The sequence below is a fragment of the Pinus tabuliformis genome, chromosome 3_2 (genome assembly GCF_031772625.1).
Source record: "Pinus tabuliformis cultivar Carrire ecotype Pingquan chromosome 3_2, CPIR1, whole genome shotgun sequence".
NCBI classification, from domain to species: domain Eukaryota; kingdom Viridiplantae; phylum Streptophyta; class Pinopsida; order Pinales; family Pinaceae; genus Pinus; species Pinus tabuliformis.
Window position 1 is genome coordinate 285,235,149 of NC_142302.1, and position 288,358 is coordinate 285,523,506.

Sequence of the window (288,358 nt, forward strand, 5' to 3'; positions counted from 1 at the left end):
TAGGTCAGTAACCACTGGTTGTAACTCCTCCTGGATCTTTCTTGTTTATCAATAAAAGCTATTTGAGTTTTCCTCCATGCTTTTGTATCATTGATGCTTGTTACATTTGTATGGTCAATTTACATCTGATCCTAGATTGTTTATGAATATAGATCCATGTCTTTGTATAGTGCTATGCTTCTGTGATCTTACAGGTACTCTGTGAAGCTGGGTGTGGAAGGGAGCAGGTAGCTGAGGACTGTCAAAGAAGAGAGGAATCGACTTGAAGGATTAGCGCAAGAAAAAGGTTGGTCTTTCTATTCCTCTCTATCTATAATTCAGAAAGGAAAAACATAAGTAGCTTTTCTTTGTTTGTTTCTAAGGTAGCTGTCACACCTTAGTGGGATAGAGTAGTTCTATATAGACACTTTTCCTTGTAACAAAATGGCAACTCCGCTGGGGAGATAATTAGTTTGTTTGTCTATCTTCTTTGTTGTCCTTTTCATAAACTTACAGACGGAGTCTAAAGCTGTGCCAGGTAGCTTTCGAACTGCATTTGCTATGCAAATGCAAAGTAGATAAATGCCGCTTCAGTCGACCTCTGGGATTTGTTTATGATTTAAACAACTGATTTACAAACTCTCTGATTTCCCTTGTGATAGCTCGTAGATCCTCCTTAGATCTACCCCTGATTGTTGTATTACTGATTTCTTTTTACTCGGCCAAAAACCAAGAACTGAACTGCAAACCATGACCCAGAACCCGAATAGAGTCTCGTCTCTGGCCTAGCATAGGTACTGTTAAGAGATTCTGAATTTCAGTGAACTTCCCGAGTGGACAACCTGTGCTGCATTTCAGATTCTCTGTGTTACGGCTGCGCTGATCAGACTAGCTCTGTGCAGTTGTGGCTTCTGTGCTTCATTCTTTCCAGTTCTATTCCTGAATTTTGTTGTCTGTGATCAGTATATGTCTGTTTGAAACCCCTTTTCCTTGCTATTATTCCGCCTCCTTTGTACAAAAGAGTTGTAGATGTTTTTATGTGTTTGTTGAGTCATTTACAATTCTCCTTTGTAAAAGTAGCATAATTGTACTGTCGTCCTTTGATTTAAATCTCTCGCAAGTGTCGATTTCAATCGTAGGAAAGAGTTTGATTGTTGTTGATAGTTGATTATCCTGTTACTATTGCTTTTGGTCTGAATTTGTGATTTTCTAGTGTCAAGAACGAGTATTCATTTCAAAATCATAAGGTGTCGTAATCATCTCTATTTTTGATTTCGAAAAGAAGCTTGTTTATATTTGTCGCTTGAAAAGAAATTCAGATTTGTACATCAACTTTCTTTTTAGCATCCATATACTAAGAAAGTCGAAAACCGAAAAAAAATACATGCATGTGCATTTGCATATAGACAGTCTATTTGGCTTGATTTAGGAAAGTGCATTTACAGTGTGCTCTTTGCTCTTTGTGAAAAGATTCTATCTTTCTTTTCCGTAGTAACTAGGATTTTCATTGCATAAAAGAGATAAAAAGTTTGTTTATCATCTTTAGATTGCATTTTAGGAATTACATATACATCTCGTGGTGAACCCAAAAGGAAAACTTCATAAGCAAGATCAACTTAAAATAAATTCAATGAATCTAACAACGCTTTGGAACTTAACACACAACATTTAGAGGTCTAGGCTAGAGACGTATTCCGGCGTCGTAAAGCCTGGTAACTGTTGTTCTCACTGATGGTTGGGTGATTCCTCCACTTTGAAACGATAAGTGCCAGTACGGACTTGTGCTCCCACGTACCGTCGAGTATATTTTGGGAGACCCCTATAGGCTTAAATCCTTTATCCATAGGAAGCCGTGTCTGCCACCCTATCGATCGCAATGCACTGAACACAGCATTCGGGAAGATTGACTGCCGTACCGTAAAAAGTATTCTACAGTTTTGCGATTGGTTTGGTACTCCCTCTACCTAGACTTCCAGAGCAGTCCCTTTCGTTCCTTTTCAGACTCTTTAACAGAAAAGGTCCATCTGAGCACTTGTCACTTCAGGCTCATTAAAAATCGAAGGAGACTAGAGTCATCTTTTGTTTTTTCTCGACTCTTTAAAATTGAAAAAACAAGTTGTGTCAAAGCATCTAAAATTTATTTTAAACGGAATATTCATTACCCTTTCCTGCGTTGATCTTGAGTTGAGAAAATGGAGTCCACCAACCAAGGAATTCCCCTTGGAGGAAATCCTAGTCCCTTCTCCTCTTGGGGAGATGTTGGTGCACCCCATATGGCCACATTATCACTTCCAGGACTGACAATTGGTTTGCCTGTATGGCTCTTCTCAACCTCTGTCGTTCAGAACACCACTATTCCTGAACAATCGAATCAACAACTAGACAACTCCAGAGTTACCCACCAACCTTCTACTTCCTCTAATTCTTCCTCTCCTCCTTCCTCTTCACTTGATGGGGTCGGTAAAGCCAAAAGTCAAGTACCTAAGGAGAAGAAGGAAAAGAAGAAGAAAGAGAAGAAGAAGAAGGAGCCAAAAGCAAATGGGGGCAAACGAGTGTCGTCTAACGAAAATCCACACACTGCACCAACCAGGCCTAAATCGCCATGTGTCATTTGCAAGGGAGACCACTATCACAGAGATTTTCCTTGCATCCCTCGGATCTTAAGGGACTGGTCTCCCCGTTTGCACAACCCGGTGTCGTCAACCTCTGATGATCATGTTGAAAACACACCGTCAACTAGTGAAAGTGAAGCCCCAGGACAAAAAGGAAAATATAGATTTCCTTGTAAACTGTGCGAAGGCGATCATGCCATCCACCGGTGTCCCTTCTTAGACGAAGCTAAAAGAGTTTTGGATGATCATCCAGTTTCACCGGTACGACTTCCTCCTGGATATAAAAAACTCTTGCCGAGTCCGTCACCAGTTGAAAATCCGGCAGGCCCGCTCAGGTGGTCAGCTGAAGCATATATCATTGAAGATAAACCATCTGAATCCATACCAGACGAAAGTCAAAAGGTCCAGGCGGCAATTGACCCGGTCTTGCCTTCAAAGGTTCCATCTTCAGATGATACAGTCACTGAAGAGAACAAGGATGACACCGTCCAAATTCTTTTCATAAGCACAGACTCCAACGAACATGGGGGAAATTTACCCGTTCCTTTACCGCAGGAAGGAAGTTCGTCAGAGTCATACCCGGCCGTCTATTCGGTCCCACCTCCAAGCAACCTAGTTGTCTCCTTCGACTGGAACCAACTAGGCAGACCCCGTTTGCCAGCTAGTGTACCATTCCGAATTATTGTTCAAATATATAGAATGGTTATGGCTGGTACCATCATAGATGAAGGGGCTTCTGTGAGTATCCTTTCCTCAACTGCTTGGAAAGCGCTTGGTTCGCCGTCGCTTTTGCCTGAAATGAGAAATCTAACAGGCTTTGATAAAGGAACCAGTCGACCGTTAGGGATCCTTTCCGATGTGCCCATAACATTGAGAAGGAAAACTGTTCACATGAACGTAATGGTAGTTCAAGGACCCCTGGATTACAATCTACTCCTTGGACGAGACTATGTTTATTGCATGGGAGCAATTGTCTCCTCACTCTTTAGAGTAATGTGTTTTCCGCACGAAGGAAGAGTGGTCCAACTCGTAGATCAGCTTTCATTTCCCGGATCACACATAGCAAATAGTCATATACCAACCCTGAATGGTCTTTTCATGCAAGAGATGTCTCAATCCCCAGTCCGTCCACCTGATGAGCGCAAGTGATTCGAGTGGCCATGACTGAAACCCAGGGGGCATGCACCCTGGCCTGCTCCGGCAGGAAAACTTCGGGTATAGGGTAGGTTTCCACGAGAGAATATGACTAGTCTGTACTCCCGTCCGTGATTGGAAGAGGGAGTTATTCTAGAATAAGATTCTCTTGTCAAAGTTATGTGAGTTGGCGGGCATCGCCTCTCACCTTTGTCTATTTCGGTAGACATCGCCGAGGAAGTGTTTTGTTTGCACTGTGAATAGAGCAATCTTTGGTAACCTGAAAGAGGTAAGCCTTTCCTGATAAAACAAATGTTTTATCTGCAAATTGATGGGTAACCTTGAAACTCTGTTTTATACCTAGGGGCATGCAAACCTTTTGGCATGCAAGCGAAGAGCGACTATTTATTTTTTTAAATTTATAGGACCTCTAACCCTCTAAACTCGTAGGATTGGTCGTATCCTAACTTGCATAAAGAAAGGATGTGGGGCAAAACTCCAAAAGTTGCCATTTTATATGAGACTTTCTTATCATATGACTGGATTAATCGAGCAGTTTTAGCGCATAGTTCAAGCTCGTTAAAAAATAAACATAAGCCATGAGCAAGTGTTTCCACCCGTGTTTAAGCTCGTTAAAAAATGAACTATTCCCCGGTAAATAACCATCGTGAATGTAGTACTTCAGCCATTAAAGCCTTGGTCGTGTTTGCACCGTCACCTCCACTTTTCATTGGCCGATCATTCACCTCCATTTGATTGTTTACCCATTTAGTGGAACATCTGCGAAGAGTGATTTCACTAGCCATCCTTGTGACACTGCCGTGATTGGAAAATTCCAAACCTTACCTGGAATCAGCTGCTACCTGTTTTATCACTCGTTCCTCAAAAGACGAGTCTCCTTTAAGCTCTTTTCAACTGACTCGTAAAATATGAAAAGATTGCCGAGCCATTGGCCTCTCCATCTCGTTAAAGGGACAGGAAGTGGTATCCCTCCTCTAGATTTTAATCTTTTTAGACTTGAGGGATTATTACACAAAAAGATCGAGCGCTTGTTTTTTGGCTCGTTAAAAGTATCGAAAATTCATCCCTTCTAAATTGTTTTATACTTTTTCGGGCTTAAGGGATTAGATGACGAAAAAGGAATTTTGGAGTTTCCTTTACGTTCCTTTTCAGACTCTCTAAAATTGAAAAGGACCGAGTTATCTTTGTCGTTAAACTCGTTAAAAAGATTAATAGCAACAAACTTGTCTATAGACAAGAACGAGTTTCACTATCGCTAGGCTCGCTAAAACATAGTGATGGGTTTGACCGAAGGGAAAATTATAGAACAAGCATATGTTATCCTCCTCAAGCTTGACAAAAATAAAGAGGTACTGGTCAGCAATGACTGAGGAAAAATGGGAAGAAAACTCAAAGAAATTTTCTTGGTAGCAAGTTGCTCTTGAACATGACACTTCCGCTCCGTGTCCGAGTCGGGTTGGGTTGTTTCATTCACCGGTCACATCACCATGGTCACGCCATACCATCCGCATTTAGGGTTAATGCTACCAATCCATCACATCAGTGTCACCGATATGTTCAAGAGAAGTCATTCAGAGGATTCACCTGTGTCTCACCCACTACCATACATTATACTCCATCCATTCATGATCGCCACCCTGAACCTTATATCATCAGATCGTTTTCACCTCCATTAAAATCATTTGCTCCGTTCCATGTCATTGATGTGGGATTCATTAAGGCCCTCCTATGACAGATCACTTCTTGTCAACATCAGATCATTATACAAGAAGCTGATCTAGGAACACCCCATTCAGTACTTTGAAGCTTGCATGCCTCAATGGCAAGTTTCTCACTTCCGGCGATAGGTTTACATCAATGACCTTCGACCGAAATATTTTGCGTGGTGTTCGACGCCAAGTCCTTTATTCACACCACGTGAATTGTACTACAGTACGTTGAGGGTCATTATCATTATCGGTGATTCCTCTCGCTCTTGTTAACAGTTTACATCATCGACTGGTAATCAAGCGATGTCTTTCCATGTTCGACTTCAGAACATTTCTCACATGGATCGACTTGTACTTCGAGTGAAGATCAGACGAGATTGAAGACCCTGGATCTAGTTTCATCCATCCAGGCTGCGATATATATTCAGGGAAATAAAGACATTAATTGTACATCATTGTTGCATAGATAATCATCCACTCAAAGGGATGATGGCTCTACCAGAATCATCAGTCTACACTCAGATGATTGTCTGTCCTATGTACATGAAAATGAATTTATAAAACTGAGCATGGGAATGCCCGCCTCAGACAGATCATGAAAATAGAATGAAAATAATGTATTGTATTGTATCTTATTACAGGTCTCCTCCTAGCATTGAAAGTACTTCGGATCCTCATAATAAAGCATTTCACCCGACACCAAAAGGTTAACGGCCTCATACTTTAGGGGGCAACTGTTATAGACATTTTTGGGCCCTACAACCCCAAGCATCAAATGTCCATAAACCAAGGGCTCCTAAGTCCCTAAAAGTGTTGTTCTAACCCCTAAAGGAACAAGGTCAACAGATTACAGCTTCTCCCATAAGTTCTCCACCAAAAACTACTCAGAATTGGTCAAATCAGGATCATTTCAGCTGCTCCACTGGTTGGGTGCGTTGCATTGCACCTAGATACACTGTGAGGGTGCATTGCATTTCAAAACTCCCTTCTGTGGGGTGTGATGGGTGAGAAATGACAAATGGCAGTGTCATTCCGTGAGGTGGAGAGGCAATGGAAGCTTCCAGAATCTTCCCCTGTGACACTTGCCTCACTGAATTCGACCAAGGATGAGTAAGAGGCCTTCAGTCTCCAAGTGGAAGCAAGAACTATCAGAGAGAAGACACTAATCAAATCACAAGCTGACTCATCCCCCTTACAGATATCTATATATGGATCCCTCATCCCAGAGATCCAGAGGCTGGAATTTTGCATATTGTAAGGAATTGCTGTTGGTTTATTGAGACAAACAATCAGATTGTTGGGTGATCTATGCTTTGTTTGAGGTGAAGAGGGGCTTCTTTGCTGGGAGGTTGATGCTGGGTCAGTAACCATTGGTTGTAACTCCTCCTGGATCTTTCTTGTTTATCAATAAAAGCTATTTGAGTTTTCCTCCATGCTTTTGTATCATTGATGCTTGTTACATTTGTATGGTGAATTTACATCTGATCCTAGATTGTTTATGAATATAGATCCATGTCTTTGTATAGTGCTATGCTTCTGTGATCTTACAGGTACTCTGTGAAGCTGGGCATGCAAGGGAGCAGGTAGCTGAGGACTATCAAAGAAGAGAGGAATCGACTTGAAGGATTAGCGCAAGACAGAGGTTGGTCTTTCTATTCCTCTCTATCTATAATTCATAAAGGAAAAACATAAGTAGCTTTTCTCTGTTTGTTTCTAAGGAAGCTGTCACACCTTAGTGGGATAGAGCAGTTCTATATAGACACTTTTCCCTGTAACAATTACCCTCCATTTTGATACAAAACCTTGTAGAACAACTAAAAAGAGCAAAGAATAGAAATGTAAGCTTTAATTTGAAGTTTGGGTCATTTTTGGCAAGTTTCAGGCTACTTTGTCCCAAGCGCAGTGCCCTTGGCAGAAGTGCAGCACCAAAGTGTAGTGCAGTTCATGGAAGCACAACACCACCTCTAGAAGCACAACGTAGTTCGCATAAGCACAACACCTCTCCCAGAAACGCAGCGCCAACTTGCAACCCACTTTTAGATGTCTTAAACTACTCCAAATTGAAAAAATGATAGCTCTTTGAAAATATCTTGATGTCTTCTACAAGATGAACACCTCAATAATGTAATTTGGACACCCCAGCAGGGAGAAAAATTGATTTTCCCAAGGTCACTCCAGAAAAGCATGGTGTCTCTAACAAAAGTGCAGCACCAACTTGTATATCACTTTTAGATACCTTCCACTAATCCAAATCACAATATTTGGGTACTATTGGAAATATTAGGATGTCTAGTTGTCCATAGAGTATTTAAGCATGTAAAATTGCCTCTACAAGGCTGAGGAAAATGAGTTTTACCAAGGTCACTCCAAAAACAAAGCGTGATTCTGACAAAAGCGCAGCGCCAACTTGCAGAGCGTGTCTGACTGCCTTCCTAGAGGGTTTTTGAGTTGAAAGTGCTATGGTTGGAATTATTATTATTTCTTCTACACAATATAGTCTTTAAGCACTACCAACACCTACTCCAAATCCATGAAAAACTGTCTTGAAGTCAAGTTATCCATAAGTGTAACAACTTTGTCATAGCAAGTGTAGTTTGGGAATTTCTCTCAAATCATAATAACTATGGATAAACTAAAGGAGGTTTTTGTTCCTTGGCCTATCATTGATAAAAATACTCTTTCAATTTTTTAAAATGCTTCTCCATTTGGTCATAAACATATTTTGAATAAAAAGTGTCCCTATGAGAAATGATGAGACGAGGTAGTGTACTGCAACATTGTCTTATTTGAAATAAAACATTACCTTTATCTTTATTTTGCTTTCCTTAAGCTTATAAATCACTTTACCCACTCAATCATATGATGGACATGTTTTGTTTTGACATATGATATCATGATGACACATGGAGTGAAACCCTATACCATGACCTAAAATGATGAATTTAACCATTTAATGACCTAAGATACTTAAATGAAGATATGATACCTCGAAGAAGACAATGACCATGATGAGTGATGAAGACCATGTGTAAGTGAAGGGAGTAGCAGTGACCTAGACATAATAGCTAGTGACCAAATTTTTATTTGAAGACACTGAAATGACAAAAAATTGACTTGACACCCTAACGACACCTCGTAAGAGGATATTTGATCTCTAGTGATAGGTTGAACTCACTGACACTAACAGGGCTGATGACCAACCTTGGGGATCATTCGAGCTCATCGTTGATGGTTTAGGAAACCAAATATGTGATTATTGTCCACTGGAAAATGATTTCTTAGAATGCCCCTTGCAAGATTTTTCTCACTACGAGGGTTCGGTTGTATGTGGTTCAGTGCAGATGGGTAGTAGGTGGGATGGTAACAAGGAGAGGGGATGAAATGGAAGCAGTAATGCATGGAATTTTGTGCGAAGGGAAGATGTAATGACCCATCCCATAACTAGGAGCAGACTTGATTCAAGTAATAAAGATAACGTGGACATCTCGGCAGTCTTTGTCTCAGTAATTGCAGTAATTTCCTGGATAATAGAGTCGACCTCCATGCCTGTTTTTGTACCTGGCATGGTTTTGGATGGCAGGGTGACTGAGATGGTGGCAGATGTGGATGTTCTGTGAGGTGATGGATTGCACGATCGGGGTGATGCAACAATAGTGGCAAGTGTATTTTCTTTGATAATGGGTGAAGTGGTATGTCAATGGGGTTCTTCATCTATGAGATCAACAACTAGGGTGGAGGTGATCATGTTTTTCTTCTTGGACCGTATTGCTGGTTTGGTGGTGACAATTTGTGGATTTTGGATTGCGGGTTCTGACTAAGAGTCTTACCCATAGTCACCACAAATGAGGGTGATACAAATCAAATAATCAAACAGTTATGAACTTTGGAATTGAGAGAAGGTGGGAAATGGAATTATTGAGGCACTAAGATTCCCCATAGTCTCCTGAACAGACTACATTTGTGTTTCTCTCCTCTTGATGGCTGGTTCCAATGCATCATCGACCATCTGCTTCCTTGATTCTGCAAGTATTTCTCCTAGTAGTGGTTGGGGCACCATCCCTCCAAAAAAATATTTGACTCTCCTCTCGAATTTCTCCAGAAATCCTCGGCTAGAAAGAAACTTCAATGTGAAATGCTTCTTCAGTCAATATAAATTTTTGTGGTAGCATTTGAAATGTGTCATGGTGGACACACTTTGGCCATATCCAGGTGTTTCCATGACTAGTGTTGAACCCAATTTCCTACAAGTAGTCATCAAGTAGTGACTTTGGAATTCTTCGTGTGGACTTGATGACTTCCAATCTCTTCTTATACCACTTGGTGAAAGAGGGCTCATTGATTTCTTTGTTGTTGGGGTGCCCGAAGGTCTGTGACATCATGTACAAGAGAGAAGGTTGTTAGTCTTCAGTAACCAGGTTGATCTCTTGACCCTATAGTAAGCACCTATTCTACATGGCTAGTGTAACAACAATATATCCATAAACCAAATGGTTATCTCTTGTATATACATCCTTGCAAGCCTCAAACAATTCTTGGAGCGGAAAGCTACATCAATTCAACTGTGTGCCCTGCATACAAGCATCCACAACTAAAATGGTGTCCAATGTGCATTCACCTTTGGTAAAATGTCACATGAGCCTCCTAGGAATTATGTAGTAGGTGAATTTGAGGTTGGGCCTATTAATTGGCTCTATTTGAGAAATATTACCTCCTCGCTGGGTGCCATACTTGTTACAGTAATTGTCATGCCCTTTTTTCTTCCCCTGCTTGGAAGTTGCTTGAAAGGAAGTGGGGATGATGGCTTCAGCAAAGGATAGACCTGTGAGCCTCTAAAGATCAACAACATTGTTAAAGTCTGAAATTGTTTCCCTTTTAACCATGTCTTTACCTCTGCTTTATCTTTTTGTGACCATTTCATAGTAGTTTTAGCCTAATCAAGGTAATCTTAGACTTACTCAAACTTATAAAAAGTATTAATCATCTATGTTTTAGAATCTATTGTTTATTTATGAATTATAATTAAAGAATCTCTTCAACTACAAAATATTGATAATTCTGCAGCTAATATTGAATTATGTAGCCATCACCATGATTAGACAGGCTGCAATGCACCAATGAAGGAATGCGAGATACCTGTAGATGAAAGATGTTCCCCACATGGATGTCCACCTATCGACATGATCTGGAAAGTTATAAAGATCTAAAGATCTAAGAGTCAAGCCAAAAGTCAAACTCTAGCTATGATTATGCAGTAGTTAAGAGAACTTCACTCGATATCATGATGAAATCAAGTGAGCGTGGAGAAGACATGCTTGATCAAGAGGATATGATTCAAGAATAATCCCTCATGATTTTCTTTTCCAGTAGCTAATCATGACTAGATAGAATTTTAATTCATTTTTAATTCAAGTTTACTTATTATATGGTAGATCAGTCTAATTTCCTATTGGCACGAGACTCTTAAATTATTTTGATGAAGAATTGTATTGAAGCCATGAGGTGAAACCAAAAACATGGTTAAGTTAAGTAAAGTTGCGGTTCATTTCCTATATTTTTAAAACTCTATTGTGAATTAATATAATACTATGTTCCTTTCCAATGTTTGTTTGAGCTATTGTTTGAGAAGTGACAAACTTACACTCATGGGAGGGTCCCCTGTAGAGTAGTAAGGGTAGCTAATTTTGTTTTCATTCCAATATTTTCATACAACAGTTTGCATTCACATAGATGTTTCCTAAAGTTTTCTCTTTTAGTGGTCACATTTTATTTTATTTTTAATAAAATACCAAAAATATTTATTTTTAGCATGCATTTCCTTCCAACAATTTAGTTTTATTACTCAATAAATTTCATGGATGATGAATAGATGTATCTTTAGAGTTATTTGATTACATTGTAAGCACTTGAAATTGCAAGTTCTTAATTGATTTATTTTCCTTCTGCAAGTTGTGAGCATTAACATTCATTTTTGCAATTATAGTTAAATTCCCTTTCTTGCAAATAGAAGTTAAGTTTCCTTGTATGCAATTAGTGTTAATATTTCTTTTTTCAAAGTAGTGCTAAAACATAAATTTTACAACTCCTTTTAATATCTCTTTTCACAATTTAGCATTAATATTTCCTTCATGGAATTAGAGACAGACTTTCAATTCTACAATTAGAAATAGATTGTAAATTTTGTAATTAGAATAGTTGAAGAAATAGCTTTCAATTCAATTTATAATTTGATTTTGGTGTAGCTTTAATGGAATCAATGTGTGCGTAACAACTCTCTAATGTCATTTAACACTTATCCATATTTAGAATAATTTCATCCAAAGATAGAATTTCTAGCATATATGGTACACATACACTTCATAAGTACATGAAGCTTGGTTGCAAATTAATGAAGTAATTTAATGTTAATTAAATTACCCAACAAACATGTATCAATTATTCTTTTTCAAGCCATAACAACCCTCCATTCATCCTACTCATGAGTAATTTCGTTTACTTCATCGTGGCTCCTCTCATCTTGAATACCGCTAAACTCCTCATATTCAACAATGTGGACCTATGAATTCCTCTGATGTCTTCTATAACTTTGATTGATTGACTTCCATTGGCCCTGAATACTATTTTTATGTAGATCTCTTATTTAAGTGCTAGAAAATGGAATGAGTCTCAGAGTTCGTTGTTGAAATGCTTTATCATATTGTCCATAGAGGTGCTTTATCTTCATGATTATTGAATCTGGTTTTAGTTCTAGAACAAAGACCACAATATTCTTCATTTCTATATAGCAACATTGATTTACAAAGAACACAACGGGTTTGAACTTGGGCTCAGAATAGGAGAGAATGGATATAGACTCCAGACTTGGAAATTTTACCACCTCGACTCTTGGTTCTAAGAAACCTATCATTGCCATGGAAATTAAATATAAAATCTACACATGACATTTTTTATTCGACTACTTAACTAATTAATACAATAAATTTCCCCACTCAGTCTCAACCATGGTAGCACTGACGATGGCTGAGGCCGACCTGACTTGGATAATGCAAAACTAAAAAGGGGAGGGTGGAATTGATGGGTAATTATGGTGTTATGATGGGAGGCACCTAAAAGTTGATGACGGGTATTATGGGAAATATTTATCCCAAATTCAAACTGAGATAGATAATTATTGCTTGATTATTATGGATATGAATCCTCACATGTGTGACTCTCTGACCATAAAAAAATTGTGGTGGGGTGGAAACATCTCTGCAACTGAAAGGACCTGGAGAAAGTTTTATTTTGGATCAAATTTGATTGGAAAATTTAACCACATAAATTAATTGATGCAACTATATGACAAAGAATTGATTGACTCTACCTAGTCCTACCTACAATCCCCTTTCAAAGATTCAATCAACTTGGTGAATAATTATTTGAGCCGTGGAAATATTTCAGGTATGCACCATTCACCCATCCTAGAAGTATGATACCATCTAGTTAGGAAAGCTTAAAAAGTCATAATTCTTTCAATTTTGTAATAATGACGGGTCCCAACCAATGCATTTGTAGCTTTCGAGGAAACTTTAAGAATTTACTGTTGTATAGAAAAACATGTCCCCCAACTGTAAACGTTTTCTAATTGATTTTCCTATTGTGCCATGCCTTTTCCTCTGCTTTTCAATAGTTTGGTGAAAATATTCCAGAATCCTAGCCTCATCCAATTCCTGGAGCTCTTCCACCTGCTTCAGAATTGACTATTCCTCTGTCATGTGAGTGGCGTGTGTAACGAAAAGGATGAGGATAATGAACTTGGCTAGTACTACGTCCTCTCATCCACATAATAACTAGAAGGGAATATACATGTGTAAGCATTTAACAATTATATGATATGACCATAGAGTAGTTGGCACCTTCTCATCCCAATCATCGTTGTTGGCCAAAAATATCTTGGTGAGTCCTATCTCTAGGATTTTGTTAAAATCTTCCACAGTACCATTTTCTTGAGGGTGATATAGGTTTCTCTTATCGTGTTGTACCCTAAAGTTCTATAATAGCGAGGTGATGAATTAGGTCCCCTAATCACCTCTAAGACTTTTGGGGTACCTAAATAAAGTGATGATATTCTAGAAAATGAATTTGGAATAAGTGTTTGCAGTTCAATTTTTGACCAGTGCAGCCTCATCCCATATGGTAAGGTAGTTTGTGACAGTGATAACAAATCTAGCGTGGGAGTGATGTGCTAGTGGGTTGATAGGTCCTACAAAGTTGATTTCCCATTTCTGAAAATCCTATAGTGCTCATATTGGTTGCAAAGGAAGTTCGTTATGGTGCGATGGATTTCCAGCCCTTTGGAAAACATCACAATTTTTATCATATTCCTTTACATCTCAAAAATTTGTGGGCCACCAAATTCACACTTGTAATCCTTCCTTATGGTGGTCTTCCCCCAAAGATGCCCTCTCACATTTCCTAAATGACACTCCCACAATACACCCTCTATCTTGTGATCGATAACACATTTGCACAATATTTTATCAAGGACCAACTTGTATAGTTGACTTGCAATAAACTGGTAATATGAAGTGTGGAAAACCATGTGCCTTTGTTGTGTTTTTGTGTACCTGTTCAAACATTTACTTGTGGCTATAAATGTAGCTATATTCTCCCAGTAGTCTGGTATGGCTTCAACTCAAAACAAGTCGTCATCTAGTAGTTGATCATCAATTGACCCTCCATTTTCACTTGAATCTAACCGAGAAAGGTGATCTAGCCAAACATTCAAATGACCTAATTTGACAATTACTTCCAATTTTAATTCGTATAACAACATAAGCCATATGAAAACTCTACCTTCGAGTACATGATTGTTAACTAAATACTAGACAGTAGAGTGATCAATTAAAAACTTGAATGGACCCCCTAAAAGATAATGCCAAAACATTTGAAGTCAATACACCATTGCAAGTTCTTCATGCTCATTTGTGGTATAATTCTTCTCTCTCGTGGACAATCTTTTTCTAACAAAATAAATGGGGTGATCAAGATTACCATTTCTGGGCTGAGCCGGGATGACTCCCAAGGTGATACATGAGGCATCAATATGAACATGAAATTGGATATTCCAATCTAGATAAAGAAATATTGGTGCACTTGCCAATTTTTGCTTCAACACATTAAAAGCAATGACAAATTCCTTCGATCATGCGAACCATTCAAATTTATTTAACAACTTCTCCAATGGTGTAATGATCGAGGCATAATTGTGAATGAACGTCATATAATATCCTATGTCGCAAAGGGTGGAGCTCAATTTTTTAACACCTGGTGGCAGGTCCACATTCAAGATTACTGTGAATTTAGCTAGATCTACGAATACTCCCTCCTTATAGACTATATGGTCCAAAAGCATTCCAAAAGGAACAATAAATATGCACTTTCTCAGGTTTAGTAATATCTACAGTTGTCTACTGTAGTCAAACATCACTTAGGGAAAAATAGAATGTCTCTTTAGTAGATTGTAGATGGTCCATTCATCCATGTAGAATTCTAAGAATGTGTGAATATAATCTCTACACGAAGCAAGCACAATTCGTTAGAAAACCTCTAGCACATTTTTTAGTCCAAACGACATGACATGGTATGCATAAGGTTCTTATTTTGTGTTGAATGTGGTTTTCTTCTTATCTTCTTTTGCAATCTAAACTTGATGATAATGAAAGGATCCATCTATAAAGGAGTAAGGTTCATCACCCGCCACATTGTCTAAAACTTTATCGCTGAAAGCAGTGGGGAAAGGATAATGAAAACATGCATTGTTTAAACTCTGGTAGTCCACATAGACTAAAATTTCATTGGCATCCTTTTTATTATATATAAAAATTGGGCTAACCCATTCTACCTCATTAACTCGGAAGATATGCCCTGCCCCCAATATCTTATCTATTTATTTCTTCACCTTCTCTTTACCTCTCGGGTTCAGTCGATACAGTTGATGCTTTACTAGCGTTGCATACAGTTTAAGCACAACATTCATCTCTCCTAATTCTCCCTTAATCTCCTTAAGTTTTACAACAAACGAGAGGAACAAGTCCTCATATTTCCTTAGGAGGTCGAAGATTTATTTTATAGTCTACTCGTCATAGTAATATGCAATCAAGGAAAACTTCAGATTTTCTTGAGTCTCAATGTTGTGTTTCCACAACTTCAAAGGTAGTAGTTGGAGAACATCAATCACAAGCCAGTATTCAACACTCCATTCCCCCTCAGTTTCCTTGAATGTTAGATTTCATAACTCCTACAGATCATCTTCATCTAGTTCCATGACTATATTCCCACATCCTACAACCATGTGGAATCCTGATTTATATATATTCTCCAACGTGTTTGATCTATGCATAGCTTCGTCAAATGTCTTGTCATGAGTAGAAATCTCTTGACAAATTGTAAAGCATTGACCATCCTCTCATCGCTATCCATCAAAGAGAAATTACGAATCAGATGGTATGCTAGGAAATACCACTCACTACTTTGTCTCCTTATTTCTTCTTTCAGATACCATGCCTTCAAAAATGACCCCATGGTGTGTACAAAACTATGCACCCACAAGTCCTTTGGGATTCCTTCCTTATTCCATCTAGCCTTCCACTCTTGCAAGTGTTGTTGAGGTTCGGATCCCACCTCATACTTTATGAAGCTCTATGGGTAATCCTATGAATTCCCAAATCTAACATTGATTGTTGTCTTAATCTCTTTCTATTCTCTAAGATGGTTGTAGTTAGACCCCCACCACCCTGCACGTGTCGCTTGTCAGGAAACATCGAACAAGGGAACTTTTCTTTTTCTAACACAGCTGCATCAATTTGACTAAGAAAAGAATTAACTAGATCCATGCCATTAAAGATAGGGAATTCTCATACCTTAGTACCAATCAATTTGATACGATGGATTGTGGTGAAACACCTAGTGTTTATTTCATACCCGCTTTGCTTCCAGTCATCCCAAATGTCCTTAGATCTAAAGTTTGAACTCAGAATACTGTGGCAACTAATTGATCCTTTTGTTGTTGAATTGATATAATTTTATCTTCTCCTCGTTGTGAATTGGTACAACTGATCCAATAGTTTTGGTTCTTCCCTATCATCTATCGGCTTTATGAACCTTCGTTATTGATATAGTTATAGGGGTTGGATCACTTGAACCCCATTCACTTCAAATATCATCAATTCCTTCCTTAGATCAATTATCATGTAATTATCTAAAGCCCAGACTATCCCAAGCAATGTTGGATAGGGGTCTTTGTCTCCCATAATGTCTATGACTTCAAAGTCGACATAATTTTTCACCACCGTTATTTAACTTATAGATCCTTTAACCATCTGAAATAAAGGATACAATATTGATTTTCCATAGGTAGCTAAATCAGAGAAAACACCAAGTTTGGCCTTGCTAGGGATTCTCAGGTATTCCTCAATAGAATATTCACATCTCAGCCCAAGTCCAACATTGTATCCTTAATTTGAAACCCCAAAATCTGAGCATCAATTCAAAACTCTCTTCCTTTTCTCCTCTTATTCCTTTTCACACTTGTGGAGTACCTCTCATCCAGGTTGGCATAAATGATTCCTCCATCGGCTGCTCCATCCTTGAAAAGAGATTTAAGACTCTCCCACAACTATCCAAGAATATGATCTTCATTCACAATTTGTAGAAATAGCCTAGACGATTCACCCATTTTTCAAGCATTAGATTGAAGTAGTTCTAGACTGCTAGCCTTTAGAGATCCTCACTACTCTTCTTGAGGTCCACCACCAAAACTCAATTTTCTAAAAGCATTTATATCTTATTTGTAGTACTGCTTCTACTATCCAGGGTCATACAAGTGTTTTTGTTAGGCTCGTCTTATAATTCTAGGCTATTTAGTGGTTGCCACATCATCTCTAGTATTCTTCCCTCCATGAGTGACTATGTTAATGTTTGAGAGGGGAAATGTCTCTGGTATCCTTGAATCAACATTGAAAAAGTTTTCTCCCCTTTAGCGGTTATGTTCTTCCCATCTAGTAAAAAACTTTGGACAATGTTATGTTTCATGTGTTTTAACCCTGAGCTGGGAGCACTAGGGTCTTCTCGGTAGTGGGTATTATTTTATACCATGTCCTCCCTGATCACATTTGTAGCAATGAAATGGGACTCTACCTCCTATTCTCCCCCCACCCACCCTTTTTCCTCCAATTCCTCATTCTTGAGGAGTCTCATTGATTAGATATGCTGATCGATCTAGTCGATTAGCTATAGCATCCAATGATCTACATCGATTAGTATGGTGAGATGGTGAAGTGAATAATTCATAAAAATTATTTTTTAGAACATTGGAATACTTCTAAAGAATTGTACAAAGGCGATGGAGATTCCTATACATTCTTCATATCTCACAATATTCACTCGTTCTACTTTGTTGGCCTAGAAATGTATGAAATTGTAAACCTTGCATTCTAATCTATGAAACTCCTACAACTAGTATAGATTCGAATGGCCCCACTGGGGCATATGTATTATTTGGGCCCCGCAACCTTGGGTACTCTGCAACATGATATCCCTTCATAAGACAGTTGGTACACCATACATTCGGTCGCACAGGTCGTGCTAGTTGCAAGTCCCTCAACTTCTCTATCAGGTTCAAAATTTGATGTTGCAGACCTATTATGTATGGGTCATATGAGTTTTATCGCCCCTCAGTATTTATGTGATATCTTTCCATAGCCTAAATTAGAGTCACATGCTCCAACGCATCTTATAGCGTATCAATTTTCTATTGTGTTAATGGTGTGTGAGTAAGGGGGAATAACACTTTAATGAACTGGTCTCATTTATGATTTGGTTTTATTAGGTAGATTAGCTTTCAAATTATATCCTTAAACCTCTGCATTAACTCCTAGGCAACATCTCCTTCCTACTACTTGATTTCCGAGAACTCAGACAACCATTCGTGGTTCGTCTAGGGAAGCTTAAAATCATATACAAATTATCATTTGACATCATATACTATTGGATTGTGGTGTAGTTCAAACCACTTATTAAACCATATTAATGGTCTTTCCTGGAGATTGGTTAGTAGGTGCTCCATAGGGCATTGCAAAAATACCAATGTTCCTCTACGTCGTCGTTCCCCCTACGAGAGAATTTGGGATATCTAGTGAGGGATACCATCTTGTTTGACTGAACTTGCGGAAAGATTATCAATCCTGATGAATTAGGATACAATGATTCTTGTAGTTTTGTACTATTGCTACTAATTCTATTGTTAATGACACTCGCTTCATAGGTATCATGCACACTGTGAACCCTTACAAATTTGAATAAATTAGAAAAAAAATTATCAAGATTATGATAGAGTACTAGTGAAAGGTTAGGGGAGATACTACTTGAGTTGTGGGGAGGTGAATAATTTCTTATGGGGAACACATCATTCTCGGAAAATAGTCTCCTCATGGAAAATTACATGTCATCATTTGGGCCTTCCTCGTAGCCTATGAAGCTCATTCCACTAAACTTTCGCAATTTTCCTAGTGGGGAGGGGTCTCTCTCACTTTTCTGACCCATAGTCACTACAACCATCTCTTTGTTGGAATTATGATATAGGTGTTGTCCTTGATGGCAACTCACTCAGAGGTATGATATAGGTGGCAACTCAATCAGATGATAGATCATAACACAACAGGTCAAGAGAGGTATAGACATGTTAACCTTGATGAAAGTGCGTATACACACGGATGAGCAGAACATAAGACACATATACGTACACACACAGGTTCACAGAAGGAAAGGCGCATACATGTCGGAAAACTATGTTTTGGTATGTGGTATTTGGTCCATGGTATTTTGGTATTTTTCCATGGTATTTGGTCCAAAGTGTTGACCTCAGGTATTGGGTCCAAGGTATTGGTTCTACATGGTTTTGGACCATGGTATTGAGAGAAGCTTAAACCTATATAAGGAGAAGATCATTAGGCCAAGGGGTAGGTGTGCAAGTGATGAATATCTGATGAAGTGTGAGATCTAGTATGCTGGTTATGAGTTTGAGGATGTACTCATGTGGATGATGATGAACGATGGATCGAGATCTTAAGGCTTGGAATGTTTATCATTATATGGTATAATTATGGATAGACTAGATCTAAATTATTGATGCATGTTTTATGAATGTTATGATCTGGGTATGACTGATGTCTGGAACAACTGCAAAGTTATGAGTAAATATTTGCAGATCTGTACGAGGGTTGGCTTTGGTGAAAGTGTGTATGTACGCTGGTTTGGTACTTCATAGTAGTGTATACATTATGAGATATGATATTTGAAGTTGCAGTTGGATCTGGTTATTGTTGCAGAGTTCTGTTGTCTGTTCTGTGTTCTAGTGTCTATGTTGTTGACAGGGTTTCAGTGTTTCAGTGATTCAGAGATTGATGATATGGGTGTAGTTGATTGGTGCATTGTTGTGATGATTAATTTTGAGCTTCAATGTTGTTGATGGGTCCGGTATGGAAATTGGATGAAACGTGGCCTTCAGATTATGGTGTTGTGCTTCAGGAGTATCCAGTATGAAAATTTATGAAACGTGGTCCTTGGAGGAAGAGAGAAGATCATAGAGTTCTGTAGGTAGGCGCCTACGTACTAGTAAATGGATCGGCTAGTACAAGAGCTACGAAGGTTATAGCCCTCTGCAGGTAGAAGCCTGCGTACTGGTATAAGACTGCACCAGTACATAGATATTGTAAAAAGAATTTTCTTATTAAAGTAAGATAGAGACGAATTGCAGCATGTGGTTTTCACCCACATTGGGTTTCCACCTTATATCATGGTGTTAATGTGTTCTCCTTATGTGTGATGATCTATTCTATTTTACTACCCCTGTATACTATTAATATGGTTAATAATGTTTTGATGCACCCATTGAAGATCAACTAACTGAATCATAAGTTTACTGTATATATGCTAGTTGCAATTAACACAGTTGTGTATATACGCGGGTATCATTAATTGAAGTAGCGTATATGAATCTGAGTATGGAGATGAAATAGTGTTTGATTTGATAATACTGGTTCACCCCCCCCCCCTCAGTATTATTTCCAACAATTGGTATTAGAGCAGGTCCTTTGGTAGAAGCTTGGTCGCTTGAAGGAGATCCGTAGAACAATGGGAAAGAAAGTGTGTCAAAAGAAGAAGACAACTCAAAGGAACAATGACGGCCTATTGTTGAGTGGAGGCATGAATTCAGATCCTGAATCACCTCAGATTGAAGATGGAAAAGCAAATGAACTATCAGATAAATTCATAGATCAACAAGATCTACCTAGCAAAAGGGAGAGTGCCCTTAAAGAAGAAATTATCAGCTTAAAAGCTCATCTGGAATGTGCCTTCAGAGTTCATCAAATGCTGCAGGAGCTGAATGAAGAACAAGAAAAGGAGACTCTCAAACTAAGGCAACAAATGGAAGAAGAAAGAAAGTTTGAGGAAATTTTGAAGAAGAAATGTCTGGAATAGGAAGAACAACATCAGGTTGAGGTAAATATCTTGAAAGGTAAATTAGAAGAAAAAGGATAAACTATTATGATTTCAAGACAGTACTAAGATTTTGGATGATAGTCTTAGTAGTCAAAGGTCACCTACTATTAAAACTGGTCTTGGTTTTTATGAATCTATTGAAGGTGAGGCAAGGAACTCTAATGGGAAATCTGAAATGCTCGACAAGGAGATAAGAAGAAAACCCCATCAACAGCCAAGGAAAGAAATTCCTCAAAGAATATCTTTTGCTCCTAACTGTGGAAGTGATAGATGATTATTTCCTTCGATGAATAATGTTGAATGTTATGTATGTCATAATCTTGGACATGTTGCAGCCAGATGCAGAAGTAGAATGGTTCAAGACCATCACTCAAAAAGATCATCATGTTCCAGATATTTTAAGGGATATTGTTTTGCTTGCAATATGTTTGGTCACAAAGCCATTGACTGTTTTAGGAGGAATATGAAACATGTAAGATGTTATGCATGCAACAAGCCTGGAAATATAGCAAAAGAATGTAGGAGAACATTGTGGACACCATACCAAAAGGAGAAAACATCATCACAGTTGAAGATATGGAAGAAAAAGGAAGTACAGCCAGAAAGATGTGGCATAGCATATTACACAAACATGATAGATTCAGAGGAAGCTAAAAGTGTGGAACATTAGTGTTCTAAAACTCATACGCAGATTTCATGAAGACAAGTCGCGTATATATGCGAGTTAGACATTGCACAGTCGCGTATATTAAGATTTGAAGAAAAACAATAGAACAAACTCAGGAAATGGTTTTGTCGTGGTATATGATGGTTGGCACAGGCTCAAGGGGAGTATATGCTTCAAATAATGCATTGTTCGAATTATGGTTAGAAAGTCCTTGGTGATGATTCTTATTGACATATCTTGCTATTGACTGTTGATTGACCAAGAGAATGGATTGCAAGCTAAGATGCTTATAGTGCAGATCATATAGTGTATGATAGCTGCTGACAACTATCATGGTCTTGTCTAGGTACTTGGGCTTTGTGACTCATATGATGTATCTTGTTACCCCACTATGCATGGGATGGATGATGTAATGGTTCCTATGTTTGAGTCAAAAATGGTGTATCCCCACTTGGTTGGGAGATTGATGTATGTATGAGTCTTTAGGAAGGTCATTGGCGATGTATGTATAGAGTCATGTGATGCTTTTGTAGACCTTGCATGTGCTTAGTGGGAGCATGGACGGATTGGTACAAAATTGGCATGTACAAAGGGGGAGCTCAATAAGAAACTTCAGCATGTACTCAGGGAGAGCATGGACAGCCGAATGTATATCGAAGAAGAGAATATCTTGGTCTACCCTTTGCCCTTAATGTCAAAGGGGGAGAGTGACTTGGTGTGGTGGTTGCCACCAAGTCTAAAGGGGGAGATTGTTGGCATTATGATACAAGTGTTGTCCTTGATGCAACTCACTCAGAGGTATGATACAGGTGGCAACTCAATCAGATGACAGATCATAGCATAGCAGGTCAAGAGAGAGGTATACGCATGTTAACCTTGATGAAAGTTCATTTACATGCGGATGAGCATAACAAAAGACGCGTATATGTACACACGCGGGTTCACGAAAGGAAAGGCCCGTACATGTTGGAAAACTAAGCTTTGGTCTGTGGTATTTGGTCCATGGTATTTTGGTATTTGTCGATGGTATTTGGTCTGAAGTGTTGACCTCAGGTATTGGGTCCAAGGTATTGGTTCTACATGGTTTTGGACCATGGTATTGAGAGAAGCATAAACCTATATAAGGAGAATATCATTAGGCCAAGGGGTAGGTGTGCAAGTGATGAATATCTGATGAAGTGTGAGATCTAGTATGCTGGTTATGGGTTTGAGGATGCACTCATGTGGATTATGATGAACGATGGATCAAGATCTTAAGGCTTGGAATGTTTATCATTATATGGTTTGATTATGGATAGACTAGATCTAAATTATTGACGCATGTTTTATGAATGTTATGATCTGGGTATGACTGATGTCTGGAATAGCTGCAAATTTATGAGTAAATATTTGCAGATCTGTACGTGGGTTGGCTTTGGTGAAAGCGCGTATGTACGGTGGTTTGGTTCTTCATAGTAGCGTATACATTATGATATATGATATTTGAAGTTGCAGTTGGATCTGGTTATTGTTGCAGAGTTCTGGTGTCTGTTATGTGTTCTCGTGACTGTGTTGTTGACAGGGTTTCAGTGTTTCAGTTATTCAGAGATTGATGATGTGGGTGTAGTTGATGGGTGTATTGCTGTGATGATTAATTTTGTGCTTCAATGTTGTTGATGGGTCCAGTATGGAAATTGGATGAAAAGTGGCCTTCAGCTTATGGTGTTGTGCTTCAGGAGTATCCAGTATGAAAATTTATGAAACGTGGTCCCTTGAGGAAGATAGAAGATCGTAGAGTTCTGTAGGCCAGTGCCTATGTACTGGTAAAAATATCAGCCAGTACAAGAGCCAGGGGGTTGTAGATCCCTTCCAGGAGCAGCTGGAAAACGAGTGAAGGTTGGAGCCTTCAGTAGGCCGGCACCTATGTACTAGTAAATGGATCGACTAGTACACGAGCTAAGAAGGTTGTAGCCTTCTGCAGGTAGAAGCCTGCGTACTGGTATAAGACTGCACCAGTACATAAATATTGTAAAAAGAAGTTTCTTATTAAAGGAAGATAGAGACGAATTGCAGCAAGTGGTTTTCACCCACATTGGGTTTCCACCTTATATCATGGTGTTAATGTGTGCTCCTTATGTGTGATGATCTATTCTATTTTACTACCACTACATACTGTTAATATGGTTAATAATGTTCTGATGCACTCATTGAAGATCAACTAACTGAATCATAAGTTTACTGTATATACACAGGTACCATTAATTGAAGTAGTGTATATGAATCTGAGTATGGAAATGAAAAAGTGTTTGATTTGATAATACTGATTCACCCCCCCCCCCTAGTATTATTTGCAACACTCTTGTCTTCCTAACAAGACAACCTCCACTTCCTCTCTCTCTTCTAGATCTCCTACGACCACTCCTCAATTTTGTAGTCCCTTCTTCCTTCTATTAATTTAACATAGATCCATCTCCCACAATTTCTTAACAATTCATGCTCTCCGTTTCTCCCTCAAGTCTTTGGCATTCCATAAGTCATCCACATTTATTTCTGTGATATTTTCATAGCTCCCCACTAGGTAACATCCATCCCTTTATGTCCTTCCACTAGTACTAGGATTTTAAGCTATCATGGGTGGGTTTTGGAACACCAACAAGTTCTCCTCCACCATTAGAGGTTTAACCCATAGTGGGATTTCCCTTAGCAGTGTTCTTGGCAATCGTAACTTGAACACAGCCTCTGTCTTAGAGAAGGACTAGTAACCTTCTACCACAAAATCATTAATGCATCCCCCTAGAGTGGTATGCACCAAAAAATCTATAGTTGATGCTAGATATGTGTCAGGTCGATGTATTTGGGCAAGATCTTCTTGAGTCCAAGTATGACAAGATTGGTTTTGTCCATTTGTATTTCCTTTTACTTTCACTCTCTACAACTAATGCCAAATATCCTATGGGAACTTGCACTAGAATATCTAGTATTGATCACTAGCAAGTCCTGCGTACAAGGTCTCTTCCTTCAACTACTTGGCGCTTCATCGATAGAGTTAAGCTTGCTAAGAGGTGAATTGATCTACTTGTTCATGCCACGAATCTTGTAGTTCCTTATTAAAGATCCTCGATACCATATTCCAAACCCCTCTGGAAATTCTCAGGTCTCAGAAACGAAAGAATTTGTTGGCGCAAATGTAATGACTAGTTTGAGACACTGGGTTTGGACACAGAGGTGAACAAAATCTCCACTGTGGTCTAGCACAACGTTAACATTTTCACCTCATTCAGGATGAATAAGGCATCTCACCCAAGGCGTGTCACAACATTAGTTAGTTAAGGGTTGGAATCTGGTATCAGAAGGAATCACATAACATACACATTAATACTAGTGAACCCAGAGATATGATAGTTAGGAATCTGATCAGAATAGATCAAATACATATAAAGAGTGAACATCATAAAGGTGAAACCATATTAAAATTTTAAAAATCCATATGAACACACACAATAATTTATGAATACATGTAATCTCTTTTTCTATTAATCCTTGCAATATTACAACATTACATTTGTCTCAAAAGCCTAATAATCAGAACAAGAACTAACATGAAATATCAAGATGCAATCAAGATATCAAGGACCAGTGTAGTCTCAAACATCTCCGCAATAACATTTCAGTATCTCTTCCTAACTCTCCCTTTTATTTTCCCTTTGAACTTATTTATATCTCTATGCCTACTTAGACTCCCACACCTCCCTCGGGGGCTCTTCTTTCTTCCTCTTTCGACTGGTTCTATTCCTTGGTTTTCAGAATTCCTTTCTCCTTGGATGTAGCTCCCTAAGTCTCGACTTCTCCTATCATTCTTCTGCATCTTCTAGTCTTCGGAAGATTCCTTTCTCTTTTCTTGATGTCCCCTTCGTAGCTTCCCAATGGTTATCTTTGGAGAAATGTAGTTAGCCTTCTAACGTGTCACCTTGGTTCCCAAAATGAAGAACCCAACAATTTTCGTTGCCCCGTCATCCTTATCTTTAATGGTTTATAGTAGATTGGTTGAAATAAAGTAAATGGGATAATTGAACAAGATAAGACGTACTAAAAAAGTACAATGGTGGAATTTTTTTAAACAGCTAGCAGTGGTGAGATCAATAACAATGGCCCTAGCCAAATACTTAGGAAAATCAATAAATTTCTTGTTGGGATTAGTAGTTATAAATGGAATAGCTAGAACCATGGTTTCATCCATATTTGAGTCATCTACGAATCTAAATATTAAGGCAAGAAGTGAGGTTAGAGTCTGGAAGAAGTGTTTGAGTAAATTAGTAGATAAGGGGAATTCTAGTTTTTTATTTAGGCTGGGATTTTTACGTAAGATTTTGAAAAACTAGGTTTTATATTATTTTTCCCAAGTGATGAATTATTTGTGCAATCCCTTATCCACAATATCAATTCTCAAGGTCGGTAGGTTAGACATTTTAGAAATGATAGCCTCATTAATCTCCAACAAAATTTGATTATCTACGGGCAAAAGAATAGTTTTAGATTCTAACCTAAAGTACTTATCTAAGAGGAGAATAGAGTCTAGGTTGAAATGAACAGGAGGTAGGGTGGTAGCTAAAACCCCATAATGAATAATACAATCATTATCTTTGATGTTCCACGAGGAGAGATTTAGGGTTTGTTTTAAGATGAAGATCTCATTAAGATGGGTTTGACTGTCTTTAATCTCCAATAACGTATTGATACAAACTTGTTTCGAAAGTCCTTCCAACATTCTAATGTCTTTAGGGAGATTAATAAAATTAAAATATGAGGCAGAAAAAATGACAGATGATGAGTACTTACCTGGTAATATGGAGGCGATGAGGCAAGCTTAATTTCAAACTTAGTGCAGAGAAGGGTGTTGTTATGGCATAAACGTTACAGAGTGACATGTAGATAAAAACAACTCGCACCCAAAAAATAAGATTAAAAGCTGGAATTAATGTGCTAAAAAATAATGTGAAATTCTATCCATCGAGCCTAAGGAGTGGATTAAGCTCTTTACATCTTTGGACTCGATATTGTTGTGGATCGTTGATTAAGGACAAGATGGATGGTTTGATTCCATCAATCAGAGGAGGGTGCGTTAACAAATGCGATCTTTCCCACCTGACACGAGTGAGGGATGTCATATGTAAAGGGACATAACATGTATGATCCATTAGGAAAAAGTGAATTTTTTAAATAGCGAGCAAATTGGCACATGATGGTGCATCTTTGTCAATGATTTAAAATGAGTAGGCAATTTTTCACAGATTGAGGTCGTGAGATAATTGATTAGGGAAACACCACTCGATTATATAGATTATAATTCAAATCCTGATATAAGTAGATGAATCGTTGATTTCAAAAAAATTGCTCAATCACACTTAGGATCATGCCTTCCTGATTCAGGTTGATAATTTTATTAATTAGGGAATTGAATGATGGTTTTCAAAAGTCTAGGAACTAAAGGATACCCATTCCTGAATATAGATTAAAGACTATATAATAAAAAGGAGTGCATTGGGCTATAAAACCCTGCATCCAATACTCTAGTATAAGACCAAGTGTCTCATGCATTTCACATCCTCATATAACTTGTAGTTTACATACAGTAAACATGCACAACACTGTGATTAAAAAAATCATATCACTATGTTAGGTCCCTATACTACTAGTGTAACCCGTTATTGTTATTAGTACAACCCCCTTATTATATTGTTGTGCCCATGTAGTCCCCATATTGTTATTATTGTGCCCCATATAAGCCCACTATTGTTATTATTATGCCCTTACATTATTATTGTTATGTTAGCTCTAATTATATTATGACCCCTTAAACTCCTATATATAGAAAGGAGGTCTTGTCATTTGTATCATCCAAGAATTGTTCATTTGTGTAATGTAAAGAAGGTTTCCCCCTCAAAGAGGCTTATTTCTAAGGCATTGATCTATCTTTTCTATCTTTTTGTGCACTAGTTTCATAACATTTGGTATCAAAGCTTTGGATTGTAGGGTTTTGCTGCTCCAAATAGGTCATCATGGAATTTTCGCTATAACCTTTTTTCAATGATGTTTTAGAAGTGAAAAATAGAACCCATTTGATAAGAACTCGCACTGAACCTTGGTTCCGAATTTCATAGCTTGCATCACTACATTTTCAGATATATGATCTGATGATCGTAGGGTTTTTGCAAGCTCCAGAATTTCAACTAAAATAGGTCATCGTGGGATTTTCACTATAACGCTTTCACTACGAAGTTTGAGAAGCTAGAAAATAAGCCCATTTGAGAAGAAATAGTTTTGAACCTCAACTCCGAATTTTAGATCCTGTCTCTCTATAGTTTCGGAGATATAGTCTAAGGAAGTTAGGGTTTTTGTAGACTGCCGAATTACATTCCAAATAGGTCACCTTGGGAAAATCATTATAACTATCTCTCTGAGCATTAGATTCAAATTTGGTAAGAAATTATAGAAAGAGAACAGACTGTAGGTTTCCTTTGTATATTTTTTAGATCCAAAGGTCAAAACAGTGACTCTTTGGATCTAAAAAATATACAAAGGAAACTACAGTCTATTCTCTTTCTATAACTTCTTACGAAATTTGAATCTGATGCTCAGAGAGATAGTTATAATGATTTTCCCAAGGTGACCTATTTGGAATGTAATTCGGCAGTCTACAAAAATCCTAACTTCCTTAGACTATATCTCCGAAACTATAGAGAGACAGGATCTGATGCTCAGAGAGATAGTTATAATCAGGTCATCTTGGGTGATTGTGCATAATGCTTTCTTGGAGAATCCAATTCTGATCAGCCTGGTTGCATTGGAAAGAGGACACAGAGGGATACTATAGATCAAAATTGTAGAACTGGAAGAGCCAAAATTATAAAGTTATAGTTGTTTCAAGATCGAGCTCCTAAAGTCAAGAAAAGGCAATATGAGGAAGTTTGATGGCAAGGATCTGGTAAATTGGATACAACAGATGGAGCAATATTTTGATTTACATGAGGTGCAACTATTACAAAAGGTATGTATTGCATCTTCATATTTACAACCAAATCAATTTTTATTGTATAAAGGGTTTTGTTCTCGTAAACCACTTGTTACGTAGTCAATTTTCACAGAGGAAATGATAGCACATTATGAAGATACAAAGAGAAACACCTTCTTTAGCCAATTGATAAATCTCAAACAAAAGTGTTCAATGGCAGAGCACATTGAGGACTTTCAAAAATTGAATATAAGGGTAAATGATATTCTAGAGAAGCAAAGGATTGATTTCTTCATAGGTACTTTAAAAGATAACATTCAACATGAGGTTCGTCTTTGGGAACCTAATTCATTGGAGAAGACATTCAGGTGGGAAAGAAAAATTGAAAGCAAAATTATGGAAACAAGGAATCCCACCACTCACAACTATAATTATGGAAGTTTTTCTTCTCCTAGTCTTCCACAACCTACAAGGTTTACACCACAACAATTGGAAGAAAAAGGAGAAAAAGGCATTTGTTACAATTGTGATAGCAAATGCACTAAAGGTCACAAGTGTGTTGAGAAGAAATTATTTTACATAGAGTATGAAGAGGAGGAAGAAACTGATCAAAAAACATCAAAAGAAGAGGATATACGCCAAAACCCAACCCCGGAAAAAGAAGAAATGAATCTGACCATATCTTGTAAAGCATTGGCAAGAATTACCACTCAAACTCTCAAGATAGAAGGACATATCAAGAAGAAAAATGTTCAAGAAGTGAAAGATCACATCAAGCATCAAGAAATGAATCTGACCATATCTTGTAAAGCATTGGAAGAAATTACCACTCCTCAAACTCCTAATATAGAAGGACATATCAAGAAGAAAAAGGTTTAGGCAGTAAAAGACCACATCGAGCATCAACAACAAGTTCTTCAACTTTTAAAGGATAACGCCACTTTGTTACAGAATCAAATGAAATAGCAAGTAGATCAACATCGTAGTGAAATTTTTTTTGATGTAGGTGATTGGGTATTTTTATGGCTACATCTCAAACAACATATTAATGAGAAGGAAATGTTGGCAATACTACACGCATTTAAGAAATGGCGACCTTACCCAATGGGAAGACACTTTAAGGTAAAAATGGATCATGATAGTCTTAAATACCTTTTAGAAAAAAATATTATCTTTAGCAGAATAGAAAAAATGGGTCACAAATATGTTGGGTTATGACTTTGACATCATCTACAGAAAAGGGAATAAAATTTTTGTTGCAGATGCACTCTCAAGAAAGGATGAGGATGTGGAAGCATTGTTTTGAGCTATTTCTATTATCGAACTAGATTCGATAAATGAAGCAAGGGATGAATGGAAGAAGGACGAAGAAATGCAGCCACTCATTCAAAAGTTGTAGAAGATCCCAGTTCAAACAATACTTCCAGAACTTGATGAGCAAGGAAAAATCATATTGGAACCTAGAGCAGTCACAGAAACAAGAACTCGACAACTACGAAATCGATCAATTTCAAAGTATCTCATTAAGTGGAAAAACTTACTCGTTGAATATTCCACATGGGATGACAAGAATCTTATACAGAAACATCAAGAACTACTCAAGCATTGAGGACAACACTTTTTGAAGGAGAGGGGCATGTTAGGTCCCTATACTACTAATGTAACCCCTTATTGTTATTAGTACAGTGCCCTTATTATATTGTTGTACCCATGTAGTCCCCATGTTGTTATTATTGTGCCCCATATAAGCCCACCATTGTTATTATTGTGCCCTTACATTATTATTGTTATGTCGGATCTGATTATATTATGACCCCTTAGACTCCTATATATAGAAAGGAGGTATTGTCATTTGTATCATCCAAGAATTGTTCGATTGTGTAATGTAAAGGAGGTTACCCCCTTGAAGAGGCTTATTTCTAAGGAGTTGATCTGTCTTTTCTATATTTTTGTGAGCTAGTTTCATAACACACTACAATAAGAAAGAATGCATGACGGTTATTGCATGAACATAACCATTATATTATCCAAGTTGTTCTGGAAATGCATGCACAGTGATAGCCACACATTGGTCAATCATAAAGACAAAGAAATCATGAACCATGCCATCAATAACCATTATTTCTAGACCAACAATGAAAATACGTTATATATATATATATATATAGATATACATGGGAGTTACTTATCTAAAATTAATGGGAATTTGAGTTTGAGACTATGACTCTCCACCCAACCATATATAACTAAAGCCAAGTCTCACTTGTAGTTGTCACCCCTAAGACAAATTCTAGAGGCTAAGAGATATTCTTCTTTAGGGATTAAACACAACCATCAGTTGAACCAATAACTCCAAATATTTAGCCACCTCCACCCACCAACTAAGTTTAAATCAACAAAATGCAGAGGGATTCTAGAGACCAACTGTCTGGTTCCACCCAATGCAAGGATTCCAGAACTCACAATAAAATTAAAATACAACACTGAAACATACATAAATCCTTCAGGATTTTTCCAGGATCGATTCCACCACCATATCCCTTAGGGATTTCCTGAGAAACACCATCTCCACCCTCCATGCCAATATGGATTCAAGTGGAAAAAATTCCTTGACTGGTTATTTCTTCCTGCTCCCTTTCCAAATAAAGACTCATTCCTTCTATTGTTTAATCCTCTCTCGATATTTGATTTTATATATTTATTTTTCTACATGTTCTCTTTGCTCTTTCCATCTCTTTTTTTCTTTTCTTGTTGTTCCAATTCCTCTTGTTTCTTCCCAATCTCCCCCAACAATTCGAATTTCCTCATCTTTTGTTGCATTGTCCCTTGACCTTTCACATCCCCTACTAAGGTGCCACATTTCTAGCAGTTTGATTTCCTCATTCTCTTGCCTCTCTTGTTTCCTTCGAATAAGTTCTTGTAAACTAATGTGAAATGTTCCACTTCTCTAGTTGTTCCGAAGGCACTTTTAAATGGTTTTTTTTTTTAAATTAATGCAGTAGGTGGCCAACATTTCTTTTCAATTGGAAGGCTACCATTCTTCATTTCAAATATTTGTACATTCATTTATTTCGGCAAGTAATCTTCGCAGCAATTAATCACCCCATCCCTCTCAACTTTGTGTCCCATTACACGACCCATTTTCTTATCAAGATGTTTTCATTGCATACATAAATGTATATTAATTGGGGTTGTCACACATCATCTTGAGTTCATTAAATTCCTTGATTTTTCCATCATAATACCTTTTCAACATGTACTTCTCTCAGGAATACTTTTCAAAATCACTTAATAATAGCTCATTTTCTCTAATTTCTTTTACATTTCTTAAGTCCTCCCAATGTATATCATCCTTACCTTTCACGTTGAAAATTATTTCCCTCGCTCTCATGTTTTTAGAATAGTTATGTATTCTAAAGTATTTCATCATCCCAAAAAACCAAGACTCTACCTCTTTAGTTTTCTTATTTTCTCCATCAAAGGTTTGGGTTTTTTCATTCTTAAAATCCTCTAGTATTAAACCTTTTCTATAATGTTTTTAGGTGTATTCCTTGGTGACTAATCAAGCTTGTACACCCTTAGCTCTGGAGTGCTCAGTTGATTTTCTCCTCTTACAACATCTTTGCTATATTTCTTGTCCCTTTTTATTAATTTACTTCCTTCTGCTCTATTAGCTTCAATTCTGTGCCTCTCTACTTCAGTTGTACTTTGTCTATATTTTTCTTTGTCCAAATACCTAGTACTAGGCTAATTTTGTTTCTTCTTATGTAATTCTGATAGATTCTGCAAGATCATTGCATTCACTTCTACTTTTTTCTCCTATGACCTAATTTTGTTTTTTTCTAATTTGCAACTTCTTAACTCAACCTTCATACTTCTAAGGGTCTACATCCAATGAGGAGAATTCACCTCCACCCTCTTCCTAACTGATTGTTCCTCTTAGTCATACTGGGATTTTATTATGTTTTATTGCACCATCCTTTCACTCATCCTCATTCAATGGTTGGGACATATATTGTCATGTGCACTCTTACACACACATAGCCATCAATTAAATCTGAAATGCGTACACCAAATCATGAATCAAATCATGAAGCTTTCTAGATTTTAGCTTAACCATTCTTTTATAAACATGTTAACATGATAGAAACAATATTAATTCATATCAACTATAATTCCAGTTGCTAAGATATATTTAAATTATATCCATGAATTCCTTTAGATATTCCATTGAACCTCAACTCTGATTTCTTCTGTATCGAGGCTTTAAATTTCATTTGTTAAGCCCCATTATGTCAAAGTGTTGAACCTAGGATATGATACTACTTTGGAAAACTACCTACTACCCCCTTTACTAATGAGTCTATATAACGTTTTACTAAGCTTTTAGATCTAATCCTCAATGTCTATCATGTAAATGGGGTCATCAAAATTCATTTTTTTTAAAACTTGTGGAATTAAACATTGATGTTGTCATCACATCCATATCAGTTAGACTTTTGTGACAATGTAAGATTTTCATCAATATGAGTCTCATATCAAAATTTATTCTCAAAATAAAAATTGTCATGTTATATTTAGTCAGTACATGTTGTATTGGCTACAACCACCCTCCAAAATTTTTGGCTTGCATGCAAATTTTGAAGCTTACTTTGGATGCCGCGATCGATCATCCTTGGTCACTTGTTGGTAAGTTAATGATTTCAAGCTCCCCTCCTTGATCTTAAGAGTTGTTCGTGTTCTCATCTTCATGTAACATGTGTCATATTTGGGCATAGGGGTTCTTATTTATCATGCAAAGGGAATGCTGTCTTGCTTGAATCGAATTGTGTGTGTATCAGTGGTTTTCATCACATAGACATGTTTCACCCTCACCTCATGCACTCATGTCACAAAGGTTGTTGCATCATACAAAGTTTGTCCTATCCATTCTGGATGGTCTATGTTGTGTCACTAAGTGTCCATGTCCGATCACAGTCGAGTCCTATTAATGTTTACATATGTTTCACTGATATCACACTTAGCCATTTTCCCAAGAAACATAGACTCATCCAGCTTCTTGAAACTATGACCTTTGCTTTTGCAACCATCAAGCTTCCTCCCTTGCCTGCTGAAACCCCATAGTATGCAGAGACACTAACATCACTTACCTTCTTAAACCCTGCAACCCATAAAGGCCCCAACTAGCATTTCTCTCCATAAATGCGTAGAGAAGTCCAACTGCACTACACTTAGAAATTGTGCAGAGGTGTCCTCTTGGGACCCCTGTCATCCAGCAGTGACCCGAGCCTCAAAACTGTGAAGTGTTGTCCAAGTTGTCTTCTCTATCTTGCATGCACAAACTATGAAGACGAGCCTCCCAGGGCCTCATTTTAGTAGAAATCACTATCCACTGAAATTGTGTAGATCTACCTCTCAGTGACTACAGGAAAAGGTTACATGCCGAAATCGCTCCCAAGGAGTTGAGGATAAGGATGAAGGAACCGAGTAATGGAAAATATCAGGACTGCATGCAAACTTCGTCGGATGCATGATCATCTTGAGGGTAAGTATGGTAAGTAAGGAACATATTTCGAAGTACACCTCTTATTTGAGTTTGCAGGACTGCTTGTCATTGTCATATCACCATGTCCTCAGTAACATGCATGTGCGTAAATGTAAAAAGTCATCTTATGTGTTTCTTCTCTATGTCTTTCTTCTTTTTCACTTGTTCGGCCAACTGTCATCTTCTGTATGTTGATTGTTATGTCATGCTTGTGACCACATTCTGGTGATGTTGAAGGTTGTGTTCGAGTTTTGTTTGCCATGTACACATCTATCGCACTCACGCACAATGTTGTATGCACTATTGCGCAAGCGTCATTGTGGTCATTCAATGATCTATCACAAGTATCGCGCTTGCCGCTCGCACCGTCAGTTAGTCACACTGAGTATATGTTGTCTTGATGGTTTGAGGCTTCTTATCATCGAGTCATGTTGAGTCTATGTTCACAAGGTCATGTATGCACAAGTTCACTGGGCCACACACTTAGTAATTTTGCTGAAATTATGATAACTGCATCACCCTCCAACAATCGGATCTTTGTTGAGCTACATTGTGCAATTTCAGCCCTCAGTGATCATGTAATGCTGCCCAGAATTGTGTAGAGCTTGAGGCTATCTCCCAAGCAGTTTGCACTCTGCAATCTCGCAATCAACTGAATTGACTATCACCAAAACAGTGTAGAAGTTTCTTAGCAATACATTTCAATCTGCGTTTCCCATAAGCACATGAAGGAAGCCTCCATCTAATCAGCCGGAGAGTTTGATCGGGGGTAGTGACCTTAGGACTTATTCGCCCAAAAAATTAAGCAAAATCTGCAGATAATTCTTGCTCTGTTGACTGAAGAAACTGTGCAAACATGCCAGATAGACACCTTATGTCCATCATTGTCTCCCTAAAAAAATTGCACAGTTTTTCCAGCGAGTCACCCAACCCACTGCTCACCAGGAAAAATGTGCAGTTTTCATGAGTAGTCTCCCAACTGCCTAGCATCCCACTCAGCTTAGAAACTGCAATAGGATGTTCAACAGGCCAACCTCCCAGCAATTACAAAGTTTTTTCTAGTAGCACTCCCGTAGCCTGCTGCCAGCTCCCTAAAAAAATTGCACATTTTTTTCAAGCAAGCCTCCTACAACCCGCCACCAGCTCCCAAAAGGAATTGTGCAGTTTCTTCTGCCAAGCCCCTCTACTGCCTGCACTGCTTCCGTTAAAAAATTGTGTATATCAGCCCTCCAGTTGAGCCAGATCCTGTGGACAGTCGCTGTTGATATGGATTGTCCATCTCAATCTCCTAGTGACTTTTGCACAATTTTCACTGGCAGTGCCCAAAGCTCGCATCCGAGCTTGAAATTTTCCTTGCGTAGTTTCATGGCCCTCTCCTCTCTCTCAGAAACCTGCATCAAAAAGTGAATGACAATGCATCATGGTAGACTAGGTGATTTCTGGATTTGATGTTGTCTCGTCATGAGTGATTGCAGATATAGGTACATGGATGAGACATGCTGCAACAACGAACATGATAAACAAGGAGAGAACATGAAAGGAGATTTGTTTGTGAACAGAGGAACGAAAAATGCATGTGAGATTTTTTCACGAACGGAAAATGTATGTGAGAAGAATTTTTCGCGAGTGGACAATGCAAGTGACGATATTTTTTCACGAATAGACGATGCATGCGAGGACATTTTTTTGCGAATGGATGAACAAGTCAAGCATGGCAAAATACAAGTGAGGGAGGGACATGAACATGCGACATCAAGTGAAAAACAATAATATCGAATAATCCACACACCTTGCCATGCGGAGGTGAACCTATGACACACCAAGAGGACATTCATCACTCAACAACATTGCAGTTCAACATGCACACCAACAACACCATGAACATACCAGCACTATCGTGTCGAGTCCTATCATGAGTCATGTTGGCTACGTCACTACTGTGGGCCATACTATTGTAAATAAATGTAATGTAACATGGAATTCCAAGAGACCGACGTGTCATATGAAGAGTCATATAAAGCTGAAGAGTCAAATAAGTCAAACAGTCATGAGGGAAGTCGAACAGTCACAAGGGCTAGTTTCACCCTTGGCTATAAATACCCTCGTCATTTGTACATAGAAAGGAATTTTTTACCTTGGCTCCTCCCACGTAGCCTTGAGAGTCTGTAATCGTTTCTTTGAGGAGGGAGCAATGGCTCCTATGCGCCACCTATGATGTTAGTGATGTATGGTGTATCAATGTGTCTTGGAACTTTTTCTTAATTCAAAAGCCTAATAATAGCCCAACACGTTTTCACACATGTATTGTAATTGTTTGTAAGACTAATCTTCGAGCACTTGTAATGCATGTTGGTGTTGAGTGATGGAAAAGGTATGAATTTTCCATTTATTTCCTTATCTTTTCCTTCGAATCATAACTCCTTTACATTCTAAAATGGTAATATGTTAAAGAATTATGGTAGAATTAAGGAGATTTGTGATTGATACAAAATAACTGATTATTGTCTTTTTCTATACGGAAAATGAAGGAAATGGAAAACCACTATTCGGAAGGAAAAGACAAAGCAGAAGCAACTGTTGTCCCTTCCCCAAGAAGCCATATCCAGACAAGGAGATCAATATCAGAGTGCATAATCCAGGAGAAGAAAGGGAAAGCATGGCATTAGCACAAGAAGATGAAACGATAAACTAGAAATCAAAGATAGAGCGAATCCCTTAGGATCTTTTGATCCTAAGGGATCGCTGCTTCAGAGCTTATCTGTACTCTTGATATATCTGCTTAGCTATTATAAAAAGGGACAGTGCTTGTAGCCCACGGGGGGTGGGGTAATGTATTATCATTTTGCAAAAATTACTGTCGTAATCTGAGCTTTGATCATTGACTCTCTTTGAAGAGCGATAGCTATAAACTTTGCCATACATGATTAATATATAATTCAGTTGTTGTTCCATTATCTGATCTTGGAGTAAACTCAGCAGTGCTTCACTGGTGGCTAAGGGCCTGGCCCTGGTGGATTCACTTGCTTCTTTTATCACTATTTGACAATTACCATCTTGTGTGGTTTGATTTCCTTTGCATTTCCTTAATTCGCTTTATTCAGTAATCTTTTGTTTATGAACATTTCTTGAAATTGCTCTGTTATATCGAAATCATAATTGGATTGCGTTGGTGACAAAATTATTAACTATAACTTGAAATGTCCTACTATTCATTTTGATCTAATACTGCGCAGTCTAATTCAGATTGTTGTTCATTTAATTGTTGCTCACTTATAATTGTGATTGTTGTTCAATTAAGTTATTGTTCAATTATAACTGTGATTGTCGTTCCTTTGATACCTGCGATTAATGTTCATGTTGCTAGAATAAGGTTGCTGATTCAGTTTAACTTATAGTCATAGTGTGTTTCTAGTTGATTTGCTTTGTTGTTCCATTCGATTAAGATTGCTATTCAATTCATTTCTGTTAGGATAAACTCTGCTGTTTAATTCATTTATGATAAATCAAGCTTTGTTGTTCAGTTTTTCAATAAGACTTAGTTGTTGTTCCTTTTCTGTCAATTGAATTTCTATTTCCAGTTATTTGATTTAGTACGGATTGATGGATCTACAATTGTAAAGGACACTGACTACTGCTATCTAAGTTCTCATATTGGAGACCTTGCCTATGATTGATTTTCATTTGCATCAGTTTACAGGTGATAGAGTTATCATTACTGAGTCCTCGACTGATGATTGTTTGAGTGACTGATTTAGTTACAAAACATTTTAGTTTCTTGCTGTTCTAATTAGATTTTGTTTCCAGCATCCATTTATCTTTGCATTTTAAAGCACTATACTGCAAAAAATTACTCCTGAGCAAGTGACCACCTCAGACTGAGTACACTCTTGAGATAAAAAATTGTCCCTGGGTTGATAATTAATTTAGGATAAATAGGAGTTAAAAAGACACCTTTTATACCTAACCATTTTGGCGCCATTGCCGGGGAGAGTGTAGCCATTTATTTTACGAAGAGTAGTGTGCATTTGATAAGTACCCGCTAGGAGAGAATTGGGTATTAAAAATGAAAGGTAAGAACCTGCGTACAAAGCATGTAACAACCGTGCTCCCCTGCCCACTTTCCTGCAAATTTGTTGATTACTGTCGGTAGAAATAAGTATTTGAGTTGTGTTCATGACTAAGCAGAAAAAGCCTGAAAAGAATCCAAAACCACTACCCAAACCTGATAAAGCTAAGGGGCCAGTGAACCTTGGTTGATCGACCTTTATAGACAATATCATCAAGAAAGAAAAATCTCAACCATCATTAGGTCCTAGAAAAGTTGCTTCTAGACAGCCTACTAGCTCCCTTCGGGCCATAGAATCACCATTTATAGCCTTTACTGAGGTGCATAGCCAAATATAAGAAGAATTCTCACCCAATTTCTTTACATGAAGGGAACTCTAGTAATATCTGTGAAGGAGGACGAGAAACAGGGGAAACAAAAGAACCAAGATCCCTTCTTGGAGTAGTTCAAACACTAACTAGCCCAGATAAGGGAAATGTTGTCAAGATCATCCAAAACAAAGCTGAAGAATCGGAAAAGCCAAAATCCCCCCAGATAATAGTTCAGCAAGGAACATTCATCATCCTAGACCAAGGAAGTGTTGTTAAGGCCATTCCTACTCCTTCTAGTCAACCTAGGAATAACTCCCTAGAAATCCCAGAAGGATATTGGCACATGTTTGATCAAATGGCCCAGAACTAGCAAACACCTCAAACCTCCACACTGCAATATCCCATTGTAGATACTGCAGTTTATGCACCTATGAAGGGCATACCTCTCCAACATATTCTTACATTCCATGGCCTAACATCAGAAAATCCAGATGCATTTCTATTTGAATTTGATGTATTATGGTGGGGGTATGACTATAACACCGATCCCCAAAAGCTAAAACTATTTCCCTCCACATTAAAAGGAGCAGCTTTACGATGGTTTATGGGGTTAGGTGGAGGTGTTATAAATGACTGGGATCAGATGAAAGGGGCTTTTCTAAAGAAATATTAGGCTTATTGTAGGTCTAGAGAATTAAAGGATGAAATATTTCAAATGACAGTCCAACCTAATGAAACATTACAGGAATATGTAGAACACTTTCAATACAATCTCCAGAGATCTCCTTATGCATCTTTACCCTTACCTGACAATGTGTTAAAAACTACATTAATTAAAGGGATGAAGGAACAATGGGTTGAAACATTAAACATTATGGGAAAAAGTGACATATATTAGGAAAGTTTTGCTGACATTATTGATTTATGTATCAGGAGTTCGAGAGGCAGTACAAGACTAAAACCGACAGAACGTGACATAATCACAAGGGACAACAAGATCTCTGGTGAAGGTGTAACCCGTGCAAAAATTGGGAATCTACTGGAAGACTTCAAAACCGATATTCTAGGGACTCTAACAACATAGCTCAACATTGTGCAAGCTAAAGAAAACCAAGCAGAAGCAGAGCAAAATTTGGCAATATTCTGCCCAAGATGTAGAAAGAAGAAAATCCATAAAGAGTGCCTGCTAGATACAGTCAAAGTCTGTGCCATCTGCATGAAAGACCACTCCACAGAAAATTGTCCCTCACTCCTGGGCCTGAAAACAGTCTACAAGGAAGTGGAAGAAGAAATAGAACTAGTGTACCTACTCAATCAGCACCGTCAATGGCAGCCATGACAAATAGGTATGCCTATTGATCCATCCTCTTCTTTTCAGTCTCCTTAGTATAATGTTCAAGAATATAATGGAATGTGGAAAAATTAGCCACCTTTCCCCAGCTGGTCACAACAGACATTTCCTACATCACCATGGCCAAATCAAACAAATCAAACCAATTGGCCAAACTTCCCTTATTGTCCACCATTTTGGAAAAATAATGCATATCTGACACAATAGTCACCCTCCACCTCGCAGAGTCAAACCTGGTAGTCGAACTGGAAAAATCCTATAAATCAGCCAGCCGGAACGATTCCTCTCCCTCAACCTACACTGCCAACACCATATATATTGCAACAAAATCCTCAGACCAACTTAAGACCGCAACTCCCAGCCCAACCCAACCTAAACCCTAGTAATAGACCGGTTCAATCTATTTAAATAATCAAAGCACTAGAACTAGAAACCAAGTTAAGGGAGTGCAACGACCTTCAATTAGGGTCTGGGTGCATAATATAAACTGAGGGAGATAAAAATGCTCAATTTGAAAATCCATTACCTTTAGAACAACCACTACAAGAAGAGGATGTGGTTAGACAACAAACTTACGACCAAGCAACCACTTCTTCTCCCCCATTCCCAGAAGGAATAGAACCCAATAGAACATCCTGACTTTGATCTCCTGGGAGAACTAAGAAATTTGTGTATAAAGATCCCACTCCTCCAGGCTATCCAAGATATCCTAATCTACACAAAAACCATCAAAGAGTTATGTATAAAAAAGCCAAAGAGGAGAATAACAACTAACCCAACTGTCCAAGTAGTCAGCACCCTATCTGACTTACTATCAGTAAGAGAGGCACCCGTAAAATATGAGGACCCAGGGAATCCTATAGTTAGGGTGAAAATAAATGGACACTCCTTTCCAAATGCCTTAGTTGATTTAGGAGCTGCAATTAATATTTTAACAACCACCACTTGTCAAAAGCTTTGTATTACATCATTAGATCCAACCACAACCTTATTGGAGTTGGCTGACTGATCGATAGTCAGACCAGAAGGCACACTACATGATGTAATGGTATTTGTGGACTCCTAGGAATAGCCTGCAGACTTTTTGATAATTGATCCCAAAAACCAGCTAGATGGACACCCTTTAATCTTAGGTAGACCTTGGCTAACAACTTTTGATGCTTACATTGGCTGCCGACAAGGCAGTATGACTATAACTAGAGGGAGTAATGTCAAGAATTTAGCTTCATACCCTCCAACCCAGCCAAGCCTAACAATAATGAAAACTAACAAACAACCTGTATCATATCTCATAGAAAACATTAGATCTCCTTTAACCATAGAAGATGCCCTCAAATTTAAAGACCAAACATGGGACGACATCATTAACAAATTCATTAACCAAGCAGAAACCAAATCCCATGTACAATGTCACATGATAGAGGCAGAATTTGATAATGAACTAGAAGAAGATCCCCTCAAAGACACTCATGATCAACCTATACCGACTACCTCTGTTTACAATAGCAAAACTATAGAAATTGAATGGGGAAAAACTATGAACATTAACAAAAATCTGACAGCTAAACAAGAGGAAAAACTGGTCCAACTTCTGAGAAAATATAAGGAAGCCTTTGCATGGGACTACCCAAACATGAAGCGAATTGACCCCTAGCTATGCACACACCACATATATATGGAAAAAGATGCTAGGCCCATTTGCCAACCTCAAAGGAGATTGAAACCTCACCTAAAAGACATTGTGAAAGCTGAGTTACAAAAACTTTTAGATGTAAACTTTATTTATCCAATCTCCAATAGCAAGTGGGTCTCTCCACTAGTAGTGGTGCCAAAGAAGAATGGAAAATGGAGGATATGTGTAGACTACAGAGAATTGAACAAAGCAACACAAAAATATCACTTTCCCCTTCCATTCATTGATCAGGTATTAGATTCATTAGCAGGAAAGAAATTCTTTTCTTTCCTAGATGGCTTCAGTGGATACAATCAAATTCAGATTGCCCCTGAAGACCAAGATAAAACTACTTTTACCTGTCCATGGGGAACATTCACTTACAGAGTCTTACCCTTTGGCCTATGCAATGCCCCTACCACATTTCAAAGGGCTATCTTAAGAATTTTTTCAGACTTAATAAATGAAGGGCTCGAAGTATATATGGATGATTTCACACTGTATGGAGATGATTTTGAGCCAGCACTAGACACATTGGAAAAGGTGCTACAAAGATGTATTGCCACCAGGCTTTGCTTGAGCCATGAAAAGTGTCATATGATGATGACCAAGGGACTCATATTAGGTCATTATATCTTAGAAGCTAGAATACAGGTAGATCTAGCTAAAATTCAGATAAGTTTGTTAATACCTACTCCTAGCACACAAACAGAGGTACGCAGTTTTCTGGGATTCTCTCGTTATTATAAAAGATTCATATAACATTTTTCTCAGATTGCTACACCTTTATATGCACTAATAAGAAATGTTGATTTTATCTAGACAGATACATGTGACCTTGCTTTTGAGGATCTGAAAAAGCTTGTATCTACAGCCCCAGTTCTAAGGGGCCCAAATTGGGATTTTCCATTCCAAATTTCATCTCATGCTTCAGACACAGCTATTGGAGCAGTCCTTGGGTCGGAAGAAGATAAAAAGCCATATGCAATTTATTGTATTAGCAAAAATCTATCTCCTACTGACCTAAACTATATTGTAACTGAAAAAGAGTTTTTAGTTGTAATACATGCTATAAAATGAAAAAGAGTTTTTAGCTGTAATACATGCTGTAAATAAAATTAGGTTTTATATCACTGGATATCATGTTGTTTTATATACAGATCACTCTTCCATAAAATATTTAGCAAATAAACTTGTTAAAAATGGTAGAGTAGCCAGATGGTTGATTTTATTGCAAGAATTTGACATCACAATAAAATATCGACTTGGAAGGAAAATCCTATAGCTAATTTTCTCTCATGAATGCCGAAGCAAGCGGACGCAGCAGTAGTCGAAGATCAATTCCCAGATGAACATTTGTTTGTTGTTACTATTAGAACACCATGGTATGTTGATGTTGCAAATTATTTAGCAGTAGGTAAATTACCCAAGCATCTAACTCCCAATGAAAAAAGCAGATTGTACAGCACAACACCCGATTCTCATGGATTGGGGGCTACCTATTTCATACAGGGGTAGATATACACATCAGAAGATGTATCCGTGAAGACAAAATATTTGACATTCTGAAAGCTTGTCATGACGGACCATGTGGAGGACATTTCACAAACCACAGAACTGGTCACAAGGTTTTACAAATAGGCTATTACTGGCCTACAATCTTTAAAGATGCTAAGAAGTTTGTACAGGCCTGTGATAGTTTCCAAAGGGCAGGACACCCTCGGCAATCAGAAGAAATGTCTCTGCAGCCGTAGTTAGTAATTGAGCCATTCGAGCGCTGGGCACTCAACTTTATTGGTCCAATTAACCCATCATCAAATAAGAAAACATACATATTGGTAGCAACAGAATACGTTACCAAATGGGTTGAAGCAAATGCACTACCAAGAGCTACAGAGGACTCTTTGATTCATTTCTTGTTCCAAATATTTGTGCGATATGGCCTCCCGAGGGACACAATTACAGATGGAGGGTTGTAATTTGTAGGTAATAAAATTGCTTCAACATTAAAAAGCTACCACATTTGGCACAAAATTACAACCCCTTACCACCCGTGGGCAAATGGCCAAGTACAGAGCACGAATAAGGTGATATAGGCAATACTTAAAAAAATAGTTGCATCGCACAGATGTGACTGGGCTTCAAGATTGCCAGAAGCCTTATGGGCATACCAAACAACATGGAGAAATACCACCGGCCATTCGCCATATCAGTTAGTATTTGGGAAAGAACCCATCTTTTTGATAGAATTCGAGATACAAACATTAAGAACAACATAGGAGGTGGGTTTGAGTTTAAATGAGGCCGAGACTAATAGATTATAGCAAATTAACGAGCTAGATGAAATCAGGATCTCGGCTCTTTAACACACTTCATTAATTCAACAACAGAGAGAAAAATGGCATGATGCCCTGATCAAAAAGAAAATCTTCCACGAAGGAGATTGCGCACTCCTATATGATTCTAAGTTTCAGGATTTTCCAGGAAAACTCCAGACTCAATGGCTTGGACCGTATGAAATACAGAAAGTGCATGACAATGGCACCATTACATTGACTACTATTGACGGATCTGGACATTCGTTTAAAGAAACTGGTCATTGAGTGTGAGTGTACCATAAACCGCTTACTCGGAAATCCTTTTACCAATAGCTATGGGAAGATTCTGATATGCAGACTCTTGCTGAGGAAAATAGTCCTTCCTCGGCATTAGTTCACTGAATAACTCTTTTGCTTCCAAATTTTGTATATAATTTTTTCTTTCTTGCTTGTATAAACTACTTTCTGTACAGACTTTTTTTTTTCTTCCTCCTGTTGTTCCTTTTCAAAGGAATGGCACTTTTGCATTTTTGATGTTCCTTCTCAAAGGAACAGCAACAACATTTTCGCATTTTCGTTGTTCCTTCTCAAAGGAACACACTTTTGCATTTTTGTTGTTCCTTTTCAAAGGAATAGCACTTTTTCATTTTTGCCGTTGCTTCTCAAAGGAACAACATTTTCACATTTTTTCTGTTCCTTCTAAAAGGAACAACATTTTCACATTTTTTTTGTTCCTTCTCAAAGGAACAACACTTTCGCATTTTTGTTGTTCCTTCTCAAAGGAACAACACTTTCACATTTTTGTTGTTCCTTTTCAAAGGAATGACACTTTCACATTTTTGTTGTTCCTTTTCAAAGGAACGACACTTTCGCATTTTTGTTGTTCCTTCTCAAAGGAACAACACTTCCGCATTTTTGCTGTTCCTTTTCAAAGGAATGGCACTTTCGCATTTTTTTTGTTCCTTTTCAAAGGAACATCAATTTCGCATTTTTGTTGTTCCTTTTCAAAGGAATGGCACTTCCGCATTTTTGTTGTTCCATTTCAAAGGAACGACAGTTTCACATTTTTTGTTGTTCCTTTTCAAAGGAACAACACTTTCACATTTTTTGTTGTTCCTTTTCAAAGGAACAACATTTCCGCTAGATTGCATTTTTTTTGTTCCTCTTAAAGGAACAACACCTCCGCCAGATTGCACTTCTGTTGTTCCTCTTAAGAAACAACAGTTGTTCCATCAAAAGGAACAACAATTTCTGAGAGCATTTTTTGTATGTGTTCTTCTTAAAGAACATCATTTAGAGAATTTTTGTGAATGATGGTTCACTGTTCATGATCCCTTCAAGGCTCAAATATAAATTTATGCAAGGATACAAAAGCTAGAGGATACTGAAATCAGCAAACCAAAGAGAAATCGTTATCTTTAGAGAAAATGCTTTGTATCGATAAGAAAAAAGAGGAAAGGACCCAACTATTTATATCACTTTGCTGTCTTTATTTTCACTAAAACTAATTTGATTGTTTACTTTCATCATGTTCGTTCTTCCCTAATCCTCATAATTCTCTTTGATCATTATTATTGAATAAGAATAAGGGCATATTTTCATCTATTGAGATGTTCAGACTTCTTCCACCATCCCTACTCTTAAGGAGTGTTGAGCCATCCTGTATATATAAATAAGAAAGTGTTATATAAGAGAAAAAAAAAAAAAGGAAAGAAAAGATATATATGATTATTAACAATTTTATGATTTGTCAGATGAAGGATAGGGGGTCTCATCAAGAGCCAACCTACCATGATCATAAGGAAGCAGTGAAGTGGCATTCCCACTATGGCCACCACACCAGGGTTATGATCCAAGAGGCACATTAGAAAAATAAGAAAGTCCTTGGAACAGGAGGTCTCATCACGAGCTGGCCTGTACACATTTCACTCCTTCTTGGTGAATGGCATTGTGATTCATCTGGTTACCAAGCCAGCACAATGACCTCCATTCTAACATCACAAAGCACTTTCCTAGGCACACATAAAGGATTATGGTTCCAAGGGTGAAAAAGAAACTTTATCAAGGTTATGAACACCTATGGGCAACAGAGCTCTGTTGATGGTATTGAAGTCATATTTTTCACACATCAATAGTCATTATAACCCCTTTTCTTATATCTTCATCTTGATTTCAAATGAGATTATGCTTTAAAATCCTTTTGAACCTCTTACACATGAAATGTTGTTTGAAAATCAATCATAATGGTTAAAGTGGATAATGACTGCATAAGCATTTTTACTTACGACAGTTGTCCTCTTCCCTATTTTTCGAATCATTTTATAGCATTTCCATATCTATTCGTGATTTTCATCATAAGCCTCAATTTCAGTAATTCACTACTTTTTGCAATCATGTCATGGATATATACGCCATTCCTTTTTTCTGATGGTTTCTATCCAGTACGTCGCTCCTCCATTTTCCGGTCGAGGACGACCTATAATATTTCAAGGGGGCGCGGGTGATCTCTAAAATACACTGGAAAACATGTCAATTCCTTATTTGAAGGTACTACAATTCCATCAGATCTTGGAAATAGCAAGTTTAACGGTATTGAAATTTTCCACTATGCACAGCTCTGTTGTTCCATTGTCATTTCTGTCTTTTGAAAAAAAAATAGTGTGCTAAGCTTAGACGAAATGGGTGGCAGAGCAATACGCAGTGAACCATAAGTGTTGATAATTTTCGACGCTATAGAAGCAATTCTAGAAAGAGTGGGAAGGATCAATTACCTGACATGGCTACAGGAGTCCCATGAAACTGTGGCCATTGAGTTTTTGCTAAATTTGCAGGAAGATTATTCCATGGTGAGTGGAAGGCAAATAACGGTAACAGAGGCGGTAATTGCCGAAAGATCTGGACTACCTGCAGTCGGACCAATATGGACCTAGAAGAAAGTAAAACTTCGAGATGCCATAGCCATCTTCCGGGATGAAGGACAGAACCTTATCGTCAAAGGAAAAGGAGTCCTGCCTACAACTCTGGGAAAACCATGGGCAGAATTAGCCAGAATAGTACAAAGTTATATCACATGCGATAGGAGAAAAGATCTGGTAAGACCATGCCATCTCAAATTATTAGCAGTATTAAGATAGAAATGTGCTGTAAATTTGCCTGCATATTTAATTTCTTTATTGCATGACGCCACTCGGAGCATAAGGAAATCATGTCATACAGAAGTGGTAGTAAGTCATCATGGTTTAATTCGATTAATAGTCAGTTATAGTCTTGCTCAATAGTAGTCTAGTTGGGAAGAATTGGTATTTTCAATAGAGGAGGGATTGGCCTTACCAGCCCCGAAAAGAAAAAGAACCACTAGCACATCAACGATACTGCAAAAATGCAGACAGTCCCTCAGATCGAGGAGAAGCATGGGAATGTTGGGAAATCTCCAAGATAATAGTAGCCAACCCTTAGAAATACTAGACTCTGAGGATGAGAAACCCCCACAACTTGAAGGAGAGGAAAATGTGGAAAAATAATGGGAAGAAGAATTGGAGGAAGAAACTGAGCGCTCTGGTGCAAGTCCATTACAAATTCCATTGCAGGAAGGTGAATTGGCCCAAATTTTGACCAATATGGGTGAGTATATTCAACTACAAAGCCCGCTCAACCTCAACATTGAGGCAGCATAATCACAGGAACACTCTGCTGATAGTAAGAGTGCATCTGAGGAGATGAATGACAAGGAAGAAGAAGAACCACAGTCAAAGGAACACTCTTCTCACAGTAAGAGTGCATCCGAGGAAATGAATGAAGAGGAAGAAGAAGAAGAAGAAGCCACTCAGGAAGTGACATATCAAACTAGGCTTACCTCCCCTAAGGAACCAAATCGGGATGACGAGAACACTGAAGAAGCGTTCCAAACAGAAAATATGGAAACAAGCCAGGGTGAGGGCATAGTCCCTGAAGAACAAAACCCAACTAAGCAACCAAGTGTAGTTAAGGAAACAACTGTTACTCCCAAGAAAAAGAAGAATAAGATGAATGAAATAAATAGGTTGCGAAAGGAACAAAAAAGGATACTAAATGTAATAAAACAACTCAGATAGCAGATAAGGGCCCTAAAAATGGGGAAAATCTCAAAAAGAACCCCAAAAACAAGAAATGCAGCCCCCCGAATGAAACCCCATAAAATGAAGGCCACGAGGACTCAAACCGAGCCCATCTCCATTCATGACAGCAAGGAACAATATGCGGCTGTTACAAATGCAGCAGCCCAAATAGAAGATACACTAGTATGTAATAAGGATGTCCAAATAGAGGCATTGTCCTCTAGCATCACGACTGACCAGACAATTTATGATAAAGGGACACAAACTGTAGGAACCAGATGTCGCAATAAGAAGATCCAGGTAGATCTTCAACCCAAAAGTGTTTCGACGGACAATGACCCTAGGCTAGTAAAAGTCCAAGAGGATCTGGCACAGGATCAACAGACTATAGAAAAGCTCACAGAAGAGATTGTTCCTCGAGAAAAATATCAAAAGTTACAGCAGCAAGTAAAGCACATCAATGCATCAGAGAGCGAGGCCTTCGATAAATGTTGGAGGGTAGAGGAAAGAGTTGAAAAGGTAAAAAATAGACTAAAAATAGTAAGGAGTCAAATGGATATTCTTTGTTCTCTATATACAGATTTGCTAGGATGTAGGGCCCTTGCCAAAAATTATGCTTTACTTTTATTAGAAAGATATTTTCAATTAAAAATTAAAGTTGTTAAGGTAGGGAAACCTATAGAATTGAAAATTGTTGATGATTTTATAAATTGTTGTAAACACTATGGAGTCAAAGTTCAATGTTTACTCTGTGAATTTTATTTTCATAATTTTATCTTGGAAGAGGAAATGGAGAAGAATCCCAGTCCTTTTGTGGGAGATATCCAGTTTCAAGCATTCATTTCATTTGCTTCCAACCAGTTAAAGTGGCTCAAGGCCCATAACACCTTTCAGAGACAAGAAAATGGGTTAGACCTTTGGGTTAGGGGTGAATTGAAAAACCCATTACAACTACGGATGAAGCATAAAAGCCTTATGAAAATGGAGGGTGTGATCCAGACATTGGGGCCCATCCATAAAGACATTGTCCAGCAAGGGGTAGAGTATTTCCTGACTATCAAAGACCATGCCATAGCAGCAGTTAAACTCCGATGGAAGACTTCCAATCGGAATATTCAGGATAGATAGCCATTCAATTACAAAAATTTTAAGTTAGTTGCTGATCACCTGGTTACCTATAGTAACCTCATCTTGAGGGAAGGACTGTATTGGCTAGGTTGTAGATTTTGAAGCCCTATTATCTGGTATCCTACAGCAGAATATAAGGCCATCTATGAATTACCTGAAGGGCAGATAGGGCACATTTTTGAAGTTTTAGCTACACATCATGGTTTTATACCACTTCACGAAAATCCCTCCCCATCCTATTCCCTAATTTCCTTGCATGTAAATTACATGGTTTTCATGAGGGCATGAAAAAGGGTAAGCAGGGGGGTGTGTTGAGAGATGGAAAAGGTATGCATTTGCCAATTATTTCCTTATCTTTTCCTTCGAATCATAAATCATTTACATTCTAAAATAACTGTTTGTGATTGATACAAAATAACTGACTATTGTCTTTTTCTATACGGAAGATGAAGTAAATGGAAAACCACTCTTTAGAAGGAAAAGAAAAAGCAGAAGCAACTGCTGTCCCTTCCCCAGGAAGCCATATCCAGGCAAGGAGTTCAAGATCGGAGTGCATAATCTAGGAGAAGAAAGGGAAAGCACGGGATCAACGCAAGAAGAGAAAACGATAAACTAGAAATCAAAGATAAAGCGAATCCCTCAGGATCTTTTGATCCTTAGGGGTCACTGCTTCAGAGCTTATCTGTACTTTTGATATATCTGCCTGGCTATTATAAAAAGGGACAGTGCTTGTAGCCCATGAGGGGGGGCATGTATTATCATTTTGCAGAAATTAGTGTTGTAATCTCAACTTTGATCATCGATTCTCTTTGAAGAGCGATAGCTGTAAACTTTGCCATACATGATTAATATATAAATCAGTTGTTGTTCCATTATCTGATCCCGGAGTAAACTTAGCGGTGCTTCACTGGTGGCTAAGGGCCTGGCCCTAGTGGATTCACCTACTCTTGTATCACTATTTTACAATGACAGTGTTGTGTGGTTTGATTGCCTTTGCATTTCCTTAATTCACTTTATATAGTAATCTTTTGTTTATGAACATTTCGTGGAATTTCTCTGTTATATTGAAATCATAATTAGATTGCGTTGGTGAAAAAATTATTAACTATAACTTGAAATGTCCTACTGTTCATTTTAATCTAATACTACGCTGTCTAATTCAGATTGTTGTTCATTTAAATACTGCTCACTTATAATTGTGATTGTTGTTCAATTATAATTGTGATTTCTGTTCCTTTAATACCTGCAATTAATGTTCATGCCACTAGAATAAGGTTACTGATTCAGTTTAACTTATAGTCGCCATTTGTTTCCAGTTGATTTTCTTTGCTATTCCATTGGATTAAAATTGTTGTTCAATTCATTTCTGTTACAATAAACTCTGTTGTTTAATTCATTTATGATAAATCAAGCTTTGTTGTTCAGTTTTTCAATAATACTTAGTTGTTGTTCCTTTTCTGTCAATTGAATTGCTATTTCCAGTTATCTGCTTTAGTATGGATTGAAGGATCTACAACTATAAAGGACACTGACTACCGCTGTCTATGTTCTTAGATTGGAGATCTTTCCTATGATTGATTTTCATTTGCATCAGTTTACAGGGGAGAGAGTTATCATTACTAAGTCCTCGACTGATGATTGTTTGAGTGAATGATTTAGTTACAGAACATTTCAATTTCTTGCTATTCCAATTAGATTTTGTTTCCAGCATCCATTTATCTTTGCATTCTAAAGCACTATACTACAAAACATTACTCCTGAGCAAGTGACTACCTCAGACTGAGTACACTCTTGACATAAAAAATCATCCCTAGGTTGATAATTAATGTAGGATAAATACAAGTGAAAAAGACACCTTTTATACCTCAATAGTTGGTTTAACTTGTGTTAAACCAGTTGAACTACTTTAGTTTCTCTAATACAGATGTTTATGAAAATGTGTTTATAAGTTGTTAACACTCTCTTGCCTACGTGATCTGCCTCTTCGGGCATCGGACCTAACCTTTCCCATAAAATTGTTATAACGACCATCGCACTCATGCAAACTAGTCCATTGAGTGTTGTACATGCTATCCCTTCTTGGGTGTTGTGACTGCCACATCTGTGTGGACTTCTCTACCAGAAGCTGCGGACATCTTGTTGTGTTATGTGTCTCTGACAGAGTTTGGATTCTTCCCTTTTGATTGGAGACTCACTTACACCCTCTCCCTCCATGATGAAAGAAACTTGACACAAGTGACACTAGCAGTTAGTAGGCATGTGAACCTCGTTGTTTGAAGACAAAGAAGACCACTCTCATGTGCTGACAAGCAAGAGGTAAGGCAAACCTTTAAGATAATGGAAACCAAGCCATCATACCTGATGAGACTCTTACACGAAACAGTGTGAGCTCTATTTGGGACTTCATACCAGGGAGATACCCTGAATGTTGGTGGCTCCAGCACCATCAACACGACATCAATATTATATTGAGACTTATTAATCATACACAAATACAAACACACATTGGATATGTTATAATCCTTGTTGTTCTTAGGTTTGATGATATATACATGGATTATAAGATATCGAATGTGTGTGTGTGTGTGCATTACAAGTTCTCTAATACATGTCACTCACACCAATCCATAGATCATACACATTGGGTAGGAGGGTCACCACGATACACTATGCCACCTCATTGAAATCCCCCAAAGCCCGTAGATGATACTATGGCAAATCCTCCCCTAAACCACACCCCATAATTGACCATGCTAGTGATGATACAACATAATGTTTGTGGTATAAGACATAAGGTCCCATGGCTTAAAAAAGAGGTGGGGCCTACCTAGGTATACCCCCAATTAGGGCTATGTGTACTGTTCTAGTTGAGGTATCAGGTATAAGCCTTAAGGATCAATGGCATGAAAAAGAGGTTGGGCCTACCTAAGTGTTGATGCCTTCAAATGACAAAGATATTGTTAGGGAGATGACTCTTTCAAACTCCAAATTAGACCTTTGTCCATTTGGGATGGTGATTCTGACTTTTAAGTGGCCCCAGTTGCCACCTCAATGTTTTATCTTTATAAGGGGACTTTCTAATATGATCTCCGACATTTTAATTGTTCCTACACTAATCTAAAAATAATAGAAAGAGTTATCATATCACAAATCTCAATTAACTCTTATATCCTATCTCAATGAAGAGATGGAACAATCCAAAACTTAACCAAGAGGAAGGTGAAAGGAAGAGATTTGAATGAAAGATTAAGATGAATTAATAAACCAAAAGAATAGTTAAGATCAATTACAACAACTAAACACACATACATATTTGGTTATTTGAATAAATAATTACAATATCCTCATACAAACATACTTAAATTTAAATAAAAAATATTGAATTCAAGATATGATTTTACTATTGCAACAATAAAATAGTTCATGTAAAACAATAGGAATTGAAACAAAAATGAGCATGTAATTAAACTAGTAAATAGTTATCATCCAACACACATAGTTTCTCTTGAATCCAACATTCAATTCGAATATAAATATGACCAACCATGAATAGTCAATTTTTCATTAGTTTTAAATAAGCATGATTATACAAATTACATAGTAGTGCCAAAATGATAAAATAAAAACACATCTAAATTATATAAAAAAATATCAGCCTAATAGGCCAGCAGCGAGAGTTCAAATTCAGACAATAGTGCACAAAATTTAAGATTAGGCTACAAGATTTGGAGTACAATGAATTTCAAAGAAAATTCATGATGGAACAAGTTTGTACAATCCCCACACCTCCTCTCTTTCCTAGTCCTAAAGTTCCTAATTTCATTTGAGAATTAACATTATAGAACTGCAAAGGCTAATTCTCTTTCCAAAAATCAGACTCGTTCTCAACAACCGAAGTTTCCTTTAAATAATATACCAATTAATTAAGTAGAGAACTCTCATTTAATGACCATTTAAAAAATAATTGAAAAATGGAAATGAATATGTGTTCCCTTATTTTCAACAAACTGGAGAATCAAATTAGGTTCTCACATTAGCAATCTCCATTGCGAGCCTATTGTGAGTGACCAACTTCACAGCTGTGGGTAGCAAAAAGATTTAATTATTTAAAAAAAAAAAATTGCAAGAAAATCAAAACAAAATATTGGATCAATCTTTTAATGGATATACTATTTTTCTCCCATAAATTGGATAAAATAAACCATCAAGAAATATTCTCCCTAATTATACTAACTTGGTGAACTGATTTATGTCCAATTTGAATCTTTGCAATTCGAGTTTCATGTTGAGTTTTTGGCTCTTTCTCCTTGTTATTTTCAAGCATTAAATTAACATACTTTATAAATTAACATTCCCATATTATTTTCGTCAATTTTATCTTTCCAATAATCCATCTTGCACCTAATTGGGGTGATATAATAGCACATGCATCGGGGGGAATAACTTGGTGTTCATATTATTTTAATCATTCACCATAATTTGTGCGAAAACATGAGTGTGACAAACTTGGTCATTTTTCCTACTTGTGAATTCATTGTAAAAGTTTCATGCAATATTTTGACAAAAAAAATGGGCTAAGTGAAGGGACATGGATTGTAGAGGCTAGAGAGGTTACTTTCTTGGGATGGTTTAAGTTTTCCTTACTGCAGGAAAATATTAATTGTTTTCAACAACCATTGAAGGTTGGTTGGTGAATTTTAAATAGACTATTGCTAAATTAATGGATCTGAAGAAAAAGGATGAGAATACATCCTTGCGTTGAAATAAATTGAAAATGTAGAAGGGAGAAATTTATGAGGCAAGGGATTCATGGACAATTGGAAAAATAATTAATTCATGGTGGGAGGAAGTTGAAAGAGAGAAAAAAATTTGGACATGACCACTAAGGAAAACCACGTCGACAAGAGAAAGAAGGAAAGAGAGAGAAAAAAAATGCATTCGAAAAATCCTGGAGCGTGGGAGATAGGGAGCATGGTGATGAAGTCAGGTGCTAGCTGAAAGAATTGGGATGCACATCCAATGAAGAATAAGAAAGAGGAAATCGATGTATATCCTTGGTATTCAAATAATGGAAGATATCTACAAGAGAAGATGAGTTCTTCATGTCAATTGTTTTTAGAGAAGATATTGTTATCACTCCTCTGGATCTCTAAGGATTAGGAAGAGTCTAGCTGAGGTAACCACATACCAATATTTTGGCTTGGTAGCTAGCCTTACCAATCCAGAGAGGGCTCTCTTCAAAGGATCACAGCCAAGAGGGTTGGATAGATTAGGGTTTTAGGCGAGATGTAAAGTACAAAGGCTTGTTTGATTTGATTTGGTTGGGTAGTTATAAGGATGAGTGAATTAGTTCAGAGAATGAACTAGTTAAGATAATGTGAATATGAATTGGAGACATCTGATGGGGCAAGGTAGGCAAGGTAATTTAAACTTCATAGTAGAGTGATGAGATGGTTTACACTAGTGAGATGCTAAAAAGAGCATGAGGGTCATGAATTCTTTTTAAAGTGAAGAAATAAAACAATCTATGATGATTTTCCCAAAACAGAGCATACAAAGATGAATTATGCTTATAACACCTTGAAAATCAAACATAATTAGAGTGAAATGGATCATGAAAGGAACGAAACATTCACACATAAGAAACAAAGAAGAAACAAGATCAAAATTCCATGCCATAGGAATCCCACCAAAATAGTTGCAACTTATATTCCATGCCAAAGTTTGAAAGCTATTACAACATCCAAGAGAGTCCAACTTGTAAAATGACTAACAAAATACATAATATAGGCCTCAAACCAACTCATCCTATCCTCAGGGGTTGAATCCATGAGAGGAGGAGAAATTGCAAGAAAGGCTTAACTAAGAGCTAGAGTATAGGGTGGTCAAAGTGACTCATCCCTAACTTAAGCAAACTAATTCATTACAAGTCATGTAGGTCAATTAACTAATGTATTTACCGTAGATAACAATAAAAAGCATAATAATTACATCATCCTTATCAATTAAATCAGTAAAACATCAATTTCCAATAGGTGAAAATCAATTTGGTGAGAAATAGTGAAAATTGGAGAAGACTGTCAAACACGTCCTCTCTTTGTCAAACACGCCCTTTTAGTGTGTAATGCGCCCTCCAAGTTCGGGGTTTCTTTTGTGTGCCTTCCTGGTGTCCAAATTTTCTCAAAGATAGCTCGTTGGAAAGCCCTTCAAGTCTAATTTCCATATATGTCTTCATTTTTCCATTTGGAGCTCATTTCCCATGTCAAAAGGCCAATCTCCCAAGACTAGTAAACGCACAGTGCCCAAGCCAGAAATGAGGCAAAAAGGTGGTTTTTGACCTTTTCGGCTGAGTTGTTTGTCTCCAAAGGCTTAGAAAATGCAGAAGGTGCATTTCCTCATCACTCTAAATCTAGATATTCTGGCCTTTTTCTCATCAAATTCCCCAAAAAGGAGCGTAACACCCTACGTGGTGCACGTTTGGCCATTTGACTGTGTTAAAAATGCTTTAAGAAACATAGAAAATCATAACTAGCAAAATTTGCTAAAAAATTGTCAAAATTGGTGGGTTGGTGGTTGATCATATGTTTGAGGCATGGAGTGATGCCTCAGCAAGAATGTCTAGCCTTCTTTTCTCCTCTTGCTTGGTCAAGGCTTCAATTTTTGCATGGGCTCTTTTGAGTTTGTTTCTTGCAATTTTGTTTCTCATGGCATAGTACTTTTCCATGCTTCTCTAAATTTCGTTATTCCTTTTGGCCTTGTCTAAGAGGCTCCCAATATGGGTTTTCACCATCTCAAACCAATGTTCCCAGTTCTCATTTACCATTTTGGAAAATTTCTCATTTAGGGTGAGCTCACTGGCTAGTCTTTCCTCCCTTTGCTTTTCTAGCTCCAAAACTCTCTTTAGGCCACTAGTCCTTGGCCTTCTTCTTGGCACCTATTCATCAAGGTGTTCACCGCATTGTCCATATGCCTCATCAAGTAAGGCCTTAGCATTTTCAGCCTATCTCTTTGCCTTAATGAGTTGAACCTCCATGAGCTCATGTTTGACCTCAAACTTCTTGTTCTCGTGCTCATAGTATGAAATAATGTATTTGGCCCTTTGCAATTTGACCTGGAGCTCCCCTATGAGTGCATTCTTCTCCTTGATGACAATGGTTGTGTTCTCACTATCATCATGCTCATTTGGGTCAACTAACTGAAAATCACGCTCTGTCTTATGGAGGTCCTCCTGCTACTGCTGAATCTCTGCCTCTTTAGCCTTTTCCTTATCCTTATGTACTTGCTTTGCCAATGAAGAAGGAAAGCCCCCTCCCACAATCAATGGGGAAAACACTTTCCTATTCCCTCTCTGATAGGTATGTGACAAAGTACCTAAACCAACCCTTCTAGGCTTGCTTCTCTCACCATGCTTAATGTGTTCTTGCTCACTGCCTTCATCTCTTCCAGGTGAACGAATAGTCTCATGAGATGGTGATGATGCAGGTGATGGTGTGGCTACTCATCAGATGAAGATGGATGATGTATGGGTTGAGGTGGAGGAATGCAGGTGGATGGATGAGATGATGAAGGTGCTTCTTGGCCATGACGAATAGGTGGGACTGTGAAAATCTCACTAGATATGAAAGTGTCCCATGCAATGCTAAACTCATAAAGGTAATGGAGTACTATCATCCTAATGAGGGAGTGGTGAAAGATGATTTTCATTTGATGATCATAATATTTCCTTTGGGCAATGAATGACATTTATCAATGTCTTAGTAAGATTATTAGGAAATATTGAGCATTTTAAGTCTTGTAAAATGCATGAGTAGATGAATATGATAGTAATAGAGCCCAGAAAACCTACCCTCACATGTGAAGTACTTCATGATGATTTTCATCATGGGAACATATCTTTCTAGGAGGTATGAGAAAGGAAAAGTCGTCTTTCTTTCATTCATGTACCTTGGTTTAAGATATGGCTCATAATAAAAATGATCCATTTCTCCTTATTTGAACCATTTCTCCCCAACATTTGGGATACCAGAGGTTTCTGATATTATAGCAGGAGATATGGTTAAGGTGACACCAGCAAGGGTTACCTAGTTGTCATGGAGGTTAGTGATGAATAATCTGGTCAACACAGGATGATGCTCGATGCTTTCCACTTTCTCACAAAACTCAAAACAACCCATATTCTTAAAGATTATCATAGTGATGTGATATGCCATGAGTTCTATGGTATTGGTTGACTCATGTATAATGATTCTCCCTCCTTTCTTGGACAACATCCTCTCCTGTCTTTCTTCCTCACTCTAACTTTTGTTCTCTTCTTCTACCATGTGTTCTTGGAGTCAAACCCTAGGGAGATGATGAAATGGAATATAGTTGTAGAGAGTACGGAATGATGTGAGGAAATTGAGGATATGGAAATGGTGATGTGTGATATGAGGGAGGTGACAGGGGGTAGTTTTGAAGTGTAGGAATGGTAGTGGGATGCTAGGAAACGAGATTTAGGTGTGGAATTATGCTACTAGGGTTTTCAACTTAGTAGGACTCCAAAACAAAATGAAACACTATATAAATAAGCTGTGGAGGAGAGGAATAATATAATTTTAACCTACTTTCTTACTGGAGCACATCGATGGAAAATTTTGAAGCTTGGAGCAATATAGTGTGTTTTGGGCAATTTCTGGATGCTCTCGGGCAAAGGCGCAGCAAAATGGTCAAACACACCCTCTCTATATAGGTGCGCAACGCCATTAGGAAATTCATTGAGTTTTATGGAAAATGTGTAGCACTAGTTCTGAACATGCCCTCCAATTTTTAAATGCACCCTCTAGTTTCAAAATGTGCCCTTTGCCCCTGTTTTGCCCAATTTCACCTAAAACTCGAAAATTCCCTTTTTCTGAGGATGATTTGAGAGTGTAGGAGTGCAAATGAACGTTAAATTGATGTATTTGAGGGATTTTATATTTGCGTGGGTTTAATTTATGCCTTGAAAACCCATTTTCTAATGTTTCATGTCACTTTTCAAATTTTCTGACTAATTATCTTTGACTTTCTGACTTTTTCTTTTGACAGGTGGATGATGCTTTGGAAATCTTGATTTTGACCTTTGTTTGGATTCTATTGGTAATATAATTGAGTAGCTAGCTAAATGGTGACTTATTACATATAATAAACATAAAATTACATAAATAAAATAAAAATTATTACATCTCTTTTGAAATAAAATTTATAAGCTGGAATAAATTCCTTACTTGAAATCAAATTTGGAAGTTCAGTAATGATGGTTACATACCTACAAACCATTATTTAAATGAAAAAGGGATATTATTTTCTTCACTCTCATACTTTGTTGACCTTATACAATGAGATGGTGATTTATTGGACCTTGGGAAACTAAAACCTATGAGGCCTAATGAAACCTTGAACAACTGAACCTCAGGTGGACTTGACTGATATAAAACATGATGAAATGAGCCTTTATAGTCAATGTATTCTCAACAATATAGATGAAGGTGGGCCAAAAAATACAAAATTTTGAGAGGGGGGTGTGATTTTTGATTTTGGGCTACCATCAATGAGTAAATTTTTGCATGATGACCTAGGTGGAATGATACAAATTTCAAATGGGACACTAATATGATGTAAAAGAGGAATGTTGATCAGTGATTGTAGTATGCAAATATTGACTCTAAAATTGGCCTTATTTAGGGATGGTAGCTTTTTGGAGGTGCCAAGAACACCGTACACCAAGTAGCCTAAGCATGTGGGCCAATACAGTCAGAAAAACTCAAACTAGAATGCATGAGTAAATGATGACAACTCAAATAACTCAAAAACTGACACAAACACTGACTCAAAACTGTCTTACATGACTAAGGACTGAATAATTAAAATGTTAGAAAATCAATGAAGCTCTATGGCATTCACTTCGGGCTCCGAACTCCAATGATCTTCAGCTTCACACTTGACGAAAATTTAAAATGTATGTACAATGAAACCAGGACAATTCAGAAAAGATAATGCTTCAGGAGCTTACCACTGACTAGTCCTCCTAAGCACGGTTCTCCATTCTTCTCCTCCAACAAGAAATAATTTTTTCCCTAGAAAGTTGAAATATGGTAAGGGCCTTTCCATAAGTTCTCGAATTTTCCTTGCTTACCCTTGTCTTCATTTCTAGCATTCCAATGAAGTACCACATCTCTGATTTTGAAATCATCTTCCTTTGTTTTCCAATCACAGATCCTCTTTATTCTCTCTTGAATCCTGGAGGTGTTCTGAAATACCTCTTACCGTGTCTGCTCTAAGTGAATCATTTGATTGATCTAGAATTGAATATCATTCTCTTCACTTCCCGCTTCTTGTAACAATTTGAGACTGGGATTGCTAATGGTGTAGCAAAAATAATATCTGCTCCATATACAATCTAAAAAGGAGAAAGCCCAAGATATTTCTTACCACACACCAGATCTGCCCACAATGCATTGATTAGCTTTTTGTGCCAATTCTTTTTGTAGGCCTCCAACAATTTCTTGATAATGTTGACTAAGGACTTATTGGAGGACTCTACCAAATCATTTCCTTGTGGATAGTATGTTGTAGAATGCCCCAACTTTATGTTGTACTTGTCACAAAACTCATTCATATTTTTGGACTTGAATGCTTTTGTGTTGTCTGTGATAATATTATTAGGACAACCAAAACAGGACAAGGTATTAGTTTCTAAAAATTGAATGATAACTAAATCAGTTTCTTGCATGGTTGGGATCGCTTCGATCCACTTTGTAATGTAGTTTGTATCTATCAATAACCACTTGTTTTTTGTAGATGATGATGGATTGATATCACCTATGAAATATAGGCCCCACTGCTAAAAAGGTGCATTAACTAGGATTGGTTGTATAGGGAAAGGAAGAAGCTTTCTTTTACCTTGGAAAACCCAACACTCGTGACAACTCATCACTGCCTTGTAGATATTTGCAAAAAATGTAGGACAATAGTAACCCGCTCTCAGTACTTTGTTGGCCGTGGTCTTCCAATATAGGTGGCCCCCACAATCTCCTTTGCGGAAGTCATTTATTACTTCTTTGGACTCATCTTCGGTCAAACAGTTCAACAACACACCTCTAGGATCTTTCCCATAAAGTGCACTGTCCATGATGCAATATTTGGAAGCCTTCAAACTTAGTGACCTTCTCTTAGCATTAGACATGACTGGAGGAGGATTTAGATGCTAAAGTACATAAATAATATCAGAATATCGTGGAGATGATAGAAAGATTTCAGATTCCTAAATGAGATCCACTTCCTCTTGATTATCGGATAATGCTGCAACAAGGTTGATGTCTAGAGCATGAAGGTTTTACTCGGCCATGAGTTAGGGTAAGCCTTGACCTTTGATCAAATTTGTAGGCTTGATCTCAAGATTGTATTCTAATAGTGCTTCTATCCATCTACCTCTTCTACCTTCTACACGAGGACTTCTTCTACCGCTGCATTACACACATAAGCAAGAGTATGCGAATTCAAAATGTAAACTTTGAAATCTTTGATGGCCTTTACGAAATCCAAGGTCTATTTCTCAATGATGTTGTAATTAAGGGATGCATCCTTGTTGTTGCGACTAAAAAATGCTATTGGAAGCTCGGTCTTATCCCCTTTTTACATTAGTACTGCTGCCATGGTATGCTTGGAAGCAAATGAGGGTATAATAAAATAATCAATGTAATCAGGAGTAATTAGAATAGGGGCAATGGTTAAGGCAAGCTTCACCACATGAAAATATTTGCGGGCTTCTTATGACCATTTCACCTCATTATCCTTTTTTGACATATTGGTCATTTCTCTAAGATGTTCATCTAAATTAGGAATAAATTTGTGTAAGAAATTCATCTTACCATTGAATTATTGGATTTCCTTTCTTCTACGAGGGAAATCAATTTGATGAATGGCTTCTACTCGTGAAGGATCAATCTGAATGCCATCTTTCAAAATGATTTGGCTAAGAAGTTTGCCTCCCTCCATAGCAAACAAACTTTTCTTTGGATTGAGATAGATCCCGAACTTTCTACACTTTTGAAAGATGACTCTTAATTCATGCAAATGTTCATCATCTGAATGTGAAAACACGGTTACATAATCTAAGTATATAGCGAAGAAAACATATTTTTCATCTGAAAGGCTATGTCCATGGCACGCTGAAAAGTGGCCCCTACATTTTGAGACCAAATGGCATCTTTTCAAATTTGAATTGCCCCAAGGTGTGGTGAATGTTGTCTTTTCCTCATCACCTTCATGCACTAAAACTTGATTGTAACTGGAGTGCCCACCTTGCAAAGTCCGTTAACTTCTTTCTTTATGGATGGCAGTGACTTTGGGTTAATCATCTTTAGCTTTTGTCTGAAGTGTTTTTGATTGGGCTTGATTGGGATGATATGCTAAATTATTTTCTTCTCATATTCCTTCGAATATGCATAATCACAAGCGAAAACATCAGAAAATTTAGACAATAAATGAATGTATTTCGCTTTTACATCAGGAGACAATGTTTTGGATAACTTGATCATTTTTGGTTTGTCTGTTGTTTTGATGTTTACATCTTTGACACCTTTCTCTGTAGGAACCAATGTAGGCTTCCTTGCTACATCATCTTGCTCAAACAAGTATTCCAAAGGTACAAGACCTTTCAGAATATCGTTGTCCTTCAGCTGTAATATTTCAACTTGGGTTGCTTCGATGACTTGACCATCTTCATCATAGACTTTGTCCACAGAACAATTTTCAAACTCTCCTTTGTTTGCATTATGATACAAGTTTTGTCCTTGATGGCAACTCACTCAGAGGTATGATACAGGTGATGGCAAGATAATCAGATGAAAGATCTAGTGCAGTAGGTCAAAAGAAAGGTATGCGCAAGTTAGACTTGATGAAAGTGCGTATACATGCGGGTGAGAAGAGCAAAAGGTGCGTATATGTACAAATGCAAGTTCACAGAAGAAAATGCGCGTACATGTTGGAAAACTAAGTTTTGGTCCATGGTATTGGTCCATGGTATTTGGTATGAAGTGTTGACCCCACGTATTGGGTCCAAGGTATTGGTTCAACATGGTTTTGGGCCATGGTATTGAGAGAAGCCTAAACCTATATAAGGAGAAGATCATTAGGCCAAGGAGATGGGAGAAGGTGATGAGTATCTGAGGAAGTGTAAGATCTAGTATGCTGGTTATGGGTTTGTGATGCTTAGCTTGATCTGAATCAAGGATGCACCTATGCGGGTGATGATGGATGATGGATCAGGATATTAAGGCTTGGAATGTTTATGATTATATGGTTTGATTATGGATAGACTAGATCTAAATTATTGGCACATGTTTATTGTGTAAATGTTATATTCTGATGTCTGAAATAGCTGCAAAGTTATAAGTTAGAATTTGCAGATCTGTACACGGGTTTTAGTTGGCAAAAGCGCGTGTACATGCAGGTTGGGTTCTTCCGAGTAGCATATACAGTATGAAGTATGATATTTGAATTTGCAGTGGGATCTAGTTGTTGTTGCAGAGTTATGTTGTCTGTTCTGTGTTCTGGTGACTATGTTGTTGACAGGGTTTCAGTATTGGGTGATTCAGAGATTGATGATGCAGGTGTAGTTGATGATTGTATTGCAATGGTGATTGTTTTATGGATCTAGTATGAAAATGTATGAAACATGGTCCCTGGATGATCGTAGGCTAGCGCCTACGTACTGGTAAACATATTGGCCAGTACAAGAGCCAAGGGGTTGTAGCCCCCTTCCAGGAGCACCTAGAAAACGAGTGAAGGTTGGAGCCTTCAGTAGGCCGGCACCTACGTACTAGTAAATGGATCGGCTAGTACAAGAGCTAAGAAGGTTGTAGCCTTCTACAGGTAGAACCCTGCGTACTAGTATAAGACTACACCAGTACTATTGTAAAAAGAAGTTTCTTATTAAAAGGAGATAGAGACGAATTACAGTAGGTGGTTTTCACCCACATTGGGTTTCCACCTTATATCATGGTGTTCATGTGTGCTTATTGTGTGTGATGATCTATTCTATTTTATTGCACCTTCTTACTATTCATATGGTTAATTAAGTTCTGATGCACTAACTAAAGATCAACATTTAATGGAGTAACTGAATCATAACTATTCTGGATATACGCTAGTTGCATTAGACACAGCCACGTATACACGCGGGTTCTATTAACTGAAGTAGTGTATATGTATCTTAGTATGGAAATGAAAAAGTTTTATTGATTTGATAATACTGATTCACCCCCCCCCCCCCCCCCCTCTCAGTATTATTTCTAACAATTGGTATCAGAGCAGGTCCTTTGGAAGAAGCTTGATTGCTTGAAGGAGATCCGTAGAACACTGGGATAGAAAGCACGTCAAAAGAAGAAGATAGCTCAAAGGAACAATGAAAACCTGTTGTTGAGTGGAAGCAAGTATTCAGATCCTCAATCACCTCAGATTGAAGATGGACAAGCAAATGAAGAATCAGATAAATTCATAGATCAACAGGATCTACCTAGAAAAACGGAGAGTGCCCTTAAAGAAGAAATTATCAACTTAAAAGCTCAGCTGGAGTGTGCCTTCAGAGTTCGTCAAATGCTGCAGGAGCTGAATGAAGAACAAGAAAAGGAGATTCTCAAACTAAGGCAACAAATGGAAGAAGGAAGAAAGTTTGAGGAAATTTTGAAGAAGCAATGTCTGGAAAAGGAAGAACAACATCAGGTTGAGGTAAATATCTTGAAAGGTAAATTAGAAGAAAAGGATAAACTATTATGATTTCAAGACAGTACTAAAATTTTGGATGATATTCTTAGTAGTCAAAGGTCACCTGCTATCAAAACTGGTCTTCGTTTTTATGAATTTGTTGAAGGTGGGGCAAGGAACTCTAATGAGAAATCTGAGATGCTCAACAAGGAGATGAGAAGACAACCCCATCAATAGCCAAGGAAGGAAATTCCTCAAAGAATATCTTTTGCTCCTAACTGTGGAAGTGATAGACGATTATTTCCTCCGATGAATAATGTTGAATGTTATGTATGTGATAACCTTGGACATGTTGCAGCCAAATGCAGAAGAAGAATGGTTCAAGACCATCACACAGAAAGATCGTCACGTTCCAGGTACTTTAAGGGATATTGTTTTTCTTGCAATATGTTTGGTCACAAAGCCATTGACTGTTTTAGGAGGAATATGAGACATGTAAGATGTTATGCATGTAACAAGCTTGGACACATAGCAAAGGAATGAAGGAGAAGATTTTGGACACCATACCAAAAGGAGAAAACGTCATCATAGTTGAAGATATGGAAGAAAAGGGAAGTACAGCCAGAAAGATGTGGCATAGCAGAATATATAGACATCACAGACTTAGAGGAAGTAGAAAGTGTGGAACATCCATGTTCTAAATCTCATATGTAGGTTTCATGAAGATAAGTCGCGTATATAGGCGAGTTAGATGCTGCACAGTCGTGTATATGATGTTTTGAAGAAAAGCAGTAGTACAGAAGTCTGATATGGTTCAGTCACTATTTGATGATGGCATGGCACAGGTTCAAGGGGAGCATATACTTTAATAATGCATTTTTGGCATTTTGAAGAGAAGTATTTGGTGATGATGCTTATATAGCCAAATGATACATCTTGCTACTTATTGGTCAGTCAAAAGAATGGTATTGCAGGTTATAGGTTTGGATGCTAATGACAGTTGCTTATGGTGCAAATCATACATGATACCTTGCATGTGCTCAGGGGGAGCATGGACGGATTGGTACATCTTGGCATGTACAAAGGGGGACCTCAATCAAAGATTTTAGCAGGTACTTAGGGGGAGTATGGACAACAGAAGGTATACCAAGGAAGAGAATATCGCGGTCCGCCCTTTGCCCTTGATGTCAAAGGGGGAGAGTGACTTGGTGTGGTTGTTGCCATCAAGTCCAAAGGGGAAGATTGTTGGAATTATGATACAAATGTTGTCCTTGATGGCAACTCACTCAGAGGTATGATACAAGTGATGGCAAGATAATCAGATGACATATCTAGTGCAGTAGGTCAAAAGAAAGGTATACGCAGGTTAGACTTGATGAAAGTGCATATACACGTGGGTGAGAAGAGCAAAAGGTGCGTATACGTACAAATGCAAGTTCATAGAAGCAAAGGCGCGTACATGTTGGAAAAATAAGTTTTGGTCCATGGTATTGGTCTATGGTATTTGGTCCGAAGTGTTGACCCCAGGTATTGGGTCTAAGGTATTGGTTCAACATGGTTTTGGACCATGGTATTGAGAGAAGCCTAAACCTATATAAGGAGAAGATCATTAGGCTAGGGAGATGGGAGAAGGTCATGAATATCTGATGAAGTGTGAGATCTAGTATGCTGGTTATGGGTTTGTGATGCTTAGCTTGATCTGAATCAAGGATGCACCTATGTGGATGATGATGGATGATGGATCAGGATACTAAGGCTTGGAATGTTTATGATTATATGGTTTGATTATGGATAGACTAGATATGAATTATTGGCACATGTTTATTCTGTAAATGTTATATTCTGATGTCTGAAATAGCTACAAAGTTATAAGTTAGAATTTTCAGATTTGTATGCGGGTTGTATTTGGTAAAAGCACGTATACATGCAGGTTAGGTTCGTCCGAGTAGTGTATACAGTATGAAGTATGATATTTGAAGTTGTAGTTGGATCTGGTTGTTGATGTAGAGTTATGTTTTTTGTTCTGTGTTCTGGTGACTGTGTTGTTGACAAGGTTTCAGTATTGGGCGATTAAGAGATTGATGATGCAGGTGTAGTTGATGATTGTATTGCAATGGTGATTATTTTATGGATCCAGTATGAAAATGTATGAAACGTGGTCCCTGGATGATCGTAGGCTAGCGCCTACGTACTGGTAAACATATTGGCCAGTATAAGAGCCATGGGGTTGTAGCTCCCTTCCAGGAGCACCTGGAAAACGGGTGAAGGTTAGAGCCTTCAGTAGGCCGGCGCCTACATACTAGTAAATGGATCGACTAGTACAAGAGCTAAGAAGGTTGTAGCCTTCTGCATGTAGAAGCCGGCGTACTGGTATAAGACTGCACCAGTACTATTGTAAAAAGAAGTTTCTTATTAAAAGAAGATAGAGACGAATTGCAGCAGGTGGTTTTCACCCACATTGGGTTTCCACCTTATATCATGGTGTTCATGTGTGCTTCTTGTGTGTGATGATGTATTCTATTTTACTACACATGCTTACTATTCATATGGTTAATTAAGTTCTGATGCACTAACTAAAGATCAACATTTAATGGAGTAACTGAATCATAAGTATTATGGATATACGCTAGTTGCATTAGACACAGTTGTATATACACGCGGGTTCTATTAACTGAAGTAGCATATATGTATCTTAGTATGGAAATGAAAAAGTTTTATTGATTTGATAATACTGATTCACCCCCCCCCCCTTCTCAGTATTATTTCCAACATCCTTCACTTTGAAGAAAGTTATTCGCCTATTTTTCATCCCATAATACTTGTTAATATCGCAAGCTTTCAGGAATAGAGGGCAATGCTTCACATGAATCTCAAACTTCTTGTTTGAAAAGATGGGGATTTTGAAATTACTTGCGGCTGTAGCTAATGAATCCGCCATAATATTTTGAGTTCTTGGTACAACTGAAAGAGTATACTCAGGAAACATTTTAAGAATATCTAAAACTGCATTTCTATATTTTTTCATTCGCATATGGTGAGCCTGATATTCACCTTTAACTTGCTTGATTACAAGTTCTAAATCACCATACACAAAAATTCTGCAGGTACCTAACCTCTTCAAGGTCTTGAAACCTATGATCTGTGCTTCGTACTCTACCTCATTGTTAGTGTAATCAAAAGCTAACTTGTATGAGCAAAATATAACATGATGAGGGAGATTACCTTGTTGATGATGATGTGGGCTTCGAATCCAAACACCAATACCTGCTCCGTCTTTCCCAAGGGCACCATCAAAGTCCATGGTCCAAAGGCCATTTTCCTCTTCCAAGAGTTTTTCATATTTTTGCTATTCTGGGTCAACTTTCTGAACTTTCACTTCAGAGTCTTCCGAAGTTTCCATTACCTTCTCCGATGGATGATTTGAACCTTTTTGTGCCTAGTCTGATAGCTGTTCGGATTAACTTGGTAGCTCTTCTTTTTCTTGATATGAAACTGTATTTATACAATTGAAAATCTCTAGTACATATTTAATTTCTACTAGCTGACTATCCACATCGTTCAGTCCACTATCATTGTACAAAATAAAAGACTCTAAATCTATATGTACAACATTTATAGGATGATTATTAGGCTTATCCTTGCTAGTTACCATGAACTTCATTTTGTTTTCTCGGTACAACTTTATCAATTGCCCGAAAACTGGGATGGTAGCATAGGAGAATTCTAACTACAGTGTGCCTCTTAACTTAGCTCCCTAGGATCTTGACAATAACATGCCAAACCGTGGTGGTATATCAACTACCACCAGATCCATTAAAAATTCTTAGCAGGGATTTGGTCCAAGGATACTACCAAATCTTTGATTAGGCCAACACAATGAACCTTATTGAAGTCAAAAGAATACAAGTCATCGTACTCACGAGTTATATCTAGATCCAATCGTTCCATGATGACTTTTGGCATTAAATTATGAGAGGCTCCAGAGTCAAGCATGGAGTTGTGAAGAATGAATTGGTGAATTCTCAAACTGAGATAAAGTGGAGGAACATCACTATCTCCTGACTGACCATCTAAAGTGGAGGTCAATTTATGTTGGTCATCTTCAATGTTAACCATATCAGACATTGGATCAACTTTGAGCATTTTAACGATATCAGACTTGTAATGGCTATTTTTGACTAGTTTAGTAAGAGGGATTGACACTTTCAACATTGAAAATTTAGTTTCTAGATTGAAAGAACTAGATTTATCTACCTCTCTTTGTAAATTGTCTCTCTTCTTAGGAAAATATCTTGGTATCTGATCCTTCTTTTAACTTTCATGATCTTTGTTTGGACTGAGTGTAGATGGTTGTTTTGTTCTACTTTGATCAACTGTTGCTAGCTCTTTACCTTTGCTTTGACTACCTTGAGGATTCGATTTCTATTGGGTATCTTTCTGTTGTGATGTCCTTTTTTGAATAGGAGTGATTGGGACATCTCTATTCCTCAAAGAATATTGCTTCTACTAAGAACTGAGTGCATTTAAATATCCTCTTTAATAATAATTGGTTTGGGTTTCTAATGCCTTGTCACTTTCCAGTATGTAATCCTCATCTTTAGGATCCTCTGCTTTCCTGCCATACTTCTCATCTTCATTCAAGAAAATGCGATGGTGATCCTCCCTAAAGAAGTGATTTTCCTCAACAATCACGTCTGTTTCATCATAATATTCTCCTTTAGCATAATTCTGTTGCAAGGGTGTCTGAATTGGCTTCTAAGATGTCGATGCTTTGGAACCTTTCTGCTCTCTTTCTTTTATCCTGTACTGAGGTTGCTGTTGATTTATAAAGTAAGTATTTCTAACTTGAGGCTCTTGATATCTATCCGAATTTATCATCCGGTCAGCCATTCTCTCCATGGTTATTTTTAGTCCATCTAACTTAATATTGGTGGAATAAGATGATTCTTCTTTTATGGTCACTCTCTTTTCGGGTTTCTCATGTTTCAATTGAGACTTCTTAATCATCAGGTTTGCTTCCACACTTACCACATTTTTCTGCATGTCTTCCAGATTTGTGGGATCTCCTTCCCTCAATTGATAAGCCATCTTTGCACGAAAAGCATCCGGGTAGTGCTAAAGCACCAAATTAGGTGAAGGTTTCATGTTATTCGGAATAGAATTGTAGATCGGATTGAACCTTATAGTCAAATCTTGAACCATCTCATTATGATTCCTCTTCAATGTGTTGTATTCCGCCAAGATCTGTAATGGATTCTTATTTTCACGCCATCTGGATAAAAACAACTTATTGAGCGTGGTTGAAGAATTAATAGAGCTTGCTGCCAAACCACGAAATCATTTTTTCACCTCTCCCGGAAAAATTTGAGCTATCAGTCTCATTCTAGCATCATCCTCATCAACTTCCTCTAAGTCAATGAAATCAACAATATTATCTATATGATGTTGTGTTGTGACTCCTGGGCTGCCATGAAATAGAGGAAGTCTCTAGCCATAGGTCTAAGGTAAAGCTGCCAACTGACCAGGTAATACTAATGGTGAAAATCTCACCATAACTCCTAGAGAATGGTGGATGAGAAGTACAATGAGTTGTGTCAGTTGGGATGTAGATGGGAGAGGCAATATGGATCTTTCAGAGGTGTAGTAGAGGGTATGGCAGAAGATAAGAGCTCAATTTGCTACTGAATATAGGCATTTTCAGCAGTGATTTGTAACTGATCAACTAGGCTTTGAAGTTTATCGAAATTAGACCAAACCTCATGCTCAAGTTTTAAAGACTGAGAAGTGGCAAAAGGTCGGTTAAACAAAGAATTCGAGGTAGGAAGTTATGAGTCAAACTTTATAGGATCAAAAACTTCTTCAGTAAGACAAGACTTAGAATTTAAATGGAATATGGATAGCTAAAATTTAACATCGAAAGGTATATCATAAATACTATGTAGTTGATCTGGAAAGGAAATGGTCCTTTCCAATTTTGTGGTTTTGGTCTCGGGGAAAGGGACTTTAGGCTTTCTCAACAACCTCTCGGGGTCATAAATTGGGGAAGGAGGATTTGGGTCAGGGGTTGACCTAGTGTATCTTTTCAAAGCCAGTATCTTAATAGGGCTAGACTTAAGAGGGTCATCGATCTTAGACTTTGAGCTGAACAGATATTATTTTCAAAAGAAAGTCCTTAGTAGTGAAATCTAAAATTGGTAATGATTGAGAGCTTACCAATGGAATGAATTCTGATCGAACTTGTGATTCGTAACCATCTTCTCTTTCTAAACAAGATCTAATTATCTTCAACTGAATCAACTGGACCGAGATACAGAATTTGTCTTGTTGTCTACTTGAGGTCATCTGTTATGAAACCAGCTCAAGAAAAGATAGAAAAGATAGATCAACGCCTTAGAATTCAGCCTCTTCGAGGGGGCAACCTCCTTTACATTACATAAATGAACAATTCTTGGATGATGCAAATGACAAAACCTCCTTTCTATATATAGGAGTCTAAGGAGTCACAATATAATCCAGCCGACCTAACAATAATAATATAAAGCCACAAAAATAACAATAGAGGGATTCTATGGGGCACAGAAATAACAATATGGGGGTAATAGGGGCACAACAATATAAATAAGGGGTATAACTACAATAGTAATGGGGTAATCACTAGTATTATAGGGACCCAACATGCCCCTCTCCTTCAAAAAAGTGTTTTCCTCAACGCTTGAGTAGTTCTGGATACTTCTGCATAAAATTCTCATCCTCCCATGTGGAATCTTCAGCGGATAAGTTCTTCCACTTGATAAGATACTCTGAAATTGATCGATTTCGTAGCTGTCGAGTTCTTGTTTCTGTGACTGCTTCCAGTTCCAATATAATTTTTCCTTCCTCGTCAAGTTCTGGCAATATTGTTTGAATTGGGAGCTTGTCGCCTATAACCTTCTTTAAACATGAAACATGGAAAACTGGGTGCAATCGAGAAGCTGCAGGAAGCTCCAATTTGTATGCCATAGTACCAATCTTTTGCAACACCTTGTACGGACCATAATACTTTGGTGATAATTTATTATCCTTCTTAGCTTGCTTTAGGGACATTTGCTTATATGGTTGTAGCCGTAGGAATACCCAATCACCTACATCAAAACTTCTTTCACTGCGATGTTGATCTGCCTGTTGTTTCATTCTATTTTGTGCCAACACGAGGTTATCCTTTAAGAGTTGGAGGACTTGTTGTTGATGTTCGATGTGATGTTCCACTGCCTGAACCTTAGAATTTTCTCTTAAATATGATGTGATGGATGGTGGTTGATACCCATAAAGTGCCATAAATGGGGTCATTTTTGTTGCTGTATGGAAGGAAGTGTTATACCACCATTCAGCCAGAGGCAACCATTTGACCCATTGTGTCTGTTTATCAGATACAAAGCAACGAAGATATCCTTCCAAACATTTGTTTACTATCTCAGTTTGCCCATCAGATTGAGGATGATAAGATGAGCTATGAGCTAACTGAGTACCAAGACAAGAAAATAATTCTGTCCAAAAATTTCCAGTGAAAATGGGATCTCTGTCACTTACAATAATCTTTGGGTTTCCATGTAGCTTTTGAATTGTTTCCATAAATGCAGTAGAAACTGTACTGGCTTTAAATGGATGTGATAATGCACAAAAGTGTGCATACTTGGTAAGTCTGTCAACTACCACCATGATGACACTCTTTCCCTCAGACTTGGGTAAACCTGTGATAAAATCCATTGAAACCTCCTCCCAACGTTGGCTTGGAATGGATAAAGGTTGTAATAGACCCGGTGTCTTAATTGTTTCAACTTTATTTTGTTGGCAAACCAAACATTTCGCCACAAACTTTTGAATATCTGATTTAAGGCCATCCCAAAAAAATTCCTTCTTAACCCTGTGGTAAGTTTTTAAAAATCCTGAGTGCCCTCCTAAGGGAGAAGTGTGCAATTCCATAAGAATCTTTTGTTTTAGCTGGGAATTCTTACAGAGGTATAAGCGATCTTTGTACCATAACGAATCATTTTTCCAGCTAAATGTATCAGAAGTACTGGAATCTTGTTGTAGCTTTCGAATAAGTGCCCACACTTCTTCGTCATTCTTCCATTCCTCCCTTGCTTCGTTTATCCAATCTGGTTGGATAATAGAAATGGCACACAACAATGCTTCCACATCCTCATCCTTTCTTGAGAGTGCATCTGCCACCACATTTTGCTTCCCTTTTTTGTAGATGATTTCAAAGTCATAACCCAACATCTTTGTGACCCACTTTTGTTGCTCTTCAGAGGATAATCTTTGTTCTAAAAAGTATTTAAGGCTATCATGATCCGTTTTTACCTTGAAGTGTCTTCCCATTAGGTAGGGTCGCCATTTCTTAAGTGCATGGAGTATTGCCAACATTTCCTTCTCATAAATAGCTTTGCTTAAAAACTTTCCCTTGATTGGACGACTTTCAAAAGCAATGGGTCTTTCATCTTGCATTAGAACAGCACCAATTCCATTTCCTGAAGCATCACATTCCACAATAAAGGTTTTTGTGAAGTCCGGTGTAGCTAAGACCGGTGCTTGGCACATTGCCTCTTTAAGATGTTCAAAGGCCTTTGTTGCTTCCGGAGTCCATGAAAATGAATCTTTCTTCAATAATGTTGTTAGAGGTGCTGCTATTCTCCCATAATTCTTAACAAACTTGCGATAATACCCTGTCAACCCAAGAAATCCTCGCAGATGCTTTATGGATGTGGGGATTTTCCATTCCTTAATGGCTTTAATTTTGCTAGGGTCTACCTTAACTCCTTCATGAGATACAATATGACCCAAATATTCCACCTCCTGGACTCCAAAGAAACATTTGGATCTTTTTGCATATAATTGTTTCTCCTCCAATAGTTGTAGCACCCTGTCAACATGTTCAACATGATCCTTCCAAGACTTGCTGTAGATTAGTATATCATCAAAAAATACTAACACAAATTTTCTAAGGAATGGTTTGAAAATTGAATTCATCAAACCTTGAAATGTTGAAGGTGCATTGGTAAGGCCAAAAGGCATGACCAAAAATTCATAATGACCCTCATGAGTTCTAAATGCCGTTTTCGGAATGTCTTCAATCTTCATTCTGATTTGATGATATCCCGAACGAAGATCCAACTTGGTGAAGTAAATTGATCCATGCAATTCATCCAGTAATTCATCAATGACAGGAATGGGGAACTTATCTTTAATAGTGAGCTTGTTGAGCTCCCTATAATCCGGACACATGCGCCATGATCCATCCTTCTTGTGCACCAATACTACTGGAGCTGAGAAAGAACTTTGACTTGGTTGAATTATACCAGCCTCTAGCATTTCTGCAACCATACGTTCAATTTCACTTTTTTGGACATAGGGATATCTGTACGGCCTGATGTTTGGAGGAACACTTCCTGGAATCAGATGAATAGCATGATCATGATCACGCATAGGTGGGAGACCTTTGGGAGTCTCAAATACCTTGGAATGATTGTCCAGGACTTTTTGGAGATCTGGAGAAATAGATGATTCCAATGTGGAAACATCTAGCGAACATAATTGTGCAATTACACCTCTTTGCTCCTTTTTTAGAAGCTTTGTCATGCCATTAGAGCTGATTATCTTTCCTGGTTTCCCTGCAATACCCCTTAATTCAACTTCCTTTCCTTCCACAAAAAATTTCATGAAAAGTTCTTGAAAATTAAAAGCTATTGTACCCAAGGATTGTAGCCATTGGACTCCTAGTACAACATCAGCACCTCCCATTGGAATGGAAAGCATTGGGCTAGTCAATACATATTCTCCCATGGATAGCTTGATATTATGGCACTTTCCAGAGCAATTTATTGTTCCTCCATTTGCAATCATCACTTGACACTCTGGTGCTGGATATAGGAAGCAATTCAATTCTTTTGCTACCCTACAATGAATAAAATTGTGGGTGCTTCCTGAATCAATCAACACTATTACCTTTTTCTTCTTGATTTGTCCTTCTATCTTGATGGTTTGAGGAGTGGTAATTCCCGCCAATGCATTACAAGATATGGTCGGATTTATTTGTTCTTCATCTAGGCTTTGTTCCTGGAATATATCCTCTTCTTTTGACCTTTCTTGCTCCTTTTCTTCTTCCTCTTCACAATCTATGTAGAATAATTTCTTCTCAGCACACTTATGACCTTTTGTGTATTTGCTATCACAATTGTAACAAAGCCCTTTTGCTCTTTTTTCTTCCAATTGTTGTGGTGTCAACCTTGTAGGTTGTGGAAGACTAGGGGCAACAACACTTCCGTCTTTATAGTTGTGAGTGGTATGCTTCCTAGTTGCCATAATTTTGCTTTCCATTTTTCTTGCTAACCTGAATGCCTTCTCTAATGAATCAGGTTCCCAAAGGCGAACATCATGTTGGATATTATCCTTTAAAGACCCTATGAACACATCAATCCTATGCTCCTCTGGAATATCTTTTACCCTTATGTTCAATTTTTGGAACTCCTCAATGTGCTCCATTATTGAACCCTTTTGTTTGAGACTTATCAATTGGCTAAAAAAAGTGTTGCTTTTTGTATCCTCATAATGTGCTATCAATTCTTCCGTAAAAATTGCCCAAGTGATAAATTGTTTACGAGAACAAAGCCATTGATACCATACAAACTGATTTGGTTCCAAATATACAGTTGCCATACGTACCTTTTGTGCGTTTTGCACATTATTGAGATCGAAGAATTGCTCCATCTGTAATATCCATGTGGCGGGATCCTTGCCATCAAACTTCCTCATATCGATTTTTGGAATATGGTGATTCTTCGATCCAACATTAGCGTCTATGGAATCATGATTAACATTTCTTTTGTTCTCATCATGAGTTTCCTTTACTACCTTTTCACCATTAGTAAGTATTTCTTGTAGAAAATTTGTCAAATCTGTCTTCAAATTTGTGTTCAAATCTATCTTCAAATTATCCATCTTAGCTTCCACGCCATTTATCTTAGCTTCCATGCCATTTATCTTAGCATCTGTTAACTTTTGTGAGCGTGACATTTGTTGCACTTGTTCTTGTAATTTTGATATATCATGTAGCATTTCTTCCTCTTCTTCATGAGTCATGCTAGAGCTTTCAGGTTCCTTACTAGGTGTTTTCATTTTCTTTCCTCGGGGCATCAGTTACCGATAATAATTCTCTACTATGCCCTTTGAATTCCTTCAAAATAAATTTTCAAACCAAGCTTAAGCAAAAATTTAAAAAATCTACACACCTTTTTTCACTTTGTAGGAGCTCGATATTGCCTCTGATGTATCTCTGTACTTTTCAATCATCTAGTTCTAAATTTGTGACCTGTAGTAGCTCTCTGTGTCCTATTTCCAATGCCACTAGTTTGATCCAAATTGGATTCTCCAAGAAAGAGTTATGCGCGATCTCCCAAGATGACCTGATTATAGACCTTTCCAGAAGAGCGAAGTTGTATGAAGTGTCACGTGTACAATTTTCGATATTTGGTTCTGGAAATGATATACAAGAAACTACAGTCCGTCCTCTTTCTGTACCTTCTTACGAAATTTCAATCTGATTCCCAGAGAGAAAGTTATGACAATTTTCCCCAGGTCACCTGTTTTGAATGTAATTCAGGAGTTTGCAAAAGACCAACTTCCTCAGATCATATCTCCGAAAATATCGCGCGAAAAGCTCTGAAATTTGGACCCAAGGTTCAGCGCGATTTTTCTCAAATGGGTTTTTTTTGCGACTTCTGAAACGTCACAGAAACAAAGTTATAGCGAAAATGCCACAATGACCTGTTTGGAGCAGCGAAACCCTAGAATCCAAAGCTCTGATACCAAATGTTATGAAACCAGCTCAAGAAAAGATAGAAAAGATAGATCAACGCCTTAGAATTCAGCCTCTTCGAGGGGACAACCTCCTTTACATTACATAAATGAACAATTCTTCGATGATACAAATGACAAAACCTCCTTTCTATATATAGGAGTCTAAGGAGTCACAATATAATCCAGCCGACCTAACAATAATAATATAAAGCCACAAAAATAACAATAGAGGGATTCTATGGGGCACAGAAATAACAATAAGGGGGTAATAGGGGCACAACAATATAAATAAGGGGTATAAATATAATAGTAATGGGGTAATCACTAGTATTATAGGGACCCAACATCATCTTCTACAATCTTGACACTGCAATTATTGAATCAACCTTTGTGAAGCTTAGTCCTATCATCTAGAGGACCAAACTCCAATGAGAACTAGTTGCACACCTAGGGAAAATGAACCTTTTGTTCCCCAGCAACGACGCCAAGATGTTAGCACTCCTTCGGATCTCCAAGGTTGAGGAAGAGTCCAGCTTAGGTAACCACAAACCAATATTTTGACTTGGTAGCTAGCCCTACCAAGCTGAAGAGGGCTCTCTCCAAAGGATCACAGCCAAGAGGGATAGATAGTTTAGGGTTTTAGGCCAGATGTAAATTGCATAGGGTTGTTTGATTTCATTTAGTTGGGTAGTCACAAGGATGTCTGAATTAGGTCAGAGAATGAACTAGGTCAAGGCAAAGTGAATATGAATTCCAGACATTTGATAGGGAAAGGTAGGAAAGGTACTTTAAACTTCATAGTATAGTGATGAGATGGTTTAGAATAGTGATATTATAAAAAGAGCATGAGGGTCATGAATTCTTTTTAAACAGAAGAAATGAAACAATCTATGATGATTTTCCCAAAATAGAGCATGCAAAGATGAATTTTGCTTATCACACCTTGAAAATCAAACAAAATTAGAGTGAAATGGATCATGAAAGGAACAAAATATTGACACATGTGAAACTAAAGAAGAAACAAGATCAAAATACCATGCCACAGGAATCCCACCAAAATAGCTGCAACATCATCCAATATATTCCATGCCAAAGTCTGAAAGCTATTACAACATCCAAGAGAGTCCAACCTATAAAATGACTAAGAAAGTACATAATATAGGCCTCAATGCAACTCATCCAAGCCTTAGGAGTTGAATCCATCAGAGGAGGGGAAATTGAAAGAAAGGATGAACTAATAGCTAGAGTATAGGGTGGTTAAAGTGATTCATCCCTAACTTGAGCAAACTGATTCATTACAAGTCATGTAGGCAATTTAACTAATGTATTTACCCTAGATAATAGTAAAAAACATAATAATTACGTAATACTTATCAATTAGATTAGTAAAAAATCAATTTCCCATAGGTGAAAATCAATTTGGGGAGAAACGGTGAAAATTGGAGAAGATTGTCAAACGCACCCTCTCTTTGTCAAATGTGCCCTTTCAATGTCAAACATGCCCCCGAAGTTTAGGGTTGCTTTTGGGTGCCTTCTCGATGTCCAAATTTGCTCCAAGATAGCTCATTGGAAATCCCTTCAAGTATATGTTCCAGATATGTCTCCATTTTTCGATTTGGAGCTCATTTCCCCTGTCAAAAACCAAATCTCGCAAGATTGGTAAATGCCCAATGCCCAAGCGAGAAATGAAGCGGAGAGGTGGTTTTTTGGTGGCTTTTGACCTTTTTCACTGACCTGTTTGTCTCCAAATTCTTAGAAACTACAGAGGGTGCATGTCCTCATCACTATGAATCCAAATATCATGGCCTTTTGCTCATAAAATGCCCCAAAAAAGAGCGCAACACCCTAGGTGCTATACGTTTGACCCTTTGACTTTGTTAAAAATGGTTTAAAAAACACAGAAAATCATAACCAACAAAATTTGCTCAAAATTTGTCAAAACTTGTGGGCTGGTGGCTAACCATATGTTTGAGACATGGAATGATGCCTCGGCAATAATGTCTAGCCTTCTTTTCTCCTCTTTTGAGTTTGGCTCTTGCAATTTTGTTTCTCATAACATAGTACTTTTCCATCCTTCTCTGAATATCAATATCCATTATGGAATTGTCTAAGAGGCTCTCAAGATGGGTTTTCACCCTCTCGAGCCAATGTTCCTAGTTATCATTTACCATTTTTGTAAATTGCTCTTTTAGGGTGAGCTCATTTGCTAGTTCTACCTCCCTTTGCTTTTCTAGCTCCAAAGCTCTCTTTAGGCCTCTAGTCCTTAGCCTTCTTCTTGGCACCTGTTCACCAAGTCTCTCACCATATTGTCCATATTCCTCATCAAGTAAGGCCTTGGCCTTTTCAACCTCTCTCTTTGCCTTGATGAGTTGAATCTCCATGAGCTCATGTTTGACCTCAAGCTGCCTGTTCTCCTTCTCATAGTATGAAATAATTTATTTCACCCTTTGCAAGTTGACATGGAGCTCCCCTATGAGTTCATTCTTCTCCTTGATGACAATGGTTGTGTTTTCACTATCATCATGCTCATTTGGGTCAACTAACTAAAAATCATGCTCTTTCTCATGGAGGTCCTCCTCCTACTGTTGGATCTCTGCCTCTATCACCTTTTCCTTACCCTTCTGCACCTGCTTTGCCAATGAAGAAGGCAATGCCCCTCCCACAGTCAGTGGGACAAACACTTGCCTATGCCCTCTCTAATAGGTATGTGACAAGGTACCTAAACCAACCCTTCTAAGCTTGCTGCTCTCACCATGCTCAATGTGTTCTTTCTCACTGCCTTCATCTTTGCCAGGTGAATGAATAGTCTTATGAGATGGTGATGATGAAGGTGATGGTGTGGGTGACTCATCAGATGAAGATGGATGATGTATGGGATGAGGTGGAGGAATGGAGGTGGATGGATTAGATGATGAAGGTGTTTCTTGGCCATGTTGAATAGGTGGGACTATGAAAATCTCATTGGATATGAAAGTGTCCCATGCAATGTTATGCTGATCAAGGTAATGGAGGACTATCATCTTTATGAGGGAGTGGTGAAATATACTTTGCATTTTGTTAGCTACCTATACCAATAGGTTTCATATTTCATGATTGGCTATGAGAGGTCCAAATATGCTCTGCTTTGATGATTCAAAGATCACATATTTCCAAGAGAGTCCGATCTGTGCTTATAGCTTGGTATGGACTTAAAATTTTGATGGATGTTCCAACAGTCTAATCTGGATCATTCCATGGTTTAAATTTGCAGTTGTAGATTAGAGAAGGAAGTCTGTCCAAACTGTTTAATCTTGGCAGACAAGTAGTTCAGGTAGAGAAGAAAAGGCTCCCAACAGCTTAATCTGGGACCTTGGAAGAAATAAGGGTAGAAGTAGATAGAAAAAAACAAAAGAAAAAGCCAAATAAAAGAAAAGGCAAGTAAGGGTCTGCAAGTCCAAGTGCACCCTCCAAGAAGAAATAAAAAATGCTAGGCACAGTAGCTGGGTAAGTAGATGGGGTTGCAGAGGTGGTGTTCATTGCAGATTGAATCTTGCTAGTTAAATAAGAAAAGCAAGGCAAAGGAGCATGTCTAATTCCCCAATTTCCCCTTCCACTCTTATTACTAACATCCCTTCATCCATGGAGATTGATGAGAAATTTCCAAAGTTTTATGCTAGTTCTTGTTCATTCAAAAGCCACATTTCTTGTCTAAACTCTTTTCATTTTGATCTACTCCCTAAACTAAGTAAGTTTCAAATAAACTTAGTGATTTTCCCCCTTTCATTCACATCTTTCCCCCCATATTAACCACTAACTCTACTATCTAAATCCCCTATCTCCCGCTTTTCCCTACTATAAATAACACTAAGGTGTATAAATCCCAGCACTATGTACATATCTTCCTCTTGGCACTATAGCCAAATAAATGGTCAAGGGAGACTTTAGTCCATCTGGGACTGTGGTCAACCCTATCTTGGAGCTGCTCTAACCCCTGGTTATGAGCAGTAACCTTTTCCCTCAGCCCTCACCGTCCCTTTGCTCAAAAACACAAAAAACCCCTGTTTCCCTTGCCAAAATCACCCCTATAAACCCCTCTCTCTCATAAAAACCCTTGACAAACCCTTGAAAACCCGAAAAAATCCCCAAAACCATGCAAAACCCACTTTCCTATAGTTCTCCACCCGAAATATTAAATTGAATATAATATTGGGCCGGCGGGACCCCCCCCAACCTACACGATCCGTCGGAGGGCTCGCCAGCCGTCCGATCTCCGCCGCCCAGATCTAACGGTGGGCGGTCATTTTCGTCCCCCGACCTGCCGAACTTTAGCGTCCAGGGAAAGTGGTTTCCCGCTCCGTACCCTGGACGCGTGTCAACCACCGGGGTTGTTCGGAGCCCCCCTCCCCAATACCACTCGCCAGCAAAAGCGGTCCGGGGAACCCGCTTACCACTATTCCAAACCGCCGTCCTCTATGCCATCATTGCGTCATCCTGACGTAGTACCTGTTCGCCCACCCCGCGCCATGTGATCCTCCATGTACCCCTGCCACCTTATTCACCCGCCACCGTGTCCTGCCACCCTGGCCCACACCTCAGCAGCCACGTCACCTCCGTACCCGGGCCCCGCCATGACATCATGCTGACGTCATCGGCGGAAAAGCGCCAAATGCATACTTTTTCCAAATTTAACGTTATAAACGACCAAATGAGCCGTTTTCGGTCATTTTCACGCGCAAAAGAAGGAGCTGTTGACAAACAGCTGCCGCGAAATTTGAACCCAACCATCAAATTTGACATTTCAACCGCTGCAAGTCCAGATTTCGACGGCATTTAACCTCCACAGCCCGGCCCGCAGGCTTCCAAGCTAGTGTTCCAGGTATTTCACCAGTTTTTCCCCACTTTTGCCCATGCATTCCAATTCTCTGTAAATTCACCATTAAAAACTGGTAAAAATCCTAAATTCAACTCTGCTTAGTAAGCTCAAGCAACCTGCACCACCCCTGAACTATAATTCAATAATAGAGCGGTCATTCCACGGGTTGAAACCGTAAAATTGCCCTCGAGCTGCTCGGCATTGTTCCCTTTTGCCGAGTACAGGCCACCTGCATTCTTACCAAAAGGAACCTCATTACCTCTGCAACTTACCCCTGGCAGTTCACATCCCTGAGAGTTTGTAGCAAACTGCATAGACCAACCTACATTTTCACTGAGAAAAAACGCTTAAGACTTGGTCTAACAATTGCCATCACCTTATTTCAAATCAAGCTTTACAATGTCTGCTTCTGCATCCTCATCCCTCAGTGTAGCTCCATTGAATCCAACAAATAGAGAGCTGGAGGCCTTGCCATTGGTTGACAAGGACTGTCTTATTGAAGACTTTGAGGGAAACAGGGATTTCTTACAAACTTTCAGTCAATTGAGAGAAGACTATAAGGATGGTCATGGCACACATGGGATATGGGAGTCAAACCTACCATATTATTGTCTCCCAGCTGTAAATGTCTTCCCTGAGATCATTCACCTGTGTGCTGAAAACTATAATGGGCAACACCGAACTGTTAGCACTCCATCTGGAAGAATCCTTTTCTACATCAATGCTGAGTCTATCAACAAAATGTTACACTTTGATCAGACAGAATTGCTAATCCCGTTTTCCTTGAGCTATTTGATAGAGACTGGTGAAAAGATGACCAGTGAGGAGATTCAAAAGGTCACCAGAGATTTCATGAGACCTGAGTGCCAGCCTACAGAGCCACCTCCCTACCTGGGTACCCATTTCAATGACATAGGCAGGCTTTTACTGGACATGATTGCCTATGTGCTGGGATACAAAAACAGTGAGCATGTGGACAGAACGATGCTGGTATTGCTGTCTGCATATAGCCCACGACAACCCCCTGCCAGGAAATATAACTTTGCTAAATTCATTGCCAATAAGATTCATGATCAACTGAGCAAGGTGGACAGGCAAGGGGTCTTCAGGTACTCAGCCTATATTTACCACTTATTCATGTACTACCACTCTGAAGCCTTCCCATGCTACATCAGAAGGCTAGATCAGAGAGGGGAGAGAAGATCTGTTATCTTCTGGACCTCTGTCTTTCATAAGGTCACAAACTCACCCTACACTTACTGTGAATTTGTTGACCAATTTGTATACCCAGTCTCTTGCCTGTTAATGAAGTCCCCTCCTCCCAGGGTATCAAATGAGATAAAGAAAGCTCTGCAGCTTTCTAGAAAATATAAAATAGGTGACTGGTACCTATATGAGAACCATACTGTCATTAGGATTTATGGCTGTGAGCTCTGTCCATACAGGCTCCCAAAATATGTACCAATGAGGTTATTTGCCTTAGAATATTACAGGCAGTTGATTCAGTCAAACCTCACCCATTTCCACAGCGCCAAAAAGAAGGCCCACCTCAAGTTCAAACACGAGTTAGGCCCCTTCATCATGAACAAAAAAGAAGGGTGGGAAGAGGCAGACCTAATCCTCAAGGATAAATACCAGTTATCCTATAGCTTTCGGTGGGTCCATTATGACCCTCAAGGTTTCATCACTTCCAAAAGAAACAAGTATAGGCTGTTAGGCATCAAACATTGCCATTACCCTCACATTGAAAAATATGCCAACCTACAAGAATGGCAGATGGACACTCTAGTGGAAAATCTAATTGAGGAAGAAAGAATGCTAAAGAATAGGAGGGAGCTTGAAAAGACTATTGACCTAGACTATGTGCAGCAAGTACCTTTCAGACTGCCTTATTCAATAGGAGAAGGTACCTCGGCTACAAAGACTGCACCACAGGCACCTTCTACATCAGCACCAGTGTTAGATAAAGGCAAGGGTATAATGGGCACAGAAGAGGAGGTAACAAAAGAAAAGCCTGCCCCTGAAATAGAGCAGCAAACAGAGCAGCAAACAGGGCAGCAACAAGAACATCAGCAAGGGAAAAATGTCCCTCCAGAGACTCAGCTACCAGTAGCTCCACCACTGCAAATTCCACCTCCACAAAAAGAGCCAGTAACTGCCCCAATCTTACAAACCCCAGCACATGAGGAAAGGGGAACTAAAAGACAAAGAGCAGAGTCCACTCCTCTCAGTGGATCCTCCCACTAGCCAGAAGCCAAAAGGCAAAGGGCAGACTCCCCAGAGGTGGAAGACATTACTGATGATGTCTTGGAGAGTGAGAGAAAAGACAAGGAGGGAAGTCAACACACAGGTACAAGCTCCTTTCAGCAGGAGCAAACTTTACAACATGGCTTATAGGTGTCCTCCTCTTCCCAGCTGACCAAGAAGCCCAAAAGCACCAAGGCTTCTTTCAAATAGATAAAAGCTCAGAATGAGCTGCTAAGGGCCAAAGTCTACAAGAAATTCGTTGATGCAACACCAGCCCAGCAAGAGAGGCTATTGTCGGTATACGACATTCAGGAGGAGAGACTGCTCCTGAGCCACTTCAAGCCAATGGGGCCGGAGCCTAAGACACCGACAGATTTCATAAAAACAAGGGTGGAGGTCCTAGCCAGGGATATACATCCCATGGACCAGATTGAACTCCACAGGCAAACTGGAGAGATGGTCTATACGACCCTAATAGAGAAGGCCACCATGGCCCATGAGCTGAAGGAGTCCCTCAAAAACACCAACACCCAGTTGGATTTTGAGAGATTATCATCCCAAGCCAAGGACAACAGGATAAAGTCCCTGGAGGAGATCATCATCGATCTAGGACATGATCCTAGTGATCCAACAGGTGTAAAGGCCCTCCTGAAGAAAAAAGATGATGACCTGAACGCAATGAAGAAGAGGTTAAAGCTGCAGCCCACAGAGCACCCTCAAACAGCAGAACTCCAAAAGCAAAAACGGGCTGAGGACCAGTTAGACCTCCTAATGCAGCAAGACCAAAGGATTAGGGAACTGGAGAAAGAGCTGGAAGGAATATTACAGGAAAAACAAGCAGATTCCACTTCCCAAGCTCCTCCAACCACATCAACAACAGCAGTAACTTCAGGGGCAGCAGTGCCCCCTACAGCAGAAGCAGCAGGAACAGCAGCAGCCCCAGACACCAGTCCAAGTGTAGAAGAATTGACCAAGGCCGTCAAAGCAATGGAGCTCCAAGCAGACGAAATAAAGAAGGCCAAGGAAAAATTGGCAGAACTGGATGCCAAATATGACAAGTCTAAAGTGACTGTAGCAGAACAGGGCAGAGAAATAAAGGCCCAAAAGGAAAAGATAAAGGCCCTAGAGAAAGAGCTGAATCTAGAGACTGCCATGGCTGACATCAAAAGAATTCTATGGGCCAAAATTGGCCAATCCATCAAGCAGCAGTGGAGGTCAATAAAAATAATGCATGAGCAGATGGATTTGATGGCCCAAGCTCAAGCAGACATTCAGAGGGCCAAGACAGTGCTGGGAAACATAGCAGAGCAAGCAAACGGGATGATAGACTTCTTGAACAGGCAAGAAAGGGAGGAATTGGCAGCCATAGACATTCCCAACAGAACAGAGGCTGTCCTCTCTGCTAAGAAAGTGCTTACCCTCAGAAATTATATACAAACAGTAGAGAGGAAATTCTATGAGATGCAAGCAGATGTGGAGGAGTACAAAGCCAAAATGGGAGTGCTGCAAGGAAAAGGCCTGCCCAGCCTACTAAGTGGTGCAGGAAAACTGATCTCTCTAGAGCAGATGGCCAACAGAATGGCAACCACTATTGAAAATCAGATTATTTCATCTGGCAGCTCATCTGAACAAGCAGGGCCTCCCACAGGACAGAGCATATATGAAAAACTTGAAGGCCTGTTCTTCATTGAGAATGAGGTGAACCACCTGTTTGAGACCCCTCCCAATCTTTATAAGCATACAGAGGCCGAGGAAACGTTGATAAAGATGTGCAGGCATCAAATGCCTAAGGAGGATTGGTGGCAATCCATGCTTCAGATTCTGCCACGATAACTTCAGTCATTCGGTCACTGCCAGCTCCAGGTCACTACAAGACAAATTGACAGGACAAATGTCAACAGTTAAAGCAGCTTAAAAAGGTGACTCATCTCACATACATGACAACTATGCCAAGCTCAAACAGTGCATTTTCGACCGACTTCAACAGCCATAAAGACCAAATATCTTCTGACTTTTTGACAGCTGAAAGCATTAAGGAATTACTGCTGCATTCACTCCTTCAGCTACTGAATTTTGAGATTAGCATATCATAAATGAGATATTAACTCATTCGCTGATATTTTTGTAATTTTTGGATATATACCCCCTTGAGTAACTCACAAGGGGTTGGTAATTTTCTCTATGAGAACACTTGTATTGTACACTTTCAATTATCTAATACAAAGGGCTGGATGAGCTCAGTGATTTCCGGAAACTATTTGATGTCTGGAGGATGCTCCATGTGTTGATGCAGAATTCCTATGCTGTCTGACGAGATAACAAGTTTTCTTCAAAACTCTGTTCTTGTTTTCTTATGTTTATCAAATCATACTTATCTCACACTAAGCTAGCAGTAAGAGAGAAAGAATAGTACAAGATTTGTTGTATTACACCTTGTGCTCAATTTTTTGCTGCTGAAAATGTTTGTCCTCTAGATTAAATATGTACATGAATTCTTAATTTCTCATGTGTCTGTTAATTCTATGTGTATGAATATCACCTAGAAATTATTAAATGCTCCTAGGTCAATATTCTCATTGTCTTACTCAAACAGTTAAGCTGTAAGATTCTTAATTGCCTTGCACTAACTCGAAACACTCCATTCCATCACTATTACAAACGTTATTTCTCATACACTAATTTGGCTCTGCAGCATCACTACAGTATCACAGCAGCACATCAAGCATCTCAAGGACCACTGACTCCTTAGCCCAATGGACTAGAACTCTTTGAAAACACACAAGCACCTTGATTGAAATTACCATCCAAGCAAAAAACGTAAAACAGACCTGAACTTATATCTAGCCTAAAATCATCACAAATAGAGACAAATCATAAAGAGAGAGCCCTCTCTGATTACAGTGTGGCTAGGCACTGTAATCCAAAGATTGGTTAGTGGTTACCCCGGCCGTATTCCCTTGGGAGTCATAGGGAACAACCTGGGTGTTAACATAATTGGCGACTCCACTGGGGAGTGCTTGAGGTTTTTTTAGTTACTATATATCTTCCATAAGCTACTATCAAGCCTGAGATAAGTCAAGAGGCCTTCAATCTGTTTCTGTATCACATTAACAGTTTTAGGGAGGAGCTTGTTTAGGGAATCTTCATCTTAGCTCTGAGAATATATAGCCATTCCAAAATCTTCATCCAGTCCTTGCAGATATAAAATTTTCTACAAAATCCTAAAAAACAGTTAGAAGCTGGCTCCTAAGAAAAATCCACGGCATACTAGGGCAAATCCTGACCCTAATCCACCTATCATTGTTGATAATCCAAATACCATCCCAAGAGACATTAGGAGGAAGCAAAAGCAGGAGCAGCCTGCTGGTTTGACTTCAGAGCCAGATCATCCTAGCCTTATACCTACTCCATGCAAGGTCCTTTTTCGGTCTACCCCTAGTTCCCCTAGTTCACCATCCACATCTCAAAGTCCCCCTCTCATATCTTCATCCACTGCACATATTCCCTTAAACAACACTTCAGGTTCACCCCTACTTATTACCCCTGTGATACCCACCGTTCCTATTATCCCAGCTGCCCCTGTTAATCCTCTAAATCCTGTAAATATGGCTAACAGATACGCACCATTGCAGATACCAGCTAATGCTGCAGCTCTACCCAAGATTACCAAACCAAAATTTCGTATTTTGACTCCAATGGCCCTCTGACAGCTGCCCAGCACGCCAAGAGGATGCAAGACCATTTTGAGACCTATGAAATAGATGATGACAGTGTCAGAATGAGGATGTTTGTTCAAAGCCTAACTGGGGATGTAAGAACTTGGTTTAGATCCCTGAATGCAAACTCCATTACAACTCCTGCTGAACTGTATCAGGCCTTTACTAGTAGGTGGGAGAAGAAGAAAGACCCTCTGCACATACTTGGGGAATATGACACCATCAAAAGAGGTCCCCAGGAGACTGTTTTGGAGTATTGTGCAAGATTTAACAATGTATATAACTCAATTCCACAAAATTTAAGGCCTCCTCCTGATTTAGCCTTGTACAAATTCCCTGATGGTTTTGACCCTGACATGGCCTATCAGTTGAAGGGAAGAGACTGCCAATCCCTTGAAGAGGCCCAAAGGGTTGCTGTCACAGTGGAAGCCAACCTAATTGCCAAAAGAAACAGGGCAAGGTTGGAAAAGAGGACTGTTTTCAAAGAGGAACCCTCTGCCTTTGATCAAAAGCTTGATGCCATACTAAATGGAATGAAAAGATTAGGTGATAGAGTGGAATCGGTTGAAAGAAAGTCATCATGGGAAGCAACACAAAACAACCCTCCTAGAAATCCAAATTTTAGGAGAACTCAAAACCCAGCTATTGGCAAAACCAGTGCTGATCAAGACATAAGACCCCCCTTCCAAGAAAATTATGCAGAAGGTTCCACATCAGCAGAACCCAATGAGGATCTGGAGATCAATTTAATAGGCCTAGATGGTGAAAGTCAAGTTTTCTTAACACAAGAAGATCATGAGGATGATGAAATCAAAATGTTCCAAACTAAATCAGGTGAATCATTTGACTTCAAACAAGGCTATGACACTGCTGTCTATGAAGTCCATAAACAATACAAGCTAAGGAGCAGAACTATGAATGTTAACCAGCTCGAAAAGAAAAAGGATAATCAGCAGCCTGAAAGAGTTACAGTCACAGAACCCAATGATAAAATGAATTCACATACAGAAGAAGTAATTGTTGAGGAGATCCCTGAACCTCTGTCCTCAAAACAATAGCCTATGGTCACTCCCCCTTCTCATCCTTATTCAACTATTCCTCCTCAAGAAATGAGTAAAAAGGATAAATTCCAAAGTCAAGATAAAAATCAAGAAGAAGATTTAATGAACAAAGAAAGGACAATTATCTATAACCCCAAGACCCAATCTGAAAAACCTTTTGACTTAGCAACCGAAATTGGCAAAATAAAGATAGCTATTCCTCTCTTGGAACTAGCCAAGCATGACATCTATAAACTACAGATCAAAAGGTCTCTTCAAATCACTAACAGCAAAGATGATGTCAATGTGTTGGATGACACCCCAGAACTCCTGTTTGGCCCAGAAGTGGATGGAAAAATAGTAGTCACAGGGGTACTGCCTTTCTATGTTAGTTTACATATTCATGACAAAATATTACATAATGCAATGTTTGACTCAGGTGCCTCTCACAATCTCATGCCAAAAGCAGTCATGGAGAGATTGAATTTAGACATAACAAGACCATATAAGGATCTGTTTTCCTTTGACTCCAGCCAAGTCAAGTGTTTAGGTCTCATAAAAGACTTATGTGTGTCTCTGGTTCAATACCCAAACAAGACCATCCTAATGGATGTGGTAGTTGCTGATATCCCACCTAAGTATGGGATGCTGTTATCAAGATCATGGGGAGCTAAACTCCAAGGTTCCCTACAATTAGACATGTCATATGCCACCATCTCTATTTTTGGGCAACCAAAAAGACTGTACAGAGAAACACTTATGAAATACATGGTCAGCAGTGAAGAAAAGCCTCAAAACTTTCCTATATATGCTGTCCATTCAGACATAGACTCATACATTCTCTTCAATGACACCACAATGCCCTCAAAAGATGAGGATGAAACCAAGATATTCATACAAGAGAAAGACTCAAGGGAAAGTTTCACCACCCATGAAACAACAGTCAAACAAACACTAAATACTACTGTTGTCCTAAATCTCAACCATGTCCAAACAAATGATGAAACTGTCCTAGAAGACAAGCTAGATGGAAAACCACAACTTCTACTCACATTGCCAGCCCATGAACAGGTCATCAAATCTCCTTCCCAACAGAATATTCTATGGTTCCTTGAATTTGATGGCTCAGTCAACAAATTAGGGGCTGGAGCTAGAGTTTGGGTACACAATAAAGAAAATAGCTATGCAAAAGGCAGAGCCTATAGATTGAATTTCAGATGTACTAATAACATGGCAGAATATGAAGCTCTTTTACTAGGACTCAAGTTGGTAAAGTTCTTGCAAGCTGCCAGGGTTTCAATCATGGGTGATTCAGATTTAGTTATCCAACAAGTGAAGGGAAACTTTGTCACCAATGACAAAAGACTAAGGACTTATAGGTCTACTGTTGCTGAAGTACTAAACTTTTTCTCTGAATTTCAAATAACCAAAATTCCTAGAACCCACAATCTACATGCTCATAGTTTAGCCACCTTTGCAAGTACCTGCAAGTTGCCCTTTGAGTCCCACCATTGTTTTACAGCTGAGGTAAAACACAGACCTTCCATTCCAAACAATATCAATGATTGGCAAGTATTTGAGGATGACAAGCAAATAAATCATTTTTTAACTATGCAGCAAGAATTTGCAGGACTAAATATTGATACTGAGACAGCAAGTCAATCACAAATACTTGAGACAGCAAGTCAATCACAAATACCTGATGGAGCAAGTCCATCACAAATACAGTTTCAACAGATTGCTCACCCAATATCACCCAGAACTGCAAAACTAATGCTGAGTCCAACCATTTTCAACAAGGAAAACATTCAGCAAATTCAACAAATCAACTATGAAGAGGTGGCCAATGCTGAAACTGAAATCATAGACCTGAAAGACAATTTTCTTCCAACGGGCCTAACTCCACTAGAAGACATCTTTGACTCAAATGACATCCCTAGAAAACCAAAAAAGCAGCCCTTAAATGCAGCCATTGAAGAGTGCAACATAGGTACAAGTGAGAAGCCCAAGATAATTAAATTATCTGCTTCCTTACCTCCTGATCAAAAGCCCAAATACATTGACCTCTTCAAAGAGTTCCAGGATGTTTTTGCATGGAGCTATGAGGACCTAAAGTCCTATGACACCTCTGTAATCCAGCACGCTATCCCTCTCAAACCTGATCAAAAGCCCTTTAAACAAAAACTGAGGAGAATCAACCCTATGCTTCTCCCAGCAATGGAACAAGAGGTACAAAAAATGTTCAAGGCAGGCATCATAGAACCAATCAAATTCTCTGAATGGATCTCCAACTTAGTCCCTACAAGAAAGAAGACTGGTGAAATTAGGCTGTGTGTGGATTTGAGGAATCTGAACCAAGTATCCCTCAAAGACAATTACCCCTTACCCAAGATGGATCACATTTTGCAGAGAGTGGTGGGGGCTCCCAGAATTTCTCTACTTGATGGATTCTCAGGTTTCAACCAGATCTTAGTTCACCCCGATGATCAGGACAAAACAGCATTTACAACCCCATGGGGAACTTTCAAATATGTAAAGATGCCTTTTGGATTAAAAAATGCAGGGGCAACTTTTCAAAGAGCAATGGACATTGCTTTTTCCAAAGAGATTCATGACTTCTTAGTCATTTACTTAGATGATCTCACACCTTTTTCAAAATCTGACCAAGAACATCTCAAACATTTAAGACAGATCTTCCTAAAATGCAGAAAATATGGAATCTCCTTAAATCCCAAGAAATCCCTGTTTGGTTTAGAGGAAGGTAAGCTATTGGGCCACATCATTTCTAAAGATGGCATTAGAATTGACCCAGATAGGATACAGGCTATCCTACAAATGCCCCACCCAAGAAATGTCAAAGAGTTGCAAGGATTCTTGGGAAAAATCAATTTCTTGAGAAGGTTTATCCCAAACCTAACAGAACTAATCAGATTATTAAATAACATGTTAAAAAAGGATTCAAAAGTCAAATGGACTGTTGAAGCCAATCAAGCATTTGAAGGTATAAAATTGGCCCTTACACAAACCCCAGTCTTGACCAATCCTCAGTTTGACAGAGAATTTATTATTTTCTCCTTTGCCTCCCAGCATACTATTGCTGCTGTTTTATTGCAAAAAGATGACCAAGGAAATGAGAAGCCAATTGCTTTCTTTAGCAAAGCTCTTAGAGATGCACCTTTAAAGTATCAAATCATGGAAAAACAAGCTTATGCTCTGGTCAAAGCAATCAAGGACTTTAGGATTTATATCCTTCATTCCCATGTCATAGCATATGTGCCAAGTCCTATTGTAAAAGACATACTCACTCAAGAAAACCTAGAGGGCAGAAGAGGAAAATGGATTGCTAACATACTAGAATTTGACATTGAAATAAAACCCACAAAGCTAATAAAAGGGCAAGGTCTGTCCAAGTTAATGACAGAAGCCAATTTCCAAGCCCTAGATATCAATCAGCTGGACAGTGAAATAGAGCTGGCGACTCCAAAGATCAATGTAGCCTTTGAACAATCTCCTTGGTACTCTGATATCTGTTATGTCTTACAAAACCTGTGTGCTCCCCCAGGACTATCCAAAACTAAGTGTAGGTTCTTAAAAATGAAAACATCAAGATTTTGTGTAATGGATGGCAATTTGCTTTGGAAAAACCATGAAGGTATATTGCTGCACTGTTTAATTGAAAATGAAGCTGACAATATCATAAAAGAATTTCATGCAGGTGACTGTGGTGGACACTTGTACTGGAAGTCCACTGTGGACAAGATACTAAGGGCTGGATATTACTGGCCCACCATGTTCTCTGATGTCAAGAAATTCATCGCCTCATGTCATAAATGTCAAGTGTTTGAGGGAAAGAGACAGTTGCTGCCACTTCCTTTAAGGCCTATTGCAACAGAGAGACCTTTTCAACAATGGGGTTTGGATTTCATTGGGGAAATTCATCCCTCATCCTCAGGACAACACAGATGGATTCTAACAGCAACAGACTATTTCACCAAGTGGATTGAAGCTGCCCCATGCAGACAAGCAAATGATTCAATAATTATTCAGTTCCTGGAGAACAACATATTGGCTATATTTGGCTGTCTTGACAAAATAATAACAGACAATGCTGCTGCTTTCAGATCTAAGAAAATGGTGAACTTCTGCCATAAATTTCATATTACTTTGGGCCATTCTACTGCATACTATCCCCAAGGAAATGGCCTTGCTGAATCATCAAACAAAAGCCTGGTAAACATCATAAAGAAGGTGTTGGAAGAAAATAAAAAGAATTGGCATAAGAAACTAGTCAATGCCTTATGGGCAGATAGACTAACAACCAAAAGATCAATTGGGACCAGCCCTTATGAGTTGGTTTATGGACTAGAAGCCAAATTTCCCTCATCACTAGGAGTGCCTGTTATGAAACTTCTTCAAGAAAGCCAAGCTGAACCAAATGATATGCAAAGAAGGATAAATCAAATCATATGTCTGCAGCAAACCAGAGATCAAGTTTTCAGCAGAGTTCAGGTATTACAAGAAAAACTAAAGAAGGCCTTTGATAGAAGAACTAAGGCAGAAGATTTCAGTGTGGGAGACAAAGTCCTCAAGTGGGATGCAAGAAGAGAAGACAAAGGAAAACATGGAAAATTTGACTCCCTTTGGAGAGGACCATTTGCTGTCCAAGCAGTGCAAGGTAACAATACCTATTTCCTTAAAAGTCTAACTGAAACTGACTTGGATGAAGGTCCTGTGAATGGCAGGATGCTGAAGCATTATTTTGACTATTACCCATGAGTGCAGTCTGGGTTCCCTTGTATATATGCAGATGTATATATTGTTTTCTGTTTTAGATTGTAAAAATGCAGTTTTACAAGTTTATTGACTGCCAGCAAAAGGTAAATAGAATCAGAAGTCTACCAAGAAGATAAGCACACAATTTTGGCACTGCAAAGCAGCAAACTACAAAATGGGCAAGAGCAACCAAGGAGCAAGGCAATCTGACCTGCTGTTCTTGGTCTTTCAAATGAAACACCATCCCCATGTGGAGCCACTGTTAGCTACCTATACCAATAGGTTTCATATTTCATGATTGGCTATGAGAGGTCCAAATATGCTCTGCTTTGATGATTCAAAGATCACATATTTCCAAGAGAGTCCGATCTGTGCTTATAGCTTGGTATGGACTTAAAATTTTGATGGATGTTCCAATAGTCTAATCTGGATCGTTCCATGGTTTAAATTTGCAGTTGTAGATTAGAGAAGGAAGTCTGTCCAAACTGTTTAATCTTGGCAGACAAGTAGTTCAGGTAGACAAGAAAAGGCTCCCAACAGCTTAATCTGGGACCTTGGAAGAAATAAGGGTAGAAGTAGATAGAAAAAAACAAAAGAAAAAGCCAAATAAAAGAAAAGGAAAGTAAGGGTCTGCAAGTCCAAGTGCACCCTCCAAGAAGAAATAAAAAATGCTAGGCACAGTAGCTGGGTAAGTAGATGGGGTTGCAGAGGTGGTGTTCATTGCAGATTGAATCTTGCTGGTTAAATAAGAAAAGCAAGGCAAAGGAGCATGTTTAACTCCCCAATTTCCCCTTCCACTCTTATTACTAACATCCCTTCATCCATGGAGATTGATGAGAAATTTCCAAAGTTTTATGCTGGTTCTTGTTCATTCAAAAGCCACATTTCTTGTCTAAACTCTTTTCATTTTGATCTACTCCCTAAACTAAGTAAGTTTCAAATAAACTTAGTGATTTTCCCCCTTTCATTCACATCTTTCCCCCCATATTAACCACTAACTCTACTATCTAAATCCCCTATCTCCCCCTTTTCCCTACTATAAATAACACTAAGGTGTATAAATCCCAGCACTATGTACATATCTTCCTCTTGGCACTATAGCCAAATAAATGGTCAAGGGAGACTTTAGTCCATCTGGGACTGTGGTCAACCCTATCTTGGAGCTGCTCTAACCCCTGGTTATGAGCAGTAACCTTTTCCCTCAGCCCTCACCGTCCCTTTGCTCAAAAACACAAAAAACCCCTGTTTCCCTTGCCAAAATCACCCCTATAAACCCCTCTCTCTCATAAAAACCCTTGAAAAACCCTTGAAAACCCGAAAAAAATCCCCAAAACCATGCAAAACCCACTTTCCTATAGTTCTCCGCCCGAAATATTAAACTGAATATAATATTGGGCCGGCGGGACCCCCCCCAACCTGCACGATCCGTCGGAGGGCCCGCCAGCCGTCCGATCTCCGCCGCCCAGATCTAACGGTGGGCGGTCATTTTTCGTCCCCCGACCTGCCGAACTTTAGCATCCGGGGAAAGTGGTTTCCCGCTCCGTACCCTGGACGCGTGTCAACCGCCGGGGTTGTTCGGAGCCCCCCTCCCTAATACCACTCGCCAGCAAAAGCGGTGCGGGGAACCCGCTTACCACTATTCCAAACCGCCGTCCTCTATGTCATCATTGCGTCATCCTGACGTAGTACCTGTTTGCCCACCCCGCGCCATGTGATCCTCCACGTACCCCTGCCACCTTATTCACCCGCCACCATGTCCTGCCACCCTGGCCCACACCTCAGCAGCCACGTCACCTCCGTACCCGGGCCCCGCCATGACGTCATGCTGACGTCATCGGCGGAAAAGCGTCAAATGCATACTTTTTCCAAATTTAACGTTATAAACGACCAAATGAGCCGTTTTCAGTCATTTTCACGTGCAAAAGAAGGAGCCGTTGATAAGCAGCTGCCGCGAAATTTGTCCCCAGCCATCAAATTTGACATTTCAACCGCTGCAAGTCCAGATTTCGACGGCATTTAACCTCCACAGCCCGGCCCGCAGGCTTCCAAGCTAGTGTTCCAGGTATTTCACCAGTTTTTCCCCACTTTTGCCCATGCATTCCAATTCTCTGTAAATTCACCATTAAAAACTGGTAAAAATCTTAAATTCAACTCTGCTTAGTAAGCTCAAGCAACCTGCACCACCCCTGCACTATAATTCAATACTAGAGCGGTCATTCCACAGGTTGAAACCGTAAAATTGCCCTCGAGCTTCTCAGCATTGTTCCCTTTTGCCGAGTACAGGCCACCTGCATTCTTACCAAAAGGAACCTCATTACCTCTGCAACTTACCCCTGGCAGTTCACATCACTGAGAGTTTGCAGCAAACTGCATAGACCAACCTGCATTTTCACTGAGAAAAAACGCTTAAGACTTGGTCTAACAATTGCCATCACCTTATTTCAAATCAAGCTTTACAATGTCTGCTTCTGCATCCTCATCCCTCAGTGTAGCTCCATTGAATCCAACAAATAGAGAGCTGGAGGCCTTGCCATTGGTTGACAAGGACTGTCTTATTGAAGACTTTGAGGGCAACAAGGATTTCTTACAAACTTTCAGTCAGTTGAGAGAAGACTATAAGGATGGTCATGGCACACATGGGATATGGGAGTCAAACCTACCATATTATTGTCTCCCAGCTGTAAATGTCTTCCCTGAGATCATTCACCTGTGTGCTGAAAACTATAATGGGCAGCACCGAACTGTTAGCACTCCATCTGGAAGAATCCTTTTCTACATCAATGCTGAGTCTATCAACAAAATCTTACACTTTGATCAGACAGAATTGCTAATCCTGTTTTCCTTGAGCTATTTGATAGAGACTGGTGAAAAGATGACCAGTGAGGAGATTCAAAAGGTCACCAGAGATTTCATGAGACCTGAGTGCCAGCCTATAGAGCCACCTCCCTACCTGGGTACCCATTTCAATGACATAGGCAAGCTTTTACTGGACATGATTGCCTATGTGCTGGGATACAAAAACAGTGAGCATGTGGATAGAACGATGTTGGTATTGCTGTCTGCATATAGCCCACGGCAACCCCCTGCCAGGAAATATAACTTTGCTAAATTCATTGCCAATAAGATTCATGATCAACTGAGCAAGGTGGACAGGCAAGGGGTCTTCAGGTACTCAGCCTATATTTACCACTTATTCATGTACTACCACTCTGAAGCCTTCCCATGCTACATCAGAAGGCTAGATCAGAGAGGGGAGAGAATATCTGTTATCTTCTGGACCTCTGTCTTTCATAAGGTCACAAACTCACCCTACACTTACTGTGAATTTGTTGACCAATTTGTATACCCAGTCTCTTGCCTGTTAATGAAGTCCCCTCCTCCCAGGGTATCAAATGAGATAAAGAAAGCTCTGCAGCTTTCTAGAAAATATAAAATAGGTGACTGGTACCTATATGAGAACCATACTGTCATTAGGATTTATGGCTGTCAGCTCTATCCATACAGGCTCCCAAAATATGTACCAATGAGGTTATTTGCCTTAGAATATTACAGGCAGTTGATTCAGTCAGACCTCACCCATTTCCACAGCGCCAAAAAGAAGGCCCACCTCAAGTTCAAACACGAGTTAGGCCCCTTCATCATGAACAGAAAAGAAGGGTGGGAAGAGGCAGACCTAATCCTCAAGGATAAATACCAGTTATCCTATAGCTTTCGGTGGGTCCATTATGACCCTCAAGGTTTCATCACTTCCAGAAGAAACAAGTATAGGCTGTTAGGCATCAAACATTGCCATTACCCTCACATTGAAAAATATGCCAACCTACAAGAATGGCAGATGGACACTCTAGTGGAAAATCTAACTGAGGAAGAAAGAATGCTAAAGAATAGGAGGGAGCTTGAAAAGACTATTGACCTAGACTATGTGCAGCAGGTACGTTTCAGACTGCCTTATTCAATAGGAGAAGGCACCTCGGCTACAAAGACTGCACCACAGGCACCTTCTACATCAGCACCAGTGTTAGATAAAGGCAAGGGTATAATGGGCACAGAAGAGGAGGTAACAAAAGAAAAGCCTGCCCCTGAAATAGAGCAGCAAACAGGGCAGCAACAAGAACAACAGCAAGGGCAAAATGTCCCTCCAGAGACTCAGCTACTAGCAGCTCCACCACTGCAAATTCCACCTCCACAAAAAGAGCCAGTAACTGCCCCAATCTTACAGACCCCAGCACATGAGGAAAGGGGAACTAAAAGACAAAGAGTAGAGTCCACTCCTCTCAGTGGATCCTCCCACCAGCCAGAAGCCAAAAGGCAAAGGGCAGACTCCCCAGAGGTGGAAGACATTACTGATGATGTCTTGGAGAGTGAGAGAAAAGAGAAGGAGGGCAGTCAACACACAGGTACAAGCTCCTTTCAGCAGGAGCAAACTTTACAACATGGCTTAGAGGTGTCCTCCTCTTCCCAGCTGACCAAGAAGCCCAAAAGCACCAAGGCTTCTTTCAAATAGATAAAAGCTTAGAATGAGCTGCTAAGGGCCGAAGTCTACAAGCAATTCGTTGATGCAACACCAGCCCAGAAAGAGAGGCTATTGTCGGTATACGACATTCAGGAGGAGAGACTGCTCCTGAGCCACTTCAAGCCAATGGGGCCGGAGCCTAAGACACCGGCAGATTTCATAAAAACAAGGGTGGAGGTCCTAGCCAGGGATATACATCCCATGGACCATATTGAACTCCACAGGCAAACTGGAGAGATGGTCTATACGACCCTAATAGAGAAGGCCACCATGGCCCATGAGCTGAAGGAGTCCCTCAAAAACACCAACACCCAGTTGGATTTTGAGAGATTATCATCCCAAGCCAAGGACAACAGGATAAAGTCCCTGGAGGAGATCATCATCGATCTAGGACATGATCCTAGTGATCCAACAGGTGTAAAGGCCCTCCTGAAGAAAAAAGATGATGACCTGAATGCAATGAAGAAGAGGTTAAAGCTGCAGCCCACAGAGCACCCTCAAACAGCAGAACTCCAAAAGCAAAAACGGGCTGAGGACCAGCTAGACCTCCTAATGCAGCAAGACCAAAGGATTAGGGAACTGGAGAAAGAGCTGGAAGGAATATTACAGGAAAAACAAGCAGATTCCACTTCCCAAGCTCCTCCAACCACATCAACAACAGCAGCAACTTCAGGGGCAGCAGTGTCCCCTACAGCAGAAGCAGCAGGAACAGCAGCAGCCCCAGACACCAGTCCAAGTGTAGAAGAATTGACCAAGGCCGTCAAAGCAATGGAGCTCCAAGCAAACGAAATAAAGAAGGCCAAGGAAAAATTGGCAGAACTGGATGCCAAATATGACAAGTCTAAAGTGACTGTAGCAGAACAGGGCAGAGAAATAAAGGCCCAAAAGGAAAAGATAAAGGCCCTAGAGAAAGAGCTGAATCTAGAGACTGCCATGGCTGACATCAAAAGAATTCTATGGGCCAAAATTGGCCAATCCATCAAGCAGCAGTGGAGGTCAATAAAAATAATGCATGAGCAGATGGATTTGATGGCCCAAGCTCAAGCAGACATTCAGAGGGCCAAGACAGTGCTGGGAAACAGAGCAGAGCAAGCAAACGGGATGATAGACTTCTTGAACAGGCAAGAAAGGGAGGAATTGGCAGCCATAGGCATTCCCAACAGAACAGAGGCTGTCCTCTCTGCTAAGAAAGTGCTTACCCTCAGAAATTATATACAAACAGTAGAGAGGAAATTCTATGAGATGCAAGCAGATGTGGAGGAGTACAAAGCCAAAATGGAAGTGCTGCAAGGAAAAGGCCTACCCAACCTACTAAGTGGTGCAGGAAAACTGATCTCTCTAGAGCAGATGGCCAACAGAATGGCAACCACTATTGAAAATCAGATTATTTCATCTGGTAGCTCATCTGAACAAGCAGGGCCTCCCACAGGACAGAGCATATATGAAAAACTTGAAGGCCTGTTCTTCATTGAGAATGAGGTGAACCACCTGTTTGAGACCCCTCCCAATCTTTATAAGCATACAGAGGCCGAGGAAACGTTGATAAAGATGCGCAGGCATCAAATGCCTAAGGAGGATTGGTGGCAATCCATGCTTCAGATTCTGCCACGATAACTTCAGTCATTCGGTCACTGCCAGCTCCAGGTCACTACAAGACAAATTGACAAGACAAATGTCAACAGTTAAAGCAGCTTAAAAAGGTGACTCATCTCACATACATGACAGCTATGCCAAGCTCAAACAGCGCATTTTCGACCGACTTCAACAGCCATAAAGACCAAATATCTTCTGACTTTTTGACAGCTGAAAGCATTAAGGAATTACTGCTGCATTCACTCCTTCAGCTACTGAATTTTGAGATTAGCATATCATAAATGAGATATTAACTCATTCGCTGATATTTTTGTAATTTTTGGATATATACCCCCTTGAGTAACTCACAAGGGGTTGGTAATTTTCTCTATGAGAACACTTGTATTGCACACTTTCAATTATCTAATACAAAGGGCTGGATGAGCTCAGTGATTTCCGGAAACTATTTGATGTCTGGAGGATGCTCCATGTGTTGATGCAGAATTCCTATGTTGTCTGACGAGATAACAAGTTTTCTTCAAAACTCTGTTCTTGTTTTCTTATGTTTATCAAATCATACTTATCTCACACTAAGCTAGCAGTAAGAGAGAAATAATAGTACAAGATTTGTTGTATTACACCTTGTGCTCAATTTTTTGCTGCTGAAAATGTTTGTCCTCTGGATTAAATATGTACATGAATTCTTAATTGCTCATGTGTCTGTTAATTCTATGTGTATGAATATCACCTAGAAATTCTTAAATGCTCCTAGGTCAATATTCTCATTGTCTTACTCAAACAGTTAAGCTGTAAGATTCTTAATTGCCTTGCACTAACTCGAAACACTCCATTCCATGACTATTACAAACGTTATTTCTCAGACACTAATTTGGCTCTGCAGCATCACTACAGTATCACAGCAGCACATCAAGCATCTCAAGGACCACTGACTCCTTAGCCCAATGGACTAGAACTCTTTGAAAACACACAAGCACCTTGATTGAAATTACCATCCAAGCAAAAAACTTAAAACAGACCTGAACTTATATCTAGCTTAAAATCATCACAAACAGAGACAAATCATAAAGAGAGAGCCCTCTCTGATTACAGTGTGGCTAGGCACTGTAATCCAAAGATTGGTTAGTGGTTACCCCGGCCGTATTCCCTTGGGAGTCATAGGGAACAACCTGGGTGTTAACACATTTTATGATCATAATATTTCCTTTGGGTAATGAATCACATCTTATCAATGTCCCAGTAAAGATAGTAGGGCATATTAAGCATTTTAACTCTTGTAAAATGCATGAGTAGCCGAATATGATAGGAATAGAGCCTAGAAAACCTACCCTCACATGTGAAGTACTTCATGATGATTTTCATCATGGGAACATATCTATCTAGGAGGTAAGAGAAAGGAAAAATCCTCTTTCTTTCATTCTTGTACCTTAGTTTAAGATATGCCTCATAATAAAAATGATCCAATTCTCCTTGTTTAAACCATTTTTCCCCAACATTTGGGATCCCAGAGGTTTCTGATATTATAGCAGGAGATATATTTAAGGTGACACTAGCAAGGGTTACCTAGTTTTCATGGAGGTTTGTGATGAATAATCTGGTCAACACAGGATGATGCTTGATCCTTTCCACTTTCTCACAAAACTCAAAACATCCCATATGCTTAAAGCTTGTCACAGCTATGGGAGATGTCGTGAGTTCTCCAGTATTGGTTGACTCATGTCTAATGATTCTCTCTCCTTTCTTGGATAGCATCCTCTCCTGTCTATCTTCCTCACTCTGACTTCTATTCTCTTCTTGTGCCATGAGTTATTGGAGTCAAACCCCAAAGAGATAATGAAATGGAATATAGGTGTAGAGAGTATGGAATGATGTGAGGAAATTGAGGAGATGGAAATGGGGATGTGTGATATGAGGGGGTTGACAAGGGGTAGTTTTGAAGTGTAGGAATGGTATTGGGAAGCTAGGAAATGAGATTTAGGAGTCGAATTATGTTACTAGGGTTTTAAACTTATTAAGACTCCAAAACAAAATGAAACACTATATAAATCAGCTTTGGAGGAGAGGAATAATATAATTTTAACCTACTTTGTTACTTGAGCATGTTTGTGGCAAATTTTGAAGCTTGGAGCAATATAGTGCGTTTTGGGCAATTTCTTAATGCTCTCAGGCAAAGGCGCAACAAAATGGACAAATGAACGCTCTCCTTACAGGCGCACAGCACCCTTACGAAATGCATTGAGTTTTATGGCAAACATGCAACTCTAATTCTGAATGTGCCCTCCACTTTCTAAACGCGCCCTCTTGTTTCAAAACGCGCCCTCTGCCCTTGTTTTCCCCAATTTTTCCTAAAACTCGAAAATTCCCTTTTGTTGAGGATGATTTGAGAGTGTAGGAGTGCAAATGAATATTTAATTGATGTCTTTGAGGGTTTTTATATTTGAATGGGTTTAATGTATGCCTTGAAAACCCATTTTCTAATGTTTCATGTCACTTTTCAAATTTCCTCACTAATGCTCTTTAACCTTCTGACTTTTTCTTTTGAGAGGTGGATGATGCTTTAGCAATCTTTATTTTGACCTTTGTTTGGATGCTATTGGTAATGGAATTGAGTACTCATCGAAAATGGTGACTTATTACATATAATAAACATAAAATTACATAAGTAAAATAAACATTATTACATCTCTTTTGAAATGAAATTTACAAACTGGAATAAATTCCTTACTTGAAATCAAATTTGGAAGTTCAGTAATGATGGTTACATACTTGTAAACCCTTATTTAACTGAAAAATGGATATTATTTTCTTCACTCTCACACTTTGTTGACCTTATGCAATAAGATAGTGATTTATTGGACCTTGAAACTGAAACAGAGGTGACCTAATGGAACCTTGAATAACTACTTCAGATGGACTTCACTGATATAAAACATGATGAAATGAGCTTTTATAGTCAATGGATGCTCAGCAGGACACATGAAGGTGGGCCAAAAAATACAAATTTTTGAGAGGGGAGTGTTATTTTTTATTTTGGGCTACCATTAGTGAGTAAATTTTTGCATGATGACCTAGGTGGAATGATAAAAATTTCAAATGGGAAACTAATATGATGTAAAAGAGGAATTTTGATCACTGATGGCAGTATACAAATACATACTCTAACATATACATATATTTCATTTGGGCAATAGAAGCACAAAAATGAATTTCCTCCGGGTGAGGGTAAGTCTCAGGATGTCTTGGGGTTGGAGGGTGGACATTTTCTTTCGTAGATCCCCTTGACAATCAAGGTGGATATTTGATCCTTGGATTCTTGGTAAGGGAAAATTTTTATGTTATCCTTTGCTTTTTCATTTAGATTTAGCTGTGAGTTATAGATTCCATTCAATAGGTGTAATGACTATGTTACATGTTTCAGGGTGGAGGTGAAGCCTCTATCTTCCTTGACATATATTAGTTATTGAATAGATGAATGGTGGAGGCAGCAGGCCTCTGGAGTCCCTATTATTTTTTTGATTTCTAAATAGTTGATAGGTGGAGGTGGGATAACCACTGGAGTCCCTGTTTCAACTAGAACTTAGAGTTAGATCGCTTGAGAAAATACCACCTCAGTCTCTAGAGTCTGGCTCAAGGGTAATTTTCGCGATCATTGATGAGCCTCATCATTCGGTAACTATATGGACCTTAATAAACCTCCTAGATTATTTAAATCAACTCTTCTCATAATTCCTTACATATTTGATTATATTTTTCTTAATGAGATGAGTAAAAGTGACATGTTACTGATTGCAGGTTTTTGAGAGAAAATTATGGAAATTTTGGCTAATTAAGGGAAAAACCTCAAATGAGACAAGGAGGAGAGATTGTAGGAGATAGATCCTCCTCATTTACTCCTAACTAATTCGAATATTCCTCAATCAAATCACACTACCTCAAAGTTGCAAGCTGTCGAGCCATGAAGATCAAAACGCAACCGAGTCAATGACAGTTAACGAGAGAGTTCATCTTGAGTTTGGGAGCTGAGCCTCCATATATTTAAGGAAGTATTGGAGACTTCATTTGTATAAATAAGGAGGCCTAGATCATCATTAGGATTAGAATTTTCGATATAAAAGCACTAAGAATTTTTTGAGTTCAAGACTTGTGGAATGTATTGTTATGTAATTTTTTGATTTGATAATGAGAATGAGAATTTCCTTGATCTAGCACTAAGTTGAGATAGAGGGCTGAATCTCTTAGGTTAGGGCCCAACCCTAGCAGAAGAGGCTCATCTTATTTTATTTGTATGTTTAGTTGATTTCATAGATTAATGGTTGAATTGTCTTTAGCATTATTTCATTGCAAGTAGTTGTGAATTTGATTAGTTTTCTTCCATTTGGGCATTGCTTTAGTAGTAGCTTAGGATGATAAAGGGATATCAAAAAGATGTTAGTAGGTGGATTGGGCCTCACTCCTCCCTTCAAGGACCATGAAATGAGGAAAGAACTCCTATGCAGCCCAAAAAGACAGAATTTTGATTTCTCATGGAATTTAGGGTTTTATGTTACTTAGGCCAACATTTTACTTGTTTTCATGAATAACATTTAATTTCCATTTCTGCTATCTTCAGTTTTACATTAGATCTCATCAAGGGTTCACATTATTCTGCAAGTTTTCCCATGCATAGGCAATTATATAATAAAATTATGTTTTTCGTTAATTAATTGAAAGGCTTTCTTGTTTAACATGATTCATGGATAAAATGTCAGTGATTGATGCAATGCAAGAGTTTCAGTAGTGCAGAGAGATTTCATGACAAGAAACCCCATCGTAACCTCATCCATCCATGGTTATCACTTTCTTTCACTAAATCCCTCATCAAATTCATCATTCCATAAGAATACTTCTTCAAGCTTCTTGGGCAAATCCAACCATCTTACAACTTTGTTCGAGCTTTGAAGGAGTCCTAGGGACTCCCTTGCCTCATTTCACCCACCATTCACCTTCCTTAATCCTAACATCACCTTCGAAATCCCTCCTCTTGAACTTTGTTGTATCCTCTAGGAATATAGCAGATCATGTAGGAGCATTAGGACATCCTGTACAATTCATAAGGACATCTTGTAGGTTGACTTGTAGTGGCATGTTTTGAGGCTGAATTGTGGAAAACACCCTTAGGAAGATAAGACAAGACCCCTACTTTCCTCCCAATCCATCTGACCATCCACCATCATCCCCAATCCACCTACCACACCACCAAGAGAAGTTAGCATTCAAATTTTCACACAAAAAAGACAAAAAGGAAAAAGAGTTATTTTGTTCATTTACATGGACAACAGTAGAATGTTTGGATGTTTCAAATTGCGTGCCTAGGATAGTAGGATTGCATATATGTTAAATTATCATTCTTTTGAAGCAAAACCTCATATTGGTTAGTCAGATGAATGGTGTGTTTAAGCATTTGATTTCAGTCTTTTCCTTAATAGAGTAGACAAGATTTCCTTTGGTGCAAATTTCCCTTTTTCTCACTGATAATCAAGCTTCTTCTAAACTAGTAGAAGTCTAGTTTGAAAAACCATAGTGGTCTATCGACATCTTAGCAGTGACAAAGAGTGGACCCATCACATCCACTAGTGTATACAACACTCTTACCTCAAAGTTTGTATGAACCTTGGGTTGATAAAGTAAAGTTTGTAGCCCCAAGAGTTGCAACATTCTTGCTACAATATTGGTGCTCATCTCTTTTTGGCACCATTGCCGGGAAGGTTTCTGAGTAAGACGTGATTTCTGCTTTCTTTCTTCGATTTCTTATCTATGACATTCTGTTATTAGCTTCATTTATTCAAAACTAATTGTAATTTAGTTTGCTTTCTTTTCCATTTTGGAATTGAGATTCCATTCAACAGTTAATTTCCATTTAGTTTGTGATTTGAATTCTGCAATTATTCTCAAAGCTTGAAAAAAAAACACAAAATAAAACAAAACCACTTCTTTCATGCCTCGTAGGAATAGGGATAACTTAGGAAAATTTCTACCAAATACCCCCACCACTTCAAACAACCAACCTTCCCTCTTCTTCATTGGATGTGAATTGGAGGACCCCTTAGGTGAACAACTAGAGATATTTGAATAACCTACAAGTGGATAAGAAGAAGGAGAACCCATTCAAACTGACCTAATGGCTGAAAATAGAAATGATAGAGGAGATAGAGAAAGAACTGAAGGGGCCTTTACCATCAGAGAAACTAATGGGGATACCAAGATGAAAAACATAAGCCCCTCTGCTCTTCCTCATTTCCATGGCCTGACCTCAGAAGATCCATATACTTTCATGTTTGAGTTTGATGTCATATGCAGAACTTGTGATTACACCACTCATGAGCAGAAGTTGAAACTATTCCCATCCACTCTGAAGGATGTAGCTTTGTGCTGGTTCATGGGTTTACCTAGGGATAGCATCACAACCTAGGCTTATATGTAGCAAGCCTTCAACAATAAGTACTGGGACTACTACAGGTCCAAAGACACTAAGGACGAAATCTTTAGGATGACCTTAGGGCATGATGAATCCCTAGAGGATTATGAACAAAGAATCCCACTTATCTACAAAAGAGTCAGGTGTACACTTGATCCCAAGTCATTGAAGCTAGTCCTGCTTAGAGGGGTAAGGGAAGATCTTTTGGATACCCTAAACTTGCTAGCAGGAGGGGACATCTACCACCTACCCTATGAAAATATCAAGACTATCTTTAGGAACCATTCTAGGGAAACTAGGAAAAATGGTAGCAATAGGCAATGAATGGCCAGTCCATCCTCTTCCAATACATCCATCAAAGGTGAAATTGGAAATATGCAGGAAGACTTCAAGAGTGAAATGCTACAAACCCTTTCCCTACAAATGGACACTATGCACATCAAGAGAAAGCAGGAGGAAGCAGAGATAGCCTTAGCCATTTTATACCCTAGATTCACAAGGGAGCACGCTAAGAATGAATGTCCATTGAATCTTATTGAAATATGCTCAGTTTGTGAAGAAAGGCACTCCACAGACAAGTGCCCTTCTCTACCTGGGCTAAAATTGGTGTATCAAGGAATTGAAGGAGTGACCAAACAACTCTCCTACATAAATCAAAGGAGACCTCATGGGCCATGGTCATACCACCAGGGCATGCAAGGGTCATTCCATGCATATTGAAACCCTAACCGGAACACACCCATTCCATCTTAGGACTCCCCTACTCATCCCTCCTAGTCTACACCTCCTCCTTTGTCTTTTGCACCTCAATACCATTCCCAGCTGACTAGCCAGTCATTTCAGCCATACGCTTCACCACATCCTTAGTGGAATACACTATGCCAAGGTGGAGGCCCCCATACAACAATGCTCCAACTTTATTGCCTTCACCACCTACTCAACCACAACTTTTATACCCTGCTCCACCAAAATAACCTCACATGCCTATGTAGCCAAATCTGAACCTGAACAATAAGTAGGCACAACAAGTGTACAATGGAGAGACATCCTATCTTACTTATGCTTTGGAGATGCAAGAAATCAACCTGAGATCTCGGAGAGTACTCCCGTACAACCAACCTCCACCTCCACCTTGGGAAAGTGAGGAGGAAAGAGAGGAAAGCATGGCTAGAGTAAATCCACCACCCTTTCCTGAGAGATTAACTCATCCAGTCCAACCTACCCCAGAAGAGAATGAACTTTTGGGTGAATTGCAAAATCTATGTGTCAAAATTCCACTTCTCCAAGCCATCAAGGATGTACCTATTTAAAACAAGTTGATTAAAGAGAAGTGCTTCAAACATCCAGGAGGTGAAAAAGAGACACTCCTACCATTAATGTCATTGGATAGATGTCCAACTTAATGTTGGGGAAGGTAATTTTCCCAAAGTATTTGGACCCTAGAATCCCTGTAGTAGATGTGCACATCAGTGGAGCCATTGTCCCACACACATTTATTTATCTTGGGGCTTCCATTAATGTAATTACTAAGGACACATGCTCAAGATGAACCTGCAGGGTTCATTAATAAAGACCTCAACAGTCTTGCAACTTGTAGATCGTTCCATAGTGACCCTTGAGGGTATTGTTAAGGATGTGATGGTCTCCATTGACTCTTGGGAGTACCCTACAGACTTTCTAGTTCTCCATCCTAAGGCCAAGCTTACTAGTTATCCTCTCATCCTTGGGAGACCCTGGTTAGCCACTGCCAATTCTAACATCAACTGCAGGGCTGGAAATACGACTATAAAAAATGGGCATATGTCTAAGCAGTTAGTCTTGTACCTTCTTACTCAGCCATCTCTAGAACATGACTTACCTTTATGGCTAGAAGAGCAAGAAGAAGATGAAGTCTACTCAGCCCAACTCTATACCTTAGAAACAACAATTGGAGGAGGACAACTGGATGAGGATGATTTGATTGAACACATACTCCAAAGTCCAACTCCTAGCACCTCGTCCTTAGACCGGATGAAGATGATTTGATTGAACACATACTCCAAAGTCCAACTCCCATCACCTTGTCCTTAGAGGAATTAGTAAAGGAAACATAAAAAAACCATCAGATTGATCTATGCTTACCAGATTCAAACCCTATCCATGTCAAAACCATAGAATTCGGCCCTAAAAGAACTTTGAAAATCAACCCATCTCTTTCTGTACACCAAGAAGAAAACTTGTGCAACATGCTAAAGGAACATCTAGATGCCTTTTCTTGGAGTTACAAGGAAATGAAGGGAGTGCACCCCTTGGTGTGTACTCACCATATTTATATCAAAGAAGGTACCAAAGTAGTCCGAGAACTCCAAAGGAGAATGAATCCAGCTCTCAAGGATATAGGCAAAGAAGAAATGCAAAAGCTACTAGATGCATGATTCATCTACCCTATCTCAGATAGTGGATGGGTTTCTCCTTTAGTGTTGATTGTAAATAAAAATGGGAAGTGGAGGATTTTTGTCAATTACAGAGAGTTGAAAAAACCAACAAGGAAGGACCATTTCCCTCTAGCCTTCATTGACCAAGTGCTAGATGGTCTAGCAAGGAAAATGTTTTTCTCTTTCCTAGATGGGTCTAGTGAGTACAATCAAATCCAAATCAGCCCAAAAGACCGTGATAAAACCACCTTCTCTTGTCCTTGGGGTACTTTCACCTATAGGGTCCCTCCTTTTGGCCTATGAAATGCCCCTGCCACTTTCCATAGAGCAATCCTGAGTATCTTTGCCGAGCTAGTCCATGATGCAGTAGAAATTTACATGGATGATTTTACACCCTATGGGTATGACTTCCAGGATGATGTATCAAACTTAGGTAAGGTGTTGAAAAAATTCATTGAAATGAACCTGTCCCTTAGTCCCAAAAAATGTGAGTTCTTGATGACTACAGGGAATGTTCTAGGTCATTCAATATCCTATAAAGGACTGCAGGTGGACCCAAATAAGATAACCATCATCCAAAGGGTCCCATCTTCGCAAAAATAGAGAGATGTCAGAAGTTTTCTAGGTTTAGCTAGATACTATCAGAGATTCAGAAATGACTTCAGCAATTTAGCTTCTCCTTTATTTGTCTTGTTGACCAAAGACTCTAAATTTTTATGGTCAAAAAGCTTTCAAGAGGCCTTGGACACCCTGAAGGACAAGTTAACCACTACACCTATTCCCTAAGGCCCAATTTGGGTTGTTCCTTTCCATATAAATGTTGATGCCTCTCACAAATCCATAGGAGTAGATCTATGCCATATAGATGACAAGTTACCTTATGTCATTTACTTCATCAGTAAGAATTTGTCATAGGCCGAATAGAACTATACAGTGACTGAAAAGGAGCTCCTAGATGTTGTGCATTCATTGAACAAATTTAGGCATTGCATTAATGTTACCAAATATTTGTAAATGCTGACCATGCTGCAATAAAATACTTGATGAATAAACCTGATGTGAATGCCCGGATTATTACATGGTTACTTTTATTACAATAGTTTTATCTAACTATTATTGATAAGCCTTGCAAGGAGAATGTTGTTGCAGATTTTTTATCCAGATTAACTTTACCTACAGGGGAGGAAGGAATGATTGATGATCAGTTACCAAATGAACACTTATTCTTCATTTCAATTCTCTCTCCATGGCTTGCTGACATAGAAAACTACTTAGTGTCTACATAGTTTCCTCGAAACTTGTCCTCCAAAGAGAAAAGAAAAATTGTGAGGAAGAGCGCCCCATTCACTTGGATTGGGGAAAAACTCTTCAAACTAGGCCCGAATCAAATTCTGACAAGATGTGTCAGGGAGGAGGAAGTGTTTGACATCTTTATGACCTATCATGAAGGGCCTTGTGGAGGTCACTTTGTAGCCAAGAGGACAACATTGAAGGTGCTACAAGCTGGTTATTATTGGCCCGCCCTTCACTAGGATGTCAAGAGGTATACTAGTCAATGTGATCAATGCCAAATGATTGGAAGACCTACTCCAAGGTACGAAATTCCTCTGCAACCTCAAGTGACTTTTGAGCCATTTGATAAGTGCGGCATGGATTTCATTAGGCCCATTGACCCTCCATCCAACAAAATAAGTACATCATTGTGTGCACTGACTATTTAACCAAGTGGGTTGAAACTAAGGCTATCAAGGCAACAACAGAGGAGAAATTGGTTGAGTTCTTAAGGGAAAATGTATTTTATAAGTTTGGGTAGCCTAGAGAACTAGTCACTAATCAAAGCAGCCAGTTTACATCTCACATGATTGAAAATTTATGAATCCAACACAAGATCAAGCATAGAACATCCACTCCATACCACCCACAAGCTAATGGGCAAGTGGAGGTGACCAACAGAGCACTAGAGGGCATTCTGACCGAAGTGATTAGAAGCAGTAGAAAGGACTGGGAAGATAGATTAGTTGAGGCCACTTGGACCTACAATACCACTTGGAAGACCACCATTGGATTCTCTCCTTATGAGCTAGTCTATGGGAAGAAGACCCTATTGTCCATTGAATTTGAGTATAGCACATTAAGAATGGTAGCACAACTAGATCTAGATCTTAGCAAGGTGCAACAAGAGATATTGCTCCAGCTGAATGGGTTAGATGAGTTTAGAATGCAGACCCTCTTGCACACAGAGGTGACTCATGTTCAAAGGAAGATCTAGCATGATAAGAACATAAAGGACAAACAATTTCAAGAAGGTGATTGAGCTTTGTTGTATGATTCCAGATACAAGGATTTTAAAGGCAAGTTAAGGACTAGATGGTTAGGGCCTTATGTCATAATGTCATGACAATGGTTCAGTCAAGATAAGAACCATTGATGCAGAGGCTATTCCTTTACTTGTCAATGGGCACAGATTGAAGGTCTACAAAAATCCCTTGTCAAAGCAAGAATTCATTAATGGCATCAGCAAGATAGTGATGGTAGTGGAACAAGTCTTAGCTTCTGCCTGATGAATTCACTAAAAAAAGAAAAAAGAGAAAAAAAAATAAAAGAGAAAAAAGAGAAAAAAACTAAAAAAGAAAAAAAGAGAAAAAAATAAAGAGACTCAGGTGAAAACTGCACTTGAGTCCCACTGTTGGGTTGAAAACCACTTGAGGCAGCCCAATGGTGTAAAATAAAAAAAGAGAGAGATAAAATGATCGTTGGGTGAAAACTTCTTTTGAGGCACCTAGGGAAAGAAGCTAGGATGAAAACCTCTTGAGGCAAACTAGTTGTTTTCAAAAAAAAAAAAAAAAAAGAAGAAAATAAAAGGATAAAGAAAGAGAGAAAATAAAACTTTAAAAATGTTGTTTGCATGTCAGCAGGAGGAGGATCAGAGCAATACGAGAGGATCAAAAGGACCTATAAATTTCATGTTTTCATTCCTCTCTTCCATATCCTTCATCATCCCATCATTCCCCCCATTTATGGACTCATCTAGCTCAGTGTGCAAGGGTTTTGTGTTTTCTATAGGGTTCTCTATAAACCTACAGGATTTCCCTAAAAACCTACAAGATGATACTGTAGGAATTACAGTGTCTTGGGAATCCCAAGGGAAGTTACCCTAGAGTAAGGGGATGACCTGCTAGTGTCAAAAATAAATGTTTACCTCACCACCTCATGACCATGCCTCTCTCCACCATGATTATCCCTCCATTGATCCGATAAGTTAGTTTAAAAAAAATAAAATATTATTATAGTTTTTAGAAAAAAAAAAACAAATAAAATAGGATAAAATACAAAGAACAAGGGGACAACACCTAAAGGCTACACCTCTCATTCACCAATCCATAGAACCCTTCTCTACCCATGACAACCATCATCATGCTCCAGAACTGAAGAAATGAATAAAAAATTTATGGAAAGGCAGCTACAAGACATCCTGTAGGAAATCCTGTAGCAACTATCCCACGAAACAAAAAAATCACAGGTTGCAATCAACTTCAGCATGAAGATCCAAATGTCAAAGAATCTCCTCTAGAGCTTAGCAACAACATCAAGATCATCAAAGGAGGACAATAAAATAGAGAAAAACACGTGTAGCAAATACACAACAAGGACTTCACTCTCCAACAAGGAGCATCAAGGCATCTTACCACTGGTATGTTATCTTGCTTAAGCTCTCTCGTTAGCATAATATGATCAAACATGTATATTTGTGAAAGATTTGGTTTTAGAAGCAAATGTGGCCAGTTAAATTGGCCACCTTCATTCATTCAATGAGAAGAATACAATTAGTTCATTACACACATGGCAATAGTCAAATAAGGAGAAAGAAGAGATGAGGTTGAAATTGGTTAAGTTACGGATGCTCGAAGTGGGAGTTGACTACGAGGTAAGGAGAATGATGATGTGGTAGTGGGACCAACGGTTAAAAAATGGGTACTTGTACTTTGGTTTCTAGCACACCATCCCACTCAAATCACAAATATGAGGAAATAAAACATTGGTTCCCATCCATAGGAGGCATTCAAAATCTCAAGACTACATCGAAGCAAGGTTTCTCTCAACCCCTAAAGCAGTCTACAGGAAAGATAGTGAGCAATTTTTTCAGTGTAGGAGCACCTATAGGATCCTACAGGAAAACCTACAGGATCCTATAGGAGATCCTACATGATATAGAATAGTCATCTACAGGATTAGAAGAGAGCATTTTAGAAGGGAAAAACCAAAGGTTGGCTTCATGAGGCAGTGACAAGGAGGTAGGAGTTATACCTTCCCACATTTTCCAAGTAAAAAAATATAGAAAATCCTTCTATTTTGTTTAAGAGATTGAAGTCTAGGGGATTTTTATATATAATTTTCACATAAAATCTCTCACCCATTAGAATTTGGTATTAGACATATACAACCCTCCACATCCATCAGAGAAAAATGACAAGGGGATTTAACAAGAGGGAAACCACCAACACAATGAGAATTCATCAGCACCCTCCTATAGTGGAGATCTTCATAAGGCACAATTGGATGGATTTCTTTGAAAAAATAATGGGATATGATGATGAGGTGGCCAAAGACTTTGCTCTCTCACTCATACCACTAATTAGGACCCATGCCACTACTGTGGTGAAAGGCCTCATAGTAGAACTCACCCCTGAAGTCATAGGCAGAATCACCACACTTCCTTTAGGTTTGCCTTGGGGAAAGGAAGATAAGGATAATGGCCAAATTCGAAAGAAGAAATTCCTTTTGGAAGAAGAGGAGGCAATGGAAGACAAAAATGGGGTCGGAAGAGAAAGCCTACCATATCCTTGGAATGAAATTAGCTACCACCTCATTAAGTGTATATCATGTGAAGGTAGGTATAGTGTGAAATATGGATACCATTTTAGGCTTCTCCAAGAGCTGAGGTTTGGCGCAGACACACCTCCTCAAAATAGAGTAAGCATACCCTACTTTATTCTTCAATCAGTGATAGATATGATCATCAAGGTGCAAGGAGGAAACCATCAACAACTAGCCCATCATGGGTTAATTAAACTTATCCTAGAAGATTCCCTCCAAAACCTAAGACTCCCTATTACATGGACAAATTTCAGAGGCATGCACATAGAGGGAGACATAAAATCCCTTGAATATGACAAAATCCCCACTTCTAGTAAAAGGGATGAAGAAGAAATAGAGAAGGATGAAGAAGAAACAGAGAGGGATGAAGAGGAAACAAAGGAGGAAGAAGAGGAAGAAATGGAGAAGGAAAGTAATGAAGAGACAAAAAAAGATGCAAAGGAAGAAATTGATGAACAAAGTGAGGAACTGGAGGGAGAAAAAGAAGAGAAAGACAAGGATGAGAAGGAAAATGGAAAAGAGGAAACAAAAGACAAGGAAGAATAGAGGTCTACATTGCAAGGTAAAGAAGGGAAGGAATCACCAAGTGGATCTCCAGAACCCACTGAGAAAGAGGCAGCAACTGCTCTCACTACCCTAAATACCCCTATCAAGCAAAAAGGGAAGAGAAAAAGACAAACCCCATTATACTTTAGGACAAGAAAAAGTACAAGTATCAGGAAAGGAAAACCTTAAGCACCCACCAAATTTCCAATTTTCATTGAAGACTCACCAAAGTAGCATGAAAAGATAGCTCCTCTTGTGAAAAACCAAGGAGAAGGATCATCAGGACAAGCCTCTTCTAGACCTATAGGAAACTCTTCTAAACCTACAGGAAACTCAGAAAATGGAGAAAGAATGGATCATGCAGCAAGAAACAAAGAAGGAGGATCTAGAAATGAGGGAACCTAGTCCTCAACCCAACCTTGACTCCTACTACAGGTTCATTGAACGGGGTAGGGTCATTCCACAAAACTTTTCCATCTCTGTATTCTTTGAGCTTGAGAAAGAAAGGGAAATAAGACATAGGTGGATGCAAATTGCCAAATCTAAAGGAGTGGAGGATATATGCCACATGGAGGAGAAAGTTAAGGAGATGGGTAGAGAACTAAGCAACCTAAGGGATAGAGAGGCAATGATGAAAGCTCAGTTGGAAGCAGAGAATGCATGGCTAAGGGGACATTTACAAACAAGAGAAAGTCAATTGGAATCCATGGCCAATCTATCCTTAGAGGCAATCTAGTGCAGGATACCAGCAAATTCCTATGCATTGTATCTTAAGGAACAATGGCTACAGTTCCAAATAAAGACTTTAGCACAAAGAGGCACTATGCCCCTCCAAGACTACAGACAATTCATTGGTCTCTATGATCAAAGACCTTGGAGGATAGAGCTAAAATGTCTGAGTTTTACCTACATAACTTGGCCTTAACAGATTTGAATGTGTCAGATGCTAATTCAAAACTAGGGGACTTACAATTTATGGCTTTGGAATCATGGATAAATCATGAGGATGCAAGGTCAGCGGAGATGACGAAAGTAATGGAAAGAGAAGAGACATAACTTCTCATGATAAGAGCTGAGAAATCAAATCCAATGGCTGTCATCAGCACCCAAAACCTAATTGCAAATGTCCCTAAACATGCACCTAGATACCTTACTACCCAAGAGCAAGTAATCGCCCACTTTGAGGACATGTTCAGGCTGTTAGGGGATGACAGCATGCAATCTTGCCAAAGGAGATGGAATACTCTTCCCTACATCTTGAAAATTAGAGAATACCATTCTCCTCAGAGAATGAGAGAGGCACTGAACAAAACACCCATGTACAAGCAATCTCTCCAAAGACTCAAAGTCAATTGGATTGGCTTGAGACTTAGTCCACCACTACTCTTAGGAATGTTGGAAGGAAGGAAGGAGGATGAAGAAAGAAAGTAGTGGGAGGATATAGAGAGAAAGGTAGGATTCTATGCATGAGAAGAGGAAACTACAGCAGAAGCATGGGATGTAAAGGAGGCCACTAGAGCAATGAAATACATGGATATAGATTGAGTTGCTAAGAGGATGAGCAAAACTTTCAGTAGGGAGGTGATGATGAGCCTCATCATTGGGTAACTATATGGACCTTAATACACCTCCTAGCTTATTTAAATAAACTCTTCTCATAATTCCCTACATATTTTGATTATATTTTGCTTAATGAGATGAGTAAAAGTGAGATGTTATGCCTAGTGGACTAATGTGCATTGATTTCAGGTTCTTAAGAGCAAATCATGGAAATTTTGGCTAATTAAAGGCACAAACTCGAATGAGACAAGGAGGAGAGATTATAGGATATAGATCCTCCTCATTTACTCCTCACTCATTCAAATATTCCTCCATCAAATCACACTAGCTTGGAGTTGCAAGGAGCTGAGCCATGAAGATCAAAAGGCAGTCGAGCTAGTGACAGTTGAAGAGCTAGTTCATCTTGAGTTTGGGAGCTCAGCCTCCTTAGATTTAAGGAAGTCATTGGAGACTTAATTTTTATAAATAAGGAGTCCTAGAGCTTCATTAGGATTCGAATTTTGATGTAAAAGCACTAAGCATTTTTCGAGTTGAAGACTTGTGGAAGACATTCTTATGTAATTTTCTGATTTGATAATGAGAATGAAAATTTCCTTGATCCAGCACTGAGTTGAATCAGAGGGCTAAAGCTCTTGGGTTACGGCCCAACCCTAGCAGCAAAGGCTCATCTTCTTGTATTTGTATGCTTAGTTGATTCCATAGATTAATGGTTGAATTGTCTTTAGCATTATTTCATTGCAAGTAGTTGTGAATTTGATTAGTTTTCTTCCATTTGTGCATTGCTTTATAAATAGCTTAGGAAGATAAAGGAATATCAAAAAGCTATTAGTAGGTGGATTTGGCCTCACTCCTCCCTTCATCGACCATGGTTTGAGGAAAGAAATCCTATGCAACCCAAAAAGACAAAATTCTGATTTCACATGGAATTTAGGGATTTCTATTACTTAGGCCAACATTTTACTAGTTTTCTAGAATATGATTTAATTTCCATTTCTCCTATCTTCAGCCTTACATTAAATCTCATCTAGGTTTCAAATTATTTTTCAATTTTTCCCATGCATAGGAAACTAGATAATAAAATTATGTTTTTCCTTAGTTAATTGTAAAGCTTTCTTGTTTAACGTGATTCATGGATAAAATGTCAATGATTGATGCAGTGCAAGAGTTTCAGTAGTGCAGAGAGATTTCATGAACGAAAACCCCATCCTAACCTCATCCATCCATTGTTATCACATTCTTTCACTAAATCCATCATCAAATTCATCTTTCCATAAGAATACTTCTTGAAGCTTCTTGAGCAAATCCAACCATCTTACAACTCTGTTTTGAGCTCTAAAGGAGTCATAGGTACTTCCTTGGCTCATTTCACCCACCATTCACCTTCCCTAAGCCTGACCTCACCTTCCAAATCCATTCTTCTTCTCTCGGCTATATGCTATAGGAATACAGGGGATCTTGTAGGAGAATTAGGACATCCTGTAGGTCGACCTCTAGTGGTCTGTTTTGAGGCCAAATTGTGGTAAAAGCCATTAGGAAGATAAGATAAGACCCCTACTTGCCTCCAAAGCCATATGACCATCCACCATCATCCCTAATCCACCTACCACACCACCAAAATAAGTTAGCATTCACATTTTGACACAAAAAAGACAAAAAGGAAAAAGGGTTATTTTGTTCATTTACATGCACAACAGTAGAATGTTTGGATGTTTCAATTGCATGCCTATGAAAATAGGATTGCACATATGTTAACTTAGCATTCTTTCGAAGAAAAAACTCCTAGAAGTTAGTTAGATGAATGGCAGGTTTAAGAATTTGATTTTAGTGTTTTCCTTACTACAATAGACAAGATTTCCTTTGGTGCAAATTTCCGTTCTTCTCATTGGTAATCAAGCTTCTTCTGAACCAATAGAAGTTTGGTTTGAATAACCATAGTGGTCTATCACCAGCTTAGTGGTGACAAAGAGTGGACCCATCACATCTACTTGTGTATATAACTGTCACCTCAAAGTTTGTACAAACCCCGAGTTGATAAAGTAAATTTGGTAACACTAGGAGTTGTAGGATTCTTGCTGCAATACTAGTGCTCATTAATCATTATCATATTGGGTCTCCTCATATCAGTGAAAGTCCGTAAAGAGTAAGGAGCCTTAGACAAGGAGAAAATGGGGTATTTCTCTATTTTTGCCCTTGACCTAGTAGTATCCTTTTAAGGATCCCCTTCTAGGACCCATTCTAGTTTGAGTGGTAACATTTTGACGTCGTTGCAGGGGAGGAAGAGGTTATGCCTCCCTAGTGAATCATTCAGGAATTGATTCATTGACTAAAATTGAAATATTCCTTTAGGGATTCCATTCATTGTCAAAATCCCTTGTTTGGTTAAAAGTTTCAGTATTACTTCTTTAGCTAGGGTTTTTGTAGGAAGGAGAGAATGAACTACATCACCTATTGGAACCACTCTTCTCCCGGAATTTGAGAAGGTCAGTGATCCCACACCAAATATGGAAACTAGTGCCACCACTAACCATCCCAAGATGACCAAGAGTGAAATACATTTGGTTAGTGTCTTTTCCCATTTGAAGTTTAGTGATGATGCCAAACCATTACCTAAGAAATACAACCGATGCTTACCCAAATTCAAAGGCGATGCTACCATGAGTGCCCATGAATTTGTTGAAGAATTATGTTGGCACATGTCCCCTAGGATGATGTTTGATGAATATAGGTTCATGATGCTTTTTTATTTATGACTGAAGGACAAGCGATATAATGGTATCTTGGTCTTCCCCCAACATGCATCGAAGATTATGGTGAATTCAAGGACGTATTCATGAGGATATGGACATGCAATTCCAAAGAAATATTTAACATTGAAAAGTTTTATAAAATAACCAGGGGAAGGGAAGACATCTGGAAATTCATTTAAAAGTTTGATACGGTAGTTAGGGATATCCCTGATCATTTGAAGCCCTTCGATGCCAACATCCTTGAAAACTTATTAAAGTGGTGGGTGGCCAGCTAACTTATGCATTAAGGGACAAGAAACCTTCTACATTGTCATAAGCTAAAAATATAGCAATGGAGGTTGAATAAAACTTACGAATCTTGAGCATGGATTCTAATGACCACCCTAGGTGTTGGCATTATGATACAGGTGTTTACCTTGATGGAAACTCACATAGATGACAGTTCATAGTGCAACAGGTTAACAACAAAGGATTACAGATTAAACTCTAGGGATTAATGAAAGAAAGTGTTTTAATAAGTATACACTGGTTCACTTTGTTAAAGCAACGTATACACGTGAGTCCATAGAACAAAAAGAGAAAATACGTATACATGCACTGTCACAAGAGGAAAAGTGCGTACAGGTTGGATAAACAAGAAAATTCATCAGGAGACAATACCAAGGGTGAATACCATGGTATTAGCGCACAATATTGAGTCGAGTAATGCCTATTTGATCCCCTCCAAGAATACGATGGGTCCTAAGTGGTTTTGGTCTGAGGTATTGAGAAAGGCCTAAAACTATATAAGGAGGAGGAGATCATTAGGCCATATGTGCAAGTAAGGAATATCTTATGAAGAGTGAGATCAAAAGAAAATATGCATGTTATGGGTTTCTGGTGCCTTTCTTGCTCTCAACTAAGGATGAACCTTAGTGGTTGATAAGGGATGAGATCTAATGATGGATCAGGATCATAAGAACTGAAATGAATTATCATTATGTGGTTTGATCATGTATATTCTAGATCCGAATTCCAACACATGATATAAACTATAAATGTTTTGATCTCGGTATGATTGAAGTCTAGAGTAGTTGTGATGTTTTAAGTTAGTATTTGTAGAACTGCACATTGTTTCGCTTTGATAAAAGTGCGTATACACACTGGTTCAACACATCGAAGTAGCGTATATATTATGAAATATGATGTTTGAAGTTGCAGTTGATTCTGGTTGTTGATGCAGAGTTCTGAGTTCTGCTCTGTGTTCTTGTGACTATTTTATGCTCTGTCTTCTAGTGACTCTGTTCTGGTGATAGTTGATCTATGTTGACGCAACTCTTGAATTTAACCAAGATCTTTTAGTTTTGTGATGTTCTTAGAATTGCATATAAATAGCATAAGTGAACATATATGCATGTTGTAACGAAAAAGGAACATGACAAGAATCAGCAACATAAAACACAAGATGTTGATAATGGAGTTCGTCGAGGAGGGACTATGTCTCTAGGCCCTGGTGTCAAGATGGTGTAGGTCGCTGCATTAAGTGCTATCAACAGTGATGATGTACATAGGTGGTGACGTTTCTATCATACAAGGGAAATGCCCTCATGCAGGACTAGCTCCATGAGATGTTTCGCTACAGCAAATCTCACGCACAAAAAGACTCCTATCACTATGACATGAACTCATGCATGATGATAATGAGCATCCCACCAATATGGCATCAAAGGGATCTCAATGAAAACATACATGGCAACACATGAGTATCCCATCAATATGACGACAAAGGGATCTCAAACAAAACATGATGAATCATGACAACAAGTACATCCCATAGATGATTCTGCACCACATCAAGCAAGAATCATGAAACAAGGAAGAAAACAAGATCCCGCATCAAACATCAAATAGGGATCTATGCAGAACAATGCATCTCATAGCAAACAAAGTACATGAACACGCTGCATATACCTCACATCTTGGGGGTCTATCTAAATAAAAGGATGTCAAATTGGTGAAGCTAGCTGATGAGCCCCAAATTTGGTAACATTTTGGGCTCATTTGGCCTAACTACCCTTGCTCAACCCTTCATTTTTCATGACTTATGCATCATTTTCTTAGTATATTTATGGTATTTGTACGAATGAGGGCAGTCACTATTCCTAGGTGGCTAACACGTGCTTATTTCAGGTTTTTTGACATTTAATGGAGCAAAACCACGCAGATGGGGGCTAGGAGACAGCCAAGATGGGGTTGAGATTTTGTAGGAAGGTTGTCCACTGCATTGAATGGCCTTCCTCGTGATCTTCACCCCCAACTCCGAGCTCTGACAGCCACCACAACCGAGTTAGAAGGCAGCCAAACGGATTTTGAGGAAGCAGCAGTTCACTCCTAGTTTGGTCAGCCGAATCCCACTAATTTAGGAGGCCAGCTTGGCCCTCGTAATGTATAAAAGATGAGGCTGTAGCCTTCGAAGAGGACTTTTGAAACCTTGTTGCACATTTTGGATTACGAGATGTAGCTCTATTTTTCTCTTTTGTAAGCCATTTTTGGCATGTTATTTGACTTATGATTATTATCTTTTAATGGAAAGCAGGCAGATTTGAGTTCAGTTCTGAGTTCTTAAAGGAGCCATAGCTCTCGGGGTTGGGCCCAACTTGAGAGCCTAAGGCCTCCTTCCTTTGTATTGTTATCTTTCTTTCAGCATTGTATTTCTTTTCCTTTACATGCATTTGGAAACGTAGTTTGTTGAGTTAGATTTCTTGGTGTGGTTAAGTAGGTTAATTTCATGAGACAGAGTTGCTTCAGCAGTTTTAGAATAGAGTAAAGAGATTGGAGTTAATAAGAGTTCCAAAAAAGGGTTGACTGCACACTCATTTTCACCTCTGTTTAGGGGCTGGAATTGCAGACAGTGCCACCCACCAAAAACATTGTTTTACATGTTCATGCAATCTTTGATGCAATGTTTTCGCTGTAATAGTTGTCCATGCGTTCAAATCTCTTGGAATGATTCTTTACTTCAGTACCATGCATGATTTTCCTTAGAAGTAACGTTGCTGTTCATTGGTTTTATTAAACAGTTAGAATAGGTTAATAATATTTCGGTTATGTGCAGGACGTGGATGATTTGTTTCGTTTACACTGTGCAGTACTACTCCCTCACTCTCTTATCCTTCTAAAACCGTGCCTAGGCCAACTACTCATCTCCCAATCAGACCCCCTCTCTCTCAACCATTCTATTACCCACGTTATTCTACCTTTTCGGCCTTCCATTCCCTCTACCCTCTTCCAGACAACCTATCTTAGCACACCCCCTCTTCACCTCATCTCTCTGTCACTAAGTCATTACAGACCCCTCTCCTACCTCCCTATCCATCCATGTAGCCTCTTTCACTCACCCATCACTCAACAATCCGATTATAGAACATCCTGTAGGAATTACTGAACTTCCTATAGAAATTCTGAACATCCTGTAGAACCCGTGCAGACTTCCTATAGAAGCTCATAAACACGGTTGCTTGGCATCCAAACTTTGTGAAACTCTCTGGAGGGATGATAGGGACTCCTTAGACCCTCTCTGAGCCTTCCTGACCTCTTCCAAGCATTTCTCCCTTGATCTACCCCTGCACAGTAAAGACCCAGTTAGAAGCACGTGCATACTAATTCCAACAACTTGAACAAAAATAAAAAAATATGTTCTCTTCAGATAACAGTAGTCTAGACACATGCATCTCACCTTCCTAGAAGTAATGGAATCTCTTTCAGTAGTTTGCATTTTCACCTTTGCATCAGTAGGACTAGCTGTTAGAATTAGGGTTTGCTAGGTTTTGTGTTTCTTGTTGGCTTTCAGTTCCTTTCTGCAAGTAGGTTAATCTCCTTTGAGTTAGATTTTGTTCATCGGTTAAAAAGCTTCTTCTAAGAGCTCATAGAAGTTGGCTTGAGCCCCTAGCGGACTTGTGCCAGCTGACCAAGTGACAGCTGCGGCAAGAGCTAGTACTTGTGCATACAGCACCGTCGCTTCCAAGTTTGTTACGAACTACCGGGTTGATAAAATTAGAGAAGGAAGCTCCAGGAGTTGTAGCATTATTGCTACAATACTGGAGCCCACCATCTTTTTGGCGCCATTTCTAGGGAAGCGTCAGAGTATTAGTGATTGTTGCTTTACTTCTATTTTCCTACTCTCGCCTTCTTCTAAGTAGTTTATTTCATTTCCATTCTGCAAAAGTAGCATAGACATTTCCTGCTTTCATAGATTAACGTTTCAATTCCGCAATTTCATTTTTGCAAGCGTAGATTAGCATTTCAATTCTGCAAGCGTAGACTAGCATTTCAATTCCTGCAATTTCATTTGAGCAAAATAGATTAGTTCTTTCCTGCTTTCATTTCAATTCCGCATTTTCATTTTAGCAAGATAGTTAGTTGCAGTTCAATCTGTTTTAGTTTTGTAGGTACCAAAGAAAAACAAAAGCAATCAAAAGTCTTTCCATTTCATGCCTCGTAGAAATCGAGATAAAACAGGAAAATTCTTACCCAACACCCCCACCACATCACTAAGTCACTCTTCTCTCTTCTTTGGTGACAGTGATCCAGAAGAACCTATAGGCGAACCTCCTGAGATATACGAAGATCCTATAGCAGAAGAAGAGTTAGAGAACACTCCATCTGAAGCCATGGCTGACCATAGGGGAGAAGATGAGAGAATAGAAGGTGCCTTCCCCATCCGAGAGACCAATGGGGACATGAAAATGAAGAACATAAGCCCTTCTGCTTTACCTCACTTCCATGGACTGACTACTGAGGACCCTGATACCTTCCTGTTTGAGTTTGTTGTCCTTTGTCGAACCTATGACTATACTGAAGATGAGCAGAAACTGAAACTCTTCCCCTCAACCCTTAAGGATGCAGCATTACGCTGGTTCATGGGCTTACCTGGGAACAGTATCACTACTTGGGCACAGATGCATCAAGCTTTCAATACCAAATACCGGGACTACTGTAGGTCCAAGGAAACCAAGGGAGAAATCTTTCGGATGACCATGGGGAATGATGAGTCCTTAGAGGATTACGAGGAAAGGTTCCAACTTAGCTATAAACGGGCCAGGTGCACACTTGACCCTGAATCCCTCAAGTTGGTTCTGCTCCGAGGAGTCCCTGAAGACATCTTAGATACCCTTCACATGCTAGGTGGAGGAGATATTTACCAACTACCTTATGAGGACATAAAGACTGCGTTTAGAAACCACTCTAGGGCAGCCCAGAAAAGAAGTAGAGGAAACCTCCTCTCAGCTGGTATTCCTTTCTCCAAACATGAATTTGAAAATCAATTAGAGGACCTCAAGAGTGAGGTGAGACAGACCATTGCCATGCAACTTGATACATTCTGAATCCAGCAGAAGAAAGAAGAAGCTGAGAGAGCCTTGGCTATCTTCTGCCCTAGGTGTACGAGGAAACACCCTAAGAACGAATGCCCATTACATTCGGTTGAAGTATGTTTTGTTTGTGAGGAGGACCACCCCACAAACCAATGTCCAACCTTACCTGGGCTTAAATCCATGTACCAAGGGACAGAAGCACCCATCGAACCTCTCTATTTCCTCAACCAAAGGAGGCCACAAGGACCTAGACCTTACCAACAGGGGATGCAAGGGACACCCCAAGCTTATTACAACCCCAACCAATCCACTCCTATGCCTTCCTGGGGACCCCCTGTTCATTCTTCCTGGTCTATGCCTCCTCCATGGTCTTACCCACCTCAGTACCATACTCAGCCCACTACTCATTCGTTTCACTCACATGCCCAGCCACAGCCTCAGTGGAATGCACCTCAATCGGGGTGGAGGCCCCAGTACAATACTCCTCCCGCCATTTTGCCTCCACCACCAGTTCAACCACAACCATTACCTCCTGCTCCTCCAAGGCAACCTCAAATGCCTGCTCAACCGAATCCGAACCCCAACAATAGACAGGCCCAGCAGGTATATACTGGGGAAACATCATGCCCTACCTATGCTGTGGAGATCCAGGAGATCAATCTGCGATCTGGAAAGACTCTTCCAGATCGCCAACCTCCTCCCCCAGAGGACGAGGAAGATAAACAGGAAAGTGAACCAAAGGCCATTCCAACCTTTCTTGAGAGACTAACAGCCACCACACAACCCAACCCAGAGGAGGATGAGCTTCTGGGAGAATTCAAACAGTTGTGTGTGAAAATACCACTTCTCCAAGCCGTCAAAGATGTACCGATATACAACAAACTGGTTAAGGAAAAGTTTTTTAGACACCCAGGCAGGCGAAAGAAAGATGCTTCAACCATCAATGTCATAGGACAACTATCTGATCTTATGTTGGGACAAGTCATCTGCCCGAAGTATTTGGATCCTGGGAGTCCTGTAGTGGATGTCCACATCAATGGCACCATCATACCTCACACATTGATTGATCTGGGGGCTGCCATTAATGTGATGACCAGGGATACCATGCTCAAACTCAACCTTCAGGGTTCCTTGAGAAAGACCTCGACAATCCTACAACTAGCAGATCGCTCCACCGTGACTCCTGAAGGGATTGTAGAGGATGTCTTGGTCTCTGTTGACTCTTGGGAATACCCTGCAGACTTCTTGGTTCTACAACCAAAGGCAAAGCTTACTGGATACCCTCTTATTTTGGGAAGGCCTTGGTTAGCCACCGCAGATGCTTACATAAGCTGCCGTGCAGGAAACATGACCATCAAAAATGGTCCTATGTCCAAGCAGCTAGTCCTGTACCCTCCTGCCCAACCCTCATTAGAGCATGACTTACCACTTTGGTTGGAGGAAGGAGAAGAGGATGAGGTGTACTCATCACCTTTGTGCACCCTAGACACCACTAGGGGAGGCCTCCCAACCGAGGATGATTTGATTGAGACCTTGATCCAGACTCCACCTCCCAGTGCATTGTCCTTAGAGGAACTGGTGGAGGATGCCCAAGCCAGCACCTTAGTGGACCTTTGTGTGACCAACCCTGTCACTCCCAGAGTCAAAAGTGTGGAGTTTGGCCCTGAGAGAACGTTAAAGATCAGCTCCTCCCTATCTCCTTCCCAGGAAAAGGAGCTGTGTAGTTTGTTGGCCAGTCATCTAGATGCTTTTGCTTGGAGCTATAAGGAGATGAAAGGAGTCCATCCTTCGGTCTGTACCCATCACATCTACATCAAAGAGGATTGTAAACCGGTTAGGCAACCCAAGAGGAGAATGAATCCAGCCCTTAAGGACATCGTCAAGGAAGAATTGCAAAAACTGTTGGATGACGGATTCATTTACCCCATCTCGGATAGCGAATGGGTGTCCCCTCTGGTGTTGGTTCCGAAGAAAAATGGGAAGTGGAGAATCTGTGTGGACTACCGAGAACTGAACAAAGCTACCAAGAAAGACCATTTTCCTCTACCTTTCATAGATCAAGTGTTGGATGGACTGGCAGGAAAGAAGTTTTTCTCTTTCCTGGATGGGTTTAGCGGGTATAACCAGATCCAAATCAGCCCGGAAGACCAATATAAGACCACCTTCACCTGTCCTTGGGGTACTTTTGCTTACCGAGTTCTTCCCTTTGGACTATGCAATGATCCTGTCACCTTCCAGAGAGCCGTCTTGAGCATTTTTTCTGAGCTGGTCCATGATTCGGTGGAAATCTATATGGATGACTTCACTCCTTATGGGTCCAACTTCCAGGAAGCATTGTCCAATCTGGGAAAAGTCCTAACCAAGTGCATTGAGATGAACCTGTCCCTTAGTCCTGAAAAGTGTGAATTCTTGATGACTGAAGGGACCGTGCTAGGCCATACCATTTCTTGCCAAGGGTTACAAGTGGATCCTAACAAAATTGCTCTTATCAAGAAGGTTCCACCTCCTCAAAAGGTAAGATATGTTCGAAGTTTCTTAGGATTAGCAGGGTATTATAGGAGATTCATTAAAGACTTCAGCAAGCTAGCCTCGCCATTGTTTGGCCTCTTGGCAAAAGATGTTGAGTTTCAATGGACTGATGATTGTCAGAAGGCTCTGAATGAATTAAAGGACAAGTTGGTGTTTGCCCCAATCTTGAGAGGTCCAAACTGGGCCCTACCTTTCCACATCCACACTGATGCCTCGAACAAAGCCATAGGGGCAGCCTTAGGACAAGTTGAACAAAAACTTCCATATGCCATCTACTTTGTTAGCAAAAACTTATCCAAGGCAGAACTGAACTACACTGTAACTGAGAAAGAATTCTTGGCCGTGGTCCATGCACTAAACAAGTTCTGACATTATATCACTGACTATCAAACATTTGTACATACTGATCATGCTACAATTAGATATTTAATGAATAAACCAGATGTGAATGCTCATATTATTAGATGGTTACTTTTGTTGCAGCAGTTTGATTTGACTATCGTTGACAAACCAGGTAAAGAAAATGTTGTTGCTGACTTTTTGTCTAGATTGGATTTATCTGCAGATGAGGATGGAACAGTGGATGACCAGGTGCCCGATGAACATCTGTTTGCTATTTCAGTACTCTCTCCATGGTTTGCTGACATAGCAAACTACCTTGTTTCAGCACAGTTCCCTCCGCACCTATCCTCAAGAGAGAAGAGCATAATCGTCAGAAAACGTGCCTCATTCACTTGGATCGGGGGCAACCTGTTCAAGCTTGGCCCTGATCAGATCTTAAGGCGTTGTGTAAGGGAGGAGGAAGTCTTTGATATCCTCCTAACCTGTCATGATGGGCCTTGTGGAGGACATTTTGCAGCAAAGAGGACTGCCTTCAAAATCCTGCAGGAAGGCTACTATTGGCCCACGCTTCATCAAGATGTCAGAAGATATATCAGCCAATGTGACCGATGCCAAAGAATGGGGAAACCGACTCCAAGGGATGAAATTCCTCTCCAACCTCAAGTGACCCTTGAGCCATTTGAGAAGTGGGGTATGGATTTTGTGGGTCCAATCAATCCTCCTTCGAGGCAAAGGTCTTACATCATTGTGTGCACAGACTACCTAACAAAGTGGGCAGAAACCAAGGCAATCAAAGCAGCAATAGAAGAAAAGGTGGCTGAGTTCTTAAGAGAAAACATTTTCTACAAATTTGGCTACCCAAGAGAGCTAGTCACTGATCAAGGAAGCCAGTTCACCTCCAACTTAATTGAAGACCTACTAGCTCATCACAAAATCAAGCATAGGACTTCCACCCCCTATCATCCTCAAGCAAATGGGCAGGTGGAAGTCACCAATAGAGCATTGGAAGGGATCTTGACTAAGGTGGTGAGCAGCAGTAGGAAAGATTGGGCAGATCGCCTGGTTGAGGCCACGTGGGCTTACAACACCACTTGGAAGACCACAACCGGCTTCACACCTTATGAGAATGTCTATGGGAAGAGAGCTTTGCTGTCAATTGAATTTGAGTACAACACTTTGAGGATGGCAGCTCAGTTGGACCTAGATCTCAGCCATGCCCAACAAGAAAGGTTATTGCAGCTGAATGGATTGGACGAGCACCGAATGTAGGCCCTTCTTCACTCAGAAGTGGTTCAACTTCAGAGGAAGGTGTGGCATGACCAACACCTCAATGACAAGCAATTTCAGCCGGGCGATTGGGCGCTATTATATGATTCCAGGCATAAAGATTTCAAGGGGAAGCTGAGAACCAGATGGCTGGGACCATATGCAGTGGAAAAATGTAATGACAATGGATCTATTCTTATTCGGACCATTGACAAGGAGGCCATCCCTATGCTTGTCAATGGGCATCGGTTGAAGATCTACAGAAAGCCTCTGTCAAGGCAAGAATTCATCAAAACTGTGGAAAAATCAGTGCTGGTCATAGAAAAGGGTTCTGCCTCTGTTTTGGGCATACCCTGAGTTCAAAAAAAAAAAAAAAAAAAAAATATCCTTGGGTGAAAACCTCTCTGAGGCGCTCAAGGCAGATGGTAAGGGTGAAAACCTCATTGAGGCGCCCATGCTGTCTTTCAAAAAAAAAAAAAAAGAGAGAGAAAAATAAAGATCCTTGGGTGGAAACCTCTTTGAGGCGCTCAAGGCAGATGGTAAGGGTTAAAACCTCATTGAGGCGCCCCTGCTGTCTTTCAAAAAAAAAAAAAAAAAAAACAAAACAATCAACAAAAAGAAAAATAGATAAAGCAAGTTCACAATGTGGCAATGTATGCAGGTTGCAGGTATTCCATGCAGGAAAAGAGGCCCACCATTCAAAGACAAGGGTCCCTACGATGTTACCAGGTGACCTCACTAGCACTCCCTCCAGAAACACTCATCTATTCCAAGATCTGGGCATGATTTGATCACAGATTAGCCTCCTACAGGAAGCTACAGGACTTTCTACAGGAAGTCCTGTATTTCTACAGGAAACTTCATGTAGAAGCTCGGGACGGCCCAGAATTGACTGTGTGAGGAGATCTAACGCCCGAGGTCAGGCATGGAGGCATGCAAGCTACTCTTTTCGCCATCACGCACTGCTGTCACCTCCTTCTACCACCCCAGTTGCCATGCAATGGAAAAAAACCTGCACAGTCAAATCAGAACACCGAATTATCAGAGGAAGCGATTCTCAAATGAAAAAAGATGCAGAGATGCCATGCAATACTTATCACAGCTATCCAAGGGCCCTACGATCATGATCGTGATGTCACCGTCTTCATTGTTCAGCATGCACCCGAGGAGGAAAAACTGCTACAGGACATCCTACAGGAGTCCCGTAGCAGTTCAGCCAGCTAGAGTGTACACCATCAAGACGCCTACAAAATACATAGCGCGGGCACATGCACCATCCACAGCCAGGTAATAAGCGTCGTAGCCATCAGCAGTCTGCGAGGAAGAACCCCCGTGCCTGTGCACGAAGCAACAACAAGCAAATCCAATCACCATTGTCCTGAAACCTGGAAATCATGTCGCGACCGCACAGGTAAGTGCCTCGCCCTTCTTTCGTTCAAATTACATGAATAATGCTATGAAATGTTTGCAAGCATGGGAATGAATGGGTTGAGCAGTCGAATGGCCATTCCACTGGCCACGATGACTAGTCAGATGGTCTAGTCGGATTTGGTAAGTGACAGTCGTGGCAAGCAAAATAGGTAATAGACACGTGAGAAGTGTCCAGTCGGGGAGAAGCGGCATTTTAACAGAAATGACGGCAGCGGATCTGTGGAGAATGATGCGGCAGTCAGGGAAACTTGCAGTGGAATGATTAGGTGACGTCGTCCAACGGTCCGGCAGGGACAGCTCACCCCCGCGCCATGAATTCCGCCGGGATTCAAATCCATCGGCTAGATCGCCACCCCATGCATTTATCATCAGCCGTTTTGAAGTCGAGTGAGCGTCCGAATTTTTCTGAAGCTCGTTACTCCAAGTCTTTGGCTTGTTCAAACATCTGGTAGCAGCACAGAAGGCGCAGAACCACTGCAGTGCTCTCCAAAACCCGTGCGCTGCTTCTACAGGAAAGTTACGCTACAGGAAGCTCACTGCCATGAGGAAAATTGGTCTCTTCACGTCAAAGGTGGCGAATTGGAAAAGGTAATCCTAAACCTGTTCCTCCCATGCAATTGGTTTCAAGGGTGGCGGAGTCGACGTTCTCAAAATCGTAAAACTACAGTCTGATCATAACAATTGCAAGCGTTGTCTTCCTTTTGCTTGAATTGTCGTCAAAGTATATGTGGGGTTTTCTACATGATGTGATTTTTAAGGCTCATCTGTAGATAATTTTCGTGAATTGTGTGCATGGCAGAGGCGTAGTTCTACGCTCTGTCCCAAAAGGCTAGTTCTTGATACACACCCGCCACCTCCAGCTAACATAGCAGGTTTTCACCATGTCGGGTGGATTCATCAGAAAGGAACCGACCGACTCAAAGAAACTAAGGGAGAACCCTGAGGTGGTAGAGTTGTTCACTCGTGCGCGATGGATGTCGTTCTGCGACAAACTTCAGGGATATGATGATGAGGTGGCAGAGGAGTTCTTGCGAGCTCTGAAGCCGAAATCGAAAATGCTGGCCACCGTCAATTTCAGGGGTTTGAGTCTCAGACTCACCCCACAGTTCATCAGCCGAGTCACTGAGCTCCCAATGCGGGTACCGTGGGACAAGGAGGAGAGGAAATTAGGCCAGAAGGATAAAAAGGAATTCTTTCCACCAGAGGAGCGATTCTCAGAGGATAATAACGGGGTTCGCAGAACTAGCTTACTGCCACTTTGGAGTGAGGTCAGCCTCCAAATAATGAAATACATAACGTGCGAGGGACAGTTCATCATTGTATATGGGTACCATTTTTGGCTACTCACAGAATTAAGGCATCAGATGTACCTACCTGCAGAAAGCAAACTAAGTATTCCCTACTTCCTCCTACAGTCTATGATTGAATGTGCCACCAAATTGCGAGAGGGCACACCAGACCAGGTAGCTCATCACGGGCTCATTAAGCTCCTCGTGGAGGATGCACTCCACACATTCAAAGTCCCTCTCTCGTGGGAAGCCTTCCGAAATCTAACTAAGGATGGCGATATAAAAATGTTGACTGAAGAGCTTGGTTCCTCCAACAGCGAGGAAAAGGATTCAGTACCCACAGAGAAGAAAGGAAAAGGCCAAGAACCCATGGCCAAAGCACCAAAGAAAGAGCAAAAGGAGAAACAGGAGAAAAAGGTTGCCAAAGAGAACGGTGACACATCCATATTGACGCCCAGAGAGAAAAGATTACAAAGTAGGGTGGATAGGACTGAGTCAGTCCACGTCAGCAAAGGCACCTTGACAGCAGCCTCGACCAAGTCAAAAAGCAAAACACACTCAGCCAAACAGGCTAAAACGGTGCCACCTGTTTCTACAGGAAAACCAAAAACGGCTTCTACAGGAAGCCAGAAATCAGCTGAAACAGGGCCTTCTATAGGAAGCCCTGAGAAAGGAAAACCGAAGGAAAAGAGAGCCGAAATTCTTGAAAGGGAGGCAGCCACCGTGTTGGCCGCCCTTAGTACACCTCCTAAGCCGAAGGAAAAGAGAAAGAGGGAGATCCCTCTGTATTTTAAAGCTCGGAGAAGTGTGAGAATCAAAACAGGCAAGCCACAGCCTCCATCCAGCAGCCCAATTACTATATAGGATACCCCTACTTCGCCCAGGGAGAGGTCCCCCTCAAAACTATCAGTCACCTATGAGAGGGGGAGCCCGAAAATGACTACGTGGAAAGAGAGAATGGACAGGTTGGCTTCATAAGCCCGGCTATAGGATGCTGAGGCCGCTCTACAGGAAACCTTAGCCCGGCTTAAGGAGACAGAGAGGATGGAGGGAGAATCACCCTCATCACCACCGAGGGAAGACGAAGTAGAGCCACCAAATTCCGGAACCTAGTCCCTAGCCAAGTCTGAGTTCATATTATAACTTCTTAGAAGCAGGAAAGATTATACCATAGAAATTCACTGTGCCACTTTTCTTTGCGTTGGAGGAAGAAAGAGTGAGAACGCACACGTGGATGAAAATAGCTAAGTCAAAAGGCGTGGCAGATATAGGCCCCTTGGAGGAACAACTCAAGGAGGCATGAAAGGAGTTAGCTATGGCCAAACACGTGGCAAATTGCCAGCGGGTGTTCCTACAGGAAGAGAATGAAAAATTGAGACTGCAGCTACAGGAACTGAAGAAAGGAAAGGGCACATCCTCAGGGGACACCACAACAGAACAGCAAGGCAGAGAAGGACTGCAAGTCGGTCTTGGGGAGCCAACCACGCATCTATAGGAAAGGGAGCTGCAAGCACAAATTGAGATACAAGTTCTCAAACAGCAGTTGCAGCAAAAAGAGGCACAATTGGCCTGCATGGCCAGTTGGGCCATGGATGCTATACAATGCAGACAGTAGCCAAATCCTATGGTCTGTACCTGAGAGACCAATGGCTACAATTTCAGATTAACGCATTAGCACAGAGGGGCATCTCTCAGCTCCAAGACTCGCAGCAGTTCACTGAATTATGCAATACCAGTTCATCAGAGGATAAGGCCAAACTCTCGGAGTTTTATCTCCATAATTTGGCCCTTCCTAATGTGACTTCATGGGATCCCAACACGGTCTTAGGAGATATGCAGTTAATGGCATTCGCCTCATGGATGAACCATGAAGACAAGAGAGCAGCAGAAGTTAAAGAGGTCATGAACCGAGAGCTGAATGAGCCATTACTAATTAGAGCAGAGCCAGGGGATCCAACTGCATTAATATCGGCACACCAACACTTATCCACTGACCCTCAAGCTTTATTGAAATATATGGATCAGCAGGCCCAGGCCATAGCGCATTTCGAGGATATGGAGAGACTGTTAGGGGACAACTGTGTTCAAGCTTGCACCCGCCGATGGAACACATTGACCCACAGTCTAAAAATCATAGAATATCACACTCCAACTCGAATGAGGGAAGCTCTGGTATGGGTGCCCCTCTATAAGAAATCCATGCAGAACCTCCAGGCCAGCTGGATTGGTCTCAAGCTAAGCCCACCTCTGCTGTTAGGATTGATGGAAGGCAGCACAGAAAAAGATGAGCATGAACACTGGGAAGAGGTGGAAAGAAAGGCTGGGTTCCATATCAGTGAGGAGGACACTACTGCAGAAGCCTGGGATGTGAGGGTGGCAGTGAAGGCAATGAAGAACGAGGAGCTGGATTAGTTGCTCAAGGATGAGCAATCATTTTAGCTGGGGGGTGATGATGAGCCCCAAATTTGGTAACATTTTGGGCTCATTTGGCCTAACTACCCTTGCTCAACCCTTCATTTTTCATGACTTATGCATCATTTTCTTAGTATATTTATGTTATTTGTACGAATGAGGGCAGTCACTATTCCTAGGTGGCTAACACGTGCTTATTTCAAGTTTTTTGACATTTAATGGAGCAAAACCACGCAGATGGGGGCTAGGAGACAGCCAAGATGGGGTTGAGATTTTGTAGGAAGGTTGTCCACAGCATTGAATGGCCTTCCTCGTGATCTTCACCCCCAACTCCGAGCTCTGACAACCACCACAACCGAGTTAGAAGGCAGCCAAACGGATTTTGAGGAAGCAGCAGTTCACTCCTAGTTTGGTCAGCCGAATCCCACTAATTTAGGAGGCCAGCTTGACCCTCATAATGTATAAATGATGAGGCTGTAGCCTTCAAAGAGGACTTTTGAAACCTTGTTGCACATTCTGGATTACGAGCTATAGCTCTGTTTTGCTCTTTTGTAAGCCATTTTTGGCATGTTATTTGACTTATGATTATTATCTTATAATGGAAAGCAGGCAGATTTGAGTTCACTTCTGAGTTCTTAAAGGAGCTATAGCTCTCGAGGTTGGGCCCAACCTGAGAGCCTAAGGCCTCCTTCCTTTGTATTGTTATCTTTCTTTCAGCATTGTATTTCTTTTCCTTTACATGCATTTGGAAACGTAGTTTGCTGAGTTAGATTTCTTGGTGTGGTTAAGTAGGTTAATTTCATGAGACAGAGTTCCTTCAGCAGTTTTAGAATAGAGTAAAGAGATTGGAGTTAATAAGAGTTCCAAAAAAGGGTTGACTGCACACTCATTTTCACCTCTGTTTAGGGGCTGGAATTGCAGACAGTGCCACCCACCAAAAACATTGTTTTACATGTTCATGCAATCTTTGATGCAATGTTTTCGCTGTAATAGTTGTCCATGCATTCAGATCTCTTGGAATGATTCTTTACTTCAGTACCATGCATGATTTTCCTTAGAAGTAATGTTGTTGTTCATTGGTTTTATTAAACAGTTAGAATAGGTTAATATTATTTCGGTTATGTGCAGGACGTGGATGATTTTTTTCGTTTACACTGTGCAGTACTACTCCCTCACTCTCTTATCCTTCTAAAACCATGCCTAGGCCAACTACTCATCTCCCAATCAGACCCCCTCTCTCTCAACCATTCTATTACCCATGTTATTCTACCTTTTCGGCCTTCCATTCCCTCTACCCTCTTCCAGACAACCTAGCTTAGCACACCCCCTCTTCACCTCATCTCTCTGTCACTAAGTCATTACAGACCCCTCTCCTACCTCCCTATCCATCCATGTAGCCTCTTTCACTCACCCATCACTCAACAATCCGATTATAGAACATCCTGTAGGAATTACTGAACTTCCTGTAGAAATTCTGAACATCCTGTAGAACCCCTGCAGACTTCCTGTAGAAGCTCATAAACACGGTTGCTTGGCATCCAAACTTTGTGAAACTCTTTGGAGGGATGATAGGGACTCTTTAGACCCTCTCTGAGCCTTCCTAACCTCTTCCAAGCATTTCTCCCTTGATCTACCCCTGCACAGTAAAGACCCAATTAGAAGCACATGCATAATAATTCCAACAACTTGAACAAAAATACAAAAGTATGTTCTCTTCAGATAACAGTAGTCTACACACATGCATCTCACCTTCCTAGAAGTAATGGCATCTCTTTCAGTAGTTTGCATTTTCACCTTTGCATCAGTAGGACTAGCTGTTAGAATTAGGGTTTGCTAGGGTTTGTGTTTCTTGTTGGCTTTCAGTTCCTTTCTGCAAGTAGGTTAATCTCCTTTGAGTTAGCTTTCGTTCATCGGTTAAAAAGCTTCTTCTAAGAGCTCATAGAAGTTGGCTTGAGCCCCTAGCGGACTTGTGCCAGATGACCAAGTGACAGCTGCGGCAAGAGCTAGTACTTGTGCATACAGCACCGTCGCTTCCAAGTTTGTTACGAACTACCGGGTTGATAAAATTAGATAAGGAAGCTCGAGGAGTTGTAGCATTATTGCTACAATACTGGAGCCCACCACTAGCCTGCTTTTGGTCACCAACAACCCCCCTCTTTGTTTGATATTAGCAATAACATCAAGTAAAGGGGGACCCTTAACCAAAAAATCCAAAAAATATTTTTGTTTGGAAAAATCTTTTGTATTAACTCCCTAAGAGCTATATCGCGTCGCAAAGGAAAAAAGAAGCGCTTTCCTTAAGCGCATAAATACACTGAAAAGGAGCGACGCGAGAACCCATCGCATCGCGTGCATTAAAAGCGCTTAAGAAGGGAAAATCTAAAGAATCGCCGATGGCCGATATGCAACGTCGCACGTCGCAATGTCGCATAAGCAGCACAGAGTGACAAAGCGAAAACCTTGCGATCTTGCGATATGCGATCTGCGACCATGCAAAGTTGTGACCTGCGATCTATGGTTTGCGACGAATGAAACTATCAATTGCTGCGATGCCACTTATTTACATCGCGATCTTTGATGCCGCAATGCAAATCGCAGAAACCATTCATCGCAGGCATTCCTCGGCATGATCTGTGAGCCCAAAATTAGGCACGCACCTTACGGGAAATTAATGATTGTACGCCTGTGTATCCAAGGATGATTATGTTGCGTCTTTTGAAGAGTCAAGTCATAATGGGTGACATGATTATGCATTCATTAGAACTTAATGCTTTCATGTCAATCTTTTCTTCGTGTCTCTTTTCATTTACGTGAACTATAAGGCAGCAACTAATATAAATCTATATGCAGGAAACATCCAAGGAAAAGCGCCAGAGCTAGAAGAACAGAGAGGAGATGACTTCACAGATGGATACCGCATACAACAGGGCCACGGATTCCAGAGTATCACTCAACAAATGCTGATGGAAATAGACTATCCAGGACTTAGAGTCAAAGGCGCACAAAAGCAAAGCGTTTATGAAAGATCCTGAAGCCCAAATTGGGTAAAGCAAAAAGAAAAACGCTTAAGGGGAAAAACATCTCAGAAAAGCCTGGAACAAAGAATGGAAACAAGTTTCAATTGAGAAAATCATTCAGGCAACAAAATCCCCAGCTCAATGAGTCATTCGCACGGCCGGAAACCAAAATAGCAACAACACAATCAGTTTGAAAGAAATCTGAGTTGTGCTAAGTATACATGCCGTGAAGACACTCCTCCAGAAGAACACATTCAAAAATATCTTCTAGTTTGTCAGAAAGAGGTGCCAGCTCTTGTTATTTCTAATTTTCAAGCTCGAACAAAAGGAAAGGACAAGCAACCGACTCTTTCACGGCGAACAGCACATCGCTTACAACACTAAGGAGCAGATACAGAAATGGTTAGAAATTAGATTCAGTTTTTAGAAATAAATTTGTTTTAGTAAAAGGGCGGTCATTTGAAGCTGTTCCCTAAATTTGTGTAATTAAGATTAGTCGGTTAGTAGTATTTAACCCTTCTCGTTGCATTGGAGAAGGGTCCGGAAATCTGTCAAAAAACTTGTCCTCAGAACATGCACTTTTGCACCCTCGGAGGGGGTTTTTGATGAATGGACGGATCAAGATTTATTTATGTTTGCATTTTAATACCTGCTACTGATGTTGCACTTCTGTACTCTTAGTAGGCATTAGAAGCAAGTAGAAATAGATCGTTATTGCTTAAGGTCTGTAAGTTTAAAATCAGTCATAAATGGTACTTTTATCTCTTGACGAATTTCTGCTTGCATTCTTAGAGTAATATACAGCTGATGTTGTTTATATGTTAATGTATTAATGAGTGGACTACCATTTGGCACTTTTGTACGGTGGAGTCATTGGTTGGTGCTTAATACATGAATAACTGATTATGTGATATGCTATTCACAACCGTTTTGCTTAACTTTTTATGCAGGATGGTTCATCTTAATTGATTTATATTCTCATAATAGCTGAATAATCTTCATTACCAGTTATTATGTGAAATCTTTCTAGATCGCATAATGGAAAAAGTTCTATCCCGGGTTAGTGTAGATTAGATGTGTTGTTCTTGTTAGATTAAAGTAGTATAAAAATCAGTTCAGAGTTTAGAATTAAATCAGCTTAGGAATAATTACAGATTTTCCATTATCATTTTCTACACACACACACATCATCATTTTCTACACACACACACCCCCTTAGATCGAGAAGTTGGTCCCATTATCCCCAGTCGGACCCGCTACACCAAACGGGCACGGAGCCGCCAACTAGGTTCCCGACCGAGTGGGTATCCCCTTTGTTGTTGACCCGATTTCAGGGCCCTCAACATATTTGGCGCTAGAAGGAGGGCACGAACTATGAATGGCACCTAAAGCAATATCCAAATACCATTCTGAGAGTAATACACCCTCATCAACTCCCTCGACTTCTCCAACACGGTTAAACCCGGAATTTGAAGTCGCTCGAGTATCCACCACTGCTACATATTCGAATATATCAGACCAATCTATCATTGAACCCCCTGAAATTCAGACTTTGATTCGTGAACTCCAGGGATTCTCTATTTTTAACCAGAAGTCTGATAAATCTAAAAGCAGCGTGACTTCGCAGTACAACCCTGCTCATCCCCTTACCAGATTAAAGAGTGAAAAATTTGGCATACAACCAAGTGAAATCCCTCTTCCTACCAGGAAAAGAGCAAGGAAAACACCACCAGAGTCTGACAGTAAGACTCCTTCATCCACTTCGTCCATATCAACTCCCTCATCGCGAAGTCAACCACCCACTTTTTCATTCCAACTCACTCACCCATCTTCTACAAACCTCCCTCTTCAAACATCAAAGATCTTAATATCTTCACCTTCTCAGCATCATGGATCATCTTCTGCACTTCCATTAGCTAGCAGCTCAACGATGGCCCAGTCTCCATGGAACAATCCTGGGGCAGTTTTAATGCCTCAACCCCTGAGCCCTATACCGGCCCACCGTGAGAAATGGCTGCCTAAATTCAATCCAGAAGCAGGCTTGCTAGCCAAAGAACATATCAATAATTTCATGCTTTCTGTTAATCTCAACGGAGTTACTAACGAAGACGCTGTTGTCCGGCTTTTCCCTTATACAATGCAAGGAACAGCCAGGTCATGGTACTTTTCGTTACCTTCCGGATCCATCACAAGCTGGGACATTTTTCAAAGTCAGTTCCTCACCAAGTTTGGTGATGACAGATCCACGACGACATTGATTAATGACCTATCTAATCTTAAGGCTGAGGCTAGAGAACCCATTAAATATTTTAACTTACGGTTCAATAAGATCCTCAACAAAATCCCCGCTGCTTCGCAACCCAGCGAGGAAGTAAGATGTGAATGGTACATCACGGCTTTACCTCCAAACTTGGCTATCTTCGTAGATAGGGCAAACAAGACCACCTTAGTTGACAACTTGACTGAAGCGTTAGCAGTGGAAAAACGCGTGGTAGCCCTAGAAAAGAGATCTGCTATAGAAGAACGCAAATCTAAGAAGACCTCTTTCAAAGAAGACACCAAGAAGAAGCAAACGAAAGATCCTTTCGATTTGGAAGGATTACAAAAAGTGTTGAAAGCTATGTCCAATGAGATGATTGATATTAAGAAACAAGTAGCAGAGACTTCTTCGAAAAAGCCCTTTAGGACTTTTAAAAGAAATCCTCCCATGGAGGTAAAACCACCCAGTGCTGTCTCAAACGTTGAATCTGAAGAAGACGAAGAAGAAGAGAATACCACTGAAGGGAAGACCGATGAGGAAGAAGTTGTAGAACTACAAGGAATGTGGGACTTCATCCTCCCACAAGAAGAAGATCAAGAAGCATTTCCTGTTAGCACGAGAAGCAAAAATCAACTTGATCCTCCCCAAACTACCCCAAAACAAAAGGGCACAAGCCCTGCAACAAAATAAAAGGCCGCAACAAAAAAGACAACTGCTAAAGCGACCCAGCTTAGCCCAGTCCAATCTGATCAAGCACCTCCATCAAGAACACTAATAGTGTCGGATGAAATGGAGTATAACATCATTGATGACATGAAGAAGACTAGGGCTAATATCACTCTGTATGAATTGAGTAAATTGAAACACCAGTAGAAAAAAATGATGAAAGAATTACACGCTGTGCCTACTACATCTTTACCTGCAGCTGTAGCTTCCCACAATCTGGGAAGGCCTCCAACCAACACGATCAATAAAATTGATCCAAATGACATCGCCTTGATTGGAGGAAGATCAAGATCTCATACTCCTCCTTTTCTCCTCACATATGAAATCTTCAATAAAAAACGTGCACAATTGCTTGGTTGATTTGGTGCTTCAACGAATATTTTACCCAGGTCAATATGTGCCAAATTGAATGTGCAACCTCAAAAATCCGCAGTACGTATAGTTCAACTTGATCGATCCCAAGTCGAAGTGATTGGTGAACTTAATCAGGTGACCATAAGATTGTCGTCTAACCCAAAAGTGTGTCAGGTTATCGACATTCTAGTAGCTGATATCCCTAAGTTCTATGGTTTGATTCTTAGCAGGGATTGGTCGGAGAAACTCCACGGATATTTCTCAACCGACTGGTCGCACATGTGGTTACCATACAATGGTAAACCAAATCAGATAAAGGTTGAACGAGAGTTGCACCAAAAATACATAGTGACAGAACTGGAAGGAGAAAATGAAGCCATAACATACAATAGCAGCATTGTAGGCAATTACGAGATAGATTCTTTCCTAGGCAATTTCAATGCTCATATTTCACCATACTTAGAGAATTCAGTTTTATCCCAAGTTGAAAATTTCTCCCAAACTGATGACTCAAAATGTTTTAGTTTTTTAGATAATTTTGTAAATACATCTTTGTTTTGGAAATTATATTTTGACGGATCTAAATCCAATGAGGGAGTAGGAGCAGGATGCGTTCTGATTAACCCATACGGGAACAAGATTATGCTCACATGCAGACTTGAGTTCGATTGCACGAACAACATGGTAGAGTACGAAGCCTTAGTTCAAGGCCTATACAAGGCAATCGGATTGAACGTTAAGTATCTTCAATTCTTTGGAGATTCGGAGATCGTCGTAAAATAGGTACGTAACACCATACATTGCCTGTCAAGTCATTTAAAGCATTATCAATCGTTAGTTCAAGATATCACTGCACATTTCATAGCATTCAACATCTCGTCAATTCCAAGAATTCAAAACGCGAGCACAGACCTGTTAGCTAACGTAGCCTCTAGACTTATCCCTTCCGAAGATTTTAGTCCTGATAGGTTTTCAATAGAATTAATCTTTAGACCATCCATCCCTGACAATATCACCAATTGGAGAGTGTTCAACGACGATCCTGACATCGTAAATTTCCTTACTTCTGAAGGATCCTATTCAAATCAGATAATCGACGAAGACCATCATGATCACCAAATACAACAAAATGGCTCTGACAATGCTATACCGAAATCAGTGGTCAAGTTAGAAGATTTATATGATTTGAAAAGTCGGTTTAAAAGGTCCGCCAATGCTAAACTTTGCAGTTCTACCCTGAACTATGAATTAGTAAACCTAGGGACTGATCAGAAGCCACAAAACGTTAACCTAGGTCATGGCCTAGCCCCTGAAGAGAAATCAGCATATATCCGTCTTCTGAGACAATACAAAAACGTTTTTGCTTGGAATTACGATGAGCTAAAGACATACAACACTTCTATCATTCAGCATGTTATCCCTATGATTGACAATGAAAAACCTGTCCAGCAGAAGCTCAGAAAAATACACCCTAACCTAGAAAATCAGATAAAAACTGAGCTTAATAAGTTGTTGAGAGCCAGAATAATCTTCCCCGTTAGGCATTCCAAATGGGTATCCAATATGGTGCCCGTTAGGAAGAAAAACGGAGACATTAGAATCTGTATCGATTTCCGAAATCTCAACAAAGCCTGTCAGAAAGATAAATTTCCCCTCCCACCTATGGAGCAAATATTACAGGCAGTAGCAGGCTCAGAATTAATTTCATTCCTGGATGGATTTTCAGGATACAATCAAGTACTGGTGCATCCCGATGATCAGTTAAAGACTACGTTCCGAACCAAATGGGGCACTTATGCATATTGAAAGATGCCATTTGGTCTGATCAATGCTGGAGCTACCTTTCAGAGAGCCATGGACATCGCGTTTAAGGGGTTAGTCAATAAATCAGTAGTGATTTACCTGGATGATATAACAGTGTACTCCAAAAAACGAAACAACCATCTCAAAGATTTGAAGCAAATCTTTCAAAGATGCTTGAGGTATGGGATTTCGCTCAACCTAAAGAAATCTTTCTTTGCATTAAGCGAAGGGAAATTGCTCGGATTCATAGTGTCGAAATCTGGTATTCACATAGAACCCGACAGAATCAAGGAAATTTCCAAAATATCCATGCCCCATAACAAGAAAGCCATGCAATCCTTCCTTGGACAGATCAATTTTGTCAAAAGATTTGTCCCGGATTTTTCACGTATTATTGCTCCCTTACAAAATATGATAAAAAAGAATTCAAATTTCAAATGGGGTCTAGATGAGCACGAAGCATTCAACTTAATCAAACAAGCTATCATCAATGCTCCATCTTTGGCCACCCGAAATTTTTCAGAATCGTTCATCTTATACACTTTTGCCTCAGAGAAATCCTATGCCGCGATTTTGACCCAAGCAAATCAAGAGAAAGCGGAAGCTCCAATCGCATTCTTTAGCTCGAACTTACAAGGTGCTGAAATTAATTACTCAGACGTAGAGAAACAAGCATATGCTGTTTTCAAAGCGATGAAATATTTCAGACCTTTCTTGCTTAAAGCCCACACCAAAATCGTAGTACCGTTTCCAGCGGTAAGAAACCTTTTGGTGCAGAAAGACGTGGGCGAAAAGAGAGCTAATTGGATTACCGCTTTACAAGAATATTATCTTGAGATCAAACCAGCAAACATCGTAAGAGGTCAAGGCTTCTGCAAGATGTTAGCCGGAGCATCGCAAATCCCTGAGAACTCATCTGAAGAGGTACAAGCATATGAGGTAAGCCTAAACGATGCAGAATCATTATATGCTGACACCATTTATTTTCTTAAGAACAGGTATGCTCCATCACGTCTGGATCATACCAAGAAGAGAGCTCTGAGATTAAAAGCTAAACAATACCAGCTCATAAATGATGTCCTGTTTAAAAAGAATTACGATTCTGTACTTCTTAGGTGTCTTGAGAAAAATGAAGCTGAAAAGGTTTTGCAGGAACTCCACGATGGACCAGCAGGTGGACACTATGCCGGAGGTGCGACTGCACATAAAATCTTGCGTGCAGGATATTATTGGCCCACGCTGTTCAAAGACTCATACAATCACGTAAGGAAATGCCAAGTCTGTCAGACTGCTGCAGGAAAACAAAGGAAACCGTCCATGCCGCTACAACCGGTCAACATCGACCAACCATTCAGTCAATGGGGCTTGGACATAATAGGTGAGATCGTTCCTCACTCTTCTAAGCAGCATAAGTATATCCTTACGGCAACTGATTATTTTACCAAATGGGTAGAAGCAGTTCCTCTCAAGACAGTTCATTCTGAAAACATTATTGAATTCATAGATCAATTTATCATCACTAGGTTTGGATTGCCAACGGCCTTAATGTTTGATAACGCTTCATATTTTTCTGGAAATACTATGACTGAGTTTGCGCTTAAAAGAGGGTTCAAACTGAAATATTCTGCCAACTACTATCCGCAAGGTAATGGATTGGCTGAATCAACAAACAAGAACCTAATCAGAATTATGAAAAGAACAGTCGACCAAAACCAAAAGAATTGGCACAAAGCGCTGGTAAATGCTTTATGGGCTGATAGAATCACAAAGAAAGCTTCAATCGGCACTTCTCCCTTTAATTTAGTTTATGGGAGAGAAGTGGTTCTTCTGACTCACTTAGCCATTCCCTCTTTGTCTTTAGTGCAATACATCGATGAAGTATCTACTTCCTCATTACAATTAAGACAAATGGAAATAATCAAACTAGAAAAGCAAAGAGAACAAGCTAGGAAAAACCATGCTCATCACCAAGCGCTAATAAAATATTCTTTTGACTCAAGCATCATAACCAGAAAAAACTTTCAGATGAGTGATTTAGTTTTGAAATGGGATAAGGCTCATGAAGAAAAGGGCAAACATACGAAATTTCAAAAGCTGTGGCTTGGCCCTTTTCAGACTGTAGAAGTCGTAGGCCCGTCTACATTCGTGTTGCAGGATCTGGCAGGTAGGAGAGACTCTTTACCTGTCAATGGACTGATTCTTAAATTATATTTTCCATAGAAGAGAATTCTTCTAATTTTTGTAGGATAAATTTAGTTTTTAGTTTGTATTTTGTTTTGTTTTTCTCTTTTTATGAATAAAACCTGTTGTAAATGATCATTTAAAAAGGATTCATGAAAGAGCACGTCAATTCTCTATCAGATTTTGATTTCACTTGTACAAATAGCAAAAAAAAATTTGAAAGTCTGAATTTTATTATTGACAAATAGAGTTAACTTCACCTTGATTACGATGCTCATTTCAACCTCTAAAGAACTTTGACAAAAGCACCCTTTGGTAAAAGAATTGTTTTGTATCAGCACAATGAAAGGTATCATCAATAATAAAATAAGTATTCTCTGCAAAGCTGTTGTTTTCAAAAACTCTATTATTGTCGTCCAGAGCTTTCTTAAGGAAAAACAATGACTTCCTCCCTGATAAAAGGAAATTACAACATTCAGAGAAATAATCCAAGGAAAACACTAGATCTCAAAGAATAAGAGGTCTCATCACGAGCCGGCTTATCATGATCACAGATATTATTACTTGCTGACTTTGCCAATACTGTCTATCAAAACAGGGCAACGATTTAAGATTGTTGCAATCAAAAGACAAGAGGTCTCATTACGAGCCGGCTTGTTCAGCAAAAGTGTAAATCGAGTGAATGACTGTGTCATAATTTGGCCACCAAACCAAGACATTGTTCTTTAGAGAATTAAAAAAGGAAAAGTGTGTCAAAAATGATTTTTCTCTGGAATGTTGCGAGTAACCTCAAGCAGGAAAAAGGATCATTGCTGGATAACATGGTAACCCTATCGAGGCTATGGATGCTTGCGGGCAGCAGAGGCTCTACCTACGACAAATGAGCATACTTTTAAGCCAGTACGCAGAGAAGACCTTATTTTATCTTTAATCAAGACCAAGTAATGTCTGGTGCGAATGCAAGAAAAAACCTGAGGAAGCAAGCAGTTGGGATATAAAAAGGGTTGAGATAAAATATCGTTGACAAGGTGAGGGGTAATCTACTCTATCTGTCCATAACAAAATTTAGACATATAAAAAAAAAAATTGCTGTTTCGGAAGTGAACGGTCAATAGAAATGCAGAGATAACTGGTTCTTCACAGTGAATCGCCATTGTTGTGGTCACCAACAACCCCCCTCTTTGTTTGATATTAGCAATAACATCAAGTAAAGGGGGACCCTTAACCAAAAATCCAAAAAATATTTTTGTTTGAAAAAATCTTTTGTATTAACTCCCTAAGAGCTATATCGCGTCGCAAAGGAAAAAAGAAGCGCTTTCCCAAAGCGCATAAATACACTGAAAAGGAGCGACGCGAGAACCCATCGCATCGCGTGCATTAAAAGCACTTAAGAAGGGAAAATCTAAAGAATCGCCGACGGCCGATATGCGACGTCGCACGTCGCAATGTCGCATAAGCAGCACAGAGTGACAAAGCGAAAACCTTGCGATCTTGCGATCTTGCGATATGCGATCTGCGACCATGCAAAGCTGCGACCTGCGATCTATGGTTTGCGACGAATGAAACTATCAATTGCTGCGATGCCACTTATTTACATCGCGATCTTCGATGCCGCGATGCAAATCGCAGAAACCATTCATCGCAGGCATTCCTCGGCATGATCTGTGAGCCCAAAATTAGGCGCGCACCTTACGGGAAATTAATGATTGTACGCCTGTGTATCCAAAGATGATTATGTTGCGTCTTTCGAAGAGTCAAGTCATAATGGGTGACATGATTATGCATTCATTAGAACTTAATGCTTTCATGTCAATCTTTTCTTTGTGTCTCTTTTCATTTACGTGAAATATAAGGCAGCAACTAATATAAATCTATATGCAGGAAACATCCAAGGAGAAGCGCCAGAGCTAGAAGAATAGAGAGGAGATGACTTCACAGATGGATACCGCATACAGTAGGGCCCCGGATTCCAGAGTATCACTCAACAAATTCTGATGGAAATAGAATATCCAGGACTCAGAGTCAAAGGCGCACAAAAGCAAAGCGTTTATGAAAGATCCTGAATCCCAAATTGGGTAAAGCAAAAAGAAAAACGCTTAAGGGGAAAAACGTCTCAAAAAAGCCTGGAACAAAGAATGGAAACAAGTTTCAATTGAGAAAATCATTCAGGCAACAAAATCCCCAGCTCATTGAGTCATTCGCACGGCCGGAAACCGAAATAGCAACAGCACAATCAGTTTGAAAGAAATCTGAGTTGTGCTAAGTATACATGCCGTGAAGACACTCCTCCAGAAGAACACTTTCAAAAATATCTTCTAGTTTGTCAGAAAGAGGTGCTAGCTCTTGTTATTTCTAATTTTCAAGCTCGAACAAAAGGAAAGGACAAGCAGCCGACTCTTTCACGGCGAACATCGCATCGCTTACAACACTAAGGAGCAGATACAGAAATGGTTAGAAATTAGATTCAGTTTTTAGAAATAAATTTGTTTTAGTAAAAGGGCGTTCATTTGAAGCCGTTCCCTAAATTTGTGTAATTAAGATTAGTCGGTTAGTAGTATTTAACCCTTCTCGTTCCATATTAGAAGGGTCCGGAAATCTGTCAAAAAACTTGTCCTCAGAACATTCACTTTTGCACCCTTGGAGGGGGTTTTTGATGAATGGACGGATCAAGATTTATTTATGTTTGCATTTTAATACCTGCTACTGATGTTGCGCTTCTATACTCTTAGTAGGCATTAGAAGCAAGTAGAAATAGATCGTTATTGCTTAAGGTCTGTAAGTTTAAAATCAGTCATAAATGGTACTTTTATCTCTTGACGAATTTCTGCTTGCATTCTTAGAGTAATATACAGCTGATGTTGTTTATATGTTAATGTATTAATGAGTGGACTACCATTTGGCACTTTTGTACGGTGGAGTCATTGATTGGTGCTTAATACATGAATAACTGATTATGCGATATGCTGTTCACAACCGTTTTGCTTAACTTTTTATGCAGGATGGTTCATCTTAATTGATTTATATTCTCATAATAGCTGAATAATCTTCATTACCAGTTATTATGTGAAATCTTTCTAGATCGCATAATGGAAAAAGTTCTATCCCGGGTTAGCGTAGATTAGATGTGTTGTTCTTGTTAGATTAAAGTAGTATAAAAATCAGTTTAGAGTTTAGAATTAAATTAGCTTAGGAATAATTACAGATTTTCCATTATCATTTTCTACACACACACACATCATCATTTTCTACACACACACACCCCCTTAGATCGGGAAGCTGGTCCCATTATCCCCAGTCGGACCCGCTACACCAAACGGGCACGGAGCCGCCAACCAAGTTCCCGACCAGGTGGGTATCCCCCTTATTGTTGGCCCGATTTCAGGGCCCTCAACATAGCCACACCATCAATCTCGTGGCATCAAATCCCATGGACATGACTACTCACACATTGAATGCTAACACCTACACTCCACTTTGAAAAGTGGCCAAACAATGAAATGATCAAATGGAAAATCTGAATGCACCATCACATTTGCGGCATCGAATAGGAAAACTTAACTGTCAAATTTTTGAATTTTGAGAAAGTGGAAATCTAGGGCTACAGAAATCTTTTAGATTCCCCCTATATTCCTCGAAGATTCCCTCCTACAGGTCTTCTAAAGATCTACAGCTTAGATCGAAATTCAGTCTGTGCCATTAGGTTCGTGCCACTGAGAGCTGTAAGATTGACATACAATTTGTCCAATTTGGACACCGGAAAATTTTTTCCCTCCTGAGAGTTTGGCTCAATCAAGGTTCCCCCTGCCCTTTTCCCATGTTCATGGATCCACTTGCAAAATTAATAAAAAATTATATGTCTCGGTCCATGTGCACTCCTCCTCTCCTCCATGCTAAGTGCATTGAGAAAATGATACGTTTATATGTGAAAATTTGGGTGGATACAATAAGAAAGAAGCCCATGGCTCATTGGCAGCAGAGAGGCCTAGAAGGAAAAGGTGACTGGGTGGGAGGTCAGAGGCTCCAACCCCGCCTTCACCAAAATTACACATAGTAGATTTTTTTTATTAATTAAAAATGGGTGTAGTTTGATAACCGTTGCATTTGTATTAAATGTGATGTTGTGTTTTTAGTTTTAAATAGTGTGAAGGTTGTTTTCGCGTATGTGATATGGAGCCACCTGGTGGGGGCTGGGCAGGTTCAATACCCACCGAATCCACACTTATCACAGCGAAATATTAATAGAGGGGTGGTTGGGGTGTGGGCCGGGTCCACTAGAGGTGGCCTGCCCACCCCATACATAGTTATAATATGGTTTATGGTTCATTGGGGGGCCGATGGGGGTCATGACCCATCGGTCTTATTTAATTCAAACATTTTTTTATACGGTTTCGGGTCCGACGAGGGTGGCGGGGGTGGTAGACTAACACCCCTATTTTTATATTTTTTTTTTCATTTTTTAAAATAGAATGTCTCTTTTGAAAATTTGGAAAATTGCTCGAAGGAGTCAATTTAAGTAGGCCACAAATTCGCCTAGAATCTAGCCTAGGTTTTTTGGACTCTGGTTGCCAGCTTTTGTCCAAATTGCTACCTCCTTAAGCCTGCCCAATCACCCAAGTTAACCTTGAGATTTGATTGCTCCTAACTTTCACATACAGACTCGGTTTGACGAACCATTCACACCATCATGATCATGACAATGAGATCTTCAACATGAACCTAGTTTGAGCACAATCTAAACACTTTTATTTTTTACCCTTCCTGAGTCCTTAGACTTTTGCATGTGTCTAGAGCCACCTGCATCAATCCTCCCCACTGAGGAGCTTTTGGTCCTCCGAAAGCATGAAAAATAATCTGCAACTTCTATGTACCTTATCTGCATCACAAGCATCCTAAAAGGTCTCGCTTCCATCTCCTTCACCTTTATTCTTCGAAGCCTTAAGCAATGAGCTGACAACTGCAACCTCTACAAACTTGCAGTACATTGTTTTTCAAATTACATGTTTGACTTACATGACCAACTAATGACCCAATCATTCCATAGTTGCCACAACCTTATAACACATACTCGATGGTCAAGTTTACATCAAAATGGAAACAATGCCCAAGCTATGATAACAAGGCCAACATATCATTTTTGCTTAAACAAGTGATGGAAAATACATCATCATTGCAACATGTGATTTACAACAATAATGCCAAACACTAATTTTTCTTTGGCAAGTGATGGAAAAACAACATAACTTTCACAGTTTATCACAAAATAAGACTAGACATCATTATTACTTAACAAGTGATGGAAAACACATCATCACTTTTTCATTTTTAAAATGCAACAGATGATTTGAAAAAGGTAAGGCCATGACATTCTATCATGCCTAGAAGAACCATTTATCACTTATCAATGTGAATGGGTCATTTCCTTGTGGCACATTTGCTGCTCGAATAACCATTTCATCTGGTTCATGCACTGACACTTTGTCTTCAAGGCACTGCTTTGGATGGAGCCTCAAAAAAGTGGCTCTTTGATGGCCACCTCTGTTGCAATGACTGCAACACATCTTCTTCCTCCAGATCTTCTTAACAAGTTTCTTTACCTACTGTTGAGAGGATCTTTCATGCCTCCTCCTTTTCTGTGTTGCTATTCTTTTCCAGCACTCAACAACTGTATGGTTATGTAATCCACAAAAAGGTACATGTTTTTGATGCCTTGATTTATGTCCATCATTAACAACATGATTATAATTGAAATGAACATTTGAATGTTGAGACTGGTTATACCTTTCCTTGTTGCCTCTAGTGTCATTATGACGATGAGAGCTTTCCTTAGCTCTTTCCTTGTAATGGGCACTCCCATGTGATGATGGGGATGTGTTCCCATCATTCTCTTTCCTCGAAAATTTCAACAATGTCTCGGAAGAATATGACACCTTCGAGCATTCTCCTTCAGTGTATCCTAAGCCTCCAAATCAAGGTCTTTGCTCAAACTCCAATGGTTGAGTTATGCCTTGGTTATTAACACCAAGTTCTTTTTCCTCCCTGTACCTCATCCTGGTAAGGAGCCTCATGTTTGTCCCTGTAATTGGTATCTTCACATCTCCAATAGAAATCATACTATGTGAATATGAAACTGAAAGAAAATCAACCTATTTTACCTTCCCTGTCGAGTTGGAAAGAACTGATGAGGGCTGCTCATCATCTATTGTTGGTGGTTCACTGTCTGCCTTGGCACATTCCCCAACTTCCTTCTTGACATACCCAAGTTGTGCCTAATGGGGTAATTCTTCTACTTTTATGGGGTTGACAATGCCTTCGCCATTAATGCCCAAGCCTTTTCCTTCATACCCCATTCTCTTCAACAGTTTGGAGACAATTCCTGTGGTATGATTTTCAAAAACAATGAAATCATCATCAGGAAACATACATGAATTTAGAGAACTAATTTTTCCTCACATGGGTCATGTTGCAGCTTTTTGAAGGCCTCGTCCTTAGCAGGAACATGTTGTAGTGAACTCTCTTTTTCCTCTTTCTCATCATGTAGAAGCATATTCAATTCAACATTCTCTGTTTGAAGATTCTAGTTATTGTGCTTTAGTTCTTCCAGGGCCTCTTCTGTGGTTCGCAACTAAAGGTGCAATCGCTCCTTTTCCTTTGTCTCTTTTCGTAGAGCTTCATACATTATTCCCACCCTTTGGGAAATTTTAAGCATGGCCTCCTCCATCGCTTTTTCATCCTCTATCGTTGCACGTTCCATTATTCATGCTTGTAATTCACATCCATGCAAAGACCACTCTAATACCAAACTTCATCTGTGTTGACTCAACTCTCTGATTTAACCAAGATATTTTATTTTCATGATGTTGTTAGAATTGCATTTAAAATACCATAAGTGAACTTATATGCATGTTGTAACGAAAAAGGAACATAACAAGAATCAGCAACATAAAACACAAGACATTGATAATGGAGTTCGTCCATGAGGGACTACATCTCCGGGCCCCAGTGTCAAGATGGTGTAGGTTGCTGCATTAAGTGTTGTTAACAGTGATGATGTACATAGGTGGTGACATTGCTTTCATACAAGGAAAATGCCTTCATGCAGGACTAGCTCCATGGGATGTTTCGCTACAGGTACTCTCATGCACAAAAAGACTCCTATCAGTATGACATAAACTCATGCATGATGATAATGAGCATCCCGCCAACATGGCATCAAAGGGATCTCAATGCAAACATACATGGTGACACATGAGCATCCCATCAACACGGTGACAAAGAGATCTCAAACAAAACATGACAAATCTTGAAAATAGGTACATCCCACAGATGTTTCCGTGTCACATCAAGAAGGAATCATGAAACAAGGAAGAAAACAAGATCCCACATCAAACATCAAATAGGGATCTATGCAACACAATGCATCTCATAGCAAAAGAAGTACATGAACACAAAGCATATACCTCACATCCCGGGGGGCCGTCTGAAGAAAAGGATGTCAAACTGCTGAAGTTGGTCGTACCATCAATATCGCGGCATCAAATCTCATGGAAATGATGGCTTGCACATTGATAGCTGAGACTTGCACTCCACTTTGAAAAGTGGTTGAACAATGAAATGATCAAATGGAAAATATCAATGCACCATGAGATTTGTGGCATCGAATAAGGTAAAATTGACTATCAAATTTCTGAATTATGAGAAAGTGGAAATATGGGGCTACAGGAATCTTTAAGATTCCCCCTAGATTCCTCAAAGATTCCCTCCTCCAGGTCATGTGAAGATCTACTGGTCAGATCAAAATTCAGTCTACACCATCAGGTTCATGTCGCTGAGAGGTGTAATATAAACATAAAGTTTGTCCAATTTGGACACTGGCAAAATTTTGCCATCCTGAGAATTCACTTTTCCCAAGTTCATGGTTCCACTTGCAAAATTAATAAAAAAATATATGTCTTTGTCCACGTGCACTCCTTCACTCCTCCATGTTGTGTGCAATGAGCAAATGATAGGTTTATATGTAAAAACTTGGGTGGATACAACAAGAATTGAGCCTGTGGCTCATTGTAGCGGAGAGGCCTAGAAGGTGGAGGCGACTAGGTGGGAGGTCAGAGGTTCCAACCCCGCCTCTGCCAAAATTACACATAGCATATTTTTTATTAATTAAAAATGGGCTCGGTTTGATAACCGATGGATTTGTATTAAATGAGATGTTTTGTTTTGGGTTTTAAGCAGTAAGGAGGTTGTTTTGGCATGCCATATGGGGCCGCTTGGTGGGGGTTCGGTGGGTTCAAACCTCGCCGGCTCCATATTTAACGGGCAACATATTAATAGAGGGGTGGTTGGGGTGTGGACTGGGTCACTGGTGGTGGCCTGCCCACCCCATACATAGCTATAATATGGTTTATAGTTGGTTGGGGGGTCAACGAGGGTCATAGCCCGTCGGCCATATTTAATTCAAATATTTTGTTATATGGTTTTTGGTCCAATGGGGGTGGTGGGGGTGGCAACCCGCCACATCTATTTTTGTATATATTTTTTGTTTCTTAAAACAAAGTGGCTCTTTTGAAAATTCAAAAAATTGACTAAAGGAGTCAATTTAAGTAGGCCACAAATTCACTCGAAATCTGGCCCAGGTTTTCCAGAATTTGATGGCCAAAATTTGTCCAAATTGCTACGTCCTTAAGCCTGCCCAGTTACCCAAGTCAACCTTGAACTTTAACTGCTCCTAACTTTCACATACAGAGTTGGTTTGACGAACTGTTCACACCACTGCAATCACGACAATGAGATCTTCAACATGAACCTAGTTCGAGCACAATCCAAACACTTGGAATTTTGACCCTTCCTGAGTCCTCTTGGACTTCTGCATGTGTCTAGAGCCACTTCGATCAACATTGTTCTAAATGTTCAGATTGATTTATTGTGATTTGCTTCAATGATGGTGGGTTTTTAGTGATTGGTTGTATTGCAGTAGTGATTGATTTTGAACTTCATTGTTGCTGTTGGGTCCAGTATGAAAATTGGATGAAACATGGCCTTCATATTGTGTTGTTGTGTAGCAAGAGTATCTAGTCTAAAAATTTATGAAATGTGGTCCCTGGAGGATGCTGAGGATTGGAGCCTTCGGTGAGGAAGTCAAAGCTTCCTACCAGTAGTGGTTGTTGATTTGATCAAGGGGTTTGGAGCTCCCTTCCAGTAGTAGGCTGAAAACGAGTGAAGGTTGGAACCTTCTAGACGCTGGTGTCTACGTACTAGTAAAGGAATCAACTAGTACAACAGCCAGGGGGTTGGAGCTCCCTTCTAGTAGCAGCCGGAGAACGAGTGAAGGTTGGAGCCTTCTATAGGTTGGTTCCTACATACTAGTAAACAAATCAGCTAGTACAAGAGATAAGGGGTTGGAGCTCCCTTCAAGTAGAAGCTTGAAAATGAGAGAAGGTTGTAGCCTTCTATAGGTGGGTGCCTACGTACTGGTATGAGTATGCACCAGTACAAGATTGTAAACAGGTTTTCCTTATATTAAAAGAAGACAACAACAGGTGGTTTTTGTCTCGCATTAGGTTTCCACCTTAAATCTTAGTGTTCATGTGTGTTTCTTATGTGTGATGGTTTGTTCTATTTTTACTTCACATGGTTAATATTTATGTGGTTAATGAAGTACTGATGCACTAATTAAAGATCAACATATGATGAATTAACTGAATCATAAGTTTGGTGGATATACAATGGTTTCTTTAAGGACAGTTGTGTGTACACGCGAGTTACCTTCATTGAAGTAGCGTATATAAGTTTGAGTATGAAAAGAAAATTTTATTGATTTGATAAATACTAATTCACCCCTCCCTCTCAGTTTTAGTCCCAACAATTAGTATCAAAGCAGGTCCTCTGGCAGAAGCTTGATTGCTTTAAGGAGATCCATAGAAACAATGGGAAAGAAGCTAAAGAAGAAAGTGTCTCGGAAAAAGAATACATCTCAAGGTAACATTGACAACAGGAGACAATTGGCCATTAGGTGGAAGCAAGTATTCAAATTCAAAATCACCTCAGGTTGAAGATGAACAAGCAAAAGAAGTATCAGGTACAAATTTTTGCTTTTCTAGTGAAGCTTTTATTTGTTCATGCAATATTGAAGATATTGAAAGTGATCATGGAAGAAACATAGAGGCAGAAGTTAAAATACTCACAGATAAAATTAGAGATCAACAAGATCTATTTAAAAAAATGGAGTGTGCCTTCAGAGAAGAAGTTACCAAATTAAAAGCTTAGTTGGAGGAAGGAAACAAATTAAGGAAGTCATACAAGGAAAAGGAAGATCAACGTCAAAAGTTGTAGGATGAAGTGACATCAGTAAAAAATGAAGTAAATGAAAATAGCACAACAATCAAGAGACTTAAAGATAGATCGAGTTATTATGAAACTCTTGAAGCTAAGATCCTCTCTCTAAAAGAAGATCTTGGAAAATCAAATAAGAAGAATGAATAACTACCTCAAGGAGTTGAAGAACAAGAAAATGAGATTCTCAAATAAGGGCAACCAGTGGAAGAAGGAAGAAAGGCTAAAGAAATCATGAAGAAGAAATATCTTGAAATGGTAGAACAATATCAAGTTGAGGTAAATATCTTAAAAGGTAAATTAGAAGAAAAGGATAAATTGTTACAATTTCAAGGTAGTATTAAGATTTTGGATAATATTCTTAGTAGTCAAAGGTCTCCTACCATAAAGACTGGTCTTGGTTTTCATGAAACCATTGAAGGTGAATCTAGCTCACAAGATGAGGCAAGGAACTCTAATGAAAAATCTGAAATGCTCAACAAGGGGATAAGAGGTCAACCCCATTAACAATCAAGGAAAGAAAGTCTTCAAAGAAAATCGCGTACTCCTATCTATGGAAGTGATAGTTGGTATTTCCTCAGATGAATAATGTTTAATGTTTTGTATGTCATAATTTTGGACATGTTGCAGCCAGATGTAGAAGTAGAATGGTTCAAGCTAATAATTGTCACACAGAAAGATCATCAACTTCCAGGTACTTTAAGGGATATTGTTTTTCTTGCAATATGTTTGGTCACAAATCCATTGACTGCTCTAAAAGGAATATGAAACATGTAAGATGTTATGCATGTAACAAGTTTGGAAATATAGCAAAGGAATGCAGGAGAAAATTTCAGCCACCATACCAAAAGGAGAAAACATCATCACACTCGAACATATCGAAGAAGAAGGAAGTACAATAAAAAATATGTGGGATAGCACAGTATACAAACACAACAGACTTAGGGGGAGCTATAAGTGTGAAACTTTAGAATTCCAATTCTCATATGCAATTATCATGAGGACAAGTTGCGTATATACGTGATTTAGAAGTTGCACAGTCATGTATATGGTGTTTTGAGGAAAAAGCAGTGGGATAGACTCAGGAAAAGTGTTTTGATATGGTTCATTCAATTATCAATTATATTTTATGTTCTGATTGATGATTACAGTTTTATGATGATATGTAGAATTGCTTTTGGCCCTCATAAGTTGTTAATAACTTGATGAATAACTGGTTGATGATGATTCTTACTGACAAATGCAATTATCAGATCTGACAGTGAACAGATGGCAAATGATCAAGGCGAGCATATGCTTCTACTAATGCACTGTTGGCATTATAATAGAAGACCTTGGTACATGATGATACTTATACTGCTTGATTCACATAGTTTCTTTGATTCAGATGACTCTTTTGATAATGGACATATACAAGTTGCTGATATTGATGCTGCTAACATATACTTATGGTGCAGATTATATATGGTGTATGATAGTTGCTGGTGACTATCATCATATTTTTTAGATTATTGGTCCTTGTTATAAATTTCATGATGTAAAGGTCATGAAAAGACCTAATTTCTAACCCCACTATGCATGGGAAGGATGATGTAATAATTAATCATGTATAAACATTTGGTATATCCCCACTTGTTTGGGTGGATGAGTCAAATTTGGTATATCCCCACTTGGTTGGGAGATTCATGTATGTATGAGTCATTGGTGATAGGAAGGTCATACTCACATAGTTGAGATATAGAATCATGTTATTCTTTTGGAAAATATTTTTGCAGACTCTACATGTGCTCAGGGGGAGCATGTACGGTTTAGTGCATCTCAGCATGTACAAAGTGGGAGTTGTAATCAGAGAATTTAGCATGTGCCTGGGGGGTCATGATCAATGTTCATATTCAACTGATTAGATATGGAATTCTTCATTTCAGTTAGCCCTTTTCCCTTGATCTCAAAGGGGGGAATATCTTGATCCGTGGTTTTCCCTTGATGTCAAAGGGGGAGAGTGTCTTGGTGTTGGTGTTTCCATCAAATCCAAAGGGGGAGATTGTTGGAATTATGATACAAGTGTTGTCCTTGATGGAAACTCACATAGATGACATTTCACAATGCAACACGTTAACAAAAAAGGATTACAGATTAGACTCCAGAGATTGAAGAAAGAAAGTGGTTTAAAAAGTATATGTTGGTTCACTTTGTGAGAGCGGCGTATACACGTGGGTCCAATGAACAAAAATGGAATATACTCCCAAGGGTCAATACCATGGTATTATTCCACAATATTGAGTGGAGTATTGACTATTTGATCCCCCCAGGAATAACATGGGTCTTAAGTGGTTTTGGTCCGAGGTATTGAGAAAGGCCTAAAACCATATAAGGAGGAGAAGATCATTAGGCCATGTGTGCAAGTAATGAATATCTTATGAAAAGTGAGATCAAAAGAAAATATGCATGTAATGGGTTTCTGGTGCTTTGCTTGATCTGAACTAAGGATGAACCTTAGTGGTTGACAAGAGATGAGATCTAATGATGGATCAAGATAATAAGACCTTAAATGAATTATCTTTATGTGGTCTAATCATGGATAACCTAGATCTGAATTCTAATGCATGATTTACACTATAAATGTTCTGATCTGGGTATGACTAAAGTCTAGAATAGTTGTGATGTTTTAAGTTAGTATTCGTAGATATGTACGGTGGTTCATTTTGATTGAAGCTTGTATACACGCTGGTTCGACACATCAAAGTAGGGTATATATTATGAAATATGATGTTTGAAGTTGTAGTTGGTTCTGGTTGTTGATGCATAGTTCTGGGTTCTTCTCTGTCTTTTGGTGACTATGTTTTGGTGACAGTGTTCTAAATGCTCAAGTTGATTGATTATGATTTTCTTCAGTGATGATGGGTTTTCAGTGATTAGTTGTATTGCACTAGTAATTGATTTTGATCTTCAATGTTGCTGATAGGTCCAGTATGAAAATTGGATGAAACGTGGCCTTCATATTGTGTTTTCGTGTATCAGGAGTATCCAGTTTGAAAATTTATGAAACATGATCCCTGGAGGATGCTGAGGGTTGGAGCCTTTAGTGACGAAGCCAAAGCTTCCTATCATTAGTGGCTGGTGATTTGATCAATGGGGTTGGAGCTTCCTTCTAGTAGCAGTTGGAAAATGAGTGAAGGTTGGAGCCTTCTATAGGGCAGCACCTATGTACTAGAAAACAGAGTAGCTAGTACAAGAGCCAGGGGGTTGGAGCTCCCTTCCAACAGTAGCTAGAAAAAAAGTGAAGGTTGGAGCCTTCTATAGGTCAGCACCTACATACTAGTAAATAGATCTGCTAGTATAAGAGCTAGGGGGTTGAAACTCCCTTCCAATAGCAGCTCGAAAATGAGAGAAGGTTGTAGCTTTCTATAGGTGGGTGCCTGCGTACTGGTATGAGTTTTCACGAGTACAAGATTGTAAACAGGTTTTCCTTATATTAAAAGAAGGTAGCAACATGTGGTTTTTGTCTTGCATTGGGTTTCCACCTTAAATCTTGGTGTTCATGTGTGTTGATTATGTGTGATGTTTTATTCTATTTTTACTCCACATGGTTACTGTTTATATGGTTAATGAAGTACTGATGTACTCATTAAAGATCAACATATGATGAATTAACTGAATCATATGTTTGTTGGATATACGCTGGTTGCTTTAAAGACAGTTGCGTGTACATGCAAGTTACCTTCATTGAAGTAGTGTATATAAATTTGAGTATGAAAAGAAAAATCTATTGATTTGATAAATATTGATTTAGCCCCCCTACCTCTTAGTATTATTCCCAACACTAGGGCTAAAGACGAGGTCAAGAAAGAAAAAACCAAAGATTAGCATGAATAAACCCTTCTCTCCATTATAAAAAAAATGGAAAATCTTAGTGAAGAAGTCAACTCGTTGGATAGTATAGTTATAAACAAATTCACTACCTTGCAAAAGGACCCAAAATTCCAACTACTTCCCAAAGGGAAATCCCTTTCATAGAAACCAAAATGAAGAAGGCAAGCCAAGCTTGTCTCAAGTCCCAAACACTTTGGCTTTGACTAATGCACTGGAAAAAGATTCATCTTCCGAAGATGAGAAAAGTGAAAATGAAGAGGTAGATGAGCAGGCTAACCTTGTTGAACCTAATGTCTTCAAATTTTTTTTTTTGGAGGTTCGTACACTCATCCTCCCATTAGTGAGGTCACAATTAAAGATAAAAAGGAGGATCCCATTATTAATTTTCATGATAATGGAAGATTCAAAGGGGTTTAGTATTCATGAAAGGACAATAATAAAGACCTTGCAACCTGTAAGGAACCAAAAAAGGATGACTCATTTCCCAAGAAAGCACCTGCTAAGGAACCTCTCCCTAAAAATCCTCCTAAAAAGGATACACAAACTAAAGCTAATCCTAAAAAGTATCCCCCACAAAAAGAGAGCATCAAGAATAAAGTGAAGGGAAAAAAAGTTAGACTTAACATTGGCATAGAGACTACTATAGGTAAAATAACTATAACTGTTCCTTTGAAAGAGTTTGCGAAACTTCCTGAAAAACAACAACAAATTAAGAAATTCCTAGGTCTTGAGGAGGAATAATTACCCGAGGACTTGCAAAACATTCATATCCTGATCATAACCCTAGGCATGTGCCATTTCTGCTCACTTGGGCTATCAATGACCTACTATTACATAATTTTATGTTATACCTAGGGGCTTACGCCAACATCATGCCTTTAAAAGTCATGAAGAAATTAGGTCGCAAAATCACTCGATCATATAAGAAGGGATGTGGTTTTAACTCTAATCCTGTGGAGGTGGAAGGTAACATAAAGGACCTTAAGGTTTCTTTGGCTAGGAATCCTGATATATCCCTTATCATGGATTTTGTTGTCATAGATATTCTTGATGTATAGGGAATGCTCTTGTATATGAAATTGGGAGCCACTATTGGGCATCACCTAAAAATGGACATGTCATATGCCACTATCCCACAATCTGATGGAACCCCTTTTGTCCTATATAGAGAGCCTACTTTCCTTTCTCATGTGATTAATTCTAGACCAATGCCATACTATAGGACACATGTGATGGAAAATTCTTCTCCTATTCTACCTTCACAAGAAGTTTGTATTCTCAAATGAGAAAATCACAAAACAAGAAAAAATTGGAAGTCTAAAAAAGAATATAAGGTCGAGCACTTAGGCTTAATCGATAAATACCTAATGCCTCTCAAGATCCATAGGAAAGTTGGGGGGGGGCTATTACAACGTTTTTAAACTCAATGATGAATTATGCCCACAACCATTCAAGTCAAGTCGTATCACCTCTTTCTGTGACACTTGACATTGTACCATATGCATGTTAGAGTAACATGCATTGCATGCTGATTTTCACAATAGAACTAATGTCATATGATATTTCTCATGGTAGACTGACTACATTTAGATTAAAATGTGCATATTTTATTTTTATATTGATTTTATTGCCTAAAACCAAGCATGGGTGATCATAAGACACCATAGAAACATGTTTCCTCATGGTTTTAGTCTTTTATATGTTTAGATAATATGTCTATGATAACAAAGATATTGTTGGTGTTCTCAAGACCTCTCATTATAGTAGCTTTGCCAAATTCTGATAGATCATCTCCCAGTTGGAGCCAGATGTTACCTACCATTTTGTGGGTGATATCTCTAGGAGAAAATTTTCTCCAAGATGGTCGACAACCGACAGATAGTAACCCCTTTCAGCCACCAACTAGCTCGTTGCACCATTTCTCCACCAACGGATCCAATGTTCCCTCACTCATATTTCATGATTGTATGTTTGAAGGTGGTCCTCCCAACCCTAAAAGTATGCCTTGTCATTTATTAATTGAGTATTGAGGTTTACCTATCATGGAAACTCTTGTGCACAGATTAATGAGGGGATTCGGGAGAAAGAGTGGGCTAGGTTTGTGCTCTTGTAACCTAGACCTATTTTGGATGTTAACCTTGGACCCTAGTCCCATGGGATCCCTTTTATTGGCCTTTGGTAATTAGGGATGGTACTACATGGGAAACCATGATTTTGGTTGCATGGTCCTGCTCCCTCGTACACATAAATCACTCCCCTCCTCCTCATTATAAACCCACTGATCATTCCTCCCACCCAGGTCCACATTCCTCCACTAGGTCCATAAAAGGTTAACCTTCCCCTCCCCTTTTCCCACAACCTAGGTTAGGCCTGGAATGATGCTCGGGGCTTGATGTATCTAAAAAAAAAAATCATAATTGGCCACATTCAATAGAAAAATGTACAACAAAATGCAAAAGATAGTTGGGACAAACACTTTTAGCACATGGGAAAATGGCAATACCTAAGTGATTCCCCATTTACATGGCCATCACCCTAGTTCCTATAGGCCCTATACGAGCCTCCTTTATCATTCACAAACCCATGATTTTCCCAACCACTGGTGGGCAATGAACTACCCCACATTAAAGGGGGTATCCAATGTGATAATTTACACATCATGCTCTCATTCCTTGAGCCCCAAGAAGTTAACCAAAGAAAATAATAAAAGGAAAAAGGCATATAAAGAAGGGTATAAAAATCAAGGCTATAGTAACTAATGTACCATGATTACTGCTTCTTATACATTATTTACCCAAGTGTGGGCTTCCCTTCACTAGTTGTCCTTGTACCCTGGGATGTGATCTAGGATTTCCCCTTCATCCCCTACTTTGTTCCATCAGTTTATCACATTCCACTACCATTTGAATGATCCACCATGTTAGTACTTACAATCTCCTAGGCTGAAAAGGAAATCAACAAGGGTAACCTCAAACCACTTCAGCACAGTAGCTAGCCCTACTGAGCATGAGAGGGATCTCTCTAAGTCTCTTATAAGTGATATGACTTTAAAGCAGATGAATTTTAGGCTAGATATGTATATTTGTTTGTGAAAATTTGGTCTTTTAAGGATTTGCTAAACTTAGGGTTTGGAGCCACAAGTAGGTCTAGGCAGTGAGAATGCAGGAGAAAACATAAGAAGGAGCTAGATATCAGAAGCCATGGTGTAATTTGGGTATTTGTTAGTTTAGTTTAGAGGATATAGCGTGGAAGAAACTAATGAGCATAAATAAACATGATTTCATTAGCATAGGAAGACAAAACACATAACTATGAAAACCAGATAAAAGAGCTTGAAAAAAAAGAATTTTGAATATTTCACTCAAAGGCATTCATAGAAAGAAAAGATATAATGTAGATAAAGATGTTTAGACCATGAAAAAAAAATAAGAATGAAGTACAAGCACCATGAACTCTCTGGGCTAGAGTTCCTTGAAAATAGCTGCAGCATGTATCTGTATTAGCTAAAAGATGATTACAATGCAAGCCTCCTTCACAAAAATTTCAACCCTCTTCTCCTGAAGTGAAATGATACTTATAGACTCTCCTATACCACTTTCCCACCTTCAGGAGACGAATTCCTTGGTGGAGGAACTGACTCTAAGATTCTTTCAACCAACAGGTGAGACTAAGAAGGTGCAACTCAAACACTTCATGAAGAGTTTGTTTAGGAGATTGCTTCTTTTATGAGGCCTAATAAACATCAAAAACATCACCTAGCCTTATAACTAGTTCCATTACATAGAGAATCTTGACTTTGACCAAGTCAGACTAAAAACTAGAAATTTTACACGGTGAAATTTTCCAAATAAAAACACAGAAAGTGTAGAAGCGCAACACCGACTTTGAGCTGATTTTGAGGTGCCTTATAGTAGTCAAAATGAAAATCTGAGAGAACGGTCAACTAGAACTTCAAGTCTATCTTCCAAAACAGTTTGAATTTTTTAATTTGGAGAAAGGAAATACCTTCAAATATCCATTCTCCCAAGGTCACTCCAGAAGTGCAACGCCTATCAAAAAATGGTCGAGAATGCTAGTTTTTTGCCACTTTTTTGCACTTTTCTCCCAAACTAAGCCACCTCTGCAAAATTTGGGAAAAAGGTTTTTTAGAGGATGCCAAGGAATTTCCAAAAATGTATACGTTTCCTCAAATGGACGACTGAGGAAAAAGCATAGTACCAAGGCGCTGCGCTTTTGGAAAAGCCAAATTTTTGAATTTAGAATAAAATTTGCCAAAAAAACTCAAAATGCTCAGAATTGGCTCAAAATTGGAGGGAAGGTGTAAAAATGAGTTTGTTATAGCTTCATGGATGCTTCAGCAAGCATCTCCAAGTTTCCCTCATCCTTTTGATCTTTTTTGGCCTCCTTGAGCTTGGTTTCAAGTTGTTTCACTTTGACAGTGGCAATCATGTTTTGAGCTTGATAATGATGCACCATGTGTCTGAGCATTTGATTATCTTTGTTTTCCTTCTCTAGGAGATTCTCTAAGTGTTCATTCACCCTGTTAAGCCAGTATTCTTTATATTGATTTACCTCTAGCGAAATCCTTTTTTCTAGGTCAAGGTCTTCTTTAAGTAACATTTTTTTTTGTTCCTCTTGCAAAGCTTCCTTAAGACCTCTTGTTCTTGGTCTTTTCCTTTCTCCTCTCACCTCTAATGCTTTAGGCTCACTTGATGTCATGATCTCCTTACCTTTGCCAACTTGGTGCAATAACTTGGCTTTTTTCTTTTCTAGGATCAACTTGTTTGCTTTGAGTTGACTGTCTTCTTGTTCAAGGAATGATATGACATATTTTTCTCTTTCGAAGTTTATCACCAGCTCCTTGATTTGGTAGTATTTGTCCCTGATAACATGTCTCATGCTTGTTATTTGATCTTCTGGCTCTAAATCAATTAGCTCAAACTCATGCTCTACTGTGTCCTTATGTTTTGCTACTGATTCTTTCTTTGTCGATGAAGAAGGCTTGGCCCCACTCTCTTTGTGAGAAGAAAACACAAGCCTCTACCCTTTCTAATACACTTTGGTCACTTTTGGTTTGTGTAGCTGAGTCTTCTCTAATAGTTTTCTAGATGACCCCATCTCTGTTTTTTATTTTGTTGCACTTGGGGACTGAGACGCTGCATTTCCCTCATGCCATTTTACAGCTGTTTCTAGAAAGGCTCCCCAAGCCATACCCCTCTCTACCAGCTGATGAAGAAAAATAGTTTTGATGAGATTGTGATGAAACAAGCTTGGAGAGTGATGTTTTTCATTTAATTGTATATTCTCAGACATTTTTGAAATACTCCTAAATAGGTAATTGCACATGTTAAGTGGCTTTTGAGATGTGAAGTGCATTAAGAGGCGAATATGATAGGCATACAACCTGGAGAATCTACCTTCACAGGTAAAGAACCCCGTGATGGTTTTCATTAAAGGGGCATACTTTTCAAGCAAATATTTGAAAGGCGTGAGGTGTGTATGTGTATCTCTCTATGGAGTCTTTAAGAAGGGCTTGTAGTTTTCAAGATCTAGATTCATTCCCTTGAACCAATATTCACCATTGTTTGGAAAACTAGTTGCTAGAGAGATGGAGGCCACTGATAAGCTAAACTCAATACCAGCGATGACATCAATCTCCCCTTTCAATTGTGTAGCTACTCAATCTATCAGCTACTCATAAAACCCTGCTTCACTTACTCTTTTACAGAATTCCAAATATTGAACATCCTCAAAGTATTGCTTGATGAAATGATAGGAGTTGATTTGGTTGCAATCTGATGGTTCATATCTGAGAATTCTCCCTGCTTTGTGTTGTCTCTTTCTTTCTGGTGAAGATTCAACCTCCATGATGATACAAAGTCATAGCAGCAGGAAGTGAAAATAGATGTGATGTGAGTATGAAAATGAAGTGATATGTGAGATATTTTGACAAAATTATGGGAGGGATTTTATGAAAGATGAGATGGCTTTGAACAGCTGATGGAAATGAGTGAGGAAAATAATGAAAAAATGTGGCTGCTTGTAATTGATGCCAAGAAGGTTTATGATGGGATTTGTCCAAAATAACTCTAGGAATGAGCTAGGGTTTTTTTTTTTAGTGTTTAAACTTTGTTTGGAGGTGAATGAACTGGTCAAAATGACTCATCAAACATGTGTGCAGGTGTAGAATATCAATTTACATGTTTTGGATATGAAAAGTGATGGTGACCATTTCTACCCTAGCATTTCCCATGGAACTTTTGCTACAAACCCTAGCTTGAGAAATTATTGACATGCAATGAAAATGGGAAAGAAAATATAGAGGTAAATGATGTACTTGTTCCTCAACCTTAGAAAGTAATTTGACTGAGCTTGTAAGAAAAAGTTTGGAATTTGGGAAAAATTTGGGTGAGTTTGGATGAGTTTTGGGCTGCTCTGGCACAAGCATAGTGCAGTTCATAGAAACGCAGTGCCAATGCGCATCGTAGTTCATAGAAGCGCAACACCGACCTCTTGAGTGCAACTTTTTGTTCCTTATCACAACGTCAGTCTTACAAACCACTTTTGGAGGCCTTAAACTCCTCCAAATAGAGAGCTTGATAGCTCGCTGGAAATCCCTTGAAGTTAGATATAAGATGGACACCTCAAGCATTGATTTGGACACTCCATGAGGGAGAAAATTTGATTTTACCAAGGTCACTCCAAAAGCTCATGGTTTCTTTGACAAGAGTGCAGCGCCAACTTGAAGATTACTTTTGGATGCCTTCCACTAATCCAAATCACACGCTAAAGATACCATTGGAAAGATTAGGATGTCTTCTACACAATAGAGGCCTCAAACACTACCAAACCCTAGTCCAAACTCCCGAAAATCTATCTTGAAGTAAAGTTGTCCATAAGTGTAGAACTGTCCCGTAGTAATTGTATTTGGGGCATTTCTTTCAATTCATAACACTTGTACATAAACTGAAGGTGGTTTTTGTTTCGTGGAATATAATGGAAAAAAACATCTTTCATGTTTGTAAAATTATTCTCCATTTTGTCAGAAACATATTTTGAATAAAAAATGTCCCTATGAGGAAAGATGAGGTGAGGTAGTATACTGCAACATTGTCTTATTTGAAATAAAGTGTTACCTTTACCTTTATTTTTCTTTCCCTAAGTTGCTAACTCCATTTACCCACTAAATTACATGATGGACATGTTTTATTTTGACATATGGTATCATGACGACACATGGAGTGAAACCCTAGACCATCATCTAAAATGAGGAATTTAACCATTTCATGACCCAAGACACTTAAATGAAGATATGATACGTCGATGAAGACAATGACCGTGATGAGTGATGAAGACCATGAGTAAGTGAAGGGAGAAGCTATGACCTACACACAATAACCCATGACCAAAATTTTATGCGAGGATTCACTGAAATGACAAAAATTTGACTTGACACCCTAACAAGCATAGTAAAAGCACATTTGACCCAGGTGATAGGCTAACAAGACTGACACTAACATTGGCTCCAACTGGGGATGGCAGCTCCTTGGACGTGTCAAGAACACCATAGACCAAGTAGCCTTATTCATTGGGCAATGGAGTCATAATGCAAAAAACTAAACTGAAAACTGAAAACTGACTAACTAACCGACTGACTTGACTATAAAAGACATACTGACTAAGCTTACTTATGGCAGTAGACGATCGGGATCTCAGGGCCTTCACCTCGGGCTTCAAATCTTGATGATAACCACCCACCTGCTGAAGATGTATATACAATCATGTGTAATGATCCCTCCAGTGTAACCAATCCAACAAGTGACTACTTACTTGAATTCAGCTTGTAATTTCCTTGAGAATGTAGAATAAACAAAATCTAGGCAACTTTGAGTGTCCACTGAACATGTGCTCATGATCCATAAATACAAGAAAATTCATCTTTCCAGATGGCTACAACAAATCAGTGTAAGGATCCTTAAAAATCTGAAATGTTACCTTGTCTTGAAATCCAGCAAAATACAAGTACTCCTTTCATTTCGATCTAAAAGAATACTTGGTTGTTGATCGACAGGAAGGAATATGGGAATATGACTTTTTGCCAACTGAGTGTTGGCTATAAATTTCTCAAGCACGAGAAACTCCGATTCTGTCTATGGCATACTGTCTATTCTAGACTCATACTCTTCCATTTCATATTCTAAATCATCCTTGAACAAAACACATTCTTCAAGATTATTAAGTAAGTCAGCCCTATCCTTTTCATGAAGGAAAACAATATTTGTTAGTTGATCTCACTGCAAGAAATCTACATCACAAATTGGCTTACTCACAACAACTTCATGCATAGTTTCACTAGTCTCAAGATTGTCATCATTTAAACCCATATTTTCATTTTCAATAATGGAAGAAATTTCACTCACACAATCTTGACTGTGTGAGCACTGTAAACCTACGTTAACTTGGTCTGTAACATGTTTTTTCAAAAGCTGATCAATTTCATCTTCAGACAGAGGAGACAACTAAGTTTTATAGAAATCAACATTGGCTTGGTGATTTTCATTTTCAATATCAGGAGTAGGCCTTGCTCTATTTTGATCCCAGTATGTTTCATTCAAGGAGGAAACTGATGACTCTTGTTGGGAGGAAAAATCATAAAGGGCTTCTAATATATCTTCTTCCATATATTCTTCATCCCGATACGAAGTTTCAAGAAATTTAATGAAATTTTCAGAAATATCACAATAGCTATCCATCACTGATAAGGAAAAATTGCAGCTTTGATAATGTTGAAAGAAAACTAAATGAAAATCCTTTAGAGAATATAAACTAGCAGATCGTAGACTCTCATACCATTTCCTCGCCATTTCCTCCAAGGTAGCCATGAAAATCTTGATGAGACAATCTTTAGGAAACTTAGCCTTTAATCTATGAATATGACAATGAAATTGGACAAGATGCAAACTAGCATCTTCTCCATCCTGAACTTTAAACTTTGGCAGCCTGTTTGCCAATCTATACAAGGAATTTGATTTAGAAAACCAGGAATATGAGCTTGATTCATAGAAGCATACCTTCGAGTAGTTGAATCCATCTTAAAAAAAATTAAGACACCAAGCAGTTCTTCAAACTACTAGTTTTTGAACAGTGGAGTCGCCATGCAAATTCTGAACTTTTGGATTCTTCGACACTGGAGTCACCAGCTGAAAGATGCACAAACTTTCTTGTGTATAATCATTGTTCACCATTAGTAATCATATCTAATCCTTGTCATTCTTTCCCAGGGAAGATATGATCTTTTGCTCCCCAGCAGTGGCACCAAAAGTGTTAGTCCTTACAATCTCCTAGGCTGAAAAGGAAATTGACAAGGGTAACCTCAAACCACTTCAGCTCAGTAGCTATCCCTATTGAGCATGAGAGGGATCTCTCTAAGTCTCTTCTCAGTGATATGATTTAAAGAAAATGAATTTTAGGCTAGATATTTGTATTTTTTTGTGAAAATTTGGTTTTTTAATGATTTGCTGAACTTAGGGTTTGGAGACACAAGTAGGTCTAGGTTGTGGGAATATAGGAGCAAACATAAGAAGGAGCTAGATATCAAAAGCCATGGTGTAATTTGGGTATTTTTCAGTGTAGTATAGACATATAGTGTGGAAGAAACTAATGAGCATAAATAAACATGATTTCATTAACATAGGAAGACAAAACACATAACTATGAAAACTAGATAACAAAGCTTGAAAAACAAGAATTCTGAATATTTCACTCAAAAGAATTCATAGAAAGATAAAGAAAATGAAGTAAAGATAAAGATGTTTAGGCCATGAGAAAACAAAAATAATGAAGTAAAAGCACCATGAACTCACTGGGCTAGAGTTCCTTGAAAATAGCTGCAACATGTATCTGTATTAGCTGAAAGATGATTATAATGCAAGCCTCCTTCACAAAAAGTTCAAACCTCTTCTCCTGAAGTTAAATGATACTTATAGACTCTCCTAGACCAATTTTCCACCTTTAGGAGTTGAATTCCTTGGTGGAGGAATTGACTCCAAGATTCTTTCAACCAATAGGTGAGAGTGAGAAGGTGCAACTCAAACACTTCATGAAGAGTTTGTTTAGGATTTTGCTTCTTTTATGAGGCCTCATAAACATCAAAAACAACCTATGATGTACATTTATTCATGCCTACATCACCTAGCCTCATAACTAAGGTCATTACATAGAGAATCTTGATCTCGACCAAGTCAGACTGAAAACTAGAAATTTTACATAGTGAAATTTTCCAAATAAAAACACAGAAAGTGTAGAAGTGTAGTGCCACATTTGAGCTGATTTTGATGTGCCTTCTAGGGGTCAAAATGCAAAGATGAGAGAATGGTCAACTATCCCTTCACGTCTAGTTTCCAGAACCGTTTGAATTTTTGAATTTGGAGCATGGGAAGACCTTCAAAAATCCATTCTCCCAAGGTCATGCTAGAAGCACAGCGCCTGTAAAAAAATGGTCCAGAATGCTAGCTTTTCACCACTTTTTTGCACTTTTCTCCCAAAATAAGCCACCTCTGCAGAATCTAGGCAAATGGGTTTTTAGAGGATGCTAAGACCTTTCCAAAAATGTAGACCTTTCCTTAAATGGATTCTTGACGAAAAGTGTAGCCCCAAGGTGCTGCGCTTCTGGAAAAGCCAAATTTCTAAAATTAGACCAAAATTTGCCAAAAGAATGGATGCTTCAGCAAGCATCTCCAAGTTCCCCTCATCCATTTGATCTTTTTTGGCCTCCTTGAGCTTGTTTTCAAGTTGTTTCACTTTGACATTGGTGATCAAGTTTTGAGCTTGATAATGATGCACCATGTGTCTGAGCATTTGGTTTTCTCTATTTTCCTTCTGCAAGAGCTTCTCTAAGTGTTCATTCACCTTTTTAAGCCAATATTCTTTATCTTGATTTACCTCTAGGGCAATCCTTTCTTCTAGGTCAAGATATTCTTTAAGCAACATTTGTTTTTGTTCCTCTTGCAAAGCTTCCTTAAGACCTCTTTTTCTTGGTGTTTTCATTTTTCCTCTCACCTTTGATGCTTCAAGCTCGCTTGATGTCATGATCTCCTTACCTTTGCCAACTTGCTGCAATAACTTGGCTTTTTCCTTTTCTAGGATCAACTCATTTGTTTTGAGTTGACTGTCTTCTTGTTCAAGGAATGATATGACATATTTTTCTCTTTCCAAGTTTATCGCAAGCTCCTTGATTTGGTAGTCTTTATCCTTGATAACCTATCTCATGCTTGTGGTTTGATCTTCTAGCTCTAAATCAATTTTCTCAAACTCATGCTCCATTGTATCGTTATGTTTTGCTTCCGATTCTTGCTTTGTCGATGGAGAAGGCTTAGCCCCTTTCTCTTTGTGAGAAGAAAACACAAGCCTATACCCTTTCTTATACGCTTTGGTCACTTCTGGTTTGGGTAGCTGAGTCTTCTTTGTCAGTATGCTAGATGACCTCATCTCTGTTTACTGTTTTGGTGCATTTGCAGACTAAGATGTTGCATTTTCCTCATGCCATTTTATAGTTGTTTCTAAAAATGCTTCCCAAGCTATACCCCTCTCTGCCAGCTGATGAAGAACAATAGTTTTGATTAGATTGTGATGAAACAAGATTGGAGAGTGCTCTTTTTCCTTTAATTATATCTTCTCAGACATTTTTGAAATACTCTTGAACAGGTAATTGAACATGTTAATTGGCTTTTGAGATGTGAAGTGCATCAAGAGGTGAATATGATAGGCATACAACCTAGAGAATATACCTTCACAGGTAAAGAAACTCATGATGGTTTTCACTAAAGGGGCATACCTCTCAAGAAAATATCTGAAAGGCATGAGGTGAGTATGTGTATCTCTATATGGAGTCTTTAAGAAGGGCTTGTAGTTTTCAAGATCTAGATTCATTCCCTTGAACCAATATTTGCCATTGTTTTGAAAATCACTTGCTAGTGAGATGCAGGCCACTGAGAAGCTAAACTCAATACCAGCGTTGACAACAATCTCCCCTTCCAATTGTGTACCTACCCAGTCTATCAGCTGCTCATAAAACCTTGCTTCACATACTCTTTTACAGAATTCCAAACAGTGAACATCCTCGAAGCATTGCTTGATGAAAGAATAGGAGTTGATTTGGTTGCAATCTGATGGTTCATATCTGAGAATACTCCCTCCTTTGTGTTGTCTCTTCCTTTCTGGTCAAGATTCGACCTCCATGATGATATAAAGTCCTAGCAGCAGGAAGTGAAAATAGATGTGAGGTGAGTATGAAAATGAAGTGATATGTGAGAGATTTTGACAAAATGATTGGAGGGATTTTATGAAAGATGAGATGGCTTTGAACAACTAATGGAAATGAGTGAGGAAAATAATGAACAAATGTGGCCACTTGTAAGTGAGGCCAAGAAGGTTTATGATGAGATTTGTACAAAAAAACTCTGGGAATGAGTTAGGGTTTTGTTTTTTTAGTGTTTAAACTTTGATTGGAGGTGAATGAATAGGTCAAAATGACTCATCAGACATGTGTGCAGGTGTAGAATATCAATTTCCATGTTTCGGAGATGAAAAGTGATGATGACCATTTTTACCCTAGCATTTCTTGTGGAACTTTTGCTACAAACCCTAGCTTGAGAAATTATTGACATGCAATGAAAATGGGAAAGCAAATATAGAGGGAAATGATGTACTTACTTGTTCCTTAGCCTTAGAAAGCAATTTAACTAAGATTGTAAGAAAAACTTTGGAATTTGGGAAAAATTTCGATGAGTTTGGATGAGTTTTGGGCTGCTCTAGCACAAGCATAGCGCAGTTCATAGAAACACAATGCCAAAGCACAACACAGTTCATAGAAGCATAGCACCAACCTCCTAAGCTCAGCTACTTTGTTCTTGAGCGCAATGTGGGTCTTACAAACCACTTTTGGAGGCCTTAAACTACTCCAAATTGAGCGTTTAATAGCTCGTTGGAAAGTTCTTGAAGTCTACTATAACATGGACACCACAAGAATGTGATTTGGACACTCCATGAGGGAGAAAATTTGATCTTCCCAAGGTCACTCCAAAAACTCTAGGTTTCTCTGACAAGAGCGCAGTGCCAACGTGTAGAATACTTTTGGATACCTTCTGCTAATCCAAATCACAAGCTAAAGATACCATTGGAAAGCTTAGGATGTCAGCTAGACAATAGAGGCCTCAAGCACTGCCAAAACTTGCTCCAATCTCCTAAAAACCTATCTTGAAGTTAAGTTGTCTAGAAGTGCAGCAACTCTCTCGTCGCAATTGTATTTTGGGCATTTATTTCAAATCATAACATCTGTACATAAACTGAAGGACGTTTTTGTTCCTTGGACTATAATGGAAAAACACCTCTTTCACTTTTGTAAAATTATTCTCCATTGTGTCAAAAAAATATTTTGAAGCAAACATGTCCCTATGAGGAATGATGCGGCGAGGTAGTGTACTGCAACATTGTCTTATTTGAAATAAAATATTGCCTTTACCTTTATTTTTCTTTCCCTAAGCTACTAACTCCCTTTACCCACTGAATTACATGATGGACATGTTTTATTTTGACATATGGTATCATGACGAAACATTGAGTGAAACCCTAGACCATGATATAAAATGAGAAATTTAACCATTTCATGACCCAAGACACTTAAATGAAGATATCATACCTCAAAGAAGACAATGACAGTGATGAGTGATCAAGACCATAAGTGAAGGGAGCAGCTGTGACCTAGACACAACAACCAATGACCAAATTTTTATTTGAGGATTCATTAAAATGACGAAAAACTTGACTTGACACCCTAACAAGTATAGTAAAATCACATTTGATCTAGGTGACAGGCTAACAAGACCGACACTAACATTGGCTCCAATTGGGGATGGTATCTCCTTAGAGGTGTCAAGAATACCGTAGACCAAGTAGCCTTATTCATTGAGCAATGCAGTCAAAATGAAAAAATTAAACTAAAAACTAAAAATTGACTAACTAACCGACTAACTTGACTATAAAAAACATACTAATTAAACTTACTTATGGCAGTAGACCATTAGGATCTTAGGGCCTTCACCTCGGGCTTCAAATCTTGATGATAACCGCCCACCTGTTTAAGATGTATATACAATCATGTGTAATGATCCCTCGAGTGTAACCAATCCAACAAGTGGCTACTTACTTGAATTGTGCTTTTAATTTCCTTGAGCATGAAGAATAAACAAAATCTAGGAAACTCTGAGTGTCCACTGAACATGTGGTCATGATCGATAAATACATGAAAATTCATCTTTCTAGACAGCTGCAACAAATCAGTGGAAGGATCCGTAAAAATCTGAAATGTTACCTTGTCTTGAAATCCAGTAAAAATACAAGTACTCCTTTCATTTTGATCTAAAAGAATACTTGGTTGTTGATCCACGGGAAGGCATAAGGGAATATGGCTTTCTACCACCTGATTGTTGGCTATAAATTTCTCAAGCATGAGCAACTCTGATTATGTCTCTGGCATACTATCTATTTCAAACTCATACTCTTCCATTTCATATTCTAAATCATCCTTGAACAAAACAAATCCTTCAAGATTATTAAGCAGGTCAGCCCTATCTTTCGATGAAGGAAAACAGTCTTTGTTAGCTGATCTCGTTGCAAGAAATCTACATCACAAATTGGCATACTCACAACAACTTCATGTATAGTTTCATTAGTCTCATGATTGTCATCATTTAAACCCAGATTTTAATTTTCAATAATGGAAGAAATTTCACTCACACAATCTTGAGTGTGTGAGCACTCTAAACATGCCTTAACTTGGTCTGTAACATGTCTTTTCGAAAGCTGATCAATTTCATCTTCAGATAGAGGGGACAAGTGAGTTTTATAGAAAGCAACATTGGCTTGGTGATTTTCATTTTGAAGATCAGGAGTAGGCCTTGCTCTATTTTGATCCTAGTCAGTTTCATTCAAGGAGGAAACTGTTGATTCTTGTTGGGAGGAAAAATCATATAGGGCTTCTAAGATATCTTCTTCCATACATTCTTCATCCCCATACGAATTTTCAAGAAATTTAATGAAATTTTCAGAAATCTCACAACAGCTATCCATCATTGATAAGGAAAAATTACAGCTTTGATAATGTTGAAAGAAAACTAAATGAAAATCCTTTAGAGAATATAAACTAGCAGATGGTAGAATATCATACCATTTCCTCACCGTTTCCTCACCATTTCCTCCAAGGTAACCATGAAAATCTTCATCAGACAATCTTCAGGAAACTTAGCCTTTAATATGTGAATATGAAAATGAAATTTGACCAGATGCAAACTAGCATCTTCTCCATCACGACCTTTAAACTTTGGCAACTCTATTTGCCAATCTATACAAGGAATTCGATTCGGAAAACCAGGAATATGAGCTTGATTCATAGGATCATACCTTCAAGCAGTTGAATCCATCTTGAAACAATTAAGATGCCAAGAAGTTCTTCAAACTACCAGTTTTTGAAGAGTGGAGTCGCCATGCAAATTCTAAACTTTTGGATTCTTCGACACTGGAGTCGCTAGGTGAAAGATGCACAGACTTTCTTCTATCTAATCACTGTTCACCATCAGCAATCAAATCTGATCCTTGTCGTTCTTTCCCAGGGAATATATGATCTTTCGCTCCCCGGCAGTGGCGCCAAAAATGTTAGTCCTTACAATATCCTAGGCTGAAAAGGAAATCGACAAGGGTAACCTCAAACCACTTCAGCTCAATAGCTATCCCGACTAAGCATGAGAGGGATCTCTCTAAGTCTCTTATCAGTGATATGATTTTAAAGAAAATGAATTTTAGGCTAGATATGTGTATTCATTTTTCTGAAAATTTGGTCTTTTAAGGATTTGCTAAACTTAGGGTTTGGAGCCACAAGTAGGTCTAGGCAGTGGGAATGCAGGAGAAAACATAAGAAGGAGCTAGATATCAGAAGCCATGGTGTAATTTGGGTATTTTTCAGTGTAGTATAGAGGATATAGTGTGAAAGAAACTAATGAGCATAAATAAATGTGATTTCATTAGCATAGGAGGACAAAACACATAACTATGAAAATAAGATAACAAAGCTTGAAAGACAAGAATTCTGAATATTTCACTCAAAGGAATTCATAGAGAGAAGAGATATAATGTAGATAAAGATGTTTATACCATGAGAAAACAAAAATAATGAAGTATAAGCACCATGAACTCACTGGGCCAGAGTTCCTTGAAAATAGCTGCAACCTGTATCTGTATTAGCTGAAAGATGATTACAATGCAAGCCTCCTTCACAAAAAGTTGAACCCTCTTCTCCTAAAGTGAAATGATACTTATAGACTCTCGTAGACCACTTTCCCACCTTTAGGAGTCGAATTCCTTGGTGGAGGAACTGACTCCAATATTCTCTCAACCAACAGGTGAGAGTGAGAAGGTGCAACTCAAACACTTCATGAAGAGTTTGTTTAGGAGTTTGCTTCTTTTATGAGGCCTAATGAACATTAAAAACAACCTATGATGTACATTTATTCATGCCTACATCATCTAGCCTCATAACTAGGGCCATTACATAGAGAATCTTGACTTTGACCAAGTCAAACTGAAAACTAGAAATTTTACACAGTGAAGTTTTCCAAATAAAAACACAAAAAGTGCAAAAGCGTAGCGCCACATTTGGGCTGATTTTGAGGTGCCTTCCAGGGGTAAAAATGAAAATATGAGAGAATGTTCAACTATCCCTTCAAGTCTAGTTTCCATAACAGTTTGAATTTTTGAATTTCGAGCATGGGAAGACCTTCACACATCCATTCTCCCACTGTCACTCCAAAAGTGCAGAACCTGTCAAAAAATGGTCTAGAATGCTATTTTTCCCCACTTTTTTGCACTTTTCTCCCAAACTAAGCCACCTCTGAAAAATATGGGATAATGGGGTTTTATAGGATGCCAAGACCTTTCCAAAAATGTAGATCTTTCCTCAAATGGACTCCTGAGGAAAAAGCACTGGCGTTGCGCTTCTGGAAAAGCCAAATTTATGGATTTAGACCAAAATTTGCCAAAAAAACTCAAAATGCCCAGAATTGGCTCAAAATTGGAGGGAAGGTGTAAAAATGAGTTTTTTTTTATAGATTCATGGATGCTTCAGCAAGAATCTCCAAGTTTCCCTCATCCTTTTGATCTTTTTTGGCCTCCTTGAGCTTGTTTTCAAGTTGTTTCACTTTGACATTGGCGATCATGTTTTGAGCTTGATAATGATGCGTCATGTGTCTAAGCATTTGATTATCTCTATTTTCCTTCACCAGGAGCTTATCTAAGTGTTCATTCACCCTATTAAGCTAATATTCTTTATCTTGATTTACCTCTAGGGCAATCCTTTCTTCTAGGTTAAGGTCTTCTTTAAGCAATATTTGTTTTTGTTCCTCTTTCAAAGCTTCCTTAAGACCTCTTGTTCTTGGTCTTTTCCTTTTTCCTCTCACCTCTAATGCTTTAGGCTTGCTTGATGCCATGATATCCTTACCTTTTCCAACTTGCTGTAATAACTTGGCTTTTTCCTTTTCTAGGATCAACTCCTTTTCTTTGAGTTGACTGTCTTCTTGTTCAAGTAATGATATGACATATTTTGCTCTTTCCAAGTTTATTGCCAGCTCCTTGATTTGATAGTCTTTGTCCCTAATAACATGTCTCATTCTTGTGGTTTGATCTTCTGGCTCTGAATCAATTAGATCATGCTCCACTGTATCCTTATGTTTTGTTGTTGACTCCTGCTTTGTCGATGAAGAAGGCTTGGCCCCTTTCTCTTTGTGAGAAGAAAACACAAGCCTCTGCCCTTTCTTATACACTTTGGTCACTTCTATTTTGGGTAGCTGAGTCTTCTCTGCTAGTTTGCTAGATGACTCCATCTCTATTTGTTGTTTTGGTGCACTTGGGGACTGAGACGCTGCATTTTCCTCATGCCATTTTACAGTTGTTTCTAAAAAGGCTTCCCAAGCCATACCCCTCTTCTAGCTGATGAAGAACAATAGCTTTGTTGAGATTTTGATGAAACAAGCTTGGAGATTGCTCTTTCTCTATTAACTGTATCTTCTCAGACATTTTTGAAATACTCCTGAATAGGTAATTGCACATGTTAAGTGGCTTTTGAGATGTGAAGTGCATCAAGAGGCGAATATGATAGGCATACAACCTGGAGAATCTACCTTCACAAGTAAGGAACCTCATGATGGTTTTCATTAAAGGGGAATACTTGTCAAGCAAATATCTCAAAGGCATGAGGTGAGTATGTGTATCTCTGTATGGAGTCTTTAAGAAGGGCTTGTAGTTTTCAAGATCTAGATTCATTCCCTTGAACCAATATTCGCCAATGTTTAGCAAACCAATTGATAGTGAGATGGAGGCTACTGAGAAGCTAAACTCAATACCAACGATGATAGAAATCTCCCCTTTCAATTGTGTAGCTACCCAATCTGTCAACTGCTCATAAAACCCTGCTTCACTTACTCTTTTACAGAATTCCAAACAATGAAAATCCTTGAAGAATTACTTGATGAAAGGATAGGAGTTGATTTGGTTGCAATCTTATGGTTCATAACTGAGAATCCTCCCTCCTTTGTGTTGTCTCTTTCTTTCTGGTGAAGATTCAACCTGCATGATGATACAAAGTCCTAGCAGTAGGAAGTGAAAATGGATGTGAGGTGAGTATGAAAATGAAGTGATATGTGAGAGATTTCTACAAAATGATGGGAGGGATTTTATGAAAGATGAGATGGCTTTAAACAACTGATGGAAATGAGTGAGGAAAATAATGAACAAATGTGGTTGGTTGTAAGTGAGGCTAAGAAGTTTTATAATGAGATTTGTCCAAAATAACTCTAGGAATGAGATAGGGTTTTGCTTTTTTAGTGTTTAAAATTTGTTTGGAGGTGAATGAACTGGTCAAAATGACTCATCAGACATGTGTAGGTGTAGAATGTCAATTTACACGTTTTGGAGACGAAAAGTGATAATCAACATTTCTACCCTAGCATTTCCCATGGAACTTTTGCTACAAACCCTAGATTGAGAAATTATTGACATGGAATGAAAATGGGAAAGAAAATATAGAGGGAAATGATGTACTTACTTGTTCCTCAACCTTAGAAAGCAATTTGACTGAGGTTGTAAGAAAAATTTGGAATTTGGGCAAAATTTGGGTGAGTTTGGATGAGTTTTGGGCTGCTTTGGCACAAGTGCAGCGCAGTTCACATAAACGCAGCCAAAGCGCAGTGTAATTCACAGAAGCGCAGCAACGGTCTTACAAACCCCTTTTGGAGGCATTAAACTACTGAAAATTGGGAGCTTGATAGCTTGTTGGAAAGATCTTGAAGTCTGATATAAGATGGACACCTCAAGCGTGTGATTTGTACACTCCATGAGGGAGAAAGGTTGATTTTCCCAAGGTCACTCCAAAAACTCAGGGTTTCTCTGACAAGAGTGCAGCGCCAACTTGCATATTACTTTTGGATGTCATCCACTAATCCAAATCACAATCTCGGGGTACCATTGGAAAGATTAGGGTGTCTGCTACACAATAGAGGCCTCAAGCACTACCAAAACCTGCTCCAAACTCCTGAGAAACTATCTTGAAGTCAAGTTGTCTAGCAGTGCAACAACTCTCTTATAGAAATTCTATTTTGGGCATTTCTTTCAAATCATAACACCTATGCAGAAATGGAAGGGGGTTTTTGTTCCTTGAATTATAATTGACAAAAACGTCTTTCACTTTTGTAAAATTATTCTCCATTTTTTCAGAAACATATTTTGAAGAAAACATGTCCCTATGAGGAATGATGAGGCAAGGTAGTGTTGGGTTGTGTTATATTCTTTCCACAACTAGCCCACATAGTTAACCGGGGGATTAGAGGGGGGATGGAGCCCCCCCTTCATTGCACCGATTGTGTAGCGAGGGGCTCACAGGGGGTTTGAGTGGTGCAGGTATCCCCACTCTATGGGCAAACCCACCTATGGGTTTGAGGGGTTTTGGAACCTATGTTAGGTTGGGCGGACCCACCTATGGTTTTGTGCATGATTTTCACACATGTTTTTGAAAGTGATGGTTTTCAGTCCATGGTTTTCGACGTGATGGTTTTTGGTCCATGGTATTGGATGCTTCAGCATGTATAAATATGTATTATAACATTGAAAGGAACATAATGAAAAATCAAGCTGGTAGTCCCGATTTTGGGATCTAGGGGAAAATGTCTGTTTATATGTGTTTTATTTGTTATGCTCTCGTATTGATTATTTTCTATGTTTTAGAATTCGTATGTAGGTAATTTCTATACGGGGTTAAAACCTACATTTGGTATCAGAGGTGTTTTGGCTTTAAGGGGACACCTTTGTTGCTAAGGGGTTTCGCTCGGGCCTGTGGTAGACCCTATTTAGTGGGAGATCTACGAGATCGATTCTGGTGGTGAAAGAAGATGGCAAGCAGTGGAAAGATAGAGATTGAGAAATTTAATGGTCAGAGTTTTGAGTTGTGGAAACTCAAGATGGAGGATCTATTGGTGGATAAAGATCAGTGGATCACGGTAGGTTTGGGTACTAAACCAATGGGAGTGTCCGATGAATAATGGAAGAAGTTGGATCGGAAGGCAAAGAGCATAATAGGATTGTTTGTCTCAGATTCAGTATTGTTGAATGTATCAAGGGAAGCTACGTCGAAGGCTTTGTGGGACAAGTTAGGGACTTTGTACCAATCTAAGTCTCTAGTGAATAAACTGTTCTTGTGGAAAACGTTGTATAACCTGAGACGAAAGATGGAGACTCGGTGACAGAGCATATGAACGCATTTAATATTGTGGTAAGTTAGTTAGCATATGTTGATATTAAAATTACATATGAAGATAAGTGCATTAGTTTGTTGTGTTCTCTACTAGATTCGTGGGATAATTTGGTTATTTCAATAGGTAGCAAGGAAACTACCTTACAGTTTGATGAAATAGTCTCATCCTTGCTGACAAAGGAGATGAGAAGGAAAAATATGGAGAGCTAGAATGGTGATGCCTTGCGTGTATGAAGACGGTCCCAGAACAGAAACAAAAATAAGTCATTGAGTGGGAGATCTAAATCTATAGGGAGATCTAAATCTCTAGGAAAACCTGTAAAGGTGGTGTCCTGGAAATGCAGAAAGGGAGGGCACTACAAAAGGGACTGTAAATCTAAAGCTCTTGATAAAGGAAAGGGATTTGATGATTCTTCTTCTACATAGGCGAAAACCACCTCAGATGAAGGTGGGGATGTGTACTTGGCTTCTTCAAGTACACATGTAGATCATGAGGCATGGTTGAATGACTCAGGTGCATCCTTTCACTTCACTCCCCATAGAGAGTGGTTTTGAAAGTATGAGAAATGCGATGGTGGTGATGTCTTCTTAGGGGATGATAGGAAGGTTAGAATCATTGGTCATGGAAAAGTAAAGTTGAAGTTGCAAGGTGGAAGGGTCAGAACACTTCCGGGTGTTATGCATATTCCTGCATTGGCCATAAATCTGATTTCTGTAAGAAAGTTGGATGATGTAGGTGTAGAAACAATGTTTGAAAAGGATACCTGCAAGATGGTTCGGGGAGCACTAGTATTCATGCGGGAAGTTTGGATTGGAACTCTGTAGAAGCTACAAGGTAGCACGGTTGTTTATGGGTGCAACAGTTCTATGGTTCTTGAAAGTGGAGCAGAAAATCTAGTGGTGTCTGGAGAGAAGACCATGTTGTGGCATCAAAGGCTTGGACATATTGGAGAGAAGGGCCTTCGAATACTTCATGGTAAAGGTATGGCATAAGGTATGAGTAATAGCTCTCTGGATTTTGATTTCTGTGAAAATTTTGTATATGGGAAGTAGAATCGGGTGAGTTTCCCCTCTGGTGGTAACAGGGCGAAACAGATATTAGAGCTTGTGCACAGTGATGTGTTTGGACCTATGAAGGTTCCATCACTGGGTAAGTTTGTGTACTATGTATCATTTATAGATGATTTCTCAAGGAATACATGGATATATTTCCTTAACAAGAAATCTGAAGTCTTTGACAAGTTTAAAGAATTTAAGGCTTGAGTGGAAAACCAAACAGAGAAGAAGATAAAGGTGCTAGGGACAAATAATGGTGGAGAGTTTTGTAGTACAGAATTTAAAGAATTCTGTAAGAAGTGTGGTATAGCATGGCAGAAGACTACTCCATATTCACCTCAGCATAATGGAGTTGTAGAAAGAATGAACAAGACGTTGATGGAAAGGGCAAGAAGCATGCTCAGTGGTGCCAGGTTGGGACATGAATTCTGGGCAGAGGCGGTGGAGACAACATGTTACCTGGTCAATAGATCACCTTCATCAACATTGGAGGATAAGAATCCACAAGAGGTATGGACTGGTAAGAAACCCTCTCTTTCACATCTGAGGGTATTTGGATGTGATGCATATGTACATGTTGCAAAGGAGAAATGAACCAATTTGGATAGTAAATCTAAAAAGTGCATCTTTATTGGGTATAAGGATGGTTTAAAGGGTTATAGGCTTTGGAACCCAATAAGAAGGAAGCTTGTGTATAGTTGAGATGTGGTGTTCAAAGAGGTGAAAGATGTTATTAAACATGAAGTCCAACCAAAGGAACCTAAGAAGATATAGTTTGAGCTAAAGGAGGAAGAATCAGACTATACAACAGAGGAGGAATTAGAAGATGAAGAGCCACAAACTCTGGGTGTGAGAAGATCAGTTCAAGAAAGAAGGCAGCCAGTAAGGTATAGTCCATCTACTTTCTGTTCAAATTTTTCTTTATCTATTACTGATGATGATCTGAGAACTGTGAAGGAAGAAGTAGACTCAGAGGATGGAAAACTCTGGAAAGAGACCATGGTTGATGAAATGGCATCTTTGCACAAAAATGAGGCTTGGGATCTGGTGGAGTTGCCGGCTGGAAGGAAACCCATTAGCAGCAAATGGGTGTTCAAGAAGAAGACAAATGCAAAAGGAAAGGTGGAGAAATACAAAGCTCGGTTGGTAGCAGAAGGTTATTCCCAGGTGCTAGGAATTGATTTTGGTGATATTTTTTTTGCTGTTGCCGAGGCAACTTCTATTAGATTACTTTTATCTATTGTTGTTGCTTTTAATTTTGAGGTAGAACAGATGGATGTGAAGAGAACATTTCTTCATGGGGATCTAGAAGAGGAGATCTACATGAAGCAACCTGAAGGTTTCACAGTGAAGGGTAAGAAAGAACCGGTATGCAAGTTAAAGAAGTCTCTGTATGGGTTAAAATAGTCACCAAGGATGTCGTATTAGAAATTTGATACATTTATACGGGGAATTGGCTTCACCAGAAGCAAAGCAGATCACTGTGTGTATTTTAAATTAATTGGTGTTCGTGTTATTTATCTGGTCTTGTATGTGGATGATATGTTGCTGGTTGGAAATGACAAAGAAATTATCCAGGATTTGAAGACCCATTTGTCCTCCAAATTCAACATGGAAGATCTTGGTGCTGCAAACTATATTTTGGGCATGGAAATTAAAAGAGATCAGGCAAAGAGGAAGCTCTAGTTAAACCAGAGGAAGTATGTTGAGACAATATTGCAGAGGTTTAATATGCAAGATAGTAAACTGGTGAAGGTTCCTATTCCTGTTGGTGTAAAGTTTTCTGCTAAACAGTGCCCCAAGACACAAGAAGAGGAGGAGGACATGTCTCATGTTCCATATGAAAGTGTAATCGGTAGCATGATGTATGTGATGGTCTGTACTAGACTAGACATTGCACATGCAGTGGGAGTATTGAGAAGGTTTATGTCAAAACCAGGGAAGGAGCACTGGAAAGTAGTGAAGCGAGTTTTCAAGTATTTGTGTGGCACTAGTGATTATGGTTTGTGCAAACAAGGAAGACTAGGATTGGATAGAGTGTTGTATATTTGTGGATTTGTTGATGCACACTGGGTTGGAGATCTGGATTAGAGAAGATCTACAAGTGGGTATGTGTTTAACCTATTTGGAGGTGCAGTCAATTGGATGAGTAAGAAACAATATGTAATCACACTATCAAATAGAGAGGTAGAATACATGGCATCCACTCATGCAAGAAAGGAAGAAGTTCAGTTGCAGAGATTGTGTTCAAGTATGGGGTTAGTATAGGGAGCTATAAGGATAGACTGTGACATCCAAAGTGTAATTTTCTTGGCAAAGAACCCTGCATATCATTCAAAGACAAAGCACATTGATGTTCAGTATCACTTTGTGAGGGATATGATAGAAGACAAAAAGGTGTTGCTGGTAAAGGTGGACACTTTGAAGAATACTGCAGATGCATTGACAAAATTGGTGAGCTCTGAGAAGCTCTCTTGGTATAGAGAAATAATGGGCATTGCAAGGCTGGATAAATGACTAAGCTCTGTTGTGGTCCCCTATGGAAAGAAAATAACAAGTGGGAGAATGTTGGGTTGTGTTATGTTCATTCCACAACTAGCCCACGTAGTTAACCAGGGGGTTATAGGGGGGGTGGAGCCCACCCTCTATTGCGCCGATTGCATAGCAGGGGGCTCATAGGGGGTTTGAGGGCTACAAGTAACCCCACTCTATGGGGTCTGGGGCAGCGCCCTAGAAAATTTTGGTTTTGGAACCTATGTTAGGTTGGGCGAACCCACCTATGGTTTTGTGCATGATTTTCGCACATGTTTTTGGACGCGGTGGTTTTCGGTCCATGGTTTTGGACGCGATGGTTTTTGGTCCATGGTATTGGATGCTTAGGCATCTATAAATATGCATTATAACATTGAAAGGAACATAATGGAAAATCAAGATGGTAGTCCTAGTTTTTGGATCCAGTGGAAAATCTCTGTGTATATATGTTTTATGTGTTATGCTCTCGCATTGTTTATTTTCTATGTTTTAGAATTCGTATGAAGGTAATTTATATACGGGGTTAAAACCTACAAGTAGTGTACTACAAAATTGTTTTATTTGAAATAAAACATTACCTTTATCTTTATTTTTCTTTCCCTAAGCTTCTAACTCCCTTTACCCACTGAATTACATGATGGACATGTTTTATTTTGACATATGTTATCATGACGACACATGGAGTGAAACCCTAGACCATGATCTAAAATAAGGAATATGCCATTTCATGACCCAAGACACTTAAATGAACATATGATACCTCAAAGAAGAAAATGACCATGATGAGTGATGAAGACCATAAGTAAGTGAAGGGAGCAGCTGTGACCTAGACACAACAACCAATGACCAAATGTTTATTTGATGATTCACTGAAATGACAAAAGTTTTACTTGAAACCCTAATAAGCAGTAACCGCACATTTAATCTAGGTGACAGGATAACAATACTAACACTAACATACCAAAGAAATACCATCCCCTATAGAAGTAGAAACCACCTAATAAAGTGCTTGGTTAAACCCATTTGGATCTTGGAGACACTAGCACATGCCAAATCCCATGGTGGAAGGACATGCCATTATGAAGTACCCACTTGATTTCCATGGTTTGTAAAATATTTTACTTGATTTCTCTAATGACTTGATGTACTTGAAGGCAATCGGATGCCTTCGATTTTATGCAGGATTGCATATAGTCCCCATCTTAGGTTTGGTATCCCTATGCGGAGTGCTAACCCCTATAGGGCTACATTAGTGCATGTAGGGTGTGTGTAGATATACATGCACCTCCATAGTAGCAGAAAACATTCCATGGATCCCTTGAGTCATTCAGAGATTTCTTGTGGTTCATTGATTGGCCAAGGAAGATGCACTTGGTTCACCATGCCCAACTGGCTCCATAGTTGTAGTATACACATGACAGATGATTGAAGATCTATACAATGATGTGGCATCACTTTTACCATCATCCTAACACTATAAAATGGTCTACAAGAATATTCTATTTTTTTCGAGACCCATGAGGACACCTGTGTGCCCCCACATCCATTTGCGAGGACCACAAGTTTATTGCTACGAGAACAAGGTTCCAACACCTTGTCCAGTAATACTGGGAGTCCCATTTCACCATATGGCACCTATGGACTTCATTAGTCCTACTCTAAGGCCTAATGAAACATGTTATTAATCATTCGACCTTCATGAGAGGCTTTAGTCTTCTATTATTGAACTAGTTTGGTGGGATTTCCACTAAAGAGTTGTTATTTGGTACATTATTTTAGTTTAGGGGATAAATTAGGAAAATAGTATCTAAATTGAATTCATTATGCATTGTATAAATATATGATGAGTTGATTCATTCTCTCATCATCACTTCGATTGGATCATATCTTTTTGAGATATTTTCGCTATCCTTTAAGTATGAGATTTTCAAGATGAATGGATGAATTTCGATGTTTGGATAATCTTCTCTGTCTTGAAGCTTTTACGATTAGAGTTTCTTGGTGATTGGATATATTCTTCTTACATGTAAGTAATGTTTCCATGTTGTTTTTATTTATCTTGCTACATACATGTTATTGGGATTTTCATTATTCAAGGGTTAACTTGTTTCTTTCATCGAATGAAATTATGGAAATTGCATATCTAAATAACCTTGTATCATGAATGGGCCATGTTTAAATGAATGAATTTTCCTTGAGACTTACCTATTGAATTTCTCTTCGCAAGTCACCAAATATTGTTAAACAAAGTATAACTGACTTTTAAGATTCTTCAATTAAGCCCTAGAGCCTCACAAAGTTAATTTTTAGGCCCCCTGTCAAGTGGAAATGAATCTAAACCTTGAACCTTCTACGACTCCATCTCTCCCAAAGGAAAAAACATGGGTCCTCCTCTCATGACCACTTTAAAGTACATCTTTATCTTCACCTTACTTATTTTCTAGGTCTATCACCATTGGGTCCCATAGGGAATCAATTTTCTTGCAAACTGCCCACAAAAATTCTATCTCTTGGGTCCTACTGTGTTGGTGTGTCTCCTAGGTGCCCTCCTATTTTGAAGAAATTTCAACAGTGGGATTTTGAATATCTCAATCCGTAGCATTGAGATTGAATCTTGCCATTAGTTCACTTAGGTTAGAAACCTCACTGGTATCATTGAATTAGCTGTCACTGAAAATTCCTTCCTTGATCCCCTTCTCCTCTTTGAGTAGGTCAAGAACATCATTGGTTTCTTAACCACATTCTCTTGACCCAACCTCAGGGCCACTTCATTCGGTTTGGTCCCATGACTTTTTGAAGCCAATTTCACAAAGAACACTTCGAAGCCAAATTTCCACAGATTTTAGGAGCTAAGAATCCTCTTGACGAGTCATATATACTCAAACCCTAATTCTTATAATTCCCCTAAGCCCTTCCTATATTTTTATGTAACCATCTCACAAAATATAATAAGAGATATATCAACGAATCCAAAATTAGCCTCTTTGAGGGGGAAACCTCCTTTACATTACACAAATGAAGAATTCTTGGATCATTCGAATGAAAAAGCCTCCTTTCTATATATAGGAGTCTAAGGGGTCACAATACAATCAGATATGACATAAAAATAATAATGTAAAAGAACAACCATAACAATAGTGGGCTTCTATGGGGCATAATAATAACAATATAGGGACTACATGGGCACAATAATAACAATAAGGGGGCTACACTGACAATAACATTGAGGGAATAAACTAGTATTATAGGTACCTAACATTCCCCTCTCCTTCAAAAAAGTGTTTTCCTCAATGCTTGAGTAGTTCTGGATGCTTATGTATAAAATTCTCATCCTCTCATGTGGAATCTTTAGTTGGTAAGTTATTCCACTTGACCAGATACTCTAAAATTGATCAATTTCGTAGCTGTCGAGTTCTTGTTTCTGTGACTTCTTCAAGTTCCAATACGATTGTTCCTTCTTCACCAAGTTCTAGAAATATTGTTTGAACTAGGAGTTGGTCACCTATAACCTTCTTTAAGCATGAAACATGGAAAATTGGGTGCACTCGACATGATTCAGGAAGCTCCAATTTGTATGCCATAGTACCAATATTTTGCAACACATTGTAAGGACTAGAATACTTTGGTGATAATTTATTATCCTTCTTAGTTTTATTGAGGGACATTTGTTTGTATGGTTATAGCCGTAAAAACACCAAGTCACCTACATCCAAACTTCTTTCGATGCGATGTTGATTTGCCTGTTGTTTCATTCTATTCTGCACCAAAGTGGGGTTATCCTTTAAGAGTTGGAGAAATTGTTGTTGATGCTTGATGTGATCTTCCACTGCTTGAACCTTAGAATTTTCTCTTAAAGATGATGTGATGGATGATGGATGATATCTATAAAATTCCATAAATGGGGTCATTTTTGGTACATTATGGAAGGAAGTGTTATACCACCATTTAGACAGAGATAACCACTTAACCCATTATGTCTGTTTATCAGATACAAAGCAATGAAGATATGCTTCCAAACATTTATTCACTATCTCAGTTTTCCCATCAGATTGAGGATGATAAGATGAGCTATGAGCTAATTGAGTACCCAAATGAGAAAATAATTCTGTCCAAAATTTTCTACTGAAAATTGGATCTCTGTCACTTACAATAATATTTGGGTTTCCATGTAGCTTTTTAATTGTTTCCATAAATGTGGAAGCAATTATACATGCTTTAAATGGATGAGATAACGCACAAAAGTGTGCATACTTGGTAAGTATATCAACTACCACCATGATGCCACTCTTTCCTTTGGACATGGGTAAACCTATGATAAAATCCATCCATTGAAACCTCCTCCCAATGTTGACTTGGAATGGATAAAGGTTGTAACAAACTTGGGGTCTTAATTGTCTCGACTTTATTTTGTTGAAAAACCAAACATTCCACCACAAACTTTTGAATATAATATTTATGTCCATCCCCAAAAAATTCCTTCTTAACCTTGTCATAAGTTTTTAAAAATCTTGAGTACCCTCCTAAGGGAGAGGTGTGCAATTACAGAAGAATTTTTTGTTTGAGTTGGGAATTCTTACTAAGCTATAAGTGATCTTTGTACAATAATGAATCATTTTTCCATCTAAATGTATTAGATGTACTAGGGTCTTGCTACAACTTTTGAATGAGTTCCCACACTTCTTCGTCATTCTTACATTCATCCCTTTCTTTGGTTATCCAATCTAGATGGATAATAGAAATGGAACGAAGCAATGCTTCCACATCCACATCCTTTCTTGAGAGGCCATCTGCAGCAACATTTTTATCCCCTTTTTTGTAGATGATTTCAAATGCATAACTCAACATCTTTGTGACCCATTTTTGTTGCTCTTCAAAAAATAATCTTTGTTCCAAAAAGTATTTAAGACTATCCTGATCCGTTTTTACCTTGCGATGTCTTCTCATTAGGTAAGGTCGCCATTTCCTAAGTGCATGTAGTATTACCGACATTTCCTTGTCATAAATAGGTTTTTTCTAAATATTTTCCTTTGATTGGTTGACTTTTAAAAGCAATGGGTCTTCGTTATTGCATTAAAACAACATCAATTCCATTTCTTGAGGCATCACATTCCACAATAAAGGTTTTTGTGAAGTCTAGTGTAGCTAAGACTAGTTCTTGGCACATTGCCTCTTTAATATGTTCAAAGGCCTTATTTCCTTCTATAGTCCAAGAAAATTCATCTTTCTTTAGTAATGTTGTTATAGGTGATGTTATTCTCCTATAATTCTTAACAAACTTGTGATAATATCCTGTCAGACCGAGAAGTTCTCACAGATGCTTTATGGATGTGGGGATTTTCCATTCCTTAATGGCTTTAATTTTGTTCGTATCTACCTTAACTACCTCATGAGATACAATATGAATGAGATATTCCACCTTCTATACTCCAAGAAAACATTTAGAGGTTTTTGCATATAATTGTTTCTCAAGCAATAGTTTGAGCACCTCATCAACATGTTGAACACGATCCTTCCAAGAATTGTTGTAGATTAGTATATCATCAAAAAATACTAACACAAATTTTCTAAGGAAGGGTTTGAAAATGGAATTCATCAAACCTTGAAATGTAGAAGCTGTGTTGGTAAGGCCAAATGGCATGACCAAAAATTCACAATGACCCTCATCAGTTCTAAATGTTGTTTTCAGAATGTCTTTAGTCTTCGTTCTTATTTGATTATATCTTGAACAAATATCCAACATGGTGAAGTAAATTTATCCATGTAGTTCATCCAATAATTCATCAATGACAGGAATGGGAAATTTATCTTTAATAGTGAACTTGTTGAGCTCCCTATAATCTGGACACACGCGCCATGATCCATCCTTCTTATGCACCAATACTAATGGAGTAGAGAAAGAAATTTGACTAGGTTGAATTATAACAGCCTCTAGCATTTCTGCAACCACACATTCAATTTCAATCTTTTAGGCATATGGATATTTGTAAGGCCTGATGTTGGGAAGAGCACTTCCTAGCATCAAATGAATAACATGATCATGAAGACGAATAGGTGGAAGGCTTGTGCGAGTCTCAAATACCTTGGAATGATTTTCCAAGACTTTTTGGAGATCTGGAGAAGTAGATGATTTCAATGTTTGAACATCTAGTGAACATAATTGTGCAATTACACCACGTTTTTCTTTATTTAGATGTTTTTTCATGCCATTAGAGCTGATTATCTTTCCTTGTTTCTCTGTGATACCCCTTAAATCAACTTCCTTTCCTTCCCAAAAAGTTATTGAAAATTTTAGTCTATCATACCCAATGATGGTAACCATTGGACTCCTAATACAACGTCTGCACCACCCATTGGAATGAAAAGCATTGGACTATTCAATACATATTCTCCCATGGATAGATTCATATTATGGCAGTTTCCAGAGCAATTTATGGTTCCTCCATTTGCAATCATCACTTGAATGATCTAGGTGGATATTGGTGACCACCCTCCTCTACCACTTGGACCCCACCATTATTTCCTTCAATTTTTTAGTTTCCTTATTTGTAGCATAATTTACTATTTTTAGCAGCTTTTCGGATCTTGAACTTCTGGAGCCGTTTTGAGGCCCTAAATGACATTTTTTGGGAAAACTAGGGCCAACGTGGAATTTTGCCCAATGTTTTCCATTCAAAAGTTGTATTCCTTGGATAGATCTTTCTAACGAGGTATTGTGTGCATCAAATTGAGATCATATGCCAAAGTTAGGACCTCGGGAAGTTGATGTATCAATTTACCCAAACGGGGCCCATAGTTTGGCACTTCATCTACTAGGGTTAGGTTATTAGATATTTAGGGTTTTCCATTGTTTCTAAATAATAAATAGGGCTTTTAGCCTCATTTTAACACAATTTAGAGTCATGTAGTTGCAACATCTCTTCTCATAGATAAGCTACCATCGTCTGAGTGAGTCTTATTTCCATTCTATTTGTAAGCATATTTCAGTATTTGATATTAATGAAATGAATTGTTATTTCTGTTGCATCTCTATATTTATGGTTATATCTATAATTTGTTGCATTCCTATTTAAATTCAGAACATTGACACTCTGATGATAGATATAGGAAGCAATTCAATTCCCTTGCTACCCTACAATGCATAAAATTGTGGCTACTACCTAAATCAATAAACACTATTACCATTTTCTTCTTCATATGTCCTTCTATCGTGAGGCTTTGAGGAGTGGTAATTCCTACCCATGCATTAAAAGATATGGTCGGATTCATTTTTTCTTTCTTTGGGGTTGGCTCCTTGTGTATATCCTCTTATTTTGACATTTCTTGTTCCTTTTCTCCCTCCTCTTTACAATCTATGCAAAATAATTTATTCTTAGCACACTTATGACCTTTAGTGTATTTTCTATCACAACTCTAACAAAGCCATTTTTCTCTTTTTTCTTCTAATTGTTGTGGTGTCAACCTTGTAGGTTGTGGAAGGCTAGGAGCAACAACACTTCCATCTTTAAAGTTGTGAGTGGTAGGCTTACTTATTGACATAATTTTTCTTTCAATTTTTCTTGCCAACCTAAATGCCTTCTCCAATAAATTAGGTTCCCATATGTGAACTTCATGTTTGATGTTATCCTTTAAAATCCCTATGAAGACATCAATCCCATGCTCCTCTAGAATATCATTTACCCTTATAATAAATTTTTGGAGATCCTCAATGTGGTCCACTATTGAACCCTTTTGTTTGAGATTTATCAATTGGCTAAATAAAGTGTTTCTCTTTGTATCCTCATAATGTGCTATCATTCCCTCCATAAAAATTGACCAAGTGACAATATGTTTACAAGATAAAATTCATCTATGCCATAAAAATTGATTGGGTTCTAAATATAAAGTTTCAATGCATACCTTTTGTGTGTTTTGCACATTGTGGAGAAAAGATATTGCTCCATATGTAGTATCCATGTTACACGATCCTTGTCATCAAACTTCCTCATATTGATCTTTGGAAAATGGTGGGTCTTTAATCTAATGTTAGAGTCTATGAAATCACGATTGACATTTCTTTTGTTCTCAACATGAGTTTCATCTACTACTTTTTCGCCACTAAGAAGCATTTCTTCTAGAAACTTTGTCAAACCTTTCTTCAAACATTCCATGTATTTATTCAAATCATCCATGTTTACATTCAATTTTTCTTCTATACAATCGATCTTAGCTTCCATCTTAGCTTCTATTACCTTTTGTGAGAGAAACATTTGTTGCACTTGGCCTCGTAATATTGACATATCATGTTGCATTTATTCCTCTTCTACATGTGTCATAGTAGATATTTTAGGTTTCTTACTAGATGTTTCCATTTTCTTTCTTTAGGGCATAAATTTATGATAGTTATGCTTCACTGTGCCCTTTGAATCACTTCAAAGTATTTTTTCAAACAAAACTTATGCAAATTTTAAAGAATACACACCTTTTGTTTTCCGCTTTGTAGGAGCTCGATCTTCAATTGTTGTAACTCTTAGATTTAGGATCTCCAAGGTCTAAAATTTTGTCCTGTGGTATCCCTCTAAGTTCTCTTTCTAACCCCATAAGTCTGATTGAGATTTTATTCTTAGAGAAAGAGTTATGCCCAATCTCCAATGATGACCTGATTATAGACTAGTTCAATAGAGCGAACTTGTACGAAGCTCCACATGTCACTGTTTCAACCTTCGACCCTGAAAATGCTGTCCAACAAACTAAATTATGATTATTTTCCCAAGGTCACCTATTTGAGATTGAATTCGAGAGCCTGCACAAACCCTAACTTCTTTGGATCTTATCTATGCAAATATAGCAAATCAAGATCTGAAAGCTTTACATGACACGCATCAAGATCACGAGTCCTTGTGGTAAACATTTCAACTTATGAACCTTCCTAAACAAAACATTATAGAAAAAATGCTAGGATGACCTATTTGTAGTAGAAAAACCCTTGAATCCAAAGCTCTCATACCAAATGTTATGCAACCAGGTCACAAAATAGAAGAAGAGATAGATCAATGACTTCAAAATTAGCCTCTTTAAGGGGAAAACCTCCTTTACATTACACAAATGAACAATTCTTGGATGATACAAATGACAAAACTTGCTTTCTATATATAGGAGTCTAAGGGATCACAATATAATCAGAGCCGACATAACAATAATAATGTAAGGTCACAACAATAACAATAGTGGGATTCTATGGGGCACAATAGTAACAATATGGGGACTACATTGGTACAAAAAAAAACAATAAGGGGGCTACACTCAAAATAACAATGAGGGAATAAACTAATATTATAGGGACCTAACATATAGAGCCTTAATCTTGATTTCAAAGCAAGAAAACCATATATCCGAGTCTCTCTTATGAATAAGATTCTAGGATGACCTCTCATCCTACTATTGATCCATTCGTTTTCATGATCCTTATTATAACATGTCTCCTCCCATCTATGAAATTCAATAAAGAGTAGGGAGAATTACCCAAGGTGACAGTGATGCCCTTGAACTAGTTGAAGCCCTTCAAGGATCCCATTTTAGAACCCTTGCTAGTTTGAGTAGTAACATTTTGGTGTTGTTTCTGGGGACGAAGCAGGTCTCCCTCCCTAGTGAATCATTGAGGAATTGATTCATTGACGATGATAAAAATATTCTGGATTTAAGACTTCTGTGGTTAATATCTTCTAACTTAGCAACCGGAGAACCCACAGTAAAAACCATTTTTTCTCAACGTTTCAAATCCCAACAGGGATCCTCCAATACTTCCTAGGTTTTCCCTTCATAGATATCCCCCCCTTTTTTTTTCAACGCATTAATGATTAATATTCAAATATAATAATTATTAATATACTAAATTATTAATAATAATTAAGTAGTAATATATTTATAATATGTACTATTATTATTAATTATTAATTATAACTATTTAGTAGTATTAATTATGATTATTATTATAGACTATTATAAACTTAAGCTTTTAGTATTATCATTAATTCATAAAATTAAATTAGAAAAAATCCAATTAACCCCTAAAATAATCTAATTAATATTCAAATTAGTGAATAATCTCATTAAGATTAATAAATTATCTCTTTTATATTAATATTTATTATAACATAACACTTATTATTTATTACTAATATTTATATATAAATAACTTTAGATAATAATTATTAATAACAATCATAATACTTACTATTTATTAATATTATTCTTATTTTATTAATTATCATAAATTATTATTATCACATTTTTAGATTATTAATAAATTTAATTACAAGAAATTATTATTATAAATTAAATTATTCTAAATTATTAGAAACAAAAAATTAATATTTATTATGAGGAAATTATCAATTATTAAGAGAAAATATATTACTTGACTATTTAGTATTAGTATTAATTTATCTTCAATAATAAATATTATATGATTAAAATTAAAATAAACCTAATTTAATAAAAACTTAAATATTTGGATAATATTTATCATTAAAACAGCCGACCTTCATTTTCCCTTAAAATCAAAACAGCTTACCTCATAACTATTTATATCTCGCAATTGAGCTCTTCTACTATCAAAACTCGATATCAGTCTTGATGATGGATCCCTGTTGGGATTTGAAACATTGACAAAAAATGGTTTTTACTGTGGGTTCTCCGGTTGCTAAGTTAGAAGATTTAAATACTCCTCTAGAAACTGTATTCATTATCAAAACCCCTATTTTTCTTTAATGTTACAACATTCCTCCTTTAACTAGGGATGTTGTAAAAAGGAGAGAATGAACTCCATCACTTCTTGGAACTGATCTTCTCCTAGAATTTGAGAAGGTCAGTGATCCCACCCTAAAGATGCCAACTAGTTCCACCATGGACCATCGCAGGATGACCAAGAGTATAAGATATTCGGTTAGTGTCTTTTCCCCTTTGAATTTGAGTAATGATCCTAAACCATTATCTCCAAAATAAAACTGATGGTTACCAAAATTTAAAGGATATGCTATGATGAGTGCCCATGATTTTGTTGAAGAATTCTATTGGAACATGTCCCCTAGGATGATGTTTGATGAAGATAGGCTCAAGATGATATTTTATTTATCACTTGAAGGAAAAGTGACATAATGGTCCATCAGTCTCCCCCAAGCATGCATCGAAGATTCTGTTGAATTCGAGAACCTATTCATGAGGACATTGTCATACAATGCCCAAAGAACCTTTAACATTTTTTTTTTTTTTTGAAATAAATAGGTGAATGGAATACATCCCAAAATTCATTCAAAATTTCAATAGGGTGGTTAGGGATATCCTTGATACTTTAAATCCATTTGATGTCAACATCCTTGAAAAATTCATAAAAGTCATGGGTGGCCTCCTAAATTATGCATTAAGGGACAACAAACCTTCTACATTAGCAGAAACTAAAGAGATAATAATGGAGGTTTAATAATACTTATGAACCTCGAGAATGGATGCCAACAACCACCCTAGGGCACAAGCCGAAGTCAAGAAATAAAAACCCAAAGTTCAACATGAAGAAACCATTCTCGCCATTCTAAAAAAATTGGAGAAGATTATTGAAAAAGTCAACTCACTAAATAGGATTGTTATGAGCAAAATCAGTGCCTTGAAAAGGGCCAAAAGTGTAGCTACATCCCAAAGGGAAAACCCTTTTCTAAAATGCAAAGTGAATAACACAAGACAATATCGTCTCAAGTACCAAACACTTTGGCTTCGACTTATGTAGTGGAACAAGATTCATCTTCCAAAGATGAGCAAAGTGAAAATGAATGAAGTAGATGAGCAAGCTAACCTTGTAAAATATGATGTTTTCAAAATTTTGTTGGGAGGTGGGTACACTCATCATCCCATTAGTGAGGCCACAATTAAAGAGAAAGGGGAGGATCCCATTCTTAATGTTGATGATAATGGAAGATTCAAAGGTGTTGAATATTCACTAAAGGACAATAAAAAATACCCCACAACCTCTAAGGAATCCAAAAATATGACTCATTTCTTAAGTAATCCCCTCCTAAAAAAGCTCTCCCTAAAAATCCGCTTAAAAAGGATCCCCAAACTAAAGCCAATCCTAAAAGGGATCTCCCAAGAAAAGAGAGCATCAAGAAGAAAGGGAAGGGAAAAGAAGTTGGACTTAACATTGACATAGATACTGCTATAGGGAAAATAAATATACCTGTTCCTTTGAAATATATGGTGAAACATTCTAGACAACAACAACAAATTAAGAAATCCCTAGGTTTTGAAGAGAAAGAATTACCCAAAGAGCTAGAAAGCATTCGTATTCTTGATCTGTTAGAAAATTATATATTATAGAGAAATGGAACACATAGAATATATTGCAAAATATAAACACAGAAAACACATAAAATAAGAGAGACACATATATATGTGGTTCACCCAATTTGGCCTACATCCATGGAGAAATAACCAGTCCTTCCTTTTATATTATCCAGCAAAATAAAGAGATACAACCTACAATAGATCTATTGTAATTCCCTCTTCGCTCTCACACAATATCCTCTCCCTTTCTTGCTTAGAATACACAAATACATAGATTCAATACAATTCCCTCATATATAGTGAGGGGTTGCCTTCTAGGGAAAAAGCCCTAAATTAAACACAACTTCTATCGTCATATTTCTGACTAATGAATGGCCCAGATTGACTATGAAATTACAACATTTTACAAGGCAATTTTACATCTTATTTTTAGCAATGCATCCCCCCCCGTGGATCCCCCTTGTAGCGAACATAACGGGTGGTGTTTCTTCCACATTACAAATGGGGTCCAATGCAGCGATACCTATGAATAAATAAGATAATTAGGCTCCACACCCAACATGATCATACCCCTTAGCATGAGCCATTTATGCTCACTTTTGTTATAAATGACCTGCTATTACGTAATTGTATGTTAGATTCAGGGGATTTTGTGAATATCATGCCTTTAAAAGTCATGAAGCAATTGAGTCTCAACATCACTCAAGCATAAAAAGGTATATGGTTTTAACTCTATGCCTATGGAGGCGGAAGGTCTCATCAAGGACCTTAAGGTTTCTTTGGCTAGGAATCTTGATATATCCATTCTCATGGATGTTGCCGTCATAGATATTCCTAATGTATGGAGAATTCTATTGTCAAGGTGGGGAGCCACTGTTGGGGGTAACCTACAAATGGATTTGTCATATGCCACCACCCACAATCTCATGGAACTACTTTTGTCCTCTATACAGAGCCTACTTACCTTTCTCATGAGATTAAGCATAGACCAATCCCATACTACGAGACACATGAGATAAAAAATACTTCTCCTATTTTTCCTTCACAAGAAGTTTTCATTCTCAAATAGCCAAATCAAAAGACAAGAAAAAAGTGGAAGCCTAAAAAATAATATAAGGTTCAGGACTTATTCTTGATCGATAAAGTCCTAATTCCTATCAAGATCCATGGGAAAGTTGGGGAGGACTATTACTACATTGCTAAACTCAACGATGAATGATGGCCACAACCCATCAAGTTAATTCATATCACCCCTTTCATTAACACTTGACATTGTACCATATGCATGTTAGAGGAGGATGAATTGTATGCTGATTTTTGCATTAGAACTAGCTACATTTAGATTAAAATATGTATATTTTATTTTTATGTTGATTTTACAGCCTAGCACCAAGCATGGGTGATCATAAGACATCATAGAAACATGCTTCCCCATGGGTTTAATACTTGATATGTGAAGGTAACAGGTCTACGGTAACCAAGAGATTGCTCGTGTTCTCATGACCTCCCATTCGAGTATATTTTCCCAAATTTATGAGAGATCATGTCCTAGTTGGAGCCAGATGTTACCCACCATTTTGTCGGTGATATCCCTAGGAGAAATGTTTCTCCAAAATGGTCCTCAACCGCAACCAACAACCCCTTGTAGCCACCAACTAGCTCATTATTCCATTTCTCTACCACCTAAGCCAGCCATGTGGTCCCTCACCCATCTGTCATGATCGTATATTTGAAGGTGGGCCTCCCAAACCTAAAGGTATGCCTTGTCATTTGGTAATTGAGTATAGTTGTTTAATTATCATGGAAACTTGGGCATGGATTAATGTGGGGATTGAGTGGAAATAGTGGGCTAGGTCTATGCTCTTGTCCCCTAGACCTCTTCTGGATGTTAACCTTTGACCCTAGTCCTATGGGATCTTTGTTACTTACCTTTGGGATTTACGGATTGTACTACATGGTAAACCTTGATCTTTGTTATGTGGTCCCACTCCCTCATCGAAATATATCACTCCCTTTATTCTCATTATAACTCCACTCATCATTCCTCCCACTTGGGTCCACATTCATCCACTGGGTTTAAAAAGGGTTAACCTTCCCCTCCACTTTTCCCATACCCTAGGTTGAGATTGGAACGATGCCTAGAGGTTGATGTAGCTAAAAATTAAACATGATTGGCCACATTCAATAGGGAAATTTACCACAAAATGCAAAATACGGTAAAGAAAAACACATTTAGCATGTGGGAAAAATCCAATATTTGAGCTCTACCCCATTTCCATGGCCATCACCCTAGTTCACATAGGCCATAGATGAGCCTCCTCTATCATTTAGGAATCCATGATTGTCCCAAGCCCTGGTGGGAAATGAACCACACTACCTTAGAGGGGGTTTGACAGCTATATTTTACACATCATGCTCTCATTCCTTGAGCCCCGAGTAGTTAACCAAAGAAAATCATAAATGGAAAAAGGTGTATGAAGAAGGGTGGAAAAATCTAGATTGGGGTAACTCGTGTACCAAAATTTCTCCCTCCTATACATTATTTACCCAAGTGTGGGCTTTCATTTCTTAGCTACCCATGTACCCTAACATGTGACCAAGGATTTCCCTTTCATCCCCTACTCTATTCCATCACTTTATCACATGCCACTACCATTTGAAGGATGTACCAAGGACACACCATTACCTTTAGAACTAAAAAGTACCAAATAAGGTGCTTGGTTAACCCCCTTTGGAGCTTGGAGACATTAGAACATGCTAAAGCCCACTATGGAAGGACATGCCATTGTGAAGTGTCGAACCGATTTCTGTTTATTTGATTTCTCTTATGATTTGGTGTACTGGAAGGCAAAGGGTGGACATTAGATCTTATGCAGGATTGCAGATAGTCTCCATATTGGGTTTGGTCTCCCTATACTAGATCCCAACCCCTAGAGGGATATATTGGCACATGTAGGGTGTGTGCAGAGAGACATGGGCCTCCATAGTATAAGAAAGCATTTCGTGGATCCCCAGAGTCATTCAAATATTTCTCATGGTTCAACGATTAGATGAGGAACATGTACCTGGTTCACCATGACCAAGAAGCTCCATCAATGCACCATACACCTAGAATATGATTAAGGATCTATACAAAGATGTGGCATCACTTTTACCATCATCCTAGCCCTTGCATATGGTCTACAAGAATTTTTTATTTGTTTCGAGACTAATGAGGACACTTGTGTTCCCCCACATCCATTTAGGAGCACCAAAGGTTTATTGTTTGGAGAAAAAATGGACAACCCCTTGTCCACTACTCTTGGGAGCCCTAGTTCACAATATGGCACCTATGGACTTCATTACGCCTCCGATAAGGCCAAACGACACATGTTATTGATCATTTGACCCTCGTGAGAGGCTTTACTCTTCTATTATTGAGCCAGTTTTGTGGGAGTTTTTATCGCTCAAACCAATAACGGGTCCTAGAGGGGCACTTGCTAGGTTAAGAGCAACCATTATGCTAAATCCCATTGTCACCACAGCTAAAGCTTCCTACTCTTTTCATAATTTCACTGATGGGAGGAGACCCGATATATAGAGAATCACTTATGAAGGATATATCAATTAAGATGGGTGGGACCCTTTCTTAAGGGAGACTCAAGAATGGGACTTTCTTACTTCTTAAGCCAGGTACAATTTTTTCTAGGAAAAAGGATGAGGATTTGAGGGCTAGGTTTAAGGAGTGTGAATTTTAAAGGAGCTTCCCAATCCCTAAAATCCTTATGAAACTTAGTTTCCCAAGTGGTTTTCTAAGAATTAAATTTTATGAGGTACGGGAACAGACAGGACCAAGTGGACCTAGGCTAGGTCAAGAGGAGGGAGTTTAGAAACCAATAATTAAGTTTAGGTAAGAAAGGAGGAGAAGCGTCTTGAAGAACTATCCTTGGGAAACTTAGGGAAAAAATTAATCTTAAGGCTAGGGCTTGGTATATCTCACAACCCCACCGTTGGAATTCCCTCAAATTTGGAGGAGGCCTAGGAGACACAATAGTGCAGTAGAGGCCAAGAGTTCAAAGTTTTTCTATGGGTGGTTTATCGGGAAAATGATGCTCTAGGAGCCCTATTTTGGCTAGAACTAGAATAAAGAAGGAGAAGTGAAGAAAAATTATTCTTTATGCGATCACCTTATGGTGGACCAGTGCCTAATCCTTTGGGGAGATTAGATTCAAGAAGAATATGAGAATGGTCTTCCTTTCTAGGTGAAGGAGGCTTCAAGGACAACTTTGTTTGTCATTAGGGCAAACGTGAGTGACCTTAAATGTTTTACACTTCATTTTGCAAGGTAAGATGGCTTTCCAAGATAAATTCAACCATAAAATTATCCCTAGGATAATTCGTTCAACATTCATCACCCATACATTGAGAAAACCTATATAGAAACATAATTCCACAATTTCATGGTAAATGCATGCAACAATTAGCCCTAGTATAGCGAAAATCTCATCATCAATGCATGTGATAAAGTAAAAAAAGAAATAACATTAAATTTTTACTTACATGCAAGGGGATATATCTAACCATCAATAAAAATTCAAACCAAGAAGCTCCAAGATAAGAAAATATAATCCAAACATCAAAATTCATCCATGCTTCAAATTTTCGTCCCAAGAAGGAATAGTGAAAAACTCTAGAGATATACAAGTCTAAAAAAAGTGATGATGAGATATGAAATATCATCATTTGTATTTATACACTCCTATTGAATTTTATTTATCTATTTGAGTCTGCGTTAGCCCCTAAAATAAAAATAATGTGCAAATAACTAACTTTTGGTGACAAGCTCACCAAGCTAGATGATAAATAAAATAACAAGCCTACCAAGAGGTCGAATGCACAATAATACATGTTGTTGGTCTCTCAAACATTCCTAATGGAGACCATAAGTTCAATAATGATGAAAATTACTTCCAAAAGTACTCGACAAGGTGTTGGCCTCTTTTTTTCCTCATAATAAACTCATGGTGCTACTAATGGGTGTGAGGGCACACAAGTGACCTCATGGGTCTCCAAGTAAGTCAAATATGCCAATAGACCATCTATAAGGGCTCATATGATGGTGCAAGTGATTCCACATCAGCATACAAGTCCTGGGTCATCTTCTAGGTGCATGGTACAACTGCGGGGCTCACTGAGAAAAGGTGAACCAGGTGCATCTTCCTCATCCAATATGTGAATCTCAAATAGTCTCTGAACATCTTTGGGGATCAATGGAGTGTTTTCTACTATTTTGGAAGCCTATGGATCTCAACAGACACACTAGATGTTCCAATGTATCCCTCTAGAGGGTTAGAGCTCATATAGGGAGACCACTGACAACGTTACAAAAGAGCTAATTTGTTCCCTAGCCTTCCAGTACAACAAGTCATCAAGGAAATCAAGTAAAAGAGCTTGAAAATCATGGAAAATAGGTGGCCACTTCATAGTAGCATGCCCTTCCATAGTGGGCTTTGGCATGTGTTAATGCCTCCAAGCTCCAAATGGAGTTGGCCAAGTATCTTGTTAGGTGTTTTCTTCTTCTAAATGGGATAGTATGTCCAAGGTCCATCCTTTAAAGGGTTGTGGCATGTCATAAAGAGATGAATGAATAGGGGATGAAAAGGGACAGCATTGGACCACATGTTGGGGTACAAGGGTAGCTAATAAAAGGGAAGCTTGCACTTGGGTGTATAATGTATAGGAGGGAGAAATCGTGATAAATGAGTTGCCCTGACTTTGTTTTTTCCACCCTTCTTTATAAGACTTTTTAATTTTATGATTTTTCCTTAATTTATTGCTTTCAGCTCAAGGGATAGGAGCATGATGTGTGATATATAGTAGTGGAGGCCCCCTTTTAGGTAGGGAAGGTCATCTCCCACCAGTGTTTGAGAAAATCATGGTTTCTTGAATGATAAAAGGTGGTTCATCTAGGGACTGAAGTGTTATAGACATTTTTGTGCCTTACAGCTCTGAGCATGAAATGTCCATAAACCAAGGGATCCAAAGTCCCTAAATGTGTTGTTCCTGCCCCTAAAGGAACAAGGCCAGCAAACTACAGCTTCTCACAGAAGTTCTCCACCAGAAACTACTCAGAAACAGTCAAATCAGGATCATTTCAGTGGCTCCACTAGCCACCTGCGTTGCAAAGCACCCCAGTACACTAGCTAGGTGCGTTGCAACGCACCCAAATGCACTACCAGGGTGCGCTGAGCGGGAAATGACAAATGGTAGTGCCATTCCGCGAGGTGTAAAGATGATGGAAGCTTCCAGAATCTTCCTCCATGACACTTGCCTCACTAAGTTCGACCAGGGATGAGTAAGAGGCTCTCAGCCTCCAAGTGGAAGCAAGAACTGACAGAGAGAGAGGACACTAGTCAGATGACAAGATGACTCATCCCCTCTCCAAACATCTATATATGGATCCCTCATCCCAGAGATCCAGAGGCTGGAATTTTGTACATTGCAGAGAATTGCTGTTGGTTTGAGATTGAGATCAGTGCATTGGGTGCTTTATGCTTTGTGGGAGGTGAAGAAGGGATTCCTTTGCTGGGAGGTTGATGCTGGATTGGGACTCACTTGGTTGTATCTCCTCCTGAATCTTGTTATTACATCAATAAAACTATTTGAGTTTCTCCTACATGCTTATGTATCTTTGATGTATGATTGCATTAGTATGTTTAGCTTATATCTAATCCTAAGCTATTTATGAATATGAATCCATGTCTTTGTGTAGTTTTCCTCTTCTGTGATCTTGCAGGAACTTGGTGAAGCTGGGCAAGCGAGTGAGCAGGTAGCTGGAAGCTGTCAAAGAGAAGAGAAACCGGATCAAAGGACTAGTGCAAGACACAGGTTAGTCCATCTCATCTCTCTTCATTCTTAATTCATAAAGAAGAATACAAGAATAGTTGTTTCTGTTTGTTGCTAAGGCACTATCACACCTTAGGTGGATAGGGTCATCCTGAATAGGCACTTTTCCCCACAATAAAATGGCGACTCCACTGGGGAGATCTGTCTAATTAGTTTATTTGTGTTTCTATTACTGTTTGTTTCATAGATTTAAAAGTAGCAATCGAACTACATCTGCCATTTTCAGATGCAAAGTAGACAACTACTACTTCAATCCACTCACTGGATTTATCTATGATTTGAACAATGGATCCACAAATGATCTGATAACCCTTTGTGATAGCTCTTAGTCCTCCTTCAAATCATCCCTCTGATTGTACCTTGCTTGTTGCTTTTATTTGGCCAAAAACCGTAGATTAAACTGCAAACCGTGACCCAGAACCCGGAGAGAAATCTCGTTTCTGCCCCAGCGCAGGCTCTGTGAAGAGACTCTACATTTCAACGCAGGTCCCGAGAGGGCTACCTGCGCTACAATTCAGTTTCTCTGTGCAACAGGTGCGCTGATCAGCCTTTGCCCTGAGCAGCTGAGGTTCTTTGCTCTGTTTTGTTCAGTTTTGATCCCTGTTTTTTGCAGCCTGTGACCAGTATAGGTACCTATCTGAAAACCCCTTTTCTCTGCCTTAATTCCACCTCCTTTGTACAAAAAGACTGTAGGTGTTTTTATGTGTTTGTGGCATCATTTGCAGTTTTCCATTGCAAAAGTGAAATAGTCATACCGTAGCCCTTTGATTCAGATTTGTCGATTTTGGTCTTAGGAGAAAGTTCATTTGCTGTTGACAGTTGATTATACATTTACTTTTGCTTTTGGTTTGAATTTGTCACTTTTAAGTGTCGAAACAAGTGTTTATTTCGAAAATCGTAAAGTGTAGTAATCTCCTCTACCTTTTGATTTCGAAAAGTAAGCTTGTTTGTGTTTGTCATTTAAAAGCAAATTCAAAATTGTACATCAACTTTCTTTTTAGGCATCAATAAAAAGAAAGTGAAAAACAAATACATGCACTTGTGCATTTGCATATTGATAGTTTGTATGGCTTGATTTAGGAAAAAGTGCATTTACAGTGTGCTCTTTGCTCTTTGAGAAAAGATTGTGTCTTTCTTTTCCCTTTGTAGCTAGGATTTTCATTGTTGAAAAAGAGATAAAGATTTGCTTATCATCTTTAGATTGCATTTAGGAATTATATCTACATCTCGTGGTGGACCTCAAAAGGCAAACTTCTAAGAAAGATCAACTTAAAATAAACTGAATGAATCTAACAACGCTTTGGAACTTAACGCACAACATAGAGGTCTAGGCTAGAGACGTGTTCCAGCGTCGTAAAACCTGGTAACTGTTGGCCTCACTGATGGTTGGGTGATTCCTCCTGAGAGACGATAAGTGCCAGTACGGATTGTGCTCCCACGTACCGTCGAGTATATATTGGCAGACCCCTATAGGCTTAAAACCTTTTATCCATAGGAAGCCATGTCGGCCGCCCTACTGATCGCAATGTACCGAACACAGCATTCGGGAAGATTGACTGCCGTACTGTAAAACGTATTCTGCAGTTTTGTGATTGGTTTGGCACACCCTCTACCTAGATCTCTAGAGCAGTCCCTTTCATTCCTTTTCAGACTCCTTAACGGAAAAGGTCCATCTGAGCACTTGTCACTTCAAGCTCATTAAAAATCGAAGGAGACTAGAGTCATCTTTTATTTTTTCTCGACTCTTTAAAACTGAAAAAACAAGTTGTGTCTAAAGCGTCGTAAAATTTATTTTCAACGGAATATCCATCACCCTTTTCCTGCGTTGATCTTTCGGTTGAGAAAATGGAGCCCACCAACCAAGGAATTCCCCTTGGTGGAAATCCTAGTCCCTTCTCCTCTTGGGGAGATGTTGGTGCACCCCATATGGCCACATTGTCGCTTCCAGGACTGACAATCGGCTTGCCTGTCTAGCTCTTCTCGACCAATGTCATTCAGAACACCACTATTCCTGAACAATCGAATCGGCAATTAGACGAATCCGAAGTTGCCCACCAACCTTCTACATCCTCTAATTCTTCTTCTCCTCCTTCCTCTTCGCTTGATGGGGCTGGCAAAGCCAAAAGCCAAGTTCCTAGGGAGAAGAGGGAAAAGAAGAAGAAAGAGAAGAAGAAGAAGGAGCCAAAGGCAAATGGAAGGAAACATGTGTCATCTAACGAAAATCCACACACTACACCGACCAGGCCTAAATCGCCATGTGTCATATGCAAGGGAGACCACTTTCATAGAGATTGTCCTTGTATCCCGCGGATACTAAGGGACTGGTCTCCCCGCTTGCATAATCCGATGTCGTCAACCTCTGATAGCCATGTTGATTGTACACCGTCAATTAGCGAAAGTGAAGCCCCAGGAAAAAAATGGAGAGCTAGATCTCCCTATAGACTGTGCGAAGGTGATCACGCCATCCACCGTTGTCCCTTCTTAGACGAAGCTAAAAGAGTTTTGGATGATCGTCCGGTTTCACCGTTACGACTTCCTCCTGGATATAAAAAACTCTTGCCGAGTCCTTCGTTAGTTGAGAATCCAGCTGGCCCGCTCAAGTGGTCGGCTGAAGCGCCTGTCATTGAAGATGAACTAACTGAAGCCATACCAGATGAAAGTCAAAAGGTCGAGGCGGCAGTTGACCCGGTCTTGCCTTCAGAGGTTCTATCTTCGAATGATACCGTCATTGAAGAAAACAAGGATGACACCATCCCAATTCTCTTCATCAACATAGACTCCGACGAACAAGGGGGCAATTTACCCATTCTTTTACCGCAGGAAGGAAGTTCGTCAGAGCCGTACCCGACCGTCTACTCGGTCCCACCTCCAAGCAACCTAGTTGTCTCCTTCGACTGGAATCAACTAGGCAGACCCCGTTTACCAGCAAGCATACCATTCAGAATTATCATCCAAATATATAGAATGGTCATGGTTGGTACCATCATAGATGAGGGGGCTTCTGTGAGTATCCTTTCCTCTACTGCTTGGAAAGTGCTTGGTTCGCCATCGCTTTTGCCTGAGATGAGAAATCTGACAGGCTTTGATAAAGGAACCAGTCGACCTTTAGGGATCCTTCCCAATGTACCCATAACATTGAGAGGGAAGACAGTTCAAATGAACGTAATGGTCGTTCAAGGACCCTTGGATTATAACCTACTCCTTGGACGAGACTATATTTATTGCATGGGAGCCATCGTCTCCTCACTCTTTAGAGTAATGTGTTTTCCGCATGAAGGAAGAGTGGTCAAGCTCGTGGACCAGCTTTCATTTCCTGGATCACGCATAGCAAATAGTCATATACCATCCTCAAATGGTCTCTTCACGCAAGAAGTGTCTCAACCCACGGTTTGTCCTCCCGATGAGCGTGAGTAATTCGAAGGGATATGACTGGAACCCAGGGGGCATGCATCCTGGTCTGCTTCGGCAGGAAAACTTCGGGTATAGGGTAGGTTTCCGCGGGAGAATATGACTAGTCTGTACCCCGTCCATCTTGGAAAAGGGGTTATTCTAGAATAAGATTATCTTGTCAAAGTTATGTGTTTGGCGCTCGTTGTCACTCACCTTTGTTTATCTCGGTAGACATCGCCGAAGAAGTGTTCTGTTTGCTGCGCAAATGAGACAATCTTTGGTAACCTGAAAGAGGTAGGCCTTTCCTGATAGAACAAATGTTTTGTCTGCAAATTGAGGGGTAACCTTGAAATCGTATTTTATACCTGGGGGCATGCAAACCTTTTGGAGTGCAAGCAAAGAGCGGTTATTTATCTGTTTTTTTGGATTAGTCGTTTCCTAACTTGCATAAAGAAAGGATGTGGGGAAAAAATCTAAACATTGTTGTTTTATATGAGACTTTCTTATCATATGACTGGATAATCGAGCAGTTTTAGCACATAGTTCATGCTCGTTAAAAAATAAACATAAGATCGAGCAGTTTTAGCACATAGTTCATGCTCGTTAAAAAATAAACATAAGATCGAGCAAGTGTTTCAATCCGTGTTTAAGCTCGTTAAAAAATGAACTATCCTCCGGTAAATAACCACCGTGAATGTACCATTATCAGCCATTAAAGCCTTGGTCATGTTTGCACCGTCACCTCCACTTTTCCATTGGCCGATCATTCACCTCCATTTGATTGTTTACCCATTTTGAGGAACAGCTGCGAAGAGTGATCTCACTAGCCATCCTTGTGACACTGCCGTGATTGGAAAATTCCAAACCTTACCTGGAATCAACTGCTACCCTTTTATCACTCGTTCCTCAAAAGACGAGTCTTCTTTAAGCTCTTTTCATCTGACTCGTAAAATATGAAAAGATTGCCGAGTTTTGGCCTTCCAGGTCATTAAAGTGACCAGAAGAGCTATCCCTCCTCTAGATTTTAATCTTTTTGGACCTAAGGGATTATTGCACAAAAAGATCGAGCGCTTGTTTTGTTCGGCTCGTTAAAACTATCGAAAATTCATCCCTTCTGTATTGTTTTATACTTTTTCGGACTTAAGGGATTAGATGACGAAAAAGGACTTTCGGAGTTAACTTTACGTACCTTTTTAGACTCTCTAAAAAAGAAAAGGACCGAGTTATCTTTGTCGTTAGACTCGTTAAAAACATTAAATAGCGACAAACTTGTCTTTAGACGAGAACGAGTTTCACTATCGCTAGGCTCAGTAAAACATAGCGATGGGTTTGCCCGAAGGGAAAATTATAGAACAAGCATATGTTATCCTCCTCAAGCTTGAAAAAAATAAAGAGGTACTGGTCAGCAATGACTGGGGAAAATTGGGAAAAACTCAAAGAAACTTTATTGGTAGCAAGTCGCTCTTGAACATGACACTTCTCCTCCGTACCAGAATCGGGTTAGGTTGTTTCATTCACCGGTCACATCACAATGGTCACGCCATACCATCCACATTTGGGGTAAATGCTACCAATCCATCACATAAGTGTCGCCACATGTTCAAGAGAAGTCATTCAGAGAAGTCACCTGTGTCCCATCCACTACCATACATTATCCTTCATTCTTTCATGACCGCCACCCTGAACCATATATCATCAGATTGTTTTCACCTCCATCAAAATCATTTGCTCCATTCCGTGTCATTGATGTGGGATTCATTAAGGCCCTCCTTTGACGGATCACTTCTTGTCGACATCAGCTCATTATCCAAGAAGTCGATCTAGGAACACCCCCTTCAGTACTTTGAAGCTTGCATGCCTCAATGGTAAGTTTCTCACTTCCGGCGATAGGTATACATCAATGACCTTCGACCGAAATATTTTACGTGGTGTTCGACGCCAAGTCCTCTATTGACACCACGTGAATTGTACTGCAGTACCTTGAGGGTCATCATCATTATCGGTGATTCCTCTCGCGCTTGTTAACAATTTACATCATTGACTGGTAATCAAGCAATGTCTTTCCATGTTCGACTTCAAAACATTTCTCACATGGATCGACTTGTACTTAGAGTGAAGATCGGACGAGATTGAAGACCCTGGATCTAGTTTCATCCATCCGAGCTGCGATATATATTCAGGAAAATAAAGACATGGAAATGTACAGCCTTGCAGCACAGATAATCATCCTACCAAAAGGATGATGGCTCTATCAGAATCATTAGTCTACCATCAGACGATTGTCTGTCTTATGTACATGAAAATGAATTTATAAAGCTGAGCATGGGAATGCCCGCCTCAGCTAGATCATGAAAACTGTATGAAAATAATGTATTGTATTGTATCTTATTACAGGTCTCCTCCCAGCATTGAAAGAACTTCAGATCCTCCTAATAAAGCATTTCACCCGATAAACGACCTCATACTTTAGGGGGCAACTGTTATAGACATTTTTGTGCCTTACAGCTCTGAGCATGAAATGTCCATAAACCAAGGGATCCAAAGTCCCTAAATGTGTTGTTCCTGCCCCTAAAGGAACAAGGCCAGCAAACTACAGCTTCTCACAGAATTTTTCCACCAGAAACTGCTCAGAAACAGTCAAATCAGGATCATTTCAGTGGCTCCACTAGCCACCTGCGTTGCAAAGCACCCCAGTACACTAGCTAGGTGCGTTGCAATGCACCCAAATGCACTACCAGGGTACGCTGAGCGAGAAATGACAAATGGCAGTGCCATTCCGCGAGGTGTAAAGATGATGTAAGCTTCCAGAATCTTCCTCCATGACACTTGCCTCACTGAGTTCGACCAGGGATGACTAAGAGGCTCTCAGCCTCCAAGTGGAAGCAAGAACTGACAGAGAGAGAGGACACTAGTCAGATGACAAGCTGACTCATCCCCTCTCCAAACATCTATATATGGATCCCTCATCCCAGAGATCCAGAGGCTGGAATTTTGGTACATTGCAGAGAATTGTTGTTGGTTTGAGATTGAGATCAGTGCATTGGGTGCTTTATGCTTCGTGGGAGGTGAAGAAGGGATTCCTTTGCTGGGAGGTTGATGCTGGATTGGGACTCACTTGGTTGTATCTCCTCCTGAATCTTGTTATTACATCAATAAAACTATTTGAGTTTATCCTACATGCTTATGTATCTTTGATGTATGATTGCATTAGTATGTTTAGCTTATATCTAATCCTAAGCTATTTATGAATATGAATCCATGTCTTTGTGTAGTTTTCCTCTTCTGTGATCTTGCAGGAACTTGGTGAAACTGGGCAAGCGAGTGAGTAGGTAGCTGGAAGCTGTCAAAGAGAAGAGAAATCGGATCAAAGGACTAGCGCAAGACACAGGTTAGTCCATCTATGGCATATTTTGGTGCTTCCCATAATGCTTTTGCAAAAATCTGTGTGAATTTCCTAGCCAACAAATCATACAGTAAATTTTGTAGCTCAAACCAATACATTGTAGGTTGTTCATGAACTTCAAGAAATTGTTTAGAAAGTCTGGCTATATGATAACAACATATTGAGATAATGAAAATTTTGATGATACATGTCCTCCTAGGCTCTAATAATCATTAAAGGCTTCTTCTAGATTGTCATGTGATCCTTACTGCAAATCTTATAGATAACTATCTAAACATTATCTATGAACCACTAGTCATCTAGCAAGGCACTGTTAGGATCATTGTGAAAAATTGGCACTGGAAAAAATTGGCGAGGTTTTGGAATACAACCTCTCAATAACATTCATGAAAATTTTAGCAAAATTCAGCAAAATTCAGCAATCTATGGACAACGAAATAACAAATAATTTAATTTTTTTCAAATTTTATAACATATAAACCAACAATCTAAAATAAGCATACCAGCACATGAATATTGAAAAAAATTTATACATATGATGTAGGGGATGGAAAATAAAAAATGATACATTAAAGTTGATACTCAATCCTGAACCTTGATAGCTTTCCAATCAAGGACTCAAAAGTGGAAAACCAAAAATAAATGATATTTAATATATAAATTTATATCATCATCTCGAATTATCTACAATTACAAATCTAATATCTAGCTATCTAGCATCAAAACTCTCTTTCCCTGTTCTAGGAAAAGGTCATGGTTTGCCTATTTTCCACTAGAAGGTCTTAATATCATTTGTTTGATGTCGAATCGATTGTGTGGATTTATCCATCTATGTAGAAAGTGGTGTTGTGTTGCCATATCACCCTTCTTGAAGTCAAAGTCATTCTTTGGCCCCCTACTCTTTTTTAACCTCCCCTGCCAACTATACTCATTGCTATTGCTCCTCTTCTAACCACATATGTACTTTCTCCATAATAGGCACCTCGTACTTCACCCTCTGCTTATGCATGTTAATATTGTCGAAGGAAATGTTCTATGTATAAGGTATGTTTACTAGTTGTCTCACCCATGGTCAAATATTGTACTCAGTATATATCAAATCCTTAAGATGTGGGAAATCCAACCTATAAGGCGATCATAATTAATTTGGTGAGTTTTGAGGGTAATAAATATGTTAGAGGGTCATAAATTATAATTATCATAATTTCTTAGTTTATGTTCTAACTTGTTGTGCTTCTTCAATTGTACTTTTCTCAAACACACTTCAATTGTGTTCGCATCTTTAAGTGCTATAACTTTCTATGAGTACTAGAATAGAAAATTTCTATAAATTTGGTGCTTTTGCATTGTAATTTAGCCATAAAACATCTACAACAAATAAGAAATAAGATTAAAACACATTTAATTACAGTGGAAAATAGGAAATAAATAAACATAATTCGAATTTCAAAGAGAACATATTATTAAAATTTTAAACTATAGTGGCTTATGTAGCTTAAAAATACTTATTTCTTTGATAACATTGACAAAGGCGAATAGTCTGCCAGCATCTTGATACATTGATTTAATTCACTACAAATGTGACCCTTATTTTTCCAACCATCATTATTTATTAAATGAGTGGTTGGGATATGGGGATGATAGTTTGAAACCTTGTTAAAAGGACCTTGCAGAGTTCACTAATTTCTTGGTGCATTGGACTAGGGTGATTGGCAATGCTGTTTTGTGTTGAATAGTGCATTCACTTTCTCTTAGACTAGATTGATGTTTTTTTCTTAGTAGATTGAATTATGGAATTCCATGTGGTGTGCATGATATATTTGATACATATCCATATTATAATCACAATTCTTTTTTTGTATTGGAGACTAAGTTTATTTCCCAATCAATTTTAAGGTATTATTTCCTAGGTTTATGTTTATTGTTTGGGAAATTAGCCTTGGCGTGTCTGCCAAATGTCCACCTTTTTCATGAAACCTGTTGCACAATGTTGAAATATCAAAGACATGGGACTATGTAGGCTTATAATAGGAAATGATTTATCATGTGGTACACTCTCATCTTGTGCCACGTCTAGCACACATCTTCATTGCTATGAACTAGGTTTTGATAGGGGCAACCTTTATAGATTTAATTTTCTTACGCCTATCACCTGGGATGCCTCATGGGATAGATTCCATGAGGCTAGTGAAGACATATAGGTTCTCTACTATATAGCCCTTATACTCCATTGAACACTAAAAGTAGGTTCTTCTTGAGAATTGGAAAAAAAAAAACATCATCAATGTCTAAAGAGTAACTTGACTGGAGTTGGAAGGGAATAATATCAACCCATGCTACTCGGTACTTGGCATCATCACCAAGCTCAACCTAAACCCTTGATTTGTACTCTTTTAGAGTAGAAAACAATCATTATGCTAATGCCATATACCAATTTGCCCGATTGTTCACATACTAACCACCCTTTGGAATCGTTCTTGGATACATGTTAATATTGGATTAATCAAGCTTCGAGAAGGGTCAACTCTCTCAAGGTGAAAGTAAAATGAAGATTTATCAATTTCACTTAAAAATTATTTACATATATTCCATGAAGAAATATATATATTATTGTTGAGGGTTTAGTTGAACATTTTTCAAAGGCATATTATCAATTGGCCATTATTGGGAATGATATCTATCTATTTATCTATCTATCTATCTATATATATTTATACACACACACACACACACACACACACAAAAGGGAAACGTAGACACTTGACTACATTTAACTGATGATACATAGTGTAAATCCTTAGATTTATTATGCATCAAACTTGGATGCAATATCCTAATTGCGAGGAGGAATCAATTCAATCATCCTAGTTGTAATGAGGAATCCAATGTCCCACAAAATGATACTCTACTTGGTAAAGCCCAACCAGGGCGTGGAACATATTTTAACTAATTTCTTCATGCTTATGTGAGGAATCAAATGATCCTTTATTATATCCATAATCCTCTACTTGGTCTCCACTTCCTTCTTTGAAGTTGTGAACTATTGTGGATCTTTAGGCATACTGTATTTGATGATGACTAAGATGGTAAATTTGAGGCACCTTCCATTATGTTCTAAAATATGAGGTTAAATGATGCATTTCTTAAGATCTATTACACAAAATCCTAGATCTTGTAAATAGGTAAGCACAAAATTTGAAACCCTTGAGAAACTCAATTAGAGAAAAACCTCTCATACCTTGTGGATTTTCCAATTCCTAGGTGATCATTGTCCTAATATTCTGTTAATAAAATAAATATTGCAACAATCACCCAATCATTGAAAATAGTAAATAGTATAAGCATAAAAAATTCATACATATGCACATAATTTTCTTTATCAAATGTGCTTATCATTCAACTAATTATTGCTAAGAAGGAAATCTCCATAGCTACTAAGTCCCATCATTTGTATGGGAAACAAATCTACCCCAACTTGAGTTGTATGGCATGATAAATAGGTACAACATGTAGGGAAATGAGAAAACAACAATTTCTATTATATACGTTGTTATATGGTTGTATCAATTGCGACTCAATACATTATGACATTGTACATATTTTTATGTTTGTGCATATTTGCTACATAGAATCTATGGTACGGTAATGATTCTCCTAGCTAATGTGATTTACCTCCGCGTTCCATTTCAATTATTGTCCCTGTCTAATAAGAATTTTGTGTGAACCCTATCTTAATTTCTATTTTTACTTTTAGTTGAAACCACGATTTACCAAAACCCTAATCTCTTGGTGAGATTTCTGATTGAGATTAATCTTATAGTGTAAGTCATTAATGACTAAATATTCTTTAGACTCAACATCTAAATATAATACTTCTGAAACATTCACCCTGAACATATGTGGAAGTTCTTGTCCAAGCTATATTTCTCAACATAGATAGATCCATTATAAACTTCCCTTGTCTAGTGTCCCACCCCTTAGGGTTTCTCATGTGACTGAGTTTCTATCAAGAATCTCTTTCCCACAACCTTGAATGTGAGGGGAGTTAGGCATCCATTTTCTTGTGCTTGCACTTTGATAATATGGTAAGGTCCTTTAAGTATCATTGAGTCATCAAACGATATCATTTGCTATGAATTGTCCCCTTTACAAGTATTTCTAACTCTATTGAGGAGTTTGTATTGTTGCATCCTCACAGATCCTTGGTAGCCAACATTAGCTTTAGCTCTAGATCAAACTCTACTATAAGTGGCAACTCTAAGAACCAGTGCTAGTGCTACCCTTCACAATGCTTGACATTCTCTCTTTTATCTTGCATTTATACTTTCTAGGACTTGCACTCTCTTTTATGTGTTCTCTTGGCTAGATAATTGGGTTTTTAGATAGACACTTAGATATTCAATTCTTTCTCTTTATCTTCTTTGAGTATTGTTATAGGAATTACTTTAAGGTGAGTAGATTATATTTACACTGGATGTGTAGTATCCCTTAGGGAAAATTTTCTCTTCGAGTTGACAAGAGCACATGACAATATTTGTATTCTAACTAGTATCACAATGTTCTTTCAATTTTTGCAAATAGAGACAATATTGAATACAATAAACAATGTAACCAACATTAAATTCCATGAACCTTTCATATGCATGAAACCAATAAATCAATACATAATGGGTTATAAAACCATAGTCCTTCCAAATTACAGACTACATTTTTGGATCCATGACAATTTCTAATGCATCAACAAACCCTATTACCTTAATACTTTTAGTCTGACCTTAAGACTTAGGAATAAGCCAGATTTCATTGCCTCTTTTCTACGAGGGTCAAATCCCTGCCATAGAGTTTCCTTGCATCCTAGATTAAGCCCTAGTCAACAAATTTCCTTAGAAAATGTGAGTTGTTCCTCCAACAATCCTTCAAGTATCCTATGCTTCCTCAACTACTCCTTCACTACCCAAAATGAGAGCTTAGGAGGGTTTTTTGCCATAGTTTCCATCTCAGATAGACCCACTAACCTCAACATAACTTCAAGAATGATGAATTGATGTTATGTATCATTTGTTGTCATAAATAACCTTTCCCAGTAAGGTATAAGAAAGCCCTTATTGTCATAAGGGGTTCGTTTGGATATCTGCTATCCAAATTTCGTCTTCCTGAACTAGCATTTGAAAATGGGTTGTTGCCTCATATTTGGCCTCAGGGATATTTGGCTGCCCCAAATATTACCCTTTCAAAAAAAATATCCATAGAAGGGCTCTTAAAGGTGGGACACATGCCTCAAATAAGGTTTCAACGTTGTTTTCTTCCCATACCTCACTTCACTTCCACAAACCAGAGATTAGGAGGGTTTGTTTCCATAGTTTCCATCTTGGATATACCCACTATCATCATAATAACTTCAGGAATGATGAATTGATGTTATGTATCATCTTCTATCACAATTAACCCTTCCTAGTAGGGTTTAAGAAAAACCTTATTGTCACAAAGGGTTCCTTTGGATATATGCTATCCAAATTCCGTCTTCTTGCACTGGCGTTTGAAAATGGGTTGTTCCCTCAGATTTGGCCTTAAGGCTATTTTTTACCCCAAATATTTACCCTTTAAAAAAAAAAAAACTTTCCACAGAAGGACTCTTCAAGGTGGGCCACATGCCTCATATATGGTTTCAAGGTTGCTTTCTGCCTAGACCTCACTTCATTTCCCAAAACCAGAGCTTAGGATTGTTTTCTTCCATAGTTTTCATCTAAAATATACCCACTCACCTCAACATAACTTCAAGAATGATAAATTAATGTTATGTATCATCCGTTTTCATAAATAACCCTTCCCAGTAAGGTTTAAGAAATCCCTTATTGTCACAAAGGGTTCCTTTGGATATTTTCTATCTAAATTTTGTCTTCCTGCACTAACATTTGAAAATGGGTTGCTGCCTCAGATTTGGCCTAAGGATTATTTTCCTACCCCAAAGATTTACCCTTTAAACAATTTTTCTTTCCACAGATGGACTCTTCAAGGTCAGCCACATGCCTCAGATAGGGTTTCAAGGTTGTTTTCTACCCTTACCTCACTTGCACACCATCGCTATCCCTGGAAATGCCTTAAATAGGCCTTTTATATCATATCTTAGCCATTTTTAGCCCAAACACAACCAAAAAATTGTTGTTGTCTAGCTCCTTCAGAACTTGTGCTTTCACATCTTCAACTGCACTAAGTTATTTTTTTAACTTAGGGTCACTCTTTTTGTAGCCTATGAAACTCAAGATTAACAAACTATCATTTCTCCATGTTTAAATTTCTTTGTGATTTCTAATCAATTATTCCTCTAAACATGGTAACTTCCTCTTTGACTTCTTCAAACAATGTTGTAGTGCCTATTTTAGCCCTATTTATGATCACAATATCTTCTGCATGATGTCGAGGAGGACCATTTTTTTTCATGGGCACAATTACTTCCTCTGTTTGAGAAACATTGGGTTGAGCAGTAACAAGCTCAATGTTATTCTACTTTGCCACTCTTTGTTTCATTCAAGGATGTGAATGGCTTAGCACTACCCATTTGACAATTTTTCACCTCAGTAACGATCTCTTCAATTTTAAGTTTTCTAGTGGCACCTATAACTATAATATTGTATGTGATAGTTTCAACTCCATCAGATTAATTGGGGATAGAGCCAGGATTAGTATCTATATTCTGAGATCCACTGATCATTACCTCCTTCAAATATACATTTTCAAACTCTTTTCTTGCATCTGATGCAAATACAAATTTTTTCTGATACTTCCAAAGTATTCCCTTCTGATGATGAAGAAGTATTAGGCAATAATGGAAACCTAACATCTATTTCATTTATGTTTCTTTCTTGAGAAGGTAAAGAAGAAGAAGGTATAGTGGTCGTAGCCCCTTCCATATCCTTTTCTATTGAAAATATTTCATGTTTTGTTGAAGGAGAAGGAATCATGCAAGATCTTTCAGACATCTGATATAACCCATTATCAACATGGATTGAGTCTTGTACCAAAGCAACCTATGAAATGTTTTGCTACTCTTTTAGCTAATATTGGATCGGGATATAGTCTTCGATGAAAGGCCCCCCAAGTTCATTTCTAATGATAGGCAAAAACTCCTTGTTGTCAAGATCTTCTAGTATTAGACTAGAAGACTGACACATGATTGCTTGTACATAGGTTTTGGTACCTATCTATTCAATTTTTGCCTCCCTTACCTGCTTTATGCAAGAACTCTACCTACTCCTTTCCAAATAGAGAAACTAATTCTTGCCGCAAATTTTCTCAAATAAACCCTCCAGGTTGGCAAGAGATCCAAGTCTGATACCACTATAGTATCCCTTAGGGAAAAACTACCCATAGGGTTGAAAATAGCACATAAGATTTGTATTCTAAATAGTGTCAGTGTTATTTCATTTTTTGCAAATAGAGACAATATTGAATACAATAAACAATGTAGCTAACATTTAATTTGACAAACAGCTCATATGCCTGAAACCAATCCAATAATACAATATCGGTTCTAAACCCATATTCCTTCCAAATTGCAAATATAATTTTAGATACATGACAATTGTTAATGCCTTAAAAACCATATTATTATAATAATTTTATTTTGACCTTACAATTAGCCTCAAGAATCAACCAGATTTCACTGCATATTTTCTACCACAGGCCTTCCTTGTGGTCCAAATGATGTCCTAGTCCACAGTTTTCCTTAGAAAATGTGAGGTGTTGCTCCAACAACCCTTGAACGAGCCTATGATGCCCCAAATAGTCCTTCGTTTCCCGAAACCATATCTCAGGAGAATTTACTGCCACATTTTCCACCTGAGATAGGCCGTTTGACCTCAACAGAATTTCATGAAAATGGATCAACTTATAGGCATCTACGCTTGTTGTTAGTCAAATGGTATTCATTTTTCCTTACAACTAGTTCATCCTTGATGCAAAAGATTGAAGCAATGTGGCCCATAAGTACTCCTAATGCAACTAGCTTATTGCACTTTAAATCGGTTTAGATGCGTGCATGAACTCCATAACACTCTCAGAATGGAAGATGATAACCCTTTTCAGTGCCTTGTCAAACATATTTCGAAGAAGTTCATACCGAAATGTGAAACTCGGGATATTCTTACTACTTAAACATCATTTCTCACTGAGAACATCACTAGATGCCATATTTCTTCACTAAAAATGTTTACTAAAATAAGGAAAATATGTACCTCTTTTGGATAACTTTCCTTTAGAGTTTGTAACATTGAATGTAGGAACATGTTCTTGCTTGATTGCAAGTTTCCAATCTTGCATCAAATTGACTGTTGAAAAATTCCTCTTTTTCATCAATCAAGGAATCCTAAAGAATACCATATTAAATGAAAATGAAAACGTGGTTTGGCGGCCAGCTTGCATGGATATTTCACTAGCAAGTAATTTTTTTTCCATGTGTTTTCACTTCCAATCAAATCCCTTCTTTCCATAGATCTCAATGCAGTGATAGCTACTTTCCTTAAAAAACTTTGATGATTATTCATGAGCATCATTAAACTTATGGGTTCATCAAACTCATGGAAAATTTATGTTATTAGTGTTGATATAGGAGGGACTTTAGTTTATCTTGAACAAAAAAAATAGTAGAATATAATCTCATAATGTTACAAGATTTCAAAGATAAAATACCTATGTTGCATGGGTTTTTGAAAAAATGGAACGGGGAACATGGATACAAGTGTCTGGAACAACTAAAAATTTTCCCCAAATTTACAGGAACCGTCACTTTGATAGTGGAAATATTATATATTAAAAACTAAAAAATATTATACACTACAATGTATCCAAAAAATGATACACATAGGTTACAACACAACAATGGATAGTGTGTTGTTATATATTATATTTCAATTTATATGTTGCTTGAAGGTACTACTTACCAATGTACATATTACATTCATGGCACACAAACATACCACACACATATTTGGCTAAACTAACTAATAATTGTAACATAAGGTTGATAGTGGAATGTTTTACCTCCTAGCATTGCCTAGACTCTAGTATTTCTTTCAATGAAAATGTAGGCCATTCCTAAAGAGCTTTTCATCCTAGCAATGCCTCAGATTTCAGTATTTAAATTTTATGTTAATCAAATTGGAATCCAATACATGACAACTATTCCTTCTACTATCTTCTCAAATTTCTATATATTATATGCAATAGTATATTAGGCTTTACCACTTTAGTATATTTAGTTGCTCAACAAGTTACAAGTAACAAACATCACTCACTAGTCTCTAGAAGTGAAGTCTGGGAAAACAATTCAAACATGTCATGTCATAAGCTATTACCATTAGCCTTTAGTAAATCTCATAAACAATTAAAATAGTAAAACCAAACAACATAAATTGAGAATCCATGTAGCATAACTTACAACACTAAGGAAATCGCAGAACAAAATTTGGAGGAGAAGCATATCTGGAAAATGTTGGTGTGAGAAAATGACAGATGTTGACATTCATTCACAAATCCTCATACTACTACTCACAATGTTGATATGACCAAATGTTGACGCGAAATCTCGCATTGCTCCTCACAATGCATTTCTTATAATTCTTCTGAATGGGCTTCACTCACCTGTGACTGTTCAATGCACCTCAACCCTTAGTGAAAACACATGTCAAACCTTTGTAAAAAACAATTTACATCTTTGTAATAGTTTTTTGGGTACAAATTAAACCTTTGTAATAGATGATGAGAAAAAAATGTAACTTGTAATCCATTAAATTGAAAGCATGCTTCTATATCAATTAGTTGAGCATGAGAACACAAGAGAAAACCTGTAGGATATGATTTGCTAGGACAAGAAAATGGCAGAGCAAGTCTGTGAATCATATTTGTGGGAATGTAAAAAGTACATCAGATCTGAATGTCATATAGTTGGGTATAAATGATAAAATATAGAGCTTACAACTGATCACTGGTATGAAAAATATAGTTGATACCATTATGATGATTTCCAGCCATAGGAAATATCAATCAAGTTAGAACACTGAAGGTTTAAAATCAAATTCCTAAGCACATGAGATTTAGTAGCTTCAACACAAGAAACCATAGATACGTTTCTACTTGCAGTGTAAGCTGATGCTTTTCCTATGTACTTCATAGTATGTATGATGAAGCCTATCCTCTATTTAAGTTTAGGAGGGTTTTCTTGTTTTATTTAATTGTTTCTTCTAAATTTCACCTTTTTCACAGGATATAATGCGAAATCTATGTCTTGGGAAGATTCTGGCCACATTGAGATATAGATCCTTAACGTGGCTGGATCTGGATGTGTAATGGGGACCTGAAGGCAATGTTGACAATATGGTAACATAGATTTTAGGTGATAAAAATGAAAATATAACAAAGGATTATAGAACAGAGGATTTCATGTTATATAAACTTATCACACTGGAGGAATTCCGTAGCGAGGATTACATAATGGAGAATTTCACATTAAATAAAGTTTTTCACATAGAAAGGATTATATAATTTCACATTAAATAAAGTTCATCACACTAGAGATTAAAATTGGTGGTTTGGATTCTGCCACAACCATTTGATAATGATAAAATACATAGGGTTGAGTTATAAGAGGCATGGTCCTAGTTCTGCGTGGAAACATAAAGTGAGGAAGATATGACCATCAACTAAAGTCTATTATACTAGAACATTAGCATGGAATGAATACAAAAAATCCTGGTGCCTGGCATTCCAGTAAGTTTCCAGACTCATCTCTTGGTTGCGTAGTAAAAGAAATCCTTGGTAGTATAAAGAATTTCAATAAAGCACTAGTCATAACACTCGATCTAGTGGGAACACGAGCTGAGTTTTAGCTCTTGACCAATTAATAGTTGAAAAGGGGGAATTTTATAGGGAGGAAGGAGTTTGAAACATTCGTCAAAGAAATGTTAAGATCAAGTTGGTAGTGCACACTAGTTCCGAACCTAAAGAAGATACTACTTGGATGAAAAATAAATCTTCAGCCAAATTGATATTGGTGAAACCAATGGTTGAGACAAGATCTTCAATATCCACATCCCAATTATTTGAAGGCCTTGATTGATAATCTTTTGATTAGATGATTCCATTGTTACAAAACACTTGTTGGTCACCATCCTCATTTTGACTTGGGAGTACTCTTCATAAGAGGATATAAAGTCCATTGTATATACCCTTCCACCTTTGTTTCACTATTTGTAAATATTTTCTGTAAATATAAGACATATTTTTCACCAAAAAAGACACCTCTTCATGATGAAGTTAGAGGCACACTGTGTTGTACCTACTTTCAATAGCTCTAACTTGGATTATTGTTGGAAATCACTTAATACATATGGTTTGTGAGGAACTTGATTAACCTTCTTGCACTACCCTATGAGCTCCTCTATCCATTTTGTGTCATTATTCATCTTCTCCAATGCCAAGTTCAACAAATAGATTTTTCATGGAGTCAAAAAGAAGTGACTATATCTTGTTTCCACAACCAAATTCATCGCTATTCAAACTAGTGCATTGTCATTGATGACTTGAATGGTGATTAGAGTCTTGAATTTCTCTATTTCATTAGTGAGAGCATAGGGAGTAAAATCTATGTTGTCCTCCTCCATAGGACATTCTTCAGCTGAAAGAAACATGGAAATGCTAGGTGAAGTGATGATTTTCACCAGTGGATTGTGTTTGGTTTTAGTTAACCCATAAAACAACGATAATTATTGAATTATTTCTCCCAAGAGGATTGAATAGGTTCTAAAAACCTCTCCACCAAGGCCCTCTTTTCATAAGTAATGTGATTTTAGGCTTCTTGAGACCAGGCTTCTTGTAACCTTGTAGTCTATAATTTCCATTAATTACCCTTACGATGTCATGCCAATAAAAATATTAAATCACACTAAAAGGGATGCCACAAGAAATGTCCAATTTTCTATCCACTTCATCTCACCCCCTCCCATATCAAGCATTTTTCTATTGACCAATGTTTTTCCTTTTCCTTTCCTATCCTATAATCTTTGTCTTTGATGAATGAGGTAATGGAGCTCCACCTATTCTTCTAGCCCTTTCCTTGGCCATATTTGCCTATTATTTCTCCCTTCTATATGCAATAACATTTTCTTTCTTTGCACTTATTCTATAGCCCTCAACCATGTGTCCAACTTGTAAAACTAGAGTGTAGGATCCTTTCTAAACATTTATGTACAAACTACACTACATTCATGAACCTTCTGAGTTATGATTGGTAATTTTTGGAACTTTGTAAGGCTCTTTCATGGAAGAAACTCCAGCTGAATGATAAGAATCCATTAAGAAAATGGAAGATTGAATACATGGAAGATACAAAAGTGGTGAAGTATCCACATACAATTTCCACTTGATCATCACAAATTCCTCTCACAACCTATTTCCATAGACAAACTCTATTTCAAAATTTTGCTTAGAAAATCCTCAGCCCTTACTGGTAAGAAAATCTGCTAATATAATGGATAAATGGCACCTTCATTCTTGACCCTTCTCTTTGAAGATTTTGCAACTTTGCAACAAGTCTCTAAGGAGGATAGTGGTTTCATTACTCTCCCATAGTTTTGAGTTTCATGGAAACAATAACATGTCACAATAAGAAGACATTACGAAATGGAATATTGAATAAGAGGAAGATAGAAAAATAAGTGAAATCTGCATACACCATTTTTCCTCATCTCTACAAATCATTCTTACAACTGATTTCCTGAGTCACAAATTGAAATTTCACTTTGAAATTATTCTCACATAGTCTCTAGTCCTCTCTGCTCATAAAATATACCTTTATAGTGCTCATAGGTTGTGAATGGTGAATAATAGATTGGGATAGGTTTTATTCTTAGATAAAAGTTCTTTATGAAACTTTAGTTACACTTTAGTGTTTAGAAGGTCTTTTTGTTTTAAATATTTACTTAGTGTCAGATTCTTGTTGCTTGAAAAAATGATAAAATGGGGAATTCCAGCTCATCATCCTCAAAAATTCAGCATTGATGTAACCATGACTGACATTGCCACTGCTCTACTCCCTCCTCCAATGTATCTAATCCAAGTGCTTTTTGTTGGTGTGGCAGATGACCCCTCAAGCAGATCACCATCATCATAAGTGATTGGCTCTAGAACCACTGCATTCAGATCATACATGGGACATATATTTATGTACATTCATTGTGCAAATATATTTAATCTCACAGGTCTGCAACAATTACCAGTGTTGCAGTTCATATAACTTTGGCATATTTCCTTTGGTTCGATTTTTGAGTCTTTTGGCTGGAGAATAATTATAGCTTTCTTGAGTAGTATCAGTTGATATTTTGCACCAATTTGTAAATCAATAACATCTTGATAATCTCCTTTTGGTTCCCTTGCACCTTTCACTAAATATCCAATTTCTTACTCTTTCACAAGTATGGTTTCTCTTGATGCAGATTTGGTTTAATTCAGAAAGAAAATTTGTTGATTATGTTCTTTATCAATTTAACTGTGATCTTTGTAAAGAATTTTCCTAAAACATTAATTTCTTGGTTTTCATTCATATATGTTCTATCTGCAATTCCTTTTCTAGTTCAAGTATCACAAGTATTCTAACCATCTGTAATGGCTTGATTTATCTAGATATGGATTTATCTATGTTTTTGTGATTTTTTTTGAGAAAATTGCTCCATTGTGCTTACTACTATTTGTTTCCCATTGTTTGGTGTTTCTCAACTTGATGTTGGCATGTTCAATTCAATTGCAATGCATATTTATGCAAGGCATGAATTTTGTATCATTGCTCATTGTTCTTTTTTATTAGTTAAATTTAAACATGCTTACGTGAGTTTCTGACATCTATTCAATGGATTATTTTGAAATATGCATCGTGTCTTCTAGTTTTTGCTGCTCATTGGTTTTGATATTTTGAAAGAAGTGATGATGAAATTTTCAGGAGGTCATTCATTTCAAAGATGGGGATAATAGGGAGCAAGTTGTTTAGACCTTGAATTTGCAAAAAATAAGTATGGATCAATGGATGCATATGTAAAAAATATTTGAGCCTTCTTTACCAGGGATGCAGTCCACTGCATACCATGGAATGCTTATAACTGTCTTACAACAGAAAAGGAATCTTAATCAATCTAAACACCTCAAATGTCAGTAGCAGTAACAACTTGTATAGTTTGAAGTACTTCAGTGCAAGCCTGATATACATTTACAGAGGAATATTATTAAGAAACAACATCAACTTCAACAACAAGTTGTTAAGCAACATCAACCAAAAAATCATCTTTTGCAATAGAAATTATAGCAGTGTACATTGCAGCAATAAAAAGTGCATTTGAAACTGCACAATGAAATTAATAAAAAACAACAATCATCTTTTCAACATCAAAAAAACAAGAAACATGCATTTCAAGTTCCAAATGTCATCAGTTCATTCACACAAATCTCATCATCTCAATCTCAGTCTCCATTAAGTGATATTTCTTTTGTGACCTCATGAACAATCTTTACAAATACTGGTGCTACCATTGCCTCACCTAAGACTTCATCTAGTGCATCTCCTTTACAAATCATGTTAGACTCATTAACTTCAGAGGGAGCTTCTACCTATTTAAGTGTGCCCTGACCAAGTCAATCTATTGTGCAACAACTAGCTGAAACTTGGTCTTGTGTTACTCAGGATCAGCAAGTTGTTGCACCATGGTTTTCTTCCAAAATAATGTCAACTAATCAGATTTCTTGTCTTCCATCTGGTTAGGCTGAAGCCTCTCTTCCTACTAGTAGTCATCGTATCATGTCCCAAATTGAACCTAAAAGTCAAACTAATGTTCAAGCCCAATCAATTTCACTAACTCAATTTTCTTTAAGAGATTGTCCTACAAAACAGGAAGGAGTTTAGTCTAATTCCCAGAGAAATATTATTTTTGGTGTTAATATAGATAACCCAACTTTTGCTATTCCTAACACAATTTCTAGTGCAAGGAATGTGGGAAATTGTTCTTATTTAGCTAGTTCATTTTCTGTTACAGACTTACTAAATATGCCTCCTTGTTCTCCTGTCTCTGGGTTCTCTATGAATTCAAACATGGGTGTGTTTGGAGGTCTAGATGAAAGTGGGTTTTCACAGCCTCCACCAAATTTTGTGAAGATGAATTCACCTATGAGAACATTCACTAAGGTCAACTATCCATTCTCCCACTTTTCACTTTACCTAAAATTTTTCATTTTTCTAGTTGAATAATAAACATGGTTTGGTGTGTTGTCAGGTTTACATGCTAGGTTATGTTGGGCAGTCAGTGGATGTAACATGTTTTAGGGTCTATGCAAATCTGTTTGTCGGGTTTGATAATATGTTTGGTCTAGAAGTCTAGCAGGAGGACCCAAGATCAGGCTAACAACTTATATTTGTTGACAAGGAGAAGGATGTTCTTCTCCTTGCGGATGATCCTTGGGAGTATGTGTTATGTTTCTTTGTGTGGATGCATTTTAATGTTTCTAGTATGCTTGATATTCCCTTATCATTTCCCCAGTGATTTTTGTAAAAAAAATTGTTGTATCATCCTTGGAACTCCCTCTTCTAGAAAGTAGGGAACCTACTAAGAATAAAAACTCTCTTCAAACTGTGCTAAAATGTGTCTCAATCATGATTGAATCAAGCCTGAGGCTACTCATCCTGGGAACCAATTTTTAGCTTGTATCAATATTTATTTTTGGACCTCCAACTTAATGATATGTGCTATTCTTTAACCCTATAAATTTGCAAGGGGCAAAATTTAGGGGTTAACACACTTTGAATTTAGTTATTCTGCATGATTATTGACTATTGATAATATTGTATGTTCTGGATATGAATTTGTTGATAATCTAGGATAGGTTAATTGTGGTAGGCCAACACTTTGATTTTCTATGTAGGATTTCATACTATCTATTTTCATGAAAATCATATACTTTCCTTATTGTTTGGTTAGTTCCATGTGCTAGGAAAATGTGCAAAAAATTAAGAATTTAACAATTGGACAATTGATGCCACTATTGGACCATTGGTGCTCTAATAGGCCATTGCATGATGCTCTAATTTATGCCTATGGAAATTATAGGGGTCGGATATCTTTGTGTTGACTACTTTCACAAGTACAATCACGTCAGAAAATTACTACAATAAGTGGTAGAATGGTCTCTATAAATTAGTGAAGTTCAGAGGAAGAAGAATAATTGTGGGAGGATATGAGCCCAAGATTAGAGAATTATGTTAGTGGAAGTGATAACTCAAGGAAAGATTATTATTTTCCTGTTTACCTAAAGAAGTGGTCAGGGTTAGAGAGAGCGAAAAGAATGGGTCTGGAACATGCTTTTCCTGGCAATGGTTGGTAGATGCCTGGACCCTTGGGTCATATGGATAGAGTGTATACTTATGATGAGTAAGACAAAGAGATGACCTTCTAGAAGTGTCTCCTTCTTTTCTCCTTTCTATATTTTTTGATCTAATTATTTTGATGACAAATTATTCCCCATTTCCTTATTTCCTTCTTGATTTTTTAGTGATTTCCTTAGCATGTAATGATGAAGGATGTCTGATAGAATGTTATTTTTCTTAATGTATGAGTCTTAAGAGCACTATCCATCTTCTCTTCTATAATCAAGTATTGTTTCTTGAAATATCATGCATACTTCCACTGAGACAACAAAGAAATAAGGTATTGTGTCTTGAAATATGAGAGATACTTCCACTGAGCCAACAAAGTAATCGGGTATTGTGTCTTGAAATATGAGAGATAATTCCACAGAGACATCATATTTGTTGCAAATTAGTCAAGTTACATTAGGACATCGACCTATAGTGGGTCAGCATGCTCACTTGACACATCTAAATCATAGCCCAACTTCACAATCAAGGCTGAAAACACCTCAAGTTTCTATTCCTAGCCACAACAATTCAACTTATGGCTTGGCATATTCATTCAATTTAACTCATACTTCTAGTCACCCTATGGCTTCAATGATTGAATCTAGGTCAATAGGTACCGAAATGTCATCAGGAATGGGACCAAAATCGTAGGAAAATTGTACATCTTCCCTTGGATCTGATCCCCCAAACTTTGAATTCCTATCGCTTATGAAGACATCATCGAGCAACATTGCTTTCTCACAAATGAAACAATCATAAAGACTTGCTTCTCTATCTCCTATCACATAATCTATACAACCTTCTATGCAAATGTTTCCACATCTACCTCCATCTACACCACCCCTTCAACATCAACAATTTCGACAACTAAACCATCAACATCAGACTAATTTCATTAAGGATGGTCAATCACAAGTTCAATATCCTTCTCTCCATTCCCAGGGTCATTCTTCATATTCCTTTCACCAATATCCACTTTAATCACAACATGTTCAACAAATTACTCAATATCTATGATAGTTACAATGAGTGTCACAATCCTAAGTTGCTCCATATTTGTTCAATCAGTTACCACACATCCTTTCAAAAGGTAAACAAATTCCAGATCAATTTCCAATACCTCAGGACTGACAACCAATTCTCCTTACTCCATTGCAACATATTACTTCGTCTTAGGCATTGACACAATCCCAACCTCCACAACAATCATAATTAAGTTATGGAGCATCCCAAACAATGGGATTTGTTGTGAGTAGTAGGATGATGAGCCCTAATTTAGGCTTTATCATCAAGGCCTTCTTTACTTCCTGTATTGCCCAATAACTTGTCCTCCCAGGTTTTAGGAGTACAACCTCCTCTATCTCTTGGCCCACCACCAGTTTCACTATTGGTAGCATGAATATCATAAACATTACATTTGACTACTTCAAACACCACATTGCCATCTTCGAAAGGCAATGTGTCATCTCTTTCATGGTCACTAATGGCACACGGTGTAATATGTGAAGAAACTTCAGATGCCTCTTCTTCTAATCCATATATACCTATTTCTTTCGCTACAATACCAAACTAATCCTTAGATAAAAATGCAGTTATGCATGTAGTGTCTATTATGACATCCTTGTTTCGAGCCCCATCTATAAATGAAACACCTCCAAAGTCTGTTCCATCTGAAGAACTGGTCACTACTCAAGATATCATTGGAACTCAATTCAATTCATATTTACTCAAAGTTTGTCATGAATTTTTCTTAGTTCATTATACAAGCATTTTCTAGGACACAACATGCAATTTTCACTTCAAGTTTCAAGAAGAGAACAACAATCACATGGATTGGCATGTGTCTCAAAATCAAGTTGTATCTAAGAGTCGTAAGAAAAGTAACCACAATTAGTGTCTCGAAATGGTTTGTGAGTGCCAAGGAATGACTTAGTGGAACAAAGCTGTCGACATCTGATATCGTTTCTACTTTTTCCCCATGGAAACAACTTTGGATAAAAAATATAGTGAGGAAGTGGTAGTGCCTGCTAATGACAAGTAGAGTGTCTGTGTTCTACGTGGAGAAATATTTTATTATTTCTATAGAAATGAAACAAATGGGTGGATGTATAAAGGAGCAGTGTATATACAGGCTCCAAGTGCAAGAACTAAAGGCATAGACATGTCTAAGTTGGTTCCTATCATACATGCTAAGTGCAAGTCAGAATCCATGGGAGCTTCTTTTACAAATTTTGAAGAGGATGAACATGTAAGAAGTTTTAGAGGACATCTAATTTTTCTTTTGATTTCATTTTTTCTATTTACTGTTTGTGGTTATTATTATAACATGTATTCAAATTATATAAATAGTAGCATGCAATGTTATTATAAAGATATTATGGGGAATGGGATCACTTAAATTCTTCCCTTGAAAGTATAATTATGTTCTTGGAATTTCTACTCTCCTTAGTCTCCTCTATCCAAAATTCTTTTGGATGTTGTTCTATGTCATCCCATGCATTATCTTGGATTGACAAGGCTTGGTTTTAGCCTTATTCTCTCAGATGGTATTTTACCTATTCTAGCCTTGTACATTCTAGTCACTTATTGCATGTGCGCATAACATATTAATGTTTCTTTTATAATTTATTGATTTTTTGGCTTGGATCATGAAGTCTTGATGCTAATGGGTATTCTATGATATTTTTCTTGTAAATTTTAATGAAAACTGGAAATGCCAAATTTATGCTTTTATTTTTATCATTTTCTTTTAAAGTGTGTTTGGATCATGAAGAAACTGGTTGTTCATTGGAATGAATATGTTTATGGGGATGAATATTTCCAGTCTGGAATCTTGTCTTTTGTGAACTAATTTGAATTTTACAAATATATTTATGCTTATGTCATTTCTTTATTTCAGTATATTATGCCTTCAAATGTACTTGGCATTACATAATATGTCTAACAACATATAATTTTATTGGCAAGAGTCATCATTAACATGGAGGATTCAAGTTGGGATTTATTTTTCTTGGGAATTATTCAACATAAGATCCTTGTACACAATGTCATATCTCTTTAACCTCCATTCTTCTTAAATCTTATGTGGAATTTCATTCCATGTATTACCATGGGGCTTTGCACCCTTCATACCTGGCCTGACTTATACCACTTGAAACGAATATGTGGACATAGAGAGAATTACATTTCTTTTAGTGATATAATCATATTTAGCTCAAAACATATTCTTCCATGGAAATGATTTTGAGTTGCTGAGTATTGACTTCTAATAGTAGTAAAATTACAAACAATTAATCCCAAAGAAGAAAAGAAAAAAACTAGTAGATCTTAGTGAAAATACTACTAATCTTAGCACTAGAAAGAGATGGCCAACATAGGAAATCTACATTCAACAAGACTATTGGAAAACTGGCAGTTACAACAATCCAGTCAAACACAGACGTCCAATTTTGGTAATCCTCTACAATGAACTTTGTGGAGGAGTGAATATATGGAACATGCGTGGGTAACCATAGAAGAAGAAATGTTTTATTCTATGATGCAATTTTACGGCCAGTTGTCATGTATTATTTATTATATATTTTCTTTTTCTTTCCATTATTTTTTATAAATTATCTACAACCTGAATTTTTTAGCATGTAACCTAGCTGACATGATTGTGCCTAAATATTTCCCTAAAGGTTGATCCTAAGTTACTAAGGTGTTATTTTATATGGTGATGTTTTATTTTCCTTGTTTATACATATCATCTGGCCACTATGTGGCCACTATCTCCCAACTCAAGAAAACTTCAATTTTCTTGCTTTGATGGGGAGAAATAACATTAACATTGTTGATGTTGAGGTATATGTCGTATAAATCCTTTATAGTCTACTTTAGTTTATATTCTAGTGTTTATTGTCTTTCATGTCTTATACCTTGCATTGTATCATTTTTCATTTTCAAAGGAGGAATTTAGTATGGGTGGTGAGAAGCAGAAATTGAACAAAGAGGAGAACAATAACACTGGAGCATCAAATGCTGAAAGAGAGGAAGAATATAACCAACCTAGTGATACCCCTAAATTTAATATCTCAGATGTGACACACACATACAAACTGATGGTCAAGTCTTTAGATCTGGTGAATTCACTTACAATGCCTAGGAAACACAATGATAATGTTTGAAGTGATGAAACGATATTTCATGTGTAAATTGTAGTCCAACCAATATTAAGTTGGAAAATCATATTATAATACTTGACATTTCATATAATATAATTTATGTAGTTGAAATTATTTATAGTTTTACTTCATATTATTTAGTAGTGTAACTAACATACGTATCTTTGCATTTTCATATTAGATGAACATGCACATTGTATGGCATTTTTTAATTTAGTCACAAAATTATAGGAATTAATTTATGTTGATTAATAATGAACACATAAAATCAATTTAATACTATTAAATTAGTATTTTTTATTGATTAATGATGAATACCAGTAAAATGAATATACAATGACTAAATTAGTCGTTTATAATGATTCTTAATGAAAGTAAGTGAAATGAGTATAAACTACTAAATCCGTTGTTTATTTAATGAAAATATGAAGTTATCAAAAAAAGATAAATTACTACTGTAAATGATAAATTTGGGATTACAAATAATGACTAGATTTCACATATATATGACTATTAGTAGCTAATTTACAGTCACAACCGAAATTTAGTCATATTTCTCTGGTCATTAATTGGTTTCAAAAGATGACTAAAATTTGCATATATATGAATATTAGTAGCTAATTTATAGTATCTTATAATGTGACCAACATTTTGGTCATATTTCTTTGGTCATTGATTGGTTTTCTTGGGTGAGTAGTATATTTTGTTGTTTATTTGGTCATTAATTATGAGAATTAATGACTCAATTAATCACCAAATTTATGAATAAATATACTACTAGACAATAAAATTAAGCCAACCAATTAATGACTAAGCTAAATATGACTAAAATTTGGTCACGTTATAAGATACTCTAAATAAGCCACAATTGGTCATCGACTAAAAAATGGTTGTTTATATGGAAATTTTAGTCCTTTTTTTAGTAACTAATCAGCCATTTTGTACTAGTCTTAAGGGTCATAAAAGAGTTCCCACAAGACTATAGTCCAAGGTTAACATCCAAAAGAGGTCTAAGGGGAAATATCACACACTTGGCCCACTCTTTCCACCTAATCCCCCCATTAATCCATGCCTAGACGTGTCCATGACAAGAAAAATACAATAGTCGATTACCAAATGACAAGGCATACCTTTAGGTTCGAGAATCCCACCTTCAAATATACAATCACAATAGATGGGTGAGGGGCCACATGGTTGGATAAGGTGATAGAGAAATGGCACAACGAGCTAGTTGGGGGTTGCAAGGGGCTGCTAGCTTTCACTTAACAACCATCTTGGAGAAAAAAATCAAAATGGTGGCTAACAGGCTTGTCACTAAAGAGTTGTTATTTTGTACATTATTTTATTTTAGGGGCTACATTAGGCCAAGATTCGCTAAATTGAATTCATTAGTAATTTTACAAATATATGATGAGAATATTCATTCTATCATCATCACTTCGATTGAATCATATCTTCTTATGAGATTTTTGCCACCTTTTGAGGATGAGATTTTTGGGATGAATGGAAAAATTTGAATGTTTGTATAACCTTCATTGTCTTAAAGCTTATATAATTTCCATATCTTGGTGATTGGATATATTCTTCTTACATGTAACTAATTTTTGAATTTTATTCTTGTTATTTATCTTGTTGCATTCATGATGTTGTGATTTTCGCTATTCTAGGGTTAATTTGCTTCTTTTCTTGGAAAGAAATTGTAGAAATTGCATCTCTAAATAATGATGTATCTTGCATGGACCATTTTTGAAAGAATGAATGTTCTTAGAGAATTCCTCATTGAAATTGTCCTAAAAACTCGCCAAATATTAATAAACGAAGTATAAATGACCTTGAAATTGCTTCCATTAAGCCCTAGGGCTTGGCTAAGTTACTTTGTAGGCCACCTTGACAAGTGGAGATAAATCCAAACCTTGAATCTTCCATGAATCCATCTCTCCCAAAGGAAAAATCGCTACTCCTCCTATAGTGATCACTTTAAAGTAAATTTTTCTCTTCACCTTCCCTCTTTCATAGGTCTAGCCCCATAGGGTCCCATAGGGAATCAATTTTATAAAAAACCACACATGAAAAAAAATTGATCTCTTGGATCCTACTCTGCCAATGTGACTCCTAGGTTCCCTCCAATTTTGAAGAAATTTTGATGAAGGGATCGTTGGGTGTGGTTTTTTACCTATTTTATGCACATTCTTTCCCCTGTTTTGACCTTTTTGTCCTCCAAGCCTATGCATTTATATGACCAAACTCTCTGTTTTCTTACCTTTTTAATCCATTTTACTGTCATGTTACTTTGTTGTATTTTACTGAATAATACGAGCCTTTATTCCTTTTTTTGGCTAACTGGGAGAGCATTGAAGAAGTATTTTGGGAATTTCATCTTTTTTAGGTGTTGGCTCGCATGAATGAAGCTATGAAGCAGACAGGCAGCAAGGATTAACTATAGGAAAGGGTAGAACAGTTTGATGTTACACATTGAGTGCTCTTACAGTCTGTTGCTATATACTAGGTGCTGTTACAGGTTGTTGCTGTTACAGATTGTTGTTACACACTAGATGTTGTTACAAGTTGTTGTTACACATCAGATGTTGTTACACATCGTGTGCATCTGCCTTCACATCAACAATGTTGTCAGTAGTTATGCCGTGTCATCCCAAACCACCATTTGCTCAATGTTGTTGCAGTGAAGCTGGAAATGTGGGTACTATTCCACACAATAGCTGTCAGCAACAGGATTGTTTATTTTTGAAGAAAAAAGGCTCAGGTAGTTGAAACTGATGTATATTTATTTAGTAATAAGTTGTAACTTCTTCATTTTTTAGTAGCATGAGAATTGAGAGATTCTCATGACTGATATGCTTTCTAGTTTCTGGTTGTAATAACTATAAAGGACTCGACTTTTTATGTATTAGAAGATGGCATATAGAAGAGTATCGTTATTCTGTTTTTGTAATCCTGAAGCTATTCAATATCAATTTGCATGGTGATACTGTTAGTTTCTAACTGATTCATTAATCACTTTTTGTGTTCTTCTTACACCCTGGTGAGGAGGAAGAGCCCTCCACTTTGGCAGGGATTGTAGTGATTAGGTAGTGTACATTTCAGTTTAGTTTATTGATTTATGGTTTCTTGCTGTTGCTGTACAAATCATGGATGGCATTCACTACTGTTTCTATTTATCTTATGCTGTTACACAGAGTTGAACAACAGAGCAATAGTGACCAGCTGGAATATATTTTAGTTCTCTTGTGGCATGCCTTTACTTCAATAGTTGTGAGTTGTGATTAATTATGTAGAGTGTTTTTGTATCTACACGCATTGTTTGATTCAACAATTTAGATCAAAAACGTCTTTTACAGCTTCTATGCACTTTCTTATGCTTAGCTGGAGTGTATCGGCACAGATAGCGTGAACTCCATTGAAACAACAAAACCTACCCTGGATTGACAATTAATGTTGCTGTCTGAAGTAAATTAAGGTTGATTAAAACAACACCACATTTTGGCATCGTTGCCAGGGATGGCAAGTTGACGATACAATCAACCATGTTGTTTGTTTGATATAGAGTGTTCTTAGTCCACAGTTGTTGGGCGGTAAGACAAGAGGTAAGAACCTGTGCATCACTCTAACATACCTGGGCAGGCTCACCATTGTGATCAATAGGACACTTAGGACATTTTGATGCTTTGATTAGTGTGTCTTTACCTCTTCAGTCATTGGGTGGTAAGACAAGAGGTAAGAACTTGCACATCGCTCTGACATAACTGGGTGGGCTCGCCACTGTCGAAGACTAAGGCACTTAGACTGCGATTTAATACACATAGGGTCCATGTGTGCATTTGTAGGACTTATAGAGACAATGAAATCACCACCACTCTAATAAGTCACAGGAATGACGAGTCGTAAAAAGGAAATGAAGGGTGAATATTTGGGAAGGAAGACATTTATCCAGGAATTAATCTCCAAGGTAGAAAAGGAATAGTCCAACTCTCAAAGGAATGTAAGGAAAACAAGGTTGCAAAAGGCTATTACTCCCATAGCAAAAGTAGAAACCTCCAATCCCTCCATCTCGGGATTGTATCGTTCTAAGGCTAGCACTCATACCCCAAAGATTAAGGATTTGATTTATGAGCAAGAAGAGGAAGTTAGTAGCCAGAATTTGAGGACTGAGGGTCAAGGGGAAATCGAGGGGGAAAATTAGATACCTGAGGTGAAAAATCACCTACTGATTTATCAATATTCGAATACAGGTAGTGCGGTGAAACAACCAACCCTAGTGGTATCTAAGGCATTAATCACACCTGTAGGGCCATCACAAACATAGCTGAAAGAATGTTTGCTACAGAAAGGGTTAGAAGAATTCATCATGGGAGACAACAATGATAACAATGCTAAAACAGACACCACTACTACCAACTTTGAGATCCCAGTCGGGAATATCAGAGGTGAAGCTCCTATGAAAAACATTCCTCTATCATCTTTACCATTGTTTCAGGGGATGATTATGGAAGATCTAGATACATTTCTGTTTGAGTTTGATGTCCTATGTAGAGGTTATGATTATACAATAGATGCTCAGAAACTAAAGCTATTTCCTACTACTTTAAAAGGAGCAGCCTTGAGATGGTTCATGGGATTAAGTCCCACTTCCATTTCAATGTGGAATGGTATGAAGGAGATGTTCTTGTCAAAGTACCAGGCCTATTGTAGGACAAGGGACTTAAGGGAAGATATATTTAGGATGAAATAGAAGGAGGAAGAAGGCCTGATAGATTATGTGGAATGACTCCACTACAATTTGTAGAGGCCTAAACACAACGATTTAGACCCAGAAATCTTGAAGACTATATTCATCAGAGGAATGAGGGATGACTACCTTGACACCCTGAACCTATAAGAAAAGGGGGATATATCACAAGATCCATTTGCTAAAATTATAAAGCTTTGCCTAAGATTCTCTCGAGGATCGTCTAAAGAAAAAAGTACAATTCAGGATGCCTCTGTTCGTATACAAAAATCTGCAAGCAGATGAGTAACTAGAGTGGAGATTAGAAATCTGTTCGAAAATTTCAAAGCCGATATCCTCAGTACTCTCTCGTCCCAGATAACAATATCATAGATCAAAAAGACACAAGTAGAAGCTAATACACCCCTAGTCGTGTTCTATTTGACTTGTCGGAAGAAACATCCTCATAGGGAATGCGAATTGAATAACATTATTCTATGTAACATCTTCGAGCTAGAGAATTCGACAGAGAAGTGTCTAGAGCTTTCTAGACTAAAGGTAGTACTCAGAAAATCAAGCGAAGAGATGTAGTCCTCTTACTCCATTGCACCAAGGAGGCCATGCCAACCACGACCTCCAGGTATGTCTCAAGACTTTTCCTCTCTCAATTTGTGGAACAATGCATATAATAACCAGCCATATCCATAGCAATATTCTACCCCTCCTTTAGCTCAATTCCCTTCACCCTAGAACCAATGGTGTTTGTCTCCTCATGTTCAATATCCTCAATCCCAACCATACCCTTGGAACCAGAACTGGAGAGGAAATGCCCAGAATTCAACTCTGCCTGCACCATCCATGCAACAATAGCTACAGTTACCTCCTTTCCGAGCCCCTGCTCATCCACCACCTTTGCAACCTAACCCAAACCCAAATAATAAGGCAACTCATAGTATAGAGGCTCCTACAACCTTCCAGACCTACTTTATTACCCTCGTGGAACTTAATGAAATACAATTGCGATCGGGCACAATAATTAACCCTAGTCACTCCCCCATCATTAAAAAAGAGGACTGTGAACCATCCAGAGGAGAAGCTAGAGGCTCTGAGGTGGCTACTACGTCTACAACAGCTGATACAAAGGAAGTTGTTACATCTGTAACAGCTGACCCGTGAGGAACTATTAAATTTGTAACAACTAATTCGGGGAAGGCTGATACACATGTAACAGTGGATTCAACTATTGTTATGCAGGACCCCCTGTACCCTTAGAGACTGGCCGAACCTAGGATGACTTCACACCCTGAATCTAATTTCCTTATGGAGTTGAAAAATTTGTATGTATGAATTCCTTTCCTACAAGCCCTTAAAGAAGTACCCATCTATGCCAAGACGGTGAGATATTTGTGCATCAAGAAGCCTAGGAGGAAGCCTAAAGACCTTGCCACCATACATGTGATGGGAAAGTTATCCAAATTCATATCTGCTCAGCCTCTCCTTACTAAGTACCATGATCTAGGAAATCCCATAGTCACCGTCTACATTAATGATCAGCCCATAGCCAATCCATTGATTGATCTTGGGGCTTCCATTAATGTAATGACGAAAGATCTCTTTATCGATCTCAGTCTACAGGGACTCAGAAACAATCCTACTCTACTAGAATTGGCAGACAAGTACCATATTAAACCCGAGGGGATGTTAGAATATGTAGTGATTACGATAGCTTCCACGAGATACCTGGATAATTTCCTTATCCTAGAGCTAAAATCCAATTTGGGGGGGCATCATTTGATCTTAGGGAGACCTTGGCTGGCCACTATAGAAGCATTCATAGGGTGCAAAATGGGATCCATGGTGATCTCAAATGGCCAAGCAACCCAGAACATTAATCTTTATCCCCCGAAACCAAATGTGGATGTGTACAATCCTTGGTGGGATGAGTTCGAGCATGAGTCAGATCTTTCCCTACCACTCCTCATTCTATGGAAAGCCCAATATTTTAAAGACGAGACAAAAGATGATGTTATTAATGATTTCTTAGTAATTCACTTTCTGTTTCTTCTGTTAAAAATGCAAATGAGGAGGAAGAGGTGGAACATATAGATTTTGAACAAATTAGAACTACTCCAATTACCGCTAGCAGCTCAATTGAGATTGAATCTAGAAATTTTTTTAATGTTAATCCCAATTTGACTAGTAAATAGAATCAGCGACTATTATAGTTGTTACAGAAGTATAAAAATGAATTTGCATGGGATTATACGAATATGAAAGGGATCCACCCTAACCTATGCACTCACCGTATTTATTTGAAGGATGGTTGCAAACCAGTCAGATAGCCACAACGCCACATGAACCCTGCAGTAAAGGAAGTGGTTAAAGAAGAACTACAAAAACTCCCTAGTGCTAATCTTATTTATCTAATATCAGACAGTCAGTGCATGTCACCGCTTGTTATCGTTCCTAAAAAGAATGGCAAGTGGGGAGTCTGTGTTGATTATAGAGAACTCAACAAGGCCACTCAGAAGGACCATTTTCCATTACCATTAATAGATTAGGTCCTTGATACTCTCTCCAGAAAGAAATACTTCTCATTTTTGGATGCATTTAGTGGCTACAATCAGATACAAATTTCCCCAAAAGACCAGGATAAAATGACCTTTACTTGTCCTTGGGGAACCTATGCATACAGAGTGCCACTTATTGGGCTCTATAATGCGCCAGCAAGCTTTCAAAGGGTGATACTAGGAATTTCTTCTAACTTGTTGAATGACTGTCTGGAAATCTTCATAGACGATTTCACACCCTACGTAGATTCTTTTGAAACAACATTAGTCAATCTGGAAAAAGCGCTAGAGCAGTGTGTATATACTAATGTTGCCTTGAGCACTGAGCAAAGTCACATGATGATGACTGAAGGGATCGTTCTTGGACATTACATTTCTTTTGGGGCAAAAATAGAGGTAATTCTAAGAATTCCAACCCCCAAAACGTAGAAAGAGGTACGTAGTTTCTTGGGGCATGTAGGGTATTATAGAAGATTTATAGAAAAAAATTCAAGAATTGCATCGCCATTATTTTCCTTGCTTATGAAGGATGTTGATTTCTTGTGGACAGGGAAGTGTCAACAAGCCTTCTTAAAGCTGAAATGTTGTGTATTAGTAGCTTCGGTCTTGTGACGACCTAATTGGGAATTTCCATTTCACATAGCTACAAATGCATCAGATATTGCTATAGGTGTTGTTTTGGGCCAATTAGAGGATAAGAAACCTTACGCTATTTAATACATCAGTAAAAATGTATCTCCAACTGAGCTCAACTACACAGTTACAGAGAAGGAGTTCTTAGTAGTCATGCACGCCATCAATAAATTTTGGCATTACATCACCATATATCAAGTATTTTTACACACTAACCACTAGACTTCCATTCATTTTTTAATGAATAAGCCAATTACAAATGCTAGGATTACACACTGGTTATTGTTGTTACAAGAATTTGATATCACTGTTGTAGATAAGCCTAGAAAAGACAATGTAGTAGATGACTTTCTTTCTAGGCTAACTATTGATGATAGTTGCACTCCTATTGAATATTATTTCCCTGATGAATATCTTTTTCCTATTTCTACTTACTCACCTTGGTATGCAGATATAACCAATTATCTTGTTGCAGGGAAGTTTCGCCAGTATTTATCCTCTGAGGAGAAAAAGAAAATCATACAACAAAGTGCCACATATACCTGGATAGATGGGAACCTCTATCACGTTGGACCTGATTTACAGAGTAGGCGATGTGTTAGAGAGGACGAGGTCTTTGATATCCTCAAAGCCTATCATGAGGAACCTTGTGGGGGAAACTTCACAAACAAATGGACATGACACAAAGTCCTTTCAAGAGGATACTACTGGCTGACAATATTTCAGGATGCCAAGAAGTTTGTGAAGGGTTGTGACAATTGTCAAAGGATGGGTCAACCACTGCAATCAGATGAGATGTTGTTATAGCCCCAGATCGTCATAGAACCTTTTGAGTAGTGGGCTCTAGATTTTGTAGGACCAATCAATCCTTCATCTAAATAGAGATCATACATCTTGGTCTGTACTGACTATGTCACGAAATGAGTTGAGGTAAAGGCACTAACCAGAGACATAGAGTAGGCTATCTCAGACTTCTTGTTTGAAGACATGTTTTTCTAGTTTGGCATACCCAGAGAGATATTCACAGATGGAGGACCACAATTCACATCCCACAAGATTCAGGAGTTGGTCGAAAAATATAAAATCCATCACAGAATCACAATGCCTTACCATCCACAGGCAAATGGCCATGTAGAAAGCACTAATAAACTCATTGAGGGAATCCTTACTAAGAATGTGGCCAGTGATCAAAGAAATTGGGCTGAAAAACTTCCAGAAGTGTTATGGGCATACTGGACTACATGGAGGAACACCACTAGATTCTCACCATATGAGCTTGTGTATGGTAAGAACCCTTTATTTCGCATTGAATTTGAGATCAAAACACTAAGGAAAACATTGTAGGTCAATTTGAATTTGGCTACAGCACAAAGGCAGAGATTGAAGAAACTAAATGAATTGGAGGAGAAACGGTTGGCTACTATCCATCAAATAGAGATTATCCAGCAACAGAGAGCTAAGTGGCATGAAAAATTTATAAAGAAGTACTTCTAGAAAGGAGATTGGGCTCTCTTATATGACTCAAGGTTTAAAGACTTCAAGGGTAATATCTACACCAGATTGCTAGGTCCTTATGAGGTAGATGCAGTCTTTGACAATGGGACTGTAAATTTGGTAACCATTGATATTGCAAGGAAATCGTTACTTGCAAATGGGCACCGACTTCGATTGTATCACAAACCTACCTCGAAGGATTTATTTGTCAACATTGTCACAAATTCAGCTCTATAGATTATGGGAACAGGGGAAAGCCTCCCTATGCTACAAAAAATTTAATTTTTCCAATAAGTGTAGCAGTTGAAAACCACTTGATGGCAGCTGTTACATCGTCCCAAAAAAAATTAACAATAATCCAATTGTGAAAACCTTTCTCAGGCACAGACAGACACTTTTGTAGCAGTTGAAAACCACCTGGTGGTAGCTGTTACATGCTCTGTAACAACATTTGTTATTCCAAAGTATATCATGCGATACATGTTGTTACACAATATTTTGCTTGAAGATACTAAATTAATACACATCAGTCATCTTGGTTGTTACACATGTAAGAGCTAATGACATTTCAAGAATAAAATGAAATATTTTATTGTAATAAACAATAAAAACATCACCGTGAGCCTCGTCATCATATTTAAGTTCACAAGTCTCGCTGCTCGAGTATGATTTGACAATGCGCTACCCATTACCTTGTTCCACATCACCCATGTACGTCATCAAAATGGTAATAATGAATTCATTTTATTTTGTAACTATGGAAACTTAACATGACTATTGACGACCGAGGACGACTGTCATAATTAAGCTAGGGGGGGAACAAATCACATCGTGACATGACCGTCGCATGATTTGTAATTATTTGAAAAATCCAGAAATTAAGGCATGTGACCCAGTAGTTATCATTCATTAATGTAGAATCATACCGAAAAGGGTAAGGGAACCATTGACAAGACCTCCCCATGACTCACGATTAAGGAAAAATTCATTAAGAAATACGAACCATGCGTTTCAAATCTTAATCCAAAATATTCACTTGCGCCACCCTACCACCCTACCATTTACCCCTGCTAGAAGCACTGAATCCTCATTCAGAGTGTTCAGAGAGGAGGAAGATAGCAGTACAAGCTGAAATAGCTAGAGTGTGTGCCGCGGGGAAGGATATGTAGGTGAAACAACACTAAATTGCATAGGCAATGGGAGAAGTAGCAATACAACACAAGCCAGGGTCCATAGAAGCCCTGGAAGGTTGCCCTAAAGCATGCCAGGTTTTCAAAGATGCTGGTTGGTTCAAATTCTTCCAAAGATTAGAAGGATCAGGCAATGGTGTAGCTGTGGAATTTGCAAAAAACATGGAAACAAACCAAACGAAAGTCAAAGGATTGAAATTGGAGATCACTGAAGAAGTTATCGCCAGAGTAACAGGATTACCAGCAGAAGGGAAGAGATGGTTTAATAGGAAGGTTAATGATCCCTCACTGAAAATGGATTTTCTTCAGGAAGGTGAGTCATTGGTTAAGAAAGGCAGGGGAATTCATAGGCTGTCACTCCCCCAGTCGTGGGCAAATGTTGCTCTCTTCCTCATTAAGTACATTACTTGTGAGGGAAGGGAAACAATTGTGTTTAATTACCATTTCCCATTGCTGAACCATCTTTGGCATCACCAACTAATCACCCTTCCTTATTTCTTGCCGTGCAATATTAGGCACATGGTTGCAGCTGTGAAAATGATTGGACATCCAAAAACATGTGTTACAAACCATGGCATCATTAAACTCATTGTGCTGGATGCCTTGAGCCGAGAGGGCAAGAATTGGGAAGAATTCATGTAGAAAAGGCCCAAGACCACCTACAGAAGGCAAACAGAGATGGCTGGGGAAACTCCAAAAGTGACAAAAGAGCAACCTCAGTCCTCAACGGTGAGGGTCAACAAGAAGTCAGTTGATAAATCGATTGGTGACCAAAGGCTAAAGCAGAGGGTAAGGGTTAGCAGGCACCCAAAGTCCCCATCCATGTCAGGAAAGGACGAAGAAGCAATCGAGCAGAAGGACGAGGAGCAAGCTCAACCAAAAAAACCTCCTTCACCTGGTAAGAGAAAAACCTAGTATTCGCTGTCAAAAATTGATATTATAGAAAAATAAATTAAAGAATTGAGGGAACAGCTAGAAGTAGGAAAGGTAGAGCCAAGAGCCCCAGGGCTGGATACTTTGGCAGAGTCTGTCGACAGGGCTAGAAGGGGAGAAGTCTGAGGAACGTTGTGCATAGCCTGTGCTAAGAAGTTGGTGGAAGTGAGATTCAAAGTCTGTGTAGTAGCCACTACCTCGAGGGGGATTTAAACTGAAAACTAGGAACCTATTACACTAGAACCTATCGAGGACATTGCTGATGCACAAGAACCAACAACCGAGATAGCACAATCCATAGGGAGTGATCAAGTAATGGATACACAAGAACCCTTGGCTGACACTGTTATTTCATCAATAATAATAGTGGAGGAGGAAATCAGCCGAGAGGAGGAAGGAAAATATAATATCCATGAGGCAATGGTCCTTGCTACTATTACACAAGAACCATCAGTAGAGACCAAAGTTGGTCCAAAGGGAAATGATGAACATAAGCCTGTGGATATTACTACTGCCACACAAGAACTAGCAGTAGAAATCGAAGTTGACCAGGAAAATAAAATAATTGTGATAAAACCCACTAATGAAGCTATTTTTACACAAGAACCAGCTGCTGAGGTGTGATAGTTTTGACCCTAAGAGGATGCTACACCTTTAATTGATGATGCATGTGGGGGAATTCCGGGTCCTATTGGAGGATGGCATTACAAGAAATTTTTGATATTGGTAGAGCTGCAAAACTGGAAGTAGTTGGAACTCTCTCTGCACGAGGGAGTGATTCCACTCAAGACGCACAAGAGAATGATGGATTCCCTGAGAGAAAAATGGTTGAAAGAAGAATGGGAAATAGATGAGGAGGCACGAAGGCATAAATAAATTATGAAGATAAAGGATGAACAATTGCATCAGCTCCATCGGAAAGTCTCCAACTTGACGTTTGATAAGACTGAACTCCATGACCTTGCTCTAAACTTGCTAGCATGCAGGCAGTCATCCCCATCATACCCTGTGCTCCTATGGGAACGTTACTACTTATTCCAGTTAAGTGAAGTTTGTGAGAACAGGTCCTATATGGGTTCTTTAACCCACACTTTCTTCGAAAGTGTATGTTCTTGTGATTTTGATGATCAAAATTTGTTGTGAGAGTTGTTCTTGCACAATATGATGTGTGAACATGTGAGCACGAGGATGGTGGTGAGTGTCATTTCTTTCATGGAAGACTTGCAGTTGCAAGATTCCTCTCATTTATGAGGAATCAAATTGAGTGGCAACTAGCCAAGAAAACAATAGAGACCAATGAGGAAAAGACAACATTGTGGGTCAGGGCTGAACCAGGAATGGCTTACGAACTCAGGCGAGAGTTTAGATGGTTCCCGAGCAATCTGGAAATCAGTGGTCAATCGACCATTTACAGAAGGAGAATCATTAGGATCTGCCTCAACTTGTTTGCAAACATGAGGAGCCAAGTGCTAGTTGGATGTCTCAAGCACACTCAGGCCTATAGTGTAGAATTGCAAGAAGGAGACCCCTTTGAGTACAAGAACTTTGCTGCTATTGTTACATGGGTGCCGGAATATGCTCAGACTGCGTTGAGACTGGGGGCATTCTGGATTGGCCCCAGGTTCAAATTCCATTTGATCTAGTTTCCATTGGAGGAGTATCAGCCTAATTATCGGTTGTGTGATTATGAAGAGGAAACTTGGCCACGTGAGTTAATGGCAGATCAAGGATTCAAATCTCTGGGTGATGATACTATTGGTGCCTACAATTTCACAAATTTCCACTAGGGGCAAAATAGAAGGAACTTAGATTCTGCATGGGGATATGCAGTTGCTTCAGTTGGGGGGAGATGTTGGGTGTCGCCTTTTACCTTTTTTTTGCACATTCTTTCCCTCATTTTGACCTTTCTATCCTCCAAGCCTATGCCCTTATATGACCGAACTCTCTATTTTCTTACCTTTTTAATCCATTTTATTTTCATGTTACTTTGTTTTATTTTACCGAATAATATGAGGCTTTATTCCTTTTTGTGGCTAACTGGGAGAGCATTGAAGAAGTATTTTGGGAAGTTCATCTTTTTCAGGTGTTCGCTCACGTGAATGAAGTTATGAAGCAGACGGGTAGCAAGGATTAACTACAGGAAAGGGTAGAGCAATTCACTGTTACACCCTGAGTGTTGTTACAGACTGCTGCTATATACTAGGTGCTGTTACAGGTTGTTACTATTATAGGTTATTGTTGTTAGAGATTTATTTTACACATTGGATGTTGCTACAAGTTGTTGTTACACATCGTATGTTGTTACACCTCATGTGGATCTGCCGTCACATCAACAGTGCTATTGTCCATTATGCTGCATCATCCTAAATGACCATTTTCTCAATGTTGTTGCACCAAAGCTGGAAATTTGGGTACTATTCCACATAACATCTGTCGGCAATAGGATTTTTATTTTTAAAGAAACAAGACTCATGAAGTTGCAACTGATTTATATTTATTTAGTAATGAGTTGTAACTTCTTTATTTTTGATTAGCACGAGAATCGAGAGATTCTCATGACTGGTCTGCTTTCTAATTTTTGGGTTGTAATAATTATAACGAACTCAAATTTTTATGTATTAATAGATGACATATATAAGAGTATCGTTACTCTATTTTTGTAATCTTGAACTTATTCAATATCAATTGGCATGGTGATGTTGTTACTTTCCAACTTATTCGTTAATCACTTTTTGTGTTCATCCTGCGCCTTGCTGAGGAGGAAGGGCCCTCCTCTTTGGCAGGGATTGCAGTGATTAGGTAGTGTACATTTTTGTTTAGTTTATTGATTTATGGCTTCTCATTGTTGATGTACAAATCATGGATTGCATTCGTTGATGTTTCTATTTATCTTATGCTATTACACAAAGTTAAACAATAGAGAAATAGTAACCAGCTGAAATAGATGTTAGTTCTTGTGTGTCACGCCTCTACTTCAATAGTTGCGAGTTGTGATTAATTTTGTAGAGTGCTTTTGTATCTACCTGCATGGTTTGATTCAATAATTTAGATCAGCGAAATCTTTTACAAATTCTATGCACTTTCTTATGCTTGGCTGGAGTGTATTGGCATAGACAGTGTGAAATCCATTGAAACAACAAGACCTACCCTGGGTTGACAATTAATGTTGCAGTCTGAAGTCAATTAAAGTTGATTAAAACATAACTACAGGGATTTTGAGATATCTCAAGCCCTAGCCTAGAGATTGAATCTTGCCATTGGTTCTGTTAGTGTCAGTGTCTTCACACTACCATCAGTGATCAAAATCTGCTCTTTTGCATTTCATAGTAGGAGTCTCATTCTGATGAGGTTGCATTCCATTAGGTCATGGATCCACTGATGGTAGGGTTTGCTTCAGTTGCAAGCAAAGAGCCTACTAGTTTGAGGGAGTTACTAGCTTATCCACTTGCCATTTCTTGCTTTAAACACCAGGCATGCTTTGTTTTTTGTGAAATGATAGAAAGAGTTAGGTTTCATCATGAGCTAGCTAGGCTATTTGTGACTCATTTGCACAATAATGAAGTATCCCTTGCCAGAATAACCTTCACCATATCACCAACTGTCATCTCAGAGGCTACAGGAATTCCAGATGTGGGTGAAAATAGGTACAAGGGTCAGGACATTGATGAGGAATACTATGAGCCTTACATCAAGGCTAGATACAAAGACCAAAAGAAGAGAGTTTTCCCCTTCAAGTTTTTGGAAGACAGGTATGCTCCATTGATGAAAATCATTATCAAGTACTTCATTCATGAAGGTAGGTTCTCCCAGTTATATGCCTATCACATTAGACTTCTCATGCATTTCACTAGAGTAAAGATGATGAATCTCCCTTATTTCATGTTTAGAAACATTGAGAAGATGGCAAATATTGTACAGAGGAAGCCATACCCCCAGCAGTTGAATAATATTTACCATTAATGTTTGATTAAAATCATTGTTATTCACCACCTGAGGCACCTTAACATGCCACGGGAGACTTTCATTTCTCATGAGGTGTTCAAAGGCCCACAAATCTTTTCATCAGTACATCATGAAGAAAGTGGACCTTCAAGCCATGAAAAGGTCAAAGAGACTGAAACTCTTGGAGTGCCAGTGTTTGTGACATATAAGAGAGGTACTAGGAAACTTTTTGTAGCTTCTAGGCGAGTATTATCTCCACAAGGTGTGGAAGGGGTCTCACCTTTGTCATCAGGCCATAGGAAAATGCTATCTCCAAAAGGTGTGGAAGGGGCTTTGCCTTCTTCTTCATCAAAGCAGGTACAGGTTAAGCAGCAAAGAAAGGGCAAGGAAAAGGTGCAAGAAAAAGATCTTGGTGATGAGCAAGAAAGAGATTTTAAACTTTTTTATTATGAGTAGCCACAACAACACTTTACTTATCATGGAGTTTATGTCATTGACCTGGAAACTCAGGATCCGGAAACTGTCAAAGACATTATCATAAAGGAATAAGAAGCTAAAATATAATCCTTGGCAGATAACTTAGAGAGAGCCAAGTTGATCATCAGGTACTTGGAACAGGAAAACAAGCAACTGAGTGACAAACAAGTCCTCATGAAGATGGAAATAGTCAAAGCAAATAGGCAGATCATCAAGGAGGCTAATGTCCCATTGACCCCTATTGAGCGAGAGATTGAGAATGATAGGGAAACATGGCTTGAGAGGGTCAACATACATTTCAAAGGGCTGATTGAGAAGGTCAACAGGGACAAAAAGATGCTTCGCCACATGGTCTACCATTACATGACCCGCAACAAATTCTGCAACATGAGGATCAGGAAGATTCAAGCTAGGTTGAGGAAGGCCTTAAAGAGAAAAAAGGAGCAAGATAAGTTGAAAATCTTGTTGAAGCCTCAATAGCCCATCAAAGAAGTTGATGGTGGTGCCTTGTGCCAAATTTTGAATAATTTTGAAGATTTTTTGCATTTTTTCAATTTTGAAATTTTTTACACAGGAAATTGGCCCGGAAGCGTAGCGCCACTGGCGCTGCGATTTTCCTTGGAGCATTTGTTGGAGGAAAAGTTTACATTTTTGGATTCAGCGTGATGAGAGCATCCATCTTAGAAAACTTCAAAAGTTTTGGAGCAAAACTAGCCCACCAAAAGGTCCAAAAACTATCAAAAATTGACCTTTCTGCCTCTTTTTGGACACAGAGAAGCTACCTCGGGAGATTCAAGTTTTAAGGGGGGAAATGACCTGCAAATTTAGAGATTCAAGATGTTAGAAAAGCTAGATTGAAAGGCCTTTCCAATGAGTTATTTTGGGCTCAATTTGGCTAAGGCGAAGGCCTCCAAAAGTGGGTAGAAAGCGGCACTGTGCTTTTGGCTAATGGTGCTGCGCTTTTGGCTACTTTGCCAAAAAAACCAAACTTCGCCTGTTTTCTCTGAAAATTCACTTTCACTTTCCTCATGGATGGTTTTGATCATGTAATTAATGACTTAGCATGTAAATTTAATAGTGAAATGATCTTAGAGGGTAAATTCATCAGTTTGAGGTGGTTTTGGGGTCAATGAATAAGTTTCCATGCTTATAGAGGCAAGTTGTTCCATTGCCTATATTCTTGGTCCCTGTTTGGAAATGGCTGTAATAGCTCATTTTCTATTGGTTTCGACCCCTGATGGCTAGCATAGGTGGTTTTATGTCTATATTATGTATTATTTCTATCATTAGTGAAGGTTGGACTCTCTTGGATGCTCTGAGCTACATTGTACACCTTTATCAATAGTTTGGCAAGGAAATAAACCAGGATTTGTAGCTATTTTGATGGGATACTTGTGGTATGGCATTTTTTCATAGTTTCTTCTTTTGTTATTAGCTTTTCTCATGTTTTATGTATGCCACAATCTAATTCATTGCTTCTAGCTAAATGATGTCAAGATAGATAAGTAGAATTCATTATTTAGAGTGCTCTGCCTTGGAAAGCCATTCAGTTTTCTATGTTTTCTATTGTTTGAGAAGGATACATGATCTTCACATGCCCCCCTTGGCTCCTCACAAGTCTTATACCTCTAATCTCACTCAATTCCAAGTGCCAAAGCACCTACCTACCTTGCCCCATAAAACACCCTGTTTCCTGACTTGATTTCCCGGACCCAAAACTACCTGGCTCCATTTGATCCAGCACAAAAACTAACAAATTCAATCAAAATCCCTTGAGATACTATACCTAGCCTAAAATCCCATTTCATCCAGTCATTTTGACTAAGATTCATAAAGGAGAGAGCCCTCTCCTCACTTAGTAGGGCTAGCTACCAGGTTAAGCATGGTTTGTGGTTACCCTAGAATTGCCTCCCTTCAGCCTAAGGTAAATCTAGGCTCTAACAGGTTCCCTTAGGTTAGAAACCTCACTAGGATCATTGCGTTGACTTTCATTAAGAATTCCTTCCTTGATCCCCTTCTCCTCCCTTATTAGGTTAAGCACATCATTGGTTGCTCAACCCCATTCCCTTAACCTAACCTCAGGTCTACCTAGCTTCGTGTGGTCCCACAACTTATTGAAGCCAAGTTTCCACAAGGATTTTAGGAGCTAAGAGTCTTCTTGAAAAAAAATATACTCAAACCCTAGCTCTTATAACTCCCCTAACCCCTTCCTAGAGAGCCTTTCATCTTGCTATCAAAGCAAGAAAACCATATATCTGAGCCTGTCTTATGAAAAGGCTTATAGAATCACCTTTCATCCTATCATTGATCCATTTAATTTTTCTAATCCTTATTATAATGGGTCTCCTCCCATCGGTGAAAGTACGTAAAGAGTAGGGAGCCTTATCTGAGGTGATAGTGGGATATTTCTTCATTGTTTCTCATGACCTAGTAGTCACTGTTCAAGGATCCCCTTTAAGGACCCTTGCTAGTTTGAGCAGTAACAGGTAGCACTATCTGATGACAAGGGGTGGGTCCATTGTTAAGTATATGTGGCCAGTGGCTATTTCATATATATATATATATATATATATATATAGATATATTAGAACTATACTCACACATTTATGATTAGAAGTACTACATGGAACATGTCACATAAGCATGTGTCCCTAGTTTCCCATGAGCCTCTACAACATTGTGGTGATTCACCACATGTGTACCACGTGTGTGCCACGTGGTAGGAACAATGAGGTAAAAGTTTGAACAAACGATATTTTAAAGGGGCATAACTTAAGGTTTCAGAGTCTAATTTGAACAAAATTTATATCGTTGGAAATGTCTTGTTGAGACAAGTATGATGAAGACATTTAAAGTGATTTTTGGAAGCCCACAAGAAAGTAAAAAATAATAAACAAGAAGAAGAAGAAAAATAAAAATGTAATTACCCCATTTCTCTAACTGTACCAGGGAAGTTGTTTTATTAGAGTGAACACATCCCCAAGGGTAAGGGGGTGTGTTTATAACGAGGAAGTCATGATGGAGGACATGTTTGTTGATTGTTTTGATCACATAAAGAGTTAGTGCTAGGTAATAAAATATAATAAACAAATTCAACCATTTGTGTGAGGTAGAGTTAGTGGAATAACAATTGGATGGAATATATTAATTATTGAACTTTGCTTGGCTCCATGGCCCCAGCCTAGTTTTGATGATGCACAAAGAGAAAGACCCCGGGGCTGGCTATACAAGTCCATCAAAGGTTTTATAGTCCTTAGGACATGAGGAATTCGTGGTGGAGGATACACATGTTAATTCTTTTTATCACATGGAGAATTAATGCTAGGTAATAAAATATAAAAAAAATTTCAACCCATTATGTGAGGTAGATTGAGTGGAACAAAAATTTATTGTGATACATTAAATCTCAAACCTTCAATAGATCCATGGCTTTGATCTAGATTATATGATGCAAATAGAAAACAACCCGACAACTCAGGGACCACCAAACCTTCAACGAGTCCCCAACCCAAGCCCCCAAACTGCAGGTGAATTTGATAGTTGATAATGAAAAATACCTAAGGATCTAGGACCTATGACCCTTTAAATGAATAATAAATAATAAAAAAGAAACATTAGAGGAAATTTCATATTAAAAGTGACCTCCTAAGGAAAAATAATAAAATAAGAGTTATGCTTTTTGGAGGGAAAAGAAGAAAACTACTTTTTTATTATAGGTTTACTCAAATTTGAAAGTGAAAACACTCTTTGGATGAGGAATTAAATTTTTCATCCAACAAATACCCATTATGCATACTTTTGAGAAGACCCACATTGATATATATTGAGGATACATTTAAAAACATGTTCAACACACTTTTTAAATGTATCTTCATTTTTTATCAATGTTTTTCTTCTCAAAAGTATGCATAATGGGTACTCCTTGGATGTAGAATTCATTTTTTCATCCAATGAGTATCTACACTTAAAATTTGAATATACCTACAAGAAGATAAGCGAAAAAAACAATTGAAAAAGTTGTTTTATTTTCCTTCCAAAATACTTACATATGCCTCTTTTTAAATTTAGAGTATTTTGATTGGTTTACATATTATGTACATGAAACTTTCATGGGCACTTTGAGGTTGAAATTTCCTCTAATAGAAAACAAAAAATAATCCATGTTGACTCCACGAATTAAAGGTTACTTGGCCCCTTGATTAATTTCTCCTGACCTACCACACTCCCCAAACCCAATATTTTCATGACCACGACCTAATTTAGATTATGCACAATGAAAGAGACTAAGGGGTCTAGGAAACAAGACTATAGCGAAATGAAAAATATGGCTAGCATTATCCAATTATGAACTGATAGATTTTGACCAAGTGTCATGGAATCTACATGAGGGTTCCATGTGGCATCGAAAATTTTATGATAACATGCCTCATTAAAATAGGGAAAAACCATAAAACTTGAAAGGGTCATAACTTTTGATCTTAAACTCATAATGAAGAAAATTTTATAGCATGAAAAAGGTCTCATCGATGAGAAGATAATGAAAATATAAAAATGGAAAATCATGAATAATAGAGTCACTAAAAATAGGAAATCAAATGCAAAATCAAGGCAACATTTCCAAAATTTATATGGGGGGCCCTTTATTTTTCTAGAAAAATTAAGGGAAGTTGTTAAGGCCTCAAGAAATGGTGATGCACTCGGATGAGAATGAGGCCTAAATCTGTTAAATGATAGATGATAAGTTTCATAAAATTCCTAAGCATTGCACCATTTTGTATGGGTTCCACATAAGATAAATCAAGCAATATAAATTATAAAGGCTTGAGTAATTAATATCTACTCAATATTTAAGGAGTGAATCTAGAATAGGGAAACATCATTTCATATTCTCTCATAGTATTCGATATAAAAAGTATAACTATGAATTTTTGTGATCAGTAAACATCTATCTGGTGTATTTTATATCTCTTTTTTTAACATTTCTTCACCACACGTCAGTGTCCATATCCGCGACAAAGATGTCTCGGTACCATATGAGCATAGCCCCATTGCTGGTGAGGGTCCATAACCCCGAAATATCTACTTGTACTTCCCACACTTTATAGTGTTTTCAACCCTCTTGTATTGAAATTCCACCCTTTATATTTAATTGATTGGTAATTTCAATATGAAATTGGGTGAAGAGAGTGGGGAAGTACAAGAGATGCGATCTTATATAAAATTTAAAGGAAATATAAGCTTTACTCTAAAATAATTCACTTAATATATAAGCATATGGGATTCAAATTTAGTGAGATAATGGATAAGACTCAAGGAGAATGACTAAGGTATATTATTTCCTCTATTCAAAGATAAGCATAATATCTTAAACATGTTTTAGTGTTCCTCGATAGTCACTAATCAATGAAGGAGGATAGGAACTTGATAAAGATGTTTTTATATAAATAAAACCACATTTCTAATGATAGAGAATAGGTTCCATTTATGTTTCCTTGAAGTGATCTCCCATATAAAAATCGAAAACACCATGAAACCAAAACCAAAGCAAAGAAAATGTGAAAAACTATTGACATCAGCTCGAAGATCTATGAAAATTAAATCCATGGAAAATCCCGCAAATTCACAACTTATTATGGAAGCAATTTCAATTGTGCTAACAAAGCTTGAAAGTGTAGAAAATGGGAAATAGAGAATTTTTAGGAAACTAGCTTATTAATATAGGCCTTAAATATCTAAAATCTCAATTAGAAGATATCTCATCATATCATAGTTTTAAAATGGAAAGGAATAATTATATCATGAGGCATATACTCAATTCTAAATCAATATTCCTAGCCCTATTAAATCAAATTAATAATTTTACCTGTGAATATATCCTCTCCTTTAGATTCTGATATATTTGTTTTACAAATATAGGATATGTTTCTATTTAGGCCTTTTATTCAACGTAAAGGACCTAAAAGAGAAAAATATATATGCCAACTAAACATACAATTATGACATTATTTTAAAAATAGGGGATTCATACATCAAAATTTTGAAGTAATGGAAGTGATGTATATCCAAGAGTTGGATTCTTTCCCATTTTTTTCTCTTAAAAGATTTATTGCTTCACACTTTTTGAAGCTAAACATTTTACATCAAAGGGCTAAAGAAAGGACTTGGATAAAGATATGATTAATGAGCACAAAAATTATGAAAAAGGATAAGTGAGGAGAAAATATAAAGAGAACTTCCCTAATTATTACCTTATGATGACTTGTCACTATTTTGAGAATAATATATTTCCTCATAACTGCATTTGTTTGAGTGAAACAAAATAAATGTAATATACTCATACAATAAAAAAATAAAAACGAATCTAATTAATCTACTCATAATCCTATTCTAAACTATGCATATGATCAAAACTAAGTAAAATCAAACTTCCATTGAAGCCATATATGTGGATGTAAACATATAAACATATATACATCATAATTATAATTGGTAATAAAAGAGGAATTAATAATGAAAGAATTTCACTATTTAACATTCCACACATTAGGAGAAATATAATAGCATTATTATTTACAAGAGACCTTGCTTGGAAATATTCCTCCAAGCATGTTTTTATTCTATCATAAAATCCTGATGTAATCGTTATTCCTTAATCAATAGATTTTCCAATAGAAATTCAGTTGAGTTGCTGAAATTGTGTTCAAAAACTTCTAGAGATTGGTAAGAAGTTATGAATGAATAGTTTGCCAGTAGGAATAAGTGAGATGGTATTAAGTAGTAGAGTTTATGTGAATTCACGAAATTGTATTACGAAAGAAACAAGAAGATGATGAAGAATAATCATGATTTTAAACTATATTATTATTCGAGTAACTTGAAGAAAATTAGTCAAATAAATTAATTCATATTTATCACTAAAATATCAACACTTAAACACCAACATAAATTGTCGAAATGAGATATTATAGTCATATATACAATAGAAAATAGAAACAAAAATTGAATATATAATAAAATATAAATATAAAATATTTAGAGTTATATCTAGCATGTCCAAGAAAAAAATGTTTATATATATAGGAAATATTTCATGGAATGATACTTCTAAACAATCATCTATTATATCATGATATGTACAATGAATGATGTGTAAAAGTTGAAAACATTTTATACATGAGAGTGGACCATGTGTAAAATTGCTATGAATAATATATTGCATAAGAATCTTGATGTGATTCAATTCTTATCTTAGCAATATCATGAGAACCCATCACAACTATAGCTTGCAACGAAAGCGTCTCATCCTCTTAAGAAGTCTCTCAAAATTCAAATGTTGAATAATAAACTTATGGTGAATTCATAGGATTATATAATGTTCATGATCTATCCTCACTCAATATACAAGAAAAATTCTTATTAATAGGATGATGGCCATTATGATCACTTGTTTAAATAGAATATTTAATTTCATCTAGTTGATTATTTTGTTTTGTTTTTTTTTGTTTTTCGTTTTTTTTCAAGGAAATATCTGGGGATATCAATCCAAAAGGATCAAATGCCATCATCCTATTAGTGGAGCCTAACCCTGAGGGAATCAAGGATAATTGACCCTGTGGCCTCTCATTAGTGATGTGCTTTAGCCATAAGAACTCGACTAATTGAGCTAACCCACTAGGCTTACTTTGTTGATTACTTAAAAAGTAAAAATATTAATTAATTTTAAATATACATGAATCATTAGAAGAGTATTTGGTAAATTTTGTTTCTAAATAAAATCCTTCTTCCCATAGAGAAGATTGAGAGGACCTAAATTCATGGGAAGAAAATATCTCGTTAATGTCTTCTTGCACTTTATCAAATTTTCGACCTGTAGAATTCAAATCTATAAGATATAAAATAATTATTTGAGAATTACAATCATCTAATAAACTAGTATATAATGAATAAATAATGAAAGTTTTGAGGCCCCAGAGTGCAGAGCCTGGTTAAATGCAAATCCGATTCTAATTTTTTATTATTGGTTTTTGCTTTCTATTGTAAATCTAAATGTGAAATCACCTAAGTTGATTTAATATTGTTGAATATATTACTACCTTCTTTTGGTTTGACTATTCATGCTCTTTGGTTCTTGTTGTAATTTTTCACTAAGAAAACATAAATGTAATGGAAAGATTGCAACAAATTAAATTAGACATTATTTATGTTCATTGTGAATGTTGTTTCTACGAAATGTCAATGTGAAATTTTCTTTTAATTGTATTGGTTTTTAATTTTGTAATTAAAAATTGAATTTTTCATGCACTCTAGTACCTCCGTAAATTTTTCTCATGAAAATAAAAGAAACATAAAGAGTAAATTTTAAAATTCAAATCATATGTTTAATTTCTATTTTAAAATTTGAATTTATTTTGAGAGTCTAGGCAAGGAAAAATGTAAAAAATTCAAAGGCTTTTGCTACATATAATTTCCACTAATTCATAGTTGTAGTATCCATGTGTCTTGGGTTTTACATAAAATAAATAAATGAATTTTTGTGAAGATAAAAATCAAGAACATATTTCAACCAACTAAAATGATTAATTATGGATGAAAAGAGACTTTGCCCTAAGGAAATATCCCTTTCAATTCTAAAATATCGATCATGGACTTATTGGTTATGGGCCCACGTTTCTATCTGAAGCGTTAATTGGCACTTTTGCCTTAAAAACCAGGATAACACAAATTATTAGAATACACTGGAAATAAATTGAAACCTGACAAGAAACACCTAAGGCTAGATCTCAAATATAATAGATCCGCATCCATAAACTTCTTGGGTCCACTTTCCACCAAGCCTTTCCGTCGTTCTCCAATCTCCGTCGATCAAATTCACGAACCAATAGTCGACGCTTCATCGCATTCTTAGCTCATCGCACATCACAGTTTTCACAATCCGCCAGCACTTGATTCTTGTGAAATACGAGAGTTAACCTCTGCCATTCGATCAACCCTTTGATCTAATGGTCCATAGTCCTTTGTAACATCACAATTTTGGGTTTATCGCAGACCCAAACTCTTTTACTGAATGTGATTCGCGATCAAAATCCACCCTCTATCTTGTTCTTGATCCGACGGTTGATATATTTCCCCAATTAACTAACTTGCTCATTGATCCTCAATCGTAGATCAAACTCCATTTGATCCAACAGTCCACAATGATATCGGGTGGATCAATTACACGATGTTTAATGCCTTCGCGGAGCCGATGAGAACTATAAGTCCTCAATCTATAAAATTTTGTGTTTGGATTTTTCCACGTGCCTATTTCCTTTGGACGGAGTCGATGGGAATATTAAACTACGATTTAATCGATATCCAGTCCAATTTTTGAATGAACTAGCATGCATCTTCTAACCTGATATCTGTCGATTTCACCCATCTGTAGATTTGACAATCCAGATCAGTTCTCGTCTTCCACCACAAATCGTCAATACTAACCATCGATCTATAACATCTGACGGCTCTTGTGCATTACTCCATCTATTCCTTATTTGATTTTATTGTGTTCGCCATTGATGGAATCTGTGTTAAAACACAGTTCCTCTTCCATAGTCTATTTTCACACACGACACCCATATAACAATAATTCAATTAACATTTGATCGCCATCGATCCTTCTAGTGATCGATGGTTGATCAACACTCCAACAACACATAATAACTCAGAAAGGCATAACTATCCAAATACACGAATTTCACACAACTCATAGATATTTTCATTATCTATCTATATATATATATATATATATATATATACAGACTTCTATTACAACCTTAGGCATTTCAGCCTTAGTCACACTTCCCCTCTCAAGTACATTCAATCTACACTCTGTTTACACAAACCTCTATCTGTCGCTCTATATAACTCACCTCCTTACACAGACTCTCTTATATTAACAAAAGGGGGGATCATTTATGATCCATGAATTTCTCGCACAATCACTCAACAAACCCCTAATATATCTATATGCATACATGGTAGATTAAATTACATTAAAAAATCCTTCTAGAGACTTTATCCATTCCATCATTTTAGCCCTATTTTAACAGAATTTTCCTCCTAGTTTGTACGTTTGTCCACGTCTCCTCCTTCTCAGCTTTGGATTCCTCTTTTAATGAAGAGTGCTCATTTTCTCCTGCATCAGACTCCCAAGGCACAAAAATTTATGACCTCTTGGTCATATGCTTCTCCTTAATCCCATAGCAATTCTACCCACTTCCTCAGTGGAACTACCTTTATCATGTTGTGTGAGCTACAACCAAACCTCTGTAGTAACAGTCTTCTCTGTTACATGATACCTCACCAATCTTTCTCTTTTGAGCTTAGTCATTTGGTATCCTTATGGTTTTCTCCTCTGGAACCAATTAAACACTCCTTGCTCTGGATTGCTACAAGTCTTCTCACATTCTGTTGCTGCTATCTGTACGACAGTAAAGAGGATAAAATCACCAAGCTTTAACACAACTATACCTCTTTCTCTTTCTGCTGCCACTCTTTCTTCTACACGAAATCTCTTTTACCACTTGATGAAAACAAACTTTTTCCTAAGTCAAAATCCCTTTCATTTCTAAAATATCGATCATGGACCTGTGGGTTATGGGTCCACGTTTCTATCGGAAGCGTTAATTGGTGATTTTTCCTTAAAAACTGAGACAACACAAATTATCAGAATACACTGGAAATACATCGAAACCCAACCATAAACGCTTAAGGCTGGATCTAAAATAAAATAGGTCCGCATCCATAAAATTCTCGGGTCCACTTTCCGCCAAGCCTTTCTGTTTTTCTTCAATCTCTACCATTGATTAACTTCACGATCCAACACTTGATGCTTCATTGCAATCTCAGCTCATCGCACATCGTAGTTTTTGCAATCCACCAGCGCTTGATTCCTACAAAATGTGAGAGTTAACCTCTGTCATCAATCAACCTTTTAACTAACAGTCCATAGTGCTTTGCAACATCGTAAATTTGGGTTTATCGTAGACCCAAAATCTTTTACCAAATGTGATTTGTGATTAAATCTCCACTGTCGATTTGGTTCTTGATCCGACGGTTGATATCTTTCTTGATCAATTGACTTTCTCATTGATCCTACATTGTAGATCAAACTCTATTTGATCCAACAGTCCACAATGATATTGGGTGGATCAATTATGCAACGTTTAACGCCTTCACGGAGCCGATGAGAACTATAAGTCCTCAATCTATAAATGTTCGGGTCCGACTTTTTCCACGTGCCTATTTCCTTTGGATGGAGCCAATGGGAATATTAAAATGTGATTTAATCAATATTGCGTCTGGTCTTTGAATTAACTGTCCTGCATCTTCTAACTCGATATCTGTCGATTTCACCCATCTATAGATCTGACAATCTAGATTAGTTCTCGTCTTCTGCCACTGATCGTCAATACTAATCATCAATCTATAAGATCCAACGACTCCTGTGCATTACTCCATCTATTCCTTCTTTAACTTGATATCATTCGCTGTTGATGGAATCTCTGTTAAAACATAGTTCCTCTGCCATACTCTCTTTTCACACACGACAGCCATATAACAATAATTCGATTAACATTTGATCGCCATTGATCCTTCTAGTGATCGATGGTCGACCAACACTCCAACAACACAAAATAACTCAGAAAGGCATAACTATCCAAATACGTCAATTTCACACAACTCATAGATATTTTCATTATATATATATATAGACTTCTATTACAACCTAATGCATTTCTGCCTTAGACACACTTCCCCTCTCGACTACATTCAATCTCCACTTTGTTTACACAAGTCTCTATCTGTCGCTCTATATATCTCACCTCCTTACACATACTCTCTTATATAAGAAGTTACAAAAGGGAGGGATCATTTACGACCCATGAATTTCTCCCACAATCGCTCGACAAACCCCTAGTCTCTCTATACGCATACATGGTAGATTAAATTACGTTAAAAAAGTCTTCTCGAGACTTTATCCATTCCATCATTTTAGGCATGCTTTAACAGAATTTGCCTCCTGGTTTTCACGTTTGTCCATGTCTCCTCCTTCTCAGCTTCAGATTCCTCTTTTAATGAAGAGTGCTCGGATGCTTCTGCATCAATTGTGAATTCATGTAAGGATATTGATATTAGATTGACAACTAAATAATTAACAAGTTAGTCATAAGAAACATAGTAATTTGAGCTTATACATTTTCATGTAAAACTTCACCAAATAGTAAATATAATCTTGAACAATATTTAAAAATCCTACAGGAATTAAAGAAAACAACTTTATTCATTTAAATTTTTCCTTAGTTAACAATCACATTTAAGTTCCTTACAAACATTATGTTTAAAACATGACTTGCCATTAATAATCTCTATAATTGTATTAATATGGTGCAAAAATAAAATTACAAGGTGGGTTTCTATAATTACATGGAGAAGAAGCACTAATAGCCCAAGACATAATTCGTAATTCTTCCTTACAACAACTTCAAAAATTGCAACAAATTTTGGAAATGTTTTGACAATGTTTCGCCTACACGAGAAATCTGCGCCTTTGACTACTTGAAAATTAGGGTTATATATAGGCTCTCAATACCCAAGACTCTATCCCTAAACCACTAGTGGAATTTAGTAACTACTAGAAATCTTCTACAAACATGACTATTCTTGTAACTAACTTTTCATAGAAGTTTCCAGAAATTTTTGATAGTTATAGGGTGGGTCCTATCTCATTTGGCTGTACTGTATTATCATTCTCTCTCGTGCTTAGGCACTGGGTGGAGAGTCCACATCACCTAAGTTGGGTTTCTAGTGGTTCCATCCTTGGTTGTGCCAATGTTGGTGCCTACGGTTGATGTCATGCCCATTGATGGTGTGGAGACATCTACCTTTATCTCGCTTTTGTTGGCGACACCTATGGCATTGGTGCATGCTCCTTTTGAATGGATAATCTATATAAATCCACTAAACCCTTCTGCTCCTTTCCAAATGGAATGTCCCAAGTCCGGGCATCCAAAATGGTGCCTTCTAAATTCATGACCATTTGATAATCCACTTTACTCTACTCCTTGAAAATTGTCTCTAACATGAACACAATTTCAAAATAGTCTTTTTACAAATTATTAGTTTATTTTCCATGCATAGCATGTTGACTGCCATTGAAGCCTTTCTAATCTTCTTTAATTTAATTGAGTCTCTTCATTAGTGATTCTTTGGAATACAAAACTCCATTTCCATAAAGTAAAAGTGGGAATTTCCTCTTGTATACTCACATTTATCCTTAAAACCCTATACTTCATTAGACAATTCCTCTGCTTCTTTTCCACCAATATCACCAAATGTTTTTTCTCTTCATCTCATTAGCCCTTGAAACCCATTTGGACCTATCAATATTTTCGTTTATGACCTTCTCCTTGGGCATATTTTTAAGGAAACTTATTGTCACTCCATCCTTGGCAAGGGAGTCACCAATAATGTGATTACATGCGGTCATTTCCATGTGGGCCCTTCTCATAGTTTCGATGCTTCCTTGGATCAACTCCATATGACCCCAATGCTTGTTTACTTTCATCATGATCTTGTCCAATATGATTCTTTGGAAACTTTGAAAGAGGACTTATTCGTGTGTCTCCTCCTCAAAATTTCCAAATGTTGTAGGGAAAAGTATCCGACTCGGATGACCCTATCCCACTCTAAGGGTGATAGTACCTCAGCAACAACTGTAAAGAAAACTACTTAAGGTTTACTTCTTTATGAAAGCAAGAGAGAATGAAGAAATGCACTAACCGTTGCCTTGCGCTTAATGTCGAATCCAAACTCTTCTCTTTGCTGCTTGCTCCTAGCTCTTTGCTCTTTTGCTGGCCCAGCTACAATGAGATCCTGCAAAATAACAAAGAAGGAAACTACAAGAAGCATGCATTCATAACTGATTCAAGGATTAGCATAATCAAATATACAATAATCACAATACATCATTGAAACAAATGCATATAGAAGAACCTCAATAGCTTTTATTAATAGAAGAAGTAAAGTTCTGAGAAGGTTACAACCATTGAAGGCCCCAATCCAGCAACACCTCCCAGCAGAAAGAATTTCTCCTCTTCACCTCCTTCAAGCAATCACCCAATAGTTCTATAGTGAAACCAACAGCATATCATTACTTTGCACAAAATTCCAGCCTCCCGAGCTCATAGGAGAGAGCTCAATATATAGATGAATTGAGAAAGGATGAGTCAGCTTGCAACTGATGTGTAGCTGCCTTGTGTCCTCTCTCTCTTAAGTTGATCTTCAGTTCTTGAGTCCACTTGGAGAACCTTGCTTCCACTTGGAGAAACAGAGCCTCTGACTCATCACAAGGCGAAATTCCTGATCCAAGTGTCATTTTTGGAAGATTCCAGAGCAATGACTCAGTGTGCCACTTGTCCCATCTCGCTCAGCGCAGGTGGCCTTTGTTCTACCTGCTTTGCAATGCAGGTACACCATGGAGGAGTTGAGTTTCAGTGCAGAAGCCTAGTGGAGCACCTGCTTTGATTTCAGGATTGCTTGTTTTTTAGTGTTTTCAGGTGGAGAACTGATCTGAGAGCTGTTGGTTTAGATATCATTTTTGGGATTCAACTGCGTTAAGTAAGTCATTCAAACGTATGACCATTTCCATGAGAGGTAGTCGTAACTGACTAATTTCTCATGATTTTTGAATAGTTCACTTAGCACTCATTGCATCGGGTGAGGATCACAGGGGTGAAGAAGTGGGATTGAAACTAGTGAAATGTGGAGAACGAATCACATAGCATCAATCATCACTTCCGGGGCTTGCACCCGGTAACCAGGACTTCCCAGGAGGTCACCCATCCCAGAACTCCTCTGGCTCAAGCGCGCTTAACTGTGGAGTTTTTCCCACAATCAAGCCCACTTAGCTTGCTACCCCATTTGCAAAACCTTAGCAAGTATTGTGCCTCATGAACCATTCAAGTAGAGATCCCTTGACTCTTTTTGAATTTAAGTATGGGGGATTTACGCAGTGCATTATATTAGATATCATTTTTGGGATTCAACTGCGTTAAGTAAGTCATTCAAACGTATGACCATTTCCATGAGAGGTAGTCGTAACTGACTAATTTCTCATGATTTTTGAATAGTTCACTTAGCACTCATTGCATCGGGTGATGCTCACAGGGGTGAAGAAGTGGGATTGAAACTAGTGAAATGTGGAGAACGAATCACATAGCATCAATCATCACTTCCGGGGCTTGCACCCAGTAACCAGGACTTCCCAGGAGGTCACCCATCCCACTACTCCTCTGGCTCAAGCGCGCTTAACTGTGGAGTTTTTCCCACAATCAAGCCCACTTAGCTTGCTACCCCATTTGCAAAACTTTAGCAAGTATTGTGCCTCATGAACCATTCAAGTAGAGATCCCTTGACTCTTTTTGAATTTAAGTATGGGGGATTTACGCAGTGCATTATATTAGATATCATTTTTGGGATTCAACTGCGTTAAGTAAGTCATTCAAACGTATGACCATTTCCATGAGAGGTAGTCGTAACTGACTAATTTCTCATGATTTTTGAATAGTTCACTTAGCACTCATTGCATCGGGTGATGCTCACAGGGGTGAAGAAGTGGGATTGAAACTAGTGAAATGTGGAGAACGAATCACATAGCATCAATCATCACTTCCGGGGCTTGCACCTGGTAACCAGGACTTCCCAGGAGGTCACCCATCCCAGAACTCCTCTGGCTCAAGCGCGCTTAACTGTGGAGTTTGCTGACCTTGTTCCTCTAGGGGTAGGAACATCATGTTTAGGGACTTTGGATCCCTTGGATTATTGACAATTCATGCCTGATGCTGCAAGGCACAAAATTGTCTATAACAGATGCCCCCTAAAGTATGAGGTCGTTTATCGGGTGAAATGCTTTATTAGGAGGATCCGAAGTTCATTCAATCTGCTGAGAAGTGTCCTGTAATAAGATACAATACAATACATTATTTTTCATACTTTTTCATGATCTAGCTGAGGCGGGCATTCCCATGCTCAGCTTTATAAATTCATTTTGGTACATAGAATAGACGATCGTCTGATGGTAGACTGATAATTCTCTGTTGAAATTATCATCCTTTGAGAAGGATGATCATCTGCTGCAATGATGTACACATCAAATGTCTTTATATCCTGAATATATATCGCAGCCCGGATGGATGGAACTAGATCCGGGGTCTTCAATCTCTTCCGATCTTCACTCGATGTACAAGTCGATCCATGTGAGAATTTCTTGAAGTCGAACATGGAAAGACATCGCTTGATTACCGGTCAATGATGTAAACCATTAACAAGCGTGAGAGGAATCACCGATAAGGATGATGACCCTCAAGGTACTGCAGTACAATTCACATGGTGGGAATAAAGGACTTGGCGTCGACCAACCATGCAAAATCTTCTGGTCGAAGGTCATTGATGTATACCTGTCGCCGGAAGTGAGAAACTTGCCATTGAGGCATGCAAGCTTCAAAGTACTGAAGGGGTTGTTCCTAGATCAACTCCTTGGATAATGAGCTGATGTCGACAAGGAGTGATCCGTCAAAGGAGGGCCTTAATGAATCCCACATCAGTGACACAGAACGGAGCTAGTGATTGTGATGAGGTGAAAACAAACTGTGATGTATGATTCAGGGTGGCGGTCATGAAATGGATGAAGGACAATGTATGGCAGTGGATGGGACACGGTTGACTCTTTGCAAAACAACATCTCTTGAACATATAACGACACTGATGTGATGGATCGGTAGCATTACCCCAAATGTGGATGGTGTGGCGAGGACCATGGTGATGAGACCAGTGAATGAAACAACCCAACCCGATGTGATACGGAGGACAAAGTGTCATGTTCAAGAGCGACTTGCTACCATTAAAGCTGTGAGGTTCTCCCAATTTTTCCCCAGTCATTGCTGACCAGTACCTCTTTATTTTTGTCAAGCTTGAGGAGGATAACATATGCTTGTTCTATAACCTACCCTTCGGGCAAGCCCATCGCTATGTTTTAACGAGCCTAGCGATAGGGAAACTCGTTCTCGTCTAAAGACAAGCTTGTCGCTATTTAATGAATTTAACGAGTCTAACGACAAGGATAACTCGGTCCTTTTCATTTTTAGAGAGTCTGAAAAGGTACATAAAGTCAACTCCAGAATTCCTTTTTCGTCATCTAATCCCTTAAGTCCGAAAAAGTATAAAACAATACAGAAGGGATGAATTTTCGATTGCTTTAACGAGCCGAACAAAACAAGCGCTCGATCTTTTTGTGCAATAATCCCTCAGGTCCAAAAAGATTAGAATCTAGAGGAGGGATAGCTCTTCCGGTCGTTTAACGAGCTGGAAGGCCAAAACTCGGCAAACTTTTCATATTTTACGAGTCAGGAGAAAAGAGCTCAAAGAAGACTCGTCTTTTGAGGAACGAGTGATAAACAGGGATAGCAGCAGATTCCAGGTACAGGTTGGAATATTCCAATCACGGCAGTGTCACAAGGATGGCTAAGTGAAATCACTCTTCGCAGCTGTTCCTCAAAATGGGTAAACAAACATATGGAGATGAACGATCGGCCAACTGCGGAGTGGAGGTGATAGTGCACAAACACGACCAAGGCTTTTATGGCTGATGGATTTACGGTCTCAAATGGTTATTTACCAGTTCATTTTTTCTGGGTGAGCTTGAACTCTGGGGGAAGCTTGCTCACATGCTTATGTTTATTTTTTAACGAGCATGAATTCGGCGTTAAAACTGCTCGGTTTTATGCATGCCCCCAGCATCATAATGACACATGTCAAAGGAGGGTGCCCCCCAAGCTTCATTGCATTCAACTTGGTGGTTGGAATGAAGGTTTACCTTTGAATTTTGAAAAGGGTATTTGTTTCATTTTTTAATGAGGTTGACATAGTAAAAGAACTATCCTCATGACTCTTTGTTTCATTTTTTAACGAGGTTGACATGAGATGAGAACCGTCCTCGGGGCCCACTGTGTTTACAGTATTTCCATTAGGGCGATGATCCATGCTGACAAAATATTTAGGAATCTTCCGAATCCGTTGGATATAGAAGATTTCATATTGTAGGTTTCCACTGTGGCTACTTCCGCTAGATTACTTGCCGGCGGTAGGGCAAAAGTACCCATTAAGGCAGGGTCTTTTAGGAGACCTACTCCAATATTTTGGAGCGAATGATCGCTTCCATGGATCATTGGAATGCTTCCCGTAACTTGTGAACTGTCGGGGAGGAAAGTTTGTTGATTGACGACTGTAATCCCTCCTTGAAAGGGAAATGCAATCTTCCTGAAGTAGGTCGACACAACTGCGGCCATGGCATATATCCAGGGCCTTCCCAGTAGGATGTTGTAATCGAGGTTTCCATCGATTACTTCAACATCAACTTCTACTGTTTTGCCCCCCAGTTCAACTTGCAAGTTACTTAAAATCCCGTATGGAGTGTATGATCGTCCATCAAATGCTTTTAATGTCGTTGACGATTTTGACAAGGGTGGTGAGCCTAAATTTTTCCAGCAACTCGTCGACATAAGACATGTAGATGCCCCCTCATCAATAATTGTTCGATGAACAGTCTTGTTGAGGGCTTTCACTTGAATAAGGAAAGCTTGTTGAGCTGGTAACTGAGGGTCATATCCTTTATGATCAAAGGTCACAAGATTGGAATCCATTGGGCCAATCCCACCTATGGCTGATAATAAAGCTTGCTCTTGGGAGGTGCAATTTTGCGCTACCTCAAATGTCGACATAGCGGACGACGATTGGGCCAGGTCCTCTATTATATTATAATCCTGTGTTATTCTTTCACGAGGATTAAATGTCGATTGGTGTACTACTCCCTTTGGCGACTTTATCATTGGATTAGGAACAACGGGTGGCACAACTTTGGTCAAAGTTGTTGTTGAACTACTAGGTTGTTTATTTTCCTTGTTGTTCAACTGCTTTGGATTCCGATAATCTTTATTCCTTGTCAAAGCATTATTTTGCTGTTTCGAGGTGGACAACATAAGCACCTGGGATCGGGAAGCATTTTGATTAGCAACCAGATTTTGTTTTGGATTAGGAAACGGATCAGTCAATACTGCTGGGGTTTTTGAACTCTTGAAGAGTTTCTTAACTTCAGCTATATGTGGACAATCTTTCGTCCAATGATCCTCATCGCATATATGACACCCTGTCGGGGGTTTCCCTTTCCTTTTCTTTTTCTTCTTGCCCCCTGGTTGCTTCAGTTGTTTGCCCTTGTCGGTCGACATGGCATTTACTTCTAAGGCAAGAAGTTCCTCATTTGCATTTTGACTAGAAATTTTGCGTTTGCCAGTCACGCCATTACTGGCGTGAGAGTCAGTATTCGATTTAAGAGGGGGAGGAATTGAAAATTCAGGTCTGGGGGCGTCAGGTATTTTGTCGTAGAGCGTGCCAGACTGAGTATATACTAAGTCCAGATATTGAGCACGAGCAATGACCTGCTCCTCTGTTACGACCCCCCCCTTGGCCACATCTTCCGTTATAGCCGGAAGTAACGACTTTATAAACCATTCAGCTAACAGCTGATCGGGAACGTAAGTTTTCACCATCCTACGACGACGTCGCCACTCATGTATATGATCAGATATGTGAGTGGCCATTGTCTGTTTGAAGTTGGTAAGGAGCTCTGTTCCCGTTTCATACCTTATCGGTAATTGAAAATGGGTTAAGAAAGTCGTGGCTAAGGAGCTGAAATTGTCGAAAGAGGCTCTTGGCAATTCAATGTACCATTTAGCCGCTGGACCTGTCAATGTCCTCTGGAAGAGGCGAAGTCTTATCGAATCATCGTTTAGAGTGTTCGATGAACACCACAGATGAAAAGTCATGACGTGATTCGACGGGTCTTCACCTGGATTTCCATTGAATTTAGGAATGTCCGATGGAAGTTTATGCGGAATCGCTGGCCACCAAGGGGCATAAGCAATTGGATCATTCGTCAGCCGGTTTAGATCTGGCAATTCTAGAGTTGCTACAAAGGGCAACTGTTGGTTCAGGTTAGGCGAAGCATATCCAGGATAAGATGGTATCGCCTGAGCAATGGGTCTTTGCAGACCAGCATAGTGCTGACAACTTTGACAAAGTTGATGGGCATAACCATTATAGCATGGTTGCCCATTACTTACAAAGACTTGTTGCTCAGGTCCTTGATATGATTGCTGGAATGGCGGTTGTTGAGATTGAACCAGCTCTGGTTGTTGGACCAATTGCTGTTGACCAATACTGGATGATTGACGAAGATGAGGAGTCACAGTACTTGTTCGAGCCTGAGTCGCTCCAGATAAGGAGGCACTACCCTGAGATTGTGATTGAGCTGCTGAGACAAGAGGTTGTTGTATTACAACAGGTAGCGCTTGTACTTGCGACGCATTCTCCATAGCAGGTGTGGTGGGAATATTCGACACAGGGTGTACTGGTTGCATTGAATATGCAACTCCTGATTATTGAGGCAGTATTGGTACCCAACCGCTAGATGTGATTCCAGTTTGACCTGAACTTTGTTGTAAACTCCCACATGGTTGTTCTCCGGGAGGGAACAATGAAAGAGCATACTGCCCTCCACATGGTGGAAATCCAGTACTTAAAGGGTAAATTGGCCTTTGAAGACACATTGGATCAATTTGTTGAGTTTCAACATAAGAAGTACCAGATGATAATCCGGATGAAGAAATAGGAACTAACCATATTGTTGTCGCTGATGGGACTCCGGCTTGTTGTTGGCAATTTGCCGGGACAGATGGTATACCAGCAAACATCGTTGGAGTAGCAGCAGGAGGCTCTGCTGTTGCTGTGTCGGACGACACAGTCCTAGATGTTGACGGTTGTTCAGTCATTTTGAATCTATCCAAAAGATTTTAGCGATTCTACAACTTACGGCGCCAAAAGACTAACTTCGAAGATCAACGCAGGAATAGGAGGTGATTATGTTCCGTTTAAAATGAATTTTATTATGACGATGCTTTAGACACAACTTGCTTTTTCACTTTTTAAGAGTCGAGAAAAAGCTAAAGATGACTCTAGTCTCCTTCGATGTATTAACGAGCCCGAAGTGACAAATGCTCGGATGGACTTTTTCAGTTATAGAGTTTGAAAAAGGCCAAAAGAAACTACTCTGGAGTTCTAGGCAAGGGTGTGCCAAACCTTTCGCGAAACCACAGAATACGTTTTACGGTACGAGTGGTCGATCTTCGTGAATGCTGTGTTCACTGCATCGCGATCAGTAGGGCGACCGACACGACTTCCTATGGATAAAGGCTTTGTTCCTATAGGGGTCCCCCAATATACGTGACGGTACGCGGGGGCACAAGTCTGTATTAGTGCTATCGTCCCTCAGGAGGAATCACCCACCTTCGTAGAGATCGACAGTCACTATGTTTAACGACACCGGTTCACGTCTCTACCTAGACCTCTACTGTGTTTCGTTATGTTTCAAAGCGTTGTTAGATAAATTCAGTTCCTTTTAGGTTGATCTTGCTTAGCAGTTTGCCTTTATGGATCACCACGTGATGTATCATACAACTCCCAAATGCAGTCTAAGAATGATAAGCAAGCTTTTTCAATTCTTTCAACTTATGAAAACCTTAACTACTGAAGGAAAAGAAAGACATCATCTTTTCAAACAGATCATAGAGCACACACTGATGCACTTTTCCTAAATCGACACGCAAGCTGTCCAAATGCACATGCACAATGCAAGTATTTCTTTTCTTCTTTCTTAATGTTTGGTGTATGACAAAAAGAAAGTTGTTGTACGATTTCGAATTCAATTTCAAGCGAAAACAACAAGTGTTTGTCCAAAAATCAAAAGAACACCTTAAGATTCACTCGTTTCAACACAAGAAATACTGAAATTCGAACCATATAACGGAAGTAAATGCTCAAGTAGCTATGAACAACAATAAACTAACTCTTAGAATCACACTGACACTTTCTCACAGGTCTAGATTCAAGAGGTCATAGCAAGACTAGTTCACTTTCGCTATGGGAAACTGTGAATGACAGCAAGAAATACAATAAGAACAATCACGGTTTCTTCATACAACTGAGGCGGAATGAAGGCAAAGAGAAGTGGTTTCAGCTGGGTATACAGGTTGACAACAGGCTGCAAAAACAATACTGAAAACTGGGCAACAGACAGTGGGGAATCCCAGCTGCACAAGGCAAAACTGGATCAGCGCAGGTGCTGCACTGTCAAACTGCGATGCAGCGCAGGTAGCCCCTTCGGGACCTGCGATGCAGTGCAGGTAGCCTTTGTTGCAGCTACACTGATTGAGACAACTCTCGTCTCTCTCAGATTCCGGGTCACAGTTTGCTCAAAAATCAACGGTTTTTGGCCAAACCAGTTGCTATCAGTCAAGTATACTCTAGAGGGTGATTAAAGGAAGATGAACACTATCACAAAGAGCTAAAAAGAGTCCTTGTGGATCTGCTCTTCAAATCATAAACAGGCCCAGCACTGGGCTAGAGTAGCTGCCCTCTACTTTGCATTCGAAGGACTCGCATGCAGTTCGATTCGGTACTCTTTTGTTTAAGAAATGAATAGCAATAAACACAAGTTACCAACAAGACACGATCCCTAGCGGAGTCGCCAGTTTGTTGTAGGGAAAAGTATCCGACTTGGATGACCCTATCCCACTCTAAGGGTGATAGTACCTCAGCAACAACTGTAAAGAAAACTACTTAAGGTTTACTTCTTTATGAAAGCAAGAGAGAATGAAGAAATGCACTAACCGTTGCCTTGCGCTTAATGTCAAATCCAAACTCTTCTCTTTGCTGCTTGCTCCTAGCTCTTTGCTCTTTTGCTGGCCCAGCTACAATGAGATCCTGCAAAATAACAAAGAAGGAAACTACAAGAAGCATGCATTCATAACTGATTCAAGGATTAGCATAAATCAAATATACAATCATCACAATACATCATTGAAACAAATGCATATAGAAGAACCTCAATAGCTTTTATTAATAGAAGAAGTAAAGTTCTGAGAAGGTTACAACCATTGAAGGCCCCAATCCAGCAACACCTCCCAGCAGAAAGAATTTCTCCTCTTCACCTCCTTCAAGCAATCACCCAATAGTTCTATAGTGAAACCAATAGCATATCATTACTTTGCACAAAATTCCAGCCTCCCGAGCTCATAGGAGAGAGCTCAATATATAGATGAATTGAGAAAGGATGAGTCAGCTTGCAACTGATGTGTAGCTGCCTTGTGTCCTCTCTCTCTTCAGTTGATCTTCAGTTCTTGAGTCCACTTGGAGAACCTTGCTTCCACTTGGAGAAACAGAGCCTCTGACTCATCACAAGGCAAAATTCCTGATCCAAGTGTCATTTTTGGAAGATTCCAGAGCAATGACTCAGTGTGCCACTTGTCCCATCTCGCTCAGCGCAGGTGGCCTTTGTTCTACCTGCTTTGCAACGCAGGTACACCATGGAGGAGTTGAGTTTCAGCGCAGAAGCCTAGTGGAGCACCTGCTTTGATTTCAGGATTGCTTGTTTTTGAGTGTTTTCAGGTGGAGAACTGATCTGAGAGCTGTTGGTTTGCTGACCTTGTTCCTCTAGGGGTAGGAACATCATGTTTAGGGACTTTGGATCCCTTGGATTATTGACAATTCATGCCTGATACTGCAAGGCACAAAATTGTCTATAACACCAAATCAACTTCAATTTCCTCATCGTGCTCCTTTATCTAATGCTAATCCATATTTGTACTCTCGAGTTCTTCTTATTTTGTGTTCAATTCTTTCTCTCAATATGAGTAGAACTTGCAACTTTTTGGCATCTTCTGATACCACTAACCACTCTACCTACCTAGCTAGAACATCATGGGTCTAGTGATAATAAGAAGTCTCACCCATCTTCTCTTTCATTCTTTGGATTTGTTCTTCGAGTAGCACAATTTTGTCTTTCTACCCCTTATACTTCATCGGTGTGTCATGATGCTTCAAATTCAACTCCTATTTCTCTTTCTTTGGCAGAACCAACTCATATATATACATAGGATGCACATTTATAATATTTAGTTTCTTTTCATTGAGGGTATCTCCCTATCCTTGTCGAAAAACATGGTTTTAAACTATTTAAAATCCCAAGGAATGTATCCTGGTGAGTGACCTTATCCTTTAGGGTTTTTATCTTCATCTTCATGGATATGCATATTATCTTTTGATATTTCAATTGATTTCTATCTTTGATATACAAATATTTCAATTTAATAGGTATATAATTTGTTCTGTGCATCTGTTTATTCACAATATGGGTCACTTTCATATTCATCTCCATAATATCTGTATATGGGATATGATTTATTAGGAGGGAAAATAGGTGAAATCGATAGTTCGACATTGATGTGGTAGTCTCCAACTTGGAATGTAATAATACCAACTTAAAAATTCCCTTTACATAATCTAATGCGCTTTTAACATACATAAGGGAAATTGGTTGGTTTTCTACTATTTTTATATCACTTTTCCTTCCTTTAGATGCTTATGAAGTAATTCCTAAAACTACTTAATCACTGACATGTTTCCATGCTTGGAAACCTCACCCGAATTCATCGTTTCAAACCTTGAGATTGTATAAGGAAGGTCTTCCATAGTAAAATGTTCCTTTTATGGTGTCTCTAGATGAATATCATATAGCACTACAATTTTTGATTCTTTCTCAACATCATCATCATCCACCCTGGCTTTCTTATAGATAGGCTCCTCCCATGGTCAACCTACATGGGTTCTTAAGTATCCATTTTCTTCCCTAAAAGGTGGGAAGTGCTTGACTCAAACGGATGAAAAATGGATTTGACCTCTTCCCTTGTTCAGTTGTGGGAACAATATTCTATTATTGTGTTTGGGTCATGATTGTTATTTTCAAAATCTTTATCGTTTATCATCTCATAAATGATATTATGAGGGTCATAGTTCCACACTCCTGCTTGTCGGAAATCAAAACTTTGTAACATATTATCCATAAGCTCTAAAGAATTCCTTGAGTTTACTATAAATGGTCCAACCTTATGAGGAATATGGAAAGTAATTGATACCTTACTGGAAGTAAAATGTATGTTGTCACTACTAAATCTCTACCTGATGTACTCCAATGAAAATATGTAGGGAGGAAAAAATGTTAGAAGATGGTACTATATTCCTTTAAATACATATATTATGATCACTGTGTACTCTTGAAAAAGGAACCAATGACCACTTTTGATATCCAGGGTAAACAATGAAGTTTCAGTGAGGAACTGAGGGACTCTGGGTAATGGTTGACCATGTAAAAGGGTATAGACAACTAACATGAAAAAAGACACATAATTGAATAAACCATGGTTATATTTAGGGTTTCTAACCATTGGTAAACAGTCACATAGAGATACAAAAGCATTATGTTCGTCCATCAAATAGGGTTTTACGTGTTCCAAATGATAATATTGTTGGTGGATGAATATGTTAACGAGATATGATTGGTTGTGGAAAGACCTCCATTCTAAAAATTCTATAATTTGGGAATGGATTTCATTAGACAAATATTGTGGGAAATAAAAAACTTTATAAGCCTTGGTAGCTAAGTAACATAGGGAAACTAAGAAACCAAAAATGGTTTCAGTTACATAAACATTGGTATCAAGACCAATAACTTGGGAAGCCGTGGAAAAGAGTAACTCGGGCACAGAATAAAAATCAGTGACGTGGTAGGAGGAGGGCCAGAAGTGGCAATTACTCCATCTTTGACACACCCATGGACCATTTATTTCTTTATTTCTGGAGGAAGAGCTTTCCACTTCTCCTCACGGCTCTCCTTATCTAGATTTTGAAAATATTCTCCATGGAAAAGAAACCATATCCGCAAATCATTTTGGTGTTCTATTCATTATTACCTTGTCTCCTTGTGATGCGACAATAATTATTTTCTCTGAGAAGTCCCCTTGTCTCCTTGTGACACCAAGATACCATTTACGAAAACGATATGGGGAACCGTTGTTGGGACCAGATTTGATGTAGACAAATTGTTGTGGTCCCTGATGATGTCACTAGTACATTGCACCAGATGAATATATTTCTTCATATCATAAGTGGTGGTTAGTGTATTCCCGATATCTGCATAGTCATCATAAAAATTAATTTATTTTGATTTCTCCTTGATCGGTACATCAATAAATCTTTTGGTAGATGATGTGGCCATTGGAAAATGGGACTTGTTTTAAAGTGTCTTACTGACTGAGTACGGGGAAAGGACACAAGGGAATTCTCAAACGGGATAGAAAGAGGAAAAATGAGTTTCTCACGGTTAAAGGAGATAGTCCAATGAGTTGGAGGGACAATCTTTTAAATTTTTGAACTATAAGCAGACCAATATGCCGAATAGTAAAATTTAGGGATTTTCAAGCAAATTGAGCTGAAATTGACCAAATGTTTTGGTGAATTTAGTTTGGGAATTAACTTAGAAGGTTAGTTGAATGAAAGGAAGCTTTTATTTTCCAAAATGAAGGATTTATCATGTGGGAAATGTATTTCTTCATAGGAAAAGGGCTAGGGTTCGATTTAGAGCTCAAATTTTGCTAGTTTAAAATGAGCAAGGTGTTAACAAGTAAAATTTATGGATGTAAGGAAAAATATCAGGATAGATTTTCATAATTGGGTATTAAAACACATAGAAATGAGTAAATTAACTCCACGAGTGTGGATGGTGAGCTAGGAGCCAAATAGACATGATACTAAAAAAATGGGCCCCAAGCCCATTTTATAAAAAAATAATCTTCCCTAACACATGACCTGACTTCCTTGAGTTGAAAATTTGGCTTACATCATGCTAACATCATGATCATTTCAGCATGATGTAGGCCATTCCATGTATTATGTGTTTACGCATTATGGTGTTAACTTGGAAGGGCATTGTGGTAGAGGGGTGTGCTTGGTAGGAGGCCGACATGGACAACAGGTTAATTTGGCATGGCAGGCGTATGTGGTTGGAGTGAGTGACTTCAAAATTTTGGTGCTGTGGTGACACCATCATGGGAGGCGATGTGGGAGGTCATGTGGAAAACTTCATGCCCCTCCCCAACTCACCATGGAATGTTTTTGGAAAGTGCAAGGGTAACGAGAGGGTGACACATGGCCCTCTTTACACCCCTCCATTGGATTTAACTTTACACATGTATGTGGTACATAGTAGCCAAATTTGTGGGATGGACTTATTTCTCCACCCTCTAATCTCGGTGATGTGTAGCTTCTCTGCATTAGCACTTTGGTATTGGTGGTTTACATCTGCCCATTATGTCGTGCTATATCACTACTCTCCCATTGGGTAGGGATTTTCCTAAAACCTTTCAAAAATGAAACATTGGGACCTTGTTTTTTTAGCAGCTAGACCTTTTGGCCTAAAGGACATATGGATAAAATTTCTCGTGGGATAGTATGATTTTGGTGCCAACAACAAGATGCAACAAAATGAAATACATCTAGTGGAATACTTGCCTTCATGATTAATTTCAATTTATAATTTTGTGCATTTTCTTCTTCTGTTAGCATGAATTCGTCAATAACAATGGTACGCTCTACTTAAAAATTTGAACAATTGAATCATCTAAATTATAATCATGTTTAAATTCCAAAGATGAAGGTAAGAGCACATCATTATAGTTTTTTAAATGAGAAGATTCAAGAGTTATTTCTGATGGAGAACTAGTTGAATATTCAATAATTTAATCATGAATAAATTGTTCTTGTATGTTATCAGTTGTCCTATGAGAAGATTGCTCTATGTTCTTAGTACATTTTTCAGATTCAAACTCTTTCTTTATTAAGGTAGTTGTATTTTCCTCTTAAGATATGGAAAATTTCCTTGTCATTTAATGAAGGTGGTGATGAATAAGAACAATCAAAAGTTACGTCTACTTCTTATAAAATTTCATGTTGCTCTTGATCACCATCTACCAAAGTGGATAAAGCTATTAAACATTGTTTTCCTTCTAAATCAAATTGTGATTGATTACAAAAAAATTATTCAGAATCATTAATACTTAATTTATTATGTCCCACAGAAAGGGAAAACAGATGTTTAAACCGCTTGTTAATACAATGAAAGTCCTCTGAATAAAATCTATAGCAATTATTGAGAAATATTGCAGAAACGTTTTCCAATGATTTGTCAAGATTTCATCCTAAGATCATTAATTTCTTCACATAATTTTACATAATTGAAATTAATAAAAGAAAAACGAAAGTCATGTATGAATTGTTTCAATGAATGAATTAATGTGGCCAACAATGCTTCACACCACTTCTTAACATGGTATTTGAAATGTAGAGAGAAAATATTGCATATGACACTTTCATGAAGCATGTTATGAGAAATATAGTTGTCAATAAATTGAGAAACATGTTCAGATGCAGTGATTTCACTCTTGCCATCAAATATATCTTTGGACAAGGATTTTACTGTCTTCAATGGAATGGTGCATGGTACTCATTCGGAAACACACCTCCAATTAGTGGTTTGGGAAAGAGACATTAAAACTAAAAACTTTAAAATGAAAAGATCCAAAGGGTCATCTTGTCAATTTTCCCTCCTTCTACAAGAAGAATGTTGATGACTAGAATTAAACAAGCCGAGATTAGGGATATTACCCACTCAAGGCCCCAATTAGACCTATATTTATTTGGGATGGTAATTTTGAATGGTATGTGGCACTGGTTGCCACCTAAAGGTTTTCTCCTTATAAGGATACATTCTAATATGATCTTGTAAATCTAAATGCATCCTAAGCTCACACCCAAACAATAGAAATATTTATCATATCAGTAATCTAAATTAACTCTTCTATCATATATTTATCAAGAGAGGGGATAATCTCAATCTCAACCAAAAGCAGGGTGAAAGGGCTTGAATTGAATCCAATATTAAGATGATATAATAAACCACATAAATATTTTATATGAATTACAATAATTGAAGGCACATGTGCATATTTTGTTATTTGAATAAATAGTTACAAGATCCCCATGCACACATTATTAGATTGAAATAAATCCCATTAAATTCAAAATATGGTTCTACTATTGCACCACATAAATAGTTCGAATGAAATGATAATAATTGAAGAAAAAATGAGCATATAACTAAATTGATAAATAGATATCATCCACTACACATAGGTTATTTTCAATCCAACATCCATTTTGGATCTAAATCTAAGAAAACATGAAAAGAGAACCTTTCATTAGTTTTAAATAAGAAATATTATATTAATTAAACATTAGTTCCAAACTCATACAATAAATACTAATCTAAATTAGAAATAAATAACCTTCAAATTCATACAACAATGCACAAAATTTAAGATCCGGTTACAAGCATTGCAGTACAATGGATTTAATAGTAAATTTATGACACCATGAGCTTGACCAATCCCTAATGTCTCCTCTCTAGTCAAGTTCTATAGGTTCCTACCTCCAAGAATTAACTTTACAACAATGCAAAGGCTAGTCATAATTCCAAAAATTAGATCCCCTTCTCAAAAACCCATGTTTCTTTTAAATAATATTACCAAGTAATTAGGTAGAGAACTCATGTTTAATGACCGTTTAAAAAGTAATTGAAAAATGGAAATGAAGATTTTCTTTCTAATTTTTTAGTGAGATGGTGAATAAAGTATAAAGGTTCCTTGAGAAATCTCCACCATGAGCCTATTGTGAGTGCCTGGTTGCTTACCTATGGGCAACAAATAGATTTAATTAGTAAAAGAAAACAACAAATTTGAAGTAAAATCAAAACAAAGCAATATATTGATATTTTAATGGATCTACCATAACACATATCATTACCACCCATAACCTATACTAAAGGTTGAACGAGGCAGTTACTATGATGACCCAACCTCCAAAGTTCAGTTATCAAAATGGGGTCATAAAATTCCAATCTTTCTAAAAATATCAAAACCCAGAATAAACAACACCATTTCATTCGTCTTATTGAGACATTTTTCGCAATATAATATTTACCTTAATTTGATATATGGATCAAAGGATATGAAAATTAAAATGTTTTGTTCAAAACTCTCTACCACATCATCAATGTCTCCATGTGGCATCCACATGTTACCCAATGCAATGCATATGTGGTTACCCAGTCAACGTGGAAGGTGCACTCTTGTACAATCACATAAGTCGAAAGTTTGGTAGTCGGCACACTCAACAAAATGTGAAAATCAAATCTTTCACCTGGGGAAAACCTCAACATAGCCAACCTCACCCTGGATGGTCTTGCCCTGTCACCTACAGATCCTAACCAACAACCTAACCGAGTTGGGCCAAGTCCTAACCTACGGCCCCCAATATGGTGTATTTTGCTTAAGTTGCTTGATTTGATTTTTTGAGTCAAGATGACTTCACTCCTCAAGTCTTGCATTTTTTTTTGACTAGCCTATCCACACTTCCAAGAAAAACTCATGTGTCAATTCCATATAGCCGTTTTAATTGACCTACAGACTCTCAACCTGAGGGTCCCAATGATAGAACTGGCTTGCCTTATCAATATTCCATACTTGGAAATTATGAACTTTACTCTAAACATTTCGGATATACCTCAATCATGTGTGAATTATCTATGCATAAACTTGTACTAGTGTTTCTTAGCCATGGATTCCATAATCAATATGCTCAAGAAAATCAATGAAACCTGTCAATGTGCACATGTCATATGTACTTCTAGATTTCACTGAGATGATTAATTTGTTTAGGCATCACATACCCCATAAAACATACAGAGAGTGTGCATCGAGTTCACTTCTTAACATTCAAAGGAAATCAACTAAACCTCTCAATCCAGTCACAATATGTATTCCCTTCCATGGTTCATTATGTTCGAACCATCAATGAAGAATGTTCAAGTCACATAGATAAATTTAAATGGAGTTCACTAGAATACAAAACAAAACCTAGGTCGATTAATGTGCCTAGAAAACATAGAGAGAATGTGTATTTTAGTACACATATCATAATTAAATTGAGCTCAATCCAACATCTCTCTTACCCGAAATAGATACATTTTCCTTTTAATTCCCAACAAATCACACACACACAATGTATAAAGGAAATTAATAGTAGTTTACGAAAATAAATAATGTGAATCAATTTTGAATAAGATAGACATAACGGTTGACATATCTCTAAACATAGCATGACTAGGTAGGGTCAGGGAAAGATGATCCAACTAGTCTACTTACCTTGATTAGGAAAGATAAGTCGAATTACTCAAACAGGCTGACTTGCCTCAATTAGATAATATCAATTGATTGACTCAAATCAATAGAATTACCTCGAATAGACAAGACCAGAAAAAATGAATCAAACTAGTTGACTTACCTCAATTGGATAAGATCAATAAAAAATACTCAACCCTGTGTACTTACCTAAAGTAGAAAAGACTAGTGAAAATGACTCCAATCATTCAACTTACCTCAATTGGATGAGATGAGTCAAAACTAATCGACCCATCAAACATACCTCAACTAGATAAGATTAGTTGAAAAAACTCAACCCTATTGAATTTATGTATATGTCCTTATATGTTCAATATCAAACACATGTTTAACTCGCTATATTCATATTTATATACATACAAATGAGCTATCTCTTCTGAGATTATAGGTTCTCAACCAAGGCTAAATAGCTAGATCATTTATAGTCCAAACCTTCTTATAATTAACAGATATTTCCCATATCTTTGTACACATACTTTTATGCCAACATTCGAGACAAGAATGAACACATGAAAAAGATTATTCATATAAAGGTATTGTAAACATCTGAAATACATTTTTCATGTGACATTCATATCCCAGGTCATTAATATAGTCAATTAACAACCCTATGCTAACTCATAATAATACCACATAAAAAATAAGTAAACACACATACATAAGCCCTCTCGAAATGAACCATCCCTCATCGATAGCACAAAACCTTAGAATAGTGCATGAATTCAAATTCTTCATCATATCACAAGAATTAAACTAACACATTGAACGATTATCATCACAGACATTAACCCCACACATTAAGCATATGTGTATTAGTTAAAGTGAAAGAGCTTGAGTAAAAAGTTATCTTATATTATAAGTTGGTTGAGTGAGTCTGTGACTTCACCTCTCTTCCCAACCATATATTATACTTAAATGTGGCATTTCTTGCAGCAAAGCACCCCCAAGCAAGATTCCAAAACTTGAGGAGCTTTTCTCAAGGGATATAACCAGTGTTGCTAACTAAGATAGGGAAACCAAAGGATGAATTTCCTCCACCCACTCGTTGAATTATTTCAATCAATATTTCACAGGGAATCCATATTTCTAACACCTCCATCCAACAATCAGGGGATTTAACACCTTAGTGCCTCCACCCAAAACTGCGTACCCTAAGGTAATTGATGCATTATTATCTCACAATATGAGATGAACATTGTTCATGTATGCTTCTTAAACAATATATTATTGTTGTTCTCAAGCTCCTTCCCTTTGTGTTTTTCCCAAACCATCAGTTGTCTCTGTTGTTATTTCTTCACGAGCCCCCCCTCAAAGTTATGCACCTATTCTTAATTTTTTTTCCTATCTATGGTTCCCCCAAGGGATCTATCTATTATCCCTTCTATTGAACCCCTTGTAAAGAGTGGTGTCTTTTCATAAATCCCCACAATATCTTCATTGCAGTTGTTTGTGGGTTGCATGGCATACACTCCTTTATTTATTTTTGTCTAGCTCAACCACTATGGTTCTATCATTTTGAGTGGTGGTTGGGATATTGTTGTGCCTTCTTCCCCTTCCACGTTCCTATTGGTTAACTCGGTTATGTTTCCTTCCTTCCAATGTATTCCATCATCCTGCCCTTTTGTCTTGTTTACCTTGTGAATTTATCCAAGTTAGGAATGGCCCCTTCGTCTTATTGTACAACTAAATTAATGCATATATCTAGCCCCATTAAGGCCGCCTATGAGCCCATGACTAATATTAATAATTTCTTCCTTAGTCTCCGAAGAAACCTCCTCCTCAAGCTTTGAAATCCATGCCCATATTGCAATATTTGTAAGAGGGGGAATTTTCCGAAAGCGGCTATCACATCTACTATTTTTCTCACCTTATTCAGACAAAATTAATAGTCAAGAAATATTCTCCCTGATTATACTAAGACGGTGAACTGATTTATGTCCAATTTGAATCTCTGCAATTCATGTTTCATGTTGAATTTGAGGTTATTTTTCCTTGTAGGTTTTTTGGCACTAATTCATATGTTTGAAAAAAATAATATTTCTAGATTGTTCTCCTCATTTTTATATTTTCAATGAGCCACATTGCACCTAATTGCTTGCTCTAAAACTCAATATATGTCCTCGAAAAGTTGACACTCAAGAATCATTTATTAAATACATTGGTTGATTTTATCCATTAAATTTAAAGCTCAAAAAACATAGTACCACATGCATGGTGGGGGTAGAAAAATAGAGCATATATATTAATTTAGGTGTTCACCATAGTCTGTGTGAAAACATGAGGAATCCATTGCAGATGGGATTTGTCTTAATTATTTTGATCACACTAAGAATTAATGTTAGGTAATAAAATATAAACAACAAATTCGACGCTTTCTGTGAGATAGAGTTAGTGGAAAACAAAATGAATAGAATAAATTAACTCTTGAACCTTCCTCAACTCAATGACCCTTGCCTAGTTTTGATGATGCATAAAGAAAAAGACATAGGTGTCAAAGCTAGGGGCTTGTGTAAGGTTCGATAGTACCTTGTAGATGAGAATGCCATAGTAGAGGGAACATGTGTTAATTTTTTATATGAAATATAGAATTATTGTTAGGTAATACAATATAGTAAACAAACTCAATAATTCATGTGAGGTAGAGTTATTAGAATAAAAATTGAATGGAATAAATTACTCTTGAAGCTTTGATGGATTCAAAACCCTCGCCTAATTTAGATGATGCACAAAGAAAATGACCCGGGGGACTAGGGACCATCAAACCTTCCATGGGTCCCCAACCCAGGCCCCTGAACCACAAGTGACTTTGATATTTGATGATGAAAAAGACCTGGGGAGCTAGGACCCATGATCCAATAACTTAATATGTAATAAATTAAATAAAATATGAAAATCTAAAAGTAAACCATGACATATCCCTTGATTAAAGGTTCCCTGACCCCTTGATTGAAGGTTCCCCAACCACCATACACCCCTAGCATAATATTTTCATGATGTTGGTCAAATTTAGATGATGCACAATGAAATAAACTTAAGGACCTATCAAGATTTTAGAAATCAGTTTCTAGCCATTGGCCACAACATTATAACCAAGTGATGTGGCGCTTATGTGAAGGTTCCATGTGGCATAGACAGTGCTACGCTAGCATGCCACCTTGATAAAATATGGATAAAACATGAAACCTGAAAGGGCCATGACTTTTAATCTTAAAATCAGAATGAGTAAAATTGTATATCAACGAAAAGGTCTTGACAAGGAGAAGATAATGAAAATACCAAAGTGTAAAATCATGAATGTTAGTGCCACTCAAAACAGGAAATAAAATGAAAACCAAGGCAATATTTTTAAAATTTATATGGGGGGCCCTATTCTTTTAGGAGAATCAAGGGTAGTCGTTGATACCTCAAAAAATTGTGTTTCACTGCGACAAAACAATTATCTCTATTGTTAATGTAATGGGGCTTAAATGTAGTAAAACAAAAATGACAAGTTTCATAAAATTCCTAAGCATTACATCATATTTTATGGGTCCCACATAAGAAAAGTCAAGTAAGAAAAATTCTAAAGGTTTGAGTACTTAATATCTACTAAATCTTTAAGTAATGCATCCATAATAGGGAAAATTAATTTCATATTTTCTCATACAATTGAACAAAAAATGTATAGCTATGAATTATTGTGATTAGTAAACATCTATTAGGCGTATGTTAGATCTCTTTTTCTTGACATTTCTTCAATACATGTGAGCAACCGTATCCTCGACAAAGATGTCTTAGTACCATACAATCATAGCCCCACTTCTAGTGAGCATGTGCAGTCCCAATATATTTACTTGTACTTCCCACACTTTATAGTGTTTTCAACTCTCTTGTATTTAAATTCCACCCTTTAGATTTAATTGGTTGATAATTACAATATTAAATTGGGTGAAGAGAGTGGGGTGGTACAAGAGATGCTCTTATGTAAATTTGAAAGGAAATATTTGCAATACTTTATAAGAGTTTCTCCAAAAGCTTTCCTTTAATATATCCAGTTAGAGGATTCAAATTTAGTGGGATAAGGGATATGTTCAAGTAGAAGGACTAAGGTAGTTTCTATCCTCTATTAGAAATGAAGCATAATATTTGAAACATTCCTCACTGTTCATCTATAGTCACTAAACAATGTAGGAGGATAGGAACATGCTAAAGATGTTTTTAAATAAATAAAACCCCATGTTCAATGATAGATTATAGGTTCCATTTGTGTTCCACTAAAATGATTTCCCATATAAAATATGAAAACACCATGAAACCAAAATCAAATAAAAGAAAATGTAAAAAACTATTGATGTAAGCTCGAAGGTATATGAAAACAAAATCCATGGGAAATCTTGAAGATTAACCATTTATTATGGAAGAAATTTCGATGATGAGAATAAATCTTGAAAGTGCAGAAAAGGGAAAATAGAAAAAGTTTAAGAAACTAGCTTATTTAAATAGGCACTGAATATACAAAATCTCAATAAGCACATATCTCATTGTGTCATAGTTTAAAAATGGAAAGGAATAATTATATCATGAGGGATATACTAAATTTTAAATGAGAATTCATATCCCTATTATATCTATTTAATAATTTTACATGTGAATACATCCTTTCATTTATGTTGTCATATAATGATTTTACTAATATAGAGGATGTCTCTATCCAAACCTTTTATTTAAAGCAAATAACCTAAAATATAGAATGATATATTCTAATTAAAATTATATTTATGACATTAGTTTCAAAATAGTTGATTCATACCGCAAAACATTAAAGTAATGGAAGTGATGTTTAATCAAAAATAGAATTCTTTCCCATTTTGTTCTTTTAAAAGATTCGTTGCTTCATGCTTTTTAAAACAAAACATTGTACACCAAAGAATTGACAAAAAGCACTTGGATAAAAATATGATTAATGATTGTAGGCATAAAAAATATGAAAAATGGCTATGTGAGGAAAATGGTAAAGAACACTTCCCTAAATATGACCTTATGATGAGTTGTCGCTAGCTTGAGAATAATGATCTCATAACTTCATTTATTTGCATGAAACAAAAGAAATGTAATCTACCGGTAGAAGAATAAAACAAAAACTACGCCAATTAATGTACTTATAATCCTATTTTAATATATAATGATGATCGAGACTAAGTAAAATTAATCTCCCAAAAAATACATCCATGTAGATGTAATGATGTAAACATACATCATATATTGGTAATAAAATCAGAAATAATGATGAAATAATCACACCATATAACATTTGATGCGTTATGAACAATATAACATCACTATTATTTATATGAGAGTTTGCTCAAAAATATTCCTCTAACCATGTTTTGATTCTATCATAAAATAGTTATGTAATAAATATTCCTTGATCGATAGATTTTCCAACCGAAATTTAATTGAGCTACTAAAATTAGGTTGAAAACTAATAGAGATTGGCAATAACTTATTGATGAATAGTTTGGCAACTAGGAATAATGTGTAGTGATCTCAATTACTGGAGTTTGTGTGAAATCATGAAAGTTAATTTAGAAAGTGTTGATGGTGCTACACCCGCCAACATGTAAGGGGATCTCCCCTGTAACAAGTCCTAATTCGACCTTAGACCGTTCGGTGTAGGAGTCCCGGTATTGGGTCGTGCGTAATGCCTTGGATGTGATTTCGCACAGAGCCAAGTAATATAACTCTGTTGGCAGCAAGTGTGTGACAACTGTAGTAAGACAAGGAAGGTGCATGAACGGTTCTAACACATGGAGAGTTGGCTGAGTGCACCCCTTGGAAACCTATGGTCGCACACATCTTGGAAGGGAACACATGAGCAAAGATGCATCACAAACTGAAAAGAAAGTTACCTAAAAATCCAAAGTGATGGTTAAACCAATCAACACATTTGAATAAGATTCATACATACTTATACAAAATAGTGCATACATGCATGCAAAAGAAAATAGATACATATGCCATTTAGAGTAAACAAGTAGCTTGAATACAATATGACATATGCATGAAATGATTTGTCTCTGCTATATTAAGAAGTGTAAGTTCTAGTCATACAATACATCCATGTCCAACCACTAGTTCCGACAGTGAAACGTTACAGCCACAAATGTCTGCTCCTCCAAAGAGATATACTAGCTCTACGTAGTGGAGAAGACAAGGCTCATGACAATACTGTCTAAACTCTCTCTAAGATAGTCTTATCAGAAGCTTGGATGACCAAACACCTTTAGAATGAGTTATGAGGTTCTATTTATAGGAAAGGGTGGGGTGACCCTAGACATTCCCCTTTGTGACAATTCATCTACCCTCATGACTCTTCATCTACTCTATGACTGTTACATCCAACTATTGACACTTGAACTTCCACTTGACAAGATCTTACATTAAAATGCACATGTGCCCATTTGAGACAAAATGGCCTGATCAAGTCATGTAAGACATCACTAACACTAAGTCCGTTGTGGTGATACCAACTCTTTGACATGCTTGTGATGGTGAAGGTGATGAGTTGATTCTAGGCTTCATCGTCTATGATGGTGTGGATGTGCTCCCTAGTGACATATTGCTGAAGCGAACTCTTGCCTCTGTTGCATTTGGGAGCATTGGTATGGCTCCTCCATCCAACTCATCTACCAGCATGTGCATGGTCTTCTAGGGTGTCGATGAACCGTAAACACACTGATGCATAGTGTCCATGTTGATATTCAGTGTGTGATGGTGGTCATGTGCATCAATTCTCAACTACATTTTTAGCTCCAGTTCGACTTGCTTCTTGTATTTTCCTCGGAGAGTGTGTCAAATGGGTTAGATCGCTTCTGTGTCAACAATGACATGAATGCTGCTGAATTCCCTTGCATGCAATCAACAACACCACTCACCATGTCTGCTCCATGCTAGCTATTGGGATGAATCTATAACTTGTACGAGCGGAGTTTCATCTATCTGTGCTTGTTGCGGCCCCTTTTGTACCTCTTCCTACTACAACTCATTCTCTTGTCTATACAACTCCTGTTCTTCCTTGAGTTGCTACTTGAGCACATGCAACTCCTTCTCTATTTCATTCTCTACATTCCCGTGATCTTCATGTTGCACCGTCACCTCATAGCCTGAGTCTCCAAAGTTGCTTTTATCACAAGTGGATATGCTTGAGCTTGCAACTTTGTTCCACCTCTGTGTTGTCAACAACCTTCCTCTAGCATTTCTTACATCTGGTATGTTGCCTTCAGCTGCTGCTCATGATGTTGCTTGTTCTCATGCTGCTATTGTAATATCTTGTTGTCCTTTTTTACGAACAACTTGATGTCTTCGTGGGTAGGCAAGTTCATAGAGACTTGATTGAGTACATCCCCAAGTGTGCTCTAAACAATGTCTTTGACTCTGCTCCCCTAGAAACCATCGTACATGTGCTGCTGCGAGGAAGATGAACACCTATGATACCTAGAGACATGGAAACACTTATGGCAATAAATCTGTCAGTCGAAAACCAAAATGAACTTGAAAACTAACTTGCAACATATCTGTGTGATAGATCTTGAAGGTTGCACAGTTTCCCCTGGGAGGTTAGGAGACTGACTGCCAAGATTGCACTAGGCATAGTCCAAGCTTTCAAGAGGCTGAATGATTGTTGGAACTATGTAATTCACAGTCCAGCCTCACTGCCCAGACCTGGCGATGGGCAACTAAAAGTGAATGTGAATGTGAATGCATGGCAATACTGAGTGTAAGAATAAATTAATGATCATGCATGCAAATGGTGGATCACAAATTCAAAAAACAAAACAACAAGGATGTGGGTGAGGCGAGTCCTCAGATCGGTGATGGTTCGTGAAAAATAGTTTCATGCATGTGACAGTAGTGAGATTTTAACAAAAACAGAACCGGTTCTACTACAAGCTAGTATGTATCAAAATGATAGCAAGCACTCACTGAAATCAAGCAGACATCATTCATACAAAGCGAAGCACAAAAGGCACCAAAAATGAAACACAAGGCATGGAAGGCGGGCTTACCCCAAAATAGCTAAGCTGAATGTGCCAATGACTCCTAGATGTGATGTGGGATGTCAGATCTGTAAGGTTGATTTGACAAATAAGCTCTAAAGCATCTGGTTCATGAGTTTCGATAAAATCGAAGATGGGACGTGAATGCCACAAATCTAGGAAGAGCAACATTTGGTGGGAGGTTTTTGAAATGATCCTTGCATGCAACCTCCAAATGCTAAAAGTAGATCCTTGAATCAAGGGATTATTTTTTCATTTTTCCTTTCCCATTCCCAGAAAAAGCAAGCCATGCAAGCAAGTCAAGTTTCCTTGGTCCTGGGTGGAACTGATCAACCCAACTGCACATGCAAGAGGCTGCTCAACTGCTAGGAGAAAATGCACATTTCTAGATGCGAGTTGGGCTAACTGTTGAGGTGATTTGCGCAATTTTTGGGTAGAGAAGCTGACTGCTACCCAGAATTGCGCAATTCCTAGGCTGAGAAACCCTGCTAGGAGGAATTGTGCAATTTTCTAGATGAAGCTTGACTGAAAGAATTGTGAAATTTTGGAGCCCAAGCAGGCTCCCAGACTGAATTGCGCAATTTCTGGAGGGAAGGTTGGTTTCCCTCCAAAATTGTGAAATTTCTTGAAGGAGCTGCTCATCCTGTAGCTGGACCAAGTCCAGAGAAATAACCTATTAGGAAATTTCATCAAGCTCGGATAGACAGGCAGTGCTTCTGCAAGAAAAGCACTGAAGCTTATGTACTTGACGAAGCAAGACATGCTACTCTGAAAGGTTGGTAGGGAGGCTACAAAATGAAGCTATGGAAAAATTTTGAATGGTGGTTGTAACGCTACAACACTTAGCAACACACTAGTAGAACCCCAGCTGTCTGAATGGACCTTGTTCATGAAAAAAAAGTCTAAAACCTCTGTAAGTATTGTTCACTCCTTAGTTTGTCTTGGTTTTAGACTAGTTTGATTGGAAGATGTAGCATCTGCTAAATTCGTGGTCGATTGACACACATTCCAAGCCAAGGAAGCACGGTTGTTTCGATTGGGGTTGAGGGGTATATTGGTGCAAAAGCAGTATAGTTGTCAAAGTCTTAGTTTCATGTCTGGTGTTTCTCTGCTCCCAGCAAGCCTATACAATACCCTGATGGAGTCACATAGGAACACAGGCATGGCTTTGCAGCTAGCGAGCCTAGTTAGTACCATGGCAGAGTTACCTGCATCACCTCTCTGTGTAGGAAGCCTTTCTCTTCTTTCACCTTATTCATTTTTCATTTTTTTCAAACCTTTTTCACTTTTTTATTTTTTTATTTTTCTTCTTCATAACTGTGCATAAGACTTATTCATTTTAGAGGTGGAAGAGGGATCCTGACTAATTGAGAGCAGAAGAGGTTGTTCCTTCAGAGAAGTATTTTATGTACACCTCTGACGTGGTTGTTAAGTTTTTCCACCTCACCTTACTCTACTTGACTGAGATGACAAGGATTAACCCAAAAATAACCGACTATAGTAGGTGATACTAGTTAGCATGTAAGCGTTCTATTTTCACCAAGGTTCACCTCGAACAATACGTATTTTCCTTTGATTTATCATGGACTAAAGATAACAAGTTCTTCATACATAGGCAGGATGACAAATAACCAAGTAGTGATAGCTGGACATAGCCTCTTACACTTTACACAACTTGTTTCAAGAGTCATATATGGTTTCATGTGAAACTAACCTACAAACAAAACAAGTCGACAAATAACAAAGAAAAGTAGAAGCATAAGAAAAAGTGAAAGAAAATTGAGTAATCAAACAAGCAAGCAGACAAACAAACAAAGAAAAAAAGTAAGCAGACAAGCATGCAAGAAAACCAACAGAAATAAAACACTACTCCTACTCCTAAGCTGATGGTGCATGGGCCTGATCATGTGAAGTGATATTTCCAATCCAGCCACTGACGCATTGGTTGACCCATGCTAGTGAAGGCATTTTCCGTGAGAAACCTATTTGTGTAGACCAGTAAGAAAGAAAGATATAAAAATGAAGAAAAAGTGTCCACGGGACATAAGTGAGTGCAACTGCATGACGAGAAGTACGTGGAATTATCATGGTGTCGTGCGACACTACGTGTAGCTTTGAAGCATACGCACACTCTTGACTATGACATGGAAGCAAATGAAAGAAACAAAGACAACTTTCATCATGCACGCGTGCTTGCAATGTAAGATTCCTCCAATGCATGAGTGCTAGGATCATGCAGTTTGAGTCGAGGAAGCATGATCTGTGTGTGAAATTGATCTCCAATGCATATAGATGAGTGATGAGGAGCCTCACATGATTGGAAATTTCTTAATCATAAGTGAAACTAAGCCCAAGAGAGCGAGGGCCTAACATAACCATCAACTTGGGCTGAGGTGCCTTGACAGTCTCGAGTGTTTTGACTTCACCATCAGATAGATCATCATAAACTGGTGGTTTCGAAAAGTAAATTGAAATATAATCATGATCATGATCAAATATGGGAGTAAATGGAACACAACATCCATGATAAAAGAAAAATGATTTCATCAACATCCTCATGATCTAATGAGTCAAACAAATCGATAGATGAAAAGCAGACAAATTCATCCTCTGTGCTTTTGGAAAAGGCAGATGAAAAATAAAGTGGAATTTTGATGAATAACTTATCCTCTCCATTGTCGGATAATGGACTAACATCTGGTGTATCCTGCAAGTGATAAATAATGGGTGCATCCATGGATGAAGATACACATGAAAAATCATGGATGGCAGGTTCACCAAAGATGTCAGGAAAGAATAGAGGAGGCTGGGAGAGAAGGGAGTCATCCTTTGTTGAGTGTTGATGATCAAGCTCCCACTCATACTCTTCATGAATGAGAGTGCATGTTCGTTGTACAACACCAACTCCATCGGTGGCTTGTTCCTCATTCACAACAAGTGTAGAGCCTGGAATGGAAGAACACAATATAATATCATCTGGAGGATTAGCTGAGAATGAAGAGAGAGATTGTGGAACAAAATGCATGTGACAAATCGATGGAATCATAACCAAATCTACGTGAAAATTAAGTGACATGATGTTCGGAGAATGTGATAGCTGAACAGATATGCGAGCATGATCTCCTGCATCACTTTGGAGTGGTGGAGCTATTTGATGAGGGGAAGGTAGATAGTCACTTGTGATAGTGACAACATTCATCTATGATTGCGCAGCTCCATAACTAAAGAATACTGAGTGAGGCTTGATTTCAAACTTCTTCTTGGGACAATCATATTTCTTAACATAGTACTTGAATCGGCCCCAAAGATAGAAAAATTTCATCTAGATATTCAGAGCTTGAAATTGCAAATCATGGAAGCACTATCAAAAATCTATAGTCAATTCATGAAGAGCCTTCCATTGTCGTAACAATTTTTGGTCAACATGGTCAGGATCAAAATGATAGAAATTGTCTTCAATGAGATCACAAAAGTTCTCAAGTGAGTGCACACTATTAGCCAGTAGGCTGCACAACCATCGATGTGGAGATTTGTGAAGTGTGTATGTAAGCAACAAGCTGGCCTATTCATTAGAACATCCAACTTGCTCATGAAGCATCAAAATAAAGTCATGTAAGAAATCAGGCCAAGCCAAGTCACCTTCACCATCATACGTGTAAGTGGACAAGAGATCACAGAAATCACTCGTGATGGTGACATCTTCGTGATTCGAAAAAATCGTAGAGGGAGGAGAGTGCAAGAATCCATGATTGATATGGAAAGTTTCAAAGTTTCTAGCACCAGAAATGTTGACGGTGCTGGACCTACCAACATGTCAAGGGATCTCCTCGGTAAGAAGTCCCAATTAGACCTCATACCATTTGGTGTAGGAGTCCCAATAGTGGGTTGTACGGTAATGCCTTGACCACGATTTTACACAGAGGAATGTAATATAACTATGTTGGTAGCAAGGGCGTGATAGCTACAGTAAGACAAGGAAGGTGCATGAATGGTTCTAACACACAAAGAGTTGGGTGAGTTCACTTCTTGGAAACATTTGGTAGCATGAAGCTTGGAAGGGAACACATGAGTGAAGATGCATAAAAAACGAGAAAGAAAGTTAGCTAACAATCCATAGTGATGGTTAAGCCAATCAACACATTTTAGTAAGATTCATACATACTTATACAAAATATTCCATACATGCATCCATAAGAAAATAGATACATATACCATTTAGAATAAACAAGGAATAAAATATGACATATGCATGAAACTTGTTGGCTCTATGATATTAAGAAGTGTAAGTTCCAGTCATACAATACATCCATGTCCAACCACTAGTTCTGACAGCGGAACCTTACAGATACAACTGCCTTCTCCTCCGAGGAGATGTACTAGCTCTGCGAAGTGGAGAACCCAAGGCTCTTTATAATACTCTCCAAGCTCTCTAAGATAGTCTTATCAGAAGCTTGGCTGACCAAAAGCATTTATAGTGAATTATGAGGTTCTATTTATAGCAAAGTGTGGGGTGAACACTGACATTCCTCTTTGTGATAGTTCATCTACCCTCATGACTCTTCATGTACTCTATGATTGTTACATACAACTATCGACACTTGAGCTTCAACTAGACAAGACGTTACATTACAATGCGCATGTGCCCATGTGAGACAAAATAACTTGAGCAAGCCATGAAAGACCTCACTGACACTCAGTCAATTGTGATGAGACAAACACTTTGACATGCTTATGATGGTGAAGGTGGTGAGTTGATGCCAAGCTTGGTCATTGATGATGGTGTGCATGCACTCGCTGGTGACATCTTGCTAAAGAAAACTCTTGCCTCCATTACATCCGGGTGCATTGGTATGGCTCGTCCATCCAAATCTTCTTCTAGCATGCGCGTGGTCTTGTAGGGTGTCGACGAACCGTAAACACACTGATGCATAGTTTTCGTGCTAATCTTCGAGTGTGTGATGGTGGTCATGTGCATCAAATTTCAACTACATGTTCCGCTCCAGTAGGACTTGCTTCTTGTCTTTGCCTCGGTGAGTGTGCCAAGTGGGTTAGATCGCATGCATGTGCACAATGAAATGCATTTTCCTGAATTCCCTTGCATGCGATCAACAACACCACTCACCATGTCTGCTCCATCCCAGCTGCTGAGATGAATCTATAACTTGTACGGTGCAGTTTCATCCATCTGTGCGTGTTGTGCCACCTGTTGTACCTATTCTTGTTGCAACTCATTCTCTTGTATAAGCAGCTCATGTTATTCTTTGAGTTGCTACTTGAGCACATGCAACTTCGTTTCTGTTCCATTCTCTTCCTTCACGTGATCTTCATGTCACGTTGCCACCTTATAGCCTGAGTCTCCAAAGTTTCTTTTATCATGAGTGGATCTGCTTGAGCTTGCAACTTTGTTCCACCTCTGTGTTGTCAACAACCTTATTCTTACGTTCAGTGCATCTGGTATGTTGCCTTCAACTGTTGTTCACGGTGCTACTTGTTGTGATGATGTTGCGATAATATCTTGATGTCCTTGTCTACGAACAACTTGACGTCTTCATGGGTAGGCAAGTTCGTAGAAACTTGACCGACTGCATCCCCAAGTGTGCTCTGAATGATGTCTTCAACTCTGCTCCCCTGGAAACCACTATACCTATGTTTTTGAGAGGTAGATGAACACTTGTGATACCCGAAGACATGGAAACACTTGTGGCAAGCAATATGTTAGTCAAAAACAAAAATGAACTTGAGAACTAACTTGCAACATACCTGTGTGACTAATCGTGAAGGTTGCACAATTTCTGCCGAGAGGTCGGGAGACTAACTGCCAAGA

General features: G+C 38.3%; 1 pseudogene; it reads left to right on the top strand.

Moving 5' to 3' along the window:
• The first annotated feature begins 48,085 nt into the window (after window positions 1–48,085).
• Window positions 48,086–222,164, top strand: LOC149180734 (uncharacterized; annotated as a pseudogene).
• Window positions 222,165–288,358: the final 66,194 nt, after the last annotated feature.